General features: G+C 41.0%; 9 protein-coding genes across 14 annotated transcripts; 4 read left to right on the top strand and 5 right to left on the bottom strand.

The window, feature by feature from the left end:
• Positions 1 to 14,156: 14,156 nt before the first annotated feature.
• kcnk5a (potassium channel, subfamily K, member 5a) lies at positions 14,157 to 23,537 on the top strand. Its single transcript, XM_029493878.1, has 5 exons — positions 14,157 to 14,595; positions 20,938 to 21,049; positions 21,340 to 21,506; positions 21,611 to 21,779; positions 21,958 to 23,537. The coding sequence occupies exons 1-5, from the start codon at positions 14,410 to 14,412 to the stop codon at positions 22,884 to 22,886; spliced, it is 1,563 nt and encodes a 520-aa protein (XP_029349738.1). The 5' UTR covers positions 14,157 to 14,409; the 3' UTR covers positions 22,887 to 23,537.
• Positions 23,538 to 30,784: 7,247 nt separating this feature from the next.
• Positions 30,785 to 52,135, top strand: rab3gap2 (RAB3 GTPase activating protein subunit 2 (non-catalytic)). Its single transcript, XM_029493439.1, has 35 exons — positions 30,785 to 31,172; positions 32,423 to 32,511; positions 32,741 to 32,858; positions 32,947 to 33,028; positions 33,291 to 33,338; positions 33,598 to 33,673; positions 33,856 to 33,957; positions 34,296 to 34,395; positions 34,855 to 34,953; positions 35,876 to 36,024; positions 36,163 to 36,242; positions 36,928 to 37,020; positions 37,098 to 37,237; positions 37,316 to 37,511; positions 37,594 to 37,737; positions 38,242 to 38,324; positions 38,430 to 38,494; positions 38,596 to 38,686; positions 41,321 to 41,442; positions 41,644 to 41,854; positions 42,218 to 42,315; positions 42,933 to 43,041; positions 43,168 to 43,328; positions 43,429 to 43,606; positions 44,068 to 44,247; positions 44,331 to 44,437; positions 44,643 to 44,709; positions 44,949 to 45,019; positions 45,099 to 45,134; positions 45,274 to 45,348; positions 46,835 to 47,050; positions 48,788 to 48,877; positions 48,958 to 49,182; positions 49,291 to 49,455; positions 50,385 to 52,135. The coding sequence occupies exons 1-35, from the start codon at positions 31,061 to 31,063 to the stop codon at positions 50,535 to 50,537; spliced, it is 4,131 nt and encodes a 1,376-aa protein (XP_029349299.1). The 5' UTR covers positions 30,785 to 31,060; the 3' UTR covers positions 50,538 to 52,135.
• On the bottom strand, positions 51,233 to 60,279 carry iars2 (isoleucyl-tRNA synthetase 2, mitochondrial). 3 transcript variants are annotated; one of them, XM_029493440.1, is made up of 24 exons: positions 59,903 to 60,279; positions 59,565 to 59,687; positions 59,225 to 59,378; positions 58,997 to 59,145; positions 58,841 to 58,890; positions 58,640 to 58,749; positions 58,459 to 58,549; positions 58,050 to 58,165; positions 57,776 to 57,945; positions 57,467 to 57,557; positions 57,173 to 57,324; positions 56,882 to 57,042; positions 56,632 to 56,734; positions 56,168 to 56,261; positions 55,350 to 55,430; positions 54,504 to 54,612; positions 54,188 to 54,290; positions 53,942 to 54,064; positions 53,732 to 53,863; positions 53,557 to 53,663; positions 53,337 to 53,482; positions 53,064 to 53,254; positions 52,708 to 52,852; positions 51,233 to 51,747 (listed from the first exon to the last, which is right to left on the bottom strand). In XM_029493440.1, exons 1-24 carry the CDS (start codon positions 60,146 to 60,148, stop codon positions 51,593 to 51,595), a joined length of 3,102 nt encoding a protein of 1,033 aa, XP_029349300.1. In that variant the 5' UTR covers positions 60,149 to 60,279; the 3' UTR covers positions 51,233 to 51,592. The 3 variants fall into 3 exon arrangements, with proteins under 3 accessions (XP_029349300.1, XP_029349302.1, XP_029349301.1); XM_029493442.1 differs by lacking the exon at positions 55,350 to 55,430 and having other exon boundaries at positions 56,168 to 56,255; positions 56,626 to 56,734; XM_029493441.1 differs by lacking the exon at positions 55,350 to 55,430.
• A 5,093-nt stretch (positions 60,280 to 65,372) lies between these two features.
• On the bottom strand, positions 65,373 to 71,780 carry qrsl1 (glutaminyl-tRNA amidotransferase subunit QRSL1). The gene is made up of 11 exons (XM_029494640.1): positions 71,678 to 71,780; positions 70,883 to 71,042; positions 70,696 to 70,794; positions 70,507 to 70,603; positions 70,181 to 70,342; positions 69,902 to 70,077; positions 68,885 to 68,997; positions 67,708 to 67,900; positions 67,467 to 67,584; positions 67,017 to 67,222; positions 65,373 to 66,685 (listed from the first exon to the last, which is right to left on the bottom strand). The coding sequence occupies exons 1-11, from the start codon at positions 71,699 to 71,701 to the stop codon at positions 66,468 to 66,470; spliced, it is 1,566 nt and encodes a 521-aa protein (XP_029350500.1). The 5' UTR covers positions 71,702 to 71,780; the 3' UTR covers positions 65,373 to 66,467.
• rtn4ip1 (reticulon 4 interacting protein 1) lies at positions 71,733 to 83,139 on the top strand. 2 transcript variants are annotated; one of them, XM_029494641.1, is made up of 9 exons: positions 71,733 to 72,386; positions 72,985 to 73,136; positions 77,775 to 77,843; positions 78,113 to 78,237; positions 78,565 to 78,613; positions 78,762 to 78,898; positions 79,199 to 79,382; positions 81,595 to 81,687; positions 82,109 to 83,138. In XM_029494641.1, exons 1-9 carry the CDS (start codon positions 72,119 to 72,121, stop codon positions 82,238 to 82,240), a joined length of 1,209 nt encoding a protein of 402 aa, XP_029350501.1. In that variant the 5' UTR covers positions 71,733 to 72,118; the 3' UTR covers positions 82,241 to 83,138. The 2 variants fall into 2 exon arrangements, with proteins under 2 accessions (XP_029350501.1, XP_029350502.1); XM_029494642.1 differs by lacking the exon at positions 77,775 to 77,843 and having other exon boundaries at positions 82,109 to 83,139.
• On the bottom strand, positions 83,040 to 125,407 carry crybg1a (crystallin beta-gamma domain containing 1a). The gene is made up of 24 exons (XM_029494291.1): positions 125,391 to 125,407; positions 122,777 to 123,229; positions 104,841 to 104,994; positions 100,438 to 101,840; positions 98,062 to 99,152; positions 93,189 to 97,588; positions 92,602 to 92,640; positions 92,390 to 92,508; positions 91,907 to 92,084; positions 91,338 to 91,477; positions 90,463 to 90,589; positions 90,344 to 90,379; positions 89,009 to 89,157; positions 88,765 to 88,891; positions 88,430 to 88,575; positions 87,665 to 87,791; positions 87,209 to 87,238; positions 87,006 to 87,118; positions 86,697 to 86,829; positions 86,454 to 86,593; positions 85,598 to 85,721; positions 85,269 to 85,427; positions 84,233 to 84,395; positions 83,040 to 83,832 (listed from the first exon to the last, which is right to left on the bottom strand). Exons 1-24 carry the CDS (start codon positions 125,405 to 125,407, stop codon positions 83,744 to 83,746), a joined length of 9,657 nt encoding a protein of 3,218 aa, XP_029350151.1. The 3' UTR covers positions 83,040 to 83,743.
• On the top strand, positions 124,889 to 128,430 carry ccr6b (chemokine (C-C motif) receptor 6b). The gene is made up of 3 exons (XM_029494042.1): positions 124,889 to 124,960; positions 125,048 to 125,164; positions 126,720 to 128,430. The coding sequence occupies exon 3, from the start codon at positions 126,728 to 126,730 to the stop codon at positions 127,829 to 127,831; it is 1,104 nt and encodes a 367-aa protein (XP_029349902.1). The 5' UTR covers positions 124,889 to 124,960; positions 125,048 to 125,164; positions 126,720 to 126,727; the 3' UTR covers positions 127,832 to 128,430.
• A 12,637-nt stretch (positions 128,431 to 141,067) lies between these two features.
• Positions 141,068 to 192,845, bottom strand: pxdn (peroxidasin). Of its 3 annotated transcripts, none has more exons than XM_029494157.1 (23): positions 192,604 to 192,845; positions 180,396 to 180,467; positions 179,164 to 179,235; positions 175,089 to 175,160; positions 172,851 to 172,922; positions 169,981 to 170,052; positions 168,359 to 168,528; positions 166,566 to 166,683; positions 166,249 to 166,418; positions 164,029 to 164,301; positions 162,555 to 162,830; positions 158,169 to 158,281; positions 157,752 to 157,908; positions 156,820 to 156,928; positions 154,507 to 154,664; positions 151,538 to 152,544; positions 150,955 to 151,451; positions 150,677 to 150,811; positions 148,956 to 149,164; positions 146,197 to 146,308; positions 145,832 to 145,964; positions 145,000 to 145,113; positions 141,068 to 143,932 (listed from the first exon to the last, which is right to left on the bottom strand). In XM_029494157.1, the coding sequence occupies exons 1-23, from the start codon at positions 192,786 to 192,788 to the stop codon at positions 143,789 to 143,791; spliced, it is 4,440 nt and encodes a 1,479-aa protein (XP_029350017.1). In that variant the 5' UTR covers positions 192,789 to 192,845; the 3' UTR covers positions 141,068 to 143,788. The 3 variants fall into 3 exon arrangements, with proteins under 3 accessions (XP_029350017.1, XP_029350018.1, XP_029350019.1); XM_029494158.1 differs by having other exon boundaries at positions 145,832 to 145,954; positions 146,220 to 146,308; XM_029494159.1 differs by lacking the exons at positions 180,396 to 180,467; positions 192,604 to 192,845 and adding exons at positions 172,274 to 172,335; positions 178,841 to 178,891 and having other exon boundaries at positions 179,164 to 179,214.
• Positions 192,846 to 197,677: 4,832 nt separating this feature from the next.
• myt1lb (myelin transcription factor 1-like, b) lies at positions 197,678 to 228,670 on the bottom strand. Its single transcript, XM_029494290.1, has 18 exons — positions 228,163 to 228,670; positions 223,890 to 225,083; positions 220,581 to 220,715; positions 217,377 to 217,467; positions 215,926 to 216,033; positions 214,866 to 215,092; positions 214,374 to 214,660; positions 210,045 to 210,290; positions 208,305 to 208,426; positions 206,979 to 207,047; positions 206,304 to 206,366; positions 206,081 to 206,164; positions 202,384 to 202,605; positions 201,286 to 201,380; positions 200,682 to 200,785; positions 200,523 to 200,570; positions 199,471 to 199,533; positions 197,678 to 198,321 (listed from the first exon to the last, which is right to left on the bottom strand). Exons 1-18 carry the CDS (start codon positions 228,668 to 228,670, stop codon positions 198,181 to 198,183), a joined length of 3,807 nt encoding a protein of 1,268 aa, XP_029350150.1. The 3' UTR covers positions 197,678 to 198,180.
• Positions 228,671 to 235,065: the final 6,395 nt, after the last annotated feature.

The raw sequence follows: 235,065 nt of genomic DNA, 5'->3' as shown, positions 1-235,065 counted from the left end.
AGAAGGCAGAATTCAAGTCAAACCTCAGAGATTTTTCCATGACCCTATATGCTATGTTCTTTCAAAAAAAAAAAAAGTTTAATATTGCCTGATGGAAGTCAGAGGAAACTCTCTGGACCTCACAACTAAACCGTCTGCTAACTAATTGAATCTTAAGCCCCCCGGAAACAGCAATACAGAGAAGAGTGTGACAGCCACACACTGTAAAGCGAGGATGAGTAGAGGTAAGGGTTAGGTGGCTCGTGAGTGAGTCAACAGCTGCAGCAGTTTTAGTTTCACTTACCAGGGAGATATTTCCATGCTTAACCACAAGCATGATTATTATCTACCCTTGACCACATGGATTTAGCTGCCTAAACCTAACCAGAACCATGCTTTTATTTGGTCCAAAAATAACACGCCAAAGAAATGAATGGCGAATTACTGTCGATTCTAAAATCACATCAGTGAGCCTTTTTTTTTTTTTCATCATCTTGAATTTGAGTCTGTGTGGGTATATGTGTATGTCTAAAATATGTAATCCCAAAATGAGTAAACACTAACGTGTTTAGTGCTGAAAAATATAATCTTCCAGTACATGGAGTGACAGCAACTTTCAGCTTCCATAACAATTAACATGTTAAGTGTGTCTGTGATATGTAACCTTTCGTAAGCATCTCTTTCAATTTCCAAATATGTGTTGTGCCATTCTGCACATACACACACAGAGTCATCAAAAGATGCACAGACCTTTTCTGGTCCAGGTTTAGCCTGGATACAACGCTCAACATGATAAGAATGCAGATGGATTAATACACATGACAAACATGTGTTCCACATCACATGACACAGCACAAGTCTCTATATGTGCATACCGCACACACACCACAGTCTGTCTGTATCTGCTCAGCACACGCAGGAAATGCTTCAATCAAATATTCATCATGTGAGTGTGCCTTAATCATCTTGTGTTTCACTGATTGAATCCTGTTCTACTTATTCCGGTGAGATATTTAACATATTGCCTTTGTTTAAAGCACACACATGCCCAGCAGTTAAAACGTTGTGCAGACTTAACATATGACTGACAAATTATTTTAAACAAATATTATACTATGTGTTAAAGAATTAGTGATTTAGGCCTGTTTTTACTCATGTGTCATGTGCTGAGGATGTATCTTAACTGCTGGCTTTAAGAGTTAGTGTTAGTGGTAGGAGTGAGGGTGTGGCAGAGACAGAAGTGATATAATTCTTATAGCGTTTGGTTTCTTCCAGCCAGCTTCATCACAGCAGTTTAATTTCTCTGCTCATTAATCATTGACAGGCATAGCATCTGCTCTGGTCATGCTGATAAAAGAAAAAAATGCTGGCTCGAGATAACAATGGGAGATAAAGCTAACCTGGGAGTGCAGATAAAATATGACTGCCGATTCTTAGAGAATTCAAAATCTTGTTGTTCAAAATCAAGTTTAATTGTGCATGCGATGCCCAGTGCTACCAGCTCCCAGTTGTTTGCCTCAGCCAACCAGTGAAGCTGAAGCCCATATCCATGTCTGTCCAGACTTGTTAATTCCATTTACTATGTCGTGGTTGGCTCACGAATTCTTGAGGTGTGGTGTAAGGTGCCTTGTGACCTTTGACCACCAAAATCTAATCAGATCATCTTCAAATCCACGAGAAAGTTTGTGTAAAATCTGTTGACAGAATGTGATGGAAGGACAGAAGAATGGATCGACGGACCAACCCAAAAACTTCCTCAGCCCGTGGTTGTCCTCGGTAAGGAGGCATAGGTCTGGAAGTGTTGCTGGACTAGTCATTAAAGAGAAGTACTAATTCAGGTCTTTATTGCACTTATATTTGATTGCTCTTTCACATTTGACTTTAGAACAAGTCATCTGATATGTTTGCTTTATGCGTGTCTCCTTCCATCCCACTCATTGGACCTGAACTCCCTGTCCTGAGCCAATGGGAGGACAACGTGCACATCCTGCCTCCAAAGTCCTGTGTGCATGACTTTCTGTCTCTCACCCAGGTCCCTCCTTCGGTGACACAGTTACTGCTGTGAGTTAGCCCTCCTTACCCTCCCCCACATGTGACTCACAACTTAAATCCTGTGTTTTTGTGCAGTTCTGGAACTGATCAGCCTCCTTGTTTACCTTCTGTCGGAAGGTATCAGCTGAGCTTCACACAAGCCCACAACTACAGTGATTAGGCACATGAACAGATAGGCTTGTGCTGAATAAGTAATAGTAAGCAGGGGCTACCACACACTAGAACGCAAAGATACAGCCAGAGAAGGTGGCATGACAGATAAGATGAGGGCAAAACAGAACAGAAGGTTTGAATCTCTGAGTCAGAAAAGGAAGAGAACTCTGAAATCAGATATTTCCTTCCTTGTATCACAGACTGTTCCGCCACGCCCTCGGGTCACCTGCAGCCGTGGTCTTCAGGATTTGAGGAGGTAGGCTAAACAATGAAACCAAGGTGCCTGCTAAGTCAGTGGAAAGCTGGATGTGCATCTTCTTGCACGTGCTTGTCTGGTGGGAGGGCGGGCCACTGACATGTGACATCATCACCACTCTGTTCGTATGTTAGCGTTCCTACAGAAGGATCTTTGCAAAACATGCCATCACCAACACAACAGGATGTTTGCCAGCAAATAAGCCAGCCGATCCTCCGCCAAGCAAACAGAGTGGACCAATCTGCAAGGCCACGCTAAAACTGTCAAACTCATAGCAGCAGAGCAGAGAGATAATGATTCAAGGCCTTGGTGAGCTGCCCAAAAAACTGCACATGTCCACCTTCGCCTGAGTACTCATTAACAACGCACTCATACCAAAACATGTGAGCATGTCTACAGGATGAGGTCAAATGCAGCCATACAGTGCAGAAGTGCCGCCTTCCAGCTGTTTCCCCCCACAGAAACTCTGGATTTTACTGTGTGAGCACATTCTGGCAACATTATGTATCAACTTGGACCTCAGGTAGTCAGAAGGAGCAGCTTTTCTTTCCACACTTACTTTAATGTCACACTCATGTGCTCCATAACAATTTCCTTTACAGGAAATCTCCCACCTACCAGCAGAGACCTTTAATATACGCACCAAGAACAAATATACTTCAAATGTTAACAACACCAGTCTGGAGCAGGAAGCAGCTGTGACGTTGTATTAACATACTGCCGAGCTTTGAGCAAAATGCTAACATGCTCATTACTGCACTTTTCACATCCGGATGTTTGACCGCCGGTGTTTACAGAGCAAACCTTCTCAGTTTAGTGTGTTAACATACCAATTGTGTGTATCGCCACAAAACATGAAGTAAAGCCGGGGCTGATGAAGTAACAAATGTATTAATAAATGTAATAGAGGTATTTTGGCATTTTCTCATGAATTAATAGTCTTTGGTTTTTTGTTGTTTTTTTTTTAAGACAGGCATTCACCAGGTCTAGATATTTTGATTCCCCTAATTTTCAAATGTCTCTGTTTTACATCATCTTCTGTTTTGTTTTGTTTTTCTTTTAATCAATTTGAATTAATACTTTGGGGATTTTGGATATTGGGATATATAAGATAATACTATTTTCAGTCATTTTACAAACCAAACAACTCATCTAAACATCGAACATCGATTGTTAAAGACAATATTCTTTAGTTGTAACTATTTAACAGACAAAGTCTCCAGATGAAAAGTTGGGGGATGACCAAGAAGCTTCCAGTCTACCCCTGGGGAGGTATAACTTCATGTCACAGACTTCATCCGTCCTTCAGTTTTTAAGACATTTCACTCAAAGCTCAAGACTTAACCTCAAAGGAGTTCCAATCAGGGGATCACTAACATCAATAATCTGCTTTACCACCAATGTGTCACCATTGTGTTCCCTGAAGCCTGTTACGCTTTTTTCGATTTGGTTTCTTCATTTGAAATAAATCTAAAAGGCAAGGTTGAGTATTTTTTTTTTCATTCCCTAATCAAGATCCAGAGGTGAGAACTTCTTTACATTACTGATATAACCAAAAAGCCTGCTGTGAAGTTTCAGTCAATCCAGCCATCCAATATTTAGTCAAAAAAGAGCAATATTTCTTCTTTTGGCTTTATCATGAAAAAAAAAAAGCAACCGTAACAAACCACCACCAGTCATTTATCCTTCTATTCCAACAAAACACATTGAACATGTGAATTTATCAGTCATATTTAGGAATGATGATTGATAGTGATTAATCCACAGCTAGCCTGTGATTAATCACTTTTTTAATCGTTTAACAACCCAAGTTTTTATGTAACTGCATGTTGTACCAATCCCAGTGACATGTTTTTGACTATAACTTAGACATTCCGGATAATAAAAGTTGAACTTGGCTTGACCTGTTAGGCAACAACAATACATTTAAGCGCTTTCTGGGTGATTGAAGCTGAAACAGTGGTCTGTTTACACAATCCCTGATAACACAGACAACCACAGGGTTTCAATGTCACTTAAAGGCCTTGCGATGTGGGCACAAAAATTACTTTTGTCTGAGTCTGTGTGCTTAGTGTGTCAATCTGAGTTTGTTTTGTCCATGTGAACCTCTGAGTATGTTTGCATGTCTGTGTTTGATCACTATGTGTGAAGCACAAACTGTCGAATAACCACAACTAGACGTAAGAACACACATTTATATTATCCGTTTTTGCAATCAACACCTCACAACCAAAGATTTATAAAAATGATATCAAGAATCACTTACAAATTTCGTATTAAAATTTGAACGTTTCGAATAATTTTCTCAATTTAAGAGTCCTGAATCCACTGATCCTGCATACATTATGCACATGGGTAGGTTTATTCTTTCTCAAAGTTTCCTGTTCTCTAACACACTGGGAGATTTTTGATAAAAACCTTCTGAAGCTAAAAGTTTTAAAGCAAGATATATAGAGGAGGGCTAGATAGATAACTAATTCGAGCTTTTACTGTACAGCCTGATTTCATACTGAACCAACCCTAAAACTGCTAAAACAGCACATGCATGGAGCAACAGTGTGTTCTTGTGGGATTTTTAATGAAAATACACACTGAAAGAGTGAAACAAATGGTGAGACACAAAAAAACCTGACCTTGTAATAGCATTAAGTCGTGGGCAGGCCTCTTGCACCATAAAGTCACTTCACACATGCTGACAAATCTTTACGACAATGTCAAACAGACTGAGCTCCCATCCCCACCCTGATTATCAGAAAGAGCCAAAAGGCTTGTGATTCAATAAAAAATTTATCAGTGAGGGTTTATTTTTATAACACTAGCAAACAGTTTTACTGCGTCTTTGCAACTGAATTAAATCAAGAGCAGCTAATAGTACAGAAGACACACTGTTGCTGATTCTTGTTCAGTTACTGAAAGTCTGAGAGCACAAAAGCTACAGATCACTGTTTTCTTCTCGTCATGACTGAACTGATGTCACATGACTCATTCATGCTCTGACGTACGAGCGCTGTTTTTCAATACCATTCTGTCAGCGGATGAGTGAAGTTTTGCTATCTGCTTTAAGCTGTTCCTCACACTTGCCTGCCATGAAAAACACACCAAATTCTTACTTGATTTATTTTTTGATGTCATATCTACTAACCCTTAACCGTGAACCAAACTAGAGAGGGGTTCAGTGAGTCACAAAAAGTCAAAAAAGAGAAAAGAAGTAAACATGCTCAAAAGCTCAAAATCTCCTGAAAACTGCCGTATCTGATCAGGCTATGGCCTCACGTGTTCTTTCCTATTACAGCATAAAGGGCAAGAATGTGAAAAGATGTCTCCACGCTGATTTACACTTACTCCTCTCTGGCTTGTAAATTTGTGACTCTTGAGGAGACTGAAATAAAGAGATCACTGTATTTATAACTGCTGATTATGTTCATTGTTGAATGAAAGCTTGTTCATCTTTTCACTATCGTGTTGCTCATGCATTGAAAGTGTAATTTTGGCATTATCAGTTTAAGTCAGAAATGTTACATGATAAATAGAGAGTGATTTCATCTTTCCATTGGAATGCATTTTATTCAAATTGCTATCAAATGAGTTGGCAACATGGTTTATTTATTTATTCCGGCAATCAGCAACACTAATCTTGCAATTAAATGATATACATGTTGGAGCAAAGGTTTGAGATAATGGAGGTAAACTCTGAACTCTAGTACAACATGAAGGGTGTTTGTTTCTGTGAGCTCGTTCTGGGACCTTGATGTCTCCTGTTCACTGGAAATACTAATCTTTTGTTTGGTGGAACATTTCATCTGGTAAAGTCACTGATATACCATGAAGTAGATATTGAACCAGCAGTCAGTGGCATGCCCTTGCTCATTCCAGAGCATTTCCTCTCTGGCTTATACTCTTTCTGCAGCTCCAACAAGCCTGTGCATGAGAAGAGAGGAGTAATATAAACAACCTGTAGCGTTTATTCAGCAGTTCTGCTTGCCTATTTCAACCCTACTCAGTTGCCCTTTGGTAAGGAATGTTCAAAACTTCAGGCAATGAATGCATTAAAGGTTTGCAGAACCTTAACCCTAGCCAAACTAATCGTGATGAGACTTGTTAACATCAGGAGAAAAAAAATTAAATGGGTAAATAGTGATATTAGAAACGCACAGTCAGGAACAGAACGTTATCGTTATCCAATTTTCCTACAGAGCACATTTGAGAAATCACAATCATTTTCCATTCTGCATTTCCATTGTTGAGGGTACTTCATACAACTGACCTTTTGTGTTCTGTTATTTAATCATAATGTTTGTCCTTCAACTGGTCACAATTTAACTCACCTGTGATTTAAGAGCTGCTGCCTTTTAGCTGAGATTCCTCTCACTTCAAAACTGATCTTTTCAGTTATCATGTCTCCAGCTGCCTTATGGTGAACAAATCATCAGGTATTAATGCCAGCTATCTGCTGCCATAAGCTGCTAATGTGCTATTTTGATTTCGTGAAACCAGGAGTGATAGCTGGATCTGACCTGCTCTGCATTCTATCCTAATTGAGTGGTAGTGTGTCAGTCACACAGTAGCCTTGGCCTGTCTATTTTAAAGTCTAATTTCCTCTGAATCGCCATTTAAGAAACAAACATGGTGTTCTTTGGAAGACTTGAAACAGGAGTCTGACACCATAAATTATATGACTGAGACAGTTATAATTATTCAGGAAATTGAACAAGCATTAGCCTAAAATGTTTTCCTCCTGTGACCCGTGTTTCAAACATTGTTGACATCATCCTGTCTTGACACTTCTTGGCGTTTGGTGTGAGTTTTGGGGGGTTCAGCGATGCCAATTGTTAATGATACCATTTTAACATTAATACATTTGGTAAGTGGTCTTATCAAGCATCAACCTCCATGGCTGAAACATGGCCATGACCGTGAAATGCGAAGACCTGTAGTTTTTAGTGGAGTGACCACCTGTGTATGACAGCACACAAGCTGCATCCATCTTTACATACAGGCTCTGTATTATATGTATTGTGTTGAATTGTATTACATACAATAAAGAGCATGAATATTTATGCTCCCAAGCTTCTGTCTCCTCTGTCATGCACCATCTAGCACATATATGCTGATTGTGCTGTTGTTTCCAAAGTTATCTCAAAAAACTGCTTTGCACAGAAAGTAAATCAGCTGCACTTTCACATTTCAGAATGAATTGGTCTCCTTGACTCACCAATGTCATGTTGCCAATTACACTAAAACAGAGACTGTCTGGTTGATTTTTTTTGCCAAATGGCGCCTGACACATTCTCAGTGTCTTATTAAAAGCTGTCACTGCGAAGAAGGATTCAACATAGTTGCACAACAGCAGAGCCCAGGGCCAAAATCCTGCCAAGAACTTGTTTGTCGACCAGACAAAAAGTAAAAATCTGCAGACCAGTAATCTTGGTTTCACTATATATGCTGCAGCGCAGTACAGTCATTAGCACTACAACAGTGAGCTCTTTAAGTTTCACATTGAGCATGTGATCATTTAGAGGATCCAGCATTTGCGTGGTGAGCTCTGCTTCCACCGCGGTGCATCAGTAAACAGTGAAATTGGTGCAGCAGCTTCACCTGAGTATAATGGCTATAATGACATACTTAAATGTGCCTATTCAGCTATGACACAAGTATTCAAAAGCAGCTGATAATATACACAGTGGAGCAAAGGAGTGAAGAAGAAGGAGGGGAACCAACAATGTTTGGATATGGAATATATGGATATAATGTAATAATATATATATGGAATATCCTTTGACAAAAATACAAGCTGTTTGAAAACTGGTGACAAATGACAACGAACTATTCAAACAGTAGGTAATGTATTTCAATAAGAATTGAACATGCATAAAAGAGAATTTCACTGATTATTGCTTGGTATTACATAGTATTATGGGAGGCTAATAAACCAAGGACGCAAAAGAGCACAAGTCTTTTCATGTGCTGTGATTTGTATGTCTGGGAACACATACAGATTCCCACTCAATCTAACAAACACCGACCACAGTTACATTAGTTGGTTGATTGTGCAGGTTTCCTTCCCCTTGAGAAGCTCGGAAAAATATGAAACACAAACACAAAACAATGGGACTAGGAAGGAGTTCTCCAGTCGTTCCACATGATCAAATCACTGTAGGCATTAAAACATGCTAAAAATAATCCTTTACAAAAGGATGGCATACGGTATTACTTAACAAACAGGAAGAGTAGTGTATAAACACATCTCAGTGAGTGGCAGAACAACTCGCCAGTTGTTATCACGTGTTATCTTTGAAATCTTTTCACGGCTGTCCCCTACTGCATTAGTTGTTTATAGTCATGGGAATAATGATAGTGAGATTGTAAAATTGCACTGCTGCCTGCATTAAGGTCAGAGGTCAGTGCCAGCTGGCATTGCACTCCCTCAGCAGTATTACATGAGGACACCTCTGTCCTTATGTTTGCCAACATAATGAACCTGTCAAACATCTTGCTGGCCCAGAAATGTTGTCAATGTGCTAATCCACACAACAATCACAACAGTGATTCCGTTTCTCCACTAATCAAAGTCAACATTCACTTTTAAACGAACAAAATAATATGGACACACTAGATTTTACAGCCTCTATTTCACTAAAAACTCTATTCTATATTGCGAACTAGAAATGATTGTTTCTTCAGCCATTGTTTATGTGGTAATACATTTTATAGAAAAAATGCCGTACTGCAAGTTTCAAGCTTTTTCCTAATTTCATTGTTACATTTACTTTCTCTATCTATCCGTATGATCAAATGTTATAGAGTGAGAAGAAAAACATACCTGATTTGTCCAATGAGCTGGGGTACGGCATGAATTAGTCATAATTTACAAACACAAAAAACAGAAGTAGAATTTTTAGCTTTTACATCGTATTTATACCTACTTTGGCAGCAATAACCTCAGAAGCAGCTATTCCAGTCTCTGCATTCGTCATGGCCTCAGCCATGGTTCCTCACTTTCTTGTATTTCTTTTGGATGTGTGTGTGCATGACACTCCCCTGCTGCTGGAGGAATTCACCTGCACACATGGCTGACATAAGCTCATCCACTCCACAGTATTTGATCCTATTGTATGATTCCTGGTTTGTTCCTCCTGCCTGACTGCTTCTCCAGCCTCGACGCCAGACTTCGCTCCAAACCTCTGCCTGTCCACGGAACCCTGCTTCTACCTCATCAGCACATTCCTCTGCTCACAATAAAGAAAACCTCTCTTTTACAATTTCAGCTTCAAGTCTGTCTCCTTCTTTTGGGTCCTCAAGTTCATCTCTGGTTACAACAGCGTCACAGAGCTTCACGATATTCAGGAGGAGGTTTGGACCATTTTTCAGTGAATGATTTTATTTGGTGTTTATGGTTATTATTCTGGTGTATGATTCAGCTGAGCTTCATCCTGACATTACCCCTTCAGTAGTGTCTTCAGTAATGACAGCAAAGATAGCAAAGCCCTACATTACGATGTGCCCTCCACCCCACCTCATCTTTGCGGTGATGTTTTCATGTTGGGATACAGTGCCAGATAGAGCCGCATGTTCTTCTCAAACAATTCACCCTGTCATCTATCCATAAATATTTTCTCAGTAGATCTGGGGAATGTCAAGATGCACTTTGGTGAACTTCAGGCATGTTTGTGATGTTTTATTGGGACAAGCAGGCTCCTCTGTGACCCCATTGCACTACTTGATTGCTTTAAACCTTGCCTAACTCTGACCCACAGCTCTGACCTGCTGTCAGTGAATGGACTCCTGACCCCAGTTCACTAGCGTTAATGGGAGATTCAGATCCTTTACCAACCTGTCCTGAATCTTTGATGCAACACAATGTAACACAATTTGTGTGTTATTCCTTAAAATCGACTTTGTTGGTTCTTTAATTTATATTGAATGGTAAAGATCGGATCACAAATGAAACTAACCCAAAAAGGTACATCACCTGCGGCAGCAGTGTATCAGTGTGTTAGTCTTTTCTCCTGTGTGCATGATAACTAAGAAATATGACACAGATCGAAATGATAAGTCCCACCATGCAGTTTCCTTCTCACAGGTGCCAAACAGTTGTATTGACTGCAACATTTTTCTTTTTGAATAATCTCCCTGTGTAAAGCCAGTGTTAAATCAAATATTTTAATGTCGAAAGAATGTTGAAGAAAGTTTTAATTTAAATATTGCTAAAAATATGGCGCCCAATTGAGACTCTTTGTTACCAGTCAAAACATATGATAATGCACCCAAAGACAGTAGTGTGTTTTCTGATGTGGCTGTTCCACTTGTCAAATCTGGTCTGGCTTGAAACTCTGGATGTTCCCTCATATCCGTAAGGCTCAATGGTACACTATATGGTCTCTCTGAGCGCGTGAAGTCTATTTAACTTTAACTTAACTTTAACTTCATGTACTGGACACCTAAGAACCCATCAATGGGAAGTCTTTGTACTTCCATCAAAACAAGATGAAGTTATTTAAAATTAATCCAAATTTGCTTTCAGTGTTTTCCAGGGTGCATTAAACAGTTTTCATGTAAGAACATATTTAAGACAGGACATTAAAATGTGTCTGATCGTTTATCTCTCATCTCTGTTTTTTTCCACAAACAGACCAGCAGACCAGCCTGCCATGCTCCAAAAACAAGCTGACTCAGCTGCTTTTAACGCATTACTCTGGAGGACATTTTTCCATTTCTGATAAAAATGCATGCTACTGTTGAAATACGGTGTAATTTGGTAAATAAAACAGCTTATATACTCTGTGGGAAATTTTAAACTCACTGTGCACGATATCTTTTGTTTAACCTAATTTCAGACAAGAAGTAGTCCACCACTTGACCCTTTGAAAATAGAAAATTGACATGTGGTTTAGACTTAAGAGTTTACACTTTTGTAAATGATGATGAGATAAACTTTATTGCCCTTTTGGGGAAATTTTTCTTGGGCTCAGTGCTGCATTTACACATTAACTGCAACTTCCATAAAAAATTATCAGACAAAAGAGAATGAAAAATTAATAACGACCGAAAAGGTTAAAATGAGGCACATAGATAGACTCCTATGTAAGAAAAAAAAAACAAACAAAACTGTTCAGAACAGTTAAAACACTTGGTGACATATTGTGCCTAAAATATATTTCTCATATTCCATATAGCTCAATGCATTGCGCTTTATTGCATAAAGTTGCAAAACTCACACATTGAAGAAAAGGAACAATATTATTACTAATTTAGGTACTCTGTATCGCCTGTGTGATCATAGGAGCTCGTATTCTGTATAAAAAATAAGGGATGGGTCATCCCGAGCCCTCTGAGCTCCTCTACGGATTGCTCACAGATGGATTGAAGGGACTGGGACTGGGACTGAATACCATACCTAATGAAGCTCTCCAGTACTGCCTGAAGAAAGGGATGAGAGGGATGAAGAGAGGGATCTGAAGTGTAGTGAAGTGAAGTGAGGACTTTGTCTTTTACACACATAACTACTATTTTGAGCCAAACCTAAATATTTTAATGAATGACAATCTTGTTTATAATTTGTCCAACTGTGGCATGTTAATGTAGGCTACCTCTGACTGCTAAAAAATAACATGTCGAAGGTGTTCTTTGACAAGATGATGGTGTCTTCTTTGCCATGAGGCAAAAAAATGTTAGATACTCGATGCATTTATGTCTTTTACTTCACTATTTCGTTGAAAGATCAGGTTAATACTTGAGGCAACTTGCACAGATCCATGACTGTAATCCTGTGTATATAATCATGGCTCCACATACAGTCCACATACATTTTAAGTATTAGCTAATCTGATGCGATGTCACAGTGTGAAGGAAAATGTATGATTGTCAGTGATTTAGAAAAACAGCAGGTGTTAAGCAACATTAAAATGATTTTCATGCATTCTTTTTGACAAGCAAAACACTGAAGACATATGTGGGAGGGAAATTGTTTAAAAACAAATCACATAAACATGAAACAGCACGCATGGACGCACACACACACAGACACACACTCTTGGGTAAATAGGACACAATAGGAGCACATGATTCAGTATATTATTGCTTTGCATGCTCTGAATTCTCATGTAGCCTCAAACTCACACTTTTAGACCACAAAGCATTACGGTTTTGTGACAATTATTGATTTGGGGAGTGTAAAATTCTGAGATCATTAATGCAAACTGACGCAAATTACCTGCAGTGACCCACTCTGGGCTCTGTTTGACTTGTTATCTCTGTCTGAAGATCTGTGGCTCTTCTTCTGTGGCTCAACAATCCATGTATTTGCTCCTTCATTTGATTTTTGCTCATCACACTATCAACAAAGAAAACACATCGCATCACTTGAACAAACATGGGCGTTGACGTCACGACATTGACATGGGTTTCCTTTAGGTGCATCGTGTCCTTACATCTGATCACTGTCTTAAAACTCCACTTCTGCATTTATTCCTATTGATGAGCATTAGCTTTCCAAACACACTAGAGACATATTTAGGCCACAGGTGGTTGTCAAACAGGTTCTTGTGTGCGATTAATTATTTAGAAAACTGCTGTGATGTCTTTTCTATTTTATTTAATTTTATTTTTTATTACTGTGGCGACAGAGAGGTCATGTGATAACATTTTCAGCCCTGTGCCCTGTTGTAAACAATAAACAACATGAAAACAAAAATATATTTATGCATAATCTTTTAAGCCTTAAAAACAATAGAGTTTATCTATCATATCTGTCACATAACCCAGGTATCTGTCCTCAAGCGAATACTGAACTTTAAAGGTCTAACACAATATAAAGGTAGATGATTTCCTTTTCTGGCCATAAATCAGGTCTAGGTTTTTTATTAACACAGTGAAAGTATCAAAGGTGCTCACAACCATTACTCAGAAACTGATCCTTAAAATCCTTAAAATCCTTAAAATCAGAATTTCAGGAACTTTGTGATGTCACTATAAAGCAGTTGCCACCCTCAGCCATGCCCCCAAGGTTTGTCCTACCCAAACCACCTGTCCAACTTTGTAGGATTTAAATTCTGAAATCCTGAAAGATGACACTTAAAATTGCATTGACTTTGTAAGTAGTTTTGGTACTTAAATCAATAAATTGATTACTAATAATTGATTAGATCTTTTCCTCTTAATAAAGTGGGATAAATAAAGGGATAAATAAAGTATCTATCTATCTATCTATCTATCTATCTATCTATCTATCTATCTATCTATCGATCTATCTATCTAATTCAAATTCAGATTATGTGCAGGAAATCTGTAAGATATGAGACATGAAGATTATTAGTGTATCTTTCAGGGACATGTAGTAATGAAGTAGTTTTTAATTCTTTTCGTTTGACTTAATTGTCTATTTATTTATCCAGTAATTATTGTAAGTAGCATTTATTTCGTTGGACAAAATTTTAGTCCGTAGAAAGTGAAAGTTGCATCCATTTTGATTTGTTTCAATAAAAAAGGGGTCACTTTTTAGACTTTTTAGACTTCTTGGAGCCTGTGTTGCCACCTGTGGAGGTGGGGACGGGTCCTCTGTGTTGTGTCTTCCCATGAGGGCGGGCCCTCGCGGCTGCACTCCACGCCCCTGCTCTCTCTTTACTACTTTAACAGCCGCCGCCGCTCCGGGCTGCGCACGTGGAGGCAGTGGGTCGTTGGAGTTCCGCGCGCTCGGCTCTTGGGGACTTTTTTTTTTTTCTCTTAATTCCCCTCCCTATCGAACTTCTCGCGCTGCTATGTCGCGAGCCCGATGTCAGCTGCAGCGGCGCCGGTCCTGTCATTCATCTGAGCCGTCGCGCGCCGAGAAGCACAGTTAGAGCCAGCGCGGAGAGCTGCGGAGAATGAGCCCCGCTTAGAGCCCGGCTCTTGTTGTCTGCCCCCCCCCACCCCCTCCCTCCCTCTTCATTCTCCCCCCGGCCCGCGCTCTCCAAGATCACCCATTGTACACAAGTATGGTAGATAAAGGCCCCCTGTTGACTTCTGCCATCATTTTTTATCTGTCCATTGGGGCAGCAATTTTTCAGGTCCTGGAGGAGCCCAATTGGAAGCGGGCTGCTAAGCAGTACACTGCACAGAAGGATAAAATACTTGAGGACTACCCCTGTCTGACGCAAGATGATTTGGACAAAATATTAGAGGTATGGACACGCTCTCTCAATTCAACGCTTTCCTTTTCTTGAATTTCTCAAACGCGAAGCGCTTCTGAGACGTTTGTGTCCCGAGTTGAGGAGGTGACACATGAAGGCGCATTAATGAGCCTCAGCTGGTGTGGTGGCTTTCTCCAGACACTAACAAAGCTTCTGCCAGGTAGGGGGGGTCAACACAACCTCCCTTATCTCCTGCCTCTGCAGCCTGAAGGCCCGAGCCTTTCTTTACTCTCATTTACCTTCACGGCCGCAAGCTTCTGGAATACTCATTAAAACCTTCCCATTTGTTAAGTATTCCCTCGGTTTTCTTGCTGTTGTAATAATCTTTATCACACATTGTCTCTGGTGTGGTCCCTGGTGTTCAGTTTTAATGAGTATAATTGTTTTATTACCCAGCTCACTTAGTTTTCTCTGGTAAACTGTGCAGATAATCTGTCCGGGGCAGTGATAGTGAGCCTGGAGGTGGAGGGCCTGTCTCGAACCTCATCTGCAGTACATGGTGTTCTATTGCCGGCCTTCTTGTCAAAATTGCAATTGCTCTACCAGTTATAAAGCCGGTGCCATTGACCCCAGTGACTTTACTGTGAGTGCCATAAGAACACACTAAGTCAGCACTAGCTATTTCAGGTGTTTGTCCACAAGTGGGGAGGCTTTATGACCTTGGTTTTTTTTTTTTTTGACTGCCTGAGTGCAACATGCAGCTATGATTAAGACTTGACCGGCAGTGAAACACAAACAGTTGTTAACTTTGAAGAGAACAGGTTATGAGGTATTACAAAAAACAGATGGTAAGGTTTTTCTGTTTGGTTATACTTTTTTTGCACTTGCAAGTCCTACAGACACATGTCTGAACCTGTTTCCCTTCTTGGGCCCACATTAGTATTGGGGAGATTTACTACGCCCCCCACCCCCCACCCCAGCATTCCCCCTTTCTGCTTCACTCTGCTCTTGCTGAGACTGAAAATGATATGGCCCTGAACCTCCCCCCACTCATGGCACTTCTGGAAGAGCCAAATTCCTGCATCAGCCAACCCTGGTTCAGGAATATTGTGGTCTAGAGATTGTGAAGCAATGGCTGCATTGAAATCTGAAAAGTAAACCAGAAATAATCCCCGCTCCTCAACTCTTTAAGCAACAAAGACTTAATACCACTTGTGCAGCTTTAAAGCATGGTAAAACAGAAAAAAGGTGTTTAATCATGTTTGACATCCTTACCCTAACTATATTTGCAGACAATTGTGCCGTGCCACTATTGTCATTCATCACAGATGTACAGTCTACCAGTATTTTTCCTCTGTTGCTGATTGCCAAGACACCTTCTGCAATGGTTTTGGAGTCAGTACATTGAAGCAGAGGAACTTGCACTGTATCACCCTAGAATTGCCTTTACCAGAGTGTCAGGGAGCGGGGATTCTATTAGTTTTCCATTGTGGAAACTATGCTCAGCTTGTTAACAATTAAAATATATAAGCAAGCTTAACAGGGAAAGGTGACACACTTGTAAAAGTCAGTCGTCTTTTTTTATTAACAAGGAGTTTACTATTAACTTTAGCTCCCTTGAAGTGGTCTGAGTTTATAGATCTGATTTTATGGCCCATCAATGTTGGCTCTTGAGAAGCAGTTATAAAGTGGCTATAAAAGCCTGGCGGGGAAGCTGGGTGCTCGAGGTGGGGCATTCTTGTTTAAATTGCGTTGAAGATATGTCGATACAGCTGTATGTAGATTTTTAGAGGATGCAGCTTGTGTCTGTTTATGTAGCTTACAATGACTGGTTTGAATGGAATGGAGAGAAAAATGGGAACACCTGTCAATATAATGTAGTGTCGGTTGGGCTAGGGCAATGCAAGGGATCATGCAGCTGACTCGACACCACATAAGCACATAGGAGGATTCATTTCAGAACTGTTGGAGTTTTTAGCTAAGTGTACCTGATTAACTGTCCACTGGGCTTAGTGTTACTAAAAGTCATTTAATTCTTGTGTGAAAAATAAAATAACAACTCAAAACACAACAGCCATGTGTCCTGGAAAATTCATGAGTCATACTGTAACCAGTTACAAACTTCCTTTGGTCTGTGTTTTCTCTGCACTTGCTGCAGTTTGACTTACTGAGATACTAACTTCTGAAGAGGAGCAGGTTATTTGATTTAATAATCTGATCCTCTTTACACTTGCATGAAATTTGCTTCAGCTAGTTCAGCAGTCCATGAATGAAAGGATCACGCTTGTGTGGCCAACTAAGAAGTTTGCAAACATTGTCATCATGTTACTGTCACATGTTTAAAGTGAAACATGGCCCCTGGTAAGAACGAAAATCAAAATGGATGAAGTAGCACACTGTCTGGGGATAGCTAACTTTGTCATGTGCCTTGGTTACTGTGTAGGGGCTTTTCCTTTGACAGAGCAGAGTCTTTCTTCCTCTTCTGAGGAAAAATTAACTAATTGAAGATAGCAGTTGATTTGAATGTCATGAGTTTGGGTAATTCACTGGCCAGAAATTCTTACTCTATGGCCTTGTATGCCTAATTTGACGACTGGACAACGTTATAGGATAGTGTGAGACTGTCAGCATCCCTATCATGGCCAGTCGGCACTGATTTAGAATGCTGATCTAGTTCTGACCCTCTAGTAATGACCCTGCAACAGTCCTAAATAAGTTGTGAGTTGGATCAAATGCAATTAAACTCAGTAAAGAAATATATTGTAATTCAACATTTTTCTTTTTTCAGTATATAAAACTCTACAGTATAATCAAATCAGATTTATTTGTATAGCGCCAAATCATAACAAAGTTACATCAAGGCACTTTACAATATAAAGCAACATGACAATGAGCTTAATGAGATCCATGTGCAATGTTAATATTTCACAATTTCTTTATCATCTGCAAACTTTAAGGCAGCATGCCTGGTAATGTTGGTAATATATTCCGTCAACCAGATGGAAGATAAGTTCTTCACAACTTCAGTTTGCGCCCTTATGGCTCCACCAAATTCCAGAAAAAGCTGTAGCTTTGGAAAAAGGTATGCAGTATCTCATACATTCTTTTTTTTCACCTCTTTTACCCCCAGGCCCTTTTCCTAAAGGCCTTGTTTACAGCCCATTCACCTCTCAATCAGGAATCAATACAATGACATGGAGGAGCTTGAGTGACTTCATTGTTTGCATTTCAGTCAATCCTGCCCACAAGCAGCTAGCAGCTGTTGCTCATGAGCTGGAAGGGGAAAAATACCAAGGAACCCAAGCGGCTTGTTGGATCACCAGCTGCTCTGATAACAGTTGGAGTTTGTCATTGTGGGTTACTGTTGTTAGTTTATCTGAGTGTGGCAGGGGCAGACTGCTAAGCCTGCAGTTTGGTAATTGTGTTAATTTTACCAAGGTAAAGGAATTCTTTGCCTGAGGGTACCACAGACTGATTTGTTACTGGCATTTGGGCCACTTAAAATTGGATTTTAAAACACTTGCGTTTTTGCCACCATTTTGAACACCATTTGAATGATACGAGAGCAAAGGGGAAGGAATGTTGCGGTTGTGATAAGTCATGATTTAATTACGTAAAATTTGAAAAAAAGATATCTCTTCTTGGGGGGTTTCTTGCACTACACAAGGATGTTTCATTACAGCAGGGGTCAGGGGTATAACTTGGGGCAATGTCACCCCCAAAACATCAGAAATCCAAATACAAGATTATTTATTTTTCATTCATTATCTATCAATTAATCTGCAGGCCTTTTTTTAAATAAGTGGAAATTTGAAGGCAGTTATGAAAAATTGCAGGTCAAATGACACCTTGAGATTTACAGCAGAGCATCAGTTTGAATTATCTTATATAAAATCAGGAGCCATAATAACAACAAAACCACAACACCAACAAAATTTTAATCTTCATAATTTTTCACAGCTCTTTCCTCTGAAAATAAAATGCAAAAAAAATCACAATATCCGCCACAATTCAAATATGATTTTATTTGCGTATCATGCAACCCTACTGGCCAGAATGAAGTTGATCATGTGGCTGTGGTGTTTTTTTTTTTTTTTTGTTTGTTTTTTTTTAATCTTTTTTTTATTAAGCATATTTTCTGCCTTTTTGTTCCATTTTTTTTTTTCATGCCCTAGCTACGCCATTCAGCACAATGTCATTTTGTAACTGCAGCATAACCGGATTTGTGTATTTTATGTGGGTTTTTTCACCTTTCAATAATTTTATTCTTATTTTTTTTATTTATTTTTTTTCCATAACTAAGTTAGACATAAATGAAAGGAAAAAATGGTTTCAGCAAAGCATCCAATAAAGATGGTTCCTCATTCTCCTTGGTCATGGTAGTTTTCTCCAGTTCTGTGTTAGATGCTAATGGTTCCTCCTGAAATGGGTCTTCATTAAACCCATATATTTAATGACTTTTCAGCAGAGGTGTGTCCCTGGCCGCAGCTGTGGTTTTTAGATCCAGTTGTCAGACTTGTGTGGAAGCCAGTGTAACAACATCTTAGTGAGCTGCCTTGGGACACAAAATGCCTTTCCTTTCTCCCCCAGGCCTCATCTTTTTCTTGTTCTTTTTTTTATTTTATTTTATTTATTTATTTTTTTTTTCCACCCCTGTTCTCTGGGTCATTTGCACCCTGAAGATGACCAGCCACTGACCCTTTCAATATTTGAAGACACTGTGCATTTCCATTCAGTTGTCTCAACACATGTGTAAAGATTTGCATGAGCATGTGAACATGTTAACCTCTCTCATCAACTTTGTTTTAAAGATCATATTCCTTGACCTCCTGACATACATTGAGAGAATGACATTCACTGCCATGATTTCACTTGCCCTCTGCTCTCATTATGAGACATGAAAACTGCTGATTCACAGTTTTCATGTCTCAAACTTCAGCACTTTTTATCTGGCAGACAGAATGAACGTGTGTAAGTCTCCGTCATTTGGCTGGAGAGAGTTGCAGAACACACACAGAACGCTGACAGAACACACAAACACTTTCACTTTTTCGGTTTTGTTCACAGCAACAAACCTCAAGCTGTCCAACAGCGATAACTTGGATGCATGGGGGTTTCCGGTGGTTATTTTAGAGGTTTGTGTTTCCAATGAAGTGTGATATTTGAATTTTTAGATAAATGATACCATTTTATAAAACTTGCGGCTGTTTTTGTAACACTTAACCATGCATAAATACAGTACATGTGGTGCCTTGTACCAACATGTGTTCTGTTATTTACAGAATTACAAAATTCTTATTCTTTTATTTGTACATCTGTTTATTATACATCTGTGTTTACACTATTTGTGCACAAAAATAAAAGGACCTGCCAATGTAAGTATGTAAGTAATGTGAGTGTGTAAGCTTGAGTGAAGTTGTTTTTTTTTTTTTTGTTTGTTTTTTTTTTTCTTTTAATTTCTAGTCATAGATCAAGCACAAACTTGGTCGTCATGACTATCACCCTAAATCCCAACGGAAGAACTGTGTTCTTTCAGCAAATAAAAGAATGGCCTCATCTTGTGCTGATAATTACACTTCAGAACTGTCACAGGCATGTTATTAAAGAACCAGCCATCTTCTAGTACTTTAGGGCTTATGTGAATTTTGCCAACCCTTGCAAAGAAGAACTCAGTGCAGAGAGGGGAATGTGCATTGTCCAAGAACACATGGCCAAGTGTTTAGTGGCAAAGAGGGGTCAGTTCAGTTTGTGCTGTGGCTCTTCAAGCACACAGTTGGTCGCAAATAGTTTTTTCTGTTCTGTCTTTTCTGGATTTCAACTCAAAATGTTGCAAGAGTGAGTTAACCTATGTTATTCTGAAGGTGGTTGGAGAGAAGTATTCTAATGGTAAAGGACAACAATATACTCTTTTTTTGTATTAACATTCAGTGCAGCTTTGGAAAGCCGCACTGAAAGCTTTTTAGCTTGAAAAAGAAAAGCAAAGAAGAGCAGCCGCTGGAGGCGCACCTGGTGGGCTTATCATATTATTATGAAAGGATTGTTTAAGTATGCAGCACTTGCCTTCCTGTTTCTCTACTAAAGTAAGCAGTGGTTAGAACTACTAAGCCCTTGGGTTAAAGGCAATTCTCCCGGGTGCCTGGGTGTCGTTTCAGCTCATCAGTACTACTTGAGATACGATCAACGTATCGCAGGAAGGATGTGGTGGACGAAATGGAGCTTGCACATAACAAACTTCCTGTCTTCGTTTAACATAGTCACATGGGACTCTTATGATGGTCTTGGGTTTATCAGTCTTAAGTTGCTCTTTATTAATTTTTCTCTTTAGATTTAGTTCCACCTTTGTTTCAGCTGTGTTGTTTATTTTTTATAATTTTTTTTTTTCTTTATCCTCAGGTGGTATCTGATGCTGCAGGCCAAGGGGTTACCATAACTGGCAGTAAGACCTTCAACAACTGGAACTGGCCAAATGCTGTTATCTTTGCCGCAACAGTTATCACTACCATTGGTAAGTGCTTTTGGAGTTCTGTTGTTTCTCTCTTATTTCATACCTTTCTCTTGAAAGTTCAAGGAAACATCCACTGTGCTGACAGACAGGCTGACCCCTGTCTTTCTCTGTTTCTTTGTTCCTTTCTACAGTTAAATCTGTTTTGCTCTTTACTTTGTTAAAATCAACACAGATGATTTGGATTAAGATTATCCGTATTATTGTTGTGGTTGGGTAATTTCCTGTCATTAACCTCAAAGATACAGAGTTGAAACAACCTAAATGTTTTTCATTTTTATTTATTTTCAAAGGCTATGGAAACATTGCCCCCAAAACATCAGCAGGCCGTGTATTTTGCATCTTCTATGGGCTGTTTGGTGTCCCTTTGTGTCTTACCTGGATCAGTGAGCTTGGAAAGTTCTTTGCGGGCAGAGCCAAACACCTGGGACAGTATCTGACCAAGAAAGGATTTTCTCTGGTAAATTTAAATGCTGTTTTTTTTTTTGTTTGTTTGTTTGTTTTTTTTGGGTCTTCCAACATTATAATCTCTCTATGGCATTGCAAATTCTCTTTCTTTTGCAGAGAAAGGCTCAGTTTACCTGTACAGCCATCTTTCTCCTCTGGGGTGTGCTGGTCCATTTAGTACTCCCACCTTTTGTATTTATGTCCCAGGAGGGCTGGACCTATGTCGAAGGCTTGTACTTCTCATTTGTTACCTTGACAACTATTGGCTTTGGGGACTTGGTAGCAGGTAAGGTGAAAATAAATAGAATACAGAAAGCCTTTAGTTGATTGCATAAGTCAACTTTTGAAAAGCTTTGGAATCTATTGCTTAAAAATATTTAAGGTGAACATAGAATAAATTATGGCATATCTTTTGTTCCAATGAAAGACCCTTTTGGATGAATGGCATTTTATTTGTCCTGCAGGTGTGGAACCAAATAAGGAATACCCAACTCTGTACCGTTACTTTGTGGAGGTATGGATTTATCTTGGCTTGGCCTGGCTTTCTTTGTTCTTCAACTGGAAGGTTCGAATGGTGATTGAAGCTCACAAGGCCTTGAAGAAACGGCGCAAGCTGCGCAAGCTATCTCTGGAGGAGCTCCGGCACCACAAAGAGTCTCACAAGGCTGCCCTTCGTCTGCCACCCACTCCTAATGACGTCAACATCTTCAGTTTCATGTCCAAGAAGCAGGAGGGCTATAATGATTTGATAAAGCAGATTGGCACCAAAAAACATGACAGGACCTCTGGTAGTGCTAGAGACACCAATAAATGCAAAGACATGGCTCGTTCCAAGAGTTGCAATGATGCCCCCATGTTTAATTCTCACACCATCCTCAGTTTGGACCGCTCGCCACGCCAGAAAAGACGCTACAGTTTTAGTGACCGTGTCACTGTTGCTTTTTCAAAGTCCAAGAACTACCTCTTGGGCTCAGACAATGGCTTGCTGCTAACAGACGATCATGTAGATGGTGACCTAGACCAGGAGCAAATGTATGAAAACCAACTTGATAAGGATGTGGACATTGAGAGTCGAGGAGTGGGAGACTGTGGACCAGGTGGTCGGAGGACATGGGACTCTAAAGAGTATCCTTCCTTAACATTCCAAAATGCAAACATTACCTTTATTGAAGAAGAAAATTTCCTCAGCAGCAACCTGGAGGAGGACGGCAATGATGATGATTCTAAAGCAAAACTATCTATTACCACATGTGATGAAAACATTGAGACAAACTCCAAGGAAGACCAGAGCTCTGAGTCTGATGGTTCTGTGTTCACTAGTGACGGTTCAGAACACAGCCACTCATATGAGAAACTTGTTGAGGAATATGCAAAAGAAGAAAACACTGATTGATGAGATACTACACTCTTTACCTGTTTAAAGACAACACTTCTTCCTAGTCACCTGGTGTTGACTTGGTAGGCATTGAAGTATATGCATTCTAATGTGAACCATTTGAGAGGATATCGGATGTCCCGTTGCACTTTCGTCTGATTAGACTGCAAAGCAAAGATCAAATGTAAGATTGCCATTTTTTTTAAATGCACATTACGTTGACAAATTTTTAAAGTTGAGCTTCCTGTAAACTCTTGAACAATGTCCAGCATCCTAATTAATATGTTCCACAGAGCAGGACATACAAGTACATATGCTCTACTTCTGTCTCTCACATGGGTTATAAAGCTGTTCTAATGTTCAAACCAAGAGCTATTTTTTTCCATGGTCGATAAGAAATAAGTGGAAATGTTATGCTTTTTGTTCCTTTCCCGTAGTATCTTCTATTCATATTCACCATATTGGTGCTTTTAACGGTATTTATTAAAATGAAGGACATAATAGCTTTTTACTGAAAGAAACTACAAGCTTTTATATGTCTCTCATTGCACATTTCCAACAAATGACAATTGAAAGTCCACTCCATTGCAGATTGTCTTTTCAAAACCTGAGCCAAACATTTGGGGTTACGGGCCAATTCTAACCCCTTTTTTCTTTTCTTTTTTTTTTTTTTTTTCCCCCCCTTGCTTTTATATTCTTCATTTCAAGCTCCCTCATAACTTGTGTCTAAGATAGCCCCTTATTTTGACTGGATGCAACGGAGCTGTGACTGCAAAACAAGGTCATCAGTGACATGCATGCATAGGCACCATCTAGGTCCTGAAACCAACTGAGAGTAAAGTTAGAAAGTCAAATCTTCCATCTTTGGCCAGAGATGGATTAATGGCAAAATCTGAATATTCTGGCAGAGAGAGAGAGTTTAAACAGATTTTGACTGATGTATTAAAAAAAAAAAAACACCTCTGCCATGATCTGTGACACAGGCACCTCTGTGAGTGCTGTCCAACTGGTTTTGTCCACACATATTTTTGCTGATGGCAGCACGTCAAAAAATTCCACTTCTGGGCCTTCTACCATGGCAGCACATAATGGGTCAGAAACTTTCTCAGCAGCAATAGTCCCACTTTGCTTCTTTAGCACCCTTTCATTTTATTGTATTTGCCATGTAAATATGGCTGAGGGCCCAACAGTAGCCACAAACACTGCTCTGCTCAGGACATGGCCTTGCTGCTTGTGTTTGCCTTTGGGGCCTCATACTGGCATGGATGACTGAAGTACCACTTCTGACAGGCAGCCAAGGTTAACCTATAACAGATTGAAGTTCGTCTGTCGATTTCCCATCATATTGCAGTGTTTTTATATTTGTTTTGTTTATTTTGTTTTCAAAACTAATACAGCTGGACTCTTGAGGGGCCACTATGTAATGTCCATTGCTTTTCAGTCTTGCAACAACCCTTAACCATCCTGCTAGCCCTCTGACATTTGCGCATGTTAATTTGCACACAAACTTTAAACAGTGTTATTTTGAATGGCAGCGTCACACAGGGATACTTAAAATTTCAAACCAGCAATTCATGTCAGATTTGTTTATACGCTTAAGATATTCCAATATTTGTAGTCCTTTCTTCTTTTTTTTTTTTCTTTTTTTTTTTTTTTGAGTCAATGAGCTCCTAATTCTACCTGATATTTGTCATGTGAAACTGTCTTAACTTCACCGCAGTACAATGTGATATCAATTGTGTATATATACGTTGGAGAGACTGAAAAGGTGTAATCTTACACACTGGGTGTTTCTTCTTTTGTATTTCAACATTTCTCTGTCACTGATGGGTGCTTTGTTCCATTATGTCTCACTTTCACTAATTTCCTTGGGTTGTGTCAGTTTTGCATTGTTTGCAGGCATGGTACTTGTTAGAATGGAATTTTAAACCTGTCTCCTGATCATTAATTAACATGTTAAGCTGGTTTAACCCAATGTCCCCATTTTTCTTATTGTTGCTCCACTGTTTAAAAAAAAAAACAAAAAAAAAACAAAAACCTAAACTCCAATAGTCTTCCTTTTGCTCTTCTGCAGTTGTCTTCTTTTTTATGATTAAATTATTCCTGTCAAAGTTTGTATATGAATTTCATCTAAAATAAACACTCAATAAAACTTGGGTTTTATGGTCATTATGTAATCGAACAGATGCATATAGTTGAGTTTGTCGTGTCATAGTGAGTGCAATACATCTGTGGCTCTGGAGGAACTTGAGTTTGAAAATGAAACCCTCCTCTCCTTAGTGCTCATATCTTACCAATGCTTAGAAGCCAGTCCAAATTAAATCAAATGTATTTATGAAGTGCAAAAAATCACAAAGTTACATCAAAGCACTTTACCCTGTGAGGTTTGTCCACCATGTTAATCCACAAAAATATTTGTCAAAAAACTGGTTTGTGATGGACACCCAAACAATTATGCTTCCCAGAATATTAATAAGACTGACTTTTCAAGTAGTGTCTTTTATTATTATTTTTTTTATTATATATATTTACCTTGGGGCACCACCCAAAAGAGGGAAACAGCTAAATCACCAATTTGGTCTAATAACATACTATTAATTTGGATCTCTGACTATAATCAATACATAATCGACTTAGGAACTACAGACGAATTACCATTACCAGACAGGAAGATTCAGAGTTCTGCAGAGAGGAAGTTGGCAATATCCCTTCCTGTGCAACATCAAATAAACCAGCAGTTGTGTTATACTATTCTAATATGGGCTATATACATTGGTGTGTGTGTGTGACAGTGACCAAATGGCAGACAATGAAACTACAAACAGGATGGCTGCTGGGGCCACATCTTTCATGTCGTCCCTTGTTATGGCCAGCTGAAATAGCTGAAAGGTGCCAAGTTAAAAAGGGGGGAGGGTTAGCTGCGTGCAGGGTGAGCGATGTGCTGAAGCATGTGTGAACATACAACAATCAACATTAACTTCTGCTGTGGCTGACTAACAACTTAAACACATGCAAGAAAGCCCAACAGAGAAAGCAATCTTCACGCAATCTACATTTGTGTATACAAAGGTTAACATTCCTGTTCTTCGCTGTGCTTGTTTTATACTAGGTTGGCACAGTGAACATTACCCAGTTCTTGGACAAGCAACTGTCTTTCCTTGTGCAAGTCCAAGTCCAGAGTCCAGATTCCTGAGCTGCAAGTCTGAGTGCTTGGAGTCCTCCTTAGTTCCTTAAATTGGTTGTGTTGCTGGCGTTACAGTTAAGTTAGCAGGTGCTGCTAACTTGATGCTCGTTGCTTGCAAGAAAAAGCAGGGAGATGTTGCATCAAGTCTGCTGCTGTTCACCTTGTCCACTCTTAAAAATCTTGGGCAGGACCTTGCATCGCTACCATAAGAAGAGTGAAGAGTTGCAAAGGAGGTCAGGCCCAACCTCTGAGTCGGGAAAGCTAATCCAAGGGAGGCCTCAGAGGATCCAAGCCCAGAGAGGAATATGGAACATTTATTTTTGGAGCTGTATTTCCTGTGGCTACAACTTAAGTTTTCATTCAGTGTCAACAATTTCATGTGTGAAATTTGCATTGTGAATTAAATTGTTGTCATTGTGCCACCTGGCATAACTCATTATGCACACACTCTTCAAGGTCATGCTGGCCAACAAGTGAACCACACTGCACAAATAGGAGAAAGCTGACATGCAAATTGAGCCACAGTAAAAACAGTGAAGGATGAGGTATGTCGTGTACGCGAGCAGGGCAGATTCCTGCACCTTAACTAAGCTTGAAATTTCACTCAGCAGTTTATGCAAGATTGTCAGTTTGACTGGAATGTGGGTGAATTTTAATAAGTGTGGTGCCAATGGAGACAGTCTGTTGACATTTCCCAATCTACCAAAAAAGACATAAGATTAGCAACGGTTAGTTGTTGTTGGCTAAGGCTAAAGACCTGTGTGTGTTAGGTTTTTATATGTATTTAGAGGGGAAAGAGCAACACTGATAGCTTTATTACTCTCTGTAATAGCTAAGTGGTGTCACTGTTTTGAATGGCATGTGATCCTTACTTTGAAAATGCGCTGTGGAAATTTTTAACGTTGCATTTCCAGCCACGGTCTTACTGGAATTGGTGACATTATAGAACTTTGCCCGTATGAATGTTCAGAGCTGACGCCTTAACTGATACTGGTTTGTGAACTCAACTACAGAGAAGGCCCACTTTGAAAATCTGCTGAGCCTGGTGGAAACCACTGCCTCTTGTTTCTGTGGGATTCCACATGTAACAAAAATCCACCCTCCTTAAATTCATCACTCCAGTTGGAGCCATTATGCACAGATGGATTACTAGAGATGCTGAAGCCACTGTTTGTCTAAATTCTACCTTTTTTGTGTGGATGTGATGATTCATTGTTGGCAATGAAGCCCCTGAGATCCTGGTTCAACATGCACTTGCTTCGTTGAAATAACTCTAAAGTGATTAAATCTTGGCAAATTATCCAAACAAGTCCCCACTTAAAGCTTTAAAAACATTTAGATTTAGATAGAAGAATTTAGAAAACATCAAAGAGAAAAGAGACAACAGAAGAAAACTACGCATCAGTAGTTCTTAGATTTTGATTGAAGTAAAAAGTAATTCCTGATTTATTTTTGGATTTCTTTATGGGTAGACATGACATTACCTTTTCAGACAGAAACCTGCTGACAGGGCAGAGTCTCATATCTTCTCATTTTTGTGCAATCATACATTAAGATAAGGGATCAGTAGATGTTTGTCCTTCTGAGATAAAATGCTTCCGCTCAACTTGTTGATAACTACCCTTCTGCTCTAACTGCTGGGAACATCGGAGATTAATTTAATTTAATTTAAATAATCAATTGATTCCAACTTGTCAGTGACCATTTAGAAAGCTGCACAGTTCAGAGAATAGATTTTATTTGTCATAAGACAGTTCGACCTTAGGAACTGCTTTAAAGCTATTTATAGAGAGTCATTCACAATGATTGCCAAAGTTCAAAATTATATATATATATAATTGGTTGCTAAAGATAAAGAAACAATAAAAAGAAGATACAGCATATCCAGGCATTGCTATCCATATATCAATCACTTTACCAAATTCAAGTTCCTTCAGCTTTCACTTCAGTTTTATGGTATGCAGTTATGTTAACTGCCCATTATTTAATGTTTTAGAATGGCTTAAAAATGTGTGCATGTAAAAGGACAGAAAGACCCCGCATCTCATCTGAAAAGCAGATTGGAAAATGACCCCTTGGTGTGATGAGCTGCAGAAATTTTTACACAGATATGTTGAATGACATAACACAACAAGCCACGGTGGGTGCTATCTTGTCATTTAAAGTGAGAACAGTCACAAACATCATTCAGCTCTTCAGTTCATATCAAATATAATTTCTCAAACTTGAACATCTTAAAACTTTTCCTTTAGGTTTGACAAAAATCGCAATGTTGCACTCCCAATGACCTGTGTGGGTCTCGGTCTGCATGGGCGTGCTTGGACGCTGTTCATCAGGGGAGTCAGATTATGCAAGGAGTCCTGAAAGTGAGTAGCATGCCGCCCTTCTTCTTTCACACTGCACTACTTTCTTCAAAGTTTGGGTTTCTCAGACGTAGAGTGTACTTGTGAAGAGATTACAGCGGGGCAGTGTTCAAATTGGTTGGTAAATACACTTAGAACATAAAGCAACAGAGTCACTTTAATGTTGGTCATCTTCATTTCTCACTTTCCATTTCAAATGTTAAAAAAAAAAACCTACACAAAAAATGTATGAATGTAGTAAATATATTATAACTATGCTCCCCCACATCACTCAATTGTTTTCTTGAATAACTATCAAGAATATCAAAATCCAAAACCCTGTTACACAAAGCAATCCTCAAAGTGCCAAAGGTCTTAAAACAGTGACTTACACTCATTGTGTACAAATAAATCACTGCCATCTCTTTTGTATCAACAAACCTTCTATCCTGGGACAGAGTGATGCCAGTTCACTTCCTTGTCAGCAAAGGAAGAGGGGGAACCAGATGGAGAGTTGTTTCTTGGCTTGTAATACAGCCAATGCAACAACCACTCAATAAGCAACGGCCCAGGATGGGGAATTGTGACTGAGATGGGCCCAAGGACCTCTCTGACACCCAATTGTTTCCTGAGTTTCTGTGTCCGGCCTTCCGGACCGGAAACTTTTGGGCACCCCCTGAAAGTGCATTTGTATTTGTGTGTCAGTGTGTGCACGCACTTTACTTTAAACGTGTGTATGTGTATGTTTTTGACATAAGAGCGGGATTGGGATTGTTAGTGAAGGAGCAGGAAGTACACTGGCAAAATGCCCATTGCTTTTTAAAGAGTGGGTATGAAAGGATGGGAAAGAAAGACACTGAGCTGTGTTGAACAATGCTCCTAACAGCTGTTTAGGTTTGTTCACAGAGGAAAGAAAGTAGTAACCCTGACCTTTGACCTCAGTGGACTCCACCCATGTATTACTTAATGGGGTCAAGAGAGTTAAAGTTAACTACATTTACACTTAACTTTTGATATCATAGAACAAATGACTATAATGAATCATGTGCTGTGTGCAGGACCATAGGGAGACCGATTGGAAGATTATATATTTATAGTTGTTGCTTTAAATATCCTTAACCATCTCAGCATAAATGTATATCTCAAGCTTCTCTTTTGAGCAGCAACAACAGTTGAGTGAGTCAATCAGAATAAGGGCTCTGATCCTATCTTCTGATTGGCCAATTGTTTTCTTAATGATCAAATAAACATTTTGCAGGATTTCAGGTAAACACTCAGAGAAACCAAGTCTCATAATAGAATCTAGCTCTACTTTGTAATCAGTATGGAACATTTAATGCAGCCAGTAAACAGAATCACATTTTACCTTTTATATTACTCCATTAATAATGTACATTTGAATGGTGAAGTGGCCACAGACTTATGACTGTATACAGACTGTATACCAGTAACATAGTGACACAGATCTAGACAAGAGAACAGAGGATGAAGAATCCATAAAGCTCAAACATGATAACCAAACCTCAGGGCAAATATCAGAAACTGATTTACAGCAAAGTGTTGAGTTCCCTAGAGGAAGTTATGCAAGGTCATTACGTAAACCTTTTTCACAAGTTTACATGATAAATGCCGACCTAGATGGCATATTGATGTAACGAATACATCAAACCAGCTGTTAAATGAATCAAATAATTCCCATGCTGAATAACTAATAAATATAGCACCCATACCCTATTCCTGATGGTAATACAAAAAAATCAACAAGAAGAAGAATGAATGGAATTGTGGGTTTGAATTGTAATTACAGGTATGTTTCTGTGAGAGCTCCATACAACAATGCATACATGCAATATACCATATTGTTCTGAGAGATGAGCAATGGTGGGAAAAAAAAAACAGCACGTAGGGTGAAGGCAGCCCAAGCAGTAGACCTGAAAAATATTCGTCTCCTGCCCCCTAGTGACAAACAACACTATGATCAGACCCATCCATCCGTCAAGGGGCTCAGGCGGCCTGGAGCCGGCCCCAGCTGAGCCCCAGCTGAGCCCCTTGACGGATGGATGGGTCTGGACGATGGATATGTTAGTCTAAGACTTACCTTCTCATATCTTTGGACTGTGGGAGGAAGCTCCAGGAGAGTCAGACTGAAGCAGAACCTTCTTGCGTGAGGCCGAAGTGCTTACCACTGTTTATCACACGATCAGACCCACCCATATGGTTGCTGGGTTCATCTTCCATATATATATATATATATATATATATATATATATATATGAATAATTCAGGTAAACACAACCGTCTTAAGCGCGGCACCAAAAGACTCTCGCTCTTTTATTTTGAAAATTTGGACTCAGCTTTGACCCGGAAGCAAACATGTGTTATTATGCTAACGATGTGTCATCAGCATATCGGGTCCAGGGTGGGAACTGCAAATATTAAGCATAATAAGAACGGCGGATTTGTATTGTTAGTCGTGTAGAGGGCCGTTTGAGACCAGTAAGTGATTGTTAGTTCGTCGGTGAGCTGTCAGTTAAAGTTAACACGTCAGCAGGGCTCGCAAACAGACGAACTGCTCAGCTGGGTTCATCTTCCACAGCTGCACTGTTAGCACGGAGGCTAACTGGTGGATTCCCAATACAGTCGGGTGCTGACGGGACGGGAGAGAGATGTCCTGCAGCTTGTTGGAGTTTTGTCGGCTCCAAGAGTTCAGAACTGTCCGGGACTACTTGTTCCACAACCAGAAGACCGAGCCAGAGCCAGAGGAGCAGGACACAACAGGTATGATCAAGACGAATGCTAAAGCATCTGTCTGAGTGTTGAGTTAGCCTTCTCTGGAGAGACTTAGCCGCTGCACTAACTTAAAGAGAGCAATGCTAACTGACTGGAGCTCTGCCTATAAACATATAACAAAACAACAGGGCTGGCTAATCCTAGTATGAATAACTGAGGAGAGTGGAGGGTCGTTTTCTCAGTATCTTAAATTTTCAGTCACTTGTTCTCTAAATTCATAACACACATTGTCTCTGTGTGACAGAGGGATATACCCTGGATGAATGATTACATAATAATTGGCTCTGAAACTATAATGAAATATGAGATTTTGGAGACCCGACTGTTAAAGTAAACTATTAGTGGAGATTTCCAGAGGATAATGGGGCTTGTGCTGCAACACCAGCAAAGCACAGAAAGGAGGAAAAGAGCACTGTGTGTCTTTTATGCTATGAGTCATACCACAGCAGGCGCCTTAAACAGTGACTGGTGTGAACACATGACTGCAGGATACTCAACTCAGGAGTCCAGACATGCACAGATAGAGGGACACTCAGACTTGCTGCAATGATCAGTTAATATTCATGCATATACATAAACAGGGTGTGTCATCACTGATAAAGCATGGTCCATAGCAACAGGATTCTGTCTGGATCCTCTTACTTATTCTTGTCACTCTGACTTCCACCCACTTTCCAAATATTTTTACCTCATCTCCCTGCTGCACAACCCTTGTCAGTATTTCCCCTCTTCTCCCCTCTTATTTGTTTGTTTATGCAAAATGTTTAGTTGTTGTTTAGGCTTCCAATCATTTAGCGCTAACAATCAATCGCCATATTGGAATAAAACATAACCTGCAATATATTTGTTATATTTATTTATTTAGGTTTATCCATAGTGTATTTTATTTTCTATTTTATACTACACTTATTTTTATTGTTATGTTTACTTATGTTTATTATATATATTTTTTTGTATATATACTTATGTTTATTCTGCACTGAAAAGGTAGAAGCTCTCCAATCTCGTTGTACAGCTGTATAATGACATTAAAGGGCTATTTTCTATTTTTCTATTCTATTCTATTTTTCCCCGATGATTGACTTCATGCAGTAATGTGTTCCCTAGGAAACCACCTTGAGCAGAAGGGTGTTGAACCTCTTCCATCTCCTAACAACTGCACAAACACTGTCAGTGTAACAAGTGCAAAGCTGTGCTCTCATTTGACTGCCCTTTTGTGTTCACATTTTCCTCAACAGATAATCAGCTGTCTTGGGACACATCTGATTGGGAGTCAGCATGGGATAATGGTGACAACAAGGAAGAGGAAGCTGCTCCTGCCACGACAGTCTGTCTTTTTGTTTTGGGTTTTCTAAAATATACATTTTCCCTATAATATTTAGTAGCAGTGGCTTCAGTTGGTTTTGCAAAGTTGGGATCCATTACTGTTAACCATACAAATGCTGGACTATTAATTTATCTAATATACTGGATTCTGATCTGAATCAGAATGCAGACGTGAATTCTCACTCTGTCAGGTTATCCATGCCCTCTGACACCCCTTATGTGCTCTGCAGGCAGGGGAAGAGACCACAGGCCAGAATGCACTTTGGCTGCAGGACTGTGTTGTATCCCTTTCACCCTGCTCTGATCTGCTAGTGGTGGCACGTGAACAGAAGGCAGTCTTTCTTTCAGGTCAGATATTCAGCAACACACGCTCATTTTTATTTCTGAGTGTACAGTGCAGTGAAATATTTATTTTTATGCTGATTGATCCCAACAGCTAAGTGGTGCACGGACAACAGTGGGAGAGAGGAGATGACTCTGGCTGTGTCTTGGACTGGAACTCTCAGTACTGAAGAAGGGTGAGAGGAAATTCAGTTAATATGAGAAGGAATGAAAAAGCAAAACAGAAGGGTTAATGATCATGGTAAGGTTATAGAGGAAGATGGTTCTGAAAATAAAATTTAAGATGAAAAGGAAACCAAACATTAGATCGCATGGAAGGCAGGTTAGGAAAAAAATAAAACTCAACAAAATGAAATTATGTAGCATCTCTCATCCCAGAGACAGGAGCTCAGTCATGGAAATGTTACACCTTGCACTGTGTATGCTTTCTCTCTCCAGAGAGTGTGTTAGCAGCTCTGTCTGTATCCCCCTGGCAAGCCAAAAGAGGTAAGAAACACTTCTGAAGGTGATACTGGGGATGTACGTAGATGTGCTAATGCTTTTAATAAAGTGTTCAAAATGCAAGTTTTAATTTTTAGGAGCTGACTTTTTTTGATAAAACAAAATTGTGTCACATGCAAATAAAATACAAGTGTTTGGCTTTTTTTTGTGTGTGTTTTTGTTGGTTTTTTTTTGTTTGTTTGCCTGTTTGTCATGCAGGGTTATAACTTGTTTTAAAAGTGTATTGGTGTTTTTGCATTTTTAGGAGCTCTACTGGTCGGCCTGACTGGACCTGTGTAGTAGTGGGTTTCACCTCTGGCTATGTCCGCTTCTACACAGAGGTATTTCATCAAACCACAGTACTATTTGATCTCCTTTTTGTACAACACTGTTACTGTTGCCTGAGTGAGCGGTGAATTATTCAGGCAGTCAACAGTAAAAGAAACCAGGAAGCCATTCTAAATAGTCTAAAAATACTAAGGGCTGAAGAGTATCAAATTGAAAACTGATTGTGTTTTATCAGAATGGGGTCCTGCTCCTGGCTCAGCTGCTACATGAAGATCCTGTATTGAGACTCAAGTGCCGCACATATGAGATCCCTCGTCATCCTGGAGTAACAGAGCAGGTAAAGTACACAGTGGACACTGTGCGTGACAGCTATGTTTAACATGACTCTTTTTTCTTTTTTTTCTTTTTTTTTGTCTTTGCACAGACCCAGGTTTCCTATTTCCTCTGTACTCTAGTCCTTATGCTGGACTAAAATGACTGGTTGCTGGCAAAAGCTTCAAATTTACCATACAATTTCAATTATCCCATCTAATTCTTAGTACATGTATTTAATTTATATAATTGTGTGTGAAAGCAATTCTTTATGCTTACTAATTATGCTTGATTTAGATATTCTAGACTTAAGGGCTTTGAACCTTAGCAAATTTGTGCTGATTGAGTTTTAATCTGCCACAGCATGAAGAGTTGAGCATCCTCTACCCTGCTGCTCTGGTCACCATTGATGGCTTCAGCCTCTTTCAGTCTCTGCGTGCCTGCAGGAACCAGGTGGCCCGAGGTAATGTGTGTGTACGTGCATGTCCATGCTTGTGTGTGTCCCTTAATCTACTAAGAGTTGTGTGGTTGTAGTTGCAAATGGTAAAATATTGTTGCAGCGTGTTAACAGACACTTTTTTTTATTTGCTCCCTGGGTGTATAGTGTTTTCCACAAAGCATGCAGGTACTGAGGAGACGTACACTTCCTTACATTGCATACACATGCAAAATCTAGAGGATTAATAACTGAGTTTCATTGAGCCTCTAGCAGTAGCAGTAGAAGTGTGCGTGCCTACCCTACCTATGAAATGCTATGCAGCTGGACATGGTCTTAAATACTATTGAAGGACTGCTGCAATTTTAAAAGGAGCTTAAAGCAAATAATAATCAATGAAATCTCTTAAAATATTTTGAGAAACCTCTATTTTGTTGCATTTTCTGCTTTTTATGTCACCGGCTTTTTGAATATCAATCGTTGCAGCTGCAGCAGCAGGAAGTGACGTGATCCAGCCTCCTCCTCTGGCCTATAAGAAATGGGGTCTTCAGGATATGGACACCATTGTGGATCACAGTAGTGTAGGTAAGATGGGTGAGCTGGCGGTCATGGCTTATTCCCCCATTGAGTCATGACAACACAAAGTTGTAACACTGCAGTAGAGCTGCAGCTATTGATATATATATATATATTTTTTTTTTTTTAATTTTATTTTTTTTTTGTAATCAATTATCAATTATTTCCTTTGATTCAATCAAGCAATCATTTGAATAGGTGAAAATAAGTTTAAAAATGTGAAAAAGACATGTTTGGAAATGACAAACAACTTGTCGTTTATTCCAAAACCAGCTGAAACAACCACCACAATGTAAATTTAATAGGATATATAAATAGGATAAATGTAAAAGGATATATAAAAAATATCTATCAAAATATAACAACAATAGTTAAAAGTATTTATAAAACTATATATAGGAGTAATGCAGATAAGGGTGTCTGGCCACTGCAAATGCTCCATCATCTAAGCAGTGCTCTTGTGATAAATAAGCTCTGTACCACAGTGGGTGCATTGTAATGTTTATTATTCCTATTTTAAAGTGTTCCCACAGTTAAGACCTTTTCTGCTTTACTGTCCTTGTCTCTTTTGAGCTTAGCTCAATGTTGTTTGTGGTGATCCTGTGGTGAGCAGTTGAACCAATGTTTAGCAGCAGCAAAATTAAGGAAATTTGTAGTTGATTTGCTTTTTTTTTTCTCTCGAGTTGATTAATCAATTAATTGTTTCAGCTCTACTCTGCAGTATAAAGCCAACAAACAAAATTTGTGTTTGAAATGTTATTAAGAAAAAATTATTTGCTGCAGGTGTTTAAGATTTCAAGAAATACTTTACCTATTGTTTTTCCCTTTAAATATTTAAGAGATGATTGTCTTTTACTGGAAGCTACTGTATTGTTTTGTCAATGATATAATTTCCCTGCCCCACATCATTGTCTGCTCTTCATCCTTTTAGGCATAATGACACTGTGTGTGTTTGACCAGATGAAGAATGCATCCATCTTGGGAGGATTTAATGCCTCAGTCAAGGGCAGCCCTCCTGCCATGAGCCAGTATGTCACTGTGGGAGGAGGGCCTTACACAGGCTTTTACTATGCTGTAGAGGTGTGTGTGTGTCACACACTGACTGTCTGAAATGAAATCACATATAACTGACCAGACCGTGCAACAAACCCAAAGAGCCTATGTAGAAAAATGAATATTTCTGGCTTTAAAGATTACTGTTTCTCTCTGTATTTATAGGGAAGCTCTCAGCCTCTTCTCTCTCATGTTGCTCTTGCTGTGGCTAGTAAGCTCACTTCAGCCCTCTTCAGTGCTGCCAGGTATGTCTGTGTGTCTGTGCAAAACCAATATTCATTCATTTATGTAGAAGTAAGAACAACATACTCTTGAAACCCTTAAAACCAGTAATACAGCAATAATCACAGAATCAATGTCAAGTGAATGAATAGTCTATAGAATTATAGTAATCTATAGTTTCCGTTCCACTGGTCAAAAAAACTACTTGCATCTGGCCTTTCATGGCAATGGAGAAGGCCCAAATGTGTGTGTCTGTCTGTGATCATGTGTAGATATAGATATATCTACACATGATAACACTGCTCAATGCAGTTGTGTGTTCGCAGATATAAAAACAGAAAGACAAACATTTATTAGTTCCTTAAACAAATCTGTTTGGACATGCTAATTTCAGTGGAAAAGGGGGATTTGTAGCACATTGCTCCTAATTCAACTGGTGTGTGTGTGCGCCTGTGTTTGCCCTTAATTTCCATCAGACCCACACACTTGGAGACTGAATGATGTATTTTTCAGTTCTCCTCTGCTGAAGCAGCCCAATCCGTATTCTGAATTGTTGCCTCAATCCACACAGGGATGTTTTTTCTTCAGTTCTCATTCTCACTCACCACATTTATTATTTTTCACAACCTCTGGCTTCCCTTAATCTTTTATTTTTACTCTGTCTAAACATCTCATTTTGCTTCTGTTCATTTCTCTGTCTTCTTTCAGTGGGTGGCTGGGTTGGAACAAGAACAAGAATGAAGAGGAGGCTGTTCAGAAACAGAAGCCAAAGGTGGAGGCAGCGACGCCCTTGGGAATCAGGTACTAAGCATGACATTCATCATACAGTCACTGTCCCGCCCCTGTCTTTTCTCTTAAATCTGACTTCTCTCTTCCAGATTTGGTCTCCCAGACTCCCGTCGCCATGGAGAGTCTATCTCGCTGTCCCCTTGCAACACGCTTGCTGGGGTGACAGATGACTTTGGACGAGTGACATTGTTAGACCTGGCCAGGGGCATTGCTATACGCATGTGGAAAGGTATGGGAACATAGAGCCCCTAGATAGTTTAGTGTGTCCCTGTCATGTAAAAGTAAATACTCATGGATTTAACTATAGGTTACAGAGATGCTCAGCTGGGTTGGCTACAGGTTCCAGAGGAGCAAAGTGATCGGGGGTTCTCCCCCTCTGCCTCCCTCCCCAGACGACATGCTCTGTTCCTGGTTATCTATGCTCCCCGCAGGGGAATCCTGGAAGTGTGGGCGATGCAGCAAGGCCCTAGAGTTGGAGCTTTCACTGTGGGAAAACACTGCAGGTAAGCACAATGCATTCTCCAAAGGTACATACTATATAATGTGTTATGTACATTGTGTATATGGCTGTGCATGCATACACAGGCTGCTTTTTGCTGGCTACCATCTGATGGGGGTGAACAGTGTGACCAGTCAGGGCTGGCAGCTCCATACTCAGCAGGTGTGTCTGCTGGATCCCATTACAGGAGCACTGAGGACTGTGAACATCCCCTTTCACCTGGCCCTCAGGTTGGTGCATAGGCAGAAAAACATATGGTAGACTAGCTATTGTCATTCAGGTCTTGCTACAATTGTTGATGAAATATACAAATGAATTTTCCCACTAAGACAGCAGGATGAGAAGACTGATCATTTCTCTGTACAATTTATACAAGCCTACAGTCAGCGGTTGGTTAGCTATACTGGAAAATGGGCAACCAGCTAACCTGGCTCTGTCTGAGAGTAACAGAAACCACCTACCATCACCTAAACCAGCTCGATTTTATATAAATGGCCCCTACACATTGCAAGATGTATAGGGGCCATGATCTTTTCTATTTCTTGTCAGGCACCAGAAGCTTCCTGAAGTCTTTGCTCTGAAATATTCTTTAATACTTGACTATAATAAGCTTGTTTGCAGATTAGGGTGTGTCTTCATTAACTATGTAGGGTTTGGTCTGCTTTTATTACAAACTAAACTTGACACATTTAGTGACATTTACACCCCATCTTTCTATGCCCTGTTCATTTCAGTGACAAGAAGAGTGAGCGAGCCAAAGATATGCACCTTTTAAAGAGATTGACTAACATACTAAAGAACAGAGAGGTGGAGCCAGGTAAGACATCTGGGAGCTGAATGGAGAAACAGATGTACACTGTGACACATGAAAGAATTTTGCATTTTATTTCCATCAATGTGTTTACTCAACATTTTTTTGCAGATATTTTGGAGAGCGAAGCCAAAAATGTGCTGCTGGACATTAAACACCCTGCCATCAAGAAGCAGGTATGACTAGGCATGCCCTAGGCATATGTCCTCACACCAACAGAGGTGCACAGTATGTTCAGCAGTAGAAGCTCAAAAACAACCTCTGCATTTCCCTTTAGGCTATGGAGTCTCTGCTGTCAAATAAGAATGCTCCTGTCTCTTGTCTTAGTAACATCATGTGCACCTTATACGAGGCTCTGAAGCAACAAGGTAGGTGTCACTTCACTGCTAAGAAAAAATATTGTTGGTGTAATATTAAAAGTCAACTGTCATTAACTGCCAAATTATTCATACAGCTAAAGGCTTATCTGTCATGTGTCATGGGGGGTGGGGGGGGGGGGAGGTGCAGGTGCAGGTTGTTGCGGATGAACACTTTGAGGGTGAAGATGCTGGAGCAATCAGACTATTATTCTATTGCTCATGTATTGTCTAATGAGGGTCCATAGGGTGCTTAATCCAGTATCATAGTCTTTAAGGGTTGCGGCCGCATTCTCCATTGACCGCATTCTCCATTGACAGTAAGAAGTCCAAGAAGTCCTTTAGAAGTCCAGTTGTGAATATTATAGCAGTCAGGTTTACGAACTTTCCAATTCATAAGTATTGTCCTCTTTACAGAGAGAAAGGCTAATGCAACAATACATTGTGTAATTTGTCTGTGTGTATCTTCTAATCTATTCCCTAGTATACACAGAGCAGGGCATTGCGGAATATGAACATTCAATATAGTTTTTAAATCATTTATTACCTCAGTCCAAAAATGTTTAACCACTTGGCAGGACCACAATAAGTGCATAAGGGTAGGGGTAAGGGTTTTTTGTGATGTTTTTGTGATTGTGTGTGTATAATTTTCATTTGTATAATTTTGTATCTGACACAAGTGGACATAGATGTTGAGCTTTTCAGTATTAAGAGCCATTGATCTGAAGTAAGGGATGAGCCAATGTCGCCTTCCCATTGTAGTTTGGTGGACATAGTATTATCAGCGAGGGATAGACTTAGTATCTTATATACACTTAAAACAGTTCCTTGCCCAGTAGCAGCCTTCCTCAGTTTAGCATCAAAGTAATACAATTCCCTTCGATGTTAGTTTTTTAAAGATGGATCTCATCTGTAGGTATTGTAAAAATGCAGAGTCATTCGAATCAAACTGCTCTTTAATTTCATCAAATGGTATGATATTTACGCCCTCTACAATCTGTCCCACCTGGGAAATATTGTGATATTGCCAATTGCTCTCTACCAGTATTCTACCACCAGCAGTTAGCAGTTAATTATTCCATATTGGGCAGGATGGTACAGACACTCAATTTATAAACAGCCTTTTATATATTGCCTTTACAATTTCCCAAGAAAATTCAATTAACACATTATTTATTTTAATATCATACTTTGGGTGGTACCATAATGACTTTATAGAATTAGTTTTATTATATTCAGATATGACGCTCTCCTCCATCCACTCCCAGGTACCTATTGCATATTGATTTTTATCTTTGTATGCCCATGACAATGGAAATCTGGCATTGTATGCTAAATAAAAAAGATGAAAATCTGGAACACCCAGTCCTTCTTTGTTTCTGGGCATTGCCAATTTCTTGTGGTTGATTCTAGGCTTTTTATCCTGCCATAAAAAGCTTGAAAATAATTTATCTATTTCCTTAAACCATTGCTGGGGAAACTTTAAAAGTATAGCTGAAATGAGAAAGGGAAGCCTGGGCAGGAGGTTCATCTTTATTACCTCTGGTCTTCCCCATAGCGATAAAGGCAGGACTGTCCATCTCTTTATGTCATCCTTAATTGTTTTCAACACACTAGGGCCGTTTAAATCAAATTTCTTATTAATCTGGAATCTTATCTTTATTCTGAGATATTTCATACCTTGAGGTTTCCACAAAAAAAAGTGCAGAGCCAAGGTGTACTGCAAAGGTATGGTGACTGACAGGGATGGCCTCACTCTTATTACAATTATATCCAGATAGTTGACCAAATTTTCCTTTAAGTTTTAACAGATGTGGTATTGAGCATGTTGGGTTAGATAATGTTAACAAAATGTCATCAGCATAAAGGCTTTAAAATCATATTCACTAAAATTAATACCGGTTATATTTTTATTTGTTCGTATGGCAACGGCAGGTGAGACTGGACGGCCTAGTCTTGTAGATCTGTAGAGCTGAAAAGGATGAGACATCACACCATTTGTTTTAACGCGAGCAATTGGTTGATAATAGATTGCCTTGATCCACTGCATGCATATTGGACCAAAACCAAATTTAGTTAATGCTGAAATGCTGAAATAAAAAAGCTCATTCTTTTCTATCAAAAGCTTTTTCAGCATCCAGCGATATTGGTACCGCTGGATGCTGAAAGGTTGAAGCTCTTGACATCATATGCAGAAGTCTCCTCATGTTATTGGAAACCAGGCAACCTCGAATGAAGCCGACCTGGTCGTGGTGTACCAACGTGGGGATTACCTTTTCCAAGTGTTTTGCAAGAGTGTTGGCAAATAACTTATAATCATTATTTAAAAGGCTTAATGGTCGGAAATTACTCATTTGTGTATGGTCTTTTCCTGGTTTGGGGATTAAAGAGATTATAGCAGATCGCATAGTCATTGGCATTGACTGTTTAGAGCTAATGTCATTGTGGAGTGCACATGTCTCCAATTTCTCCCTTTCTTCAATCTTTAGAGTGGGCAGGGGTATATCCTTAAAGAAATTATTCATGTCCTCCTCATTAGCATGATATTCAATAACCATAGACCCATCACAATTCGCTGCTGGAATAGAGTGTTTATTTTTTCCGTTTGTTTCAGTCAAAGTGTCCTTATTTATGATTGTGTTACAGACCCTGAGGAAGTGGACCCAGCATTATTCCAGCTCTGCTCCTCACAGCTGAAACTGCTTCAGCTCTATACTGACGTCCAACAGCTGCAGTCTACCTCAGACACGGAGGTCTATTCTGAAAATGTGGGCACATACTCTTTCTCTCTCTCGCACACGCACAAACGCACACAGTTGGTGCGTAAAGTGTACTACATCATAATATAATATGGGCCGGCTTAAGGTTTTTGGCTCATTCTTCAATTAGGTCATTATTATTCCTCCTTATTCTGTGGTGACCACATTTAGTTGTGCTCCAATTTATAATTTGTCCCTTCCCCCCAACAGGACTCCATGGAAAGCCTGAGGGATGAACTGTCACGTGTTGGCCCCACCTTGCAACGCTATGCCCAGTTCACTTCAAGGCCCAGTGTTTCTTTTGCCCAGGACTCACCAGACTCACCCCTGCCTGCCCAAGCCTTTCTCTCCCAGATGGAGTGCACTGAGGATGGGCAACTGAAGGTGATTCGGGGGACTGAAACGGAGTGGAACCAGCTAGGTATGGTAACAGTTTCCCAGTGCCCATGAGAGGTTATAGTACATTGGCCAAGCACTTGTACACCTGCTTAATTCATGGAATTTTTATGCACACGAGTCTCCAGAGCAGAATCCCTAACAGAAAGACTGCTGATGTAAAATCTATATATTATTTATAATTATTCCATTTACACTGCCACTGCTTCTGTTAACTATAACTACATGCATGGAGAGATCACAAAGTAGGAGAAGTAAGTGAACAAATAAAAACACTTGTGCTGTTATGAAACAGTTGGCTGTTATGTAGCCAATTCAATCCTTATTTTCCTCTCCAGCGTATAAATTTAATATAACAGGGCTTTGCTCCTGTTACATGTCTTTGCAGGGAACTTCCTGTTCTGGGGTTGTCTGTGTGGAAACAACCCAATCCAAAACGTTTGTGACACACTACAGAAGGCCGGTATCAGTCCACAGCAGCTACTGGTAAGGTGTTTTTGAGGGTTATTGGCTGTGAACTGGTTTTAGATAGGAACTGATATCATGGACAAAATATAGAAAGAGAAAAGCCGCAGAGGCAGGGGATTGAGTACCCCCTGATGTCTGTGTACCTGCTGGTTGAAGTCCTATACTGCAGTACATAATACCTAAATACCAGCTCCCCACCTTTCATTTAGCTCGCTCAGGTAATAGGAGAAAGGAAGGGTATAAATCAGTGTTCCTGCACAATCACTGGAAAGTCCTTTTAATAATTTCAGTGAGATTATTATGAGTTCTGTCAGTGGATGACAGAGTAAAGACTCTACAGTAAAGACTATACAACTGGTTGGATGTGGTGAAGGGGATGACGATTGAAGAAAGGAGAGAAGCCAGAAAGTTAGAGGCATGAAGATACATCATTCAACTTAATTTTTTGTATATATGTAAATGTAATAATATCTAGCTTTTCTCACATTTAGAAAGTAATAAGCCCAATAAAAAAAACATCCTCTATGTAAAAGATTGGAACATAACTTTACCAGCAGCATTTCATATAGATTTTTCCTTTTCCCCAGTTTTTTTTAATATTTCATGTTTATATTTCCTTTGTCCCTGCCTGTTAGTCTTTGCTGATGACAGTATGGTTGCAAAGGGAGAAGGAGGTCCTGCAGAAAACAGAGGAAACTGTAAGAAACCTACACACACTCCTCATTGCCCTCAGCAATATGAAAGGTGTGTATTCTTCTCTTTTATAGCACATATCAAATGTTTCTTCTTCGTCTGCTCACCTTGCTACTTCTTCTGTCTCACCTCATTGGTCTGATTTCCACAACTGCTCCTCCTCCTCCTCCTCATCAGGGGCAGTTGAAGAGTCATGGGACCCCCAGTCTGTCTCCCCCTGGTGGCAGCAAGTCCGCTCTACATGTATCCAGTCCCACAATGCTGCCGCCGCTCTGCTGGCAGCCTTTGTTGCTCACTGTGCTGCGAAGGCTAGCATCAGCAGCCACGCTGACAGCAAAGTAGAGAATCCTCACAAACACACATACTCATACATGAGTGTTGGCGCTTGGCAAAACCAAGCTCACAGCCTCAGTTTGTGTGTTTGTGTCTTTCTTACAGTTGCAGTCAGAGTGGGAGGCGGTGTCCCTGGAGCTGGAGCAGTGGGTGGTGTGTGTTAAACAGCTGGAAGATGTGCTGGTTCTGCAGACTCTGATGTTGGTGCCTCCTCCTCAGGGGGCAGGAGGCAGTGCTGCAGCAGCACAGTGTTCCATCAAAACACTGTTGGAGGGAGGCACCGGTATGATACACACCATCCTAAGAAATATACATTAACCACCCATGATGTAATGTTATTCTTGTTATATTGCAGCAATTTCAAATTCAGTTTAACTATTAGCAGCGATTAGAAAGCGGGTCTGGCCCTTCACTGTCAGTGTTGTTTTATTGATTTCTTCCTGACAGTGATGTTTTTAGAATGTCATTTCACTAAAAATAGGCCATAATACCTATTATAGGATAGGATTTACCATTTTGCAAGGACATTGTGAAAATGTGTTGCAAAACTACAACTCTACTTCTGTTGTTTTAGTGGATAAATCCCAGTATTTGTTATTTCACATTGTTGCCAAACATTTTAATGTAATACGGCTGCTCCTGTTCTCTTTCAGTTTTGTGTTTCTTTGTATATTATTTATATTCTGTTGTGGCCATAAAATGTTTTTACATTTTTATTGTCTTTTTCCATATCTTCCCATGAAGGTGGCATTGCAGACAGTGTTTCCAAGTGGGTGTTCAGGCACAACCTGCCCCCGGAGCGACTAAAAGAAATAATTCAAAGGAGGGAGGACAACAATGCAGAGGGCAAATTAGAGCAGAAGGCAGGAGAGGGGGGTGCTGATGAGAAGGAGCAGAGCCAGGAGGGCTCAGATAAGACCTCAGGTCAGAACTCATATGACTGAACATGGAACTTGTCTACTCAATGAAGCCACATCCAAATCAAACACTGCGGCTTGCTTCTCCAGAGTTGTTGGTGGCGGTGTGCCAGCAGTTCCCACACTCCCTTTCACCTGACCTGCTCTTCGCCCACTGCTGCTGGGAATATGTGGTGCAGTGGAACAAAGACCCAGAGGTACACACACACAATCAAATATTGTACGGAATGTGAGTTAACATTTGAACTTTTTGTACTTGATAAATGTATCGTAAAGGAACAACGACAGTACTATCCATACTTGCATCAATAAGCCAATTTCCCCCAAGGGTAAAGGCAATGTAACAACAAACCAACAACCATTGCTTTTAACTAGGGACTCACATGCTGCTCCTCTTCTTAGGAGGGTCGATGCTTATGTTGGGCTGTGGAGCATCTGAAACTGGTTTCCAGTCCCCACATCCAGCTCGGTTAGTGGCTCTGAGTTTTAAAAAAACATAGTTTGAAAATGATTTTGTTTAATAATATGCTTATTTGTGTTTGATATTGTTATTCCTATTCATATTCATATTTTTTGTCGTGCTTCAACATGCAGCTCATTTTGGACCTCTACATAACCACTAGTCCTGTCAATGTCTCCACTTTTCTTTTACTCTCTCAAAGTGATTGTGTTGAGTTTGTCTTCAGACTTATTGAATCTCCCTCACAGGCATTTCAACAATGATGTGGAGCACATTCATTGTGAAACGATTCTCAGCAGCAGCTTACCTCATGGAGAAGGTGAGTAATATATCTGTGTATCAGTGGGAAGATACTGAGTCAGAGGTTAAACATGCAACATTTCCTCTTGTCTTTTCAGGTGGGAAAAGCTCCCAAAGACCGTTTATGTCGACGGGTAAGTATGTGTTTTTGTACCAATACTAAAACCCAATCTTAGCTCAAATATCTGATTTCTTTATTAGGCCATTTCAGATCTGAAGTATTGCAGTCTAAAGCTGCATACCATTGCATTAAAGGCATGTGTCTGTGTGCAGGATGTTGGGATGGGAGACAAAGCTGTCACATGTTTCCTGGGCTGCTGTGTCCAGCTGCTGCAGATCCTCATGGAGGTGACTGGAGTATTGGTTAAGAATCAGTCCCCTTTGTCTTTTATACGTTACTCTGTAAGTAAAAAGAGAATAGCACAGGGAATGACCAGTCCAGCTCGGAGCATGGCAGTCAGTGCAGTGTGGCCAACATTTCCTTATTTGTTTTTCATCTTGAAACTGAAACTGAATTTGAGATTTAAGATATGAGAATGCGTCAGTGCATCTGCCTTGTGATGTACACTTAAAGGGCATTGGAATTTATTAATTAAATAATATTAATAAATCACATTTTAAAGTGAAGCTAATAGTTGGCACCCTATGTAATCACTATTAACATTCAATATTAATGCAATTGATGTTTTGTTTTTTTACTAAAAAAATTTAAGTGCTGCTGCTGCTACTAATGTACTACTACTACAACTAAAAATGAACATATAAAAGTTAATACCATTTATTATATTATTCTGTTCCCTAGCATAAATAAACCACATGCTTTGTAATGATTAAGTCCTCCGCATGGCCTCTACTGCCTGCTGATTGCAAGGTCTTTGACAAATTGATGTACCAAAACTTTGTTTGACTATGGGTTAGGGTTATTTCCAAATAATTTGTAACATCTACCAGTTACCAACATCACTTGGTCACTTGGAGCCAATCTCCGCTGACATTAGGTGGGGGGAGGGTTACCCTGGACACGGCAGCAGTCTATCACAGTGCCAACATATACAGCCAAGCAACACTCAACACTCACTCATGCCTACGGACAATTTTGTGTCCCAAGTGAACCAATAGGTGCATGTGTTAGGACTGTGGAAGAAAGCTGAGGGAACGCAGGCGCAAGGAGAACAGGTAGTGTGAAAAACCTTCTTGCTCTGAGTCATTGGTGCTAGTCACCGACTGTTACTAGTAATAAAAAAAAAAATCAAAAATCAAAAAACAACAACAACAAAAAAAAAAATATATATATATGATTTTTTTTTATTATTATTATTATTTTTTTTTTTTCTTTAAACAGATAAAATGCCTGCTTCTTCACAGTTGGCAGCATGTGTTCAGACCTGTGGCCTTTAAATTATCTCTAGATAGTCATGGCTGCACAAAGTAATGTGGGGTATCACACACATCAAATGTATGGATTCAATGCACTGTCAATCACCAGCACACAAGCAATATCCACATAAAAACTAGTCAGCACATGTATAAAATCAACTACAGTTGTATTTGGTTAAATGTTTTGGATATTAGAAATAAATAACCTGCTTAAATCGTATGATCTGTTAGATAATATAATTTGGTCGCTGTCTTTATGAGATAGCCCATCCTCTTCCCAGCTTCTCATTCTTACTGAGTAATGTTGAGCTGAAGACACTAACCCTCCCTCAGTGGTGTAAGACTCTTATGTCAAACTGCTCAGTGAAGCTCACTATAATCAAACATCACTTTTGGCTGAAGGGAACTTGTGTGCACCATCCTCTCCTCATCAGCTGCTCTCCTCTCTCTCATGCAGGCGGACTCAGCAGTGGAGGAGGTTGCTGCTCCAGAGCTGTCTGTGGAGGAGGCGTGGTTTGGAGCAGAAGGCCCTGCCTCCATAGCCGAACTTGCTCTGGAGCAGAAAGGCGTCCACTACCCCCTGGTACAACATCACTGCCTGTTAGCTTCCCTGCTGCACGCTGCTATGACCTTCAGTCTGAGGGTCAAACCACTCAGCCTGTTTGACAGCAAGGTGAGAAAGTCAACTTGGTCTGACAAAGTTCAGAACCAAATCTGGGTACATTTTCACACACGGGGACCCTTTAAAACACATCGCAAAAACAATCCAAGCCGCCCTCAAGGTAGAATAATAACTAGGAAATTCCAGGGAAACTTTGAAGTGCCATGGGGCCCGGCTCCAAATACCAACAGCTTCACACAGAGCTGAGCTAAGGGACCTGTGGTCGCCATGGTGATTTCAGAATTTGCTCTGTTAAGTAGTCAAACTCTCCCCAGAAAGTTGCTTCTGACCAGGTCCCGCTCTAGTGCAAATTGTGAGCAAGCTCGCTCACAATCAAAAACGGAATCAAAAACTCCTTAAAATGAGCGTGTACGCACAGTGTGAAGACAGAGTGAGGTTGTTTTAAGGAAAACCTTGGACTACATTATGTTCAATTGTTCAATCCCAAAACCTATGTCTACATTTTGCCAAAACTATTATTTGTCTCCTTTGTACGGTTTGACCGTGAGCTTGAGTTTAAAATGAAAATGATGGTTATTTTTTCATGCTTCTGTCACTCTAGTTAACAAGCAGCTCCACTCTAACTTTGAGGAAAAAGTGATTTGGACTGCTCCTTTGAGCGCTCATAGTTTGAAAAGTTTACTTTTTATGTGGAAACGGTTTGGCGTTTTGGGAAAAGCACAAGTTTTCCTCTGGGAAAACTTTCCTTTGGGAAAAATCGGAATCGCAACACTAAAAAAGATAGCACACCATTCCCAATTGATCCGCAGAGTTTGACATATACATTGTTGGGTTGTTCTCAAAGCTGCAGGCCGAGTTACGTGTGAAAATTTTATGGAAAAGTGCTTTACAGATCGGAGTAAAACCAGGCAGATAGACATATAGAAGCAATAAAACAGGTAAAAAGCAGGCAAAACAAATAAAAACAATAACAGCACTGTACACAACAGATTATGACACATAGGCAACAGAAAAAAGGTGGGTCTTTAATTTTGATTCAAACAACTCCACTGAACAATCCTGTTTATGTCCAGTGGAAGATAGTTCACAAAGTGCAGTGATGGTGCACAGAAAGAGAGAGCCCAGCTGAGACCATAGAGACCTGCAGGTTCATGAAGCTCCAAAACATCCTTTAAACAGGATGGTGCACTGCCCATTGACAGCTTTGTAAGTTACAAGCAATACTGTAATGTAAACAAGGAGCCAATGAAGAGAAACCAGCACTGCTGAGATATGGTCATATTTCCTTGACCCAGTGAGAATGCTGGCTGCTGCTTCTTGACCATTTGTAGGCTGTAAAAGCTCTTTTTGGGCAACCCTGACAGAAGGACATTACAGTAATCCAATCTACAAGTGACAAAAGACATCTTCAAGAGACGGAAGTGATCTGATCTGAGCGATTCTCCTAAGATGAGAGAATGCTATTTTCATCACCTCCCTTATGTGGGAATCAAATGTAAGTGGCTGATCAAAGATGGCACCAAGGTTTTTAACAATATCTATGCAGTGAGTGGCGCAATCATCTAAGGTCAAGACAGGTTCATCATTTAAGGTTCAGACGTGCAATCATCTCGTAATAACACAAAACGGGTTTTCATTCCTTTGTCTTAATGTTGTACATTTCTGATACTAATTATTGTCATGCATCTACAGCCCCCTTAGAATTATTGCTTAAATAAATAAACCATCCATTAGCATTATCACTATCATCCATTATAAATAACTGAGGTCTTAATCCATTTGTTTCAGGGTAAGAATGCTTTCTTCAGAGACTTGGCCACAATCCAGCTGATGCCCAGTGGAGACATGGACCCAGGCCTTATATCACTACGACAAGAGGTGAGAAGTGGACTAAGAGAAGGAAACTCTGGTCAGCACTATTGTCTCATGTATTCCCCCTTATCCTCACTCTGTCTCAGTTCCTGCTGCGGGTGTTGACCGGTTGGGTGCAGGCCATAGATGATCCGTCCTGCTTATCCTCTGGCAGTAGTTGCCCCCCTCTACCATCTACTGGCCCCAAGGCGGACTGGTGGCCTTCGCTGTGCCTGGAGCTGGGCTCCCTGCTGCAGATCAACCCTGACATCCTGCGGCGACACCTCGTCTGTGAGCTCTACAACCAAGGCCTGGACCTCCGAGCTGAAGAGGTGCGGCAGATACAGCTAAAATTTGGGTGATGCCACACATGCCTGTTAAAATTATACAGAGCGCTCTCTTCTGACGTCAGTGACTTGGTGTTGCCTCTGGTCCTTCAGGTGATGTTAGAGGTGGAAGATAAGGATGTGCTGGGCTCTCAGCTGTTGGTTCTGACTGGACAGAGACTGTGTTACTCACTGCTCCACAGCCAGAGCCAGACACAGGCCGCCATGGAGCTGCTGGCTCGTCTGCCCCCCACCCTCTGCACATGGCTCAAGGCTATGGTGAGACTTCCTGCAACACAATCATCTCTGACAGGCATATTTCAATTTTACATCCAGATAAATACGCCCAGCAGTTTTTTTTCTACTTCTACTCTTAAGGTACTGGACAGGTACAGGTACAGGGGAGCTACCCACATCCAGAAACCTTGAGGCTCATTAGTTTTATTCATTCATTCAGTCGTCTTTCATCTTTCTGGGTCACTGATGGTGCTGGAGCCAATCTCAACTCACTCTGGGTGAGGGCGGGGTCACACTGGACAGGTCACCAGTCCATCACAGGGCCAACACACAGAGACAGACAGAGACCAACAACCACTCACACTCACACTCAGACCTACAGACAGTTTAGAGTCACCAGTTAATCCAAACATGTCTTTGGACGGTGGGAGGACACCCACACAGCAACAGGGAGAACATGCAAACTCTGCTCTGGGAACTGAATCCATGCCTTTCTTAATCGCTCAGTTACTTTCATTATGTCTTATATTAGATATGATTAGTTTTTTCTGTTGCCCCACAACAAGAAAGTTGTGGGGCAACTTAACCACTATGCTGCCATACCGCCTCATCGGTTTTAGTGAAATGCTAAAACAGTTTTCACACGTTTGATCTTTTTTTTTTTTTTTTTTAATTCTTCCTTTAAAACTCTGAACTCATATTGGCTCAACACAGATAGCAGAAGCTGAACCCAGCTGTCACACTTTACCATTACACCTCAGAACTGAAGACCAACACCTCTCTCTCCAGATGTATGAAGAGTCCAGCTGGTTTCTTTATTTGGACTCTACAGTTAGACTTACAAAATAATGTGCCTTTCACTTTAGGTCTTTCACCTTTTTACATTTTTGCAAGTTTTACTTTTTCATTTTGTTGTTTAATGTGTAAAAAATGATGGCTGATGCTTTCTATTGGATTAATTTGTACTGCAGGACCCCAGTGAGCTGCGGTGTCCCCTGGTCCCCTTGTCCCAGATCAGCCGGTTGGTTAGCCGCCTCATTGAAATCCTGCCTGAGAACCATGCACAGTACAGCCTGGCGCTGCACCTCCTGGAGGCTGTGGATGTCCTCACCACTGAAGACTGAGCTTGAGAGAGAAAAGGGGCTGTTGAGTTAGATCCCCCCCAACCCCCGATAACACCTCAGAACGTGGATGAAGCCTGTTCACATGCAGTGTCTGACTGCATGTCAGTGAGACATGTGAGACTGTCACTGAAGAGAAAGGACTTGGGGCCTTCTCACTTTCTTTCCTCATCATCATGGAGGTTTTGTGTTTTGTCATTCAGCTCATGTTAACACGATCATTTCATCCTGCCAACTTGCTTGTATTAGGCAGTGATATATTCAGTATGTTAGGCTTTTAATGATTTTTTTAGCCATTATTTTTTGCATTTAAGAGAATGGAATATGTTATTGAAGAGTATTCTAAGTCTACCTGAATCAGACATAGTTAAGGGACGTCTTTTCTGTCACTTCACTCTCCTGCTCACCGTTAGAAAATTAGACTTCAGTGTATGGGTGTCCTGCGTGCCATAACAGAGTTCTGCTTCTTCCTGCCCTTCCATGGAGAAGAGATGTATCATAAAGAAATATGGACCTTTATTTTTTATTTATAAGCAGACAGTGCTGTACTAGCTGTGCCTGGACACCTCCTTTTCTGTCCAGCTGCCGCCACCGGGCTGATCCCACACAGAATAAAAAGGTTTCTGAAAAGCTTCGCTGTTGAGACGCAATGTCTTCCTGACTCCTTCTCCAACCTGTTGATATTCAGTCAAACAAGCTCCAGATAAAGTTTCATTTATTTACCATTCAGAAACATTCCTTCTATAAACCATCAGTTTAAAGGGAAGCTTTACACGGAGCAGGATTTATCATACAAAGAAAGACATTGACAAAAACTCACCCTTATAGTCCGTTTTTCCATAGGTTCTATACTGCTGTCACACAGTGACACTCATTGTAGTAAATTTATTCACACATTGAAAAACGAGAAAAAGAAAAAACAGGAAGTACTCTGAACAGCATCCCTTCTCAACTGGAAATCAGGTCATTGTTTTCAGTGATGTTTACAGTAAATCTTTCTCATGCTGTATCAGATAATTTGGTACAAGAGCAGATGTCTTGGCGATGTTTACTGGTTGTCATGGTGCGTGTCCAGCCTGAGATACAACAGTCTGGCAGCGTGGGCACAGACAATCAGCTGCCTCAGCAGTGTACCGCCTGCACCTCGGGCACCGAGCAGCGGAAGAGGGCACCACTGCTATGTCATACGTGCTGTCCTCACGGATGACACCACCTGATGGGAGGGATACACACAGGCTGAGCGTTTTCAATGTTCCCTAACAAATTTCTATCTTATATCCAACACAAGAACCTATGTGACACAGCCACTGTCATAAAGTTGGTCAGCACCTGGCCCAGGTAACGTTTAGTTCAGCATTCAGTGTCTTCATGTGTTAACCACAATCAGCAGATACTATGGGCGTCAAACAATTAACATTTTTAATCTGATTAATCACAGGGTATCTCAACATTGTATCTTAACTGTGAATCAAACAAAATGACTTTATGACGTTCCCTTTTATATTTATTTCAATTCCAACAATAGGTGGAAAGGAACACTGTCTACTTTGGGAATATAGCTTGCTTTAAATATTAAATATTTTAATTCTGCTTTTAATGACTTTTGATTTGTCTAATGAGCCGTTTTTTTTATTTTTTTTTTTATGTTTGTTTGTTTTTAATTAAAGCTGATATTAGATGAGGGCAGGGTCCATCCTGGACAGGTCACCAGGTTATCACAGGCCCGACATACCGACAACCCTCACATACACAGCTATGGGCAATTTGAAGTCACCAGACAACTTGCATGTCTTTGGACTGAGAGGAAACTGGAGCACCCAGAAGCAACAGTGATAAAGCACTGCACCACTCCCAGTGAACCTTAGTTCTTAAATACTGAGGATAATTAATCATATTTAATCCCACTGGTTAGGCATCAGGCCATGGGTGGGTTAGCCCCACCGGAGAAGGTTGCCACGGTGATCTAACATGGTTAGAAGTCGGTTAAGTCCAAAGAATATTGGAAAAAAAAGACAACACTACACTGGCAAACAAGTAGGCACAGTCTCAAACAACTGACACTCCTCTTAGTCAGATCTGAGGTCCATTATGACAGCAGGCAAACTGTTGCACCCACTCTGGCTGGCTGACTTCTGTGTCATTATTTTACTAGCTTAGCGGTGACGCTGCTCACCCTCCAGGTTGATGAGGAACGTGCCGTGGTTCAGCAGGGCGTCTGAGGGCAAGTCACGTGGCAGCTGGCTGGTCAGGTTGACCCGTGCAGCCATCATCAGCTCAGCCAGCTGAGAGGAAGTGGATGAAGGCTCCTCTTGGAGAGACTGCAAGTGAAGTCAGGGAACATAATTAGTTGCATTGTCAACTTCAATGAACTTACAATATAATAATGTATACAACTACATGTTATGTATACCATATTACAGTGTCACAGTCATTTTTTTTTAGATTTAGTCCTGGATGTTTTATTTATATTATCTTCTGAACTCTCTTTATCTATCAAACTTTAGAGCAGTTTAGAGAAAGTAGACTAACCTCCATGAGCTCAAACAGCAGAGAAGGTTCAATGGCTATCGTGAGGTTGTACTGGGCAGCATTTTTCCCTGGGATGGATGACAGGAAGGCGTCCCTGATGGCACAGGCTCCCTCCACTGCCTCCTCCAGTCCAGGTCGCCGCCACACGGAGCTGCTTTTTATCCAGCCGGTCTTGAATAACGTATCCCCTTCTGCACACAACCATTTTTATTAGAAAGCAGATACATCTACCCTAACAGGGGAACCCACAACTTGGAAAAAAAAAGTGTATACTATCATGTCCTGGCGCGTGTAGATAAACCTCCTCAGCTAGATGTGGCAGGATGGGAGCTATGGATCTGGTCAATCCATCCAAAATTTCCTCTAAGACAGTTTGACATGATCTTCTGCCCAGAGAATCCTTAGGCTGACAGTACAACCTGATTAAAGACACAACTGCGGTTAAAAGACACTTCAGGCAAAGTGTGGTTCTCATAGAATGACAAACCTTTACCTGTCTTTGATGATGCTGAAGTAAAAACTGGAGAGGTCTCTGGTGATGAAGGCCTGGAGGACACGGATGACCCTGCCCGCATCAAACTCACTGTAGGCGTCTGTGACCTGCCAACAGACACAGAGGTTGTCTCTGGCTCAAGCTGTGTGGACACACAATAACACGTCATACGCACCTTCATGCTGTATTCACGGAGCAGGTGCAGCATGTACTGATCGATGTAGTGCATCTCTTTGGGGTCCACAGCCTGTGTAAGCGGGTCGAAGCCATGCAGGTTTCCCAGCATGAACTTCAGAGTGTTTCTAAGCTGGGAGACAAAGCCAGAGGGACAGAGGGATAAGGAGATGTGAAAATGTCAAACCCACTCTGAGAAAGATTTTGGTACCTTGCTGATGCTGTCTTTGGCTGAGTTGAGTGCAGTGGGTCCAATCTGGACCTCAGAGAAGATGTTTGACTCTGCCACCCACCAACGCAGCACATCGGCTCCGTAGGGGGGCAAGCCTGAGTCCTGAGATTGACAGAGAGAAAGACAGGTAAAACAGTAAAACTGACAAATCTGGAGAAGGTGTCGCGCTTTTTTTTTTTTTTTTTTTTAAATGCTTGCAAAAGACTAAAACAAGTTTTCACTAACCTTCTCTCCATTGATGACCGTGTCAGGATCCACTACGTTGCCCAGAGACTTGGACATCTTCTCTCCCCTCTCACTGATAGCAAAGCCATGGACCAAAAGAGACCTACACACATGAATTAGACTGATTATTATCACCTGTGATAAATATACGTAAATAGCTTTTAATTAACAGTTACTTATATTATCGTAAAACAATTATTATAATGACATGGCCTATACTGTATCTTGTACTGGTCCAGCTGATGCGTCATTAACAAACACGGTTATTTTATTATCCTCTGGTCATGGGGGACTCCACAGCAGACAGATCACTCACTTGTAAGGAGCCTTTTTCCTGACAGCAACGCTGGTGAGCAGTGATGACTGAAACCAGCCGCCAATCTGGTCCTTCCCCTCCACATAAGCATCAGCCCTGGAGTCAGACTCTGGAGGTGATGAGATGAGGAGCAAGAATCAATCAGTTTTACACTCAGGCCACTGGAAAAATTGGTAAAAAAAAAATGGTTAGCATTTCAGAGAGGAACATGTAGAACATTTGGACAAAAGGGACCAGCCACTGTTAGTGCAAAAGCTGAAGTTTATTATGTGTGAAGTAAGCCCAGTGAAATGTGCCTGTTGCTGAGGACTCAACACACATGTTCAAACAGCCAAAGACAGATAAACATTCATGAAGAGGCTTTCAACCTGGTCCATGTCCAACCTGAATGCATTCTCTGAGAAAACAAACAGCACTTTGGGCCATCCCTGGAAAAAGAAACAAGCTGACAGTGTTCTCCTGAACCAGGTGCTCCCTAAATTCTGCAGGCAAAGGAGAGAGGGAAGGAGAAGGAAAGATTCATGCTGAGTCATGAGTCAGAAGGTCCTTGAATTTCCTCCTAGCGTGGTTCTCTGCTGAAAGCATATAAAAATGCTTTTGGATTAAATATTCTGGATGATTAGCTGCATTGTTCAGAGGATGAGCAAAGATGAGAGCGGCTCATCTGGCCTGTAAGTGACAGTGCTCTTATAGGACCTTTCCCATTGAAATGCATCCAGGAGCATTTGAAGGCCACATGAGGAAGAATGAGCAGAATGATTCTACAGGAGGAAGAGTCTGACAAGCAAAGACAGAGAGGTTCAAAGGCCATGGCATTGGCCCTGGTTAGGCGAATGGTCAAATAACCTGTGACCAGAGGTTTGCGTAGCGGAGCAGGGAGCCATCTGAAGCCTGACTCAGGCTCCTGAGAGTCTACCTCCATCTCCTCTGGAAATTAAAACACAGACAATGCAAAAATTGTCATTGAATGGCATAACCCCAGTACCCAGAGAGGACTCAGTGTCTACTTTAAAGTAGCTGATGTGCGAGGATGTGCTTTGGCACAGATCTCGTTTTAACCCATTACCATTATTTAACACTAAGCTTACATTCATTAAAATTAATCTGTGTATGGACTTTTTGCTGTTTTGGTGATTTTTCTTTTTATTGTTGTTGTTGTTCATGAATGAAATTGACAGAATGCAGAGCTGGTGCTGTAGTTTGGACAGCCAGCACTTTCGGGGTTAAAACCCTGTTTCAGCTGAGGCCTCTGTGTGGAGTTCTGCATGTCCTCAGGCCTGTAACCCTGGTTGGCTGAGAGTGCACAGCCTTTAATCCAGGTTTGTGGTCAACAAGCTTTCTTACAATACAATTTGCAAAGCAACTTAACTGGCAGATCAGTCTGAGCAGCTTTCTCTGCAATAAAACTAATTACATGGAGCCTGATTGTAGGCATTTTGAGAGCTGATATTGCTGACACAATTGACTACTAAAAACACACAACCTGATGTCAACAGTTTTCACCAGACACATTTGAGCTGAACAGAATCATTATCCATGAAACAAGAACAACAGATGGTGGTGTTCATACTTTATAACAGACACTGTTTCACATAAAATGATGAAACTCAGTTTGTACTTAGTGCAATTTGTATGACAGGACAGGCCAGAGAACTCTGATGTACCTTCTAGCACAGCAGCCCATGATGCTCCACTGTCGAACCAGATGTCCAGCACGTCCTCTCCACGAACATAGTCAGTCACTGGACCTGCCTTACTCTGATAGAGGCAAACACATGCGAGTTTGGGGTGATGCGATCACCCTGTAGAGTTTATTGGCTGACCTGACTGTTTTAAGCTAATGTAGAGCACATTGTCATTCACAGAGATAAAAGTAATAGAAATAGCTAAAAACAAAGAAAATTAACAGAAAAACTATTTGGGCAGATGGGAGTGAGCAGCAGAGTGATTATTACCCATTTAGCCTAGTAAAACTTCAATTCTGGATCCAATTCTGGATCCAAGCTGTCTAAGTCAATGTGGAGACAGCCCTGGGGGGTTGCATCTCCCAAACCGCTTATTTATATAATGGTCATTATCATTGACACTTGTTCAAGCCCTGCAGACACACTAACACATACACACTCACCTTCTGGAGGACTTCAGGTGGCAGCAAAGTCTCAATGGGAAGTTCCCACCAACAGTCACTGCCCTTTTCTCGAAAGAGCTCTGCAATGTGAGAGACTGTGTGTCTGCAGAGACAGGATGTTTAATGTAAAGCTGGCTTTTGTGTGTGTGTGTGTGAGAGAGTTTTTTTGTCTGTAATATAAAGAGTCTGTTTGTCCAAATATGTGTACATTTCTGTTGTCTGCATATTTGAGTTGTGTACATCCGCTTACTTGTTGACAAGAGGCTCTCCAGTGTCTCTATGGTAGAAGACAGGTATGGGGACGCCCCAGCTTCGCTGCCTGGAGATGCACCAGTAAGTGCGTCTGTCCAGCATGGCCAGCAAGTTGCCCTTCGCTGATTCAGGCAGAACACGAACGTTTTGTAGTGCCTCCTGGACAGCCCCACACACACACATTAAAACTGTTCATCTGAAGTAAGTAGCTTCCTGGAAACATCAGCCATTTCCAGCCATGTAAAAGTTACTAAAAATTCATTATTAGAGTAATTTCTTTATTCCCCACCTTGGCTTTGTCTTTGAGTGATGCTGTGTTGATGAACCACTGCTTACTGGGCCTGATGATAACAGGCAGCTTTGTCCTCCAGTCATATGGGTAACTGTGGATACACTGCTCCTCTTTCACCAGAGCCCCGCTCTCCTTAAGCATGGAGATCACTAACACAGGCAATCATTCACAAATAAACATGCGAGAGGAAAAACAGCCACAGTCAAAAAAAAAAGGAAAACACCACAAGCACTCACACATCTGCACAACTATGCATGTGTTATATCCTGTTTTGACACACTTGCACTGTACCTTTGTCAGTGCCTTCCTTCATCACAGACAGATTGTGAAGCTCAGGTCCAGCAGCCTCTGTGAATTTGCCATCCTCATCCACTATACATTCCTGAGGCAGAAGCAAAATACACACACAGAAAGAGTGGGTGAAATGCATGTTTAACAAATGAAAACAGGACGTGAGCCACTCACATACTGTATATCCACAAACTCGCGTATTAATTATCAAATTAAACATCTTACTTATTTTCATATTAATCTAAATTTATCTCAGTATCCAAACCTAACAGCATGTTTACTTGCTGAGCTTTTAAAAGCAGAGTTTACCACAGGTAGTTTAAAGTGTGAAGCCACACTGTAATCGTCCATGCCGTGAGCTGGCGCTGTGTGGACCAACCCCGTTCCTTTTGCCATGGTCACATGATTGGCTGGCAACAGAGGCACTTCCTTGTCTGGAATTGTGGGGTGTTTACAGACCCCGCCCTCAAGCTGGGAGCCTTGGAGGAGATAGAAAAAAGATGCTTGCATGGCTGACGAGACGAGTCCTACACATTGATTATGTGTCTGTGTGTGTGTGTGTGTGTGTGTGTGCATGTATTACCTGTGAATGTGCCTACACTCTCCAACTCTGTGCCCAGCATTGCCGCCACACTGGCTGTGCGCTCCATGGCCACCAGGAGCAGCTGAGAGTTGTCTGCCCTCTTCACAATCGAGTACCTGGATGGCAAAGACAAAAATAGGATCCTGATCCTCCACTGCAATTAGAGAGGATGCTTTTATTCTTAAAATTGTAACAGTCGGGTGTTTCTCAATTCCTGTTGATCTTCAATACAACCTGTAGCACTGTAGCTACATTCAAAGGAGACAGTGGACAGCAGAGTCTGAGAGGTGCAGGTTAAACTAACAAAAATATGCTGAGTAATGCGTAAGGGCCTCGATTTTTCTGACAAAATGCATCTAATGCATCTCCTCAAATTGCCAATGAAATATATGTAAGGGCAGTCACTCACTGGGCATTGGGCATGTAGCATATGGCCTGGTTTGCAGGAATGGTCCAAGGCTGGGTGGTCCACACCAACACAGAGACACTTTCAATATCTCCTGAGGCAAACACCCACATACGCACAATGAGAAGTAAAGAAATATGCCGACAAACTGAATTTCCTGTGTGAGTTCGCGTACTTAATTTACCTCTTTCTGTCACAACCTTTGGTGGCAGTGTTATCAGGGGGAATGTGGAGTAAATGGCTCTGCTCACATGTTCAGGGTTATACTCCAACTCTGCCTCTGCTAGGGCAGTTCTATGGAGGCATTTCAAAGAAGATTTCAGAGGTTACTAAACACTAAATAGAAGACAAACATTTAAATATGATGAACCTATCAACGCAGTACCCTGATGAGGGAGACCAGAAGATTGGCTTGTAGTCCTGGTAAATGAGTCCCTGCAGAACAACAGTATTATCACTTAGGTTAATAGAAACTGAGGCTTTTAAATCAGGGCATGAATGACTGGAAGAAGAACTGGCTGAACAGAACAGGACTGTCAACCTTGCTGTGCATTATCTTGAAGACTTTCAGCTGAGCAGCCTCGTAGGCTCCATCATAAGTGTAGTAGCACTGGTCCCAGTCAGCCATCACCCCCCAGCGCTGGAAAGCAGCCTTCTGACGAGCTATGGCCCCCTCCGCATATTCCCTCGCTAGATGAGATAGAAACAAAAAATTAAAGTTGCTATGACTCGGAACAGAGTTTGTGCTCAGGGAACCAACCTTCCTAACCTTTCTGTCTGATCTGAAGTGGACTGAGGCCGCTTCTTCCCAGCTCTCCAAGAGCCTTCAGCTCAATGGGCAGACCATGGCAGTCCCAGCCTGGGACATAGTGGACTTGTCGGCCTCTCAGCATCTCAAAGCGGTTACGGATGTCCTTTAGGATCTGAAGATGACAGGATACAATTAATCGAAGGAAAGTTTGAGCTCCCAATGCTGCCAGAGAACTTTAACAGCAAAAACCAAGTCCAGCCTCAGGTGTTAGCAGCAGCTAAATGAGTTTAATGATGAAAACTTGCTGTACCATTAAAATAGGAAGCAATTTCAAAGTACAACAGTGTAAATAAAGCACCTTATTTAGCGCATGTCCAACATGAGGGTCTCCATTGGCATATGGAGGTCCATCATGAAGACAAAACTCTTTCTTGGCCTTCCTCTCTCTCTGCCAGGAATATAAATTAGCAAATCCACACTCCTGCAACACACAGAGGAAAAGAGTGTTTATTTCAATATGAAAACAAACATAGCATCATGATTGATTAGTTGTGTGTACTTATTAGGATTTGAGTATGCCTACACACAAACTCCAACTTATGTCTGTTTAGTTGCGAACATTATTTGAGGTCCACATGATCCAGATCCATTTATAAATGAAAGGTAGTTAGACAGACAGTTAAAGTTTCACTGTACCTGCTGAATCTCTAGCTCTCGGTCCAGCAGCTTTTGTCCGGTCAGCTTCATTGGGAAGTCAGTCCGGGGGAGCAGCACCGTGTCTCGGTACTGTCCCTTGGCGGAGCCTCCTTCTCCTGAGTCGACAGCACAACAGCGGCTGGAGCTGAAGGGTATAGCCCGGCGGAGGAGGCCGCCTGCCCGGTGTGACCTCCCTCCCCATCTCGCTAGCGCGTGGCTAGCTGCCGAAACCCGGCACAGCAGCATAGAGAGGCGAGGCAGCTCCGAGGCCACAATACGGAGGCAGAACCGCTAGAACCGGAGCGGCGCGGCGAGACGTTACTCTGCTGGAACACCGTGCCGTCACAGAGACTCTGCGTCTCGCCTGGAAGGGAACTCTGTGTTTCTTCCGGAAGAATTGACAGGACGCACACTACGGAGAGTCAGTGGGATCAGTTGGAGCGCAATATTTAATTTTAGGCATAAGAGGTTTTTCTTTATAATCAGCTCTTACACCAAATATTTCAGGTCAATTTTAATGGTTGTATATTCTGTAGTAAAAAAAAAAGAACCCATATGAAACATATTTTCTTTTATCTCCTACTTTTGAAAAGATTTTTAGTAATCAATGCGATAATTACATATTTTGACACAACATATCAAAATATAACCGTTGGTCTCGGCATGAAATTTAGATATTTTTTTTTCTTTGAAAATCATTTCATCCATACATGTAGACCTTTTCGGCTACACCTTTTTTATGTCTAACAAGAAAATATGCTTCAAATATATCTGCGAACTGCGGCTATTTACGCTTGACTACATACATAGTATATTAATTTTCTTTTCTTTTTTCTGATCATTTTAGTTAGCGCTTTCTCAGTTGCTTCTACTTGGATCTCCAATCATCTTGAAAGCCTGTTGGCACAATATCACGATTAAGTGAAATGTGCGCGCTGTCGGAGGACGCTGTTTGTCAATCTAAGAAGGAAACATTGTGTCAGATTGTCTAAGATTGTTCTTCACTCCAACACAGACGTCAATTACAACGTTGATTGATTACTATTACGAATTTTGGGGGGCTTGTGGGGATCGCATTCCTCTTTCCTTTTTTTTTGTTTTTTTTTTTTTACTTTAAATGATTTTTTCCCCCAGCAGTACCTGAATGTAGCATGGACCACCGCAGGTGGTGCTGAGTAACTGATGACGTCATCACGGTATAAATCGCACCGCGGCCGCTGTAGCGTCATTCATTTACTATCAGCACGGACCAGATTTAACGTCTCTCCACCTGCTCAGCCAACATGAAGACTAGTGTCCTTTTCCTTAGCGTTCTGCTGTTGGCGCTCCATCTCTCACAGGTTAGTTCGACTCCTCTCTCTTTATTTATTTTTTAATTTTTTTTTTTAGAACTTTAACTTAATTTGGTTAACAGCTGTATTGCGAGGAGATGGCCTCCCCCCCACTCATCCTAAGAATGTGGCTGGCAGTTAGGTATAAGCTATTATGCACTTATAATACAAGAGCTGAAGTTAATTGAACTATGAATGACTATTCCTTTCCTCGTTTTATTTATTTAATAAACGTACTTTATTGGACGGAACTGAATATGATCCTTGTACTTTTTTTTTTTTTTTTTTTTCTCTTTGTGTGTATATATAAATTAAAAAAAAAAAAAAAAAAAAGCAGGGAGAGGGTCTTGGTTTGAAGCCCAGCTGGTAAATGGCGCTCTCCGGTGATGTAGTCCTGTTAGACGAAGCGCGCACGGCGCAGAGAGGACTCTCCGGAAAGTTCAGGTTTCCTGCTGTGTACAGCTCTGTAAAAGGCGGCTCTTGTGTTGCAGGTTGTGCGGACCGAGGGAGTTAACCACAATGCGACTAAAAGCACCGCGTCTCCCACCCCCACGGCCAACCACAGCACCACAGAGAGGAACGGCGGTGAACGCACCGCCGAGCTCACTCTGCTGCTACTGCCGCTGGCCCTGGCGGCCTTCGCCCTCCCTGGCTGGGCCCAGTGACCGGACCGGCGGCCCTCTGCACCGGACACATCGTGAAGGCTAGACTCTGGGCGCACTCATTCTAAGCAGTTCCCTGATGAAGCCCCAACCGAACTTTTTTTTTTTTTTTTCTCTCTCCAATCTGGGAGGGAAGTGCGCCCGATGTCGCCGGCTGTGGACGCGCCCTGCTTTTTGCGGGACCATTCATGGACTAGCCCACATCCAGAGTCACCCTGTCCGGGGACACGCCGGTCTCCTGGGGCTTGATACCTTTTTTTTCTTTTCTCTTTAAATCGGTGCTGGTGTCAGGACGTTAACTCGTGTGTGCCTTGTGCCTGAAACTGTCAAGGATGGAGGCTTCTTGCCTGTCTTTTGTAAAAGTTGTTGAAAGAATTTAGCACTGATTGTTACAAATAATCGATATATTAAACGTGTGCTTTTAGCATTGGCTTGTTAATTCAATAAAATTGTAAGTGACCTGATGGGCTACATTGTCTAAATCTTAAAGCATTTTTTTTTCCCTTAACTTCCCCACTCAAATGGTTGTGGCTGAATATTTTTTTTTTTTTTTTTTTTTTTTTTTTTAAAACTCAGTCCTTTTGACTGAGTTGCTCCTACTGCTGCTGGCTATACAATGCCAGTTACTCACTGGCAGTTTGACCCACTATAGTTATGGTCTTGGTGCTGAAATGGAGCCCCCCCCCCCTTACCCCATAGACCAGTCACTCTTAATGACTAGCTCCATTTCAAGTCCTTTCAGTTGCAAAAAGAAGTCATTGATCATTGGTGAATTTGAAGACTGGTCCCTCTCATTCACTGGCTGCAAGGTCTCCATCAAAGGGCCTCTCTCAGAGACTGTAGGAATTCACCTGTAGTCCTCCCACACTGGGGCAGCCACATCCTGCCTTGTTAACACAAAGGCTGAATTGTTCAATTCATCCTCTCTGTTCCAAAGGTAAGCTTGGCCCTTTGGCCATCCCCTTTTACTGTGACCCTGCCTCTCACTCCACAGCTACCTTCTCCTTAAGTGTATATTCATCTTTACTTTTTGATGCTACAAAGCCTGAAGATGACTACTTGGCATGCTCCTCCCTTTCAGCTGCTCCATTTCCTGTTCAGCAGAAATTTAAGGGGAAACAAGTTGGGGTTTAGAGGCTTCTTTGCAAAGGAGCTAGTTCTTGCAAAGATGCAAATACCAGAGAGGTTTGGGTAGCGGCGAAGGACACTCTGACGCTTTCATCTGAGTTGTCAATCCTCCTCACTGTCTTGCTCTTCCGGCGCAGGTTTGTGAATATTGTCTGTACTTCATCACCTGCCACAAGAAAATGACTATCATTACTATCTGACCTGAATGCTTTTACTGAGGTTTAGTACATAGAGGACTGTCACTTCTTGGAAACAGAATGTCAATATTGTGGTTTCCCAGCATACCTGCATCACTTTCAGATACATTTTGTAATGATGGTAAAAAGTATACATTATAAACTTAGCAAATGAACTTGCTTTGTCCCTGGAGCTTCATCGGCATGTAAAACTCGTACTCAAGAAGTTTCAATAGATTTTGGTTAACTGTGATCACAAGGTTCACATAAACCTTAACATGTTAGCATAAGGACAACACAGCTTGTAGCTGCTGTTTAGCTACATCCTCAGCCCTGATGTCACAGCTGGAGATAGCCTAATTGAATTCACAAGTTCAAAACCCTGCCTTCTTCACTTACCACTTTGTGCACAAAGTGGTATGTGGTAACTTGTGCACATTCTTTGATAGTGCTTCTTTCCTCCCCTTCTTCTCAAGACACAAAAATGCATTTGGTTCTTCACCCACTACAGTCGCTCAAAATTGCCTTTTAATGCTGTTTGCAGTTATTTTGATGTTAGACTTCTGTCAACAAGAAAGAAGCATTTCCCACTTCTCTCACCAACCTATGCAAAGTAAACTCAGTCCCTATTTCATCACAGTCATAGATATCTCATGGTCAAATCAAATTCTCAAAAATATCTTCACAGAGTTGAGCTCTGCTTCAGAACCATGAAAATGATTTACTGTAATACGGTCACCGTGCGGTAGAGAGAGAGGGATGGAGAAATCTAGTTTCAAAGTCAAACCTGGGCACAATCACTGCAACTAGAGGGAAACAGTGCAATCCTGAGTTTGTCTAAATTGCATTGCTCTCTATTTGGGCGTATGCATAGCAGAAAAGGAGAAGTTAGGTTTCATTGAATGACTTTAAAGAAAACTGTGAAAAAGTAATTATCACCTGTGTTTTCCTGTCAGGTAGAAGATGCAAAGACACAACAGGAACAACCCTATAATCGTTTTCCTACTGAGTTCTCAACTTTTTATCTTTGACATGAGTACAATCCTGTTGTACTGATCATCATGGCATGCATCAACACCCCAAGGAAGTTCAGTTATGCTAGATTACCACATCCTGTGGAAATGAAGAACTTGCGATATAGTTTAAAGGCTGTTAGCACAATAGACTGCTGCAATTGTTAATTGTACTGAGCAGAAGTCAATGGAGTCTGTTTTGGATTTTGTTTTGCCACAAAAAAAGTATCTTTCTGTAGTCAGTTGACTTCAGGTATTCATGGCAGTACAGAGATTAACCACAATTTCAACATGATCATGATGCTCCACTCTTACTCTGCTCTTTTCTCGCTCTGGTCAGCTGTCATTTATTGTGTTTTTCCTTGTCCCTCCTCCACCACCGTCAACCTCGAGTCTTAATGTCCAGAGCAGGTTGAGCTCATCATCATCACTCATCGCATCCAGATCTCCATCTTCCCTTTTTCTCATCAACAGCACTAAAATCAGTGTCTAGACTCCAAGAGTTTCAACACTTCAACAGCCATAACAGCCTTTCACATATGATGACATATGGGGTCTAATGCCAAAGACTCATGTCTATGACTGATCCTCTCTCTTTTTGCAGGATAATGTTATTTGTTAACAAATACATTTTTCTTCATTTAACAGACATTTTACATAAGAGAAAGGAACTGTTATGAACTACCCAAGTTCTTCATAAACTAATGATATCTGAATGTAACTGCAGTGGGCTGTTACATAAACAAGCTTTGTATTGCTATGTTTTAGAAATAATACTTCTGCCTTGTCAATGTCTTATTGATTGAAATGGGGTAGTTAGGAGAGACACCTAAACTGCTAACTATTATTTCATGTTTTGTTGACATGAAGGAAAAGTGAGATGAGGATTGATGTAAGAACCAGTGACAAGGGCATCAGGTAGAAATTACCTTTTGTATATTCTGTCTGTTTCCCTGAAATTGCATTAACTCATCCTACTCAGTCAGCTATGAGCAAGGGCAACATTTACGTAATGAACAGAGATCAGGATGAAATGAGATGTACTGGAAAGAGCTGGGCAGGTGTGAGGGATAGAACAAAGATGAAAGAGGACAGAAGTTGATACCACACAAATCCACACGTGGAGGGGAGAATGTCAAAGGAAACAAGAGCCCCGCGCAGGCTCTCTGTGTTCTGCCATTTTTTTAATACATGAGACACAAGCAACAGATTGCTCAATTGAAGGATATATGTATAGTATACATTCGTTTGAATTTTGTCTTTTTTCAAACACCCACACAGACTGATGAAATTGTACTGACCATTGGTTCGACTTTTTGTTCATGGTGGAGGAGCTTCAGCAAAATGGACTTTAAAAAATAGATTCTCAAAACAGCAAACATGTAAACCAGTTAAGATTTTGAAGACAGCTACTTTGGTTAGTATAAGGTCTGAAAGCAAAAGGAAACAGTTTGCCTGACCGTCAAAAATATTAGATATTCCTTCAATGTTTAAAATAAAAAATATTCAATGAATGTATCATACGTGCAAATAAACATTCCAGAAAAGGGCATACTATTGGACATGGTGTAAAATGTGATGAAATCGTTGGTGTGAGATGTGAGGTAAATTACATGTCTAAATCTCTCTGAAACAGGAAGTAGAACTGTTGAAATTGTCACATTTTATTTCATTCAAATTAATCAAAATACAAAAAAGTATATGTGTGTCAACAGAGGTGAAGATGAAAAGTGTTGTAAGTTATTCAGAGGAAGTAAATTGTTGGCTTCAATATAATTCAATCAAAAACATAAAGTCCTATGTGAAAGACCCATGCTTTGATACACAAAGGAGTGCATGGAAATAAATGACAAATCATGTTCTTGTGATCTTTTTGAAAACACTTGTAGTACTTTTTCCCTCCCGTAGGGAAAGGGGTCAGGATTATGTTGAGCTGGAGTTCACTGGGAGCTGCTCATTTTGAGCTCTGGAAGAACTGAGGGCAGCACTGTAGTTTAGTCCAACTTCAAGAACTTGGCCATGGATTGATTTGACTTCAGTAATACCAACAATTGACATAAGCGAATAGACTTGGTGAAAGTATTTGAAAGAAGTTTTGCCTACTTCAAAATAGCAGTTCATCTAAATGATACAGGGATGTATGGACTTATAATAAACACCACTAATGAAGCCAAAATTCCTCACCAAACTTGCATTATGCTTGCCTTTAACTATCAACTTTGTCAGAAGTTGGTTCCTTGTGTCAGCAGATCTCTTCACACAGCAGAGGTCTGCTCCCATTCCATCGTTACTGCATCATCCCTACTCTCAGTAAAGTCTCCATAGTTACTGATGGCAGGAAACTCAACACATTGCTCGATCCATTGAGCAACACTGAGCAGCTTCCTGTCTTCGGCTGTACAGCCAATGAGCTGTAAGCCAATGGGGAGGCCTCGTCTTGATAATGCAATAGGAACTGAAACAGCAGGCAGACCTGTGGTAAAGAAAGTAAAGGTTAGAAAAATCTGAGATCTTTGAGGCTGAAGTCTTATGTTTGCCTTTGAGATAAACTGAAGTAAATGCTTTGCATGTATACATTTTTAGAAAAATTTCTCACAAGTGTGTACAATGTGCCTTTGTTACAGAATGGGCTGTAACAAGCATCAGCTACAGTGAGGGTGAAAGTGTTTATTTTTTCTGGGTATAAGTGTACATAGTGTCTATGTGTATCCATGTGTGGAGAATTTACAAGTTAACAAATCTCCCTTCACTTCCTGTACATGCATGAGTGATGCCACAAGTTTTGCCTTTTTTTCTCTCTGTACCTGCCATGTTAACAGGCTGGGTGAAGACATCTTCCTGTGCACTGCGCGTTCGGTTGTCTTCCTGTTTGAAGTCAGAGTAACAGGCTGCATCTGTCAGGGTGGTGGGTGTCAGGAGCACATCGACGCCTGAGCTAAACACACGCCTGAAATCATCTGCTATCAGCCGGCGCACCTTCTGGGCCTTCACAAAGTAGTGCTGGTAGTTCCTGGCAAAATGAGCGCGAGCATGCCAGTCAGTTCATCCATCCAGCTAAGCAATAGTACAGATTATGAAAGAAACTGATGATTTGAGGGGAGAGAAAAGGTGAAAGTGTCAGCTACAGACTGGTTTAAATCAATGGAAGTGAAATAGAATATTAGAAGTTTCAGTCTGTGCATTTAGACTTGATGTAATTCTCATATGATTTGGTGCTATGTGAATAAATTTGAATGTGAATTCTGTTGTCTTACTGTTTAAGCAGAAAGTAGTTACCAGACAGAATCCTCCCTCTTACTACGTCATTGAAACCCTCATGGCGGGTTGAAGCATACATGGCCTCTGTTGAGCTGTTCACCTCACTACGGTGGCCTAACAGTGGGACAGAAATTTTTCACACACACACACGATTGGGTACAATCTAATGTGTAAGGTGGCTTCCACTACAAAACTTCGCCATCCCACACATTTAACATAATGTAAACTGGTTTGTACCGTATTCGAGGCCATCAAAACGGGCCATGTTAGACGCCACTTCAGCATGGCACAGGACATGGTAGCACACAATTGAGTATTGTGTGTGGGGTAGGGATACTTGCTCCACCCTTGCTCCTGCTCTTTCGAACATGTCGGCAACACGTCTCCACTCAGCTAGAGTTTCCTCAGACAGCCCGGGGGCGTGGTACTCCTGACATACATTACAAAGAGACGAGAAACAAGCAGCTTTACTAAACGCCTGTATTCGCTTCCATTAAAATCCAAATGTCTGAACCTTCTCTACCTGGTACATATGCAGTCATGCACCATGAAAGGGGTTAATCTCGAGTCGCAATTTTTCAAGTGAACTAAACTAACCCATCTTTTAGGGCTTACGAGAGAAAGCACCATGTGACTCAAAATGTGCGCTTTGGTCTCTGTGGTCACCGGTTTCTCTCTCTTGAAAGATATTGATCAGACTTTATGTTGGCAATTAGAACTAACGGCTATTTTGTCACAGAGGTGTTTATACCATACAAAAAATAACTAACTACATAGTTTTGAAACAAATGAGCAAGAGCAAAGTATAGTTGATAAACCTAGTATGCCTTTGTATTCAAACAAAACCCTTTTGCATGTAAATGTCTCTTTATTTTATTAAAGAACACACGGACACAAGTGTGTGTGTGTGTATGTGTGTATATTTAACATACTCCTTAACTAATTAACTAACTAATTGCCCAATTGCACAGCCTTAAGAGCGTGCATGTCATGAATGCTGGGTCTTGTTGGTTTTCTGAGAATCTACTGCACCCACTGGTAAATTGTTTGCAATGTAGCAATAAAAAATATACTAATAACAGTGATTAATCTGGTTAGTCACATTGGACTGCTATTATTTTGAATACTACTGTATGTTAATTTCACACCTCAAATGCTTTACATACTCTTGTATCTGCTATCACTGTATTAAAAATTTTTGAATTTTCCTTGCCATAGCATGAGGATTGCAGTCCACTCCAGTCTTCAATATTCAGAATGAAACTGACTTTAATGAAATCTTTCATTTAAACTGATTTCACCTACCCTTAAAATGCACAGGGCCTCTGGCTACTGTTACGTTGAAAATATGGCCTCAGTGATGCCGATATATTACACAGGGGAGATAGTTATTTCAATACAGAGCTTAGCTCACCTTAGGGATACCTATACAGATGTTCTTGACATCAAACACTTCAGGTAACTCTGTAGGAGATGAAGGAGCAGGTATTGTTGTTGAATCTTTTGTGTCACGGCCCTGGAGGATACCTGGGTAACATTTGCACAAAATCATGGTTAATCACAGTCCTCTATGTGAAGGAGGCATGTCAAAGGTAAACAAATATAAAACAGTTATACCATTCATATTGTAGCCATTGCATTGACAGATTTATAGGTGCTCTGAAGATTTCTTGTCTGCTAACTGGCCATAATGTCACCCATTGGTTTGTGAGCTGCTGTTTTGATGCCTCAATTATGTAATTTGTCGGTTTTTTTAAAGACAGGACCAAACCATATTTGGAGGATAAGGTGGATCTGAGGAGTGAGGTTGGATCTAATCTGCTCTGTACTCTATCCTGATTGTCAGGTAGCTGCCCCCCCTCAGTCTGTAAATCACAATAACCACACCCTAATGCATACCTTCTATTTCCATCTTTTCCCCCCTAAATGGGACCATCATTAAATAAAATTACTATCATATTGTATTAAAGGAGAATTTAAACAAGCAACTGAGACTATAAAATGATTAGGAAAACATTTACCGTGCTAATAGATCAAGCACAGTCTGGACAACAGACCAGGAACCAATATCAAAATCAGCAAAAAGCAGATTTGGCTGATATGGTATGGAAATAAATTTGCCCTCTTTAAATGAAGTACTATGATAAATGCTGAAGAGCAACTGTGAGTTTCTGATATATTTCACCTTCAACATTTAAAACTGTGACAATAGACAGATTGGCAAGCACTTTGGAATACTGGACAGATACACCTTTGGATGGACATAAGTGATTACAATTTTACCCTTCAATCTTTAGGTGATTTAGCTGATCTCTATTAAGCCTCTGTAGAAAGACTCAGGTGGAACTGTGGAATGACTATACTCTGTACAGTAAAAAGAGGTTTCAACTATGAATGTTGGACACTAGCTTAGCACTAACAGGTTCCCTACCTAAGACGATGGCTGCATCACCAACACTGCGAGTCATAATGCCAGGGACATCCATTGAGTTGACCAGAGGGATGAGGCCATGTCTGGACAGCAGACCATAGGTTGGCTTCAGGGCCACAACACCACACAGCGCTCCTGGATTACGAGTAGAGCCGCCTGTGTCTGAGCCCAAAGCCCTACAGAGGTCATTGAAGCAAGAGTATATTTTTATTTGTAAACACCGCTTTGCCTTAACTGTTTTCCCAAACCAATTAATTTGATGTGAATGTGTTTTCTCACAGGTAGCTAGTGAGTGAGGCCACAGCTGCTGCACTTCCTCCCGAACTGCCTCCAGTGATGACCCAGTCAGAGTCTGGCTCTGCCCCTGTCTGCTCTCTGTATGGGGCAGCATGGCTCCACGGGTTTCTGACTGGACCAAAGGCTCCATCGGTACTTCCTGCACTATGACACAAGTAAATAAGTAAATAAAACAGCAATGATCAGAAATCTAAAACTTGTAATCTGTGTCTTCTTGCAGGTGTACACAACTACAACAGCTTTATCAAGAAATATACTAGGATTTGTAACCAGCTGTTACCAGAGAAAAAATATTGTTATGGCCTTACCCCATAGCAAACTCATCCATGTTAGTCTTCCCAATCAGAATAGCGCCTTGGTCCATGAGCTTCTGCACCACTGTAGCACTGTATGGAGGAATGTAATCTGAAGCAGAATTATAATCAGGTTATCATCACTGGATTGGCATTAATGGGAAAATATGGTCCACAGTAAATTATATAGAGGTAAAGACAGACCTCTGAGCATCCTGGAAGCACATGTGGTCTTGATATTCTCTGTGCAGAAGTTATCTTTGACTGCAAAGGGGATTCCATCCAGAGGACCTTTGGGGGTGCCTGAGGGAAGAGAAGGTCAAAAACTTATGGCATGCTTATTAGCCCACACAGACAGAAGAAAAAAAAAAACAAGACTCATGTGTCCAACCTTGTAGCAGCCTGGTTTCTGCTTCTTGAGCCTGCTTCAGTGCCAACTCCTCTGTCACAGTGATGTAAGCATTAAGGTGGCGAGTTTTCTTGACACGGTTCAGACATCTCCTGCAAAGCTCTGTCGGAGAGATCCTTCCCTCCCTGAGCGCGACGGATACCTACAGACGGTAGAAAGAAACTCCTGTGGTGAAATGTAACTCACTTTAAAAGATAAAAGATGTCTCTTTTAAAGCAGATTAAGCAAAAAAACAAGTGTTAGTGATGACAACATGAACATTGATTCTGTTCTATCTATGGTGTCTTACAAAGTCAGCCAACATTTTTTTTTTATCATTTACACCTGCAAAGAAAATATGCACTTCATTACTTGGGGGGGATCACCTTACATATTGATTTCAGCAATCTGGCTTTGCATTTTAAACACTTTAATTTTTGATTATTTATGTTTATCTGCGAAACCTCTATTGTACCATTTAAGCTGTGACATAATTACTATTGCCACTATTATTGTTTTAATTATTTATATTTTGACATCTTCAGCAATTTAGACAGTTCCTTATATAGTCGCTAACCAGACAGCTTAGCATTGAGTGTTTGTGTACCTAAGTTACACAGTAGGAGTACTGCACAACATGTCCGAACTGTTACTTAAATATATGTGAGCTGTTGTCTGAGAAGCTAAAGTATAGAGTTTTATATGCCTTGTTAGCTGAGCCAGTGTTTATCAAAAGCAATACACACAATGACAGACAAGCAGCACTACGGGCAGACAGGCGTAAACATCCCTACTAACCTCCCTTATTGTCAGGCCGAGCATGCTGAGAGGTTGTCTGTGAGAACCTTTTAAATCAACAACAACCTTCACAAAGTGTGCAGCTACAGCAAGCAAGCTGCCATGTTTGTTTCGACAGGCAGCACCTAACAACGCTTTCTCTGATTGGGCAGCTGCGGAGGAAAGCGCGTTCTTATTGGCCGAGGCGCAGAACTCTGATTAAGACGCCGGAAGAGGCATGTCACGGAACAGCACGTTGTTTTGAAATGATTATGGGCTCTTATTATTAGTATTTTATTTTACTAACTATTCCACTTATATAAACGATCGATTAGACACTTTTTTAACAGAGGGCAGACTTTAGTGAGTGATTTCAACGTACTGACTGAGCACTGTGTCCTGTCTGTAGCGGGGACACCATGTACTGCTAAAGCCAGTTTCCCCTTTTGCAAGAATCTTCAGATGGCCTCTGTTAGACTTTTAGTGTATAATGGCTTATTTCATCTTAGTAAACCATCAGTCGGCAGACATAGCAGCAAGAGCAGGAGACTGTTTAGTTCTTCCAGTAGATGCATGACTGTCATGCCAGCTTGGGTTATTGATAAATATGGAAGCAACGATGCTTTACGATTCACTAAAAATGCCTCTTTCCCCGTCATCAACTACCCCAACGAGGTTATTGTCAAGGTGTTTGCAGCAGGACTAAATCCAATGGATGTCAGTATGAGAGGTGAGTAACCTGGGTGGCCTGTGTACACGTATACAGTGGCTTCAGCTTTGGGCTACATGCACAATAGGTAGTGTTGGTTTTCAAACTTTTTATTTAAAAAATATCAAGCTCGTATGATGACATGTTAAACTGTGACTTAAAGTGAGGACGTAAATACTAATATTCAGAACATGAAGGTAAAAACAATAATCCAAGAAAGAGCAGCATAAGAAAAAAACCTAGATCAGATTTTTTTTTGTTAATTGTAATAAATAGATACCTTTTAAATGATTAATCTAATTAGTCATTAAACAAAATTGGCAGCACAATAAAACCCGTAATCCTGCAGATCACGTTTTGTTAAATTTTGTCTTATCTGTGTCCTCTCTGTACTACAAATAAACCAATTTGAATGATTTGATAAATGGAAATCAACACTACTGATGACTGTAGAATTCTAAACATTAGAAGAATAATGTGTTTGTTGGTTTACTATCCAGCATCACTGAAACAAACACGTTGATCTAGTGTTGAGCTACATCTTCTGTCACTTTTTCCGTTTTCTCCTCTTTGGCTGAACTGCAGCTTTGACTCTAATCACAAACTCTCCATCGGTCAGGTGGCTATGGTGCAGCTACACTGTCTAGGAAGAGAGACCCTCTGAATATCAAGCAGTCAGGCAGCGAGTTCCCTCTCATTCTGGGAAGGGATGTGTCTGGGGTCATAATGGAGTGCGGCCTGGATGTGAAGTACTTCAGGGAAAGTGATGAGGTAAATTAAGCAACTGTACAGGACGACTTTCCCCTGCTTACGGAAACTGTGGGAATAACCCAGAAGTATGAAGTGTGTAACCAGTTTCCATAAACAAAAACATCTACCGTAATTTCTGGACTATATAGCGCGCCTGAATATAAGCCGCACCCTCTAAATTTAGAGAGGAAAACAGTTTTGTACATATATAGGCCGCACTTGTTTATAAACCGCAGGTGTCGGAAACATGGGACGAAATGGCATATGGCAGGAAGTATGTTACACAGGGCCGGACGAGCAACCCACGTACCGTCCTGCTTTCAAAAGTCTTCCCGATCGAATTCCGATTGCGCTCGATTCGATAGTTTGACAGATACGACTTTGACCTTGGTGTGTGTGTGTGTGTGTGTGTGTGTGTGTGTGTGTGTGTGTGTGTGTGTGTTCTAACAGGAATGTCAGTCTTAACTGTTGATCAGCTGCTCAGTTCTCATCCTCTCACTCTGGGGCAATTTGTGACGAAACTGTAACTCCTATTTGAAAACTGAGCAGACGCTGAGCGCCACAACAAGTGCGTGAAGCTATGTGTGCATTTCGGTGTTTCGAGGATGTAAAATGTGGACACGGGAGCGATTTAAAAACATATGAAAATGTGAACTCCTCTCCCTCCAGCCTGAGAAAAACACATGGGGAGAGACGAGGGGTGAGCATGACCTTCAGAGGGGCACAGTTCAAATTTGGATTGTCTGACTGTTAAAGTAAACACATTTTTTTTCTCCAAGAGAGGACAAGAATTTCTACTAATGACTCATGTAACTTAAACTATGAGTCCTCCACTCTAAGCCACCTACATTCCGTGCAATACACACACATTGGAAACTAAAATTTTCAGCAGAAATGAGGTGAGACGAGCATCACACTTGAGCTGTGATTGCGTAATAAGCGTAGTAGCTATCAGAAAGCCTGTTGTCACCAACACAATTAAAAGTCTTGCGATCAAAGTGGGGTGGGTTTGATCCATTTCCAGCAGCCGCACACAGAGCTGAGCTGAGGGACCTGCGGTTGCCACGGTGATTTGAGAATTCGCTCTGCTCAGAGCTCAGGCTCTCCCCAAAAGTCTCCCGAAAGTGGCTTCTGACCAGGTCCCGCTCTACTGCAAATTGTGAGCTAACCATAGCTCCGGTCTGAAAAGCGAAACACCGTGAGAGACAGAAGAGTCTGCCGATTCTGACAGTCTTTATTTGAATCAAAAACTCCTTAAAATGAGCGTGTACGCACAGTGCGAAGACAGAGTGAGGTTGTTTTGAGGAAAACCTTGGACTACATTATGTTCAATTGGGGCAGAAACAGCTGTTGCTGGCGCTCTGGGCATCCCCGTTTAAATTTGGTGAGGAGCTCACCTCTCAAAATCACATTTTATGAATCCCAAAACCTATGTCTACATTTTCCCAAAAAATGATGTCTCCTTTGTAAGGTTTGGCCGTGAGCTCGAGTTTAAAATGAAAATGATGGTTATTTTTCCATGCTTCTCTCACTCTAGTTAACGAGCAGCTCCACTCTAACTTTGAGGAAAAAGTGATTTGGACTGCTCCTTTGAGCGCTTGTGTACTGTGTGTACACAGTATAGTGTACTGTTTAGGAGAAAACGGTTTGATGTTAGGGGAAAAGCACAAGATTTCCTCCGTTTTAAAGTTTGCATGACATTTCTACGTGCAGTTATGAGAGAGCTAGGTGAATTTTTTGTGGCGATTTTTCGTCGGCTCCAATTCATTCCCTATGGAAAATTTCGGCCGTTTTTTTTTGGGAATAACTTTGAGAAAAATCGGAATATCGACACGTGAGAATTTAGCACACTATTCCCGATTGAGCCGCACGTTTTGATGTATACATTGTTGGGCTTTGCTCAACGCTGCGGGCCACATGAATTGCCGAAAAAGTGACGGAATAATAATAATAAGTATGGAGAAGATTAAGTAGTGCCTCTGTGCTGAAGCCCGTGGCACTAAATGACTGATCTGAAGAATTTAGTGTGGGTGCGTAAAATTCAATTCGAACAATTTCAATGATCTGATGTGACGTTAAATGTACTGGCGGCACGAAGCCCGTTACCCGTAAAAATCCATAAATTAGCCTCATAGTTGTTTTAAAGACCCCCTAACCCAAATATTGAGTTTTTCAAATTATTAACATGTCTATGCAGTGTTTGGGTTCTGCTACAAGACATTTCAGCTGCGAAGTCTCTAGTGCGCACCGTAACTGAGCATTTTACATTTGAAAATGCAGTTTCAAAACCAGATCTGAAAAAGTTGGATTCACTTTTTCAGCTCCTCAGTTGGATTTCATACGTCACCAATGCTAACAACCAATCCGGTTCATTTACATAAAATATGCAAAGACTGGAATGCAGGAGCAACGTAAAACAGACAGCGATGGCGAACACTTGCTCTGTGTTTGGGTGTGGAGAAGCTAAACGTGATACCAGCCTTCATCTTTTACCAAAGGATCATACCACGTGGGAGAAATGGTTGCAATTTATTTGGAATGATAATGTCCCTGAAAACATTCCAGCTAAAACACAGGTCTGCAGCAAGCATTTTGAGGACAGCTGCTTCTTGAACCTGGCGCAAAAACAGATGGGTTTCACCACGAAACATGATGCTTTTCCGAGCGTTTTTCCTGGGGTTGGACAGCCCACCGCTGTTACCGAGCAACCCAGATCGGGCAGCGGCGGTGGGCGGGCAGTCTGATGCATTTGCATACTCATGAATATTCATTAAAGCTGGATTTTTCAATGAGGGAGAAATAGTGGACGTTTTTAGGCTCTTTGAGAGCTTTTTTTAAACATTTTTTTTTGTGGGAAAGCAGTTTCGACAAAAAAAAAAAAAAAAAAAAAAAATCATAGCAGAGCATTTTTACACATTTTTAATTTTTGGGTCAGGTGGTCTTTAAGCTGCAGCGTTCAAAGCGCGTGGAAAAAGTAGCGTCTTATATCCGGAAATTATGGTAGTTGCAATACTAGGGTGTGAAATTGTTGTGATGCTGATGAATCTTGGTTTTTGATGGATCATGCTGATGATAGCATTAGCATCTGGTGGTGTAAAAGTGTGGTAAGTGTTTTGTTGGTTAATGACAACTGAGTTAAGAACCACCATGTATCTGAACACAATGGATGGCCTAGCTCATCCTATCCTGGCCAGAGTGTGTGCTTTGCCATAATGATCCCTCCACCTGGATTATGCACTGGTGAGCAATATATGACACAAATCTTCACATCCCAACGCCCAAACGGGTAGAATCAGCTCCAGCAGCAAGCTGTGTGTTGCTGAGGAGGCTGTTTTGAAGTACTGTGTCAAACTCAAACAGGGTTCCACGAATCATTTGTTGTTAGCTGTTTCCTTCCTGTGCTTTCAAATCATAATATTACAGAAAGGAATACATTGTCAATTTAACCATTAAATGGCACGGCATAAGGTTAAAATGTTAGGACTGAATTTGATGCTTTTTCTTATTTCATCTTTTACCGGGTCGCAGGAGGTGCTGGAGCCAATCCCAGCTCACTCTGGTGGGTTACAGGTCACCAGTCCGTCACAGGGCCAACACACAGAGACAGACAGAGACCAACAACCACTCACACAATTTAGAGTCACCAGTTAACCCAAACATGATGTCTTTGGATGGGTGGAGCAAACCCATGCGAGCACAGTGAGAACATGAACAGACAGAAAGGCCCCAGGCTGGGAACTGAACCCGTGACCTCCTTATTGTGGGGCAACTGCCCTAACCACTATGCTGCAATGTTGTTGTTGTTTTTTTATTTTTTTTCCTTTTCCCTTGTCCTTTATTCAGCAAGGCTTTAATACTGCTGCCCTGGGCAGCACTGTGAGCTTTCAACATCTGCATCAAAATGAGGAGCATGTGCTAGCAGTGTTAGATGGCTCAGCTTTACTAGAGTGTCATTAAATTTAGATATTTTTGAAAAAGGGTGTTTTGGCATCGAAAATACATATGAAAGTTTTGATTTGAAATGGAAACGAAAGTGTTTTTACTATGATTAATTGAGTCTCAATTCTGAACTCTCATTTCTGAAATTATTTTACAAATGATGGTGTTTTTCCTCTATTTCATATGATTATTTATTTATTTATTTATTTATTCTAAAGAAGCAATCTGCAATATTTGGATGTGTGGGATACACGCTCTGAAAAATAGGGAGCAAATTCTTTACTACTAACACGACATTAGAGACTCATGTCTTGTTGTCATTTTCAATTCATCCTCTTGATCTGTTCTCACTCATACCTCCTAAGTCATAGTCAAATTTACATTTTCATTGACGTTTTTAGGCTTGTGGTATGATTTGGAATACTAATTATGCTACTTGTACATGGTTTGTTGCGTTCAGAAGGCGCTATATATAGTTACAGCAAGTCATGCAGTCCACTTATCTCTTTCTTAGCAAACTTGTTTCTGTTGTCAAATATAAAAAGAAGGCATGACTCATTGTGTGATGTTACAGTTGCTTTGGAAAAACAGCCTTGATGCACTTCTTCTCATGACGCTCAATGATGGTGAACTAGCTGCATAGAAATGTTGACAGAGAGTTGCTTATGTGTCTGGTTAATGGTTATTGTGGTGTTGTGTTTGCCTCTCCCCCAACCACAGGTTTGGGCAGCAATACCGCCATGGAAGCAGGGCAGCCTTGCTGAGTTTGTGGTACTTAGTGCCAATGAGGTATTGTTCAGCTGAGTGATACATGAGCTCTTTGAGCTATAGTGTTACAACAAATGTTTCGTTGAAGTCTAAGAGTTTTTACTCTGGTAAAAAGAAAGAAGTAGATAATATCAGTACTGCTTCTGTTATTCAGTGTTTTTTTTTTTTTAATATATATATATATATATATATATATATATATACATACACACAGTGATTCACATTGATGACGTATCTTGTGTTACTACTTTCTTAAAAACTCTGTTTTTATAAACATTTGCTGTGCTTAGGTATCCCACAAACCAAGGTCCTTGACTCACACAGAGGCCGCAGCTATCCCATATGTGGCCACCACTGCCTGGTCAGCATTGGTCAACACAGGTGGGCTAAGTAAGGACAACTGCACCAAAAAGCGGTGAGAGATCAGGGAAAAAGAATACACACACACACACACACACACACACACATACTTTCCCCTGGTTTTTAATCTCTGTCCACCCTAAAGAAGCTCACTGTCTTTGACCTAGTCAATTATTCCACTCAGTGCTCCTTGTAGGCTTTGCCCAATCTGTAATGGTGATCTCTGTTCTCTGGCAGCAGCTCAAATGCTCCTTAAACTCCAGTGAGCTTGACATGCTGAAGCCAAGAGTGGATGTGACATGATCTTAACGGAGGAGGATCTGTGCACAAGCTTGTTGGAACACATTTTTGAAATGTACACATCTGCTTTTACTCCCTGTAGGATTTTGATTCTTGGAGGATCAGGGGGAGTGGGAACATTTGCTATACAGGTATGGATGTGTGGATACTGCTCATCATGTTAGATGTACAATGACACATACATCTATGTACAACGCATGTTACTGATACTTTGGCATTTTTGACTCATTATGTCTTCCTTAGCATATATTTCAGGAAAGAAATATAATTTTTGTTCAGATGCTGAAGGCATGGGGAGCCCATGTCACTGTTACGTGCACCCAGAATGCCGAGCACTTTGTAAGGGGCCTGGGGGCAGACCACGTAGTGGACTACACTGCTGGACCTGTTGAGGAGCCACTCACTACACTGGAGAAGTGAGGGAATCACACCCACACACACACACACACACACACACACACACACACACACACACACAACTACAATCACTTTGGTATTTAATGATAGTTGGTGTACAGTGACCAGCCCGAGTTACCAAGACAACCCCATCAATTTAGCTGTAGTCAGCTCATTAGTGTGGGGAAAGGGAGACCTTTAATTTTGGTATTAAAGGACCTAGGACTTCTTTCCACACCTACACTTATCTTATCTATCTTATCACTTATCTTTGCTTGTTTCTGTTGTCTGCATCAACCCTCCTCTGTCTCCCCTTTAAGATTTGACCTGATCCTAGATAACGTTGGGGGGGACACGGAGCGGTGGGCGCTGACCCTGCTCAAGCCTTGGAGCGGCGCCAAGTATATCACTCTTATAACACCTTTCCTTCAGAACATGGACAGGCTAGGTATTGCCGATGGAATGATGCAGACTGCTGCTACAGTGGCCACCAAGGCCCTCAAGGTAAGCACGCAGGGTTAGAAGTACTGTCATACATTTTAGTTTGTACACATTTCTCTGAGCTTTACTGCAGCTGGAACAAAAAGATGAACAAAAGTCAAAGCTAAAAACAAAGGTGTGATGCTTTTGGGAAAGATTTTGTAAGATATTTACAGTCTCAAATTATTACTGTCCTCATCAGTGAATGATATTGCAAAAACAAACACAACGACACTGTCTGAGGTTTCATATCTTTTGGACTGCATTTGCACATGTATTAGCACTAAAAACAAGACTCAGCCATTCATTGAGCCAAGTTATAATGAAATAGCAACTTCAAACAGGAAGCTCAACCAGTTTGCAATGGTTTAACTTCACTCAGTCAATCAGTCAGTGGCTTTCCCATTTACGGTTCTGATCATATTCTGATATTCTGACTATGATCACATTTTAGACCAGCTTTTGAACACACCTTTAATAATGTCGTATAATAGCATAATAAGTGAGAATGTTGGACTTGCGCCATGTTTTCCAGTCTCAGTTTCAGTAAAAAGGAAATTGAGATACTTCCTTTTCTTCATTAGCGTGCTGCAAGTGCTATAGTATAACGCTACTGACCTCATCGACACACAAACATGTACATTATGATCACTACCTCTTTCCACTCACCACAAAATCTTCAGTCCAAACTGACTCAAAGTCATCATGGTTGGCAGTTCTACTTTTGGTAAACTAGAAATGAAACATTTGAACTTCCCTTGTGGCTCAATTACACTTTGAGGGTTTTAATTAAATGCCAATATTAAATATGCAGGTATTGTAGCTCCGGTATGATTAAATTCAGCTGGTCCAGACAAGCAACTATTTACAATAAAAATCTTAAAATAACAACAGGAAACAGTAAATGCCTGAGATGAATGTGGTGAAACTACTGTGCAAAACTGTGCTTTGCTTGTAACGCATCTGGCTGAACCATATTCAAGGTCATATATTTAAATTTAAATTAAAAAAGTGGGTTAGTAAGCTGTTTTCAGAGCCAGTTAGCAAATGTTAGCATGCTAACATGCAGAAATGGGAACATGATGCTGCATCACAAGTTAACTTCAGCACTTTTGCTTGGATTTTTCTGTCACAAATGACCAGCTGTAGGTGGGTTCTTTCATAAGATTTATACTCCAGTTACCAGAAAGATACATTTATACCAGAATAATGGCATTTCTGTGAAAACTATTGGTTTATATACAGGAAGGCATATAGTATATGTCTGTCTTACACATCCTTGTGCACTCAGTGCACTACCTATTTGGTAAAAGGAAAACTAGAGCTCAGCTGAATTATAGCTGACTTTAACACAATGTCCTCATTTCTAAATAGGCCTGAAGGAACTGTGTTAAGTAACCTCTTTATATTTCAAACCTAACACACCTACATACACACATGAGCAAACATATAAACAGGCTCAAACATAACAAATCAGACTCAGATCAGGCAATCAGACAATTGAGTCAAACATAAAATGAAGATTGTACAGAACAGGCCGAAAGTTTGGACACACTTTCCTATTCATTTGAATGAGACGGTGTGTCCAAACTTTTGGCCTGTATATGCATCTTTCCTTCACCCTTACTCAAGGTGAGATAAGCTTCAAATAGCCAGGTGTTTGAAGCCGATCTAACCTATTATATAACTCATTAGTGGTTCAACTGCTAAGAGGCAAGTGAGGAATGAAGGTTAGGCCAGTTAGGCCAGTACAATGCCAGTACAATATTAACAACCCTAACCCTAACCCTAGTACTTGACTGAGCCCAATGCCTAAACCTCAACTTCTTAAATCCTTAATAAGTGAGCCACATAAAAAATAATCAACACCAACAGCCATTTTTTATAACTGGTTGTGAAACATGTTTATATCTGCTAATTTCAGCCGTTAAGCAGATAAGCGGTAGAAGATGAATGAATGTTTTTACATGAATACGAAACTTTATAATCATCTTTTAAAGTTGTGTTGCCAAAAGTAAAAATAGGAAAGGTACGTATCAGCACTGAGGCGAGAATGTTAGGTAGACAACTTTGGACTAGTAAACCAGAATAACAAGTGGTTTGAAGAGGAAGTCTCTCATAGGTACATTTGAGTTTCTTCATCATCTAATTTTGGCACAAGGTCAGAGTTTCTGATACACTGTTATTATATTAATACTTGTCTTTATACCTCTCCTCGCATTACATTTTCTTGCAGAACCTTGCCAGAGGAGTTCATTACCGTTGGGGGTTCTTTGCCCCAAGTGGTCCTGCATTGGATGAAATTAGGGAAATGGTGGATGCAGGACAGGTACGGTACCAAATTTAGCCCATGACTAGACAGTGACAAATGGATTTTAAAAAGGCTTGGGGAGCTTTAAGAAAATACTGACCAATAACTCTACAATGAAATGGGTTACAACAGCACTAGGACTGTGCATTGGACTGTACATGCATTTTAAACCCACTTCACAACAAATTAAATACTGCCTGTATTGTTATTGATTGCGAACAGATTTTCTCGGGCTGAAGGTTTTCTTTACATACCCGTTATGTAGTTGGTTGACTTTTAGAATCAGAATGAGAAATAGTTTTATTGCCAGGTGTAAACATACTAGGAATTTTACTCTGGTGTTTCAACCTTGGACAAGGGAGACAAGTAAAAGATAAAAAATAATATGTATATCTCCCTCTAAATGAAAATGCTTGTTGATTGCTTCTGTCTCCATCAGATCCGGGCAGTGGTGGAGGAAACGTTCAAGTTTTCCCAGGTTCCCCAGGCCTTCAATAAGCTGGAAAAAGGTCATGCCCGAGGAAAGACTGTGGTTGAGATCAGTAAAGGGGGAGATGACTGCGCCCTGTAATGCAATCATGAAACTAATAAATTAATGAAAATTTACAAGGACTTATCTGGCGGTCTCTGACTGGAAACAAAAGCAGGTCACCGTGCTGAGTTGAAAAATGACAGTGGCGGATTAGGTGAGAGGCATGATGACCAACTTAAGGTAGGAGGGCTTAGTCTTTAAATGTCAGACAAGTCAGACAAATATTATTAGTCAAGTTTAGTTGTGGTTAGATATAATATTAATGGATTCTTATAGATCTGATTTTTTTTTCTTCCCACAATTAAGGTAAAAATTAAATCCAGCAACTGCTGCCTTATATAAAGAAGCACAATGCAAAGAGATGAGGGAAGGGACAAACAGAGGTAGAAATGTGAAACTGTTGTACGAGGATGACGATATTTTATCTCAGTATGGTCTGTGTCTGTTGTTATTCAGTTTTGACGTCAATATGGCTCCTGCGTAAATGCGTGGTAAAATTTCACCAGATTTTGCTCAAAACTAAAAAGTGCTGTGAGTTCTTCAAAATTTTTTTGTCAGGTGTCACAAGGTCTTCAGCAATATCTGTGAACTTTGTGACAGTTACTTTTCCTGCCGGTTCATGAGTCGCCAAAGCTATAGTGATTGTAGGGCTACGGAGGGAAAGTCTTGAGCTTCTATGAATTGGGGAACAATTTGAATGATTTGTATCACAAATAGCTCAGTGGTGAGAGTAAATCCATCTGAAATTCATCACAGATGAAAGTCATTCCAGTCATTACAGCTTCTTTCTGTTGAGTGTCATTGTGACTAGTAATTAAAATCTAAAGAAAAACAACTTTGTTTTCTTTGTTAAGAGTTTTTTTATTTTCCTGCGTAACCATTTTCATTCACATATTTACAGCCGACAGCAGGCAACATTTGTAGTTTTGTTTTAAATTTGAACTTGTATCTATACACGATGCTTATGTACAATCTATTGCTGTATAAAGTATATTTTGGGTAAAAGTGTAAAAATCTATTAAGTCCTAAAAAGGTATCAAAACTTTACAATAGATCGTCTTTGATCTAAAGTAATTACAAAAAGGAGTGAAGGCACGTCAGACTTCATATTTGCAGCTATCAGTGTGAAGTTACATTCATGTTTGTCAACACTAAGATTAGGTGACAGACACTGAAATCCACTAGGTAAAGTACCAAACAGTAACCAGAGCATGCAGCATTGAAACAGGGCTGAGTTTTCACTACATGAAGTCAAAACACATGGAGTCTTTGGTCTCGAGTGTTCGGGATCAACTGGCTAAAATTACAGCAACTACAGCTATATTACGCCTTTATTCTGAGAAACAGGAGACTATTGGATCAGCTGCTGTATGAGCTTGGTTAATGATTACAGCGTTGATCCAGTCATTGGTTAACCCCCCTGAGGAAAAGGTAAACAAGTTAAAAAGCTACAGTAGAGTATTGTTTCATGGTGGGGGCTGTATGTCGCAGCTGCATCACAGGGTTCAGCGTCCTGACACGTGCAGCACAGAGCTTCTCCTCTCACAGGATCTCTAAGGTCCACCGCTGGGCCAGTTTCTTCTCTTCAAAGGTGTTGAGGATCACCTGGTTCTTGTCATATTGTTGGCCACCTGGGAGACATTGATTAAACAGAGACCTTGATAACGCGTCTAAACTTTTTACATGAAGTGCTAATTTCTGCCCTCGTTTGGCACAGATAAGTACTGCGAGTGTAGAGAAGACAATGTAAAAGTAACGGGATTTCTCAATGGTCATTTGGTGCAAATTGTTTTTATGGAAAACAAAATAGTGAAATGCAAACTATTTTGAACCAAGTGTGATTAAAGCTGCAACCATTTTACAACTGACAGAACCCATCTGGGAGTGTACTGTGCAAGGACGTTTTCACCACTGCACTTCCTGAATACACCAGGAGATGGAGCTGCTTGCTCAGAGTCTGGTTCAGATGCTGTAAAAGGTGATTACATCCTCCTAAGATAGTCCATGAAAACATGGGCATTGTTCTCTGACCTTTGACCTCCAAGACCAGATCAGGTTGCAGGTGATAGCGCACCAGGCCGTCTGGTGTGATGCTCCACAGCTGCTTGTCTTCGCCCTGCTCTGGGGAAACGCAAAGTCGACAGCCCGCCATCACCACGCTGCTCGAGGTCTCCAGGCAACAGTCCTCCACCAGCTGGAGACAAGGAATATGAAGGCAAAGATGCATACTTTGTAATGGCAAATTTTCCTTGCTGCTTAAAATCCAGAATTAATAAAAAAAAAAAAAAAAAAAGCCAAAAAAGTACTTTCTTTTGTAAGTACAAAAACCAAGCTCTAGATTACAAAGCTCTCTGATACATGGCCTCACTGTCTCCACTTCAGCTACCACAGTCCTGCTGAATGTCCCATATATAACACTTTTACCATGCTTTGTTTTAAATTTTATTCTCTATAGGAAAATACGGGCATCCTAGTGTTTCTCTCTCATACACAGCAACAGATAGTTTTACGGGATAATAGCACGTAAAGTAAAACTGCTGTTTTCAGACTTTGAACTACTCTGCTATCCTGAGAACATCTTAACCTATTGGTGGAGTAAATGAAGTTTATTGGGATTACTTGCCATTTCCTGCTTTGCACATAGTCTCACCACATCCTTGTTTTAAGTTGAACAGTTAATATCAACGAGGGAAGTCGCTCTGAAATGCTCAAGCTGCATGAGATGTATTTACACTGGGTTTCAACTCAGTGGCTGTAGGCTGGGCAGCGTGTTCCTACATGAACACAACTAGCTGTGACTGTGAAGTAATTGTAGGTGAATGTTCTCTTCCCAGCTGAGGCACTCTTTTCACTTCCTGGTTTAGGTATACAAGATGATTTGTCACTCTGGGTTTAGTGAGCGTCAATATACTGTTCTGGCAAGACTGTGGTTATGGTAATTGGAGAAAATGACTGATAATTCCTAAACTTAGACTTGTGTCGTTTCTTTTACGTTTCCGTTTTTCTGCAGTCATGAGAGGTAGGCCCCCCTGGCCTGCGGTTTGGCAGTTTTAATGGAGTACTGTACCTTGCAGGTGAGCTGCCCGTCCCGATAGAACCACACCTGCTCTACACCTCCTGTCTCCTCCACAGCCTGAACCCTCATCAGCTTAATGTCATCCAAAGTTCCTGTCAGGGACATTACACCTCCTGTCTCCTTGTTCCTCAGACAGAAGTACATCTGTTTCTGTTGAAGGCAAGCAAGTATGCAAGTACTTAAAAGCTACAGTTTTATATAGGTGTAAAGTCCTTTTTAAAATTTGTGTCCACACCAGCACCAAACTTTAAAACAAATACCAAGGTGAGGTATGAGATCTTTAAGGCATTTCTGATTGGCCCACAGACGTTTTCCTGTACCTGGAGTAAAGGGCGCAGGGATCCTATCTGCTGCCAGCTGTTCAGCGTCCTCAGATCACCCACTGCACTGGGCTGAAGAAGCAGCTGTCGACCACGGTAGTTGCTGCCTTCATACAACACCCACCTGCAGAAAATACAGACAGCCATGCTTGCCACGTGCATATAAACATGTTGGATGATGCGGAGAAGACCCGGCTGTGTCTTCATTTCAAGATAATTTACCGTTGTTGTTTTGACACATTTTTATTGGCTCAACAGGTTCTTCGCATCGCTTAATGAGAACATGACCTGCTCTAAAAACTAAACTGACACCATTTATGGGAATTTCATATGTTCCTGTCAAACCTTTTGTGGAAAATAAGTTCAATGCACATCACTGAATCCTTTTTTATGAACTTATCAGTAGTGAAGAGCTTGTTTAGATGGATGGGAAACAAGTTTACTAAAGTAAAAATGCATGTAAGCATTTGGTGTCACTTAAAATACAATATATATAAAATAATTTTAACACTTTATTTAGTCACATTATCACTGTCACACCCCCCCAGTAGATATCGTACTGATTCACATTTGTAGAATTGTATTCCTAGGCTGAGGCGTCTCTGCAGCACCACAACACATATGATGGTTACAATAAATGATTTACCCTTGTAAAAAATTGCAGGTCCTGGTATATGAAGTGATTGAGTAATTCAAATTATAATCTGCCAATCACGTTGTGATCAATAGAAGGTGTTCATATTGTGGCCTCTTTATTTGTTGCATATGTTGTTGCACACAATCATGTGCCGTGCCTTTCAAGATACCGAACATAGAACATATGTATCTCAGTGGAAATTGAATAATTGTGACGTACATTCCTCCCTCTACCACCAGGGAGCGTATGTGTGTGTCCAGGCCTGTCTGCAGCAGGTTCACAGCCTCCCCAGTCAGCACCACCCTGCGACCACTGCAGCCAACCTTACTGAACAAGACGATGGAGGGCAGAGAGAGCTCCTGCACAACAAGATGCCAGAGTTTAAAAATCCCAAAGGAGTCAATACAATTTTAAAAAATGCTTTGCCATACACCAACACACACACACACACACACTACTCACATGTCCTGTAGGCTGTAGGGAGCGGATGGGACAGTCTGAGGACAGGAGACCCATGGACACTGTGTCGGGGTACTCCCCCTCCTCCAGTATGTACATGTTGTCAGTAAAGTGAGCTCCTTCATATGTTACCCAGCTGTCACACAAACACACATTATTATAGTTGCATGTACAGAGGAAGGCACTTTTTATAACACAATACTGTCAGCTTCATAACACTGTCAGATAAAAGTTGTGACACTGAAAAGATGAACTGGCCCATAAAAGAAAGTGATCTCGTTTTGCTTTAGCCTATTGTCTCATTGTGCCTACCTGCCAGCAAGAACTTTACAGGACTTGGGCAGGAAGTCCTCATCCAGAGCTTCTGCACTGTCCTCCAGAACCACCAGCCTTCCCTGGAAGTCTGGCTCAGAGTAAAGCTGCACCTGCAAAACAGACGCAGAGAGCTTTAATGACCCAGCCGACGCAGATGGATTCATCTGATTTACAGGAAGCCTTCAAGAGATGGATTATACCTTGAATTTTGCAGCTCCCATCAACACATCCTGTAGAAGAGGGAGGAAAGTAGCATTAGAAAGATGAAAGGCGACTTCGAAAAAAAAATTGCTATTGCTAACATTAGTTTTCAACCTTGAAAACTTATAAACATACATAACACTTACTGAAAGCAGCATCAAAACTGTAGATACTATGAAAAACCCAGAATCCTATTTTTTAACACATTCTACAAATCAAGGTTCAAACTAACCATTTCCATCGCTGATTAATCTGGAGATGATTGTTAGAAGATTTTTTATTTTTTTTTTAGAAAACAAAACATGATTTCTAAGAATGGTGATTAAATTTAAAAAATTGAATTTTACTCTAATGCAACATAAAGAGAAAATCAGCAAACTTTTAAGAACCTGGAGCCATCACATGTTTGTTTGCAACGTTGATGAATTACTGTTATACTGTACATCAATTCTTACATGGAAGACCGGCTGTATGGAGGAGATGTTGAAGTTATGGGCTCCCCAGTCCTCTGGGCTCGCATACAGGCCTTTCTCCAGCACGTAGAGCTCACCATTGAATCCAGGTTTCTCAAATGCCACCCACCTGCCAGCAAAACAAAAACATGTTGCAGTCTTGCTTTACTGTATTTGGTTGTGCTGTGAATTAGCAGTGCAATGTCAAAGTGATGACATTGCCTTCTGAATTTGCTTGTGCTTTGTCTGTTTGCATGTGTTTTCTCAAGGGACGGTGCTTTGAGCTCTGTGGACCTTCATATCTTTGGCTCATGCTTGCTTTGAATGTTGTTTTAACGAATTAGATGCAGTACTTTACTTCCCTACAACTTGAATCTCACAAACTGAACAGTTTTCTCTGTGCTTCTTCTACCTCGCCTTGTTGACAATTATTTTTAAAAGAAGATTGTAATGTAATTTTATCTTTAACACTAACCAGGAGGTCCTTCTTCTTATAATTATAATCAGTCTAAATCTCTGCCTGAGATGAAAGCAGTTTCTATTCTTTGTCAGGCCAGATGCATCAGTTTACACAAATGGATCAATCAAACTATTCAGAAATGTATCCTCTGGGGCTGTATATGTTCTGGGTGCGTGCAGTGACAGAACATTAGTCATGACTGCGGTGAGAAGCACACACCCATCAGCTGGAAGTGTGTCAAACACAGAGTCAAATTTCAGTTATCCTAATTTGATAACCATTTCAATTTGTTGCACAAACTGACTTACACTCCACCAATGACGTTGACAGACTGGGTTTTGATGCCGTGGTCGATGTCCTCCATGTTGAGGACAGGACCCAGCAGGTCCACGTTGAGCCCCAGCGCATCAAAGTTCTGCTCGCTGAACAGTTTCACGTGTGGAGACAGGAAATCCTTGGGAGGATAAAAACACCATAAAAATAATCATTGTTAAAAAAGGCAGTCCTGTCCTTCGGGTGCCTCCCTCTCTAATCAATCTCTGTTTGTACAAGCAGGTTGGGCTAAGTTTAAATTATCAGTGAGCTTGGAAGAAGTGCAAAGACTTCTACACATCTTGCAAGTTGATGTTCAGATGATGCTCACTGTGCATATGGGCCGAAGTGACAGGAACCCATCCTCAGATCCGCCCCAGTCACTACAGTGAGGATACTCCCCCTCCTCCAGGATGTACTGCTGGCCCTCAAAGTCTGCCTCTTGATAGGCCACCCAGCTGCATGGTCAAAACGAAAAGAGATAGGATTAAATATCAATGAATATTTCAACAACCACTAGCAGAAAGCAGGAAATAGAAGTGTCAGGTTTGATATGAACGCAACCTGATACTCACAGACCACCAAGTATTTTCATTGACCCCACTGTAGGTAATGTCTTCTTACTCCCATCAGGTTTTTGTGTTTGTGCCTCTGTCAAATTGAACACGTCACTATCCACCTCTATGGACTCTCCGTCAAAGTTAGGTTTCTCGAACACTAATGCCTGGAGAAGAGAAAGCGCTCAAGATGAGTCTCGGATACAGACAGGCCTCAAACATTTTTGTGTGTTTGCATTTTGACAGTTTGTTTTGTTTATGACAGAGGGAGGTGGACTGTAACTTAGCATACTACTAAATAATGTTCACATGCTGGACAGTACAAACTGAGCTGCAAGCATAGGATGTGAAGCACAGGGTAAAGAAGAGGTTGGCTACATTTCTGTTGCATGAAATTTCCCTGAGAGCCAAGAACTTTTTAAAATGATACATTTGGTTCCTGTAGGGCAGTTTGAAGGGGAAACATTCCTGTTTTCTCTGTGGCATATGACAATCGGTCAGCTTGACTTAGAGCTAGAGCTAGAGTTTGGTAGTATTGTTCAACATGTCTGATTGGGCAAATCCAGACACAGCAGCTTGTCTAAAATGACACATGGGGACATTAAAATGTTAGTTATGTTGCTGGATTCCACGTGAGTGTTCATGAAAGAATAAAAGAGTATGTGCATAAGGGCACAGTAATCAAGATAGCGAGGGAATTATACAGAGTTGAGAAAATTCAACTTAATTTGAGCTCACTTGCTAAAACAGAATCACATAAGTAAACATCCATATCATCTGCTGTGACAACACTACTATTCCATTTTAGTGTCTTTTTCCCACTTCTGAATGTCTCCTATTTATTCCCTTACTATGTACAAGTTAAGCTGTAGAGTCATGCAACAGTAAGTACAAGGAATTACTGGATGGATCTGTGTGTGACTTATTTGCCTGATCTTATTAGAACACCTAAGGGAAACACAAACAAAGATGCGCGGTGGCTTTAGTTCTCATGTTACATGCTCATGTGTGTGTGTGCTGCTGTCTTGTTGGTGTGTTTTTTTCCTCTGCAGGTTCCTGCCACACCTCCACCTCTGCAGCGTCTGTCCTGTACTCATAATTGGTTCCCCTGCTGTTATTTTGCCTGTTTTTTGTTGAACTTTTTTCGTCATTTGTTATCACCCTCATCCCCTTAAACATCTTTTGGTTCGTAACACTCCAGTTTAGATTCTGGCAAGATTTGGCTGAAAATGTTTTTGGCTCCCAAATTATAAATCATGATATGTATCATATACTACTCTAAATATTAAGTTTGGTCCTGGTGCGCCTTTTTTTTCCCAGACAAATTTCACAGATATTTAAGGCAGAACAAACCTTGACTTCATGAGGATGCTCCACTTTTATTGGCCCCTGAAATGAAGAGATGCACATTAGTCAGAATAAAGAGAATTGCAAATTTTAGGATAAACATATCTATATATTATCTTCTGTACCATTCGGAGGGGTCTGATAGATCCTACAAAGGGCTCGGAGAAACCCCAGGTCTCTGGGCAGGGATACTCGCCCACCTCCAACACTCCTACAAAACCCCCAAAGCCTGGATCAGTATACACCAACCACCTGATAGATAGATAGTGAGGCGAGGGGGGTAAGTTAGTATGCATCTTTTTTTTTTTTATTTATTCTTGCTTTAATTTTATAATAACACTGTTACCAGAGAACACATGGTCATTGTCAAACTCCACCTATATCTAAGTCATCTTTCCCTGCCAGCTGTGATTGGACCTATCTTCATTCTGACTGGACACCAGTGAATGATGAGCTTGTGGGTGGTTCATGGCTTTTTTCCAGTTGGTTAATATTAACTTGATTTGGACAAGTGGCCAATTACAGCCTGTCTTCTAGTGAATGATTAAATGAATTGAATTACATGTAACCTTCTCTTGCAGTATGACTTTGCTTCCTTGTCTTAGAGGTTCAGAGGTTACCTGTTATTTACATTGTATGCAATATATTTATTAACCTAATAGAAACTTTCTGTAGAGTATTCAACTGATTTTCAACACTGAATTCAAATAAGTGTAATTGCATGTAATTAATGGATTCTTCCTCTGAGCCATTGAAATATGCTGAAAATCAAATGGTAACAATCAGCAGTGAAAACTATGACAGCCACAAGCTCAGGCCGGGAGCTGTTGCTCGGTGTTCGTTAAATCTACCAGTTGGCTGCAGAGTTGCCCCAAGCAATGAAAATTTTTGATGTGATATTCTTTCCAATCTAGAAAACCTCAACCACCAACAAAATTCCAGTCACTTTAATTTAGAAACACAATAACAGCTATTGGGAAAAGTGCACTGCTTGACTTACACGCCAGAATGGACCTTTATAGAGCCCGTGGTCTGTGGGATCGCATAGGAGCCAATCTCAACCACATCATCATAGTACGTTGTCATCCTTCCCAGACCATTGACCTCTGCAAACAGGTCTATCTGGGATACACTGTAATCCTATACCATAAAAAACAAAAATGAAAATGTATGAGAATTGAAAGTTTTTTTAATTTTAAAATCTATCTTCACACATGAGAATGGGATTTTTTCATTTTTTGTGGGTTTGTGTAGCGATATTTGGGGTGTCATTTTTACAGATACTGCATACAGCTAAATGTTAGATCTATGTCCTCATAATTTCAAACTTAGAAAATCATTATTAAATCATAAACTGACTGTCTGATCAAAAACAGAAAGAAAGAAAACTATTAATCTGAACAAACATTCAAATTAGACACTTTTAAACACCGATCCTTCATTAACTTTCGGACTGAAACCAAAAAACTTTTTGGTTCAATACTGATCTGTACACAAGATAAAACAACGCTACAGGACAAACAGTAACAGTGAAGAATACCAGACTGAAAATTGAACATGGTGACTTACTCTAACTGCCAGTCGGAGAGAGCCTATAATCATAGGTGCTGTAGGAACGGGCTGATCATTCTGGTCCAGTGTTGGTGGAGGCTCCTCATCTGCCCATATATTTACTACTTGCTCTGAAGGACCTTCCTCGAGGGCTATTATTCTTCCCTGGAAGCCAGGCTTTTCATACAACAGCCAGCTAGGAAGAGAGATAAAGACAGAAAGTCTTCTCATTAATGTCACTGTATGAATAATGAAGGAATAATTTCACTGTCCTGGTTTCCTCCAGCAGAGAGAGATGTTGATAGGAACAATAATAAATAAATAAAAAACACTGACTGGATTAGTGAGCAGCAGAAAGGATCACTGAGTTCTGAAATTTCTCCATAATCATTACAGGCAGACTCACAGAGTAAAGTACAAAGTTCAGTCACATTAGCTGTTTTGTGATGTGGATTGTAATCAAATATCATGCTGATTTGAAACTAGCAAGAGGAGCCTTACCACCCTCGGATGACTCTGATGGAGATGACGGGGGACAGCTTGATTGTGGTGGCGTCCTCCACATCACAGTGGAACTCCATCGCTTCCCCTCCAAACTGAGCATGCTCGTGTATAACAATCTGGGTCAAGAAGAACCAAAATCACTTCAACAATGTTTTGTTGTTTTTTGTTTTTTTTTTCATCAAATGTGTGTCAACAACATCTAATCCTACCTTTCCAGGTCTTTTGTGGAACCCTCTCACTGCAGGTATCTGTGAGGGAATGAAAAAATTTGTCCTGTGAAAACTTGGGTGACTCTTTCAACCATTAATCCATTAAAGCTTAACTCAGAATCAAACACAGTCCTATTAGTATTCACTCAAAGCACAATGCATACAGTGGTATTCAGATATAGTCAGTTATATCTTACCCTTTTTTATCATATTGTATTGCTACTGTATTACATTGCAACTCCCTGGGGCAGAATTTACTTTTTCCTAAAAAAAGGTCTTTTCATTGTGTGCATGTAAATACAAACTTGTTTTTGCATAGTTCTGCTCTATTAGCACGTTGATGCAAATATCTTTCCATGACATGAAACAAATTCCAGACAGAGGAAATGTTCCTTTCTCTTGTACTCACTTGCACATGATTCATCTCATTATTGCAACAACATCACAAAACAAAAGAACAGGATGTGGACCTCGAGCACACGTCACCATAGAGATGAGCTTGGAAATATCTGGGCTTTACATAAAAGCCTAACAGGTCACAAAACATTCATGTGTCAGGCTGTTATTCCCAGGACTTTTACACTTACCTTTGCCTTAGTAGTAGAAAGTCCATTTTCAGAAGACTGCTGGCTGTCCTTGGTGGTTGGAGGAAGTGTGGCAGGACCTTTCACATTCACAATATGTTCTCCTATTGATGCCAGCTCCATAACAGTGCTCTCCTCAGGGTTCTGTTTGATGTTACTTGTGTGTCTAGAGCCCTGGGAGGCCTCAGAATCTCCTTTGTCTGTCTTGAGGTATTTATCTAAATCATGTGGCAGCTTTACTGCTGAGAACATGGGCAGAGGAGGAGGAGAGGAGGAGCTAAGTGTTGACTCACTAACTGTGCCGTCACCAACACCCATGTGTGGGCCTTCATCTATACTCTTCATACCTTCCTTATCTGCTGCAGTCCCAGGCAGAGGTGAATTAACAGCACCCAGAGAGGGCAAGTCTTGTTGTTGTTTAGATGACAAAGAGCTATTTGAGGCAGAGCTAGTTTCCTCTTTGTTTTTCCTGGAGGAACTCAGGAGGCTGGAGAGAATGGATATCCTTCCCAATCTTGAAGTCGGCTTCCCAGCACCCTCTCTGTTGCTTTGTCCCTCTTCTTCCCCTGCTTCAGCTTGTCCGTTCCCTCCATCCTTTCCTTCCACCTCATCAAGTGAGATCTTGTTGTCTGTAGATGTAAGCAAGGTGCCATCCTGAGCACGTTTTCCTGGGGTCCGTCCTTTCCTATTGGCTGCTTTCTGTTTTATCACCATAGCTGGTGAAGGATCCCGAAAGCTTATTCCATTTTTCCTTAAGCCAAACTGGAACTCCTCAGGATCAAACGTCTTCTCAAAATGATCCTCCTTGATGGCCGGCATGGCAAAAGGTGGAGAAGGGGACTTTTTACGAATGTGCTTCTTTGGAGGCAGTGAGAAAGGCATTCCACCCTTCTTAATGCTCCTGATAAAGTCATCAATGTCATCAGCCTCCAAAGATTCATCCTCGCTGGCTGATGCATCCAGTCTTTTTTTGTGCTCCTTCCTCTGCTTTTGACGATGTTCCACATCCAGCCAGCTAGATGGAGATTCCTTCTTTGGCTGAAGAGGTGGAGTGAATGGTTTCTCTGCCGCAGAAAGAAACAAACTGTCATTGAGCGTTAGCTTTTTCTGTTGTGGATCACTGATGACCTCTCTTGAAGTCGGCAAGACTTTTATTCTTCCTTCTTCGTTCTTCTGAGTGTCTAAAATGACAACGGATGTGTCCTTCTGTTCTCCACCAACCTTTTTATGCGATGGATCTTTTACAGGAATGGGGTCTGAATCTTTCTTCAGCTCAAGCTTTGTTTTGTTTATCTGCTGCTCTTCTTGCTTTGTTACTTCATTCAGACCTTGAACACATTCTATCAGGTTTTTCTGGTTCTGTATCTTATCCACCTCACTGTCTAAATTTTCAGTTGCGGAAGCATGTGATTCTTTGCTACTGTCTATCTTTGCTTTGGGATCTGTGGCTTGATGAGTGCTTTTTTCTGCGATCTTCATTTCCATGTGCTCACTGGCAGTTGAGGGCTTGTGTTTTGGGGCAGCAGTCATAATTCCAGCCTCATTCACCAGTTTCTTCACAGATAAATTCGTTGTTTCAGTCTCGTCTTTTGCTGCCCCAGTACTCAGAACTTTCGTGCTTTCAATATTTAGTTCTTGATTTTGGCTTTCTGGCACGTTTTCTGTTTTTGCCCTCTCTGTTTCTGTCAAATCATCTTTCTCTTGCTCTTTAAAGTCACCATTTTGGCCTCCAACAAGTTTGGTCATCTGGATTTGTTGTTTGCTTACTTTACCTTTGGCTCTCACTTTTGGTGTCTCAGTCAAACTCTTTACGGATGAATCCTTGGTTTCAGTCTTTTCTTTGGTATCTGTTTTTACATTTTCATTCTGAATTGTCTTCTCCAATTCTGGAGCTGGTTCCAACTCTCGATCAACCTTTGCGTGTTTGGATTCTATTATTTTCCTCTTCTCTTTGTTTTCCAGGGTCTTAATTTTGCCTCTATCAAGCAAAGGCTTCTGGTCCTTAACAGCAGCCTCAACATCAGTCTGACTTACTGACTTCTCTGAATATGAATCTGCAATTTCAGTCTTTTCTTTGGTACGTTCAGAGTTGAGTTCATGAATTGAGTTAGTGTCTCCATCTTGGATTTCTGTTCTCTTCTTGTCAACACTTACTTTCACTGGTTCCTGATCCAACTCTAGATTTGGACATTTGGATTCTGTCAAACTGTTTGTATTTGGTTTTGTGACGTCCTCATTGCCTCCAACAATTATAAGCGTCTTGTATTGTTGTGTGCTAACTTCACTGTCAGCACTTGCAGCTACACTCTCATCCACTGAAGTCTCCACTGATGAATTCTTTGTTTGACTTCCTTCAGTGCTTATTGTTAAAAGCTCTTCAGTTGTATCCATATCTGCCTTTTTCTTCAGAATTTTTTCGGTTCCAATTTTTGATTCTAGGTTAGCATTTGGAGAGTTGGCATTTGCAGATCTCTCAGCATTGCCATTGGTCTTTTTAATTCCTTCAACAAAGTCCTTGTTGTATTCAGCAGTTTTATCTGGTAAACTCCTCTTTTCTGTCTTACCAACAGCTTCCTGAATGTTGGTACTCCTGGATGGAGTTTGGAAGTCCTTAACATCTTTAGCCAGTTTGTCTTCCACATTGGTGTTGTTATTCTTCTCCTCTTCTTTGGTTTGGAGTAGTTTGGACTTTTCATTTTTCACTTTTGATGCCATCATCTGCTGCTCTGCTTGCTGTGTTCCTTGACTATCACTCTTTGCATTTTCTTTCAAAAGGATCTCACGTTCACATTTTGTACCAGTGATAGTATCTGTAGGTTTATGAATTACCACTCTCTCTGGTTTTGTCCTCTTCTGTTCCATGGCATCTGTAACTATTGTCTGTGGTCCCTCCTTTGAGTCAGGCTGTAAACATTTGTCTTCAAATAATTGACTGTACGGCTTCTCTTGTTTTGTGATCTCTTTCCCTGCTTCATCCTCGCTGGCTGCTGTGCCCTTTAGCTCCTCTCTGCGACTGCTCTGTGAGTCAGTACTTTCCACTGCTGCGTCATTCAGCCTTTCATTTGGTTTTGAGTCTTTCTGTCTTTCAAACTCACCAGCCAGTAAAAGAGGCTCTTTGTCCAGCTTATTTTCAACATTCTTGGGTAATTCACAAACAGTCATGGTCTCTGTTTGAACGTCCAAAGCCTCTGGTGGTTTCCTGCCAACCTCCTCTTTACTTTTCTCCTGCACCTCAACATTTTTCACTGAATTTGGGGAGGGCAATCTATTATTTTCATTTGTGGTTTTATCTTTAAATAACTCTTTTTCCTTCTGCTGCTCTGTATTGGCAACGTTAGTATCAATTGAAACAGTGGAATTTGCAGAATTCACATCTTTTGGCCCTGCATCTTGCTTGTTCAGTTTAGTTTTAGTGGTAACCTGATCTTTAGCAATGACAGTTAGGGCTCCAAGGGAAGCATTATCAGGTGTAACACCTTCCTCATCAGAGGGGGTCATTATGTCACAGTGTGTGCTGTCACCCACAGCTGGTTTGGCTGACATATCAGTTATATACTCATGAGTTGGTGTTGTTTGCGGAAGCAGCACTGCAGAGTTTAGGTCCTTTTCCTGGATTATATCTGTTTTTTTCTTACTAGCTATCTGGGTTTTCTCAAGAATCTCTACTTTTACTTCTTCTAATGAAGCTTCTAGTGTATGCTGTTCTTGTGTGGTAGTATTACTTTTTATGTCAGAAACATTTTCAGGTGAAGACACTATTTGTGCTTGTTGTTCAGCTTCGTGTTGTCTTGCCTGTCCATCTGTTTCAGTGACTGTTAAATGAGCTAGGCTTCCTTTCACAGCCTCACTGCTTAACTGCGATAACTTAGATACTGGATCTATTAATGGTGTAACGTCTTCCTGAGCGTTTGATTTGATGGTTTCATCATTGTTCTCTTTTGGCACCATTTTTGAAGTCTCACAAATAGTTATAGTCTCTGAGGCATTTGTCTCTTTTTCTTCCAGTTTGATTTCACTAGTGCTGGCCTGTCTGTCTGTGGGTTTCATAACCTGTTCTTCCTTCCGCTCCTCCACTTTATCATCGGCTACTTTGTCAGTGTTCACAATGGACTCCTGTGTGAATGTAGATGTGTTTGCTGACATCTCAGTTGGGGACTGAGGTTTCCTTAATTTAACTTTGCTGGAGTTTCTCGGACTGCGGGTAGGAAGCTTGCTTGCAGATAGTAAGGGATCAAGGAAATCCTTTACTGGACTCTTCTGGATCTGTTTCGAGGGCCTTGATGACGTAGCTCTCTCTTGCTTGGTGGGAGGTGTAGAGACAGATGAGGTGGGAGTGTCATTCTCTTCATGGCTAATGCTTCTTTGAAGGTCTTGTTTGGTTGGCCTTGCTGGGAGGATGCCACCTGCTTGAAACACATATACAATTTATAGGGGCCTCTATGGAACCTTTAAAGGAACAATTCAGCATTTGGAGAAATAAGTAAATTTGCAAGACTTACACAAAAATATTGTATTGTCAGACTACCCTATTGCTTGAGCAGATTTTCGTAGAAGAAATTAATTGATACTAATGCAAGAGTGTGTTATTTCGCAGCTTTGGTGGGCCTGGTAGGTGGATATTTGTGTATTTTATTGAGTTATTGAATAAAATTTCTTGTCATCAATTCTCAGCAAGTGTATTTCGCAAAAAGTCAAAGTATTGCTATAAAACATTAACAATTTTTAATCCTCGTATTAGACTGTAGTAGTGTAGTGGACATTGTGGACTCACTGCAACAGATGTGATTTAAACGACAGTTTAAATAGAACTGGAACTGAGAGACTAACTGTCTTTCAGTGAGTTTACGACAGAGAAGGCGTAATCATACTGTCTTACCTTTGCTGGGACTCTCAGAGAGTGGTAAAGGCATGTCAGTACCAGGTCTCTCTCCAGGAGGTAATTTCTGCTGGTCTGGACTCTTCTTAGGTTTGTCTGAGTCTGTTTGAACGGAGGACTTTTTTTTATAGCTGGCTTTTGCAATGTCATCATTCTTCTTTTTTGTTGGCGATGAAATGGGCAAGCGAGTCTTTGGTGCCAAGGAGGCATTATTGTCCAGATTTTTCTGTCGCTGTTTCTTGACATTCAGACTTTCCCTGTCAAGTCCATGAGCTTCTTTAACATTACGCTCCCTATAATCTTTCTCCATGCCATTTACCAGACTGAGTGAGTCAGTGTCCTCATCTGACTTTTCTTTAATAAGCTTTAGTCCTTTCCTGTATGTGGTTTTTGTTGGAGAAGTGTCTCCTGAGGCAGATTTATCCCCTTTAGCTTCCTCAGAACTTGGTTTCCTGCCAGTTTTAGGTGCAATGACTGGAGATTTCAAAGATTCTTTGGTTCTAGGTGGCTTTTGCAGTTTGGAAGCAGCTGCCAAGATGTCAATGGTCAAGGTTTTATCTGGAGTCACTGGTGATTTCACTTCACCATCTGAGGATGACCTTTTAGGGATTTTAGACTTTGAACTTGTTGCACTTGTGGAAACACCAGCACTATGGTCTTTTAATGTTGGTAACATGGAAGCTGGTTTCTCAGCTCTCTGCTCCCACTCACAATCACTAGGAGCTCCCACCTTTGTGCTATCTGTGGAGCCCTTTGCCTTTGTTGTGGCATTTCTGGCCCTGCCTCCAGATGCAGGGGATGGGCTCTTTGCTCCAATTGCTGTGGTATGCTGACTTTCTGTTGTTGCTGCCTTCGGGCCTTGTTTGGGGGGGCTATCCTGGTTGGATTCTTGGCTTCTTACGCCTAACTTAAACACTTGTGAATTTGCTTTGTACATATCTGAGGTATCATCAAAATCTGAGTCTGTTTTATCTTTGACTAGAAGTGCAGCAGTACTTGTGTCACACAGTGTAGTCTCATCTGTTGAAGTGAATGGCTCAAGGTTAGCGTCTTTGAGTTCTGCATAGTTGTTGCTTTGGAGGTTTGGCAGCCTGTTATGAGAGAGAGGCAGAGGGAGAGAGGGAAGATTTTACCCTTAATACCACATGGTCCTCAAATTCAAAACAACCAGTAATTATTTACATTTAATCATGCTTTGGACTTATACTCTACCCATCTTTTCCATTTTATACTCCACTCCTACATCACTACAGCTACGTCATTTAATTTATACATTAGGTTTACAGATGCTAATTACTCAGTCCACTATTTAAGATATAAAACGTGTGACGTGCAAAATAGATACATTTAGTTACAATACTTGAAAGCATAAGCATAATAACTCTGGTCTTTTTTCTTAAGTAAAGCTTAGGCCTTTTACTAGACATTAAGGTATGTTTATGGCGCAGTAATGCTACTTTGACAACATATATTCTTGGTTGTGGGTTTATTTGCTTTCTGGTAGACAAAAATAGTTTAGTTTAGTTTAGTACTATAGCCTGGATGTAGGCTGAAAAAAGAAGTTAGTATTTCTGAAAATATTCCTTTATACTGTTTTATTGTTAGGTTTTTGGTTACCTAAAAGAGAGTTTTAACTTGAGACTTGTCAAGGACAGTAGGCAAACTATAGTTCGATAACTAAACTTCAGTTATGTTTGACATTCGCACTGCAGTGGTTCTGAGACCATACATTTTTCCCGTGTTCAGGTATTTTTCCAAGTATGTCCGTTTATAGCATGGAGTAACTCAGAAAAGCACAGGGTTTTACCATGGTCACACCACTATTTATTTATTTTTTCTTCTCAGAGCAGAAGGCTGTCTGTACATATATAACCATATGTATGCAAACAGAGGTGTGCATGCAGTAGTCATCAGTTGTCTATCAGGTTCTGTAATGACTAACTTACTCTGGTCCTGAATATACACAATAGGAAAACAGCAAAGGTGACCTTCATTTCAAATGCAAAATGTAAATAATTTTCAAGAATTCTAAATGTAATGTGCAGTGTTTAAAAAAAAAGATGTCAGTGGTTTTGTATGATTAGAAGGACTGCATATAAATATTTCAGAACATAAGCCCGAGTTCAGTTTGTATTGTTCTCATCTGTTATAATGGAGCATGGGAACTGCGAGCTCAGGTTGCATGTCAGCTTAGCTCTAGCCCTGCTCTCTGCCTCCGACAGGATCAAAGGAGCTATTAAACAATAACTGCAGAGAATTCAAACCAGGCTGATTAGAATAGAAGGTCTAACCCTCTTTAGCTTGTCTGCCTTCTGTTCTTCATGGGAACAAAAGGAAAATAATAATTACAGAACATTTGAACAGATTGATACTCACGGTTTCTCTAGTGTTATGTCTGAAATCTTGGAAGTTGACTCTCTGCCGCACTCCTCCTCTGTTGCTTTGTCCCTGTGTAAACTGGGCTCAGGGCTAACACACACCTTGTGGGCATAAACCTTGTGTTGGGAAGGCAGATTCACAGTCTTGCGCGTCACACGAATGTCTCTCAGTCTGCGCTTCTCTTGAAGGGGACTTTGCCTTGCGTCTGTGCCAGGCTCAGGCTCCTCTGGCTGCCGTGAGATTGTTTGGAACTCCCCTGTAGTTAGCGTCAAGGAGATTGCTGAGTCTGGCAAGCTGCCACTGGGCGGCAAAATCTCTGACAGGCCCGAGGGGCCATCTGGAGTGGCCTGAATGTTGTCGTCGTCTTCTGGAATTACTGTGACAGGTATAGCCAGCACGGGAGGTGAGTCTGATCTGTAGCCCTCCTCCTCTTTTGTTATTTCCCTCTCATTCTCCCCCTCCCACTCCCCTTCCACCTCCTCCTCTCCCAGGTGTGTTTCCACCCATATGGCTTTGTGGAGTTGGACAGGAGAATCCTCTCTGGGTATTTCCTCTCTTCCAGGTGAGGGGCTACATGCCATGTCTGCAGTTTCCCTAGATAGTATCTGAGGCCTCCTCCTGGTTCTTGACTTTTTCATATTTCTGTCTGGAGTGTTTTCACCTTCTCCTTGAGTTGTGATGAGGTGTGACGTGGATGACTGAGAGTCTAATGTTATTCCTGTTAGGGCAGTACTGTGCCCCTTCTCTCCAACTTTCACAAACGTTTTCTTTGTCGCTAAACTTATAGAAGTTAAGTTAGGAGACTTTGGAGCTTCTGCCATCATGGAAAGGGGGATTTTCAATGGCGCTGAAAGGGTGGTCAGTGCGACTGGGCAGGCCTCATTAGAACCCTCTGTGTTCTTCAGGATGCTTCCTTCTAAATGAGCCTGCAGCCTCTTGCTTACTTCCTCCACCACAGACTCTGTAAAACCTAATTCTGAACTCAGATCAGTTGTAGGAGCAAGGCCTGTGGTGGTAGGAGTTACATTCCCAGAATCCCCTTCACCAGTCGTGCTCGCCCCGCACACCATCACCTCTTTTACGCTATTTCGGCCACTGCTGTCACTGTTTGCAAATGGGACCTCAGCTTCACCTTGCACAAGAGAACCCGTGCTTGAGGCATTGAGGCTATCGCCACACCAGGCCCCTGCTCCAGTCTCTCCATCACGCATACCCACGAACAAGCTGTCCTCTTGGGAAGAAGTTGGAGTCTTCATCTTTTCCTCCCACGGAGACAAGGGGGATGCCGGACAGCTCGCATCAGTGGAGGCATCTGAATACTGTCTGCTCTTACTCTTCTTTCTCTTGGTGTTGAAGAAGCTGCTGAGGCGATCAAACATTCCCTTCTTCTCTTCTGAGTTCTGAAAAACAATGAGCAGGAAGCAGAGAGACAGACAGAAAAAAAATGAGGAAACACAGAAATAGCTGACACACCTTTAGTCTCTGGCTTTGCCATTAAAATGAAAAAGAAAATAGACAACAAGAAAATGTAGGAGAGATGTGAAGCCAAAGCTAAGAGAAAAAGAGAGCGTATTGCACTATTCCTTTGTTGAGCTGAGAATCAATACCCAAACTATCATGTTAATCATGTTAAGATATCTCTAGGTTGGACACAGTCTTGAATTCAGGAGGAAGTCAATAAATTACCTGCACTCTCATAACAAAAAAACTTAAAAAGGAAATAAATGTATGTTCTTTGAGTTTCCATTTTTTTAAATAAGGATTTGAGGCAACAAAACAAACCACTGCTTAAGCAATCAGGTTATGACTGACTAGTCGGCTTTGATGCTTAGATCAAGGGTCGCTTATTCTTACTCGCTAACAACTTCACATAAACAATAAAAAGGTAAATGGCACAGATCAGACATAGACTTGAAAAGAGACTATAGCTCCTGCATTATTTACAGAGAGTACAGTGTGAAATGGCAGCAGGGACTTTAACATACACATCTTAGTATGTCCATGAGACTTTGAACAGGGTTGATATCACAACCAGGAAGCCCCTGAAACGGAGTAGAAAACAGCAGACTAACAAAACGTGGCTCAGCGTAATCACAGTATGAACAGCACATGTTCAGGCAAGAAGCAAGAACCACAGTGTCAAAGACAACAGCTTCCTACCATCAGAAGTTCCTCAAGTCAAACCTGTAGAATTCCCTCAAAGTTTGGTGTCTGATGTAGGTTTAAGTTGCCAAAATTGCAAACAAAAGAAGAGGAATGTTTCTTCTTCAAAGCATAAGGGTCCTCCAAATGAACCTCAGAAAAGAAAAGTGTTGGTAAAATTAAACATAAAAGCCAGTGTCCTACTTCAGTAGATGACATTAAGGTCTATAATGAGCTGCCAAGTTGCTTCCAGTGTCCCAACTCTGAACAAAGTGATTTGAGGGCATGGCCATTTGCATCACAGCAACAGTGTGGAGGGAAAAAATATTGTGAAAGACTGTTCACATGGCAAACACGCAAGAGAAATTCACAAGCCCGTCAAATTCAAAGGGTGTGGATAGGCCTGCTGGAGAAAGCCCCACCCTTCCTAATTCAAACGCAAATTAAAAGGACACCTGTTATCTGTTGGGTCTTTATTTAAGAAGATTAGTCAGGAGTACCCCTTTAAACTTATCTTTAGATAGGGACTATACAGTGACATGTGTTAAAACATGTGAGAGTTAGATAGAGTTCTTTCGGTCCAGCAATTATCTGTCAGCTCACGCTGTAGATGTGTCACTGAGCAAATGGCAGGTAAGAACAACCTGTGGGCAGGCATTACCACTTCATGTCTAAACAAAATTATTCCAGAGACATAATTGAATATTCTTGCTTAGAAGCTGAAATGTGTTTAATATATGGTTAAATTTGCCACACGGTACCTCAAGGTTCTTTGACGCATTCACAAAGACACTGTGGTGAAGCAGAGTATTTTAGCGTAAATGAAGTATCCTGTGTCCAGTGTAAGTTCAAGTCTTGACTCGTTTGTTAGCACAAAGCTCCTGCTGTAGTATTTTCCACTGAGCATTCTCCTTGTATTTACCCAAAGCAGTGACAAATGTCAGGCAGGAGGAGACAGAGCACCATATCTGTTTGGATTTTGACCCACTTCCTTATCTCTTACTCTTAGCTCTGTTTCATTCCATGATCTCAGTAGATGATAATAATAACTGCAAACAAAGAAACAGTGACGTTGACCTTAATTACAGTTAAATACTGCAGAGCAATTGATCTTTCAGCCTGTCTTTCAAAAAATAAAGCTAATTTGAAGCTAATCAGTTATTTCGTCTGTTAACTTGTTGCTGGTCCAATCTTATGGATAGATAAACCTTAATATACTTTACTTGAAATGCTGAAAACTTCTAATATAAAACACATGAAAAAGCTCTGATGTTTCTTTTGAAAACCTCCCACAGACCTCCCACTAACCCTAACCCAAATATCACAGAGAGCAGGTTTGACAGGTTTGAATCAATGGAAAGTATCCCAGAGACAATGGGATCCCATAGCACCAGGCAGTAAAGAGGAACCACATTTTTACAGCCAAGAAATGTATTATCCCAGATACCTGAGGCAGGCTACTCAGTTAGTGAGCAATTACTGCTGTCCCCTGCAGGCAGATATGAGTGAAAACACTGAAGATTCTGATGTCATATAGCTGTTAACAGAATAAATGAACACCAATGGGAGCATTATAATAAACAGAGGCATAAAAAGTGCAAGAGACCAGAGCAGCCCAAGAAAACTAATTATACAATGTAGCACCTGAGCTAGATTTATAGCCATAGCTGTATTTAAAAAGTTCACAAAACCACCCACCGACCCACTTTCTTTAAACCCTGACCTAATTACTCTTTCTGTCCTAGTTGCATTTATTCACTTATTACATTAATCAGAAAGACCCTATTAAGGCAGATAAAGTCCCTGTACCCCATAATCAATAGATTCAATAGACAAAAATGTGGCACGTTTACCATATCTATATAAATGCAGAGTTTCAAAGCATTTTCTGGAATGATTTACCTGTAGTGTGAATGGAAATACAAACTGGAGAATAAACCAGATTTTTCTTTTTTTTTAACTTTCAACTCTTAACTTATGATTGCTATTGCATGAAGTTTACCATTACTGGTTGAAGTAAAGACATTTAAAACTGTTTCTTCAATTCTCTTCAATAGCACATCTTACATTTTGATGTTACTCAGAAAGGTAACAGCTGTTTATGAATTCCAGTGAGGTGAAAAGTGTATTTGTTGCTGAGAAGTAGTGGAGCATAAACAAGCAAAAATTTTTTTACAAGTAAAAGTAAATAAATATGTCACATCTTCTGACTTCAGTCCAACTGTGACGGGAAATGTAAAAATGTCATTAAAACCAACCTTGGAAGGTGAAGTAGGGAATTTGAAGGATAAAGCAGGACTGTTTGGCTGAGTCATATCGAAGCTGAATGTGGAAGTGGACTCAGAATCTAAGTCCCAGCCCGATTCAGTCCGGAAACTGCACTCTGTGGAAACGCTCATCTGGTCATAGCTCCTGGTAGACAGAGGCAGGAAACACAGAGAGAGAGGGAAAGAGGGGTGGGGAGAGAGGGGAGGGGAGAGGGACAGACAGGATGCAATGTAATTAGCCTTTGTTTCAGCTCTCATTGTATAAAACTCATATTTTCATTGTGTTTTCATCGATCGCTGTCAATAATCCTGCTGATCTTGTTTTTGCATTTGAAATTAGAAGTTAAATAAAAAAACACTGAGGACGCATGTTTTCACCCAAATACCCATTAAAACACTACTTTATGGGCCCAGCTGCAACATGTGTTTCACTGTTGCTTTCGGCCAGACTTACATAATGTTAGTTATGAGCAATATAGTTTAAAACCCAGCCCTGACTCAGAGATTTCAAGGACTTGTTAGGTCATCTCTGATTGCTCATAAAGGTAGTGACATGTTTCATTCTGACTTTGCACTGAGTTAGAAAACAGCCAAAATGACACTTGACAGACAACATTCAAACCCCGGTGGTGAACCATGAACACTGAGCAATTAGAGGACCATTGAGGATTTTAGAGCATGTGTGAGGCATGAGGAGGTGTGTCTGTTTTTTTTTTTTTTTTTAGCTAGTAAGTTGCCTGAAGCATTTGCAGATGACTCCCAACCAGCCTTAAAAGCAAATAATCCTCTGGGAAATGAGGAGTTCAGGACAATGACAGGGTGACTGACAGCATTACTCCTCATCTAACAACACACGTGTATGCTTTGTGTGTTTTCATATGGCACAGTCTTAATACCATCCAACTGTGATGGTATTCTCATCCCAAAGTGAGACCTGTCCCAAGTGTCTCTGTTTGTACGCAGCATTGTATGCATGCTGCTTTATTGGAGATGTAGTAGAAAAGAACTTCAATCTGGTCCAGGGGACAGTCTGTCAAGATAGAACTACATTTTTTCAAGTATTTGAAAGGCGCCATGTCCTAAACCACTGTGCATTATTGTCTCCACCACAAGAGGGCAGAGCAAGACTGGCTGTGCACTGAGCCCAGGCAGGAAGTCACTTGAGTCAGTCATAACATCAATATTTTTTTAAATAGAAAAACACTAAATTGGTGACTGGTGTAACTGAGGAGTATAGAAATTGATGCCAGCACTTTACACGGGTTGTAGAAATGTAAAATAATTTGTGCATAGATAGGGAGAATGTATGAGATTGGAGAGTTTTTTATCTACTCTCAGAGGACTGGAAGAGAAGTAGAGCAGCAGATGTGGAGATGTTCGTACACATGAGCACACAGTTTGTATTTTACTGATGAAGCAAGACAAACAGATTTGTACTGCTCTGTGCTGCTGCTAATGTGAACTGTACATGCATTGTTGTGCTTCACAAATGAAGTTCCTAACTGACAAATCAAGTTATTTGAGGTTGAGACACACCAGCTCATTTAACACAGACTTAACTGACATTCAGGTAGATACACACTGTAATAAACCCACCATGACATCAACCATTGCTTTGTGCCGTTTTAACGTCTGCTGTTCACATTTTGTTTTTGTTTTGTGGACAAGAATAAACCAAATTTGGAGAAGGTGGAGCAGAAGGGGAGTGAGGGCTGATGATTGGGTGGCACAGTCATGATATGGTAGCCACGCCCTAATGCATCCCCTGCTTTGTGGTCTACTTTCCTCTGAATTGGCCCATCAATTAAAAACATCATGTTGTATTGAAGACTTGAACTAGAGACTTAGACTATAAACCTGTAAGGAAAATGTTTACGTAGACGTCAATATAATCAGACTTCTTTTTGTTCCTTGATGGTCATTAGATGGAATGAAAGTTTAAGGCTCTTCAGCAGTGGTTTCAATTTACAGATCCACAGTTTACATCCACTTTTATAACCAGTCTGTGTATTAAATACAGGGTTTATAACAGAATATATACATATACAAATATTCCATTCATAATGCGAAAACCTGACAGATGAGTAAAAAGAATATAAACTGGACATTTTCCCTAAAATGTGTCTCAACACCCCCCAGAAAAAACTAGCACAAACTTGTTTCTTTCAATCAAACATGGGTGCATGGGAATTAAAATGACTCCAGAGTGCAATCGTGCTGATACATGTACTTGGAAAGAGGCAGCAGTATTCTTGGCTTATAACTGGTGCATCAGGTCTTACAGTCCTGCCATAGATACCTTCAGCTTGTGAATTGATTCATAGGATGGAGCCAGATTGCACACAGTCATTGGCACCAGCACAATAGTAGATGGACATGTCCTGCAGCAATCATTCTGCCTCATGTATTCAGTAAGCGGTTCTGTCGCACCACAAATGTGCCTGATGCACTTGGAGAGGAGGGAGAATGTTAGTTTCACTAACTTTCACAATACTTAATGCCGGCTTCAAAAGAAAAAATTCTTTGATCATTTCAGTGAATGTAAAAAAACAGCTGTAATTTGTATATTTTTGGTATTTCTTTTATTGATGTACTATCCTTCTGCAGCATGACGTTTGATATACAGGTAAATTAAAAGGTGAGGTTTTAAGCCTCTGAATTCAGAGAAAAAGGAAAAAGGGACTAATGTATTCTTCAACCTTTGACCTCCAACACAACCTGCCATTTTTATTTTTGATGTGTCTGTCAAATATGGTTATAAGCCGAGATGCAGGTAACTAAGAGAGGAGTATGCAGCCTATATAACCCCTTACCTCATTATGAAGAAATCTGACGAGCTCTGACTTGTCTCAAACCTCTCTCTGTTACACGCATTCAAGGCACTACTGTGGTTGTGAACACATGGTTTATGAGATTTTAATTTGTAAATTAGCTCTTATGTCTTTGACACAGAAGCTCCTTCACAAGAACATATGAGGCTTAACAGATTATACAGTGTAGAATGAAACAATGAAGCTGATGCATTTAAAATCACTGTAGCTGGCCTGTTTGGTGGGCTTAGTAAACAGATCTACTGATCAAGTCAAGTGTCATTTTGCACTATGGAGCACTGCTGTTGTAATACTGAATAGCTACATTCTCAAAATGAGTGTCTTCCATAATGAATTGACACTTTCATGCTGCATTTGCGAAGCAATCAGCAACATTTTGTAAAGCAGCTGAAGTCAGAGTTTTAAATCTTGATCCTAATGTGTGTGACCATGGTGACATTAAATAAATATGAGTAGGCAATTTAGTTAGCATTGCTCACAATGGATTAATATGTCCAGGAAAAATGAATGGATATCAAGGTTGAAAAAATATAAAGTCAATGTTTGGGGTGCATTATCCGGCGGAAGGGTATGCCAAAACAATTTCATTGTGATCATTCCGGCAGATGTTGTAATTCAATATGAGTAAAAACACTTTTTTTAAACACATATAAAATTATGATGATGATGTTTTGTCGAGGCTTGTAGTATGCGTGTGTCATTCCTTGCATCTGGTGAATGTTAGCTATGTCAACTGTTCAACAGGAGTCTCAGTGGAACCAAGATTTATTTATTGTGCTCAATTTATTGTGTATTGTGACATATTTCACATTTATCGAAAGAAGTGAGGCACCCAGGCAGCTGCTCTGAATCCAGGCCAGGCCAGTAGAGACAACAAACAAACCTGGAGAACAGAATGCAGATAGCAAGAGAAAACTCCCCCTTTTCACTGGGCTCATTTAGCCAGAGAACTTGTTCCCTGAGACAAAAGTAAAAACTGCAGTCTCATACATGTTTACTGCATGTCAACCACATTAGCTATTACAGTACAGTGACATTTAGTACATGCACCAAACTTAATACACTATAAATTCTTGTGATTGTCATTAGATTAGCAACACCCTGACAGAACATGTTAGTGCTAACAGGAAAAGTTATCAAAACAAACACATCGTTGATTGTTCAGGAACAAACGGGCCAATAAAACAAACCTATTTCAAATTAAAAAAAAAAACAGCAGACCTTCATGGAGCCAATGAATAAACTTGGACAAGGGATGGAAAGGTTTCAACAAGTGACTCACTCTCTGTTGGGCATATGAGGGGTATAATGAGTCACTGGAGGCTGCTGATGGAGGATATCTAGTTTTATATAAGCATTCTAAAGACCCAAACCCTGGATTTGACCGCTGGACACAACAGGATCAGGCTGTCATAAAGACTGGACACGGCTGGGCTGCTGCCTGATCGAAGTTCTTGTTCCAGGGTCAAAATGCCACATCAAGAATCTCACAGCTGAGACTGCAGAAACTACAAACTCTGATTCTCTGGCTTTTAACTTCAGTTTCATGTTCCCAGCTATATTTATGTCCGAAACAAGTCTGACTTTATGGTGTGCATTAAATATAGTATTTTCAGAACTATACTTCATTTCTACTATACTGTATTTCAGAACAGAAGCTGAGGTGCATACATATATATATATATATATATATAGCACTGTGAATTGACTTCACACTCTGAATCAAAAACAGCCATTGTTTGTAAGACCTGTGGTGCATTTAGGAGTGCCTGAACAACTGCCGCAGGCTGAGTGCTTTCCAGATGCAGGGCGGGTCTGTAACAACCAGTAGGCTGCTGCCTTCTCCTTTGACCAATAACCAGTGTGTGTGTGTGTGTGTGTGGGGGGGGGGGGGTGGGGGGCAATGAAAATGGCAATGAAAATCAAGCCAGATTGTCTGTCTGTGTATGTGGATATGTTGAAGTGTTTTTCTCTGCCATGATGCATCTTTTCAAAAATTACAGCCAGTATTATCTTAGCAATATAGAGCTGAGTGCATGTCTGCTCCAATCTGCAGACATTGTTTTCAAAATGGTGAAAGTGCAATGTACCATTGTTGTTGTTTGTTGTTAGAAATACTCTCTGGAAAAGAGACATTTGTAATCTTACCACAAGTACACATGGAAGGTAATGATACAATTGCAGCTGATTATGCAAATGCATTTTCTTTAGAAGAGGAGAAAGAAAGCTTTATATAATCAAAACCTTTTGTTGGCTTCTAAATTTCTTTTTATGAAGGCTGAATTTCATATCCACTTTCAATTACTTTATTAGTATCGAGGCCCACTTCTGCTTGGAAAAAATATATATACTTGTCAAAAAACCTCCAAACTGTATATAACTAATATCCATTTACACCAAACCACTAAACTCTGACTGTCATCAACCCAGATGCGTAAAAGTTGGAGTATTTACTTTGCCCAATTATTGTTACGTGATTTCACTACACAATAGAATTTCCTCTTCCCTGCTACCATCAAGGTCTAAACAGGATTTGCAGTGCAGTGATGTGACATATTAATAACACCTTAATCGTTTCTGCGGAATAAGATACCTTCTCACAAATGAATAACAAATAATTTCCAAATTAACTCTTGCCTTCGGCGCCTTTTCTGCTTCATACAAAAACAAGAATGTGGCGTGGCAAGCAAGAGTACAACTTTTAGTCACAGACATTCATAGTACAACAGAATATTGGTTCCAAGAGTTGTCTCCAGAGCCCAGTGCGTTACAATAAAGATGATTGACTCCAAATTTCCTCAAATTCCTTGAACAATAAGAACTTTCTTTACCAAAGAGAAGTTTGAATCAGGCAACACTCCTTGCTTAATCCTCACTTGAGTAAAATCACTCTTTTTGTGTCTTTCACAATTAACATGTGCAGTGTGAGTTCATGTCAATGCACTTTACTGTATGCGTTTAAAATCTACCAATATATAAATTTACACAGCCTGAATAGCATGTTTGTTTTTTGAGCAGCAAACAAAAGTCATATTTGCTTTACAGCTCCTTCTCCTTGACTTTAATACCTCAGGTGGAGGGCGGAATGATCCACAAAAGGGCAACAATTAACTATTTATGTGAGAGTTAACACCCAGGCCATGGGTTCCAATCAACAAAAAGCAAACAACCATTGCCAAACATATTCTCAAGTTAGGACCAACTAACAGGGGGAGTGAACCTACGTACAATAGGCAAAAAAAAAAAGAACAGAATGGAAACATGCACACACAAGGTATTATGATTCTGAATCTGCAGCATCCCTTATTCCTGCCACTGTGACGGAATATAGTGCTCTCTACAGAAGGCAAACAACTCTTGGTATGCGAAAGAACTGGATGACTTGGTCAAATAATGAATTAAAGAAAACCAGATGTTTACACAACCAGGAGAGCACAGGTCACTCTGTGAGTATACACAATTCAACAGGAACAGACGCACACTCGGACAAACAGCCACGACCAAGGATCTGAGTGCCTTTCAGGAAAACAAATGATGGTCGTGTCCCTAATTACAAACATAAAACTTCATTCAAGTTCTGTACTCTATGCTGATTGGGTGGCTTCTATATTCAGTAATCCTGTGAGGCTGGCACATGTTCAGCAGTTGTTTAAGGTACATTTCTGGTTAATTGTGGTTACTTTTTGTAAAATTTACCTACTATCATTTAAATCTCATCATCAAATGGACTGTTTCATATGAAGGCTGGTTAATCAGATTTTTCAAATTACATTTAAACAAGAGGCAGAACTTCAATTTTGAAGCATTTGCATTATGAAACAAGATTTCTTCTTTGTTCATTGTTGTGTCTGGCGTACAATGCTTGACTATTTCTTGAGCTCATAACATAAACATTGCCAATATCCTTTGGTTATACTTAATCTCATTCTGCAGTGAAAATATGTTGCCATGAAAAGGTCAGCTTCTACTACTGCTATGTCTCATTGTTCCGTTCAGTTCAGCATTTTGCACCTGTCACTATCACCTGCCACAATAATTCACTGGTACTCATAGAGATAATAAACATTCCTCATTCACTTTAACATACACGTCCTCACAAAACTGGTTTTCATGTTCCCAGATGTGATTGGAAACAGAATCTTGCTGAATCACTGGAAACAACTACTTTGAATGGAAAATCATTTTAAGCCTAACGGAAGAGTCACTGTCTCTGTTATATAACAGCAAAATACGTTTGAAATACTAACAGAAATGGGCTCCAGCACCCCCTGTGTCACGGACACGGAAAAGTGGTAGAAGATGGATGGATAGATGGACAGCAACAGAAATGTGATCCATAGAAATTACATGCAAACCAGCAATACGTCATCCGACAAACTCATCAACAGTATGAGTTAAAGACGGATTTAAGCTATATTTGCTGGTAAAATGATGAAGAGTGAAAGTTAGCATTGAATTAATATCTTTTTTTTTTTTTGTCTCCATCTGGGTAGGATGTTTCTAGGATGTTTCTGTTTCTAGGTTCTTGTTTGGGTTAAAAAAAAAAAAAAGTCAATAAAGTGATTAGAATACGTGGATGTGTTGAAAAAAATTGCCGCACTTCAGGTTTGTTATGCTCACCTGCAATGAAAAACGTTCAATTCATTTTGAAAGAGTTACTGGTCAGTACTAGTTACTAGTCAAAACACTCATACACTCAGTCAGCCAACCAATAGTGTACCTTTATACAGTCAACCACAGGCTCTACAGCTGTAGTCCAGCCCAAAAAATTCTTACTGGCCCACAAAACTATATAACTTAATGACTTTACACCACAGACTAACCAGAGGGTAAATGCCGTAATTTGCAGTGCCGTATTCAGCTGAGCGTTTCACATCTACAAGCTGAGAGCAAGCGAGCAAAAAAGTGAACTAATTCCTCCCTGCATATGCATGCTTCATATACGTATACTCATCAGCCATGACCACCTGTCTGATATGGTGAAGCTCTCCTTTCTGTCACCAAAACAGTCCTGACCCTTCCTCCTCCCATAATGCATCCTAGTCCTATATCTTCCCCAGGTAAGACACACACACACACACACACACACACACACACACACACACACACACACACACACACACACACACACACACACACACACACACAATCAATCAGACCAGGCCAGTTCTGATGCTTATTGTAACAACTCTTACTGATAGGAAGTGACAGCACATAACACAACAAACTGGGAAGCTCTGCGTGTTCTGATATGTTCCAATCTGAACCAGCATGACTCATTCAAGAGTTTGAGCTACAGTAGCTCTTCTGTTGGATCAGACTAGCATTAACTCCCTATAGCCAATCAATGAGCTCCTGGATCACTTCTTGTAGGTCCTGTCCACTGCAGACTGGAAACATCTCACAGAGATTCAGTGTTGGACAGACCCATGATAAATAGCAATCATTTTCCTTTTCAGTCTGCATTCCAGTAGACTGAACTGAACTTCCTGTCAACCTATAAAGAAGCATCGCACACAAAAAAAATCACTCTAAAGAGTTAAAACGTACAACACCAAATTTCACAGCCCACTCCCTGGAGCAATATCCTTCACTTATGAGAGAGTTCTTTGTTTTCTCTCCAAACCCTCCCTACAGCACATTGTCTTCACCCCACCTTCATGGCCTCTTTCTGCCTATCACTCAGCAATATCTGCTCAGGTGCACACCTCACCAGCAGTGGACTACTCCATACACAGATATAATTTCTCTTCACATGTATGGATGCATGCCTGGATGTCTTTGGATGCTTGAAAAGGAAACGTGTCTTTGAGTCTGGGAATGGTTCAAAGACATGTTTCCTTTTCAAGTAATATGAGGCAATTCCTGTTCAAGGCACCTCTCGTTATCTGTGTTCTGGTATTTGCAAAAGACTGTAACAGCAGTAAACCAGGTAGCAGCAGAGGAATTGTTATTGTCTGATCTGTCGCAAGGTTGAACTCACCTAAAAGCTCTGTTGGCTGAGCAACTTGGTGCAGAGACAGACTCTTAAAAAAGACAAGAGATCCTGTATCTTGGGCAGCATCGATCACACACTGTCTATGAAAGCAGATATGGACTCTTAAACATTCTATCTAACTTTCTAAAGCATTCTATCTAATAACCGTCAAGGAATGACGCCACTGGTTTTAAAAGAAGTCAGACTGTATTGTGGTCTATGGGAAAATGTCCTGACATCTCACTTGATTTATTAGCTCAGTAAATGTTTTCCATAATGAGTTTATGGTCTCAAAAAGCTGTGAAACAGGGAAAGCTTTAGGGCGTGGCCACTGCGTGATTGACAAACTGTATCACACAATCAGGGCAGAGAACAGATCATGTCAGATTAAACCCCTCACTCCTCCTCAGATCTACTTGCTCCTCCAAATCTCCAAATACTTCTTCTGGCTTCAAAAAACTAAGATGCCAACAGAGAAATTACAAGCAGCCCACAAACCAATGGGTGACATCATGGTGGGTTGATACCTCGGGAACATTTCTGATTCAATTATTAGATTCGGAACAAAATGTAGATCAGCTGTGATGGGAATAATACGAAAAACATATTTCCCATTTTATTAATGTGAGGTTCAGTGTGTCTGTCTTCCTGATAAGAGTAGACCGAACTATTACAGTAGAAGAAGATCATAAAACATAATGCATTTCTACAGTTCCTGGAGTAGGAACTATACTGTAGTGCAGAAATACTCATTGCGCGGCTCGTCAAGCTTTAATTGGTGACTTGCGTGATGGCTTCTAACAATATGGTAACACAGCCAATATTTTTTTTTCAAATATGCTACACAAATATACAGTGAACACTGCACTACAAACATCTGCATTATACTTGTCCTTTCACCTCAACTAATATTATTTTCTAAAGGGGGGCACTGTCAAACCTAGCAATGCAGCACCTTACGGCATTATATACAACACAGTCACACTTGGTGACGTTAGCTCCATTAGCCAGCGTGAGATGCAGGCACAAAATGGAAAAAAAATGTCAAAAACCAGGCAGACAGACACACAGCGTTGTAACAAATTGTGAGGATAAAGAGTCTGAGGAAGCAGAAAACGAAAACCAACATGAAGATGCCAGAGAGGGGACGAGCGGGCAAATGTCAGGTGTTCTGAGTAAAAAACGTGTGGCTCTCTCCTTGATTTTGCTCTGCCAATGTGGCTCTTGTGAAAAAAATTGTGAGGATCACTGCTGCAGTGTAACACTTGTAAGCTGTCTAACTTTAAAGGTGTTCTTTCCCTGTCCAATGTCATTCAGGTGTCATTGCAGAACAAGAAATCTGACCCACCTCCATCTCTTCACCTCTGGATGGCTGGCCATTTCCATTAAACCATCCTTGTCTATGAATATTCTCATTCATCCAGGTCATTGTTCGCTCTCTCAAAATTGATTCGTGGGCAACTGGACTTGTATTTGTCTATCATAGATATCATACATTAAACCATCCAATAAAAACAAACACTTCAAAGACTAACACTTTTGCTTTGACACATTAACATGGACAACAGAATTGTGTTAAATAAAAACAAGATACAATCATGAATGAATGTCAATGCACAAGAGAGCTGAAATATAAGTCAGCAAATGTGGCATGAAGTAATAAAAAAAACTTTTGACAGAGAACAGAATAGTTCAGAGTAATTTCTGTTTCAAACCACAGCACAATCTTTGATCTGTTGGTGTGCGAAATGCTCATGAAATGGTCTGTTCTTTTTCTAACTCCCAAGTACGGTAATAACACATTCAGACTTGCGCCTTTGGAATCACCTTAGCGCTGCACCCACTCCTGCTGTCAACTGCGATACTGTGCAGCTTAGTCAACTTAGTCTTCGACTGCCTTTGTTTGTCATTCAAGATTTACATTTATTCCAACGATCATCTGAACAAAATTAGGTTGCTCTGGGAAAAAAATTGCAGCAGGTGCTAACTAATAGTGAAAAAGTATCAGCTCAGATTAGGCGAGAGCAGGGTACAATCCTGGACAGGTTATCGGTCCATCACAGGGCCGACACACAAAGACAGACAAGAGACAAACAACAACTCACGCTCAGACCTACAGACAATTTAGAGTCACCAGTTAACTCAAACATGAGGAAACCCACGCACACACGGGGAGAACATGGAAACTCCATGCATAAAGGCAATGGAGAACTTCTTGTTCTGACTCAACAGCGCTAACTATTGTGTACTGTACCGAATCAGTATGAAACAAACGCCGTTATAGATGGATGTGGGTGGGAGATAGACTTCAGTCGTCTTATGGCTTGTGGAAAGAAGCTGTTGTTGAGGTTGTTGTAGGTACAGCAGTGTGAGGACCCAAATCCAGAAGACACCGAAGGAGGTTGAGGTGAAAAAAGTAATTACTAAAAACCAGGAACTGTGAACATAGATTCAGGGACAAAAAGACAAGGATCAGAGAACGCAGAAGACGACGACAACAACAAGGCTCTGACAAAGACAAACCACAAGGATCTGACAAGGACAAAACAGAAACCAGGACTTAAATACACAGTCAACTAAACAAGACACAGGTGAATCACATTAGGGCAGGGAACACAATCAACAGGAGGGAAACAGAACAGGAAGTAAATAGCTAACACAAACGGGAGACAAGACTTTCAAAATAAAACAGGAAGTGGCTCTCAAACTAAATCTAAGGCACAACTGAAATTAACACACAGAAACAAAACAAAGAACAGCGGACTCAGGACACAACCCTGAGGCCAGCCTGTGCTCAGGGAGATGGCACTGGAGACGATGGTGTCCCCATGCACTGACTGGAGTCTGTTGGTGAGGAAGTCGAGCAGCCAGTTACAGAGGGGAGTGTCGAAGCCGAGGAGGGCCAGTTTTCCCACCAAATGCTGTGGGATGCGGTGCTGAAATCCACAAACAGTGTCCACACATGTATGTGCTTCCCTTCCAGATGTTCTTTGCTCAGGTCGAGTACAGAGGAGATGGTGTCTTCTGTGGAGTAGTTAAGGCAGTAGGCAAACTGTTACGGGTCGAAATGTGGGCCTTTACCAACCTTCTCAAAACACTTCATTATGATGGGGATGAGTTCTACAGGACAGTAGTCATTGAGGGAGGAGATGTTTTTTTTGGGTACCTGTAGCTGTAACTGCAGCAGCCTTTAGACATGATGGTACCACAGCCTGGAGCAGAGAGTTGTTAAAGATGTCCATAAGGACCCCAGCCAGCTGGTCAGCACATTCTATGAGCACCCGTCCAGGTATGTTGTCGGGGCCCATTGTTTTATGCATGTTCACTTTCCTTAGGGTTCTCATCAGACTGCTCAACAGGGCGAGGAACGGATTTCCCCGCAGGAGTGCTCAGATCACTGAGAAATTAAATATTTTCCTCACAGGGGGGAGGAGTAGTTTTTTAGTCTGTGATGACTTGAATGCCCCGCCGCATTCGTCTGGCGTTCATGGGGTCATGGAAGAAGGCCTGCACTTCCTGACAATAACTATATTGTAAATATCCAACTAAAAACCATTCTCATTTCATTGACTCAAGTCCAGCTTTCTTAACTCCTGCTTCCAATTAGGTTCTGTTAGTTTGTCTGAAGCTCACATTTGTAAACCAGCAATGTTGGTGCTATTAGTTAAAATGGCAAACGTTTGTTTATTTGTGCAACAGAATATTCCTGTTCCCTAAAAGACATGGACAGCTGGAAGTTGAGAGAATGGCATTAGTGCAGCAACTCCTGCTGTCATCCATGTTTGCATATGAATGTACAGTTGAAGACAGGTGCACTAAAGCACTGAGCTGAAACCTGCCACTCTCCTCTCTGTCAACACTATGCACACAAACACTTTCACTTTCAAAGGCAGCCTGAGTTTGTCTGTGAATCCGGTCAACGGGCCCAGATGCTTTGTCAGCTCTATCTTGACTGTTACTATGATAAGAAGTGTTATTCTGGTGAATCAATAATAATATCACATTATAAATTATCAAAAAGCTGAAAAGTAGCCAGTTCAGGCCTCTTCATGATTCAGTGGTTATGACAGCATCATTTCATCAAACTAAATAAAAACAAGCTTCTGAAAATGAACACAGTTCAACCATTTCTTCTTCTTTAGCCAATGCCACCCTTGATTTTTCTTTTGCAAATATCTTGTCCACCCCTCAAGTACCACTGTCTTCATCTAGGTCAGTATTAGGAAGGCTTAAATTTTATTTTCCAAGGTTTTATTATAATCTGGTTAATTTATTGCCAAATGCTAAATAAGTGAATTAATCTTTGATCATCTTTGCAAGTCAGTGTGACTTTGGTTTTTCACATTGTTACATTATGGGTTGTTAGTAGCCTTTGTGAGTCAACGTTTAGTGTTTCGTTAGTGCAGTTTAACCTGCAGGTGCTGGTGTAACATGTTGCACCAGTCACAGAGGAGGAAATACATTTCTGAGAAGGTAAAAGCGCTTGCCAATGCTTTTACAGCATAAATACATACATTTGTCAAGCAGCCAAGATGTACATCAGACATCAAACTGTTCACTTTGTTCAGCTGAACAGTGGCTACAGGGAAATTGAGCTGGCTCTAACCAAACAAACATTTAAATAATCAGGAAAAAACTGTCTTTCTTGGGAGGCTGACCGCTTCAGTTCAAACTCATGCACTACAAGTCCTATTTTTTGTGGACCACAGTATAATCACTCACAAAAATGTGAAAAAAGTACATCCAGACAAAGCCCTCAGTTCATCACCATAACCATAGATGAATTCTGCAATTCCCCAACACAGCTGAACATGCTGGACTGATCCTGGCATGTAGGAAGGCCATGAGGGGCAGGATGGCTGGTGCAGGAAATCTGATTGGGTCTATATTTTAGAACAACATAGCAATCATTCCTGCTCCAAAGGCAGATGACACCAAACTGTATCCGTCTATGGTTTCCACAAATGGTTAACAAAATTGTTCATATTTGAGTGTTTGAGGAATCACATAGTGGTTAGCACTGCTGCCCCACAATAAGAAGGTCGCGTGTTTGGTTCCTGGCCTGGGGCCTTTCTTTGCAGAGTTCATGTTCTCCCCATGCCTACTTGGGTTTCCTTCAGGTACTCCGGTGTCCTCCCACCGTCCAAAGACATCTTGTTTGAGTTAACTGGTGACTCTAAATTGTCTGTAGGTCTGAATGTGAGTGTGAGTGGTTGTTTGTCTGTGTCTGTCTCTGTGTGTTGGCCCTGGGATGGACGGCTGACCTGTCCAGGGTGTACCCCACCCTCACCCAGAGGGAGCTGGGATTGGCTCCAGCACCCCCTGCGATCCAGAAACGGAAAAGTGGTAGAAGATGAAGATGGATCTAGCTTTATCCAGTTCAAATCACGCTTGAATTGTCATCCATGGAAATAAGGCGCAAGTCTTTTCATTTGTGGATGTATAGTGGTGGAAAAAGCTATGCTTAACCACCTTAGATGGCTATTGTACCCCGTTATCCTGAGTAATAAAGATAATTCATGCTAAATCAGGTAATCATAGTTAATTTGAGGAATAAATGCGTGGTACGAGTGACTGCATTAAAGTAGATTTACTTGTGAAAGCCTGCATTGCTATGGCACAACGAGTGGTGTACCAAAAAATGTTGACTGATTCATTTTAGTTTTCAAACTCCACACCCTCACTTCAAGAAATCTTAAGGGTAAGAATCAAGAACCCATATTAAAGGGTGTGGCCTGTTTATCTAGTCTGCTAGATAAGGCTGTTTTGGATCAACATATGAGCGTTCATCAAGTATAGTCCCTTTGCTCTAAGAAATTTTGTGAAATTGATGGCTTTTATTGTACACCTTGCAAACTTTGTTAATAGAGCTGCAGTCATATTCCAGAAAAAACGCAAATATCCCCACACCTCAGCACTAAAACAGTCAGTCATGCACAAACACTCAACCCTCCCAGCTCTTCAGTATTATCACTGAGTTTGAACAGGCTCTACTGGTCTGATTCCAGCAAATCACACGCATGGAGATGGAGAAGTGCTATGGTATAATTCACTTTTATCATATGACACCTCAGCTCTGACAAGACAAGACTAACGCTCTTGAAACTAAAGTGATATGATATTCTTACAAAATAGTCTTTTCACTGATAAACCTTCAGGCTGTATGTGTTTCAATGCCACAGATATAGAATGTAGACCACAAGAGCCAAAGAGTAGACAGCCACAGCAATATCAGCAAGATGCAGAGCTGCTTTTATGTACTTTAACACTTTCAGGATGGTAAAAGTGGCATTGCTTTAAACTGTGGTACTGAAATGTATCACACAAAGTGTTTAGACAGGAAGAAGAGGAAATCGTTTTACCACAGAAATCTTTTTTATTACCACTAGTTGATACCTTTTCATCAGTTTTCAAATGTGACCACATTGGTTTTTGGTATTGCTTGATGTGCAGTGTTAGCTGGTTTTTGTGATTTATATTCAAAAAGTTGAACATAATTATTTTATTTCCTTTTCATATCTAAATTTAAGTTGACACTTTCAAGTCCTTATTGATTTTGTCTCTGTCCTAATATTCTTATTTCTTACTATGATCACTTTTCATGATCAGCACCAAAACACATTCTTGCATGTTTTAGAAGTAACTTAGTAATAAAGCCGATTCTAACTCTGAGTCTGATGAGATATTTATTGAGGCTTTACATCTGGAGAATAGGAACTGTGAGGAAGCGCACCTCTGTAGTACCACAACACTCACAATACTGTTGTGGTACATTCATCAAAAAAACAAACAAACAAACAAACAAACAAACAAACAAAAATTTAAAAGATTTAACCCCTGGCCATTTTGCACATTGCCCATTCTAAAACGTATCTGATAATTGCTATCATTATTAATTAATTTACATTATTTTCTAAATAACCAATAGTTTATTTGGACGGAAAAACAAACAAACAAAAAAAAAAGAAACATTAAAAACTACAGAGCAACACATTCTTTCTCTAGAGGAACTGCAACCATGTGGTTTTTAATGTTTCTGGGTGAAAAATTATCACAACAACAACAAAAAAAGAAAACTTCCATCATAAAGGTTTTTCTATTCTGTTCTGTCCAATTGTTTCGGTTGAATGGAAATATTTGATGGAAACATGTAAAAAGACATTCAAATAGTGCCAAATTGTAACAACACTAACTATGAGGTTAGCTGTGTCAGCAGGAAACTGCAAACAACCGAGCTATGACAACCCCTTGAAGAGACATTATATTGACCTTGACAGCTCCCAGTGTACTGCTAATATCACACAGGATGGGCCGATGGGTGATGAAAAACACACAAAAAAGCTTGTTGAATTTTCATTATCAGGATAATTATTAATATCCTTGCATTAAGGACTGTGTTTTGGCTCACTCACTGTCTCTCTGCAACACAGCAGGACTCCAGGACAACAGCAGCAGTACTTTGTAGCAGTTTCACAAGCCAGTTCGACTTTTAATTTTGTCAACGAATGATAACTGGAAGTGCCTGACCAAAAGCAATCTGCAAATCAACAAAACTGCACAGGTAAACAAACAATGTCACAATATTGTTGTGCATTGTTAGTGTTGTGATCATATTCTCCAGATGTAAAGGAGTATTCTTTGTGTCGGACCAAACGATAGTCACATCATGATTTTAAGTGGTAATTTCAGTGAAATGAAATGCAAATATGATTATCTAAATCTGACAAAAAAAATATTCATATCTGTCAATGTGTGAGACAACACTGTCACTGTTTTGTTTTTATAATCTTTTTTTTTTTTACTGTACTTTCTACAGGAGGGGATTTTGTGATTAATGATCAACTTGTTTTTCATTGAAAAAACATGTCATATCTGTACAATATCAACATTTTGTTTCTTTCCAAGCGGTAATGTAAAGTTTTTGAGCCATTTTAAGAGTTTAAAACAGACTTTTATGATCACTGCAATAGTACTGTCCCAACCTAGTACCTGTCCTAACCCTAACCCTAACCCATCCCACACTTATCTCGGCTCAAGATAAGATTTCTATTTTTTTTTTACCACAGCAGGTTTGAAACAATTCTCATCATTATTTTGATGCAACATGGAGCCACAATATTCCACTTGATCAAGCTGATCACAGTCATTTCCAGAGGTGTTTTGTTTTTCTCACGTAAATAAAGAGATTACTGCACCATTAGTCATTCTCTAATCAGACCAGCTGAGACACCTCATTGGACCAAATGGGAAAATGAGTTGTACCTGCACAGCAGGTTTTTCTTTGTTACGCAATTTCTGCCAAGTTCCCAACACAACACAACAGCTCTGTCAACATTAGTTCACCTGAAAACAGGTCACAATAACAAGAAGCAACATTTCTTAAGTTGTTGTCATTTGGTTTTGTGCAAGGATCGATGTGGATCTGAACATGTATCTGAAGAAAAATAAAGAGCTGGAAAAGTAGTGGATGTTCCTCTGTCATTATCATGCATGAGGTTAACCAGTTCCCATTTGAATCTTTCAGGGAAGAGTGACTCAGAAAGGCTATTTACTGCTCCATTCACACACTCCTCCATCAAGAAGTTACATCCCAGAGCAAAGGCAGCCTAGTGCCGTATGCCAGGGGGAAAGATAGTGAGGGGCGAGTGGCTCAAGCCCACCAAACCAGATCTGGGTCAGAGCGCCTTTCACCTTTGAGCTCCACATTTGCACAACAACCACTCTTGTCAACCTGAAGAGGAGATCTACTAATCTGCACTTTCTGAACTTTCATACCAAGCACAGTGATCCTGGACTGAGGCAGCTCAATGTGTCAGTGGTGAGATTTGCTGCCTGGAGGGGCAAACAGTCCCTTGTCAGCTTAATTCACTCTTTCACCTTGTTCCGCTATCAGCTCCCTTCCAGCGGGGCTGAAAGTAAATCAGAAGTGATGCAGACTACATTTATATGGTCTATTAATTTGTAGAAGTAGAACAATGTTCTTTTTCTGCTGTTGGATTTGAATAAATGATGTGCTGTGGCCTCTACCTGTCTGATCAGTTACATTTATTGAAGTTATGTGATAATGCCAGCAGCAGTGTAGTCTTAGTGTGTCTGGATGAGGTGGAAGTTTGTCTTACAGTTGTTTGGCGAATCTGTCTGGTTCATCAGTCTCAGGGAAGAACACCTCTCCTCCGCCTGCTTCTCCTTCTCCTTCTCCTCTCCGCTTGGACTTCTTCCGTTTCAGCTTGAAGGACAGAATTCGCTTTCCCTTCTTCTCTTTCGGAGAAAAAGGGGACACATCAGCCGGCGGTGTGTCGCTGTCCCCCGGGCTGAGGGCACCGGGGCTCGACGGTAAGGTTCCCGCCTTGTCTCTGGGACTGTTACCGGCTCCATCTTTGACAGACCCGGACAGGTTCGGCTCCTTGTTGTGCTTTTCGGGGTTTTTGAACTTGAACAGGCTCTTGACTTTTGACTTGCTCATGATGTGTGTGTGCTGCTGAGGACTGCGGTCGTCCTGCGGTCCTCCTGCAGTCCCCCTGCAGCTGCTGGGGGACGGACCGGGACCTGCCCACTCACAGGTGTGGAAGGTGCTGCCGAGTCAAGCCTGCACAACACACCCACACACGTCTGGCTCCGACCTTCAAAATAAAATCATGTCATGCAGTGCCAGCAGTTTCTTTTTATTCTTATTTTATTTATTTGTTTGTTTGTTTGTTTGTTTGTTTGTTTATTTATTTATTTATTTATTTATTAAACTGTCACATCATAAATCCACATCCAGAAGAGTTAGGTGACCTGGTCAAAGGTCAAGGGTTCAAATTCAGAACCCCACAGCCATAATTTCGATTTTTGTGTTTTTTGAATAAAATTCTGATGGAGAATGTTTCTCAACTCAGAGTCCATCCATCCATCCATCATCTAGAGCCAATCCCACTCTGGGTGAGGGGCAGGGAACACTCTGTCCAGTCCATCACAGGGCCAACACACAGAGACAGAGAGAGACCAACAACCACTCACACTCACACTCAGACCTACAGGCAACTTAGAGTCACCAATTAATCCAAACATGATGTCTTTGGATGGTGGGAGGAAACCGGAGTTCAATATTAATGCATATCTGCAGGTCAATATAATGCACATCTGTAAGTCAATATTAAGTTTTAACAGCAACAGGAAACACCGTCTCTGACAATGCAACAATGAAAAGCTTTTATTTTGAAAGCAAGCCTTTCATTTTTGGATTATTGCTTGCTGCAGCTACTGAACTTTAAACCTTTTGGTTCCTTTTGTGTTTAAATGTTAGATACGTTTCCCTATATAGCATTTAAAGCTCATTTCGGTTGGTTATGATTATTAGGGTTTCAATTTATTTCAAGTACTGTGACTAAATAAAGTTCCTTCTCTTCATCATAAGATTTTTGAAAAATAGATTTACTTTTGAACCAACATTCTTCTCTTGGGTAAATGGTCATTTCTAAATACAGCTTGTCCGTGTGGTGCGTATTTTATCATTCATTCTAAATCATTAAAGTCACTGCACCAAATCGTCAGAACACAGAGGAGGGTTGTTTCTCAAACAAAAGGTTTGACCTTTTTCTACACTCATGTAAATAGTGACTTCAAAATGATCAAACCCAGAATCTGTAAGTGTGACCTGAACTTTTTGCGTTCACTGAAATCACAGCTCTATCTGCTGGCCATGCGCTGGAAAAGCAACACTCAGGATTATGAAATCAACCTTTCTTTTTGTTTTTCTTCTTCTTCCTCTTTTAACTTTTTAACTTTAAAACTTTTTTTTCTAAAACAGCAAGAAAGAACGTACAGGAAAATATAACTTAAAAAAAGAGAGAGAGCAAAAACCAAAAAAACAGACAACAAGCAAATCTGATGGAAAAAAGACAGAAACTAACAACTGAAATGAGAAGGAGACAGAAAAGTAACATTCATCAAAGCTCAACCAAGAGCTGCAGGAGAGGGAGAGAAAAGAAGTTTCAGTGTGTGGGATGTTGTTCAAAGTCAGAAAACTGGAGCAAGGGAAAGAAGAAATGTTTCATCTGATATATTCCATCAGATTTCACTCTCAGATCAAAGATTTCCTCCCTATCTCTGAGACTTTTCTCTAGCTGTTGAAGTAATGGGAGGTGTGTGTGCGTGTGTGGTGGTGGTGGTGGCGGCGGTGGTGGTGGGGTTGCTCAAGCAAACTGAAGCAGTTATTTTGAAAGTGGAAACATCAGATAAGACAAATCTGAGTAAAGGTGAAACAGATGAGTTTGAGATCAGAAACAGGAAGCTAAGTGATGTTCTGTCCTGACACAACAGAGGTGGCTCTGCTTTTGTTCTTCTTTTCATATACTTTTTTTTTTTTTTTTTAATTTATATTATCTGTGACTTAAATCTCTCGCACTCAGCTCATTTTTCATATGCAGCCGGGAGTGCAGTGAAGCTCAGGTACCTGTGAGGAGAATCAGTGTGGCAGTATCCAGGGGATAAAGAAATTAATTCAGTGAAGGCCAGCACTCACAAAGGTATGTGCTCAGTCTAGTAATTGCATAATGTATTCATTATATTCTTTACTTTTTAGCCTGCATATGATACATTTAAATTTATAAATCAGTTTTATTTGGATTAAATGATGACATATTTTTTAAATTAAGATAAAATTGCAGCTTTACAGAACTGTCACCTGTGTAAAATATGGAAACAACACTATCAAAACACAAGCTCTCTTGCGTGACTAAAGAAATGTCTTACCTGGTTCCCATTTTCATATTGGCCCAAGTAAGATATGTGCAAAAAGCCTGATAAGTTTCATGTTAAACTTAATTGTACTACACAATGTGAAATACCATCCTGTCATCAGTATATATCAGGATTTTTGAAGAAGTGACCTCACATGGAATTATTTATATAAATTGAATATCATGCGTTTATTGCTCCTCTAAAAATTGCAGCTTATTTATTTTATTAATTCAATCAAGAAAATCATATATTGTGGTGATGTATATATTATCTTCTCATATATTTTTGTATTACCTTTGGGTCTATTGCTGTTTGCTGATCTTATGATGTGTCAGCAATCTCTTTGCATTCACGCTCAGTGAAAAGTCTGAGATCCTCACTGATAAAGCTCATATCAGTTCCAAAGATCTTCAAAGCACAGAGCAGCCACCAGAAAACTAGCATGGCATGCATTTAATGAGTAAATAGGTCTGAAATTGGGTCATTTACAAACCGAGGAAGAGCAGAACTAGGACACTGACTTTTATTCTGCAAACGGAACAAAAGCTTTTTTTTGCCCAGTCCGCGTAGGATGTTTACTTTGCCCTCAACAACCTCTAGATTTCCATCAAACTTCATAAGGGGGAACAATTGTGTTTGCTGATTTGTAAATACTCAGGACTTGTACATACATAGCAACTATTTAGTCATGTCAAAATTCATCCGTTCAAAATGTCAGTTTATTTTTGTACAGTTCAGTGCTTTAGTGCAGATTCGAGGTACTTTATTTGGTTATTACATTTTATTCCCATATGTGTTGACTAATGTTGCACTTTTCAACATTACAACAATGCTGCACATTACTGCATCTACGGTTCCAGTGCAGTAATAAATGCTTTAAGTGTATTTACATTTTTTTTTTCAATCTGAAGTCTTGTTTTGGCCCTTTACCAAAATATATATAAAAAAAGCATATGTGCCTTTTTGTTTATAACATATTTATTTATTTATCGGGCAGCACACCCAATTCAGGCAATAACAAAAACTTTTCTCCTTGGTCATCTGTAACATCTGTAATGTCATATCAGCCTTTTTTTTTTCACACAGCTGCCTTTTTCAATCTCTTTTTCTTTTATTTTGTCAAGGGGATAGTCTCATAAATGTATGGCACGGCATTATACATAGCCACCTTTTTGCTGGTCTATAATAATATTGTGAATATTCTAACTATGTTTGTCAATGTGTGGCTAACTGTTGTTACATTGCAATACCCTACTGGGTAGTTTAACAAAATAAAGTGCTGCCTTGTACATATTTTGCAGAATTTTGCAATTCAGTTAATACACATCTTTTCTTTTCCAGGTTAAAACATGGAGATGACTGCAGGCTATGATTATAATATATTTAACACCACTTTTCCATTTGAGGATTTTCCTGATGATGATGAACCCTGCAACCTCGACCCCAACCCCATGGAGGTCACTGCCCAAGCTTTCATTCACTCCATCATCTGTGCCCTCGGTCTGATTGGCAACACACTTGTGATTTTCACCTACATATTCTACAAGAGAACCAAGACAATGACAGATGTTTATCTCTTTAATGTGGCTGTGGCAGACCTGATATTTGTGATGGCCCTGCCATTTATCACATACAATGAGCAGCATAATTGGAAAATGGGTCCAGTGGCTTGCAAGATACTAAGATCGTCCTATAGTATCAACCTCTACAGCGGCATGCTCCTGCTCGCATGCATTAGTGGTGATCGTTACATTGCTATAGTTCAGGCTCGAAGATCCTTTGGGGCTCGATCACGCGCTCTGCTCTACAGCCGCCTTATCTGCTCTGCTGTTTGGGTGTTTGCCATGGCTTTAACTCTGCCCACACTCATCTACACTGAGAATTTTGAAGATGTGAGCCTGGCTGGGCGTGCCACTATGATGTGCCAGCTGTCTTTCAGTGCAACAGAAACAGCAAAGCTCATGAAGGTGCTTGTTCCTAGCCTTCAAATGGCCATTGGCTTCCTGCTGCCCCTATCAGTGATGGTGTTCTGCTACTCCAGCATCATCTTCACCCTACTGAGAGCACAGAGCAGCCAGAGGCACAAGGCTGTCCGCGTGGTTTTGGCAGTTGTTGTGGTTTTTGTCGTGTGCCACCTTCCCTACAATGTGGCTCTTCTGACACACACCGTGGATCTTTTTAAGGAAAGGAACTGCATGCCAGAAAAGATAAAAATGCAAGCTCTGACCATTTCCAGAGCCATAGCCTACCTCCACTGCTGCGTAAATCCAATCCTCTATGCCTTCATCGGGGTGAAGTTCAGGAGCCACTTCCAGCAGATAATGGTGGACTTGTGGTGCTTCAGCAAAAAGTACATCTACTCTGCTCGCTCCTCACGTGGAACATCTGATATTTGCATCTCAGGCCTCAAGCCTTCAGATGGCTCAAACAACATGTCATCCTTCAGTGCATGACACTGGAGCCCAATCAAAGGGGGTGATTAGCAATGGTAACGCATTGCTAATTATACACTTCAGGAGTTGCCATACTGTCAAGCTGTTACTTTACAGTCACTATTTGTACAATAAGTGGAGATAAAAGCCTCTGTTCAAAATGTGCTTGAATGAATGTAAAATGCTTTGTATTTAAAGTTCAGAGCATCCTGAGCAAACATGAACAAGAGTCATGATTGTTGGATTTAGGCATCGATGAAATAGCTAAATGTAAATGCATGTGATGAAAATCCAATGCTCAAGTCAATTTCTTTGCTGATGACATTATTTTCTTGTATCTAGTAACTGGCAAGTCCAGACTTTGGCACTTACAAGTAATACAAATAAGAAATGTAATCATTAACTTGCTTATCTATAGAAATTTCATCTGCTCTTAAGTTTGAACGAATAACCACAAACATCTAACTTTTAATATTGATGACATGCTATGCTTAATCATGACTTCAAAAATAAAATTTGAGTAAATGATGTGTGATTGGAAAACATTTTATTTTCTCCCGATGCCCTTTACATGACACTAACTACCGTAATTTCTGGATTTTTTCACACGCTTAGAACGCTGCGGCTAATTTATGAATTGTTACGGGTAACGAGCTTCATGCCGCCAATACAGTTAGCGACACATCAGATCAATGAAAAACGCACCGACACTAAATTCTTCAGAACAGTCATTTATTTTGCGCTCCATGCACACGCCCTTATCATGGAAAGCACACGAAGCAATGCATATGATGCGGCTCTCAAGTTAAAGGCGATCTATCTGGCGGAAAGGTGAAATCTGTCTGTGTAACATACTTCCTGCCATATGCCATTTCCTCCCATGTTTCCGACACCGGCGGTTTGTAAACAAGTGCGGCCTATATATGTACAAAACTGTTTTCCTCTCTAAATTTAGAGGGTGCGGCTTATATTATATAGATATATTATATTATATATAGCTTATATAGAGTTTGGTCTAGACCTGCTCTATATGTAAAGTGCCTTGATGTAACTTTGTTATGATTTGGCGCTATACAAATAAATCTGATTTGATTTGATTTATATTCAGGTGCGCGCTATAGTCCGCAAATTACGGTAGGTACGATCAATCAATGTGCTAAAGTTCCTGATTTTTGATCTTGTCACACTGTAATCTCTATATATCTATATATACATTTGTGTTATGAATTCACAAAGTTTGACTATTTTACATTTTCCAAATTGAATCAAATTGTTTTATGTACAGTCTCTGTTTGAACAGTGTTTTCCAAATTCAAATATTATTTTCTCTAACCAGATTGACCAGAATCAATTAAACAATACATTAATCAATTTAAGTCTGAAATTTGAGTCTTTTGATAAAGTGATTCAGAAATACAGCACTGATGTAATCTCTCAGTAATTACATAAACAAGACAGATGTAGATTCAGTGGCATTTAATAATACATACAATTTCAATATTAAACCAAATGCCATTTCCACTACATTAAAAAGTAACAAACTTCTTGAGCAAAAACAAAATTCAAGATGTCTTCTTCAGTCTTTGGAATTTAACTGTCAGATGTCAGAGGAGGAACCTAAGTAGGAGAGGCCAAACCAGATAAACAGATCCCAAATTGAAATTTAAAACCATTTACCATGGAAGCATTCGTAGTAAAACTATCCACCCATCCAGCCAAAGCAAAAAAAAGTTAAACAATTCTTCATTCCAGGTGTTTTATTGTGGACACCAGAGGCTCTGGTATCCAGTTTGGTAAAAGAGTATAAGTTATCTAGTTACCTTTTGGTCAAAGTAAACTGGTGTTTTACAAGAAATGTCACCATCAAGCCATTACTTTACCGAAAGTAATTTGACACTGTATACGTGTGTATAAGTGCATTGTGGCACAGTTTGCACTTTTAAGTTGCAACCTTCCTGGCCAGTGTGTCCACATTATAAGAGAAAAAAGGGAATTACAATGAAAACACATCATATTTCCAGATTTGCAGAGCAGATGAATGTGACAGCAGACACAAAATGGCATTGACACCAAGCAGACAACTTTCCTTCAAACCCTGCCTCAAAAAAAAAAAAAAAAAAAAAAAAAATCACAGTGGATGTGTTGTAACCATATTCCTGATGTTAAGAATTGTGGGGATTCCCTGTCTTTTCATCTCCTCATATGTTTGAACCATCGTTTTACTTTTACAATGTAAACCTTAAGGCAGTTTCTTTGGCAGAAGAAGCTAACATAATGCTAACATGCTACACTAAATTTTGACAATTGCCAACACTGCACCCTCTAAATATCAGCAGGTTAACGCTGTGAATGTGAATATGTTAGCATTTAGCTCGAAACCCCACTGTGCATGATAACTGTAGATTTTAGTTCCCGGGGCCTGATGTGTCTTATTTTCCAGCATACTAAGTGCTCTCCAGAGACGTTTGAACAAAGGGTGGGTTTGTTAAGCTTATTAATCGAAAGCCTTTTCAACTTAAGATAAGGGTAGTTAAAATATACTTCTAGGTAATATTCTCAGCACTGTCTGATGGCTCCAGTTCAGCCAGATGTAAAATATGATACTCAATGTGCACATAATCTCTCCTAAACAATTTAAAGAATAAGGACAGAAAATCCCCTGACAACATAAGATAACGTAAATTTAAGTATTGCAAAATTTCCCTGCCTGTAACCACAAACAGTTGTGTTTTAGGGTCATTTCCTGTGGCTTCTTATACACTAAATTTACAGGGGTAAAGAGGTATTATCAGGAAGCAGAAACATTGCTTTCTCTTGTGAGGCACTGCCTGCGTACAGAAATGGGGGTCTCATGGCAGCCAGGGTATAGCTAACAATAGCATGAAAGAATTGCACAAAAAAAAATGTGCTACCATCTCGACTTTCCCAGGCAGTTATCTTGTACCATCATTTCACTTCTTCATCATTACTGGTGACTATCAGGAGATACCATCGACAGATCAACTGACAACGTGGCCATTAGGCATTTTGCAATAACAAGTAGAAAACAAGTCCCTCTTATTTACCTAAAAATATAATTGAGTGTCTCCATGTATTTGGACAAAAAAATGGCCGATGATATATGCATGCATGAGTGAAAGGTACGTCTTCTACGATTTATAAACTAGTAAATATCAGTGGGAAGTGATTACTAGTGTTATGAGAATATAAGCGCACTGTCATCTGACTCGTCCTTTATTGAGAAAAGCAGCAAACGTGCAAATGCAATATGGATAATAATAGTAATGATATTAATCATTAAAATACAAAATATGCGTGTTGTAAACAACATCAAAATGCATGAAGAGCTGGATGGAGATGTTTATGTCTTGTCTCTTTAGACACAAAAGAGCACAGCGTTGTTAAACCTAAATACTGCTGCAAGCACCGGAATGGTGGCCACTTTATTTTGAATATCTCGGAAACTGTGATTTTCATAAATTCCCTTTCAGTCTACATTGGAAGTATTCAGTAAATAAGCGCTGGAGTCCATTCAAAACAATTCTCTGGGTGAGGACGGGGTAACATGCAAACAGGGACAAACAACCACTCACACCTACAGGCAATTTAAAGTCACCACCATGGTTTTGGATGGTGGGAGCCAGAGTACCTAAAGGAAACCCACACAGGCACGGGGAGAACATACAAACTCCTAACAGAAGGCCCCAGGCCGAGAACTGAACCCACAGTCTTCTTGTGGGGGACAACAGTGCCAACTACTATGCCGATGTACCGCCCTCAGAAGATAAGATAGCCTTTCTTATCATTGCACAGCTGCCTATACAATGAAATTGGGGAGCCACAACTGGAGGTGCATAAAAAACAAAAAACACAACACAAGACAGGAACATTACAGTACATTAAGACAACCCAGGCACAACAAAATAAAAACACAACATTTGGCTCCAATAGTGAACGGCAAATATATAAATATAAATGAAAGAGCAGCATGACCACAGTACAGCTGACCCCATCACCCTCTGCAGTTTTTTCCTTCCAGCTTTTTGTGCGGCCATCGTACCGCACAGTGATGGAATATACCAGCTCATGCTCGATGATGGAGCGGTAAAAGGTCACCAGCAGCTTTTCCTCCAGTCTGTTTGTGAAGGAAAAGCTGCAATCTGCAGGGTCAATGCTTTGATCTCAAAATCAACTGCAGATTTGATTTGAACTTACTTACTCAAACTTACTGTTGTTTGCGATAGTGCAGCTGAGTTTTACTGGACAGGCAGTTCACACAATTTAATCATTTATTAGAATGATAACAGTCAGATCACGCTCATTAACTCATTACATAAAATTCCAGAAATGAAATTACTCTAATTATTCAGTCGTGTGATAGTTCACGCAGTCAAATGCAAGGTGTGAAGGTTAAAACTCAGATGGTTGGCCACACTGACAGCTTTGGACATGAGAGGAGGTCTGAATAAGGCCTCACATAGATAATTGTGGCTTTGTTCATATCGCCAGCATACCTGGGAAACTACGTGACTGTGTTTGGCATGATTTCAAGTTCCCACAGCAGTTTGTGTCACAATGACTCACGGTTGTACCCAAACTCACTAGATGAACACAATAGCAGTCACTTGACGGTGGCTGGTAACCATACAAACAAGTTGTCAACCCAATCCGTTTTTTAGCTAATCCAGATCTGCTGTTGTAACTTTTACCCACTAGGTGTACTCAATGAGTCTCTCATCTCTGCCCAGCACCTGACCTCCTCCTCCTCAAGGCTCATTATCAATGATAATGCAGAGAACAATATGTAAGCACAATCAACCACTATAGAGTTTTTTGTGTGCACATGTTTGTCCAAGTCACAGGATAATACAAGACTCCCAGGTATCTTAACACAACATGGTGAAATTGTAATTTAACTAGTTACACCAATGACTTATTGGCAGGGGTATTTAATGTAGGCAGCATGGCAGCATAGTGGTTAGCACTGTTGCCCCACAATAAGAAGGTAGTGGGTTTGGTTCCCGGCCTGAGGTCTTACTTTGAGGAGTTGGCATGTTCTCACTGTTACTGCGTGGGTTTCCTCCCACCGTCCATTGACGTCATGTTGGGTTAACTGTGTGAGTGGTTGTTGGCCCTGTGATGGACTGGTGACCTGTCCAGGGTTGTGGCTCCAGCACCCCCCACAACCTGGAGATAGATAAGCAATAGAAGATGAATGAATGAATCTTTAATGTACATATTGAAAATGTCTCTTACATACCAAGCAAATTATTACGTGAAAAATTATTGTCTTGATCTGTGAGTATATTTTTGCTGTCTATTAATTTACTCAGCAAGTCTGTCCATCTGTTGCTACAGACCTGTCTGTGACCACCAGTCTCTCTGTTACTGTGCGCTTGTCTCTTGGTGTAGGTCTTTTGATGAGTGCCAGCATGCAAGACCAATGAAACGACTTTGCAATTTGCCTCCAAGTGCTGCAAAACCAAAACAGAAGCAAACAAATCAAATGAGAAGTGCACTTGCCCTTCATTCAACTTCCTCAGAGAAATGAGAAGTGAATGTTTGTGCCAAATTTGAAGAGAGTCCCACAGGACATTACTGTTTTATTAAGTCCTGATCTTGACCATTAACCAACAAAAGCTAATGAGTTCTTAAGGAATGGCTGTACTGTGGTTCACCTCATGGCTGGGGGATCAAGGTTCATACCTGGGCTCTCCCTCGGATCCTCCCACAGTCCACATCCACTCTAAATAAACTCTAAATTGCCTGTAGGTGGGAGTGAATGCTTATTTGTCTCTATTTGTCGGCCTGGTGACAGACTGCTGACCTGCCCTGGGTGACCCCGTCCTCACCCGTTGTCAGCTGGGACTGTCTCCAGCCCTGCATGAGCAGAGACGATGGCTGGAACGAGTGTCATACCGAAGCCTCACTGAAACGGAGTGGCTGAGTGATTTGTTTTCTTCTGTCGACATCACATATAGTCCACCTTGGTACCTGTGGCATAAATCCATTTTCAAGTTGCATCCAATGTTTTTTTGTTTGCTTGTTTGTTTGTTTATTTTTCATTTGTGTTTGCTTTGCTGACCTTTAAGGCTACATGCTATCATGGTCATCAAAAGTCATTTTGCCACGCACAAGGTCACTTTAGTGGTCGTGTACAGATGTGAGAGAATTATCCCGTACATCGTATTTCTCACCCAGATGCAGTCCTCTGCTCACTTGAACCTCTGATCAGGAATTATGGCACCTGGTAATATAGTGCCTTCCATTTATCTTCAGAGAAATGGCAGCTTGTAAAAGACTGTTTTACAGTGATGATTTAGAGACCCTTTAGCCCCAGGCTCATTCCAGTCAGCCCTCCTTTAGTTTCACATGTTGAGTACATACTGTAAGGTAGCACTGGGCGCCATCTTTGGCGCCACATTGACCAAGAGGAGTCCTCCTTCGAGGATAAATTACTTAAAGCGGGTCCTTGGCGTCTTATGTGAAGGGTATCTTTTTAATAACACTTGAGTAGTTAAAACATCTGGTATTTCATAATGAACTCACTCCATCGACTCCTCTATCACCATCAGCTTATGATTAATCTTCCCATGAGTAATCACTGTTGAAAGGTTTTATTATAGCCAGAGCTGGCTGAGGGCCCCAGGAACCACCTGAGAGCCTCAAAGAACACTTACAACGTCTACAAAACTTTTTAAAAAAATTGGCAATCACACAAAAGTACAATATCGTGCCGACAGCTTATCCTTTCCTGCTGTCAGAGCGACAGCTAAAAGAGAAAACATGTAATTGTATGAAAATAATCAGTTACTGGCACCTGTATTAGTTATGGCTCAGACCTGACCTAGCTTCATGATAGATCACCTAGGATGACGTGCAGGCTTGGTAAGTTAGCTTTAACGGGGATAATTGCACTCATTTGTGTTCTAATGCAGGTTTTTCCCAGGTGTCTGTGATGGGCCATTACCACACCTTTCTTCTGATGAGGAAAATGTACAGATCAAAACATCTCTCATTTTCTGCTTGGTAAGAGCACATTATGTTTAATCTTAGGTTAGTGCTTGGAAATGTTACATTTATGCCTGAGGCATATCTGCATATGAGAGGAGCGAAGAAATCTGTGTTATAAAACACACTCCAGAGTACTGTGCGACTGAGAGCCTGAGGTTATCTCGTGAGCTGTTTTTATTTCCTGTTTCTTTAACTGAGGAGCAAACATCCAATAAGTCAGCTCAAGGCATAAAACTCTCCTTCTATACAATCTATCTCGCTATATTTATTTAACAGCAGCTGATTCTCTGATTTGACGGCATTATGCTGTTAGAATCTGGAACTGAATGTGTCCGAATGACAACGCCCACCTGGCGCACAACCTTTCGCAAGGTCTCAGTGCACCAGGTACAGTAGGAGGCAGATACAGACCAAAATCAGCTGCTACCTGGGATTAAATAAAAGCAGCCCTGACACAATTTATTTTGAATATCACAACACAGAAGAGTTCCCCTTTGTTCAAGTGCTTGCTATCAATCCTCAGCTGTTGACAGGGATTGGCCTGTAGATGGTGTGTTAGCTCATCCTTCCTCAGGGGGCTAACACATTTACGGAATTCCCCCCTTGTGTATATGTTTTGATTTATTTGTGTAACCAAAGCATCCAAGTCATTTAAAGCTCTATTCTCACACCCCAGTCTACAATTTCCAACCTTCTGATAGTAAAACCAGGGGTTAAGCAGGGTACAGCCAAGCAATTTATCACCTTCGGAGTAACTTTCATTTTGAAAGACAGAGGGGTTTTGTAGACAGATAAAGGTTCATGGCCTCTCAGTGGGGGCGAATCTGCTTTTTTTTTTTGCATGTGAACTTGCATTCCCTAACTGTGTCAGGTTGGCTCCCCATTAGCAAGCCCATTTCAGGTCAAGAGCAGAGCTGATTAGGGGTCCTGGCAGTGAGGGGATTATCATGCTGGGTCAGACTAGACCCCGCTGTTGTCCAAGGAAGAATGCAGGCAAATCAACCAGCGAGCCATCAGTCAGCTGCTAGCGAGGCGCTCAGCCAGCCCGCACATGAGATTAGCTTGGCTTCTTATCAACAACAATTACTTTGTAGGATCCTTATGTTTTTCTCAGCTCAATGGGCAGCTATCACACACATAGACACACAATAACACAAAGACACCATTATCATATCTAATCTGGATGTCATTGAGGATAACTCAGCACCTCTCATTTGTTGACCTGTTTTGTGTGTTTAGTCACTGACAGGATACATTCTGTTTTGGCAATTACAGTTAAGAGACCCCGGAAGGGAGTTTGGTCTTTTCATAGAGGGGAGGGGTCAAATGCAGCACTCTATTTGGTGCCGTGTTACAGCCATAAATCAATTTAGTGTAATTTAAACAGTAAAAAAACTGTTTAAACTGAGCTGGAGACAACAAAAACTGAGCATGACATCAGGAAGTGAGGAATGCAGCTGCAGATATTTAGTAAGTGCTAAACTACCAAAACAAGCATTTGGCTCGATTCCCACACACATTCGCAGCACTTCCTGCCCTCTGTGTTGTGTTTAATATGAGTTCATAAGACAAAAGAACATAGAGCTTATGTAATTGGAAATTATGACAGTGGACTCTGATAACTCGACTGTCTGAACTATTTTTGGCACAAAGAAATGGCATTGGGAATTTGAAGTTCTTTTTGGCGGTAGACTATTTATGTTAGCAGACACAGAGCCACATCAGCATTCATTTTCTATTGTGCTCCTGGTCACCAGATCAATAAGTCCAGCAATTGCTTTCTCTTAGCTCTGTTTTGGTCTCCACAAACTCCAACTCTTAAAATAATACATTAATTGAAAAATATATGTACTTCCAAAATTGGCAGGAATAGAGAAATGTCATACTAGGGGTTGAAGGAAGGATGTATATATCTCTCTCTCTCAGTGAAATGCCACAGTCACAGAATCACTCCGACCATTCATTTACTGTTCTTGTTAATAGGAACATCAGCTTTTGTACATTGTCTTGCTTCCTGTCAACAACAGCTTCCATTCTGTACTTTCCCTGGGACACTTGGGCGTATATTACACAAAGGTCTGTTAGAGCTAAATTCAAGAAAGCAGACTCTACTCCTTGATGTGGAAGATATGATGTAGACCATTTAATGGATCAGCTGTGGTACCACATTAATATTAATATTTTGTGGGTGTACCGAGCACATCTGCTAAATCTGTTACTGTGGGTTTCAAGGAATTTTCAAATATGCTATTGCCATTAAAATCAGTATTTGCCACTGGGGCAAATGAAGCAGCTGGTCCTGACAGGGTTATGATTAAATCTCCACAGTAGACGGGTAAAGGGGGAATGTAAAGGGTTAGGTTATCTGGAAAAGCGTGACGTTCAGTGACAGCAGCAGCAGCAGAGAGGGACATCCTCAGGGGGCAGTTACTGAAAACCTGCCAGGTTTGATGAGCACAGCTTTTCCACTGAGCATTCGTAGATTTAATTGTGTCTAAGAGAAACTCAGACAATGCATGTGTATATTGGCTTTAATAGAGAGAAAAGCACACATGGCAACTGACTGCTGAATGTTTTTCATTATCAATCATGCTAATTTGTGAATATAGAGTATAATCATGTCAACCCTTATAGTGGTATTAAAATCGGCTCGTCTGCCCATTCCTGATCCCTTTGTGCTCACAGAATGGGAGCGGACTCAACAACATGTTGTGTATCATGGTAGGTTTCCTTGTATGTCAGTATATCAAAACTACAAGAATATTGTGAATAAAATGGTACACGGAAGAACGAGAAAGCTCTGTCTGTTAACGAGCAGGAATTTCAGCAGCTTCAAGTGCAAGTCTCATCTGTCACGCTTCCTGTTAAAAGATGAGCTCAAACTATGACTCAGCTCATTCATGACAATTGCTGCCGCAGCAGTTAAAGACATGTTATCAAACTAACCACACATCCAGCAGATACAGAGAAACATGAGCATTATTTAGAGTCCATTAGTTCTTCAGTCACAGCCAAAAACATAACAGTTTCACTCCCCCCGTTGCTGGCAGAAATGTCCATCTCTGCACCGTGTTCACTAGCTGACAATGCCTGCCTGCTTCTGAGGCTGAAAGGTGTTCAGCTGTTTATCAGAAGGTTCTCTATGGAAATGCTTTGTAGAGTGGAGGGCACAAAAAAAGACAGTAAGAGGGTGAGAAAAACAAAAAAACTAATCTGAACTAAGAAGCTTGGGAGTGGAGGGGGAAACCATGGCCACCAAACAGAGGCTTAAATATACAAGGCCAACAGATCGACTGGAACACACTAAGGTGTGGCAGACAATCAAAAAGTTGGGAAATCTGACAAATGCAGGAAGTGACCAAAATACACACAAGGGAGTTCACTTCAAAATGAAATAGGAAATTATTCTAAATCCAAAACCAGAGTCCAGAAACAAATGAATGATGAACGATCAAATATCTTTCATCTATCTTTCACCTAAGTGAGCAAACTAATCTGAAAAGGCCAAACATAGAATTTCCATGACGAGAAAACATGATAGGAAACAACAAATTTTTTCTAGAGGAAATGCATTTAACATATGCAAGGTTTATAACCATGAAGTTTAAAGACGCTAAAAAACCCTTTCATTGTATCTGCCCTCTCAAATAGCACAAAGGATAAAATCACTGTGAGGGGTTCTCAGGGTTTTAGGACATAAGATGCCGTGTGCTGAACGAGTTAAGTGTACGTGACAAAGAAAATTAACTTGACTTGATTTCACTTTAAGTACCATATTAATTGCGGAGTTGGTCAACATCCTTTGTGATTCCAAGCAGGCCACCGTTCCAGGCTGTTTTAATGTAACTGCCTGTGCAAACACCTGCACTATAAAGCCCAGTGGGCTTGTGTGTCAGAGCCAAAAACACTAGCGGGACGCCATCTCATGACATTTCCCACCCACTGGGGGTGACAAGCCATCGCCGCAGTCCTTTGAGTCCCGGGATGCAAAAAATCTTTTCCCTCAGCAGGACGCCACTTCTCTCTCTTTTATCCACCTCTCTCTGGAAATGAGATTGACGTTCCATTAGTGAGGGGAAAGAATTCCCCACCTTGGCGAGTGAGAGGTGCAATACAGAGAGCCAATTGCCTAAATGAAATTCCAGTATGTGATGAGTGGGAAGTAAGAGGCTTGCTGAGCAGCTCGGCTCATGCAGCTGCAGAGCAGTGTCCTGTCCAAACCCCCAAAAAGCCACGGCCTCTCTTTCCTGTAGACTGTTTTATGATTTGAAAAGTACTGGATGGAGATTCAGACTTATGAGAACAGATGCTTTAGTCTCAGTTGAATAGCAGATTTTCTGGGCTGATTGATGGTTTGTTGACGGATGCTTCCGTGTGCCTGCATCTCCAGACACCTACAGCACTTTCTTACTTACATAATCGCATTGTCCATGTATCTCCAAAGTACACAAAGATCTCCCTCAAACAACAGCTTGGACTTTTGGATGTTGCTAAAGGAAAGGCAGACTCTGCAACAGATATGGGAACAACTAAGAGGAACTGTCTGTGATTGTGTTTGTGTGTGTAATAATGGTTGATCTCCCTGGAATTGACCTATTACTTAGAGTAGGGTAGGTCTCTTGTTGTCAGGGTGATAATGTCTTTTCCTGCCTGGCTAGAAGATGAAGGATCTTTTATCTGTGCAGCCACTGGAAACCTCATTTCCTCATTTCCAGAAGACCAATCCACTCACATCCATGTCTGCCAGCACTGACTCTACAGGGAGAAGGCTAGAAGAAAGGCAGGAACGTGTATGAAGGAAAGGCGAGAGGAAGATAATTTATATATATGTATATGTATATGTGTGTGTGTGTGTGTGTGTGTGTGAGAGATCAGGGATAATTTACCTAAATGTAGTGTGTGGGTGGGGGGTTTGTGTGCCAGACAGCACATGTGAATAAGGCGTAACATCACACTGTTAATGTTCCCAGGCTTTTCCAATGGCTAATATTACTCACATTGCTGACATTACGCACCAGACACTTCACAGCTGCTTTTTGTTTGTCGATATTGCTGCACAAAAAGTTGTCTGTCATGAGAAAACCTGGCAGAAAATCGGGACAAAGTACAAGACTGATACTGGCTCAAATTGGGTACTTAAGTTGTTGGTTTTACCAGAATTGATGATGGCAACACACCAAGTATCTGCTTTATTTGCACATTACACTTGATAATGAACATTTTACTACTTCTGTTGATGCATTCCCTTCTTTTACATCAGCAGGATAACAACACTGCATTAAAATAGCCATGAATTATGAACATGGACGTACACAAACTGGAAGAGTTTGCTTGAAGAATCTCAGGTACTAACAGACACCTGCTGACCAGGTATAGGTCATCAACCCATGTCTGACCCATACACTCTCTCATCCAGACAGATTCCTGCTCTTATCCAAACAGCTGGAAGTGTGTGGCAGAATAGGTCCAGATGTGGATGTGGTATCTGACGGTCAGGCTGTGTATGGGCTTTTTCGGTTATGGAATACTCCATCAGAAGACTGCATGGGCTAAACTGAATTTTGTGGTATCATGGTACAATATTACACCTTATAATATGATGTAACAACAAGATACAGTAGCTCAGTGTGTTAGCCTGCTAGCATATGCTAATTAGAGGTAAATGATCCTGATGGGGATGTGACTAATTTTGCAGATATTTGGACATTATCAAAGTTGTTAGAGGAAAGGCCAGGGAACACCAAAAATCCAAGTAGTCATCCTGACGGGAGCATGAATGTTTGTATCATTTATCATGCCAATCCAATAATTTCTAAGACTTTTCATTCAACACTACAGAGAAAACTGTTTTCCTCTGGGTACGTGGACAGTCCATTGTGTCAACCCATGTGAATCCATTTACTGAAACCTAAACCAAACAGACTGAACATCAACATCATGGCAAATCAAAGTACAAAACCAAACACTTGAAGGAAGTGCAGAAGATCAGAGCTGCAGGCTACATCAATCAGTGCTGATGTCAATGAACAGCACACTGAAGCAGAGGCTGCAAACTGAGGAAGTGAGGAATTCTAGATGGACGCGATCATAAATGAAACAGTGGTTTGACCATGAGCAAAACCAAAGTCTCCAGATCATGAATGGGCCGATTATGCAGAGCTGCGTCTTTATGACTGCAACTCAGGTCTGAGCCCTTGCCATGCATGGGGGCGAGCAACTTAAAACAAGAACAACACCAACATGTATCAATGAAATTCAAATGTGGCTTATTTATTTATTATTACTGTTGAGAGGCATACATTACAGTGCAAACCATTCTTTGGCAAACATACAATACAAATGTCATGACAGGTACTACTATATCCACATTGACCACTGGTAAAAGGACAGTGTAGGTAAAGCATGTTCAGTCTTGCAGAGCAGTGCATTCCAATGACATTTGGGAGTTTAGGGGAAATGAAAGGAGAGCAAACCATGATGAAAACAGAAGACAAACATGAACTAATGCAACTGACTGGTAACTAAAAGCTCACAGTGCTTTGGCAGCCAAACCTCGGCCCAAAATGCATTTAGCCTGTTACTGACACAGAAAGAGACTCACACGCTCACTCATTCACGAAACTATATCAAAATCCTAAATTCATTTAAACATCAACACAATCAGAGCACATGGCTTTACTGGTGTTATTGGAGAAGCCACAATCAGAATGTAATGAATTAGAGAAAACTACACAACTGTAAACACACAGTTTGATGTACAAACCTGTCCAGTATATTCAGACATGTGATATGATACCAATTTACCAGTGTGACTGCCAGCCGCATAATCCATCTGGAATCCTGAATGGAACATTCCAGAGAGTATTATTTCTGTTTAGTGACAGATGCTTGCTCAGGATGTTACCACATAAAGAAAACAATGGAAAGGAAGACTGCAGCTGCAGCCGCTTCAACTCAATTAGGAGCAAAGCAAAACAGGAAAACAAAAATGTGACTGATGTTACACTAAGTGAGCCAGTGCATGTGGTACAGTGAGCGGCATTTGTCCATGTACAGTACTTATGAAGGTCCAGCTGAGCAATAGCAATATGACTGAAGGCTTGTTCTGATTGACACAGTATCCCAAACATCAGCACCACAACCCCCCCCCCCCCCCCCCCCCCCCCATCACCCTGGCTTCCCCTCTCATATGGCTTCCATTACAGTGGAATGAGGGTCAGAGGGCTAGAGAAAGCCTGCACACCACATATGCTCTGCTGCATGATGTCACCCCTCCCTCAAAATCCTCAGCACAGGAAAGAAACATGAGCATTACTAACCTCTTATCAACACCCATGACGGTCCTCACAGGTGGGAGCATCCGAAAAACTTGACAGACACACATACACACGTGCACGCACGCACACACACGCGTGCACACACACAAGAAGCAGCTCATAGAGAGAAAAGGCGGGACACAAAGTCGATGCTTGACAAGGAAATTCATGCAATTGTGTCCATTTGTAAACTAGGGCAAGAGAGGTTTACAAAAGCAGAAAAGAACAGTCAACAGTCATGGTAGCAGTCCTTCAATTGTCTGTAGTCTGCGGACTAAAGATGAATAAACAAATAATTAATAAAAAAAAAAAAACCAACAACAACAACAACAACAAAAACTATGAGCAGGTCAGAAGGAGAATACTGCTGTGGTAGAGTGAGCAGTACAAAAGGCTAAACCCTGACCTCGTTACAACATTCATACATAGTTCCATAGATAAAATGTGCTATTTCTTTATGTAATATTAGAAGTTACTAAATAATTTTTCAAACATTTGGCTTGAGAAGAAAAAAAAAATACTGGGACAAAGTTCACAACATTACAGTGGTAAAAATTGAATTTTTTTTTCACCGCTTTCTGAAAGCACAAAGGACACTTGAAAAAAGAAGCACAACAGTGCAGCGCTGGATCGAGTGTCCTACAATGGGGAGTGCCATGCACCTCCGTCTCACTCAAGTTCAGGACAGGCCAGCGGTATACATACGTTGACTAAAAAAAAACAAAACAAAACAAAAAAAAAGTCGTCCAAGGACAGCGGAGCAGTAATCAGTAGACATTTCTTTTTGCATGACAAACATTTTTGTAGGGCTTCACATTATCTTCATATGTAAGCATTTGTATACAAAAAAAAAAAAAAAAACTAAGAAAGAACATATTCTTAACATGATATAAAGAACTGTGGATTAAAAGATGAAGTAACTCTATTCATAAAGACTTTTAGTTTGAACAAAAATACTCTCAATTGTGATTTATCATTAAAAAGCATATGCTGAGTGTATATAGGTTCCTTGTATACATAAGAGACAATACTGAAAATTTGTACTTAGTGATAAAATCATTATAAAAAAAGGGGGAAAATAGCACCAGTTTTCGGCATCTCTAACCTGAGAAAATTTTGTGATACAACAGAACGGTTCCCGCCTTCTGATCTACTTCCCTTTCCTGCTTGTTAACGGCAACTGGCCCCTGCTTTTGTAACCAAGTGTTCGTCACAGGAGAGATAAACACTGGCTGTTTGTTACACTTCAGGGGCCGTAGTGGACTCCATGCAAAGGAGCAGAGATTTGTCCGTCTTGATTACAATCCACCCATTCATCAATGCATCCACCCATTGGTTCAGAAATAAATCCATTTAGTGATCTCTGGCTTGATGCCAGAGGATTTTCAAACCGAGCCTCAGGCTGCTGGTCCTGGAGGTGGCAAGAGGCCAAAAAGAACAAAAAACCCCTCCACAGATCAAAGGAAAGTAATACAAAGTGAAACAAAACAGAAACTGAGGCTATTGGGTCTGTCGAGGCTATTGGTGGCTGCAGATTAGCACACCTTCAGGAGTCTCATGCTCCCTCTGGATGTCTCTATGGTGCGTGTGTTGGTGTGTGTATGATTTTCAGATATTATAGTGTGTTTGTCAACGTGGGTCCTGAGAGTTAGTTGTGATGGGGGTTAACTTCTTGTTGCTTGTCAACATCTGGCTGTTCCAGGCACACTGGGCAACAGGCACCTTTTAACTTGACGGGCCGTTTGCACTTGACTGGTGGACAAGACTCCACAAAGCAGGTCACCTGGGCATCCTGGGAGAGGATGAGTCGGGGAGAATGGGTGGGGGGTTGGGACAAAGACAGAGCAACAGGTGAATTACCGTGTTAGGTTAAATTAGGCAAAATAGTCATGATGGGTAGAAAGGAAATTGGCTGGCTGCAACAGATGTCAGCAATGGCAAAGAAAGAAGAAGAGGAGAGGAACTGAAAGCTACAGCACAGATATGCGTGGATTGAAGAATGATTTCAGACTGGGTGTAATGAGTTCAGCAGTCACACTTTGTTTCCACTGCGTCATGCTTTTGTTGAGTAACTGATACTGCTTGAGAAAAGCCTCAGCTCAGGTGATGGAGAACGACAACGCACAGAACAATGAGCTGCTTTGTTTCATAGCAACAACATGATGTGCTGAACCAAACTGTTCTTTCCCAGACTCACTGTGCTTCTGCTTGCCAAATTTAATTATTACCCCAAAATACCTCACCAATTACAGGGGAGGCGCAGAAGAACGAAGGAGATAGTTCTGGGGAAGCTGAAGAGGAGAGAAGGAAAAACACAAAAAAAGGAACTGACAGGTGTGGTATCAGATGTGGTGTGCAAAATAAACTGTGTCACAGAGGATCTGAGGCAGCCTGTTTTGGCTCGGGGCTGCTATCACCTGTGCCAGCTGTTAGCATTTAATAAGTGTCAGAGATAAAGAATTAAAGGCTTAAAAGTGGCCGGTGCACACAAACATGCTGCGGGGAGATGCTGGTGCCAAGATGAGGGACATGCCAAAAGGTTCTGGAAGAGGTGAAACAGTTGCCAGACAGAGAAACTGGGGCACTGAAACTAGGCAGGCTGCTCAAACTGACTGCTCTAGCGCTGAAGGATGGCCCGACCTCAATCAGAAACACGGAATTACACAAACATGACCAGCTCCTCAGCGTGAGATATGAGAGGATTAAGTACTGTGCATGCATGCGTTTATGTGCTGTATGAAGCATTTTGACCAAGTATTGATTTACACTACCAGTCAAAAGTTTGCACACACTTTGCTATTCATTTGAATGTGAAAATGTGTCCAAACTTTGGACTGGTGGTGTATCTGTTGAACATACTCTGCATTCACATATGGAGCAGGAGTCCTTTTTCCAATGCTCTCCGTCTGTTCGCTCTCGTCCCTCACTATCAGTGCAGTCAGTCTTCCTCAGACGGGCTTCAAGTCTTTTAATCTGCACACACAAGGACACAGACATTTATTCAGAGGGGTGCTTGTTTGTGGTTACATCAGTCCTTCCACAAACTTTAGTCTCCTGCAACAAGCATTGTGGGGCATGAGTCACATGTGGATGAGAATGCACATACACTAGTATATATATCTAATATGTAGAATTTGAACTAACAAGTGAGTGGGACACTGGGATCTTTCCTCAGCTCTCCTGCATCTAAAAGGCTTGAGCTGACCAGAAGACAAGGTCGGGATGCTGGGCCCCATCCTGAGGAATTAACTGTACCGACATTTTAATTGAAAACATGTTTGTATAAATGTGGGTTTGACTCAGTCTATGTGTTTGCCTACAGCACAATTCCTTACAAAGACACAGGCGTGCATGCAGCCTGTTCATGAAGCAACCTATGCTTCAACCCATGGGACTATTTTAAAGTCGCTGGGAAGGGCCTGAATGAGAAACCCTAAAGGTCCCAGAAGTTTAGACAAATCCATCCTCCTGAACATAATGGACATATTCAATTCAACCCATTTTTAGCAGTAAAAATCTTCATCAACAACTTTCTGGAAAATAGCTATTACAATTATGCCCACCTAAACCTGCTCAACAAAAAGAAGGGTTCATAGAAGTGGACTCAGGCCCAACATTAGACTTCACGACACTGAATGCTTGTCAGCCATCATTTATCAGCTGTGTGTGTTTGTGTCGTGTCTGCCCACACCTGCTTCCGTAAACTTGTAATCGTCTTCTGCATGTCAGAAACAAAGTCCTGAAAGTCGCTGACTGAGGGTTCAGTGCTTTTTTTGGAGGTCAGAGTAACATTTACACGATTTTCTACAGTTTGCTCCACTGGGCTGCAAAAACAAAGGTCAAATTAGATATAACTATCATATCGCTATATCTTTTGGCATATAATACAAACATGTACACATGCCACATGACATTTAACTACAAACAGATTACTGTTAAGAAATGTGTTATCAAGAAAGATTCTGCACACATTATATGTTAAGGGAATATTTTATTGCTCAATTACACATATATGTAGATATAAGAGTTATAAAATATAATTGTTAACATTGTTACCTGTTCTTGTGGATACTGTCCACAGGTTTACTCTCTATGTGGCTATGCTCAGCTGATCTGCGTCCCCTGAAGTGGTATGACAAGGTGTTGAACTGACCCTTGGTTCTGCAATCTGGTGAGTCAAATGCAACATAATACACTGCAGATCACTAACAGAGGTAAAAACAATCTCAGAGGTTCACAGAAAAAGGTGTTACTGTTGATTTACCTGATAGATACTGAGAATGAAATAATCAAGAGGAGATCACGGAGCACAAAGAGCATTTATCCCTCGCCTCATATGGCCAGTGTAACTGAGGATGTAGATGAAAATTGGTGTGACGTTTTTGCCTCCTAATGGCAATCTGCCTAGTGTTAGCTCTCAGCTGTTTGGTTCTCTCATAATCTCTGTACTCACATACACTAGACAACTTTACAACTTTACAAGCAAAATGACTGAATCTGAAACATGAACATGAAGACATGTTAAACAGCCTTCTCTTCCAACTGGCTGCCAATTTCTTTTATAATCATACATTAATCTGGCAAAATCATTACAGATATAAATCAAAGACAACAACTGCGTGGGGATTTAGGTTACGCCTACTGTAAAATGATCACTTTTTTAGAAGAGACAGAATTCTTATTCTTATAAAGAGCATTCTTCATGAAATGTCCTACAAGGTGCTTTTCTGGAAAGAAAGTGTGCAGAAAGCTAGGTCAGTATTGGGCATTGGTCATTTGAGAGCAGGCCAGGCTGTTGCGATCCAGTCAATAAAAGAAGCTAAAAAGTAAGTAAATGCGTTTAATCATTTGTTTTTAAGTCATGAGTGCTGATGCTATTTTTCTTTCTGCTTCAAAGTGCTGATGCAGTACAAGACTCTTACTGTATTACTTAGCCTCATTCTAACACTGCCATCATGGCACCCAGATCAAAGAGAATGAAAGATGTACTGTACACAAACAAAGAACCCTGCTCACGCCCCAGTACACATCTGGAGCATGAAGAAACTGTTCAAAATAAACCTGAGGAAGGACAGAGTAAGTAATCAGGCTGTGCAGTCAGGAAGGCTGCATCTTTATCTGTAAAAGTTTAAAGCTGACTGGCTGCCAAGAGCCTTTGATTTACCAGACAACAGACGGTAAAAAACAAAGATTATCTAATAACAACAACACTTCCTATCTAATGCTGACAGATACGTTTTTGCACACAGATGTAAGATTATACCCTGCTGAGCTGCACGCTCACACATAGATACACAGGAGGTTCTCTGCACTGTGGTAGCTTTACAGACGAAGGCAACCACAATAACTCCACCGCCCTCCCTCCTCTCTATGGCAGGATATTCTCTGTTTATTAGCTTTGCTCTTCTCTTCTACGTCTGGCCAAGTAGTATTGAAAACAGGGATCAGAATGCAGTATTATATCACCACACCAGAGAAAATGGAATTTGGCTTAGTTCATTAGAGACTAATTTGGTGTTATATTTATAATGCCTATCTAGTATTAATTGTATGGAACTATATTGACTGTGGCTAAAGCGCATACCTACAGAGTCATAAATCCTTTTGGATTGACTACTGAATTAGACTGCAATTATATAGCTCAGGCAGCATTTCTCTACACCTCACTCACACTCACACTCACTCAGGAAACTGGGAATCAAACTGCCGTCCTCTAACTCTGACTGCCTCAAGGGTGCAAATTCAGCAGTGGGCAGTAATTGGCATGTGTGTGTCAGTGAAAAGACAGTGGAGCAATAGTTGAAAAATTCATTCTTGAAGTTTGTGATGTCAGTGCATGGATCAAAGGGATAATCCATAGCTTTAGATTATCACTTGTAATATGAGACAATCGCTCATTTCACATCTGATCACATCGCTAAATAAAGGCTGCAAAGCAAGCAATCACTCTAAACCCCAATGCTGGTTTATTATTACAGCAGAGGGTGCCTCGTCATTCACCTCATTTTCGCTTTGTCAGCTGCACCCACAAATGGAATGTTTAAACATCTAGGACTGAACTCCAAATACCATCTTTTAGCCCTGCAATTAGCAGGCACAGTCTGTGAGAAGCATATTTGGTTATATCACATTATTTCAGAGGGAGGAGGTCTGCTGTTTCAATGAAGTGCTGATCTAGCAGATCAGCAAGTCAATGACATTTCAAAACTTTATTCATTAAGCTCAACCACTGAAAGGTACCTACCGTAATGACCTCCTTGTCCGAGTACAACTTTCACAGGATTCACAAAGAAAACCCCCAAAACACTCCTATTCATGTTTCTCAGAGCCTAGCAATGTTTACACAGAGTGAAAGTCAGGAGGGCTGTCAAGCAAATTGTTGTTAAAAAAAAAAAAGAAAAGAAAAGAAAAAAGATGCTGTTTCTTCCAGAGGGGGTGCTCTAAACTGCAGCATGTAATCAGTGATCATTGCAGAGCTAAACCTTGAGAAACATGTTATCAAAGGGTAACAAAGAGTGGAGCAGTGTAACCTGGTGACAGAGACATGTCAGCAACCTGTGCTTTCTAAATGGTGAGGTACCTCATCATGAAAAAGAGGCAGCGGCATCTCAGACCAGCTGAGATGATGAAAGATCTGACTATATGAGGTATTTTCCCATCGTGTCACTAACAAAGGATATTGAATGGATGGAATCATATGTGGATCAGATCAATTAATTGGAATAGTGTGTGCAGTGTGAAGAGGTCTAAATATCATCTTAACAGCCTGTGAAAGTCACAGGAAGTAAAATGTCAAAAGTCACTTAAGCTGTTACCTTCACAGCAGTCCTGCCACATGCGTAGGTCAATCTGTGGGATGTCGTCACAGCTGCCATAGCCGTGGGGAAGCTCTGCCACCTTGAAGATGTCCTGCTGAATGCGTGTGATATTGTCCCCATTGTCACACAGCACCCGGGCCAGAGAGGACTGCTTCAACTGGGTAAGCTGGGCGGGAGCGAACACACCTGGGTTTTCGTACCAGAATCTAAGGAAACACAGGTAAGGGAAGTGACTTCTAGACTGGTTTCTTCCTCTCTCACACTGACATGATGGCACTGTTGCTATGGTAATTGCATTGCATTCCAAACAGCCAGGCTGCATTTCATCCAAATCCAAGTGAAAAACTGTGGCAATCTAACGAAATTTAATCAAGGGGGCATGAAAATATTATTTCAAGAGGCCACGTGGTTTTTGAGATTGCAGTTATCTTGACCTCTGATGACTGAAATTTGAATCACTTCATCACATATACATTTTTGTTAAATTAGAGGGCATTCTCTTAAACTGTTTTTGAGATATGTTGTGAGGTCTGGAAGGGGGGGGGGGGGGCATCGAAACCTGGCATCGAAAGACCCTGCTTTCCCAAAACAAAAAAATTGCAGTCCATGCCACAAATCAGCATAAACCTACCTAACCCAGCAGAGAGGTACCCCTTCTCTGACCCTCCACTCGAGTCGGCCTGATAACATTATCAGGATGTAAATTGCCGCTCTGGAATCCATCCAGGCCAACAAGGACACAAGGATTGATATGATAAGAAATAGGATATTCCGATCAAATAAGAGACTGCAAACATGCCAAACTGATTCCCCCCCGAGAAGAGGACTTCACAGCTGTTCAAACCATTTTTCTACGCGATAATTTGGCTGAGATAGAATTTATACTGAACAAGGAACTATTCCACTAATGTAACAACAGCGCCACCTGAACCGATGGCATATTGCCTGAACACTAATCTATGTGTTTTGTTGTTGCCTACAACTGTTCTGTAAAAAGAAAAAGAAACTTCACACACAGTCCGTAGTCATGCAGTTCTGTTTTTTCCGCAGCCAGCTGTGTGCTCTGTGATGTCGTGATTACCTAATAACCATTTAAATGTATTTTACAGAGAATAAGATAAAACCATGTCCACCGAAGCAACCACAACAGTGGTGTGAGGCATGGCTAATGGACAATGCCAAATGCCCAAATTTTAGTTTTAAAAGCTCCCTTCGTCAGATAAATCCGCCCTGTATTTGATAAACAACCTTGCATTCATTCGCCCAAGTTCCTAAATTAGTCATCAGTTGCTGAATCATTATTATCACATTGAGTTATACCATTTACATATCCAAGCTCACCTGTTTCACTTAGTTTATGCTTTGATCTGCACTTGTATATGAGGATGTTTTTATTTACCCCTTTTTAATTAATAAAAAACCCCATAAATTAAGCCATTGTTACCCTCCTTCCTTCAGTAATTTTTCTTAACTCAATACACAGTAAAGAACATCCCTTTTAGATTGAGACTTGACAAGAGGCAATACTATACACAATCCTAGGCACAACAGATATCATCTTCAAAGAGGCTTTATTCGTTATTATACACGCTATTAATACAGTAGCTGTACACTGTGAAGTTAGTACCCTTGGAAGTGACATGGTGAACTGGACATTATTTTATGTCACCAGGGAATGTGTTTGGTGAGTGGTGAGGTGAGATGTGACTTTACTGTACCTATCACCATCCCGCAGGCGTTTAAACTGAGTTGCAAGAAGGCACATGAGGGTGGGTCCCAGTCTACTGCCAGGAACCAGGTCTTCAGCCATTAGGGCAGGGAACAGGTCAATGTTCAAAGGAGTACCATAGAGCCTGCCACACAGGGAAAAGAGTCAGATATGATAAACTATTTATGATACGACTGAGAATTGCTAGCTCATCACAGTTTTTGCATACCAGCCCCAAGCTATGCAAGATCATAATTATATTAATAATGATCTGGAGAGTATAATTACCTCTGTAGCTTCTCTCTGACATTTGGGTTCTTAATTTCATTCCTCAATTCATCAAAGGTATGAGCTGAGGTAAGGTTACAGAAGGTTCTGTAATCGTTGTAGGGTGGTATGCCGTGATCCCTTCCTCTCTGTATGTTCATGGCAGCCAGATCCAGAGCCACAGCGTGGGCCATTGAGAATAACCTTTCTGTTAGCTCGGTATTTAGAAGCTGTGTGGACACACGCATTTTACCAGCGACACCAAAGAGCCCGCGAAGAAGTGGGTCAATGCCCCCCTCATTCACAATGCGGAATGGGGAGAAGAAGGCCCTGTGTAGAGAGATGTGTCCCTGGGGGATAGGCTGGAAGTCCTCATCTAGCCTGTAGAGTATTGGGTTGATAAGGGTGTGTCCGAAGCGGAAAGCAGCAGTTGCGAATGCATTGAGGATGCCAGCATTAATGTTGGGGTTGTAACCTGTGTATGTCCCCATCATCTTCATGCCCACCTCACCCAGGATCTAGGAGTGGGGAAAAGCATTGTAAAATAAAGATGACAAGATTAACAGAGAGAAATAGAAGCATGACACTCTGATGATTACTGTACCTTTGGCAGCCAATGGCTGTAGGTGATGTGCTGCATCTGAGCCCCCAATATCTTTCTGGCCTCATGGTAAATAGTGTCCCCATCCCAATGAGGGTTCAGCCTAAGTAGCTCTGTGGCTATGCGATTGTGTTCCCTGAACCAAATTGTATGCATTGCTGTCAAACCAAGCTGCTCATTGGCACGGTGGTCTCCTGCTAAGAAACATGGAATCGGACTCTCGTTCTCATCCCTCATACACTCAGTTGGTGGCCCAGTGGCAAATGGCAGAAGTGGTTTCCCTGTTCGCTGTATGATGCCCTGTCGGAGCAGACCCCTTTGGCTTGCCAAATCTCGAATTTCCTCAGATTCATGGCGAGAGCTTCCGTATACATTTGAACCATCAATGTAAGAAGTCAGTTGGTTGATTTGCTCTCTTGGATATACACTGTTCATGAGAAGAGATGTCATTCCGCTGCCACACACAGGGCTGGATCGGACAAAGAACATACAGCGTGTGCTACTTCGTAGTTGTCGGGGGTCATTGGGGGGGAACTGGATGGGGAAGCATGGTGGGTCATTGGTGCAGACCTGGGCACAAAGCTGGCCATCAGAGAACCGCGACTGGCTGAGGGCAGCGACTGTTGAATCCAGGTCGTGGTCTAGGAACTGACCCCACTGCATCAGCATATGGGTGTAGCGATCATCAGGGGTTATGGTCTCAGTTCCAATCATGGTGGTAGAGACGAGCCTCGGCAGAGGCAGCCTGTACCCATTATGCAGCTGCTCAGTGGCACCTCTTGGTAAGTTGAAGCCATTATCATAGACAGATTTCAGGAGTCGCTCGAAGGCGGTGAGCGAGGCGCCCCACATAGGGTGCTGCATATTGTTACATGTACCATCGTGGCTGCGGTACTTCTGATGGAAGCAAATATCAGAACAGTTGTTGAACCGCCGGTGGGCTGTGCAACCTGACAGATTGGCAATCACATCCAGAAAACGTGGGGAGACCAGGTCATTGTAGCGAAATGCTGTGGAAAGGCAACATAAATTCAACACATATAACAAAATTATTAACATAATTATCTGAAATGTATATAATACATTTGTGTTTGCATATATAAACACAGTCTTCTGCAGTCAGACTCGAAAGAACCTCCTAACCTGTCTCTTAACCCTCCCTGACCCACTTTGATACATGAAAGCACCAACATGGAGCATATCAATGTGTGTATGTCTGTGCTGTGTAAGCAATGTGATGCTATGGTTATGACAAATGAGAATTAGTGTTAAGTGCCCCACACTAGCTTTATAAGTGTAAACGCCCACCAACTCAAACATCCACACAGACTCTATGCTGTGTGTCGTGGCCTGTGTGTATGTGTGTAGGTGCATGTTCAGAACAGAATGGTAAACTCTGGTGTTGTCCTGTTAGATGACGTTGAGGTACAATAAAAACAGCTCATTAGTTTATGCTGACAGGCAGAAACCTCTCTGTTAGCTTGGTTTGGGGGCCAGTGCAACAATAATTGTTCGGTTGTTGGCATTAGGAATGAAAACACTGCCTCTTTTTGTTCCTATTTAATCAGACCACCCCTCCTCCTTCCAACAACTTTATTTTCTATCTTAAGCTGGAACTGATTACCTATTTTTCTTTTATATATCTATTTTACACACAGACATACACACACCCACACAAACATACACACAGAGATAAATCCAGTGTTTTCATGGTTTTCCTCCTAGGACCACAAGATATTTTTCCATGCATATGTGAATCTAAACAAAGACAGATACCAACATGTATAAACACTGAAATTAACCCAATATATCCATAAGTGATACAATCTGCAGACCAACACGTAACATCTTCGATGATGAGTGCAGGTTTATGTTTGGTGTGTGGTATGCCACAGGCCTGATAAAACTGTTCATGGGGCTCCTTGCCAATTGTTCTATGATTACCTCCCAGTGCCTCAGGTCATTCTTAAAAGAACATGGAAACAGAGGCTTACAAACTACCAAATGTTGCTAACAACAAGATAATAATTCATTGAGTGCAAGATAATTTAATTGCTAGCTGAACAAGATGAGAGTTAGTGTTAGGGAGTTCACTAGGACACTTGGGGTGTTATGTTTAAGTGGCAAGAATTGAGTGATTAGTCATCTGTATGTACATCTGTACCTGCATCAGGATCCAGTACAAGAGTGTGGATGTCGATTGATGTTGTATAGAGTTTAAACTCAACTGGATTACTTGCACAGTATTGATTGTGTAGCTTTTCTGGCCTACGGCCTCTTTAAGTGGCACTTCTTTAAAGACTACGCATCAATACGCTGACCAGAAAGTGTTTCATTCCTTCTACCTTCTACTTATAATAAATAATATATAAATAAATGAATAAATAATTTATAAAACTTAACCTTAGGTTTTTTCTGATGAAGATTTTCTTTTTTATTATAACCACATGGTTTTCACATGGTCAGTGTATGGATAAATGTAAATATTGTTTAAATAGAACATCATCAACAATTTGTGCCAAAGGCCCCCACTGAGGCTGTTTACAACAGGACAAAAAACAGCAGGAATTCTTTTCAGCTGCAAAGCTTTCAGAACTGTCTGTTTTCTTCAAAGAGGTGATACTATATCAATATTGCTGTATAGTAAGCAGGGGTGGAGTGAAACAATAATTCTGTACATGAATTTGACTTAATCCGAAGATAACCTCACAAACCAAGAAACCACTAACTTTGAAGGTAGCAGACTGTTTATAAATATGACCTTGAAGTTCATCATGGGGTAGTTACAAAATGAGTTAAACAAAAGTCAACTCATTGTTATGGCTGGGTGTCAGCTATGACGTAAAGGTAAAATATGTTATGGCCATATATTTATGCCACAGCATAAATGTTATCATGGATAGAGTAAAAGCATAGGTATGAAATCCTTGTTGGATGCCTTAACAAGTAGTGTAGTAGGTTATCAGCCTCACCAGTGCCATTGGTGTCGACCATGAGGCCCTGGTTGACGTGGTTCTGGATGAGCAGAAGCGTTTGCTCAAAGATCTCCCCAGCGCGCGCCTGCTCCACTGTGTAGGGGTCACGGGGATACCGGAAAAGAGCTAGCAACTCCCCTGGGGTACGAGGTTGACTGGAGAGAGGGAGGTAGGGAGATTGGGGGAGGGGGAATATGATGCCAAGGAGAGAGAAAGCAAAAGGAGTAAGAAATAAAGACAACTTTATGGGAGTGACAAAGGAGAGAAAGAGAAAAAAGGAAAAAAAAAAAAAAAAACCCGCACAGAAGAATGTGATTTGAATGTGCATTTGTTTTCATTCCGGACAGCAAAGGCGGGCAGAGCTTTCTCTGACACTATCCAGAAAATTTCTTTTCTGCAGTTACAGCAGGTCAGAGAGCTCAAACGAGGAGAAGCCCAAAATATGCACAAACGTCTTAATCACTGCACCCATGACTTGGATCTCTTCCATTAAACGAAATTGTCCTGCTGAGTTTGTTTGCATGGCCCCTGAAGACCCCTGTGCTGCTTTGCCATCACCTTGGGCCATTTTTAAATATGTATTCAACTCTAGTCTTTATAGGAAAGCCAAGAGTTTGGCTTGAAGTGGTGGCTTTATTACTAGAAAGCCACGTGCCAGACGTGGGTTTGTAGGTGTTAAATATGAAAAACAAATATACAAATAAAGCTTTGATTTGCAGGCACATTCAGATGATGTCATAACATAGATGTAATATAGTGACACATGATACTTTAGAATCTACACAGAACTCACATGATGAAAAACAAACATTTGTGTTCTCTGCCCTTTTTGACTCAGTGATTTTTAACTTTAGCCCTAACTACAGTAATAACTACGGTGTTTTTGCCTTGTTGTGTTTTGAATTTTGCCTCATGTTTTAATAATTTTGGTATAGCCCTTTGGTTAGTGTTAGGTATTACTGTGCTGAAATGAGCCTTAAAATTTAACCTTCATTTATTATGTATTGAAATGTATTCTACAGTAAAAGTCTTCCTCCAGCAGCAATAACAGTAACACTGGTGGGAGACCTTCCCAGAGATTTTCCAGTAGCAAAGATCTATAGCCAACTGTTCCTTTACCTAACTTACCAACAGCTAGATTTGTATTTACAAGGCAAAAAGTTATATTTCTACAGCAGCAGTGCTGCTTCCTCAGGGTAGACTGGATTCTACAGTAACTTGGTATCGTGTGACACTCAGCAGCATAACAGCCAGTGTAACAGTGTTAATCAGCACTAGGCCTCCCATTTAAAGTGATACGGCATGTGGGTTTGTGAGTGGGCCAGTGTATGTATGTGTATGCCAACAAAAGCACAACTGCTTACTACATCGCTCAGCAGGATGGAAACACTTCCGAGTTCAAACCACCTACATCTCTCATAGTTACATAGCTGTAATAGATGTAGGTGTCCTGAACTGGGAAAGATATCATGAAAAACTGTTAATAACTATATCTGTCACTCTGTGGCTGCAGAATAAATCATTCACTTTATGTCATTCCATACTGCTCTCTATTGTACTGTTCAAAACTTACAGAATTGTTGACACTCCTTTTAAATTGCCACACTCTTTCCCTCAAGGCTCTGACTCAAACTTAGAACATGCAAGTCATGTGCCAAGATGATGTGGGCCAGCTATTCGTATTCAGACTTAGGCCCCATGAGTATGTAGACCAAAAGTGAGCCAGCACTGGAGAGAAACTTGATGTTGTCGCAGCCTGGTGAGCTCACCAACCTCTTTACTATCTCTTACAAAGAAATGCATGAGTGTGCATGGATCTCAAAAAGCACAGAGTGCTAGCTATGACCTGCTCTCTATAGCAGATACTGCACAGTAAGAAAGAACATCCCTCATTCCCTGTTTGTACCCTTCAATGCATAGGTGCTGCATAATTCTACTGGCCTCCACACATTTGTTTAATAATTTAAGTCTTTACAATATATTACAATATTAACCTTGACTGACACAAGGGAATGTATGCTGCAACTAGTTGTGTAAGTGCTGCAACATTTTACGCATGCATCAGGTGGTGTGTTATATTTCATCTGTTAAGCTGTTGCATTGTATGTGTGTAGGGTGCAGTTTGAAAGTGACACACTATGAAAAAGATGTTTGGTGGTTTACATTTGGCTCTAAAGTTCAGGTCAGAAGGAAAGTTAAGCCTTAAGTAATTGTGGTTATGAGCCTGTTAATGCATTTTGTCAAATGTGCCCTCAAACACATTAGTACACACAATTGTGCGTCTTTGTGATGTGAAATTTCTCATCTTACCCATCAAAGAGACGTCTTCTTGTTGACTCGATAGCACTGTCTACGTCACGGATGGCCTGCTCTATGGATGTGCTCACAAAAGTGTCTCCCTCTCTACTGACTGCAGGAACTTTGCACAGACAGAGACAGAGCATGACCAGAGGTGAAGTAAAAAACAAACAAACAAAAAAACCCTGTGACCCACTTGGCCATTTGCAATAACACAAAGTAACTAACAGACACTATCTTATCCACTTTCTAGATGTGTGACCTTCAGCAAAATCAAAATGCATAACAAAGATGCGCAATGGTCTAAAGAATTTAATACATTGTGATAATCACTAATATAGAGCTTGGTTCAACTTGTGTTCCTTCTTTCTAGTTGCACACTGTAAGTGACTTCAGCTTCCCTCCTGGAGGTGGAGTGAACACATTTCTGGCAAGTGCCTCCATTGGACTGTGCCACTGAAAACAGTGAGATTGTGACGTGAAGACTAAGAGAGTCCAACAACAACTGAGCACAGTGATAGAGTTTATGGTTCACCAGCAGAGTGCTGTGGTCAGACCTGAGAAATCTCAGCTGGAAAAAACAATTCACACAGGGAATAGTTGATAGGAATCTAATAGCATTGCACCAGAGTGTGACTAAATTACTGACTGACTTGGACAAGGAATACCCACAGTGGGCTTTGCCCTGTTGCAAAGCCCACTGTGATAGCAATAACCACTGAACATGTACTGTTTCAAAGATGTTGGTTCACCACAAGATATAAATAGTGCAATGGACAGTAAAATTTGCAGTTTATCAACAAATTTCACAGAGCACTGATAAGCAACAAGTTTAAACCTTACTTGCTAAAGTAGTGAAGTACTGCTTTCTGACCCCCAGCCAGAAAAGGAAAGAATGACAACAGCTGTTGGGTTATGACATGCTGACGTCAGCCATTTCCTACCTGTGACTGTGAGCACCATGCTGGCAACTTGGTAGCCGATGGGATTGCGAGCGACACACTCGTAGCGACCAGCATCAGCAGTGCCCACGTCCTTCACCTCCAGGTAACCCTCAGGGCTGATGTGGAACTTGCCACTTTCCGTCACCTGCACACCATCCTGGGGTGGAAAATGTGAGTGTGGGGATCAAATTGACACCGTGATTAAATGCTATATAAAACCCAACTGAAATATGCTTCATCATGCTAATAGGTTACTCATTTTTTGCTTCATTATAATGATAATTTAGGTAATAACATACATTCACTGGCCCCTTTGTTCTTGACAGATTTCTGTCAACAATTGAGTGCTTATCTAGCACCTAATGGTGATGAGGTGACAGCCACCTCACTGCGCCATGAGCAGCTTGAGCATCTAACCTTGTTCCAGGTGAGGACAGGCTGTGGCTGGCCCTGAGCACTGCAGGGAATCTGGACATCCTGGCCAGACTCAACCGTCAAGTCCCTTGGAGCATTTGTGAAAACAGGCGTTACTGAATGAGTTAAAACATACACACATATGCATGTGTTAATGATTATGTTCCAAGTAGTGTCCATGTAAAATTAATTTTGCAAACATCACAGCAGACATGAAACTCTTAAAACGCACTGAAGCATTTTACTGTCCTGCACATGCTCAGGGTACATACAAAAACTCCAAGAGTTTGTGTTCCACTGCAGATGCTTATTTTGCTTTCTGCTATTACAACGCTGAAAAACATTTAACGGTTAAAGTCTGCATGCAGTTTGATGGAGGTTAAAGCACGCTGTATTATAAATGGTAATAATGCATTGCTTCAGTAGATAAACTATTTATGGAGCAAATTTCTGTTTGATTTTCACCTTTTCCAATGTCAGCATGTTGTGCCAGGAGTGTCCATCATTTTCTGTTTTATTAACTTTATCTCACAGATGAAACACAAATGAAAACAGCTGTTTTACATTTGTATGCATGCATGGATGCAAGCACACGGTCTGGTAAAAAGGGACATGAGGAGGATGACAAATATGTACAGATGCTTGTGTGAGTATTTACTAAAAGTCCCTGGTGTGTATGCATATGCATCTTTGTAGGGTTTTTCAAAAACCATGCCAATGCACTTGCACATGTAACTATTGGCACCCAGATGTCAGTGTGTGTAAATTGTGAGTGCTGGTCAAGCAACTGCTTGAGGTGTTTGACCCTAATGGCTCTTGTTCATGTTTTTTTTTTTTGCTTTATTGGTTTATATTGCTTTAGTTTTGACTTTTGCGTTACATTTGTATATTCTGTCAACAATCCCTTTGAAATGCTTTTGAATGTGGTCTGCTGGTTTTCAGGTAAGATAAGTGAACACAGTAGGTGCATTGTCAGACACTGTGAAACTCCAGAAATCCAACCCATCGATATATGATAGCCTTTGTCTAAAATTATAGGCAGTTAAAGCGCTAGGCCTTGATGAATGGTCAGCTATTGTTGTCAGTTGTTTTACTCGTCACCAAAGATCACAGGGTCATTAAGAGTTAAAACAATGAACATAGTTTGAACATAATCTCAGGTTAACGCATAAAAAAAAATAAAATACGTACATCATCCAGAAAATTAACATCAAATGTCCCTTATATCACTTACTTAGCCACTCCTGTTTCTCCTGTGGAAGCTTCTTTGCCTGTGCTGCTCTTCATAGCACTCACTATAATAATTACTGTTTGAGAGACGCAATTATAGTTTTGCTTAAAACAGGTTGGGAAAGCGCATAGGATATCTGTCACTGAAGAAGTTTGTCTTGTGTAAACAGTGAAAGGCGTTGTGGGACATCACTGCACTTTCAAATTTAACAACACATCTGTACTGCTGCCTTTAGAGTAGAAATGCTTGGTTTGGCATTTTTTTTAAATCAGCCACCTCATATTTTATGGCTGCCAGTTGGGCCCCAAGGATCCTGATTAAAAAAATAAATGTTTCATGGAAATAAATCATCAGTATCCTTGGCCTTTCATCTGCTGTTGCAGAACAGATTAGCTTTCAAAACCATCTCAAGGCAGAATTGACACCAGGCTTCATCATCAATTCTTATCAATCCTATGTGTCTATGTATGACGTGAGATATAATCAAATAATGGGTTAACCGGATCATATTATAAAAACTCCCTGCTGGAAGTCAAAATAAAGTTACATCATGAAAACGAAAAAACAAAAACAAAAAAAAACAAAAAACCCCAGAAGTAATTAGTCACACAATGCTCCACACTGAAATTAATGTTGTTGGGCTAGTTTAAGCCTTTCCAGTATTTTCCCTACCATTGATCTGTAGGCGTGGCCAATTCCTAAATGTGACCTCCCGCTTCCTCAAGGAGAAAGGCATAAAATATTTTATGGCATTTGTGCATTTTATGTGTGATTTCAGAAGCGCATAAGGCTCTTTCAAGCAGTTTGCTGTTCTGAGCAAATCTTTGTCTCTGCCGGGCTCTGACACACACACTGTTAGAGAAGAGAGAAAGTCAAGTGAAAGTCAGACCACAAAGAACCTTTAAAGTCCCTATGTAATGCTTATTAATTGTTTAATTAAATTATAATGTAATTGCAATTTCCCAGTCTGGGATAAATAAAGTATCTATCTATCTATCTATCTATGTCACCAAAAATAACATGTACAAATGCCAACACCAAAGTGACGAGACCCAAATATCATTCATTCATTCATCTTCAACTGCTTATCTGTTTCTGGGTCGCGGCCCAGATATCAGAGCTTTTAAAATCTCTTGCCTAGTTTATTTAGAGAAAACACAAGAAACTTGTGCGACAAAAAATGGACCAGACTCAGTGATCACCTTCCTAGCAACAAACTTTCACCCTGCTCTATGTGCCCTACAGATAATATCCAACTAGGCCGGTGAGCGGTGATAGCTATCATGTCTTTGGGATCATCAGGTGGGAACCTCCTTTTGTCGGTGTTTCGTCTAGTTAGGCCCACAACACCTCCAGGAGGCTAGACCGTGAACACTGGCGTACCAGAGTCACCCCCTAATGCCAGCCATCACCACTCCTCACACAGAGAACTATCTCAAACAGCACGACTATCACCTACTCTGACCTCTCACCAACTGCATCTATTAGCACCTAACTAGACACCTATTGTAACCTAACTTGCTACCTGTTGCCAGGTCCAAAACTGCACCCGCGTGCAAGGACACAGGGTGCTTAAGTTAGTTGGGGGAAACATGCAAAACATGATTAAACCGCTAACCCTCTGCCCTGTGCAGCCCACTCCATTGCAGCAAACCAGTGGCCCTAACCCTAACGACTCCAACCCAACCCCATTGAGCCATTCATTCGAGAGGAAACGTATTAAGAGTCATACATCCATGTGCACACATAAATAATTTTAGGAGCACAAAATTTACATGTGTGTTGTCCTATGCTTTTCATTCTCCATAAAGTTGAAGGCATTAGGTTCCTACAAAGCTGTCGGACCCCACAAGTGCAGTGGAATCCTGTTTAATAAACTTTGCAAATATCGTACTTGCCCACACTCTCTCTCTCTCACACACACACACACACACCCCCCAACAGTGATTTCCCTTCCCCACCCAGCAGACAAGCACATAAACACAAATGCACTATTTTCAAATTCCTGCAGGGCTCCCATGTAGCAGCCAGCAATGAGCCACCTGGCCATGGGAAAACCCCACAAGATTTTGAACAAAAAGTTAAATAGGAGGCAGTTTCATAGTCATCTGACACTAATTAAATGCCATTAAATCAAAGCTGAAGTTTGTCAAACATGGGGCTTGCTGTAGTGAACAGTACACAGCTGCAGACAATTCAAGAATGTAACTTGTGAACATGAAAATACTGAATAATATTACAGCTGCACTGAAATGTCTGGAATGGTGACATGTTCAACATATACAAAAAAAAAACCCAAAACAAACAAAAAAAACAAACAAAAAAAAAAAAACAACCCAAAACCCATCCTGGTAATCCCTGCTTTCACTTTTTTCAATCCTTTGTCCATTACTCCGCACTGTGCTAGCATATAACAACCATCGCACATTGCCAATATAGTTGTAGGCCTGTACAGGGCTATTATGCAACTTGTACTTTGAACCATGTTAAGAGCCGTTACTACATGGAAAAACATGCTGTCATTTTGGGATTACAGACTGCCATGATTTCCTGTACTAAACCAAGCCTGTAATTTCAGTTGAACGCACGCGCACACACATCTAGACTATAATCATCTATGCACTAAATACAAACAGTGACACACCAACTTTTATGCACTTTCTATTTAACACAATCATGCATACATACAAATGCAAAAATAAACAAATAAATAAATTACTACACACAGGATAGGATGATTTACACTTCATATCCATGCATACTGATGCAGAATTTACACACCCACTGGAACACAAACACACAAACCCACACATACACACAAAGCTATATGTCTTTGAGTGTATAGATGTATTTACACAGTAATAGCTGACTTGCATGTATAAATGACATATGAGCTGTGAACGAGAGGGTCTGCACCACTCCCCTCCTCTTAACATTTTATCGCCTAAACACTTCTCGCCTGCCCCCACAAATACAGTGTGTATAAAAGCATGCACAATGAAAACCTCTGTATGGCAGCCAAGTTCCAGCAGTGTGGTTAAGTAACTGGTTTTGCACACATCTTGTTAACCATGACTGCCTTATGTACAGCTAAATTACTCCAATCTAATCGTGACAGTTTACAATGAACAATGTCGTCCTATCAACTACATTCTCACCTCTCTGCTGGATGCTGAGCTGAACGGCTGTGTGCACAGTCCCCACAGGGCTGACCGCTTGGCACTCATACTGGCCCTCGTCATGGGCTGCCACCCGAGTGATGCGGAGAGTGCCAGTAGACAAGACTGCATGACGGCGGTCCAGGGGTAAAGGACTGCCCCCCCTTGTCCAGGCAATCACTGGCTGTGGGTAACCACTTGCTTCGCAAGGGAAGTCGACTGTATGACCCTCCAGGACTGACTGGTCCTGTGGTGTGATCGTAAACTGGGGGATTGCTGCAGACACAAGATGGAAAAGAAAAGAAACCATTCCAGCTGAGGATGTTAGACAACATTTAAGTGAGGGAATGAGCAATGAAGAAATCTTGTTTATAAATATCACAGCTCAAAATGATGCAACAGCAGTAAAATATCTTTGATATTAAACAGCAGGTGTCTGCAAGCCCCGAAACTAGAAAACTTATGTCAAGTTAAAAAAAAAAAAAAAAAAAAAATAGATGCCACTGAGTGCTCTTATAATGCTGAGGTGAAACAGTGTAAGCAGATTCACATTCTTATTTTGACTGAACTCACTTTGTTTAAGATGAGTTATAATATTGTCTGATAACAAACATGAACCAGACAAAAACAAGTTCAGCCCAACTTGAGGCACATGGTTGCTTTCATTTCGTCCAGTGAACACCTGGTTTCATGGCCTCAACGTGACCCATATACAGCTGAATGGTTGGATGCTATGTCAACATTAGTACTAATTTTGGAACTTAAACAGAAAGTCTTCCAGCTGCCAATCAATAATGGAAGATAACAACTAATCTCCCTTAATATGAAAATATTAAAATGCACGGGCCAGTCTTGGGCCCTTAGGCCAGGCCAGAAGTTTGTTTTTGCTATCTGGGGATAAAAGCAATAATACTACTAATAAAAAAACAAACAAAACAGAAAAAACGTCATGCCTCTACCTTTTACTTGTGTGAGTGGATTTAAAATGGAAAAAATTCAAGGATTGATAGACAAAAAAATATAAAAAATATTATTTTGACAGATATTGTAAATGTTGTAAACTTTTCACAGTAAATTTTGTGTTTTATTTTTACTGACAAGAACACAATATTATTTTTAATGCATCATAAACATTCCCTCACATCTGTTTAATATAATCTGTAAGCTGAAGCGTATCTGACGAGCTACAACATTTATGGTGCAGACAATGCACAACAATGTAGTGAAACTTTTCACATCTCCAACAGCTCCTATGATTTGGATAGTGCACATTGCCAAACAGAAATTTTTATTATTTTGACAAATTGTACAGCCCTAGTCGAAATGTTCTGTTACAAAACAAAGTTGTATTTTTAATGGTTTGAATCAAGACTAAAAAAAAACAAAAACAAAACAAAACTAAACCCCACAACAGGGAGTGTTCTACAAAGTTCAAAATAAGTCTTACAATGAAAAACTGAATTCAGATTGCTACCTTGTACGATGATGTAAGCTGTAGCATGTATGGTGTCAACGTTATTGGAGGCAAAGCAGGTATACTGTCCCCCATCAGCCTGGACAACATTCTGGATGTAAAGGCCTCCGGATGGGGTGATGTTGATGCGGGCGTCATTGGGCAGGGGTGTGCGGTCACCCTTCGTCCAAGAGACTCTGGGCTGTGGCTGGCCTGTGGCACTGCACTCCAGGGTGACACTCTCTCCCACCAGCACCTCAGTGTTCTGAGGCTGGATTACAAAACTTGGGCGTGCTGGTAGTGCAGAGGAGAATAAGGGAATGGGGTTAGATCAGTCAAATGAACTGCAAAGTTTTTTTGTATTTGGGCCTATAATATTGAGTAACCAGTGATAACCCGAGTAAGTGATAGAAAAAGCTGTGAAAAACATTTGAAAGGTCAGCTCATACATCTATATATATTTCTTTCAAAGAAAACCAGTTTGATTACTGCTAAAATAATCTAACCCTTTATATGTAAGTGCGGTTGCCTGCTGTCCATATTTGGCCTGTGATTACAGCTGAGGCAGAAGAAATATGTACACAGCCAGGGGCCTGGTGTTTACAATCGAACAGAAACAGGAAACGCACAACATCTGCTGTCAGAAATCCTTCCTTAACAAGAAATTGCCACTGGTGCCACTTGTCACTGCAGTTGCGGTCCTTGGATCATCTAGAGATGGCCCTGCCAGTGTCCCACAGTGACAGTTATCAACACAAAGACTAATGAATGTGTCAGTGCTTGTATGTGTGAGGCAAAAGATGGAGAGACAGAGAACAGGATGTACTTGTGTCTACAAGTGTGTTTTAGAAACGTTTACATGGAAAGCAATGGCCTTCACTAATGTCTCACTGGGACATTACAGTTATGACACCTACTGAACTCTGAGGCAACCCCAATGCTATTCAGAGAGCCTCCCTACATTATCTCATACTGATGGAACAGCTTTGCTCTCCAAACTGTGCTGTATCCCCCCTGTGACAAAATCCAACTAAGAAATCTCACTTATTCTCAAAAGTCTTCTTCCAACCCTTACCCTTCCTCCACAAATGTGGAAATCCAGCAAGTTACAGTAGAATGCGAAAACAAAAGGCCTCGTTTACTGTATGCAGTGCCATGATATGCTTTGTGAAATGGGAACTTATTGTATTAAACCCAGGAGGACCCTGCTGCTGATAGAGATATAAAATAGCCAGAATGGAGTCTGCCAATACTTACCTGAAGTAAGTAAAATCTTTTGTGTCATCTGTCTAGTGGACAGATGGCACCAAAAAAAGAGCTTTTTGGTAAAAAAAAAATAAAAAAATAAAAAAATAAATATATATATATATATATATATATATATATATATATATATATATATATGGCACTGTATATAGAAAACAAAAAGAGTCATTCAAAGAAAGGAACACAATTCCAGCAGTCAAAAAGGGTGGAGGTTCACAGATGTGGAGGGGTTGCTTTGCTGCTACTGGAACTGAATGCCTTGACCGTGTAAATGGCACCACAAAATGACAATCGCAATGTAGGGTCTGGTGTATAAAAAGACAAAACATTGGAATGTCCTGAAATGGCTTGAAATGGACAGATCTCAAAACAGCAGTTGGAAGGCACTTTGAAGGGTTTGCAAAATAAGAGTGGTCAAAAATTCCAGTGGAGAGGTGGCAGAAACTGATTCATGGTAACAGGAAGCTATTCATTTCAGTTGTCCATTCTAGAGAAAGCCCTATCAAACACTGAGTTAAATGGGGCCACAATTGTGCAATTCTTGGCATTTTCTTTAGTTTAAGTAGAAATTTTGCTTTTTTTTTCTCCCTCTTATCTTTTGTTCTACTTAAATGATACTAAAGAAATAAACATGAATAATGAAGTATTGGGGGAGGTAGGGGAATTGAGTGGATGAGTGAACCTCTCCAATGACATCCAATTTTTGTTGTTTAAATTACAACACCAACAGAAAAAGTCTGGCCACATGTGGCCAAAGCCTCCTCCAAACGTGGTCTAAATAATCAGACCTCAAATGGATGGATTTATGTTCCAAACTTACAGCTGTCCACTTGTAAAAGACTGACGTTAATACCAGTACTGACAAGGACCATAGACTACTTGCCGGAATAAGACCTCTATATGAAATATTATATCAGTTAACAGTCAACAGTTAAGCTTGCCTGAGATGAGCAGAGGTTAAAACCAGCCACTTACAAGGGGCTCCAAAATATCGAAGTGTGACCTGTGAAGTCTTGACCTCCCCTGCTACATTTTTTGCCATGCACTGGTAGACTCCCTGGTCTGTCTCTCTGGTGTCCTGGATCATCAGTGTTCCATCTTCCAGCAGGTTCAGACGACTGTCATTGCGCATGTTTAGAGCATTGCTGCCAGGAGCAAAGAGAGATACACAGAACTGCTTAAAAATCAAATAATGTCATTACATGTGTACATTCAACTGATTATAAGCATTAAATCAATTTGAAAACTGAAACTAGCTAGACTGAACTTGACCATAACATTGCGTTTCGTACTTGTTCCTGAGCCAGATGATCTGTGGTTTAGGGTTGCCCTCAGCCCTGCAAGTGAAGTAGACAGTGTTCCCTGATGTAACATCGACATCCTGGGGCTCTGAGGTGATCCTGGGTACCTCTGGAAAATGAGGTTGGATGATTGGATGATGCACAGGTACAAATGCGTGTGCCTTCATATGTATGTGTCTACATTAAGATTCCAGTCATACTAGCAGAATGCGCCAGCACCCTTGCTGCAAACCAAACCTAAACCTATAAGAAAATGCAGAAATTCAGACAAGATATCATCTTCACTAACCACCAAATTACTCCACATTAAAATTGGGGCAGATAATTGCAGTGGATTTGCATCCTGCTTGTAGTAACTCAGTGTACATCAACACCCAATGAGGAGGCTCACATATATCACCTGTGCAGGGAGGTGGCACTTCTTCTTAAGGAGGATGGCTGCTTTGACAGGTTTTCCTTTCTGCGGATTGTTCTGCTCCACTTGGGCTAGTTGCCACTTGATTATAACTTAACCATATTTAAATCTCTGCAGCCAATTTGACCTCAATCAATCTGTCTGGTTCAGACTACAGCATCCAGTTGGAGGTGAACGAAACCCAGAGTTAAGACAGTTAATTTACTGCTATAGAACTGGACAGCCAGTTGTAGAAACCCATTAGAAATAACCCATACACTGAAATCTGTACTTTTCTCTTTACTTGAAGGGTGGACAAGTCTGATTGCAGTCATTACACTGCAACAATTAATACGGAAGCAAAATACTTGTACTCTACTTACAGATAGTAGCTGTAGCCAACATAAGTTGTGGTTGGTCAGGCAGTATTTTAGTTTTCATGGCAGAACAAAATTATCTGCTTTACTGCAACATCTGAAACCACTTCTACTGACCAATACTATTTGCCCTAAGACAATGAAATTATCCTTCATAACTTAAGTATTTAAAAAAAAATTGAAATAATTCATTATTAATCATGATTTAAGAGCAAATATTATCGCAAGTTTCAGTACCAAATACACAGTAATGATAAAGGCTGTGGGCCATTCAGCACATTGATGGACTTCAGCAGCTGCGGGTGGTCTAATACTGGAGAGACCAGAAGGCTCCTGGCATGATTTTACCCAGACCAGAGACACAGCTGGTGATGTGTGAAGACTCAAACAGCTGCTGACTGCAGAACTGACACACAAAACAAGGAAGAACTTATGTGAGTGGTTGTGTGTCTGGCAGTCTAGCTAAGTTTACCTGACCTCTTCGGGCAGGGCAATAAGAGTGTAAGGGGAGGCTCTAAAGTAAATGATAAAGGTGAAACGTATCTCAATATTGTTGTGCATTATTAGTAAGGATTATGCAAAACATAATTTCCAAATCTAAAGCAAAATGCTTGTTTGTTACAAGATCAAGCAAAAACTGGAAATTGCATCATCATTTTTACATTTATTTCTGTGAAAATAAAATGCTAAAACTATTCCAAATGAAACGGTATTACATATCACAGCCCAGTTATCTGTCTGAATTTTTCTGCATATTGTGCTGCAATAGTGTGTATAGCTTCATGTATACTTGCCATGTGTGTTCCTCTCAGTTTCAATAGCGTGGTCCTGCCTAGTTGCAGTTATTGTAACACATCAGAGTTCCCAGACTTAAAAAACACTTAGTACTGTAGTACAAGTAAAACTACTTCATCCAGGAAAAACCTTCATCTACTTAATCTAAATGTACTCTCCCAAATATTCTATAATGTTCTCTTATGGTAAAACTCAATGAGAAGACATTTTCTCCATACCACAATTGAGCTCCTCAGCAGTGAGTGTTGCCACCGATCTGCCTTGTAGGCGGCTGGGGTAGTCACAGGTAGCGGCAGCCTGGGCATTGCCCGACTCAGCATATTGCTTCAGCAGGTCAGCCAACCACAGCAGCTCACAGTCACAGTTTAATGCATTGGAGTCCAGTCGTCTGAGGACAAAGATGACATGTACAGACACTTATACTGAACAAGTGAGACACAGTCTAAATATATAGCCTATGGAACATTTAACATTGGTAACATTGGTTTAACATGGCATTTAACTGGAGATTGGTGCGTTTATAGCTGTGTTTGGAAAATCCACTCTGGCAGTTTCTGAACTAATGGTCAGGCATGGCCCAGCTCAGTCCAAAAAGTGGGGCCATACTGGAAGATACTCTCTTTTAGCCGTGGGAAACTATCACTTTGCCTGGCGTCGTCTTCTGCTGCCTGATCCAGCTTTCAGTTCTGCCACAATGTGTCCATTATGCATGACATGTGGTTCAGAAAATTTTACTGGCAAAGTTTGACACTGTTGAAGCTGTCTGTGATAAACCAGTGTAGAAGAAATGAGTTATGAACGCGTTCATTCTTCAAACACACTCAGTATTTCAAGGCCAAAGGCATTCATATATTTATGTCTATCTTTAAGCACACTGGCCTGGGAACCAACAAACACTAAAAGCCAAAATATGACTGAAACAAGACGAGAAAAACAATGAGCAGGGGCCTGACTGTTGTTTTTGTCTGTCTGCTGGCTGGAAAAGGATGGAGAAATGTCATTCTTGCTGATGGTGCTGTGGTCTAGGTGTGCACAGCTAAGGCAAAATAGACCAAAGGGCATGCAACCAGCCTTTTTTGACTATTGCCAGAATTATTTGGTTGAATTGGAGCATTCAAACTGTTTTTCAAAACAAACCAGGCTACTTTCTTTGAGTTACCTGTCCAAGAGATTTCAGATTTCAAAGGTGTGCCAAAGGGTTCAGTTTTGGGCCATTTCCTTTCTGCACTGTATATCATTAACATTGTTTCTTCCTCATAGCATTTAACAAGTGAAATAATTGTGTACTGTGAGGCTGACTGTAGAACTGGCTATGGAGAAGTTAAAACCTTCTTGAAATGTTCTTCAAGGAGCACTTATTAAGCTTAAGCTAGTTCTCAATGAAAAAAACAAAAACAAAACACAATTCTAGCTGTTTTCTAGAGCTGAGGATACCTACAGCATTAAGATAATTGTTGAAAATGGCCCTAACTATTGTTGTTGTAGTTGTAGTTTGGTGCCTCTGCATGTTTAGTGTATAAATATATAACAAAAGGAGACAAACACCCTCAAAGGCCCCACATTTCAGGGAAAATTAAGAATCTTTTGACCATTATAGACAATACATTTTCCTTTTCTTTTCTTGTCACACCCCACCCATTACAGTCACTTCCAATCTGCATCGCAGCTGGAAAGGACTGCAAGAACTGTGTTAGAAACCACATTGAAGCCAAAGAAGCATTGTATTTGACAGATAAGCCCCAGTTGAGACTGAATGTCATGGGGCTAAACTACAGAAATTGATGTGGACATGCATTCTCACACAACTGTTCCAAAGTTGGTCAGAGGCTTTATCACTTACAGTCGCTTCATGGCCTGTAAATGAGAGAAAGTGCCCGGGACAAGTTGGGTAATTCTGTTGTTATGCAAAAACCTGAGTAAAACAGAGAGAGAGAGAGAAAAAGATTCATTAGTGTCCATGTAAAAGTAGGAGTACTCCATGATGGAAAAAACAATAATCAGGATTACTGTCATAAACGATCATTAGGATCTATTATTTTCTCAAGATTATACAATCTAATGAATGTTAACAAAATACATTGAGACGTAAGATTTGTTTCACAAATTTGTTGTGGAACAAAGTGCAGCACAATTGTTTCATCTCAAATGCATCTTGTGTCATTATTATTGGAAGCCAAAAACTGAAATCAAAAATAAATTCAGGTTGAGTACCCAGCTCTTCCTAAATGACTACCCAAATGGCCCTCTGTTCACTGACATCTATGAATGGCTACATGAACATGAGAAATTAGGTTGGTTTGGGAAACAATTTTTTTAAAGCTGTATTAATTCGTTAATATCGTATTCCATTTTCTGTATGAGATAATATGGCCATCTTCCCAGAGATGTTGGGGTGGTTCTACATGATGACCTGAGTCTACGTCTCTTGCCAGAAAGCGGAATTTAAAAATTTTGCTTTTCATGGGAAGCTACACTCAAAGCATTGCCCTAAAACTGTCAGTTTTTGCACAACTATGAATCCTATATGCAGATAGAGCTGCTTTGACTGTGACCATGGAGTTATCCCAAAACAAGCCAGTCAGTCCGCACCTGGGGATTCCTTCATTCTATATTCCCCATTTCTTGTCTGCAGGTGCCCCTCCACCTCCCCGACCTTTTTAGCAACTCAGAGACACGGATATTTTGAGTATGCTCTAGCCCATAAACAGGGACAATGGAATTTAACATGACCCTTTCACATCTGCTGGAGAGCTTTAACAGTATTGACCACATCACTTCTGCATCTTGACAGAAAAGCTCATATGTAAAGCTTTCACAGGCAGCATTGGGAACCAATAAGTGAGAGAGAAAATGCTATCGTAATCTGTAGGCAGGATAACCACAATTTTTTAATTAATTTTATGTACTTTTGGACATTATGGGAATAAGACATCAAATGAATACATACAAAGTGTCACATATCCTAAGACAGATTTAGTTGAATATCATTGGAAGTAAACTGCAACAAGGGATGTCATCCTTGTTTTTTGTCTGGTCTGTCATGACTTCACAGTGCACGTGGGGACTGCTCATCTGTTGGAGGCTGTAGATAATACCTGTATCAGCTGAGCGACTTTAGCAGCTTTGTGGTGGAGTGTTGTCAGGAGGGAGAATGCTATTCAGGTAAATATAGTGCTCATAGCATGGTCGAGTCTCCCAGAGGTGTAACAGGTAAGGAGAAGTTTGTTGAAAATGTTCAGACATGTTTTAAAATTCAGAAAGCTCTTAACAACTCATCACAGATGATGAACAGGTTTGAGGAGGTTGACATCATAGCGAATGCCCGGCTAGTAATGTTGTTCACTAGCTGGACTACTGCAAAAAGGGACAATTTAAACAGACTTCCAATGTATGAAAGTCAGTGTAATAGTGCAGAGTACAGTTGACAAGATTTCAACATTCCATTTGTCCAGACCACTGACCCATCCTTTGCATTCCAGAGCTTTCCAATGTCAATTTCTGGCATTCAGCATGTTGCTGGTACTTAGGTTTTCTTTTCTTCCATTGGTTTCAGGTTCCTTGACCCCACATTTCATTGCAGGGTCCCAAAATCATTTCCTGTCTATGTGACTGGTTAATTGAAAACCCTTTCAAGCTAATCATTAATCAAATCTTTCGTTTCACTCACATACAAGACGAAATACTGGTTGGTATGCTACCAACATACATGGTAGCTAGAGAATGGTAAGACTTTTTTCAGTATAAGATCGGCCTTGGGACAGTAGTTGTTCATCGGAGGGATTCAGATTGTCTTTCAAAAGAGGCAACTTGAAAAAAATATAAAAGTTTACTACTTGCTGTGGAGTAAAAAAACATACATAAAAAGCCTTTGGGCAGAATATTAAGCCAACACAAGGACTTCAAAGGCTGCACAATTTCGTCCAGGGTCACATAGCTGATAGGACTAAAGGTTTTCTCCAGCTAAAGGCAGGTGAGACTTTTAAAACTTTTTTTTTTTTATCTCCTCAAAAACTCCCTCTAAGACCTGTTAACAACATCTGTCTTTTGCCAGCAATGCAAAAGGTTACAATCTATTTACAATGTAGGTCTATTTTTGAGTCAAATGACTAAAGAAGTTATGGGTACTTATTGACCTGATCGGCATTGATGAGAACACAATACAGCTACACGCTTTCTTAGAGAGTAGGCTATAGCTCTGAAAAAGAAAAAGAAACACACATTTCCATCAAGAAGCATCAAAGCATCTCAAATGGACTTCTATTCCTAAGCTTTAATAATAACTCCTTTTCAGGAGGACCAAACCAGAAATGAGATGCAACAGATCCGTAACATAAATTTGCACAGCTAGCAGATTACTGTATCTTCCTTTGCATCTCTGTGTGTCACAGTTCTGTCTGCCCTCAGTCTAAAAAGACGTACTTATTGGCTGTGGAAAAGGGGTGTATCAACTTTTATTATCATCCCCATTTAGAAAACCTGCTTATAGCTACTAATGACACAACATTGTTTGCAGGCGCATCAACAGCAGTAAATAAGACATGTTCGTTAATGTTGTTTTTAGAAATAATGGAGGATAAACGCAACAGCTCTCTATGAAGATGTCACAATGAAGCTGAGAGATGCATCTGCATTATGAGGAATTGTGTTGCTTAATTAATTATTTAGAAAAAACATTTTTTCTGGGATCCATTTCACAGAAATTCAACTTACAGTCGTTCCAACTTCGGCAAGTGGGTGAATGATTCTGGTTCCAAAGACTCAATGTTGTTGAAGTGCAGGTACCTGGATGAAAACAAATTGTAAACTAAGAACAGTTGGAAAAGTGGATTAGGGCTTCCTGTCTAGGGACTAAATATAATAGCATTGTTCTAAGAGGTGGGTCATTGATACCACCCCAGCAGCCTTTTGCACTTCTGATTACATTTAAAAAAGATTATATGGAATTCTTGATGAATGCAAACAAAACGGACAAGATTGTACAACAGACATTAATTTTAGACATACAGAATTTGATCTACAGATGAGGGCTGGTTTTGAAATTAAACTGCCACAGGTGAAAAGCAAGTATAACCAGTATTCCATCAAATCAAACACATAATCCAGAAAGCCTTTAGGATGATAAAAAAACAGTTCCAATCTTACATTTACAAATAAGATGTTAGGGAAATGAAATCCAACTGATGGCTGTGTGGTAACTGTTAGGGTTCAGTTGGGTATCTGCTTGTTTAAGGTAAGAAAAGCTCAGCTGGAGCAGCAACACAGACAGACAGAAAGAGTCAAGCAGCACAAACTCTGAAATAAAAGCCCGCGCTCTTTTGTCCCTATTGTTGATTCTTTTGCTGTGTTTTTACAAGCTGTGCTGACCATCCAACATTATGTCTTTAGATGTTGCCTTAAGTTTGGGTTGAAGAGCTGCCAAAATAGAAAAAACAACAATGTCCATAGAAGTGAATGACAAAAAGGCTTAATGAAGCCAGCAGTTAACTCATTTTGTAGAGGCCACTTAATTCTTCCTCTAGGATGAATGAGCCCACAACAGTTGTTTCATTACAATGTCAAAACTGTGTGGGATCCAGTGTAGCTGTTAGAATCAGACTAGATTATTTCTAGTACTGATAAAGACCTAAATACAGTACAGGCCAAACGTTTGGACACACCTTCTCATTCAAATGAATAGGAAAGTGTGTCCAAACTTTTGGCCTGTACTGTACATGGTTGCAAGTCACATGGGTCTTTTGAAAAAAAGCGCGTGATTCCAGGCTTTGGCATCTGCTGCCCAAGGGTGGATGTTGAAGAAAAATTAAAGTGTGCATTCGGACTAAAACTTGTCACCCACAGTTGAAACTCTACTGAACCCCTATTATTTGAGCACAATTCAAAACAGCTGCCAGGCAAAGAGCCTGGTGCTGGAATCCTTTTCCTCAATGAATTAGCCATTTGTTCTCTGTTAATGCACTTTGAGTGAGCTACAATGAGTCACAGTCTTAGCCTCATTTGCTGAGGAAAAAGGTGCAGGGCAGTCATAGCGGTGATTATAATTATGCTCTGGTTTATTAACATATCTGTGCTTAATGTTAACCATTTTTAAAATGCAGTTTGAGAACATCAGTAAGAAACGGAATAATGCGCCAAACATGACAGTCTACCAAGATACAAAAGGAAGGAAGAGAAAGAGTTTTGTTTTTCTTCCGGCTATCGTGGCTTATAAGAAACAACTGAATTTTATCACACACTTAAACACACACAATGGACTGAAGGTTTCTTACAAAGAAGCACTGATTATGACATACTGGGGCAGAGAAGCAGGTTCCTGCAGCAGCAGCAGTGGAGATGCAAGTTACACTTTTGCTCTAAAGCAGAAGCTATGACTCTGACGTGAACACTTGCAGTGCTACTTGCAGCACGGGAGGGCTAGGTGTCATGCTTTCAGCTTCACATGAGAGGAGGAGGAGGAGGAGGAAGGGTTGGTGGGGCAGGATAGGGAGTGTATATCTTTTGTCCCTACCATAAGACATGCGACTCATGCAAAAAAAGGGGGTCAGAGGTGGTCAGCATGACACACAAGTATGGACGCACAAACGTCATGCATTTTGGCAGTGGAAAGTGGATAGTGGGGCGTACATGGGGGAGGAAGGGTGCTTGGGTGTGTCAGTAGAGGGTGATGGTTAAAGTATTTCTGCAATGAAAAACTAACTGAACAGAGCTGTCATGATACCTGAGTCAGGCCAACAAGGTCAAGTTACGCAACAACACAACGCCAACATGCTTGGCGCCATTGCATCGTTGTATCTGACCATGCAGACCTTCCCTGGCTTCATGAGTTGCTTATAGGAATCTCTCATTAAGTGGAAGTGGGGGATGTTTACAAAGAGAGAGGGAGTAGTTGGGAGGAGAAGGAGCAGTAGTGCGAGCAGGAGGAAGAGGTTGACGAGGACGTTGGTCACTTACAGTTGCTCAAGAGAGACAAGCCCCTTAAACGCTTGTCTGTCAATTGATTGGATTTCATTCTTGTACAAATAGCTGGAAGGAGAGATAATCGGTAACATTAGTAACACACACACACACTCGCACAGGATCATCTGCATACTGCTGGTTATTGTGAGAGATGGGAGAAAGGTCTGATCTAATGGCACTGACTGTGATACATCTTGCCCTGTTACTGTATGCTTATTGTGGATTTAGATGGGCGAAAGCGTTTTTGGAACGGGTTTAAACACAATAGCCGTGTTGCAATTCAGTGGCTGCTTAACTTTGGAAGGGGAGGCTCCTGTTGCCTAGCAACCTCGACTACATGCAGACTTTTTCAAAAGATCCTGAGGTTTTAAAGCCTCCTTGTATTTTTTTCCTCTGCCTCAGCCTACTTGTGTTTTTTGCTGCCATATTATTTTCATTTCCATTGTGGAATGAATCTTGGGATAGGTTGGGCTATGAAGAATAAGCCTGTTGGATCCTTCATGTCCCCGGAAAGGGAGGACGGATTTGAAGACTGCATTTGTAGGAGTTTTTGAGATGGGACAGACTAACGGCACTACAAATGCAGCCTTTATAAGATGCGGCTCCCGAACTTACACAGAGGTACTTCATCACATTGTACATATAAAGCTCACTGTACTGAACTTCATGTTGGGCTTTGGCTGCAGCATGACAACTGTTATTGCCACATCCACAAAATAATTTTTTACAGTGAGCCCTCAGTGCAGCTACAGATGTGGCTGACTAAACAAAAATTAGACATGGACTGTGCTCCCAGACTCCAGTGGACAATTCAGTGTTCACAGATTATTCTAACAACTTAGTGTGACTTATTAGAAAAATATGACACTATACATCTAACATAATGCAGTTGTTAAGTCCTACGATCAGATTATAGATGAGCAAATTGATATTACAAAAATGAAAGGTTGCATGCCTTGGGAGAAAGGAAAAAAATAAAAACAGCTGTTACCATGGTTTGTGTTAAATATAAACAAGTCATTATCAATGGACACAGTCCATGTGCGTCAACTTTTTCTCCATGTCTCCACTTCTTTTCAGTGACCGCCACGTTTTAACTTAAAACAGACCCTTACAGCTTCAGTGCAGCCTGTGTCAGACCAACGTGGTGTATGAGCATGATGAAAAGCAAGCAGGTCTTCCCTTAACAGTTCATGGTGAATAAATGCGACACCAGGCTAACAGCTGTCTGCCTTTTTATCTCTCACCTCTGTGCCTCACTTTCCTTCACTGTGCTAATGATGAGGGGCACAGATTTGAAGTACACGCTATGGAAAAGCAAAAGTCTTCAAGTTAATGCATGCACTTTGAGATTTAATAACCCACCTGCATGAGGTTTTTACTTTGTCCCACTTGCTCAGACTATATGAATCAATACGACTCCTCAGGTCTGTTAATTATTCCACAAGCTGAGCTGATAGAGAAATGCGGCTACTACCCAAAGACCTTCAACTAGAAAACCACTGACGATGACTCAAAGCTGCAATGATTATATCTTATGCTGTAGGGAAATTCTGTAAAAAAAAAAAAAGAAGGACCAACTTGGACCATTAAGTACAATCTGTTTATTTTGTATTACCCCAGTAAGTCACGTCACAGGCCTGATGACTCTGTGAATGAATGTGAAACACAGCTGACTGCAGGTCTTAGTATGAAAGTGTGCGCGCTTCGCATGTGAGGTTTATTCGGGAAACAGGATTCGGAAGTTGTGGGCTCAACTCTCCAGGGACTTCACTTTAGCAGATATCCTACAATTGTGGTATTACTCATCCAGAATGAGACAGTAACCCTAACCCTAAACAGCCTTGGTTTAAACACACATTCAACAATCCTTTGTGCTTCAAAAATTGTTTTGGTTTTCTTTCTCAAAGTGAGGCGCTTGATTAAGAGAGTTAAAATCTGTTTAATGTTTGGTTTTTCAAACTTTGTGGAAAAAAAGAGAATTGTGTCAGGCTACATGTATGAATGAAGCTATGTACATTCAAACACTGATTTAATAGTCTATTTTACAGTGTTGTTGGCATTCCTTGTGATCGTCTGTTTTGTGGCAATATCTACAGTTTATGTTTTATGATATACATCAGAAACGATCAGCTGATATGAGAGAGGAACAGTTAGCCTGCTCTAGGATTGAACTAAGTGTTTTCAGTTGTCGGCAGCCTGTTAACTGTCAAACATTAACAACAGACACAATCCCTTACTCGAAGCATAAAACTAAACAATTAAAGAGAATCAACTGAAATGTTCAACACAAGAAGAAGTGATAAGTTTTACTTTAATGTTGTTTCCATTACTGAGACTTTAAGCTCCTTATAGTTTGATGACATCTCAACAGTGTTAAAATGTGTGTGTTAAGTTTGGTGCTGCACAAGGGGCACCAGTTGTAGTGCTTTTTGCTGGTAAATAGAAGGCTTGGAGTTGGTGAGGTCCCTGCCTCAAAATTTTGAGACCCCTGTTCGATTTCTAGATGGGTGAACTCTTTGCTGTTTTGTTTTGTAACCTTGCATTTCCTGTTCGTCACCGGCTGAGTGTGAGATTTTTCTTCGTTGGTAAGTGATTCTTGGTCTGAAAAAGTTCGAGACAGCGATCTGTATGAGAAACCTACCTCAATTAATTTGTGTCTCTCTACATAATTGATTCAGTAATCTGTTCCTAAACTCATACAATTACAAATTTGTGAAATACACTGAAAGGCTGAAACAAAAAAAACAAAAAACAAACAAACAAAAAACAAAACAAAAAAAAAAACCCCAAACAAAAACACTACGGATTCCCACAAAGAGGCATACTGACCTCTGTTTGACTTCTTATTCGAGGTGATCGTGGGAGAGAGCAGGCCGCTGTGTAGGGACCCGCCCAGGCCATAAACTTGAGGGGGGGAGGGACTTGACAAGGGAGTGGACTTTCAGGGGGTCTAAAGGGGGTGAGTGGAACACCCAACCATTGGGAAGGGAGAGGGGTGGGGGGCTGTTGGGTGTACACCTTACTCTAATTACAAAGGTCGAGGTAAGGGTGCAGGCTTTAGATCAACTTGGCCTTAAAGTGACTTAGGTTTAAAGGCTCTGTAATTATATGTGATGAATAGCTATGAGTAATTAATAAGTGCGGGATGGAGGAGTGTTCCTGGAAGGTACTTTGTTGTTTTTGTGTCTCAGTTTGTGTGTCAGCGCACCCCCTCACTGCTCACCGCCTCCTCCCTTCATCTTGTTGTTGAGTGGTATATATTACATGACCATGTATCAAGTGTATCAAGACCATGTGCAGCATTAATCCAAAAAAGAAAGGGCAGTGATGTAACAGACCTTCCCAGACACTCAGGCCTTTATCAGCCCTCATAGACTTGGAAATAGCTAATAGCCGGGCCCAAACAGATACAACATCTCATCTCATCAACGTCTCATCTTTAAAAAGCATTTCACAAAACACAAATTTAATTATATGAATTTGATAAAATATCTTCAGCTGAACTGATCATCTTTTTTTTTTTCAAAGTGGACATCTGATCATATCCTGCGCAAGGAGCAGACATTAAAATCTTTGGTTTTAGGTAGAACATGGGAGTCATGGATATGGGTTTGTGCCATTTCGTGGTGCTGACTCTGCAAATCTGCAAAGACAGTGCAGTCACCACAACAGAGGCAAGTGGGATGATAATGTGAGTGACTAATAAAGTGAGCGAACCAGCCATCTCCTGAGGCTACACAAACCTCAAAACCTGCTGTTCTCAGCTCTGCCTGCAGGCCAGTACTTCCAGACATCTAAGTACAGAGAATCACACAGGGAAGACATTTAAATTATGCCTTTTGCGTAAACTGCACTCATATTTTCCCAGCAACATCAGCTGTCCTCCACTTTTAGTTTTGTACAATATTCTCTTCTTTTGCAAAGAAAGGTGTTAGACATGTTTCACCATGACTGTTGATTGAATAAACATCAATCTTTTCCCTATAAAGATTGAAAGAACAAAGATACATTTACTAATATTCTAAAAAGAAAAAAAAAAAAAAAACCTGCCATGAGGGCAACTCACAGATATTTGAGGTTTTCCAGGTCTTCAAATGCCCCCCTGGGAATCCTTCTTATATGATTGTTGTTGAGGAGACTGTGAAGGAAGGAAAACTAATTATTTTGTGGACACATCATAGCAACCAGCAACACAATAAAGCTTACTCTAAGTGGGGTATGCAATTTGTACATTAGGTCAAGACGTACTTTGATTATTATTTGCAGTTGACCTTTTACTGCTGTCTTACTTTGGTTTGTCATAATTTATTACAATGTTTGCTTGGCAATGTAAAAAGAACAGGACATAAAAAATTATAAGCTTCTGATAGCAATCTGCATGAGAAGCAAAAAAGGAAATCCCTTTCATCCAAAGTTACCCACATATTTCTGTCTGTCCAATAGTACAGTTGAACAAAGACTGATGGACTTCGAGACTGTTCAGTCTGTGGAACTGCAGCCTGAAACCACAGAGAGCTGTTCAGGATATAAGGTCCTCAATGGTCCAAATGGCTGGCTGCCTGGCTGATAGGAAAAGCTGGGCTTTTCTTTTGCCTCAAAGGACTTTTCTTCACTTTGAAACTAAATTTAAGCCACCATGTCCATGCACTGCACATATTATTTTATTATTAACTTAGTCTTATAGTTTTAACTATCATGGATTCACAGCTGAAATCACAACTCTTCACTTCTCAATAATGGTGTAAGAATGTGAACGAAATGAGGTGTGTTTTCGATGTTTTGCTTGCACTCAAAACTATAGCCACAGCAATACATATAAGTAGCTAAATGAGATTCTGTGAAATGCATTCCTTCAAGATTTCAGTAAGGCTGCAAAACTAATGTACAGACAATTATAAATATAATACCGCAAACATTTCTACTTTATTAGCTTAGGACGCTGGACCTATGATAAATAGTCCAGTGGGTGGAAGTGGAAAAATAAATTCCTCACAGATTACGAGCTGACCTACATGTGTGAAACCACAGCAGAACAGAGCAAGAATTTGCCTGTCTGTGTGTGTAATACAAACAGGGCTTTTTGAGGAAGTGACAATCATTCTGCAGTGGGCTGCTCAAAGGAAATGGGCCTGATTAATTTTCTTCTTGAGGCACTGACATTTTTTTACTAACAGGATATTGTTACTGTGTGGCCACGTTTTACCTGAATACTGTGTCGAAAGAGATGTCAAACCAAAAACAAGGTTATACTATGTGCAAGTTCACCACTGTGCACGCAGGGCGGTGACAAAGACTTACAGTGTGTTGAGGTTTTTCAATCGCCTGAAGGAGCCTGGCTGTATATCCTTGATTTTGTTGAACCTCAGGTCTCTGCAGAACAAAAAGAAATATATTCTTAAGGAACCACAGGAAAACAGCATAAATTCAACGGTTCAATGGTACCTTCTCATATAATTTAAAAGGTAAATATTCATTAGTCTTTCAACCATAAATTAGGTCTACATTTTACATCAATACTGTGATAGTATAAAAGTGCTCAGGCCACAGCAAATTCACTTAAATCGGAAATAACAACAACTCAAAACCTTAAAACCAGCCTGCACCATCTCAGCCCTAATGCATTCACCTTCCAACCTTGCCTACCCAAAATATGCTATATTTATATTAGATCACTGAGGAAACAGACACATAAAAAAAAAAAATTATATATATATATATATATATATATATATATATATAATTGGCTGATGGATATAATCCCGCTCAATCAAGCTGTTTTCAAAACCACAAGTATATGTTCTTATGGAACAAGGATCAGACAAGACAAGTTGCACACATCTGCGTGGATGGAAGATGACAGTGCGGCCAAAATAAAAATAACCTGAAGAACAATTTGACACATTACTCACCTCACAAGAATGCTTTTGTTAGTCTTTGACCATGAGAGCAGATATATATCTATGTCTTGTGTGTAAAGGTAATATGGGCTTGACATGACACTAATCACTCTTTGGTCTTACAACAAACAACTGAGCAATGCCTTGAAAGTGACAAGCTAAAGACCTTTAATGCTGTAATTAGCTCTGTGAAGGCAAAACCTTTTTTAACCCCAAGTGGCATCACCAGCCATGTGAATAATGGGAAAATTGAGCACTTGATCAGAAGACTGATGCTTAGTTTGTCATTTTTTAGATAAAAGTCCTGCATGTAAAAGCATGACATTCACATCATGGTGGAGAAGCTGTGCACCGCTATGACTGTGAGCACTTCCAGTCAATAAGATGAAGACACAATCTGAATGAACCTCTGTACAGAAGTGAGGAATTAACTTTTTCTGCATTAACTTTTTCTCTACTCCCTCAGCAACGGCTTGGGCTGCCTACCAGCATTCTTGTTAGCCAATGACCTTACAAAGTAAAAACCCTGAGACTAGGTCACAAAGAATTTACTGATTATGCAAAACTATGAGGTCATCAGAGTGATGATAAATCTACAAAACAATTCCTTTTTCAGTTTGGAGGAAAAGAAAACCAGCTATAATATCTCCCTTTTCACAAATTTCATATAGATTTTGTTTGTCCATTAACTAAGCAACCATTTCGCCTATATCTCTTATGCACATCTTATGCCACTTGTACTTTGAGAGTTGTTTCTTTTGTTGCCTCTGTCAGAATGGAGGCAAAAAGAAAGAAAGAAAGAACTGATTGCATAGAAAGACAAAAGTGTATGGGTCATTCGTTCAGTAAAAGCCTTCACATATGGATCCAATAAGACCAGTCTAGCTTTTTCATATGCTGACTTCCTTTTATATAGGCTCAGAGCTTGCACTAGAATTGCAGATTTGAAATGTCAGGAGGATAAATGAAGGGGTGAGCAAAGCTTTGTTTATTTAGAACTACAGTTTCAGCACACAATTGAAAACATACAATCACAGAAGCATATTGACAAATAATCAAATCAAAGAGGCATCATTAAACTGCAGCATTGATGATCACAATTTCAAATGAAAGGTTCTATACAGTCTAAAGGTAGAGCTCCACGTACTCTTTGATTATGAAGAAGGTCTAATAAGGTCTAAGGTCTATACAAAAACAGTTAAAGTATGTTAAAGTGCTCATTCCACAGGGAAATGCTTATCGGCTGGATTCAGACACTGAGCCTTGAAACCATCCATCAGCACTTCTGGAACTTTGTGATAACCCTAACCCTAACCCTAAGCCCAGCCCCATTTGCCCCAGCAAATGGGGCATCATCAAGCATTGCAGGATATGAGTTTTCACATTAAATCTGCAATATTTTTATTCAACCACTTAAAAAACAGCCAGCTAGTATGAAGGGGTATAGCCTTTCTTCTCTCTCTTTTGGGAAACTGACCCATTGTTACTGCAGAAAGAAGCTTGAGAGAGTTATATGATGAGTGCATATCACAGACTAAAGTGAGCTCTTTTGTAAAACGGTTACTGGTATGGCAAAAAAGTTAATGTGGTAGACATAAGACTGCGTGATATATATATTTTTTTATTTCCTCAATATACTTTCATACACTGCCTGTAATAAGCAGAGGCAACGAGAGGCACAGTGAGAGTGACAATGAAGGACAGGAGGGGAGGACTCAGTAGAGGGATGGAGAGAGAACAAGAATTGGCGATGAGAAGATGCCATGGAAAATACAAACATACAGTGATTGATGCAACCTGGTAGTTCTAAATGTGAACTAGTAAATATTAGCAGTAGGGGAAAAGAAGAGGTTTCAATGTGAAGTGAGTAGTAATGATAACTAAAGGTAACTCAGCAGTTATAGCCTTAGTATGCGATCATTACACAATGCCTATGAACCGATTGCTTAATTTGAGCTACCTGTTTATTTAAAAGAGAGCTAAGCAGTAACATCTTTGTTATTTTTGGACCAATAAACAAATGAATTTCCTTCTAAATGGAAAGAGTGGATCTCCCTTAGAAAGAAGTGGGATCTGTTAGGTGAAGAGGTTGGAAAACATGTCCCTCCAGGAAATGGGTGCATGGTGCATAGTGCACTGCCCAGACATGCTGAAGCAGGGTCTGTCCTGCCTGACTGCCTGCCTCCAGGTCTGAGGGATGAAGGCAAAAAATAAGGAGACAGGGAGCAGGAGAGCAGGGCTACGTGCTGGTTCAGGCAGCACCCTTCTGAGGTGCATAGTGCACATGGAAGCAGTGACTTTATTTCTGCTGAGGATCATGCTGGTGTCACAGAATTAATTCAAAAGTTTGAACTGTCTCAAACAGAACACTCCAGATCTGTTTCAAAAATACAAGTCACGCTTAAAGCTAAATTTCACTGCAGACAGATTCAGGTCTAGTGAGCAAGTGGGACATAGCTAATATTCACTCACACTCGCGCACACCCGCGCGCACATACACACCCTTTTAGCTGTTTGCTATTCGAGTAAGCAAAAGTTGTTCAACGCTGATAAAAGTGAAGTGAGCAAAAAAGGAAAACCATGCTAATTTTATTTTAGTAAAGAATTACACTTTATAAAGAAATACAATATCATGAACAATAGCAATTACCCCAAAATGACACCAAACAAAACCTCAGATATGAAGAACACCAGAATTTACCTGGTAATGTTGTCAGAAGTTGACATGAGATTGGGCCATCTCTCCAATAAAAATATGGATTCTTACAAAACTGGCCATTTTAAGAGTTCACAACACAATTTCTCATTAGTTTAAAACACTAAAATTAACAACTTTTTTTTTTTACTTCAAAATTGTCTTACCATCTAAAATCATAACTCATAGCATTTGCAATATCAGCCAAAATCATTTCAATGTCATTGAGCCCTAAATAGTTTTGGCAGTGTGTTTGTCCCATTCCCATGGCTGCAGTGACTGTATTTGTAGAGAAGGCAGAGTCAAGCAGAATGTTGCCAGTGGCAACAAGGTGTTTCCGAAGAATCAGCTGTGGATGAGTGTCTTGATGACATCAGGACCAGTACATCTCACAGGCCATTCTCAGGTCCGGAGTCAGTGAGTCAGGCTGAAAAGTACCTTCAGCTGACAGATTGGCAGCACCGGTGCTCTGACCTGGACTGTGCAATTGTCTGAGTGATTGTTTTGTCTGGAGATCTGTTAATAAAAACCTTGAGTATATGCCAAAACCTGACCCAGAGAGTAATTTGTTTCACGCTAATCACACTTCATCCCTTCCTCAGGGCAAAAAGGCTTACACCAGCTCATAACATCTAAATCAAGAGCAAGGCATGAAAGTGAAAAATCCACTGTTGTATAATGACCGACAGAAAATAATGACTAAACTGTATCTGTAGGAGCCATGAATGAATTTGGAGGTGTTTTGTAGAAGTATGATGGTTTGAATTTTAAATATTGGTGTTTGTTATTGTTTATAATACTATTTAGTTTTTTTTTTTTTTTTGGGGGTGATCACGTTGATGAGGGAAGTAGGCCATATGGATATGGGCAGGGATGTGGCATTAATATAGGCACCTTCTCACCTGTGTGGTGAAAGAGAGAGAGACAGAGACTACTTGTTGACCACTATTTTCTTTGATTACTGTGCTCATTTTGATTATGAGTTTATGCACAGTATCATGAGTTTATTATTTTTCGTTAATAAAAAATAAATTTTTAAAAAACGTATTTTTCCGCTTCTCAGTGATTTCTTTGTTAAGCGTGTCAGGCAAAGGAAAGGCCCGACCTCAGCCTCTCAGCAACTCTTTGTTTTTGTGAAGTTGCTACAGTGTCAGTGGAGTGAGGCAGCCTAGAAAGCTGCTCTGTGATGTTTTATACAAGGTTTATCCATAGAGGAATAGAAAATACAAGAAGAAACAAGGGCATTTAGTAAACAAACCACTCTTCAGTAAAAATTCACAAATCATTTAACATGCATTATATTTATTCCATTTAAATGAGTCTGTAAGCTCCTGTTTTGACAACACTCAGCCAGATGGAGCTATGAGTAATGAGGTTAAAACCCTGCAGAGGAGCTAACAGACTATTCCACATTTTGCCTCAAAGGTGACTCCCTTCCTCAGCTCAGTTATGAAGGAGCATTGAGAACTCGACAGCAATAGCACTAATATAGCGAGAGTACAACAAAGGAGCATTTCAGTTCCTGTTGGAAACAAAGAATAATGTCATTTGCCCACACAAGATGGTGGGCCCATGACTCAACATGCTCTGCTGATGAGCTGAAGCAACAAACATGGAAACACTTTAAAAATGAACAATTATAATCAGAGAAAAATGTACACTACACCTTTCTAGAGATCTTACTATCAAGCTCCTTTGTTCGCACTGCAAGTTTTTGAAATGAACCAAACATGAGCTTGGCATGTCTCAAAAGATAATCAGGATGACCTATTTAAACCAGACAGTGTGGACTATCTTCTGCAGTGTTTTGAGCACACAGTGTCAGAGACAACACCACAGGTTGAATGGGTGCGCTGAGGTGATTTAGGGACAGAATAACTGCCCTCCCACAGGAGAATTATGCTGTATTGTATTTACCTTGAGCACAAGATGTTGGAGCTGGAAGCAACACAGTGGATTCCAGTATTACAAGTCAGAGGCTTGTTTTTGCTGCTATTATTAGCAATACTACTGGATAACCTTAAGTTACATTTTGGATATTCAAACACTGTATACTGCCCCTGACTGAGTGTATGATTTAACAAGATGCCAAAAAGACAGTCTCACAACAGATTTCAGTTCTTTTGATGCTGAAAATGTTCCAATCCCATTTTGTTCCTTAGTGACATCTAGTCTGATACTAAGTTGTGGATCAGGCAAATAGTGATCTGACACCATTACAACTGTATAATACAAATCCTTGACGCAACAATTACACCAATTTTCCAAAAACTAGTTTCATCACTTAAAACTAAAGCCTTGCAACTATTTCTAAATTATATTTCTCAACATTACACTTTGGTGTAAGCCCACCATGACATTATACGTTGGCTTGGAGGCTGCAGTTTTGGGGCCTTCCGTTTGTAATTTGTCCACTACCTCCTTTGCGAAACAAAGGAAACATTTGGAGGAGAAAGGGGCGCTTACAAGGAGTGAAGGCTGGTTCCAACCTGCTATGGACTCTATCCTGATCGTCAGGCAGGTTGACATGTGTGGTCCAATGTGTACATCACACAGTAATCACTCCCTTATGATACCCTGCTTTATGGCCTTTTTTCCTCAAAATGGAAACTTCAAAAATATAATTTTTTTTATTGATGAAGACATGAAACTAGAGACTGAGACCATAAACTGATTAGACAAATGTTTACTGAACTAATCAATCAAGTGAGAGGTAATTTTAAATTTTAAATAAATTCTTTATCTTTTAGTCCCAAGTCCCCATTTAAAAACACTGCTAGGTACCGTAGTAGGAGGGTAACAGTACGCTTAAGTCATTGTTCAGTATGTAGCCTACCTCAGTTTTGAAATCATGGTTCAGTACATTATCAAATGCAAATAACAAAAAACATGATGTTTTTCATTTAATTGTCAAACTGAAAACATAAAAGAATGAATACGTTAAATGTAAAGCAATTCTCTGAAAAAAGGATGGTTCTTTTTAAAACATACCTCTGTCTAGGTACAAAAATAAAAATAATAAAACATTATATTTCCTCTGACCTGAAATCTAACATGGACAACAAAAGGCAGTGCAAATAAACATTAGATTAATAATCACAGACACAGGTATTATACTATAGTTGCTGTATAAACGCACTTCCAATTCAAATAAAAAAAAAAAAAAAACAAACCCAGGAACTGATTTGAAATCATATCACCACACACTATTTTTGAATGCTTCTGTGTATTCACAAGCCAAGCAAGAATAGGGACAACAGCTGCGAGGAAATTTTCAGAAGAGGTGTCTGTAAATTCTTCACTGAGCCAGGATGACGAGTAAACTTGGCGGCTGCCCAGCTCACTCACCAGCATCTGAATGCCATGTGTGGACCTCTCCACTCATACTCTCCCTCCCAGGTCAGGGAAGTCATTTTGCTCTGTGACACATGCCCAAGTGGGCTTGCCAAGGACTCTAAGGCAAGCGTGAGTCATTCTTACTTAAACAAGAACATAGCTGGCTCCTCGCTTGGTTGGTGGGAACGCTGAACCAGAATCTCCAAACACGGTTGCAATGGTCCTCTGCAAAATGCATCCGGTTTAAAAATGACAAGGATTTGTTTGTTGTCAGGGGAGTAAGTGCAGCAACAAAACCTTGCAGAGCCTGGAGGATTTTGAGTGCTAAATACAGCTGAAGGTCATCACAAGTAAAATGAGCCACTTCCATAAGAGAGGCGGGACACATACAGACTTCAGGGAACAATAGATGGAAGCATTGACCTTTAGTTTGGTATGGGCCTGTAAGATACACACAGTTTGGTGGCTTTCACTGTATCACTTTCTACGTGGCACATTAACAGAGCAACATTTATGGTGTCTTTTACCTCAACTCTACTTGGAATAAGAGTGTCATAAATGTGAATGTCATCTCATCCTTTACTTTACTGGCTGTTGTATTGGGTGGGTGGTATGATGGACTGCAATACATCTCTTTGAATACTAATGCACTAAACTGCTGATTCCCGTTTTTACTTCTAGGACTTTAAGATAGCACATGGCTTATTATTTGCTGCAGCTTGTGCATTTGTTTGTCTTTTTAGCACTGAAGAAATGTTTCCCTGTTATAAGCAACCTTGCTGTTTTCATCATTTTTGAATGTTCTTTTAATGTTCTATTTATCTAATACGTTTCCATCCCGCGGGCAGCACGGCAGCACAGTTGTTAGCACTGTTGTCTCACGGGTTCAGTTCCCAGACTGGGGCTTTTCTGTGAGGACTTTGCATGTTCTCCCTGTGCCTGCATGGGTTTCCTCCAGGTACTCCACTTTCATCCCACCAACCAAAGATAAGCATGTTTGGGTGACTCTAAATTGCCCGTAGGTCTGAGTGTGGATGGTTATTGGCCTCTGTCTCTGTATGTTGGCCCTACGATGGATTGGTGACCTGTCCAGGGTGTACCCCACCCTCACACAACGTGAGCTGTGACCCGGAAATGGATAAATGGTAGAAGACAGATAAATTAATACATTTCCATGTCTCTCTAAACTACATTGAATTGCATTATGTCTTAATGGTGCTGTAAAAAAAGAAAAAGAAAGAGAACAAATTTGTTTATTTGTTTTGTGTTCATTTGCTGGAACCTGCCTTGGCCCTTGAAGAACAGTATCCCAATAAACTGGATTTGCACACATACCTGTAGAGCTTTAACATTTAACTAAAGCCTGTTAACAAGTGCCAAAAACAGGTCCAGGTTTAAAAGCAAAGTCAACTTTTCATTCAAGATTAATCATCAGGAAACAATTTAGAAGACCTGTGAAAGCGTGTTACCCCCAAATTTACCAGCAGATCTGCACTAGATGGACACAGGAAGGGGCCAGCGGAGTTCCTTTCAACAACTATCTTGGGCCCAATCTCTCTGTGCAAATGAGCAAAGCTTTGGGGATTTCTGGCTTTGCATTCCATAATGCTGCAGGGACTGAGTGCCCCACAAAGCCTGACTGCAGCAAATTCCACACAATGAAACTCCACCTTCCCTCCCTGACTCACTAACACCATCACCTAGTCAAGCTGAGCCACCGTTTTGGGGGCGTTGAGCGGGGTGAGGGGTAAACGACATGAAGACATTGAGACATAGAAAGAGCTGGCTAACTGCTCACTAGCAGGCAGAGCTCAACAGAGGCTGCCGCAGAAACGTGTCTCCACATAAAAGCTGGTGAAAAGCTGAAATCACAGATGTGCAGCCAAGCCCATAGCATACCTGGTGACCTGGTGACACGTACATTTACATGACACCTAAAAAAAAACCAAAAAACACCTAATTATTGCATTAGTCCGACTAAAACTGGACTTTTAAAGTACATGTAAATATGTTAGCTCGCCTGAAAGTCAAGCTACTGCTGCATGTATAAAGACAGTCAGATTGGAGCTGGAGGAGGTGATCTGCGCATGTGCTTACGTTTTGTGCCAAGCTATGACCCGGAAATTGTACAGAAAGTACGATATGTACAAATTTGCAAGGTGGTTGTCCACCATCGTGCCAGTTTACCTCTGAGTCACTAACTTGCTAGTTCACTGATCTTTTTCTCTTTCCACCTCTGTTGTGGTCTGTGACGTCATAGGTCAGTTGGTAATGGCCCATTACCCACGAGCCGAAAGAGTGCATATTGCCACCTATCGTAGTGGAGGCGATGTCATTTCGCTCCCTTGCATGTATACTGGGACAAGGACAGAAGTCCGATTGGATGACTTTAACCGAGCTATAACCATAGCTCAACTTAACTGTGCATGTAGTGTAGTGACTGTGACATCGACCACCACTGAAATGATTCACCAGTCGTTCGACATCCATAAACACCATATTTCCCTAATGATCAACAAATTCCTTTCATTAGAGACAGATCCACCAAGAACACAATGATACACTGACAGCTATCCTCACAGTGCCAAACTACCATGTTAAACCTTCTGCAAATTGCTAAGTATGAAATTTTATCTAAGGGCCCCGCTCATCACAGTGTGGCAGAAACAAAACGGACAGCCGGGTTGCCAATGTACAATGCCCTAAAAATACAATGCTAAAATCGCAGCGCTGCAAAAGACAAAAACAAGCCGGTTAGTGTTCTACAACATTAACTTACTGACATATTCCTACTGCTGCAAGCACGCAGATAGACGTATGTGTGTGCTTATTATGGCACTGCAATAAAACATTTTTACATTTCATAATGCTACACTCAATAAGTAAACAGCAAAGATATCCAAATATGCAGCACTATACTGAAGCCCCTCCAATATACTGACAAGCACTGATCCATACAAAAAGGTAATACATCATGTTGCTTCTTTCTCTTGAGCTGCTTAGGTAATAGTGGTAAAACAACTTTATATATGATGTTGGCAAAACAGCACTGATGCAAAATCAATCATTTCTTAAACTCCCTAAGAGGAGATGCAGCAGTGTCATTACATGGAAGAAATGTAATTTATTCTCATGCCTCTAACAGTGAGACCTCAGAGAAAACAGCTGAAAAACAAATGTAGGCCAGAAAGACTAGAAAAGAAAAAAAAAAAAAAAAAAAAAAAATCTGGGGGAAAAACGTCCATGTTTCTTGGTTGAAATGTCATGTAGAAAAGCTCTTGGCACAAGGCCCGTGTGCAGTAGTACTTCTAAGCCCGGACTTTTTATTTTCTACTACAGTGGCCGAGAAGAAATCAAGAAAGATTCTTTTAGATTCCAAAAGTTGAATACAATAATATTGAAAACTAATGGCATTCTGTTATAACTGGATCTCAGAAAAACACATAAATTAAAGGTCCAATATTTTTCACTTTTTTGGGAGATTTATTTTATTTTTATATATTTTTATTATAAGACGTTGAAATCTCACTTTATAAAACAAGGCACCTGACTTGAAAATGAAGGAAATGTAATCAAATTGAAAACAATCTATTCAAATTCAATAATTCCAGAAAAGAGTACAGCTGTAAATAACTGAAATAAAACTGGAGTCTCCCTTCACAGTAAAATGCTGATTTGTTGCCCCGAATGGCAACAGTAGACAACTGCTTAAGTTGCCTTCAGGTTGCACTACCTGCTCACAACTTTCATCTCTCACTCTTATGATGCTGTTGTCTTAAATTCCTCTAACAGCCTGCTGCCAGGTGGAGGAAGGAATGCAGACCCTACACCTATTCAGCGCATTGCTCCAGGTCAAGAGTCTACATATCCACACATAGGAAAAAGGCCCTCATCTCCTGTTACATAATCCTACATTGATTTAGAAGGAAACTCAAACCCTAAAGTCATTGGTTAGAAACTAACCAATAATCAGGAAAAAGAAAATCAGATGCTGAACACTGAAAACTCCCAAAACGTCTATGTTAAAAAGCATGTTTTCAATCCAGTTTGGCAGCACATATGAGGCTTAATTTCATCACACAGACCAAAAGCTGTAAGAACACAACTCTTCCTGACATTCAGACATTTCCTTGCAACATTACCTACTTGAGCTTCAGCTTGGGTTTTTCCAGCTGCGAACCACCATTCGAACATTTTCTACAGCGGAGAAAGGGAAGGCCAGGTACAAAAAGTATTCATGTCCTGACATGAACAGCTGGGTGAGGGGGGAACAGCGACAAGTGGCTGAAACTTCAAAGCTCTCCAGCGTGAGTTCCTGGGAAACCACAGCATGTCCGTCTGTTCTGATCAGATTCAGACACATCCTACAGAGCGCCTAAACAATATATTCAATGCAGTGGAAGTGTGTGAAGAGTGGAATCTGCTTCCTTTGAGTGTATCTGAGCAGGACTGCACCATACAATAGGTTCCTCTCAAGTCTGTGGGCTAAATCCAGATGGGAGAGTACAAGACTAATTCTGAGTGTGCTGCTATGGTATAGGCTGCAGGAGTTACCCTTTGCCCCCTGCTTCTAGCCTGAATGAAACTATTTATAGTCAGTGATTATGAAATGCAGAAGAGGACAATCAAAGATGGGGGGGGGGGGTATTCTCTGATTGTGGCCTTGAGAAACTGCAGCTAAAACAGAGAAACACCTTCCTTTGCTGACTGAAAAGCAACCAGGACACATTCACAAGTGCCCGTCAAGTAGGAAGCATTTCATCTCTTTCACTTCAGAAATTCAAACATGGAATTTAACCAGTGCGATGAAATTTCTCTGACCAAACTGATAGGAGAGAAGCAGCTCGAGGAACTGCTCCACAATCTGGGAAAAAAACAAAACAAAACATCCAGAGTCCACAGTGAGATGAAATCCACTTGGTCACACACACACAGACACATACACATACACACACACACACACACAGACAGACACAGACACACACACACACACACACACACACACACTGTTTTGGCTGGAAATGATTTCCTATAAAGATGATAAGGGCACTGGAGGCTGAGTCTGAGCGAGGAAAGGCTGTGGTGGCTTCGCTCACGTCTAATTAGACTACATCTTACTTGCAGTCAAGTTGTGTGTTCGGTTAAATGCCATGAAGGGAATGGACGGTGCTGCTCCACCGGGTAGCCTTACTCTCTGACTTCAGCAGCTGTGTGACCCTTAAAAAACCCCCCCGTTTTATTAACTTCTGCGGCCAGCTGGGCTTACCGGCAGGTGGCAAGACGTTTGCGAAAGCTCACCGGGCAGTGTCATAATCTCTGACATTGCCACGAAGTGACGTGTTCCCGCAAGTGTTTTCGTTGAAATTTAAACTCGAGCCAACTTGGGAAATCCATCCAGATGCTTAAGCAGTCAACGCGCCACCGTCTCACGAGCAGCGTGACGCTAGCGGGGCTGACGTGCGGGAGACGTCCACGGGCTCTCCGTCCCGCTGAGCCTCAGGGCCGGCTCAATTCAAGGGCAAAAAAAAAAAAAAAAAAAAAAAAAAACAAACCCAAAAAAACCCGAAAAGCTACTTACAGGATGGTCGTCTGGGAAGACACTGCCGGCACGGTCTCCAGATTTAGATGCATACATCGCACGGTGGTCCGGAAACACAGACAACGACTCGGACAGCAGAGTCCGAACTGTGGTCCACAGGCGAGCGCTAACAAAGCCACGGCGAGGAGACACGGAGGAAAGAGCTGGCCCGCTCGCAGCGCCATTGCTAGCAAGAGAGCCGAGCAGGAGCACAGACCGCCAGCTGCCCCTCTCACACACTAACAGCGAGCAGCGGGTTAGCTCTGCTGGGAGAGAGAGAGGAGGGAGGAGGGGGGGGGGTTCCAGTCCTATACACACTCAGAACACCATTATTCGATTTGTACCGTGGACTAACTTTTGAAGTTTCAATCTAAGAAGGCATGAAGAATTGTTATGTTACTGTAGCGCTCCCCTCCCCAACAGCCCACAAGCTGTGAAATAACGTTACAATACCACATGTGCAATTTGTCCTAATCATATAGCTTGTTGCTGAGTGAACGCTACTAATCAGCGCTAGTTAAGGATCTAAAGTGTCTTGGATCGTATTCTCATTTACGATATACGTGTGATTTAGGGTATGAACGTGTGGCCTAAACCCCAACGCAATGCGGAAAGTATCCGTAAAGTATCCTGCCAGCGTTGGATCTGGTGTATAACTGATTCAAACAGAGCACGGATTCAAATGAGAATTTGTCTAATATGAAATTGAGTGGACAAAGCAGCCCGAAATCTATTAACCCACTTAATTGGCTTACTTGTATATAAAGTAAACAGTAATCCCAGTTTCCCCAAAAGTTAGTTGGAAGTTAGGTTTGTTTTGTGACCTTTACATAATGTTTGAGGAATGTTTAGAAAAAGATTTGCTGAATTACCATAGGGGAATATCCAAAGAGCATTCCCATGCCCTTCAGGAAATATACCCATCCAATGAAAAAAATTATTAAATAGATGGTCTGTTCCAGTATGAGGGGAAACTATTTTTTTAGAGTCAGAGTGATGGCAGCCGCAGGATTGATCTCTTGTCACGTTTCTCATCATGTCTTGAACACTCAGTGTGATGTTCAGCATAATCTTCCTCTTCACAACCAAGCAGAGAAGTCAGTTAACAGTCTGATGAGTTAGACGGCACCAAAGAATGATGCACTGGCCTCATTGACCTAGAAAAGGATCTGCAACATCCCAAAGCACACATTAAAGGACCTGAGCCTCCCCAGGAACTGAACTTTACTCTGTGCTTTCCTGCAGCGACTGTGTTGTAGGAAATTGAGATGTCTGTAACCCCCCTCTCAGAGAATGGGAGGGGTGTTTATTCATCCATCAAATTCAACCCACTGAATCATACCTAAACAAAATCAAGCCATTAATGTTAATAATAATAATAATAATAATATCTTTGCCTGTGCTTGTTATGACTTAATAAGACACCTTGCCTAAAATATCTTTTGGTAGGGTGTCTGTAGACATGGAAATATGACAAAAAATGCACAAAGAAATGTAAGGGGTGGGGTTATTTTTGGTTTGGAGAGCCCCTGGTGGCAGCGGTAGGGCCTGCCTGTCCAAAGGCACTTCCCTGTCATAATAGTGAATGCAATTAATAGGGGTTGCAGCTAACATAGCAGCAATAAAAGAATATTTTAGGCATAAATAAATAAATAGTAAAGCACAACATCTCCATTATTTCCGCCTGAAATTAATAGTCAAGGTAATTGTTGAGTGTCGCCAGGTGGGATAGTTATTTGATTGAACACAGCTTTGCAGGAATCATTCACAAACCAGCGCAAGCAGGAGAACCAGATATTTCAACATTTAAATACTTCAAGAGTCCTCCATGGGACCACTGAGCTCCCACCAATGATATACATCATATCACGCCACTAATCTTAATCACCACTAAGATTACAGGTTTACAAGATTACAAGTGGAAAATGCAGTTCTTCGCTATGCACAAAGTTTATTATTATTATTATTATTATAATTATATACAGCTATTAAGATTCTGTGATTAACCCGGGGAAAAATAGTAGTATCGTCAGTGTCATTTAGCATGTCGTTGTACTTTGCTTAGCTTTACTTCAAGCAAATACTCGATAAGATAATTTGTTTTCTGCTTAAAACCCAAGAGGAATGTGGCCTTTTTTGTTTTCCATCACAGAGCTTGTCTTCATAGCCCATTATTTCCATCCCGTAGCAGACTGGCATTTTAGCTTAGTGCATTCATTTATACTACTGTCAATGCCTTTCTTGGTTCTCATATTGTCATTGGCCTATTTTATTAGGTTTATCAAATTAAACTTGAAGACATGCCCCATTATGGCATTCATAGCTGAATCAACACTACCTTAGTTGCTCATTAAAAGCACCTCTCTTTTGGAACTATCAAATAAGAAAATAGGAATTGAAATCAATCTAATTTTGCTGTGCAATGAAAAGAAACACCAAGTGATAATAAAATGCTTACTTCTGACATAGCTGAATGTCCTGAGCCTGTGTTTTAATCTAATGAGCAACACTGGTTACAAAAAGAAATCATTTTTTCAAATCAAAATTGAGCGCAGAGTAGAGCAGATCCACCTCTCACTCCACCTCAGCTCTGCCCTCTCCTCGTTTTCTCCAAATATGGTTTCTTCTGGTTTCAGAAAACCAAAGATGGCTTTATTGCCAATAAAAGATTAAAAATAACAAATATGGCCTCATGGCCCCCTGTAATTACTCCATTGTGTGGCGAAATAGCTTGGCTCAGTGACAAATTGAGCTAGATGCATCTGAATGTTAATTAATGAGTCACACAAGCATCTCATTATTATGCTTCAAATAAAACTGTGGTTATAGTAGTGAAATATCATTTGAGGACAAGTCAGTGAATAATCTTTGACACCCGCCTGATGTGTACCGCTCTGTGGTCGGGTGTTTGCTGGCCTCTGCTGGCGCGCAGTATTAATATACAATAAACACACCCCCAAAAAATCATTTTTACAGGCCTTTGGCAACACATTTTTTTCTTTATTCAGAGTAAGATGTGTCAACATCCAGCATGACAAAAATTGTACAAAGTTCACAATTTATAAATTAAATATCACAGCAACTTGTGATCTCACACATTTATAGCAAAATTAAAATGTCAACAAATCCATGCTGTGTAGTACAAAAATAAATCAAACTTCAGTTCCACAGAGAGCACAATAGTTTATACAAAATCCTGTCTTTGTTAATGGTCACTGAAATCAATCTCAAAATGAATTGGCTCAAATAAAATAATAAACTCTGATGAATTCACAATAATTTATATGAAAAGTCAGCATTCTAAATACTTGACAACCTTTTTGTGTTCCCTATAGATAGTCACAGATAACTCTTTTCAGAATTGTTATTTATGTACCAACATCAGATGAGCAGCCAGTTTGTGCTTTAAAACCCCTTTTCCATTTTTGCTGATAATGAGAATTAATTCAAAAACTGGTACTAGCTATTACTCTACTGAAGCATTACTATATTGGCAAAAAGCTGCAGACACGATGCTGTGGAAAAAGGCCTATGCAGTCATGGATGATGGGTAGTAGAGTCCTGAAAGAGGACAGTAAAGTACAATAGATGAGATTTAATTAGGTGGACAACAAGCACCTTTTGCATTAGCTCTCAAAAAGGCAAATTCTGAACATGATCGCTAACAACTAGAACAACAGAATGGAGGGGTGCATACAGTCAGGCATACGGGCATCACGCTGGATTGTATCACCCCTCGAAGGTCTCATTTCGCCCAGACCTTCGATTTTGTCTGCTTTTTTTAAAACCTTGAATTGATTGACTATTTAATCCTTTGTACAGTGATTAGATATAAAGTGCTGCTGGGGGATAACTTCATCTTCCTAAAACATAGCAAAAATGAAAGAACATTGTTAATGTTTTTACACTTGATAATAGCCTACAGTGTAACTGCTATGGTTATAATCATCCTCTTCTCTGATTTCAAGTCCCTGTTCTTCCTTTCTCAGTGGTACTAAATCCACACCTACAGTGGCTCCGAGCAGGTGGTTACTCCAAACGTGTGCCAAAGAGGTCACCTGGAAAATTGCACGCCGCCGTACGTAAGGATAATATCTTCAAGGACAAGTGCAAATAGTCTACTGGCACATAAGTGGGGACAGTGACCCTGTAAGTCCCGCTGTCATACTCTATAAATACTCTTTACAAAACCCTCTGAAACCCTCCTTTTAGGTGTCCGGGTACTGCTTTTAGTTCCTGTAAGAACATCAAAACATGGAAACGAAGGTGTCCCTGTGCAAAATCGTACAGAAAAAAAGTGGAACTCATATACTTTCCTTTCTAAATCTCAATGTCCAGGTTCTCTCCTCTTTTTTAAAAACACTTTTGTATTAAAAGATTTGTATAAAAATCAATATTTTACATAGGCTATATTAAAAAGATTCATGTGACCCCACTATGCTTATAAACAAGAAATTGCATATACCCAACCTTTTTTTTTCCTTTGCAGATTGCATCCTGTACCTACTATAAAGAAATGATTTAATTATATTGCTGAGACATTTCTTGATCCTAGCAACTCAGATCTCGAGATTGAGCAGATTTGATACTACAAAGGCTAGAATGTGGTCTAGGTCATTGTCTTTACACATCGTTTCTGTTTGAGATTAGTTAAGGATGAGCATGTGAACATGCATGCACCGCACAGATGTGTTCCTCTAGGAAATAACTGCTTCTCCTAGATAATGGGATTTCCACCATCGGGTTTCCGTGTAATGATGTTTACAATATAACTGTTCATACATACATTCATACATACGTCAGGTCAGTTTCCTCTCTGTATTCAGTTAGCGCACCAATTAAAAATGCCCCCACCTACAGCTATGCATCTTTTTTGTCATCAAAACAAAACACAAACGTTTCTCAAGCATTGTCAGAAAATAAAGCAATTCGCAAACCATTTCTTGCTCTTGAACAATCTACACGTAAGAAGAAGTAGAAGAAGAAGAAGAAAAAGAAGAAGCAGAAAAAGAAGATAGAAGAAGAGGAAGAAGAAGAAAACATCTAAAATTATTAAGTCCAAAATCACCCAGTGAGGAGAAAAATAACTAGCTTCCTCCTTGCTTGTAGGTTTTTTTTTTTTGTTGTTTTTATTTCACTATCCACTTTTTTCATCTAAAATGCTTTGTTGTCAAACAATAAAAGGAACTCATGTTCCGTTATCATTAGCTTACTGTTCAGAAATATACACTAAAAATGTGCATACATGAGCAGCTAGAAACATTACATGACACTATGTCAGCTCATATGAAAACGTACAAAATGTGAATGTCCTCAAAAACTATTTTGCAGTTTACTCTTTTATGTTCTTCCTTAAAGCAAGACCCAAAAAGAAAAGAAAGACAGAATGAAATTATCTGAGGTCTTCCTACGCATAACACCTCTTTTTTTTGAGAATTGAACAGAATTGAGAATATATACGCTATATAAGTTACTGCAGCGCACCGAGGAGATCTAACCGTTACTGCCTGTTTGTATGTGGATTTAATACACCACCCACACCTGCTGGGGGAACAAAAATCCCCCCGTACTGAATTGTTACACTTGGATCCCTTGAACAGCTTGCTTGATGTTTTCCAACAGGGCTTTGTTTTCTGGGCTCTGGTACTGGTCTTGATTTGTGTACATATCCGTTAAAGTGGTCACATAGGCGTCAAAGTTCTGCTCACTTATTGGCTCCTACAGGAAACAGAGACACGTAACAGAGGCTGTTAGAAGAGCGCAGAGGTGAAGGATGAGTTAGGATCACAACTCTCAGGATGAATGAAAAATTGTCACTCGTATGTCCCATGTATGACACAAGCAAATAATTTGTTTTTTGAATTTCATTAGCAGCTGAAACTTCCATGATTCATCCATCAATCCATCATCCATACAACCTATCCTTAACAGAGCTGGAGACAATTCCAGCTGACACCGTGCAAGGGCAGGGTCCCCCTTAGACAGATCACCAGTCCATTGCAGGACTGACGTATAGACACAAACAACCACTCACACTCTAATATATTCCTGTGGGCTCTTCAGAAATTGCCCTTTAACAAAATATACATGTCTTTAGCCTGTGGGAGGACGTTGGAGTAAACAGGGGTAACCCACAGAGTAACAGGCAGAATAATGCAGACTCCTTTAAGAACGTTTTCTATCCCCAAACCTGCAGTGAGGCAGCAGTACTAATCACTAGAACGCCATGATATACTTGAGAAATTTGTAGTGAAACCTTTGGATAGATGCCTGCCCACACACACACACACACACACTCACACTCTTTAAATATTTATTTGTATATTTCAAATTAGGATAAAATTTCTATAAACATCCCCCAAAATTATTGTACAAATAAAAATGATTACTATTTATCAAGTTGTTGACGCACTTTTAGGCCTTGGTTATTGTGTTGAATACTGTCAGCAGCTGTCCTCATTATGAAGATATTATTATAATTATGAATTGTACAAGAAAGCCTTTTGTGTACTACTACTACTACTAATTATGATAGAGGAACAACAAGGCTCCCTATTACCAGTTATAAATACTACTAACTCATGAATGGTGGCTCGTTCTAAATGGTGGAAACCTATAAAAGTTTATGAGTATGATGTTATGAGAGTTAAAAGAATCAATGCAATTATAACCAATACAACTTGGTTATTACTGTTTATGATTTACGGCCTTAACAACCATGTTAATAACCTAAATATAAACCTTTTATAAATCCTATATGAGGGTAGTCTTATTGTGAAGTTGTACACATTTTTCCTAACACCTATAGAGGGAGTCCAATCCAGATCGTCAAGAAAGGAAAATCAATTATATGAGTCATTGACTTACTTGCTGGTGCAACTGTAAGCAGCTGTTATTCCTTAGAGGAGGCTCTTTGTGTGCCAGTGGTTTCTATGGAGGGACAGGAGGGACACACTTCTGTTAGCTGGCTTTGAGAAATGAGGTTGTTATTCCCACATATAAACACTAGATGGAAGTATCTGATATATAGTCATGTACAGGCCACCTGGAAAAACAGGGAAAACAGGCATAATCCACATTAAACAAATACAGAGCCAGCCCCACCCGTGGCCATGAGTGACCCGCTGCTGTTGTGAGGAGGTATCGTTTGTACAGTTACATTTACTTTATTTCATTGTTATGGATAAAACAAACAAAATAAAAAACAAAAACAACCTTCTTTGTTAAGATATAAAAGGAGGCTATATGTATAAAAAATGGTTGTCCGCTTTCAGGAGGCTGCTTCAGTGAGGTTTAACTCGTTCCTCTGTCAGTGAATAGTAACTACAAGCGATACAATGAGGATAAAGCAGTGCGTGATTACAATGAAACACAGCAACTTCTTTCTTTTTATTTTCAGGGGCCAGCCAAAATAATAAAAAAAAAAAAGAAAAGAAAAAAAAAGAGGAAGAAACCACAACAAAAACCCTCACAAGTTTAAGTGATAAAATACAGTGATATAAGTACGTTGATGTTTTGGAAGATAAATGTGTAACAATGGTCAACAGTCACTTTATGATTAAACCTGCAATAATTATAGTACTTCTCTGTGTACAGTTACAGCTGAGTTCTTGGAGTTACCAGTGTGAACAACTACATGCCCAATCAAAGCTCATTTCACAACTCCCCGTCACTGTTTGGAAAGACAAGCAACGCTCCACACTTTAGACTTAGCATGCACAATAGGCTGCAGTTAAATACACAGATAAACGAATTAGCTCCTATAAGGCTACAGTTGTCAATATTCTGTAACTTGCCGGCTTGCCGTTCCTGGTGACCCTTACCATATGAGGGAGCTGGACATTAGCTAAACTGTTAATCAGTGACTGGCTGAGGTTGGCCAGCTCATGCAGGAGAGATTCATTTTGCTGTTCAATCACCTTGTTTTCCTCCTCTATGGACTTCAGGTTGGACTCCATTGTTGTGATCTGAGGAGAAGAGCGGCGGACGACAGGATGTTTCAGTACAGCTTTGCAACGAAAGGCAGGTGTACGCGACTGCAGGCTCAGATACACAGCAGCACACAGGGACCGACCTACCTGTGTTCTAAGCTTGATCATGTCTGCTTCCACTTGTGAATTAGATTCACTTAAATCTTTGATTTCCTCATCCAGCTGTTTGATCTCCTCTTCGTGCTCCAGCCCTGCAGAGGAGGGGCAGCATGAGCACTGATGCTTTACTGCAAAACCTCAGTCATAAATTAAATTAACAGGCTTTATGCTTCAGCTGAGGTGATACAAAAATGGCACAGTATGTTTCTACAGCTAAGTAGGACTCTAGACACAGTGCCACAGCATTCACATTTAACGACAGACCTCGGTCAGGCCATTTTACAAATTAAGACATGTTCACAAACACATTACAACCTGATCTTGTCATATTGCTTTATGAAATGCAGAATATCACAGCAATTTTCAAACTTCAGAGTTGAGGTGTCATGTGCCTAATCAGTGTCATGTGAAGCCAGCTCTCTTCTTCCAGACTGGAGCCACTCCTCTTATTATTTACACTTTACTAGTAAAGTGTACACAATCCCCCCCCGATTAGCTCTATTTAATGAAATTGAAATTATGCACAGTTAATCATTCTACATCCATGTTCCTGACTGGCTGTGTTGTGTGGGTGCGCTGTGATTATAGTTACCATTACTGGCACGTTGCTGCTTTATTGTTAGCATTTCCACTCCAGAGAGCCTGGCTTTCCTCATGGCGGAGGTGGCACGCGGACATCCTGACAGACTGGAGGTAAACACAAGAAGGAAGGACTGTTTCATTACATTCAACACACACGGTGAGTGAATGTAGTTCATAGATTTTCAGGGTTATAGGCTGCAGGGACTTTGCGAGGAAATATAACATCAGTTAGCATTCAACTTAAATAAAGTTTTGCTACTTAAGAAAGTGATCGGTGTTGCAGAGGCAAAGATATTCTAGCTTTTAGTCCTTAGTGTGGCTCCAAAAGCACGTGAGCCTTCATTTGTCTTTATGTCTAGTAGCTACATCAATCATACTTAAAAATCCTCCTGCACCCCATAGTAAAAATAGGCTCCACCTGTACGTGTTCACTTATTAATTAATTACCCAAATCACCCAAATGTGAACCAATTCAACATATTTCTTATTGGTATACTTGCATTAAAAATGCCCCCCACGTGTCTTGTAGTTATAAAACATTCTATTTTGAAAAACAATTTGTGCATAATTACTTATTTCATCCTCACACAAAATTTTACATTAATTGCAAAAATTAAAATGACATCAATTCGTTGAAAATCGCAGGCTCTTTAATAATAAATGAAACTACTGTCCATTGAAATGTTTCATTGCTGAACTTCTACTAGTCTCAGTGAAGGTAAAAAGAATTACCTTTTCATATTATTATATCAATTGTGCAATTAGCATTTTGTATTGATTGTTTGGGCGATGCTACAAAGTCCTGAAATTGGCTCTGCCATTAATATAAACTTTTCTGCTGAAGTTTTGGTTCTTTCATATGATTTTACAGAACACTGTAGTTTTATATCTGAATCACTTTTCATTGATAGAATACTGTCAAATGAAATCACACATTCACACTGGTGATGGGGCCTTAATAAATAGTTCAATAAAAAGTTACATAGACTTTGATTTGCTTTTTTTTTTTTTTACGAAAACTAAAAAATAAACAGACATCAGGGTGAGCATAAGAATCCTCTCATCACATCATTTAAATCTTTAAATAATTACTGCAACCATGACCCACCTCCGATGTGTCAGGAAGCTGCCACTGACATGACCCGAGCCATCACAGCCCGGCGTAGGGCAGGACATGCCCTCTGTCTTGCCAGATTTCCATGTGAACTGAATGCCATTTAGGTAGCCATCCTTTTGTCTCTTGGCTGCTATGGGGCACCCGGACGCACTCCTGTGGGATGCATACTTTCCTGTCACATGTCCCTGACCATCACAACCAGGCACTGGACACCTGTGGAGCGAGTAGACAGAAGGAAACAACACAGCTTGATTTCAAAGTTACAATTCATGCAACACATTGGAGCCATTAGTTTCCTTTAGCTGTGTTGGATGGGTGTTACACACCAGTCTGTTTGCCTCCTGAGTATAAATAAACCACACAGTATAGCGATTTCTCTGTTCCCCTCTATCTCTTCTCTTTTGATATAAACAAAGATATGATCATCTTATTTTAAAGCTGTCCCAGTGGCTGCCTTATCACCTCTCTGAATTGCTGACAGTGCATCAACGCCAGTGCTAATCAGATGCAATGAGGCAGTAAATTATTCCAAATGTCACACCAGGCGAAATGGATTTTGGCTAAAGCCAGCATCAGTTGTGAAAGTATCAAATAGCTGGTTTTAGCTGAACTTCGTGGCTTTTTCTCTGGGGAAAAAGATACAGGGGGTTTCTTCTGCACTATTTGAGATCGTTCCCAAGTAAATATGAATCAGAAGTCAAAAGAATTTGCTGAACCAATCCATCCAGCCAAACCCAAAATCTAGAGTGATTACAGTAAATTACATCCCATCAAACAACGACACTCTGCTTCCAGTACAAATGGCCCTTTCTCATTTTCTTTCTCTACAGTCTTAATGGACTATGACAATGACAGCTTTCCTTGTGTCTGCATATTTGCTGCATTCTGCTGAAATTCTAGTCATGTTCATATTCCAAATCACCGCCACGACATCAGATGAATCATTCCCTGTGAAACTGTGGTTGAATTTGCCACATTTTGTGGAACTGTGCTAAACTCCCATGACGACTTCAGCTAGTCTACAGTGAGGTTCGAACACAGAACCGAGATGACTTTCTTGTTCTTAATATTTCCGAAAACATTTTCTTCACCCTTTGAGCCAAATTCTTTAATTAGACAAAGACATATAGTCTGTGTAAAACTCATTCGTATTCTTAGTTTATCGCTGAAGTACTATCAGTACTCTGTGTTAACACACCAAAGCACACAAATACATTTAGGGCATGTTCTTATCGCTTTTACTATCTTAACAGCAAAAAAATTGTATGCAAGGTTCAAAAGGGTTGCACTGAACGTCTTAATTAATCTTGGGAGAGTTGTTGGTGTAGCATGTAATAAGCCAATCAGCGTTATCTTCCATTCCCTTTAAAACTCAGGTGCTATTTGTGGTGGCTTTATCAGATATTATGACTGATAACTGACCAGTGACCAGTGAGACCAGCTCTGAAACGTGCGCACGTACACGCACACGCGCAGAAAATTCCTGATGGGCAGGAAAGAGTGAATTGAAGTTCCGCACACAGCTCTGTCGGGAAGTGAAGGCACAAGCCACAACACAACATCTTGTAAGACCAATGTTGATGGGTGCTCAGATGAATGCAGGTCTACTTGCTATTTAAACAAAGTGTCTGGATGATAACAACAACTGCATCAGTCTGAAATGAACAAATACGCTTGTGTTGTGCTTTGCACTGGGTGTGAGATGCAGCTCCTAATCTCGCCTGTCATCAGTCAATTTAGAGTAGTCACCCGATTTGCCATCTGAAAATGAAAATATATCCATACACATAAGGCTGATGGATGGTGGTTTGATGGTAGCCCTCCCTATTATTCTTCATGTGGTCTGATATAGCAATTCTTGTACATTTTTTCAGCTGGCACAAGCAGAGGGAGATATTTGGGGATAACTGATTTTGTGCTATACCAAAACATTTGACTTGACTGGGTTCTCTAAATCCTGAGTGCAGTTTTGACTATGAAACAGCAAAAACATCAAACTCATTCCAATCAATTTTGTCACCTGATCGGTTGGAATATAAGTGTTCAACACGAAAATAATCAGGAATCAGTCACCACCTTTGATGCCATCTGTGTCTTTTCTGATACCGACAAAGGGAACATTCAGATCTTTCTTTTTGTTCATCAGTTTTAATATTTGCATCAAGCTGTTTCAGGCTGCAAGATACATGGTGGATGGTGCAGTCATGAGCATTGTCACCTCACAACAAATAGGGTTCTGGGTTTGAACCCCAGGCCTGGATCCTTCCTCATGTTCTCTCTGTGTCTGTGTAGGCTTATCTCATGCTACTACAGCCTCCCCTCACATTCTAAAATAATGCAGACGCAGCATAATTGTTTTCCTTAATGGTGTGAGTGTGAAGGGTTGTTTATTTCTAAAGGTCTCCTGCAATAGACTGGTGACCTGTCCAGGGCAAACCATGCCCCCAGTCAATGTCAGCCGGTATTGGCTCCAGCCCTCCCGTGACCCTGCATGGATAAGCGATATGGATAATAGATAAATAGATATCTAAGGCTGCAGGGTGAATTAAACAAATGCAGCTTTTCCCTTCTCACTCTGTGAAATATTTGAGGTGAAGACTGCAAATATAAATAAAATACATCCATGATGGCGGAGGAAACTCCGTTCTAGCCTCCTCTTCTAATTCTTACCCTTCTCTTCAGTGACTGCACCTTTTTTCAAAATTTTCTGAGGGCTCAAGCCATAAATGTTTCATCTGCCTGAACCCAACCAGGCATCTGCACACAACACTGCATCCGTGAACAAAACCAGCCAGAACATATTGAGAACTGTGCTGTTGAGTCCAACATCCACTAATCTGTATGGCCCCAATCCACAGCCTGAGTGTCACCCAGACATCTAGCAGAGCCGAGCTGGTGAGGGCAGTGTTGCTTTTCATGGCACAGAGCAGGCGAGGAACAATATGCAAATAATTGGGCCGGGAAGGGAGTATAAACTTCACATATGCATACATATATATTTAATGAGCATCATTATGTTCAACCCTTAAATTCTAGAGTGTTTTTAGTGATTATTATATTTTGCAGAGCTATTCTAAAATCAAAAAGTGCATACTGACCACCAGGAACCCTCTCATAAGAATCTACCAGAACGGCCAAATCGTTGCTGCGGCACTAGAGAAATCAATGAAGCTGCAGGGCTGAGACTTGAGAGGCCCACTGTGGAATTTAGGTAAAGTCCAATCAATCTCTCTCTGCCTCTGTTTCTCTCCCTGCTCTCCTCTCTTTCTTTCCCTACCTGCATGTCTGCAGGAGCTCACCAGAGACTGCAGAACCTCCACCCCACCCTTCTTACCTTAAACTGCTATACGCCTGCACTTCTGAAGCCCCCCCCCTCCCTCCAACCTTTAGGTTTGGGATGAAATGTTACACTGAAAGTACATTTTTCTTGTCAGAGCTGCTACTCCTTTATTCTTGCTTAGCATGTCAAAGAGCAATGTTCTGATCTTGAATCTGATCAATTTGTTCCCAGTTCACAGCTCCCTTGCATCATTTTAAAACAGGAAACAGTAAAATCCACCTGTCACCTTATGTGTGTCTCCTGAGAGATGTGTGAAGCAGGCTGAGAACAGTGAGCATTGTTGGTAGCAGGATAAGGAAGTTCAGTATCTGGGAAACGGAAGACTGATGACCAGTGTCTGTACTGTACCTGATAGGCTCCTGGTCCTCCTTGTTCTCTTTGCTGTGGATGATCTTTATCCCACTTTTCCTGGCCCGCGGACACCCTGAGAGACTGCAGATAAATGACAGAATTACAAAGTTGAAGCATAAAGTGGTGCATGTGGTGTGGGAGGGTTGGGGGGACATGACAGTAACAAAAGAGAGATGTTAAGGGTGCTATTAGCTCATTTGTGTGTGCTTTGTGTGTGTACCTTCTGTGTGAGGCGTAGTTGCCAGTGATATGTCCCGAACCATCGCACCCTGGTGTCGGGCACCTGGGGCAGAAAACACAAAAAGGGCTCAGGGCCTACAGCAACAGTGCAGAGTCCTCAGGGTTTCCAATAACCACAATCAACCAGATTAAAGACAAGTCTAACAATAATGAAGCTGTGTCTTCAGTATGTACAACCACAGGAGATTATCAAACGCCCCAAAAAAGCTCTGGATATCTGGATATATCTGGATATTTTTTTTAAAAGACTGAATTCAGTCGTACAAGAGTTTGGCACTGGAGTTGCCTTTAAACATCGGGAAAAACTGCCTTAGTTACTAATGTTTGTTGGAGATTAGTTCAATGGAGGATACATGGTGAATATTTGGGTTGTTCATAGCAGCAAAGAAACATGTCACCAAGTGGGCTCATTGTGGGCTGATTTATTAGTCTTTCATTGTTGGTTTCTATTTTTTTTAATGGAATTTCTTGATTGCAAAACATAATTAATTGTCAGTTCAGTTTTATTTGATTGTCTATGTTTTATCAAACTCCTTGAGCCCATTCAGGGCTTTACATGACCACTTCTTGAACTGGCAAATAAAGATGAACTAATGCTTGGCAGAATAAGAAAGGCACACAGATCATACACGGACTGAGTCATCTCACGTCTTACTTGAGCTCTTGTGCGTTGTTGGCCAGCATACTTCGAATGCTTTTATCAGCTAAAGGGCAACCTGAGAGGCTGGAAAATACACCAGGACAACGTTAGTTTCACCAGAGTGATGCACACCCCAACAACTGCAACACAAAGCATTCTCTCAGCCAGCACTCACACTGACAAGTACTTTTATACACACATGCGCACACAGAACATCAATCAGAAAATGCAAAAAAAGTCATGATGCAAGTGCAGGGAATTGATTAGAAACCATTAACCCTCTGAGTATTTCACTTGTTGTGTTATAAGCATGTTCTGCTCTGCACTGTGTTCAAACAGGACAGAGGGACTAGAAAATTGACTTGATGTCAAAAACTTCATCAGAATTGTGAGTGTGTTCAGGGAAATCTCCTGCACATTCAGCTTGTGCACACTGCACGCTGTAACAGACAGCAGGGGGGGGCCTGGAGGACCGAGTTAAAACGCTTTACACGCATCCCGTTGAGAGATAAGTTCATCACAGGGTTTAATTTAAAAATGAGCATGTATCCAATCTTTGATTCATTTAGTCTTATGTTTTGTACTTCTTGTTTCTGAACACCAAGCGTCCAATAGTCAAAGGGCTAAGAAATAAGAGAGGGAGAGACATTCTGCCTACAGGTGTTTGACAGCATAGTCGAGGTAAGCTGAAAACAATAAAGAGAAATAGACTTAGAATCCACCAGGAGAAAAGGAAGTCACACCTTCGATGTGAGGCGAAATTGCTCGTCAAGTGACCACTTCCATCACACCCCGGTGTGGGACATCTGCCTCCGGAAAAATAGACAGATTTATAAGCCCAAAGGGAAGGAGAAGAAAACGTAAAAATTAGATTAAAAAGGGGGGGTTGGGGGGGGTCATTTTTTTTTATTTTTTATTTTTTGGTTTTCATTGTTTCCAGTTTAGCTTCACTGTCTGTGATTATTATCGTGGTTCTTGAGATCAACTACAGTTGATAAAGCATGGTACTGACAACTAGTGTTGTGTCTTATAAAGATCAAAGCATCAAAAGAAACTGTGATAAAGGAATGAGCAGAAGCTACCACATCTAAGATCATTTAGATCAGTGTGGACAAATGGAAAAAGCTGACAAATAAAAAAAATAAATAAAAATAAAAACAAAAAATCAAATAGCTACATAGCAAGCATTAGCACAGGATGGAGGTGGAGAAGGAGAAGTGGTTCTTTGAGGTTTGAAGTGTATCACAGAGAAAGAGGAAAGGAAATGAAAAAAGAATTAAGGTGAGGGCAGCATGAGTGGGGTTAGGGATTGGAGGAACACTGGAGTAGGAAGGCTCTTACGTTATCAGGTCCTTCTTACTCTCCTTGCACTGGATATACTTGGGCTTGGGACTGGGCATGTTCACATCAGTGGTGAAGGAGCGGTCCTCCAGCAGGTCATGGAAGGGGTCCAGGTCATCCGGCTGAGATGGGGTGAGAGCACAGGGCAGGGGAGGAGGAAGAGATTGAAGGGGCAGGGGGGGCAAGAGATTGAAAGAGAACGATCATCAATATGGATTTGACAGATACCATGCTTAGGTGCATTAAAGCATTCAACGGTCTGAACGTTGAGTCTGAAATGAAGCCATCTCCAAATTTTTATTTTCCTTCACCTACCCCGACACACTCTGCAGGCACACCTGTCAACCCAGTCTTGTCAATTTGAATACTAAAAGTTGAGCCTTTGTGACTATTGAGCCTCAACTGTGAATCTCACACAGGTAGAAAACAAAATCCCTGAGAGGAGATAATGACTTAGTGCCAAACGAACAGTGTGGTGTGTGTATGGCTATGTGTGGGTGTTTGTACATGTTTTTACAGCATTCCTATGTGTGTGAGTGAGTACAGAGCATTGTGGCAGTTGCTGAATTGTATTCCTGTAATCCCCTCGTCAGTCACTAGATGGCACTATGGTGCAGTGTCACAGCGCTGCTGCCTTGTGTTGGTGTGGGGCTGTGCTTTGTCTGCAGTGCACACAGCCAGGGCACTTTGGCTGTTGATGCAAATCCTCTTTCCTTTATTCCATGCTTGCAGTGAATATACAGTAATGCCCATAAAGAGACAGGCCCAGATGCAGCCCAAATTATCCAGCGCTCAAGCTGTCTCAGAGTGCGTGATGCTGGGTCAGCCAGTGAGCTTCTCCAATTAAAGGGAGCGCGAGCCTGAGAAGCAGGCAGGAATGAGGGCGACACATGCAAATATACAGAGATGCAGTGCAAAAGTAGGCTACACACAGACACACTCCCAAAGAGACGTAGGTACAGACATGCACATATGAATATTCACGTCTGACACACACACACACACTAATGTAGGGCCCATGCACTGCACATGCATGCGCCTCCACACACTGACAGGCGCATCCAGCAGTGCTGCATTGATTTCCAGCAGTTCTGTGATGAGATGAGCCATTTCGATTCCCTCCCAAGGTGCTACTTTGCATAATTCATTTTGGAGAAGAGCGAAATGTAAAAACAGAAAGCCAGCATGCAGGGAGCATGATACAAACAGAGCAGATACCTTCGTGCATGGCATCACTGACATCAATTAACATGCAGATTCATTAGGTTTCCCTCAAAAAATACCTAATATGACTTTCTAATGATTCCAAATACATAACAGCGAGTCAGACGGGGAGGTAAGAATCCTTGAGATGAATCAGATGGCAATGCAAATGTTTGACTGGGAGACACTGTGTTGAATCAGTGGTTTGGAGGGAGATAATTTGGGCTGAGACACATGGAACAGAAAGAATAAACAACGCACACCAACTGTACAGTCTATCAGCTTGAAAAGCGTTAAACTATCACATCTACACACATCACAGCTATTAGGCATTTTTGGTCATTATTCGTCCATTCATCACTCCAACTTATGGATTTTGATGAGAAAAAATAAAACATTTGTATGAACAAAAAGTGGGATTCTGTTACCGTCTTTCCTTAAAAAAAAATCAACAACACACAGTAATTTATCATTTTTCCGGGCACAACCAGACAGTTGCACTCAAATGCACTCTCTCTTCATAATTTCCCTCTTTACCTCTTTCTCGTCCTCATCTATGTGTTTGATCTTGGTGTAGTCTACTGGCAGGTCCCAGCAGTCAGCGGCATCCCCCATGCCGTAGCAGCGGGAGCCCAGCAGGGCAGCATGCCTCTGGGGGGACATGGGCTCTAGCGGGGTGAGCACAGAGTCTCCTCCACCACCATCACCACCACCACCGCCGCACAGACGCTTGCTCATACTCAGGTCCAACGTACCGTTCTCATCAACATCTAGACCGGGACTCTGGAAGGTGTATGTGGATGTTGTTTTTGTGTCAGTGTATGTGGAGGAGGAGATTGGTGCACGTATGTGTGGAGTTTTTCAGTCAGGTGGTTATGAAAGAAGGGTACAAAGATGTGCAGGATATAAGGAGGCAGGGATGGAGAGAAAGGGATAGAAGAGAGAGAGAGTTTCTGATTAAATAGCAGTTAAACATTCATATTCCGGGATCAGAGCTGGGCAAAACAGTGGCTGAACACAAGATTAATACTAAAGATGTACATGAAAATTGCTTGAACTTTTCAGATGTCTGGAAAGATGAAACAAAAACACTTGCAGTTCAAATATCTGAAACAATATTCCAATTTATTTTTTGCCCAAGTCTGTCTCGCATGAAACATTAGACACTTGCAGTGTACAGTAACAACGTAGTGTGACACTCATAAGAGGGTCAAAAGAAGAAGAGGTCATCAGTGCTCCAGGACGAGTGCATCCCTCTGTGAACCCCTCCTTTCCTCTTTCTTTCTCTCTCTTTCCTTCCATCCTGGCATAGGCTATAATGTGTAGCCAGAAGGATGTGCGCGTGTGTATGCTTGACTTTGCGTTGTGTGTGTGAGCCTAATGTGAATGGACGTGGGGGGGGGGGGGGCAAGGGTGAGGGGTGGGGTGGGAGCAGTGATGAGCAGCAGTGGATGGAACTAGACTACTGTAGACCCCAAAACAGAAACAGAACTGTGCTGTGCGCTGGAACAAAGTGGGTCACGTGCAGTAAGATGCGTGTGTGTTTATGCATGTATCGGACTTCTTTACTCTGGAACTGGCACAAGCTCTACTTGATACTGTACATATCAAGGGGGTGTGTTTGGGTAGGTATGTGTATGCATGTCTTTATCTTCCCGCTCTCATTAACATCCTCCTCTTTTTCCATCTACGCTCTCCTCCACATCCTCCTCCTCCTCGTTCCTTTCTCTCCCTCTCATGAGCAGGAGCGCCTGCTCTAATGCTTATTCCAGCAGACAGTATCCCTGGGGGTGGATTCTCCTGGTGTCTGGAGCCAAAACCTTGGTGACGCACATTGACTCAAATGCATGGGGTGATGGAGGTGATGGGGCACAAGCACCGGAAGAACTGTGGTTGAATCAAAGAAAAGGGGAGGATAAATTATTACGACTGGTCTGCCATTAGTCTATAGAGGTAAATACCTCATTGTGAACTATAGGTACAACAAAATCTCACTAGATAAGCTGCTAAAGTTAAAGACAGTCCTTCAGAAAGCTGAAGAAGAGCAACACAATCTGAGAGTACTCCACATTACTCCATGATCTAAGTAAGTGCCCGCTTCTATCGCTCACTATTAAAACTCACACAATCCGAAGTAGGTGGAGAAAAAAAAAAACCCAAACAAACAAAAAAAAACAAAACAAAACCGGAGAGTAGTAGAAACAGTCTGTGTTATGTAAAGGTCAAGTCCAAAAGGAAATGTGCCAATGGTGCACATTCACTGTGTGCCGCCACGAGTTGTCTTGCCTTGGTGAATATGCTCATTGGACTGCCCTCTCATTGTCAGCCATTGCATCACATGTCAGCGTCAAATTAAACATGACCGCCCATTCATATGGAATTAACAAAGCTGATATGTGAGGGCAAATCCCACCCCTTCTCACTCTGACCCTGAGGTGACCCCTGAGCACTTGCTCTTGAATATGAGCTGGAGCGCATTGGGTCACAATTCCCACTACATGACCTATCCGAGGTATTAAAATAAAAGCTGCTTTCGCTGTGGCCTTTCCTGTGCTCACCGTTTCCTTCCTCCTCCTCATCTATTGTTTTTCCAACTTATCAAACATTCATGGATGCCTGTTTATATTTCTGAGTGCAGTGAGATAGTATGCTGACACCAAGATAATCTTATTTTGGCTAAATGTTGGGATGTCCTTGGAGTCCTTCCCAGCTTTGTTCAGAGAAATACAGCCTCCCTGAAGCTGAGGGTTTAAAACTTGTTAGCCTTTGTCCAGATCATTTTGAGAAGTTCAAATAAATTCTCAGCTTAAATATTCTCCTTTAAATGTTATTAATCTAAAAGTTCTGGTGGACACATTTAAAATATATAGAAATTTATCGCTGCCAACGTACCAAAAAAAACAAAAGTGCTGTACTAAGAAATTTTTATTTCTTTGTAATAACAAGGAAGGATTTTATTATTTTGTCATTATCGCAAGAAAGCAATTTATTCAGTTTTTAAAAGAAGCTATTCCTCTTCTTATAACATTAGAACTAAAGTTACAGTTCGTTCTTTTTTCACAAAATCGGCAGACAGAACTTGTTTTTTGTTTATCCTTGGATGTTGGGAGGGTATGTACCTGCCTGGAAGGCAGATAAAGAATGTAATAGAATACATATACTTTGAATGTAATTGTTGAAAGTTCCCATGCAGTCTAAATGTAGACCTTCATGTGGTCTTTCATTATAAATCAGGCCTAGGTTCTCTTATTAATACTGTGAACATATCAAACAGTTCAGTATATTCCTGGTTTGTAATAAAACAACTAGTTCATGTAAAATCACAGGTAATGTTTCCTCAGCTTTGCTCCTTTACTACGTGTTCAAGTGGTTCTCAACCTGAGAGTCTGCACCACTCTGACCCCTCTGATCATTTAGTGGGGTCACAAGATGAAAGGACTTTTCTTTATTTTTAATTGCTAATATCTTGGATAAAAAAAAAACAAACAAAAAAAAAAAACGCATTAGTCCTATAAACTGTATATATATTCCAATTCCACTGCGGTTGGTATGTTCAGCTGGAAAAAAACTTTATTGCAGGGTTTACAAGCAAAAACATGTTTGGAAACTGCTGCTGAAGGAGACTAATCTCACCAGTCAATACACTTAGACCTTGAGAATATTCATTCATTCATTCATCTTCTACTGCTTATCCGTTTCAGGCTCGCAGAGGTTGCCAATCTCAGCCCTCATTGGGCGAGGGCAAACTATTAAGCAGCATTTGGCTTGAAAACGTTAAGGACACAATTAGTCCTTAGTTGACCACACAAGCAATAAATTCAATGAGTGATACTGAGACAGTGAAATGAGCAGACAGCCAGACATAAAAAAAAAAAACAAGGAATGTGACAAGAGATGTATGAATGTCTGTGTAGCTTGATTCATACGTAGAACAGAGCAGTGTGCGCCAGGAGGTGAGGTGTTGAGATGAAAGAAGAAGAAAAGAAGCCCAATCTGAAAGTCTGATCTGATATCTGAAGGCTCCTGTCTTCCCATCCTGACCCGAGAACACGCTGCCCATCTGGCCCCGGAGCAGGGGAAGGACAAGAAAATGAAACAGGACCAGAGGAAGAGCTGGACTGCTTCAGGCATTTGTACACGCCACCTTTTTTTGGTACTTCCATTCCCTTCATCCCCTTTCATTTTCTTTCCCTTCCCTTCCTTTCCTTTTCTTTCCCTTCCTTTCCTTTCCTTTCCTGTCCTTTTCTTTCCTCTGTTACTGACATTTAGAACCCTCTCACCAAGAAGGCTTTCTTTGCTCTTTCTTTATTTTCAGTTCTATCACCTTGGCTCTCACTCACTGCTGTCAACATTAGCATTAAGCCAGCATTAGCCCTCTGCTGTGTGCTCTCTTTCTGGCCCCCATTTTCCAGCTCAGCATCTGGGAGCAGATAATACAGGAACACCGTCACCTTATCTCCTCAGAAATGACACACTGGGCTCACGCCGTGTCAAACGGCGCTTCGTCCTGCTCCTATCTGATCCCCAGACAGAAAATAAAAAACTGCCCTGCTGAGCCCTGAGTGTAAGACACAGCCTTGGATCTTTAATGGAATGTGTGAGTGTCAGCGTGTGTGTGTGCTTGGCGCACATCTGAAATCTCCCTATCTTTATCAGTGTTCACTGCCAGCATCAGTATAATGAGGGAAACACAAATATAATCTGTCAGTGTTTATTTGTAACTACAGCAGGAGGAAAAAAAGTCTGATAATGCTGCTGTGAATGTGGAGTTTGATACTCCGGAAAAGTGTTTATCTCCTTTAATTAACAAACTAAACATCAATGCACCATCACTGTCACTCCAGTGTCCTTCCCCTGCCCTTCTACCTGTGAGCTCAGGTCCTGGGGCTTGCCCCCCATGCCGTGGGGCATCTCCCGGCAGCGCGTGGACAGATTGAGAATGGCCGTGGCCGCCATGTGGGCAGCCTCCATGTCGTGACTGTAGTCAAAGCTGCTCTTGCTGCAGGTGCTGCTGGCGCTGCTGCCCCCGCCCCCACCACCTCCTCCGGTGCCCCCTCCTCCACCTCCACAGCTCAGGCTGCTGCTGCTGCTGCTGGGAGCGTAGGTGCTGGTGGTGCTGCTGGCCGAGCTGGAGTTCTTGCAGTAACGTTTGGCTGCGGGGCCAACCAGGAAATGCAAAAGTAAACGTACTGCAAATAGTAAATGATGTTTAATATGGACTTAACTTTTAGTTCACTTGTTTTTTTTATGATATTTTTTTATAGTATTTGTTGTTTGTCAATGTGAACTAATACATGATTTCCTTACTAAACTTAAGTGTCACAAAAAAATGCTGTAGCAATGGAAACAATATAGTACCATCGTATCCTTTTGGAGAGGTGTCTCTTTGCCCGTGCACTTTGGGTGCGATGGCCCGTTTTCCATACACTTGGTGGCTGTTGCTGCCGTCAAAGGCGCTGTAATCGAAGCTGGTCTTGGAGTACTTCTCCAGCTCCTTGGCCAGGTTGGAGCGGGGCGTGCTGGTGGAAACATTGTTCTTGTAACCATACTGTGGATAGTCCAGTTGTTTGACAAAGCACATAGGCCTGGAAAATAAATGACGAGGCGGTGGAAGTTGGACCGAGGCACTCAACATTGCCCAGGGGAAAGAGAGGGAACTTGGTGGTTTGGTTTAAAAAATAAATAAATAAATAAAAATGAATGAGCAGGTGCAAGGGGGTCAGACTGTTAGGGTGAAACCCCTAGAGAAGAGTATCAGGAGGGGATGCTGGTGGATTGAAGGGTGACTTAGGGTGATGAGGGTGTCTCCATCATATGCCATCATGTGGCTGTTCTACTCCTCATTCTCCAAAACAAAACTAAACAAAACACAAGCTTCTGCAAGAGGTTTTCATGCATATTCAATGAAAAACAGGCTAAATTGAATTTTCATGTCTTTCACTACTATGCATTTGTTTGATATGCCTTTATCATTTGATATGTGTTGATGTTGTGATGGGCCTTAAACCAGGAAAAATGAGATTTCAGATCTACTGTTGATGCTCTGTTAGATTAAAATTGACAGTTATTTAAGACTTTTCATCACATTTCACAACTATCAAGGAAAGTCTCAGTCAATTTCTTAAAACCTAATAAAGCGATATGCCTCCAATAGTGAGCAGCAAAAGGAAGAAACAGCTTCTTCAAAGTATTCTCAGGGGACAGGAGGACATAAACATAAAACAAAGAGGGGGAGACTTAAAAACTCAACAGCTTTACTGAATGCCGAAGGGCAAAATGACTGGACAGCAGCTGAATTTTGTATGTAATTCCATTCCATTTGTTTGCCCTTTAAGTGACCAAATTACCACCCTTTTTATATTAAAAGCATTCTTGAATTCCATCATACATGTGGATAGGAGTGTAGAGTGAATACTACCTTAAGACTCGGTCAGAGCCCTGGTTGGACTTGGGACCGTCACAACTCTGGTGCTTCTCCTGGGCTTTGGCCAACTTCTCGGCTGCAGCGATGGGACATCCTGACAGACTGAAATGACAAAGCAGCTCAAGTTGAACTGTGGATTGCAAGTTTGAGACTCACACTACACTGAGCTTGAATGCTTTTTACATTTGTGCTCAGCTTGTTAGGGTGTGTGTCAGACAGTGTGTCAGGCTAAAAAAAAAAAAAAAAAAGCAAAACAGCTCAGGCAAATTTTCCTGTCTGCCTTGCATCAGTTTACAGGTCTGAAAATACCTGACTATACTTTAGACTCTGCTTAAAATTCAAAAATCGTTAATTTTCATCAATTTTCACACTTTAAATAACAACACAATTGGGGACAGCTTGCATGTTTCTGGTTGAGCAGCTTGAAATAATTCCCAGAATGGAGATTCCCATATGGACAAATGTGCATTTTTGTGTGTATTTTTAAGTGTCTTGTTCCTTTCAAACACACAGTGACAAGGCACTAACACACAGACACACACAAACAGGAAATCTTTCTATACCTAAAGTATACTCTAACAGAAGAAAGAGCTGTAAGATGTCTTATGACAGCTAACTGACCAAATGTGACAAAAGTTCATGCTGTTATCCTTAACCCCTATTAGTCTCCAGCCAGTCTGTCAACTCCAGTGTGTCGGGCCACACTGAAAAAATTATCTCTGACAATGGCCCGAAGCCAGAGTACCTGTCGTCAGATATGCATGGATGTGTGCAGGGAGGAGGAGAGTGTGCACCAGTTTGTGGAGTGTGAGGGAGTTCGTGGAAGTTCATATCGGCTCTTTCTAGCAAAAGTGAAAGTTTACTGTGTGTGTCTATTTTGCACGGCAGCCTTGTCGCTGAGCACAGCATGGAGGCGCCGTGGTCCTCCCAGGTCTGCACCTCTCCTGTCACCCTGCCTGAGTGGCAGATAGGTGCTAATGGCTGCTGCTATGCCTGACTCCCTGAGCATCTGCTCTGGGTGACACTCCTCTTTCTCTGTCACCTCACCCCGTCTGACAGCGCTGGCAAGAGGGCCCTGCTGTCTTCAGTCTTTCGCTCCAAACCTGCACCTGATAGATGCCATTTTTCACCACGAGCTGATGAATGATTTATGCTGTGGAAAGTGTGAATTGCTGCATTCTAATCAGCTTCACTTTAACTACAGGGTTGTTAAGCAGATGAATCTCTTCAATAGTTTCTTTCCTTCTCATAGAAAGGACTCCACGCATCCACACAAAAAGTAATATGCTGTAGGGACACAAATAATAATTAAACAATTGGACAAGATGAAAAAAATCAGGCTAAAACAAAAAGAAAGCCTCAAAAATAATGAAAATATGAATCAAGTTCCATAGCAAACAACAACATGGACAGTGCCAGTTTCACGTAGGCAGGCTGTCACTTACCTTCTGTGGGAGTTTCTGTTGCTATTGACATGGCCGCGTCCCGTGCAGCCAGGCGTAGGACACTTAAGAACATTCTCATACATTGCCACAACTGGCAATACAGACAGGAGATAGGAGTGAAAGACAGGGAAGGTTAGGAGCCCCTTTACAATCAAGCATGAGCTCTATTAGTATGTGAGGAGCTTGGCATTATAAACATCATTAAGAAATGACCCTGTGTGAACCCAAATGACCTCTTCTTCATTTTAATGAACACTAGTTTGAAAGGGCAGGCAAGGTTTCCCAGCATATTGCCTTCACTTACGCAGCCCTTTCAAATTAGTATTCATGGAGTGGCAACAGTCATGAATAAAAAGATGTCATTTAAGTTTAACAGGACAACGCCAGCAAGAGACAGAAATGGAGGGAAATTTTGGGCATGCAGAGAGCGGAGCAGCCAACAGCTAGCAATCATGCAAAGCACAAGGCTTGAAATCAATGGAAGAAGCAGACAAATGGAATACAGCTTCTTGATAGAGTGCACTTTGTTATCATCCGTACGTTGTTAGGGTAGTGAGTGCAGTCTTCAATACCATTTACCATTAAAACAGTCCATAACTGTCGTGGATCCCCTCGGCAACCCACCAATTAGATTAATGATCTATGGATGTCCGAGAGGAGCTGTTGGAGCGCTGCAGGCGGGGGCGCGGGGAAGGGTCGTCTCTGCACCGATGGAATGCAGGGCCAAACCCCATCGGCATCAGCTTCATCATTATCACCCCCTTAAACTTTAACCCCCTCGTCATTCTCCTTCCCTTCCATACTAATTGGTATCCGGTGCAGGTAATTGGACAAAGCCTGCCACCTCAACATGCCACAAGCCAATACATTATGCGTATCCCCGTTCTGCTGTGCCCTCTGCATAGAGACAGGCAATATTGCAAGAAATTAAAGCAGTGGGCCAGATTTAAAAAGGACCCATAGAACCATAGTTATTAACTACAGCAGAATAGAACATGAAGCAAACTGGAAGAAAAGCAGCAATGAAGGTAAACCGCTCTAAACACGACACAAAGACTGAGAGGTGAAAAATTGGAACAGTCTACAGAAAAGAGCAGCAATGAGCAAACAGAAATGGGAAATAATGAATTTGAGATCTAATTTAATTGTAATTTTTTACACTTCCCAAGGAAGAGTCTGGCCACACTGTGTGATTTCCCAATTAAATGAAGTCATTAATAATACATTGTCCATTCAGGCCAGCAAATGTGTTCATAGGAAGAGAGACTCGCCCATAACTGAGTCAGCCCTGAAGGCAATCCCAGTGACTTGTATTCATCTTTACCTTTAAAGTAGTGAAGCAAAGAGGGCACATGGCATTGATCATCAATGACAGGTCTCTTCATGGCTGACAACGCAGAGACCTACTGAGAACTCATACTACCTAAAGCATGCCACCTTTGAAGGTACCAAGATCAAGAGGAAAACTTTTCAAATGCCCCACAGTGTGTTTACTGGGCACTGAAGTAGACGGAATCAATTCTCCATTTGTTAGAACAATACTCATTCACTGTAAAGTGAAGGTTAAGCAAAACCAGGACTTAGACCTCGTAGAGCAAGCGGCTACAGCTTTAGAAATGTTGGTCAGTTACCTCAAACATTTTCTTGAGGTTTTTGTTCATAGAGTCTTGCTCAGTTCAGCTCACTTCAGGGTGAGAATTAGGAACATTTTCCCATAGACTTCAATGCAATCTGACTTCAGCTGTCTTCTGATGGTCAGAGGGTTAGGATTAGATAGAATAGATAGAATGCAGGTTCAAGGCTGTTCAGCATTGCCTTTGCTTTGCAACCTCTTTATTGTACTTCCACTTTTACATCCAGTCTAAGATCTTCGTAATTTTCTCCTTTTTGTTATGCATGATTGAGTTTTGAAAGCAGAAAACTTTTTGAGATCCAAAGCATCCTGTTCTGAGGTTGAGGTATAATTTCCTCCAAAAGTCAGCCTGATCAACACAACTGAAGAACAGGAGGAGGAACACAGACATCAGATTTTCAAAATCTCCAGTGACAATCAATTCAAGCCCTTTCCAAATTCCATCCTGAGGCTCTTGAGCCCAGCCAAGGTCAACTACTCTGAGTCATTTCACATTTCTGGGAGACAAGTGCATCTCAGGTTCGGGGACTTTTTGTGCGAGCAGCGCAACACAGAACAAGAGTCATCTGTGACACTGCTGGTCTTTACAAGCCTGGCTTTAATGGTAACTAATTTCTTTGCCATTATTAAAACCCTCTTTTATTTTGATTGCAGTCTGGGTCACGGCAGATCATAACTTGATTTTCATGCTGCGGTTAATGAAACGTGTAAAGGGGCTTTTATTGAGAAGTTTGCACAAGGTGAATGGGACTAAATAGCCAGGGTGAATTCTCAAAAGAGAAGACTCACTATTCAGCCAAGGCTAATGTTTATTGCCACTTCACTTGATCCGTGGCTTAGAGATATGATACTGCCTTTCTATTCAATATAACTTAATTGAGTGGGGAATACAAATGAATGAATGGGGTTCATGGCATGGATGACTGAAGCAGACACAGTGTTAACAAGGTCTGTGGGTATTTTCACGTTTTGCGGAAAAAAATGAAATGTTGACGCTCAATAGCATTCCAAGCTACACATTTTAAGGAAATGTAACTCTTGTGACATATCACCCTTTCTCATCAGTCGTACATGCACTGATCAGCCATGCTGGGAGGAGGCATGCAACCCTGACACAGTGTCCCCTATCAGATGATCTCAATTGCTGTCAGTCAACCTGGCAAAGGAGAAGGTCTCTTGCAGTCAAAACAATTACTGATTGACAGCTCTTGACCATCTCACCAATCACAAGATTGGCATTATTTGCCCGTCACTAAGGCCTAATTTTCCACCTCATCACCACGGCACACAAGGGCAGGCAATCATCAAGCAAAACCACGGCCCCATGCAAAATGTCACAGGAAGGAGCACAGCGGCAACCCGTCTGACCCCCCCCCCCCCCCCTCCCCACTGTACACCCTACTCAAATATCAAACATGGTTCAACCACGACAGCAAGTACACAGAAATGTGCCAGGCACAGCAGTGGTCACGGGGAACATGCTGACCCCCGAACATCAAAGAATATCAAGGCAACAGGTTGGGTAAATAAACTACACCAATGTTTGGTTGGTGTGCGAGGGATATGCTTACTTTCTGGTGGCACCCTGTCTTTGTGCGGACAGCCAGACAGACTTCGGTGGTGTGGGTACAAGCCGGTCACATGACCTGTGCCATCACAGCCCGGCGTTGGACACCGACTTTCCTTCTTGTCTGCACGTGAAGCATCTGTGAACAGAGAGGCCCGTGAAAGTGATCACATATTCAACACAAGGTGGTTTAGATTTCACTTTCACACTCTCAACCTCCCAATACAACCATGCAAATCATTCATTCATTCATTTTCTATCGCTTATCCGTTTCTGGATCAGCTCACTCTGGGTGAGGGTGGGGTCACCCTGGACAGTTCACCAGTTCATCACAGGGCCAACACACAGAGACAGACAGAGACCAACAACCACTCACACTCACACTCAGACCTACAGACAGTTTAGAGTCACCAGTTAACCCAAACATGATGTCTTTGGATGGTGGGAGGACACCCACACAGACATGTGGAGAACATGCAAACTCCACCCAGAAAGGCCCCAGGCCAGGAGCCGAACCCGTGACCTTCTTATTGTGAGGCGAAAACACTAACCACTATGTAAATAAATCTGGACTGTTCTGGAAGTGATGTAAATGACCTTAACAAACAGCAGTGACAGATTTGTTGACACTCAGCGCCAATGATAATTTAAGTACCATTGGAATATGAACATTATTGCGATTTTTCTAGCACCTCCCGTTGCTTTGATGCTTTGATACTGTTATTCTTTCGATTGATATAATTTAAATGCAGGAAATAAAAACGCTTTAATGGAACAACCTCCATTTCTGAAACCAAATCCACTCCCTTGATGATTGTAACCAAATAAATGTATATTTTAATGGTTTTTGTGCTTATTTATAGCCTATTAATTATGGTTATATTTATCTAATGAAATGGAGTGAACGCTGACAATGAAAAAGATGCAATAATTGGTTTTGCTCACAGATCTTTTGATAATGAAGTTAGTTTGCTCTAATGAAACTGTTAATATCTGTAGTGTTAGTGACCTTCAACAAAAAGAGTCACAGCTTAGCTTCAATTAAGAATGTACCAAACATTTTTACAATCTAGTTCCATAAGATAATTAGATGGCCTGAGTGTGACAATGACTCCAAAAGACCATGCACAAGCGCACAGAGGCACACACCCACATGTACACACGCGCACAAACACTGAATAAAATTCACCGCTCATAAAACTTGGTTTTCCCCAAACCAATATCAAGTACTGTTACCTCAAAAAAGCAGGGATGCCATGGTGTGCCAACTGGCACAGTTTCTGCAAATGCAACCATCCACCTTTAAAAGATGCTCACCCTCACAGAAGGTCAAGGATTATTCTTACTGTCCTACTGACCTCATAAAAAAACAAAAAAAAAAAACAACAAAAAACATTCCACTGCAATGGTAGCCTAGCCCATAACATCTTGTCATGACAGTGTCACAGGAGGTGAGATTATTCATTTTTATTCATTTGTGACGGACACCTTTATCACAAGCTAATGTCAGTAAATGTGGAAGCGGTTACTTCAAATTTAAAATTTAATCTGTTTTAATCATAGTTTTTTTAAGGCATAGCAAACTGAGTTACATTTTTGTCCGCCAAACCCTTTGAGATGGCTCGGAGCACACCTCCTTTTGCATTTACAAGCAAGTCACAAAAGCAGAATTCCCATGTTCCCACTAATCAGAAAAAAATGCAGCTCTTTATACTCTGAGGCCGTCATCAATCTATTTCATGTTAGGGGGATATGAGTTCGGTACAATATTGCTACGTCATGTCTCTTTCTGCCTGCCACCAGTGCAACAAAGGCGGGGAAATTTCATGTTGATAAAGAACTGGGTCTGCATGTAAAACGTGGCTTCTTAATAATGGCTTGTTCTCCGGGCACATTATTACACTGACTGTTAGTGTTTGAACAGCACGTTGGAAATAATTCTCCATTTCCACTTGCACGGATGCACTCTTACACATACATATATGTGAAGGCAGCGGGTTCGGTCTGCAACGTTTTCGACTGCAGAGTGGAGGCAGCCGAGTGGATGGCATATTAGAAAGCAGGGGATATTGATTGTGGCTGGGGATGGTCTGCGCTTTGCATAGCAAATGGCCCCCATTACCATACCATCTCTGGATAATTAATGTGCAGTCAGTGGGCCTGTCGTTCGTTATCGGTCATTCTGGTACTGTTCAATTTTCATTTCAGCCTCATGTTTCTCTTAGGGAGCCGGTCTCTTCTCTGCCCCTCCTCACCACCACCACCCCTCTCCCACCCCCCATGTTCTGTTTTATAAATCATACACAAGAACCCTGGTCAACGAGTGTCTGCTCCTATCTCGCCCGAAGAAAGATTTTATCGTGATGCAACTGTCTCGCGTCCTCTCATTATTCCAACATTAGCCAGACGCTGGGGCGATAGCAGGCTCTTGAAATTAACATTTGTGTGGCATTTAAGTTGCAATATATACCTGCTGTGAGTTGTGTGGCATTTAGGTGTAATATCGCCCTGCTGTGAATTAGCATCCTCTTATTTGTTGCTCTCATCTGATATCCTTCTTAGGGGAGGAGAACCCAACATAAGTTTGAGCATTGCTGCAGTAAATGATATGATTTGAGGAAATATTAAGAGCTGAACAACAGAGCTGGTGATCAGACCACTGTAAATGCCAATGCAGTGTCGTTACTGAGTTCAGATTCAGCACATCCAGTTCACAATAACCTCTGCAGAAATACTAGTCTGCGCAACATATGTATATTTGTCTCTCTGTAGAATCAGTCCGCATCAGTCTGAGTGTTAGGTCATAAACAAGCATAAAAAGATTATTTGTTCTACAGAATGGATACTTTCTGAAGGCAGAAGACCTCTGTTTTTTCAGCTTCCTCTCCAGTGTGCTTGCTCAGGTTTAAAAATAGGCAGCTTTACCCCAAGCTGCATTGCAAGGATGAGATTTGCGGTCCTAACAGGCCGTGCAGATTGCCATTACTTATGCCTGACAAGCCTACCCTCTGATGTTTCCATGCTGGCCTATTTTAACAACATAAGCTGCTGCTGCTGCTCCCGCTGCTACTGAGATGCGAATTTCCAAATTGGCTGAAAAGGCTTGTCCTGGGGTTATAGTAAGGTTCCCAGAATGCATGTGGGTTGTCTGGTCTGTGGTTCAGGATAGATACAATGCAGAGCCCAACAGTGGTAGACAAACATTTTACCCAGCTTATTAAATGAGGTAAACATGGCTACACTTGTGTAGATATGGTTCCAAACAGACATTTATATGCATCTTAGTGTGTCTGTGTCTGAAAGAAGCACTCACCTTTATGGTAGAAAGGCTTCTTCATACCATCAGGAAGGCGGGCTTTACGCTCAACACCATAGCCATGCCTTGGGCCATGATCTTCATGGCTATACCTCACCCCATCTCTCCTGGCGGCCTCAGCTGCCATTTTATCTCGCATTGCCTTGGCACGTTCTGACTCTAGTGCAATGGCCTTCTCCAGGAGGGACAGGTTACCCTTTGTCATGTCAAACACTTCTTCTGATCGGTCTGACGTAACTGAGGCCGTGTCCTCGTCAAAGTCCCGATGGTTGGTGTGATATCGATCATCCTGCGCACAGCTGGAGAAAGCTTTGGAGCGTGGGCTTAGCTGCTCCTCGAGCTTCATGAGATTGTCCATGTCGGAATAGTTCCTATCAAGTGTCCGCCTGTCGTCTTGGCTATGGTGGAAATCCCCATAGCTGTGGTGCTGGGGCTGTTGATTGGGATCTCCGCATGAGAAATGATTTTGCTGGGAGGGTCCATTTCGGTCAGCAGACTTAGTTTCACTTAGTTTCCGAGCCAGGTCGAAACATTGGTTTCGTAGGCACTCAAGACTGCTTAAACATACTTCCTCATCACTGTTCTCCATTTGTCCATTACTGGTGGTCTTAACTTGTCCATTACCACCATTGTGTGCATTTCCCCCATTTTGGGCACAGTCAGTCTCCTGCCCGTTCTCGGTTGTACCATCCTCAAACTCTTGTCCATCTAAATTGTCAGATAACACTGCACCGTGGCCTTGAGCCAGCAGTTTAAGGGAGTCCACAGTCTCCCGAACCACGTCACTGTCAACATCCAAACTCAAATCACCCCTCTGCGTCTCATCCGCTTCTAACTCTTCTTCTTCCTCCTCTTCTTCCTCATCTTCTTCTTCCTCCTCCTCCTCTTCTTCTTCCTCTTCATCATCATCATCCTCCTCCTCCTCCTCTTCTTCTTCTTCTTCCTCCTCCTCTTCCTCCTCGGCGCTGTTGGAAGAGTTGCTGTTCATCTCGGATTCCGTCATGGCTTGGTTGGCGGCGTCCTCTGCGATCTTGCCCAGGTTCAGGAGCGACTTGGCCACAAGTTCATCGTAGTTTTCATACTCGTCATTGTTGTTGTTGTCTTTCTCAGTCATCACGCCAGATTTGGCACTGCTACCACCACCTCCACCATCGCCCTCGCCCCCCTCGCCACTGCTCATCTGATCGTCCTCTGTTGGGCAGAAAGAACAAACGTCTTGTAATTTCATTTCCATCATTCTATTTTACTGGTAAATCTGATTTCTGGGCTTGGTCCATCTAAATTGGATAAGGAACTCTTTGCTTCCCCTAATAATTTACTTTGAGAGTCTTAACAGCAGCTCGTGTTCTGAATTGTGAATCACCACAGGAAGTTAAATATAGCGGTTTGGGAAAGTTCCAGAGAATGCTGCTCTGGCAAATGAGAGTCTGTGAAACCAGGGACTATATCTTGGCGAGTATATATTGTGTCCTAGTTTCTTGGATGTCTTGAGAAAAAGATAGTCACAGGTCTTATGATTAAAAATATTACTAAAGAATTCTGTAAATAGTAAAATGAGATTCATTTCTCAGATGCTCAAATCAAAACATTGTGAGAAAACCTTTGAATTGGAAGGAACATTTTTTTTTTCCAAAAGGAGATTCTAAATTCTGCAGGATAATATGGTACTCCTTCAACAACAAAATGAACTCCAGTCGGCAGCGATTCATCGTTTTCTAGTAAAGTTCCTTTTTTTTTTTTTTTATTCAATCATCAGTACCTTTTGAATTCCTTTCACTGCCTAATTGATTGTGACAGGCTGTAAAAGGTTACTGAACCTCTTCTGTCAGTAATTTCAAGCACTCACTCCTGGAGCACTTCCAATCTCTCCTTTCACATTTCCGCCCTGAGCCGCCAAGAGCACATTGCTCACATTGGCGTCACATTTGCCACTTACATTCCTGCGGAGAAAATGAACCCTGAGGCCCACATGCAGAAAATCATACACAAGAGTATCACTTCTTGTTCAAACAAGCAATCCACAAGACAATAAATCAGATTAATAGAAAAAACTGTGTTAATGTCTGCAATGAAATATTAATTTTCATTGGGTTGAAAGACTTCTCAGTATGCACAATATACACATTGATTTGGCTATATTCATCAGATCAAAGTCACAAATATGAGGAATGCAGAAATGTTAGTGTGCAGACAAAAAGAAATCTGAAGATGATCCTTTACTCTGTGCATACGCTGCACAATCACACTCACACTCAACTGCTACACATACACACACACTTACACACACTCCAATCTAATGAGAGCAACATAATATTGGTGCTCGGGGGCTGAGGGCTTTAGAGCGGGTAAAGGGAACAGTCATGAATGACCAGGCCCATATTTTGACAGTGGAAGGCGTGTTACCGCAACCTCCTGCACCAAGGGTTTAATTTTTGTTGGTATGAAACATGGCACAGGAAAGCAATTTGAAGCGTAATCAAGGTACATAAAAGGGATATAGAACGGAAACAGATTAAGGAGGGAACAGAAAGAATGCCCTGCCCTGAATTGGCTTTGGATTAGCTACAAAGATGTGCATGCCACTGAGACACACAGAGAAGCTTCACAGCGTCACCTCTATTACATTTAGGAGATTGGAATCTGCCCAGCGACCATCCAGCACTGGTGTCTCAGAGCAAATGGAGAGCATGGTAATGATGCATATGGAGAGATTTTCCTGTCTTTTTTAAAGGAATTTCTTTAGATTAAGATATTATGTCGTTCACTTAGAAGTAAGGTGGATTTCATAAGGCTTACCTAGTCAATGCAGAATTTACAGTACAATGCAACAAACCTCACTGTGTAAACCACTTAGCAAGAATACATAGTCAACCCCCATAGAAAGAGAGGCTGTTGACAGGCTGAAGAGTCGGTGGCAGCGGTCTGAGTTAAGGGTGAGGTTTCGTCTGTGGACCCTAATGAACACCAGTCTGCAGAAATGTTTTCACATGTCTGCGAGAAAATAAGAGCATGGCTGCTGAGGTGCCACATCAACACTGGGTGGGTAGGCCTTTGCTCCAAACAGAGTTAACACACTTCTCTTTCAGAGCTTCGCTCTTAATTGGATTTGAAGGCACTGTCAGGTCCAATCGTGATGGTGGGGTGCAAAACAGAATCTGTTGGAGAGAAGCCTGCCAAATCTGGTGTCGGGCAAATCACAGGGAGTGGTGGGGTAAGGACATATGGGGCAGGAGTTTCTCAAAACTATTTCTAATCAAGTTTTATTTCAACCCGCTTGGAATATCCTTTGATATTCCAAACTGGTCCGGATTTCCAGATTTAAACTTTCCAATGAGAAATAGGTGTGAATGTTAACCAAGCTGATTTTTCTGAAATAAAATAAATAAATACGGTTCTGTGAAAAAATCAATTTGGTGCCTGTTCACAGCTCCTCTAGCATCTAATTTAAACTTCAGTAGCCCGTCTTGTAAACGAGCTACTGTTGTAATAATACATTGTTATATGTTTCATACTTTTCTTGCACTTAATTTATGTTCTACCACTGTCTCTGCACTAAATAACAAAAGGGGGAATAATAAATTGCATTGATTTCTTTAGCCATGTCCAACTTCCCTAAAATATCTAACCCATGGCACAAAAACACAAATGTGCATGAAAAATAATGTCAAGATTTTTTAATAAAGACGCTTCAAACATTTTTAGAAGTATTTAAAAGAGACTGATTCACTCACAAGTACGAAGCAACAGCCAAGCAGCCATGAAGCTGACCTCAGCACACAGACACGAAACAGCTAGCCAGGCACCAAACTACGTCTCCCAGCATCTCTACAGCTCACTAATTAACATTATATCTTGTTTGTAGAAAAGCTGAGGTGTAAAAACAACAATTTGCTATTTTAGAGGGGGTCTTGTGTTGAAGTATTTCTCAGCTCAGCTGACAGTTGCCAGGCAACCAGCAGAGACTCCAGGATGTTACTTTGCCCAGCCAAGAAAGAGTCTGAAACACAACCCCCCATTAAAACGCCAAATAGTTTTTGCACGGATTAAACAAATGAGAGCTAGCGTGTTTGGTATTGGTAAATGTAAGATTGTATACTTGAGCACGAACAGGCGGGGCGTTTCGCCTTGTTATCAGACTTTGTGCCGAACTGGCTAACTGGCTGCTGGTCCTTACATGTATTGATCAAATAAACCGATTTCCGAAACAGTTGAAAGTTGTTTTTAACATCATTTCATGACTTCTCAAACAATGTAATGGGAGTGTCCTCACCTTGCCCTTGACCCTGCTCTGCTTCTTCCTCTCCTTCTTCATAGTCCACTTCTTCTACTGCCTCCTCCTCCTCTTCAGCCTCATCCACCCTCTCCTCATCACCCTCCTCCTCTTCTTCTCCTTGCTCCACCTCCACCTCCTCTTCTTCCTCTTCCTCCTCCTCTTCCCCCTCTCCCTCACCTCTCTCCACCTCCCCACCTTCATGCTCAATTTGCTCCATGTTGTAGTCCATGTAGCCTTCCACCTCCTCCTCCTCCTCCTCCTCCTCCACTTCTCCCTCTTCCTCCTCCTCCTCCTCCACAGCTCCTTCTTCCTCCTCTTCCTCTCTGTCGTCCATCTCCTCTGTCCCGTCGGTCTCGTAGCACTCCTCCATGGTGGAGTTATCCATATCGTCTAGGTAGGTGCTCCTCTTGGGGGAGGTTTCCAGGGTTTGTCTGTCTAGACTCTTTCTTTTCTTGGCCAGAGGGCAGCCATACACACTGCAGAGGAAAAAGAAGATGGCAGCCATTAGCACCTAGCCTTGTGTAGCCATAGAGGCTAACACATTCTTGCACCTTGGCCTCTGAGGAACAAGAGGCTGAGGCGGTTACTTCAGATTTCTCTATTGGGAAAAATGTTCAGCTTTTCTTCTCTAGCCTTAATTAGACATGCACTCACGTACTGTACCAGCTATCGATCAACACAACAAAATGCAAGGGATAAAATCTGTCTGATTGTCAGCTAAATATCACATGTTTAGGATATATCACATTATTTTCTAGACATAGATCAGCGTTCATGCTCTGCAACCACAGTGGAAGTTGCTCTTATTCTGAAATGAAACAAATACAGTGAAGCATGTCTGCCTGACTGGAAGTGCCTGCAAGGGAGAGAAGACAACCTGTAGCCTGATTAAAGCACCCCAGGTTTTAATGTATTCTCTGGCTCCCCCTCTTCAGCAGAGGGACAGATCCTAATCTGATAATCTGTGTATTCGCTCAGGCTATTGATCACAGCAGCTTAATCCATATCACTCATCAAGACTCTGAGAGCCCAGGGGCTGCTAGCTGACCCCGCATTCCCAATGTTAGCTGGACACGCGGCTTTAACGTATGTGTGTGTGTGTGTCTGTGTGCTTTAGCTGGGTATACACATTTGGCATGTTCAAGCAAAGGCACCCACACAGTCAGACTTATGATGAGTTCTGCTGAGTGTTTTGGCCATCAAATAAACTCCCTGTCCAGGCTCGGGCATAAGAGAGCTTTGGGCATGTTCACTCAGCTGTGAAATATCCCTGGCTCCTATTTTTACAACCCCTGGACATTCCCCCAGCTCCACGCTATTTAGAGTAAGACCTGATGTGAATGAATGGCAAAAGATTTGTGTGAGAGAGTACGAAAATGGTTGTTGTTAGTCCATGTGTGCTGCCTTTGTGGCGGAGCGTCTATGGAAAAGGCTTATCATTGTGGTTAGGTGCTAATGGTCTGCTGCAGGATGGAGGACTGCAGTCTTAGAAACCCATTTCTGTTTCCTCTTCTTCTCTGTTTTTCATGTCAGTGTGTCCCACAGGCCAATATCCTATTTATCCTCCCCATGCCCTCGCTCTCGCTCTCTCCTCCCTCCTGCATGTCCATCAGTCAGTCAGGGTCCAGTCACCTGGCAGGCTCAATCTCGCCAAGACGAGGGATTCCTTAATGGTCTGACCCCCTGCACCCACTGCAACCAGGGGCCTCATTTCATTAATCTAAGCCCACATGGAAACTCATTCCCTGCCTGACAGCCAGACCTCTCCCCCAGGGCAGTGTGAGCGTCTGCGGGACAGTGAGGGAGGGGGCCGGTGTGTGCTGCGGCACTGTGATCAATAATGCTTGTGACCAAACATCTCAAAAGCACATTAAAATGCCACTCATCCTGGCCCCCTTCGTTCCAGGGCCCTCTCCAAATAAATCAAGGGCCGGTCCCAACAGGGTAGCAGCTGCCAATGCAGGAAGGCTGGCAGCAGCAGCACCGAAGGAGGATAGGTGAGTAAAGAAGAAGGAGGGGCAGCAGAGGGAGAGGGAAAAGTGGTGTGGGAAAGTCAGACAGATGTAGCTCCTCGCCACCCCTCTCACACTTTGTCCCCATGCCCTCCCTCTCGACTTTTCTCTTAACAATAAAGCAGTCTGAAGGTAGCTTTAGCTGTCATTCAGGCATTCAGGCACAGTGAGCTCTGTGGCTGACAGCTATTAATGTGACTACACTGAATCCCTTTGAAAAATGATTGTTGAATTGCTGTAATATCTATTAGCTGCGGTAAACAGCAGCTAATAGATATCAAATAATAAAAACGTTATTGTGTATTCTTTCGGTGTATATTTGAAAGGAGCCAAGTGCACTTCATTATTTTTGCCCAGGATTGCACAATCAAAGAGCCCCTTTGATAGCAGAGGGTGAAAAACTTGGCCACACTAGGTTTCCACCTACAGAGCTATGGCTATTTGGCTCCTTTTTGAAAGCGGCAAAGCGTATCCAGTGCGAATGGCTTTTTAATCATGCTTGCGTTAAGAGGCGTTGCATGCGGAATAACTTGGGTCTCAGGTGTCCTCCCGTCCCTGAGCTGTCAGGCTGTTGTGACACTGCTAGAGGTGTGTTTGCCCTGACGCTCCTAAAGCCCCATGATGACTAAGCCACAGGAAGCCTCAGCAGCTCTGCCATCCCACGTTCCCTGGCTCTGTCGCCGTGTGACCTTGGCTACAGCGTTCGTCATCGGAGCATCTCTGCATCTCCGCATCCCACTCACTGTGCTTGGCAATTAAAATTCCGGAAATAATTAGGTAGCATTTAAATGAAAAAGAAAATAAATTCTGCAGGAATGGTGCAGGGAGAGGAAAGTATACAGCTCAGTTTCTCTTTGCTTTGTCCTCTGGAAGAATCACAAAACCCTCCAAAAGGAGTATGCCGTATGAGAGGTAGCAATCAAAAAAGAATGGAGCTTCAGATGACAAAAAGACTACTTCATATTTTATGGATTGGGCATCCTCTGCATCATAAGATGGAACAAATTCTTTTACAGTGTGAACAAGTGGTCCTTTAATGGAAGAAGAAGAAAGAAAACAGCTTCCAGAGATGTTACAAGGAGGGCCCCATTTTTGGAGCATTAATGTGAGGCAGGAGAGCGGAGTGGCAGGAGAAGGAAAGCTCCCGTTTGGCTAATTTTGGGCGACAGTTGAGCGACTGCTGGAATGTGACAGCGTTCCATGGTGCCTTTATTAGCAGTCATATTAGCGGCTGTTCTCAGCAGGGGCAAAAGCTTTAGCCAGTCATTAGCATCACACACTATTTGTCTCCCTGACACCAGGATGAGGCTGCTGTTGCCTCTTCCTCTGCCTCCTCTTTCTTGCTTTTTTTTCCCTCTCCCTCTCTCTTTCTTGTCATCTCCTGTCACCCAAACATTCCTCATATTCCCTGCTCTTTTCCCTTCTGCGTTCTATACTGCCTCCATATATAAGATACATTATATACATTACCTTTGTTCTTCTCTCACACCAATTTACTTCACTTTCCCCCTATTTTCTCCAATCTCTCTCACCACCTAAGCTCATTGTTGTCTCTCCACCTCTCCCTGCAGAGCAGACTTGAGATGGAGCGAATGCACCACCTCTGGCTGTGCCCCCTATCCAGTAGAAGGATCTATAGACACGTGTGGCAGAGCCCCGTCTCCATGGTGATACCCTGCAGAAATCCATGAGGGATTCGCCATCCACACAGCCAGACAGTGAGGAAAAATGAGCGAGATCGACAGACAGGGAGGAAAAATGAGAGGTGGGGAGGGAAGATAGAGGCTATAGGAGTGAGACAGATGGGAGTGTGGGTGTTTTTGTGTGTTTGCATATGTGCGTATACCATATGTGCCCACAAATTTGGGAAATATAGAGTAGAGTTGTAAAAGAAAAGGAAAAATGTATTGTCTGTCTCTGTGCGTGTGTGTGTGTGTGTGTGTGTGTGTGTGTGTGTGTGTGTGTGTGTGTGTGTGTGTGTGTGTGTGCGTGTGTGTGAGAGAGAGAGAGAGAGCAGAGAGGATCATTTCAGAGCTGTCAGGCTTCTCCTGCTAGCAGGGGAGAACAAAAGACAGTGTCTTGGTGCAGGAGGCTCAGCGCATGGCAGACGCTGCAATTTGGGGCGTTTTCTGGCGGCTCAGGCTCCAGCTCGCATATCAGCTGCTAAGGCTCATTCACACACACACACACACACCAGAATGACTGTCACTTTGTCCTAAAACTCATACAATATTACTTCACAGCTGTGGTGTTGAAATAATCCTGAGTGTTAGTGAAACCCATGTGCCGAAATTACATGTCCACGTTGGATTTATGCTTAGTTCTTAACAGGAACATGGATGTTTAAGTACAGTCTTTTCATGTTTAGTTACATATTTGAACAAAGCAAACCATCCATTCTCTGACAATACAATGGTTAGTATGTTTTAGTCAGCTGTGAGGTGGCTAAGAGGCATCAGAAGCCAACCAACATGCTGCTCAGTTCACTGGTTCAATAAGCCTGCTGTTGCCCATTCAATGCTGCAGTGCTAATATTTGCAGCCTAGAGCTAATAAATCCAACCTCAACTTTAGCCAAATACTCTGCCCCTTGCGCTGCATTGACTCTCGCTGTTAACTCTTGTACTTGTGTTTATCCATGCCATCCAGCCTGTGTCCTGATGCACTACCGACAGACTGGTCTTCTCTTTATCCCAAGCCCAGAGCCTCGGAGCTCACACATCCTCAGCGTGGCTGAGACACAGTACAGCAGCACCTCGGTGGCTCTGAGCAGCATTGTGCTATGTTTTATCCTCACTCCCTGAGCCCGTCCAAGGTCTGCCAGTCCCACTTTAGCTCCTTTTGTCCACTTCTGCCAAACTACTACAGCTAATGCTTGGGGAAATCACCTCCTTACAGATCGTGTATGTGCCTTACTGATAGTGTATCCAACAAGGAGCTGCAGTCTGTTTAGCTGGGGACTGTGAGAAGGCGCTGAGAGCATTAAAGATGGGATGAGATGGCCAAGAGCTGCTCATATGGAGATGCTATTTGCACCAGAAAAGACAAGACACTTTCAAGCAGTGACACTGGACGGCAACTGATTTAATCATTATTGATTTTTCAGTATTGTTTAATAATTGTTCCAAACAATTAAAGGAAATTGACTATCTGTCATATTGGCTCTAGCTCTGCATTTTCTACTTTTAATTTTATTTATTTTTTACGATTTTTGGACCTTTTAATACAGCAGCCATTTTAAATAAGCAGAAAGAAGAAAGATTGGAATTAGTCATGCAGATTGTTTTGCTTCTGCACTAATGTAGTTCTCTAGGATTATTCTGACTTCACTTAATTTCCAAATAAAATTTCACATAAAAAATACCTTTTATGCCACTCTTACATACCATAAAAAGGTATAATGTGTCAAATTAATGAGCATTTGAATCTTCAGATCCCCCCTATTAAATATAACAGTGGTGGCGGTATTTTAAGGCAGATCTGGCAGAATGCTGAAATGTGTACTGCACAAGATATTCTGCATAATTTCCTGGTGCAGGTTCTGGGCAGGAGAGCTCATCGGACAGCACACTCTGGGGGTGTAATGCGGCTATCTGTCATCCAGCAGCTGAATTCACTCTTGGATTAGCCAGGTAAAGAGTCTCTCTACCAGCGTAATGACTTCAATCAATCACCACCAACTCGGAAGCGCACACACACAGGCCAGCTAGTTAGCTGCTTTAGCCCAGTAGTCATTTTGGAAAAGGGATTCCTTCTTCAAGCTCATTTCAGGCACAGCACAGGCTGTTACAGTCTTTGTTGTTAATTTGGATGATAGAATAAAGGATTAATAAGGCAGCCAGTGCTTTTGTCAGTGTACTATGTCACTATGACATATGCTGATAACTGACATGGCTGGAATGTGGCTCTAAACTGATATATTCGACAAATTATTTGATCATTTATTTGATTTGTCACATACAGATGTTTCAATTTTAATCATTATCAAATTATAGTGTGACTTAAAAAATGCATATGTTTCTAAAATAATAGCAAATTGAAGGATTACTCTGCCTGGTTAAAGGGGAAAACACATAAAGGTTGTATAGACTCTTTTGTGTCTCCAGGGGGAGCTGTGTACACCACAATGCATCAAAACGATGTATTACTTGTGTGCTGTCCCATGAGCTCCACTTTAATTTTATTTTAGAGTGATGGTGCCTTTCCTGAGCACAAAGTATGTGTTCATGAAGCATCTTTGAGGATTTAGGTCTTGGCCAGGAAGCAGACCTGGGACAATGATCCAAGCTGGGGAGGTGGGAACACAAAGACAAACCAACAGTTGGTTTTGGACTTTTCATGCAATTTGCTGACAATAACAGCCATAATCGGTCTTTCCTTCACTGTAATTCTGGCATAGAGAGAAAAGTGTCTGCTTTTCGTGTGTTTCATTGTGATCCCTACTCTGTCATGTTTACCAGACTCTATCTCCTCAGCGCAGGAGGAGGGCGTCTTGACACTGATGTAATTTAGTTGGCAGCTGCTGCGAATAGAGGGCTTGCCTGGAGCTGGGAGGGGGGAGGAGGCTGGGACTGGGGAGCGCTAGTAGGGGGCTCAGGGTTTAGAGGTCAGGATGTGCCCTGGCCTGGAGCTGCCCCTGAGCAGCTGCCCTCTCCATCACCCAACCCTCACCCCTCCTCTTCCATGCCCACTTTCCCCTGGCACGCTCTGCACTCACTAAACATGATCTGCTATTCCCTTTGATGTCTTTCCTCTGGGAGGCAGTTATGGAAAAAAAGGGAGGATAAAAAAAAGTACACCACCTGTTTATCTGACGCGGGGTAATGTCAGAGAGGTAGTTTTCAAGCTTGTCATAATATGCACAGGAGGCAAATAAAGGGGAAAAAAAT

The sequence above is a fragment of the Echeneis naucrates genome, chromosome 22 (assembly GCF_900963305.1).
Source record: "Echeneis naucrates chromosome 22, fEcheNa1.1, whole genome shotgun sequence".
NCBI classification, from domain to species: domain Eukaryota; kingdom Metazoa; phylum Chordata; class Actinopteri; order Carangiformes; family Echeneidae; genus Echeneis; species Echeneis naucrates.
Note: the sequence above shows the minus strand (reverse complement) of the source record. Positions and strands in the feature narration are given on the sequence as shown.

Coding starts and splice junctions, on each gene's coding strand:
- ccr6b (XM_029494042.1), top strand. CDS start 126,728: ATGGAGATGACTGCAGGCTATGATTATAATATATTTAACACCACTTTT.
- qrsl1 (XM_029494640.1), bottom strand. CDS start 71,701: ATGCTCGGCCTGACAATAAGGGAG. Junction 70,078..70,180: donor GCCTCACTCACTAGCTACCT/GTGAGAAAACAC, acceptor TGACCTCTGTAG/GGCTTTGGGCTCAGACACAG. Junction 66,686..67,016: donor CCAGCCTGTTAACATGGCAG/GTACAGAGAGAA, acceptor TCTTTACCACAG/GTCTGCCTGCTGTTTCAGTT.
- myt1lb (XM_029494290.1), bottom strand. CDS start 228,670: ATGGCTGCCATCTTCTTTTTCCTCTGCAGTGTGTATGGCTGCCCTCTG. Junction 225,084..228,162: donor AGAGCAGGGTCAAGGGCAAG/GTGAGGACACTC, acceptor TCTGCCCAACAG/AGGACGATCAGATGAGCAGT. Junction 206,367..206,978: donor AACAACGCACAAGAGCTCAA/GTAAGACGTGAG, acceptor TTTCTGCCCCAG/GTGCCCGACACCAGGGTGCG.
- crybg1a (XM_029494291.1), bottom strand. Junction 87,792..88,429: donor GTCAACGTCATTGGTGGAGT/GTAAGTCAGTTT, acceptor TTTTGCTGGCAG/GTGGGTGGCATTTGAGAAAC. Junction 87,239..87,664: donor CCATACAGCCGGTCTTCCAT/GTAAGAATTGAT, acceptor CCTCTTCTACAG/GATGTGTTGATGGGAGCTGC.
- iars2 (XM_029493440.1), bottom strand. CDS start 60,148: ATGCTGCTGTGCCGGGTTTCGGCAGCTAGCCACGCGCTAGCGAGATGG. Junction 56,735..56,881: donor GGAGAGCCTCTTGTCAACAA/GTAAGCGGATGT, acceptor CTGTCTCTGCAG/ACACACAGTCTCTCACATTG. Junction 56,262..56,631: donor CACCTGAAGTCCTCCAGAAG/GTGAGTGTGTAT, acceptor TGCCTCTATCAG/AGTAAGGCAGGTCCAGTGAC.
- kcnk5a (XM_029493878.1), top strand. CDS start 14,410: ATGGTAGATAAAGGCCCCCTGTTGACTTCTGCCATCATTTTTTATCTG. Junction 14,596..20,937: donor ATTTGGACAAAATATTAGAG/GTATGGACACGC, acceptor CTTTATCCTCAG/GTGGTATCTGATGCTGCAGG. Junction 21,780..21,957: donor CTTTGGGGACTTGGTAGCAG/GTAAGGTGAAAA, acceptor TTTGTCCTGCAG/GTGTGGAACCAAATAAGGAA.
- rtn4ip1 (XM_029494641.1), top strand. CDS start 72,119: ATGGCCTCTGTTAGACTTTTAGTGTATAATGGCTTATTTCATCTTAGT. Junction 72,387..72,984: donor AATGGATGTCAGTATGAGAG/GTGAGTAACCTG, acceptor TCCATCGGTCAG/GTGGCTATGGTGCAGCTACA. Junction 78,899..79,198: donor CCACTCACTACACTGGAGAA/GTGAGGGAATCA, acceptor CTCCCCTTTAAG/ATTTGACCTGATCCTAGATA.
- pxdn (XM_029494157.1), bottom strand. CDS start 192,788: ATGGCGCTGCGAGCGGGCCAGCTCTTTCCTCCGTGTCTCCTCGCCGTG. Junction 164,302..166,248: donor TCGATATTTTGGAGCCCCTT/GTAAGTGGCTGG, acceptor CTGCACTACCAG/CACGCCCAAGTTTTGTAATC. Junction 158,282..162,554: donor GCTCAGCATCCAGCAGAGAG/GTGAGAATGTAG, acceptor TAACTCATTCAG/TAACGCCTGTTTTCACAAAT.
- rab3gap2 (XM_029493439.1), top strand. CDS start 31,061: ATGTCCTGCAGCTTGTTGGAGTTTTGTCGGCTCCAAGAGTTCAGAACT. Junction 33,674..33,855: donor ATGTCCGCTTCTACACAGAG/GTATTTCATCAA, acceptor GTGTTTTATCAG/AATGGGGTCCTGCTCCTGGC. Junction 36,243..36,927: donor GCCCTCTTCAGTGCTGCCAG/GTATGTCTGTGT, acceptor GTCTTCTTTCAG/TGGGTGGCTGGGTTGGAACA.